Source organism: Fringilla coelebs (assembly GCF_963513975.1).
Source record: "Fringilla coelebs genome assembly, chromosome: 18".
Taxonomy (NCBI): domain Eukaryota; kingdom Metazoa; phylum Chordata; class Aves; order Passeriformes; family Fringillidae; genus Fringilla; species Fringilla coelebs.
Genome location: NC_140044.1, coordinates 13,012,531 through 13,263,120, shown reverse-complemented (window position 1 = coordinate 13,263,120; position 250,590 = coordinate 13,012,531). Strand labels below are relative to the sequence as shown.

The window sequence follows — 250,590 nt, the reverse complement described above, 5'->3', positions numbered from 1 at the left end:
AATATAATAAATAAGGGATTTTAAATATAATAAATAAAGCATGTTAATCTTTACCCCAGTTGTTGTCGTTCACTAACATTTTTCCTGAATGTAAATTTGGAAAATGACAGATGATGGGAAACAATGTTTTTCTCTTTTTAGTCAATTTTTTTGTGGTGTCATATTAAAAGCCTTCATGGAAATTTGATTTGCTTGGAAACATCCTGGTATATTTAACACTTTTGAGGAGAACTCATTTCTTGTCACAGCTGATTTCACTCTGTTCAGAGATTTATCTTTATCCACAACAGACTGAAGAGTGTCAGACATTAAAGCAAAAAGTCTGCCATGAACGCTGGAAGGGACAAGATGAAATTTTCTTAGATTTTCTGACAGCTTCAGGTTGACTCACAAATTAATCAGCACCTTTTTATAGAGCTGAAAACAGCTGCTTGGGAAAACGAGATAGTACAGTGAACAAAGACCTATAAAATACAGAAAACCATTTCACAGCACTCAGTAAATCTTCACCTACACTGGGCTGCTGAGCTTCTGCTTTGAAAAGGATCCTGGAATCATTAAGGCTGGGAAAGAACTCCAAGATCACCAAGTCCAACCTTTGAACAAACACCCCCATGACCACTAAACCATAGGAGAGGACAGGAAAAAAAGGGAATGCAAGAAAAAAAACCAGGAATTAGTGGCTGCCTTGAAAAGTGTTGAGATTTTTAGAGGGTGAGAGACTGAAAAATTTGGGAAATGAAACATGGAAGTTAACATGGGATGACTGAGGACCTTCTGAAGGAATTGCATGGTCACCTAGAACCATCCTATCCAGTCTGCAGAGCAATCCCACCTCAACCATCAGGTTTCAGCAAAGGAATAGCAGCAAAAAGGGAAATGGTGTGTTAAGGAGTGAAAGGAATGGATTCCCCTGAGACAAATGGGAATCACCAGTGCCCCAGGCAGAGCTCTGCTGACCCAGCCACAGGGCTTCCTCTGCCTTGGAAGTTTCCTAACAGCTTAGAATTGACTGCACAGAATACACATAGAAAAGACAGGTGCTTTTCCAGGGCTGTAAAGATGTGAAAACACATGAGGAAAAACAAATAGCTGTTACTCCTCCTTAAACCACAAAATTATTTAAATTTAAATTTATGCAAATTGTGCAATGGAAATTGTGTCACCACAGAACTCTGTTTGGATTCTGACCTGAATCTCACTGAATTTCAGTTGTTTTGCTCAGTGCTGGGGGATTGGGTGATGATCTCAGTGCCCCTTTTTGGTGTGGCTTGCCATATACCTCTGAGAGAATAGTGACAGGACCAGAACTTGCCGAGAGTTTTTGGTGTTTGGGTGGACATCCAAACTCCACAATGCCCTCCCCATATTCTCCCATGCCCCCCTGGACAGCTCTTTGCCATCCCCACCCAGCACATCAGCCTTTTTTTCCCCACACTGTTAAAATAAGAGGAAAGTTGAGTGACACCTTAATGTGGAAATGTGACTGAAGATTGGAAATACACTCAACACACGCTCAATTCCAGCTGGGTTGGAGAGGGGTCTGCCCTTCATGTGTTGAAGTGGATCCTAGGAAGCATGAGATAGGAAAAACCAGCATGTTCTGTTCCCCTGTTATGTTCTGATCTTAGTTCTTAAACCATTTTTATGCTTTTCAAATCCAATTGCAAAAGGCAAATTCTTGAGCACATCCAAAAGAACAAAAATGAAAGAAATTTCTTATTTTGCAGGTACATGGATGCCCCTGGATCCCTGGCAGTGTCCAAGGCCGGGATGGATGGGACTTGGAGCAACCTGGTCTAGTGGGAGGTGTCCCTGCCCATGACGGGGGGTGGCACTGGATCATCTCTAAGGTCCCTTCCAACCCAAATCATTCTGTGCTTCCATGATTTTATGATTCTACATCAGGGAATGTGTTTTCCTCAGCATTTGGATCTATTTGTGTTTTACTCAAGTTCCACTTGGTAGTTGTGCCACTGTTCGTGTTGGAGGAGGATCCAAGCAGTTTGTTTTACACATCCTGCCCACACACTGAGATGAAGGCTTTCTCTGGCATTGCTCAGGAAGCCCAGTTTTTCCAAATGTTTCTAATCTTTTCACGTTCAGTGACTTTGCCTGGAGAGGGGAAGGCTATTTCCCAGTAAGGGAGGTCTCTGTGTGCACATCCATCCCTTCCACTTGACGTTCAGTGCAGGTTCATTATACCTGGCTTTTCCCTTTGGGAGATACCTCATGTATCCCCATCTACTACTGATCATAACAGAAACCTTCAAAATACTCCCAGTTTTCCTCTTTTCTGCAGCACAGAGAGATGCAGGATAATAAATACCACTGTGTTTCCTGGAGAGGAATGTCATGGCCACTGCCAGCCCCGGTGCTTGCATGGACATCTCTCTGCAGAGTGTGTGTTTCATTAGCTCAGATCACTGGGGTTATAATTACCCCAGTTCTGCCAAACTCAGCTGTTCTGGAAGCCATGAGCAGTTCAATGCTATTCCCACTGGGTTTAGACATTGAATCAGGAATTCAGGTTAACTTGTACATATAACTACAGTAATCACTGCACAAAGGCATTTACACAAACTGCAAGAGATGTTGTGTTTGTTCTGAACATGATTCCTTATTTTTCAGTCAATGATTATTGACTCCACCCCCCAATATCTGTGTTTTGTTATTCAAGAGCCAGGATAAATGTCACTATTGGATTGTCCTGTTTGTGTACTTCTTTCTGGACATCTTTCATTCTAACTTCTCTTTTCTGATTTGCTTATAAAAGATTGCCTGTGGTTGTGGAAAGCAAGTACCAAGAGTGTTCCAGTCTCACACTTCATTCATTATTTCACGTCCTTCTTTTGCATTTTTCCTCATTTTTAAAAAATGCAAAGCACTCAGTTGGGGTGCTTGGGTCTAAATATAAACTCAGTGTGGTTAAAACTGATCCATGTGCTGTCTATGGAGACAGCCCTGTCTGTAGCTGAAAATCAAATTTTTTCAGACTTTCAAAGAAAATTAGGTCCAAATCTGTTTTCTTTTAAGGGTAACAGTTGAGGCTATTTTTAGTTTTCCTCTAATACCTCTACTTAAAGCTAACAGCTAATGTTCTCCTCCAGCCCACATAATTTCCTTTAGGCTCCCCTGGAGGCAAGAGCTGCAAGTGAAGCTCGGATTTTACACCCCTTGCAGTCAGAGATTTCATCCATGTGCTCAGATGCTGCCAGGCAGGGACATTCCTGCCTGTGCAAGACCATCACTTGGAGCATGGTGGGATGGCAGGACACCATACTCCTCCCTGCAGTGGCCAGGGGGCTGAAAGAACTCAGTTTCCCTTTTAATAAAATAGGTTTAAATCCTTATTCATCTGTATGAAATGGTGCCATCCTCACTTGTTTTTAAACAGAAAAAAAAAAAAGGACGTGAATTTTTCGGATTGGGATTTCTGTGGGATGCCAGTGGTTTACATCTAGGTTTCTGCTGGTTTTCACCCTTAAATTGAAAAAAAAGCCTTTAACATACTATTGACCAAAGTCAAACTGACAAGTGGCATTGGAGGCCTTCTCTCAGCTCATTCTCATTCCTTTGGTTCTTTCTTCCAGACTCTGGCTGGTCTTTGGTGTATTTTTTTGTCATTCCCAAGAACATGGGCGGGGTCCAAGAGGCGCTGTGTCTTCTCTAGTTCCCCTACACTGACCCCAAAATCAGTTCACTAAAATGAATTGTGTTTGTTGTGGAGACAGAAGTGCACCAGAGAGAATTCTGTAGTGTTTGATGCAATATGCTGTTTCTGTGCAATTTTACCTTTAACATTTTTTAACTTACTGAACTCAATTTCCCCTTCTTGCTCCTTTTATTTCAATTTTTTAGAACTACTTTCTGTTTTCTTTCATTTTCAGCCATCCACTGTGCCCTCTTATTTTTGACAGAATTCCCTTTTGGCAGTTTTCTCTTGCCTGCCATGTATTTAGTTCTTTTTCCTTTGGACACTTTTATTACTTCCCTACCTTTGTCCTCAGCATCTCTAGCTGGATTATCCTGAGGAATGAAGCAGTGAAACTGAATGAGATGCAACACTGCAGAGGTCACACTTAAACACTTTAACTTGAGTGCAAAAAACCAATTTCTGAAGGCAATGACTTCTGGACTTCAAATTATGGAAGAACCAGCTGTATTGTTCACAGCATGACCAAAAGTGAGAATATGATGCAGCTGTGTATAAAAAGGCAATTGAATTCTAGGGTGTGTCTAGAGAGGTATTTTGTAACTGAAATATGAAAGTGTTCAAATTTTTATGCACATACTGGTCTTCATTTAGAGAATCATATCCAATTTTGGTCACCCATGTGGAGCAAAAATGTGTGTAAGTCAGAATGAATGCCAGCAAATAATAATAATTGCTTGAGATAAAAGGCCATCCAGCAACACCTCCAGTGGTCCTGTGCCTTACACCAAATTTCCTTACATTCCACTGGCAAAAGTTCCCTTTTTTGTATTGATCCTTCCTGTGATCTCCAGATCTTTGGGGCTCCTTGATGTCTACAGAGCAGTTAGGAAGGTCAGACAATACAAAAAGGTTTGCCAAGTGCAGGAATATGCAATGACAGGCATAATTTGGCTTGCAGATATTTAAAATCCCTGATTTACAGATGCTGTATATTTTATTGTGTACACAAATATAAATGCAACTATTTTTAACTCTGTGTGTGTGTATGTGAGGGGGGACAGCTCAGTACAGACTCTTTCAAACCATCCTGTGAGTATTTTCCTCTGACAGTTATGCTGGTTTATCAAGCCCCCTCTAATTAGATATGTGCCAGGCTGTTTAGACCAAAACCACTTGAGCTTGCAGAGGCTGGAAATGAAGGAAACAAATTTCCCTCTGGAGGATCTTCAGCTGAGTTCTCTGTGCCATCATAGCCCAAATTCCAGGTGAAAAAGGTGGGAATCACAATTCATGGTAGCAAGGAGCCCAGACTGACTGGCTTTCAGACAGCTGTGGTAAGACTGAAGAGTCCCCTTAGAAGAAAAACTCGTCCATCACAGCCTCTAGAACTCAGGATAAATGACTGTGCTTGTTCTCCTCTCTCCTGCTGCCTATTTGGAGCCATCCTGCTCAGATGCTCTGTTCTTTGTTCAGGATGGACAGAACAACAAGCTGAGGTTTGAATTACAGGAGAAAAAGTTCAGAGGACATGAAAGGGAAACCTTTGCCACGTGCAGGGTAGGGCAGCACTGCAATCCTTGCCTGGAGATTGTTACTCAGTCTCCAAAGTCAGGGAGATTTAGGAATGAATTAGATGTCTGTCAGTCAGTCTGCTCTGACACTTCTGATATTTGAAACTAACACAGATTCAAAAAGAGCCCCCAAACCAGATACAACTGCATCCTCCCAGGAACTATCCAGTGTGATGGTGCATATAAAACCCCATTAAGGGCTGGATCCTCATCTCTCTTTCCATACAGATGTCAGATGCCACAACTGAGGATGGAGTGAATCTTAAAACCAGAAATAGATTAATAACAGAAATACTTAGAAGTAACTCTGATATGAGCTGGGTTCTACCCAGGGGGCAAAGGGCCAGGGAATCAAGTATTCTACAGCTTGTTTGCAAGGGTGGGGATGAAAGATGTGGCTCTTGTGAATGGTTTCAGGGATGTGGCCTGAACCAGAGCTATTGTGCTCATTACAGTTTGCAATGAATTTAGAAGTGACTACTGAACCCTTAATTTAGAGGAACGGTGAGAAAGTAGCCTGAAATCCCCAGAGCAGGACTGGATAAACAAAGGGATGCTAAATACCTAGGAGGGGGAAAAGCTGTAATGAAGCTGCAGCTTGCAAAAGCCAACAAAACCACTGGGATCACATGGTCTGGTTTCTTCCAGGACAGGCTGGAGACCCTGCCTAGATTTCAGTATTTCAGGCTTAACTGAACCAAGTGATAACACCTCTGGTAATTCATTGCTCTAAAAATGTCTTATTTCAATTTCTAGCAACTGAATCCTTCTAAACCTTCTTCACTGTGAAAAATGCATTTGCTTTCTTTTTCCCCTCCTGAGAGGTGCCTGGATGAGCAAGTAACTTCCTAATAATCTCCCAGCTCAGGTGAACAGGTTGAGCCTGTAGAATTGCTAAATATAAATGACTTCTCTTCCAGTTCTTTGGTTATCCACATGGCTCTACTGTCCAGCTTGCTCATTTTTCATTACAATCAGAGGTTAGTGACCTTGACTGTGCCAAATAATCTCCTTACTCCACTCAAGTCATCTTTAATCAAGTTCTCTACCTTCTACCCCAAAATTTTGCTAGGATTTGAGTCAAGCCAATGTCCATGTAATGGCTTAATTATCCACAGGGCTATTCTGCCACTGATAATTACCTGGCTATTCCCTGCCTTACTGAAAGCTTCTCACCCTGCTTCACCCATTTAACAATTAGCGCCTAATCTCAGATGTCTATTTAGCTGTCCTTCAAGATGCAGCCTGGAATTTAAGCTGTCTCTGAAGTGTATAATTTTGTTTCCTGTTTTTAACTAATTCTAACATTCTGTTTTAATACCATCAACCTCTTCTAATACTTTGTCTATTTGAAATTACATGTATTTCTGGTCCCAGGGTTGTTTGGAGCTAAGGAACAGGAATCTCGGATTGTTTGAAAATGTACTCATGCTTTCATAGTGAGATTTAGGGGATTTGTAAAAAACATTCCTCAAGTGTTCTCTTCTGTTCCTAATTTTCTGTACTTTTAAGTCTTTCTAGCTCATTTGGGGAAAATATAAAACATTTTGATTTCTAGCTCTGTGGAACTGTCTCTAGAAGGGTGAGCATGTAAGAAGGGAAACCAGGGAAGTGCCTTGGAATATTGTATGAAAGAGGAAGCTGTCAAGCTGTTGCTGCTTCATTTTTACTTTCCAGAGAAATCCTTATTTTAAATACTTATCCCTTTGCTATCTTGTAACAGCTTGCCTTGTCTTGTAAGACATTACTTTTTTGACAAGTCCTCCTCTCTTCCAGTTCGTGAATAGATACAGGCTTTACTGACATGGATATGTGAGATTTACTGTTGGTGTTCCCTTTGAAGCCTCTCTTGTTTTGGGGTTTGTTCTATTTGTACATTCAGAAATAAATTGGCTTTTATGTTGCAAACCAGAAATCTAGAATGTGAAGTTGGGTTTTTATTAATGGAATATTTGGACTGTGACTGGTGAAGGCTGATGGTGAATTTGCCTCTGAAATCCTTTGGACAACAACAATCCTTCTGGCCATAGGTTAATGTGATAACTAAAGAACAGTGGTCAGTTTATATATGTTGGTAAAAACAAAATTAATTTTCTTTCTGGCTGCTCCTTATCAGTTTTAAGCATCTCGCTTGACAGTCAGAGGACAGAGCTGGGAGAGGTGCTGAGGTCCCTGTTTGCTGAGGGTGGGGAGCAGAGGAGGAACAGGAGCTGTGCTGCAGGCAGAGGTTCCCACTACCTGCCCAGGAGATGGGGTGCAGCTGTGCTGCTCAGGGTGATCAGTCCAGGATGTTGTATTCTGGACTTGTTGGGGCAGTGGGTGTTTCTTCCCTGCTCCAGGTGATGGGGCTGGCTCTGACACAGCACAGCTGTACCCTGGGATCAGGGTGCTGGGGCAGACCTCCCCTGGGGCTCTCTCCTTCCCTTGGATCCATAGAGAAGGGAGGAATTCCTGCTTAGCTTATGGCAGACACACCTGCTGAAGGGAAACATGAAGGGGCAATGACTAAGGGATTAAATTCAAAAGAGAATGCTAAAAGTCGTTAATTTGTGTTTCATGTGTAATGGGGTTTCTAAATATCCTATTTTTATCCCTGCCTGTGTCCTTGACATCGTCAATGAGAGGGTTTGACTCAAATTATGTTTGGTTTGTAAACACAATTTCTTCTTGAGGGCACCACTTGCATATTGGTGACACATGTTGGCCTGTCCCAGCTGACAGTGCTGAGTGGCAGGGAGGGGGGAGACCTTCCTGGCTGCTGATGGGGAGAAAAGGAGGATTCTGGACACTCCTTCCACATCCTGGCAAGGTTGTGTTATCCTGACTGTGGCACAGACATTTAAGAACACTCAGAGCCATTGGATTCACATGGAGTAGCTGCAATCTTTATCTGCTGTACTCATGTGCCTCCACTAGAAATGAGGGAAAAGAAAGCAAGAATAAGGTTATTTGCTTTGCTCTTGTCTTTGTGTGTGGAAAATCCTAGGATCAGGGATTCAGATGTTGTGTCCCATATGGAAGGAAGACACTGGAGCAATTTGGGGTATCTGTGCAAGATCAGTGAGATATCTGGACTGTTTCTACAAAGCTCTGTGAGGCACAGCTTTCCCACTGGAGGAGGGAAATCCATGTGTAGCCCATAAGTGGGAAGTAAGGATGAAGAGAAATTTCTGCAAGTGGCATATTAATGGATGAACTGCCCACAGGAAAATAACAAACATTCTAAGAACAAAGGAACAATGGACAAACATCCAAGGGAAAAAAAAATGTGTGTTGTGCATTTGAGAAATGCTGTTCTGGGAAGCAGGAATGCAAAAGGTTTTGGGATTGATGTGGAAATGAGCTCACAGCAGCACTGCTGTCAAAAGTGCAAATAGAGCTCTCAAATGGGAAAATGGGAGCAGCTTCAGTAGGAGGGAGGATATTTGTTTGAGATTGGTGTGGCTGTGCCTGGAAGGCGCTCCAAGAGCACCACTCATTTATTGGAAAGTGTTTGGATAAACCAAAGAAATTGAAAAGTATGTCTAAAAAGAGACTCAAAGCTCAACTCCTGGAATTCCAAAGGGAAAATGGAGAGTGTCTCAGTTCCTGAATGTGCTTGGCAGGATTGGAATGAGAATGGGGTGAAAAATGAGTTTTCAAGCAAGACGACAAAGCTCTAATGGAATGAAGCTGCCAGAAGTAGAAGCCAGGTCCAGAACATTTTGAGGATTTTGACCATTCTGGTTCAGTAACAACTATATTTTAGAACTTCTGCCTTTGGCTTTTCTACTACAGAAAATGTTTTTTTTTTTTTCCTAAGAAATACAGCTTCTAAGCAAAATTGTTGGATATTACATTATTACATCACTGTTTGTGCTAAGGGCTGACTAAATACTAGAACTTCAGTTTTATTTATCATCTCACCAGTCTGAAGCTGTGCTCAAGTGTGGATGTTTACTTCAGCTCTGGAATTCTGGGGACTCATAAATTCATGAAAACAAAGATGTTGCTTTTACACTTATGGCATTCCAGTTTTCCAGTTTTCCTACCAACTTGACCTATCTTTCTACTTACTTATTTCCAAGTAGTTTCTTTATTTTTAAAAAATTTTTATTTTCTTTTTTGTTTGTTTTTGTTTGCCTTTTTTTTTGTTTGGTTTGTGTTTTTTTTCTGGGCTTGTTTTTGTTGTTTTTGGTTTTGTGGTTTTGGTTTTTGGGGGGTTTTTTGTTTGTTTGTTTGTTTTGTTTTGTTGTTTTTTGGTTTTTTTTTTTTTTTTTTTTTTTTTTTTTTTTTTGTATCTTACATTTTGATATCTCTAAAACCACTTTAGGTCATGGAAAATAGAAGTTACCTCCAGAGTGTCAGGTATTGAATCAGACCTATTGAAGCAGTCCATTTCAAAATCTTAAGAATATACTGAAAGAACGCGCCTTGAAATTCAACATATAAATGATTAAAAGCTCAGCGTGAATCTTAGATACATAGATATTATTTATATATATAAATAATATATATTATTATAGATAAATAATGATATATATTATTACTTATTTATATTATGTGGTAACATGTGTTACATCTGATGATTAAATGGATGGTTCCCCACTGGGAACTGGCCACTTTCTAAATTTTTCTTTTAAGGAAATACATTTCCACCCACAAAAACCATGGATGTCTCTGCCAGCTGAGCCTTCCCAGAGTGTCCCCCCAGAAGAATGTCCCTGCTGCCACCAGCAGCTGGCTCTGGGACCTGCAGCTGCTCCGAGCACAGCTCCCCCTCCCAGGGCTGCTTTCACCGCGGCAGGGAACGCCTCCGTTATGGGAACTTTTGAAAAGTTCACGGCAAAATTAATTTAAAATGTTGCTCTGCAGGGAGATACAAAGAGGCTGATGTCAGGACAAAACCCATGCTTCATATTTTGCTGTACAGTAAGAGTTATCACGTTGAAAGGATTCAAAATGCTTAATTCAATACTACTTGGAATGTAATGTCTTTCTTATTATCCCAGGTTGCTTTCTTAATGGCATGAGCATTTCAAAATGCAGAGAAAAGCAAATGGAAAAGGTGTAGTGAGTGGTCCCTGCAGAGAGTGCTGCCTTCTGTTTCCTAATCACTCAAAATTCAATGTAGTTGTTGCAAATTAAATAAAAGTTTAACTGCCCGAGTAAAGAAATGTGAAGAGAAATTGTCTCATTTGATTGAAAGAAAAAAAAATTATTATTCCACTTACATTGGTTTTTTTCCATTAAATTTGCTTTTTTAAAGGAATGTTATTAATATTTTAAAAATAAGCTATTATTTCTTCTATGCAAATATCCTCCATGAGTATCCACACTTAATTAACAAGGTGTTAATTATTTATTCAAGGATTTTAGTAGATGTGCAGTCTGCAAAATACTGGGGACTGATTAATGTGTGTCTGCTTCCGTGCCTGTGTGTAACAATTGAAGGGATTGCTAAAGGAAAAAAAAATCTATATTTAAGCCAGCAAAATCCTTCATTTTTCCGTGAATTGGGGGTTTTTTATTTACAAGAAAAAGGGAAGATAATTAGGGAAAACACTCTGTTATTTGTGTATTTTTGCATTTGGATTAGAATGCTGTGAAAGCTTTCTGAGCCTGCTTCGGGGGGAAAAAAATAATTATTCTGTGAAGTGGGAAATGCATCGGGAAGTGAACTCTGATATTTGTTAAGCAAACATGGGATGTTCTCAGGAAAAAAACCCAAACCAGAACAAATCACCAAAGACAAACCAAACCAAACAAAAAATGCTCCAAACCACCGCGAAAACCAAACGACAAAAAATCCCCCTCCAGCCCTAATGAGCTGTAAAAGACCTTTCTGAAAGAGAATGACTAAACTGTATAAAACGAGACACTTCAGCCTATGCAAATAAATTGCCTGGAATTTTAAAGGGGCGGGCAGGAGGACAGTCCAGTGATGCCTCTGCAGGACTTGCCCTGCCTTGGTCAGAGCCTTTCTCACATTAAGGAGATGCTCAGAAAGTCCAAAATCTCCAGGCACAGCACCAAAGGCACTTCAGAAGGCAGTGAGCTCTCCTTCCCCTCCGTGGTGTGCCGACAGGCAGCAAAAAGAGAGAGCTGTAAAGTATAGGTGGAGAAGTAAAGCAGGGAAAAGTAGACAACAATCTGGACGACAGAAAGAAATGAGTCCTTTTTGGAAAATAACAACTGCAATGAAATTACCAATAAAATTGTTCATTTTCCAGTGACTGCAGGGTCTATGAAATTGATAGAATTGAGTAGAAATGGATGTTGAAAAGAAAAATTCTGGTGCTGCAAACAGCAGTCAGAAATGATCTCTGAATTTCGTAACTTGTTAACTGTGTAAAGAAACCACTGCTTGCTGAACTCGCACAAAATTAAAGAATATTAGGAATATTAATGGAAGACTGGAGGATGGGACATGTGAAGTGTAGGATTTGTTTTGTGAGGTGCTACAGCAAAAGCTGACAGAAAAATACAGTCTGATGTTCAAAGACAAATATTTTCAATCCTAAAATAGATAAAATCCAATCCCTTATCTTTCTGATGTTATGAAAGCTTCGAGGAAACAGAGATTTATTTTAACATTATATCATAATTTTAGTTACTGCTCGTAGACAGGGGAATAAAATAACATTGCTAATCGACTGGAACAGTGTAAAAATACAGCTTAGGAAATGTACATCGTTAATTTTAAAATCATGTCGTAAAAGAGTGAAGAGAAATAATGTAACATCTAAAATAATTTCAGGGAAAAGAAACTTAGAAGTAGGCTAAACGAAAAAGCAAAATTTGCAACAACAAAAAAAATAAAATTGAAGAGACAGAAACACCAAACAGAATCGAAACAACAGAATCGAAACAACCTAAATCGCAGGCAGTGCCTGGAAAAGAAGGTTTTGGAGCAGAACAGAAAAGCGGAGCAAATAAACGCAGAAGACCAATATGGTAAAATAACAAAGTTAAGAGAGTTTTAAAACGTTGCTGCTTGCCGGAGCCGTGAGGGAGATCTGAGGCACCGCTCTGAGGTAAAGGCAGGCAGAGCTCCGGCACTGCTCTGAGATAAAGGCAGGCAGATCTGTACGGGACTCTGCTCTGAGGTAAAGGCAGGCAGAGCTCCGGCACTGCTCTGAGGTAAAGGCAGCAGATCTGTACGGCACTGCACTGCTCTGAGGTAAAGGCAGCAGATCTGTACGGACTTTACTCTGAGATAAAGGCAGGCAGATCTGTACGGCACTGCACTGCTCTGAGGTAAAGGCAGGCAGATCTCTGCGGCACCGCTCTGAGGTAACGGCAGCAGATCTCTGCGCGGCAGGCACAGCGGATCGGCTCGGGCCGGGCAGCGCAGCGCAAGGAAAATGCCCCGGGAAGGTTCGGGGCTCGGGTCCTACCGAAGCTGAAGCGTGTCCTGGTCACCAGGCCCAGGCCCGGGCGGGCGCTGCCTCGTCCCGCGGCTCCGCGGGCAGGGCGGGCCCTGGCAGCTCAGCGCGGCCGCCGGCCCGCGCCGCTCCCCGCGCCGCCCCGTACCGATGGTCAGCCTGTCTGCCCTGCTCCAATTCCTGCTTTTTATCAGTCCTCCCCTCGACCCCCCCCCTCCCCCCCATTTTGTTTTTTTCCCCTCCTTCTCTCTTTGCTGTCTTATGGTAAAAAAATCCAGTGGAAAGTTGACCCTCAGCCCCTCCTTTTTCCTCCCGTCTGAAACCCACCAGGACAGACCCGGTGCGGCCGCCTTCAGGCAGCGGCGATTGCAGCTGGGATTTTGCTGTCGCTGAGGTAGAAAAGGACGGAGAGCAGAGCGAGGAAAAGGCCTGCTGATGAACCCCCATCAGTTGTGCTCTGCACCGCTTGTTTCGGGCTCCTTGCTGCAGGGTTCCCTGCCTGGCTCCGTGGAGATCGCTGTGAGCGCTGGGCATCTGCAGGATCAGCGCCTCAGCCATCGCCGGGGCTGGGGAACTGGGAGGTTTCCATCAGCTCCACTCCAATGAGATAGTTCTGTGGAGTCACTCAAAGTCAAACTGCCACGGAGGAAAAGTTTTTTTCCTTAAGCTTGATAAAAGGCATGTACAAAGACCAGATGAGTTAACCTGAATGTGGGTGTGATTATTCAAGATGTATCAAATGTCCCTTTATTATTTCAAGGGTTACATTATACATCTCCATGGTATATTAATTCTTTTTGTTGGCCATTTTGCAGCCATGTGCATGTCATGTGTGCCACGAGGGTTGGGCTTTTGGGCTTTTTATGCCTACTTGGGTGAGTTCTGTGCGAGGGGATAGATAGAAAGAAGCAATGGCTGAGCTCTTTAGCTGCAGGCCGGGACACCAAAACCTTCTTACTGGAAGGAATTTCAAAGCAGCAATGGGTTTTTAAAAAGCTGAATGATCAAATTTGATTTAACAGCCTCAAGAGTGGTTGTATAATAAAAGTTGATTGAGGGGTTGAAGCTCTGATATGAAATAAAACTGCAGCCCCCTTACATTTCTCTGTCTTATGAGCAAGTCTGTATTTTTTAGTGCTGAGGATCTCATCAGGACTATTCTGGGGTAGAAAAAAAATGCCTCTTTAAGAGGTCTTTTTATTACTTTTTTTTTTCATTTCTCTCAGTCAGCCTGCCAAACTGTGGCAGTTTAGGTGGAAAAGGTGATAGAAAGGCGACACGAGCTGACAAGACTTGAAAAATTTACAAGGAAACACCGGGCCATGGGAATTACTGCCTTGGAGTAGGAACCACTCTTTACAACCCCCAAACTAGAAAATTCTGTAAATATCTAAAGCTGATAATTTCCTTTTTTTGCTACTTCTGATTGAAGGTACTAGGAGTTTATGATGTTACAGTGTTTTGAAGTGCAGAACATCTGCTAAAGGAGATACACAGTGCTTAGCCTGTGTTTTTTCCAAAAAGCATCCAGAGCGTTAGCTTGGATCTTGGGACACTTAGGGGTTACCCACCAGCAGAGTTCCTGCATGAAGGAAAGATGTTTCCACCCACCAGAAATATTGGGGACAAAATGAGACTTCTGTGAGTGCTTGAGAAGCAACATTTGAGGGATCAGGTGCAGAGGAAGTTGATGAGAAAAAACACCTGAGTAGTGCTCAGAGCAGCTTCTCAGAGGAGCTGTGTGAACAACCTGGTACAGCAAGGGGGACACAGACCTGCATGAACATATGGAATTTCTGAGGTTCTTGAGAGATGTTTTTCCCTCGTTCCTTCTTCACTTTTGTTGGGTGATGGGTTTGAGATGGGGCACACTGGTAGAACTGGCTGAATTTCAGAGGGTTGGGATGTTAGTTTCTGAAACTGGCATTTATCACATGAAAATCTTTAACAGCAACCAAATCCTTCATCTGAAAGCATTTCAGTTACAGAATTACGTGCTGATATCTGCAGGGGAATTGACAGTATTAGCAGCCTTCCTTTAGGCAGCCCCCTTGTAATAAAAGCTTAGTCTAAATTTCCCATTACAAACCCCCTACTTTTCAGACCCTACTGTTATCTAAATCAGGGACAAATTGTGGTTTTAGCTTACCTTCCAGCCTTGAGACCGTGAATTTAAATCTCATTATATTGCAGACATTTATGCATTTAAAAGAGAAAGAAATCCCAGGGATTTGTTCTATGCTGCTTTGTAAAAAACTCCACTGTCATGGTGGACTGTGGTTTGAGTTGTCAGATGTGTTGCAGAACACCTGGTTTGCATACACTGTACCAGTCTTGTAAAAATTTGGTGTGTGAGCACATTTGGGCCTCTTCTTGGCTTTGACTCAGTGTTTCATTTTCCTCCTGTTTGGCTCTTTTTCTTTTCCATTCTTTTGCATTACAACAAAATCAATGTATTTTGCCTTTTCTTATTCCCCTTATTCCATAGTTAGCACATCTCAGCTTTTTTTCCCTCCTCTTCTGGACATGAATGTTTTCCTCTATGATATTTGTTTCCCCCCATTTTTCCAGCCAAATTTCCTTTTCTCTCTGATGTGTTTTTACACTCTCCTTTATCCACCTCTCTCTGTTTTTCCTTAATCCCCCTCATTTTTCCTAATACCCATGCTTTTTGATCACTCTCAATTCCCCCCATTTTGTCAACCTCTCTATCTCCTCATTTCTTGTGCCTCCCTCACCATGCCCTCCATCACTCTTTGTTCTGTGACTTCTTTGTGCCACCTCCTCCCTGCCCCTTTCCCTGAGCATCTCCCTGAAGATACAATTGGTGGCATTGGGAATGGATTGAGACAAAAGGTCCCCACAAGGATCTGGGTACATATGGGCTCTGTTTGATTCACACCAGGGTGAGAGTGCACCCATCATCTGCAAAGCCCTTTGAATAGTCTGTGGATTGTTACAGATCATGTGTTTCAATGGCTTTGTACCATCATATAAAAGGATTTGATCTCTTTCATGGGTATATGAAATCTGACTTCTATCAGCAACATCTCTTTGATTTTTGGAGTCATGTTCCTGTGACAGAAAGCAGCTGAGCCGTCCTTGGTTTGCTGCATTTGCACAGTGCAATAATCTAATTTATTAATAATTTTTTAAGCTTTAATCTCGGTTGCAAATATTTTTATTGGAAAAACATTGCTATTCTGAAATCTATCCTCTCTTGGCTTAAAGGGTGTATTTTTTCTAATATATAAATAAGAAAGTTAAATTAAAATGCTGTTGTTTACAAGTCTGCCACAGGTTTCAGTAGGCAGAAGGTTCTCTGCTTCTGTGACGTGCCAATGTCAGCAGGTAATCTAAAAGTATTTACTGGAAGGACCATCTGAAGGGACAGTTAGAGATTTCACATGATTGTGCTACTCACTACTAAGAGGAAAATGAAAGTAAGTCATGGGGCAGCAGAACAGTACAAGGATAGGAAACCCTGGCAGAGCAAAGTAAAATTTCAACATTTTCATGCTTTGAGATTTGTTTTGGCTTGGTTTTTAAAATCCTGGCTGAAATCTTCTCCTGGAAGAACAAGCTCTCAAACCTCTGTACTTAGTAATAACTTTCTTTCATCCTCTAATATTAAGTGACAGCAGTAATGATGTGCAGTATCGGGTTACAAAGCATCTTGTCCTGGTCATCCAATGAGTCTGCTGTGATGTAAATAAACCCAGCATTAACTCACATGTGAAAGTCACTGCAGTTGAGATTAGCAAAGCCAAAGAACAAAAGTTCTGTTTGATTAGAACTAGATGAAATTCGTATCCAGATTTGTATAAACTCTGCATAATTGGCTTGGAATATTATCCAAAGAAGGGATGGATAATTGGGTTCTCTCCTGTTTCTTGAGACAATTGATTGTTTGTGCTTTAAAGCTGCTTCCCATTTTCTCAATCAGCCCCATTTGAGAAGAGCTATTCATCTGATAATTTACTTGTCAAAACTTGCTAGGCAAGGCAGGACAGAAGCAATGAGACCTGTGGGTAATTTAAGAGATGATTTTGAGCTGGTGGCTTTCAAGAATTCCAACTACTGTAATGGAGATCAAATACATCTCTGAAACAGTTCAGCCTAAGCCAGGCATCATGTGGTAGAAGAAAATAATCAGGCTAGGAATTATTATCTCATTTTATGTAAGGTTTCTAGAGAAAGATAAAACCTATATATGCACACATAGAGCACATAGTGCTCCAGACCCAGGTGCAATGCAAGTCCTCTTCTTAAAATACTTCTGTACAGAGCCATAGAACAGAATCACAGAATATCCTGAACTGGAAGGGACCCACAGCCCTGCCCAGATACCCCAACAGCCCCAGCCTGGGCACCCCTGGCAGCTCCTGGAGCTCTGACAGCCTTGGGGCCATGCAAATTCCCTGGGGAGCCTGGGCAGTGCCAGCACCTCTGGGGAAAAAACTTTCCCTGATCTCCAGCCTGACCCTCCCTGGCACAACTCCAGCCATTCCCTGGGTCCTGTCCCTGTCACAGAGAGCAGAGATCAGAACTGCCCCTCTGCTGTCCCTCATGAGGACATTGAAAACCCCAATGAGGTCTTCCCTCCAGGCTCTTCTTCTCCAGCTGAAGAGACTAAGTCCCCTCAACCTCTTGTCATATGGCTCCTGCAGACCTTTCCCCATCCTTGTGGCCTCCTTTAGATGCTCTCTAAGGGCTTAATGTCTTTTTTTATATTGAGGTGCACAAACTGCCCCCAGGACTGGAGGCGAGGTCTCTGCAGAGCAGAGCGGATCAGAGCAGAGCAGGACAATCCTCTCCTTTCCCTGGCTGGAGATGCTGGGCCTGATGCCCTCCAGGACAGGAATGTCTCTCCTGGCTGTCAGGGCACTGCTGACTCACATCCAACTTGCTGTCAACCAGGAGCTCTTCCTGCAGCTGCTTTCCAGCATCCCATTCCCAGTCTGCCCACACAGGCAGGGTTACCCCATGCCAGGTGCAGAACCCAGCACCTCCCCTTGTTGAGCTCCATGAGGCTGCTGATGGCCCAGTTCTCTCATTTATTGAGCTCTCTCTGGAGGACCTCCCTTTTATTTAAGGGAGTCAACAGCTCCTTCCAGTTTTGCATCATCTGTGAACTTGCTCAGTTTCCAGTCCTGCAGCCAGGTCATTTATGAGGGTGTTGAAGGGCACAGGGATGAGGATTGAGCTCTCTGGAACCTCACTAGTGACCTGTGCCAGTCTGATGTCACCCCAGTCACTGTCACTTTTGTGCCCAACCCATGAGCGAGTTGCTCACCCACCCCACAACGTGTTTGTCCAGTGTTGAGATGGATGTTTTGGCAAGAAGAATCCTGTGAGAGACAGTATGGAAAGCTTTGCTGAAGTCCAAAAGAATTGCATCTACTGGCTTTCCTAGATCAACCAGGTGTTGTTCCATACTTTGATAGAAGTAAATCAGGTTGGACAAGCAGGACTGTCCCCTCATGAAGCCATGCTGGCTGTGACCAATGGCTGCATTGTCCTCCAGCTGTTTTTCAATACTTCCAAGAATAACCTTTTCCCATGATTTTACTGGGCATTGAAGGGACACTGACAGGCCTGTAGTTTCCAGGGTCCACCTTCTTGCCCTTCTTGAAAATCAGGAGAACATCTGCCTACTTCCACTTGGCTGGGACCTCTCTGGTTTCCCAAAATCACTCAAAAATCATTGAGAGACACTTTACGATGACATTAAGAGCTCTTTGAAGATTTTTGGACAAATCCCATCAGACCCCATCAATTTTTAGAGATCAAGCTAGGGCAGCAGATTCTGCACAATTTCAACTGGGATTTGATCAATCTCACAATCATGGTCCTCCAGCAGAGGACCCTGAGACCCCCGTGGTCCATCATCCATTCTTTGCCTCCATCTTCAACAAGAATGACTGACCTAGGGGGTCCCAGTGCCCTGAGAATCAATTGAATCACTGCCATGTCAAATCAGACATTCCTTAGAAACTTGGGAAGGAAATTGTGAAATAGCCGCCAACCAGCAAAAGCATTTCTGTAGAAGGAACATCAGAATAGAAATTTGCAGATTTTACACCTAATATTTTAAAAAGAGAGCAAATTATCACTGTCAAGCAAATCCTTATCCATATGTGTGAAAATGGATAACAACAATCAAAAATAAAGGAATGAAGTGTCTGAAGTATCATGACAGGATGATGTTTGAACAGTACAATGAGTCATGAGAATTCCTTTGCAGAAGGGCTACCAGCACTCAGTGAGGTCTCCCATTCTCTTACATCTGAGCTCCTGATCCCTCCTGAAAGCAACCAACTTGGTTAAACAGGTTATATCTGGTAAGTTCTTGCTTTTGCATGGGAGTAGATGTAACAAATATCCCAGAAACATCAGGTTATGCAGATCTGTCTTTGCAAAGGTCAGTGGAAAGCAGTTTAAGACCTTTGTTATTTCAGTGGCACATCTCTTGCTGCTGGTTCTGCAGAGTTGCACTGCTATAAAAGTATTTCTTTCCTATTATAAGTAATGGAGAAGAGAGGCATGTCAGCTTTTCATTCAGAGAAAGCTCTGTGCTGGCAATGGGAGAAGTGGCAAGTGAAGTGAAAGTGAAACCAATCCAATTTATGCTTTTGAGTAAAATATTGTGAATTGAAGCATTGCATTTTGGTGTAATACTGCTACAGCTCAGGCGAGCTACATTATTATGTCTTTAATATTACATTATTATGTCTTACCTTTAGGCTTGAGAGGTCTGGTGTCCAATGGTTGCTCTGATAGTCTGTGAAATCAAAGGATGCTGTTTCACCAGAAGCAGTTACTAGGACTGAAATCCACATGGCTACAGGTTGGTACAGGATTTACTGCTGGGTTTATGCAACATGAAAAACCCCCAACCTCCCACTCCCTGTGAATAGGTTTAGCAGCTGGTCTGCAGGCTAAACAACTGAGTTAGCAGAATAAGAAATTGATAAAATATGAGTTTATCTGCAGTAAAGAAAGTAAGGCTGTTAGCATGGAAACCAATAAAATAGACACATAAGGGATGTTTGCAATTAGAGGATACGTGCCTTAGTGAGCAGCCTATGTGCCTAAATAATTTGTTGTAAACTCTTACCACTTAATTATTGATGTTAATTGCTTTGTACCAATAAAATATAATGAACTATTGCTTTATCCAGTGAATATAATGAGCTGTTTTAATGTAACTAATGACTGAAGATCACGCTTTGTTAAGGGTATAAAACTTAAGAACAATTTGTAATGAAGAGATGCCATTGTTGTCTCTGCACAAGTGTGTGTGTGTGTTGTGTGTTCATCTCACAGGGAGTGACAACTCCCTGTTGATATTCTCTGGTTGCCCTTTTCCCATCTTCTCTCATTCCTTTTCATTGCTTGGAAATTCATAATGTAAGCTGTCTTTCACTCTCATGGTGATCTAAAATATTTCAGCCAGATTTTACTTAATTTCTTTACCCGTCACCCTCATTTTTAGAACCTTGTGGTCAATATAAGATTTTATTTTGCAATTTAAATACTTTAAGCCCCTGAGAAGAGAAATAGAGTGTATTGATGATGGAAATACTGAAAATGTCAGAGCTTTTGGATTGGAACAATTATAGGTAAAGTACTTATTGGAAAACTTTATCCATCATGCCTTTCATTATGCAATTTAATAATGGCAACTGCCCATGGACAGTTAATCCGAACCTTCTCTTTCACTTTCATACTTAATCAGGAAGAGTTTTAGCCAAAGACTGAATGTTTTAAATTTGTGTGATAAGCTTGTCTGACTTGATCCTGCTTTCATATTTAAAAAAAAAGAGAAAGAAACAAAGAAAAGAAAATTAAAATCTTTAGAGGATGTGTTCTTCGTTTAAAGTTTCTTTACTTGCATGAGGCAAAAGCAGAGCACTAGGAACAATGAAGGGAAGAGAGGGGCAATGGTAACGTGAACTGAAAAGTGGCAGATGGACTTTTTATTGTCAGTAATGTTTTCAGGATTTTAAACTGCAAATGTTTTTAGGGAAGGATTTTCCATTACTCTGTGAAGTACCCGCTGTATTTTGGATCAATGCAAAACCTGGTGCATCACTATGGCTCAAAATGTCAAATATTTTCACTATGTATGTATATTCTACAGATAGAAAATGAGGTTTGCTAAGTACTTCAGTATTTTACATGAAATTCTTACATTCTTTGCATTTTAAGTTACAGGCTCTAATAGTTGTCATGACCAACTCAATAAAAGAAAAGCAACATTTTAATTAAACAGCTAATTTACATCCAGCATTCCTAGCTTTGGAATAACATGCATAACATTTTTCCTATCTTAGTGAGTTACTGTGCTGTGAGGGATGTATCTGAACACTAAAACAGGCTATACTGCTGGGATCTTGGAATGTCCTAAATCAAATTGAATTGCTCTGCTACAGCCATATTCTAACTAATCACAGAAAAGGATTTTAAGGACCCTGTAATATTCAGTAACGATGGCCATTTTTTCAGCATCAGACATTTCTCAGTAGTACTGCTGTATGTTTTCAGATAAAGCACTACATTTTTTTGTTGCAATGGAGTTTGAAATGGAGGGGGAAAAATCCACTACCAAACCAGCATCACAATACATTTCTTATTTTAAAAATTATTTTGGTTTTTACTTTCCTACGATTTAAAAGTTAAGATACAGGAAACAAAGATCAGCGGTCTAATTACCCTACGAAAAAATTTATCTGGGCTTGCCATCCTCCCTCACCAAATAGAGAAAAAGGTCTCAGAAACTTGCTAGAATTAATCTGAAAGTGCAGAATGTGTTCAGCGCTCGTGTGGGAGCCGCAAACCGCGTGTGCGTGAAACCCAGCAGCGGATTCAGAGACCGAGGCACCGAACTTATCAAACATTCAGAACCTCTGCCTTCTTATTTTCTACACTCAAAAAGCAGCAGGCATCTGATCCTTGTAAATGCTATCAGTGTGTTTACAGGTTTTGGAACTCTGAATAGGTCATAAAAACATCTTGTAAAAATCTGAATATGTATGATGATGTAGCATGTTCATAAATTTATTAAGAGTTGCTGGTACAATAAGAAGAACATTTTGGAAGTGGTTTAAAACAACCCAACTCAACATTCAATGAAATCTCTCCCTAAAAAAGAAAACTAAACTCTCCACAGTGAAGAAGCTACTTATTCTCCCCTCATAATATAAAGAATTTGAGGCTGGTATGTGACAAAACTCTGGAAGAAGTAAAAATCTGTTTCACATGAAAATGTTTATAAATCTTAGCTGTCCAATTTCTAAAGGCAAGCTTATAATTTAAAAAGTAGAAAGAAAACTGTGGCTTGCCCATAAAGGAGATTTGCAGAAATTAATATAATATTTTAATAAAAACTTGTCTCCTTTTTTAATATATTCAGTTTATATTTCACAAAAATGGTGAGTAGTTATAATCTTCAAGTTTTAACCAACCTGTGCTGCTATTTTAAAAGTAAAAAATATATATGTATTTATGCCTACATGTAAGCAGAATATTTAAACTATAGATTTTTCTGGCCCCTGTATTTTTGTTTTAGCTTGCTAAACAATCCATATCACATCTAGAGTTCTCGCTGGAGCTGTATCTTCTGAAAATCTTGTTGTAATTTAAAACAATAATGAAAAATATGAAATCATTAATAACTTCTAAATAAAAGCAAAACATCCACTTACATCACAAAGAATTTACTCACCCCAGGAGCGTAGCTGAGTAAACTCTACTTCCAGCCAGAGTGAAATGTCATAAAAGTGCTGTACATTGACTGGTAGTTCTGGCTTTTCTCATGGCAAGAAATTCCACTGCAACTTAGATGAGACTAATCCTACTAAATCCTTTGATTTATGTAGAGCTTCTTTGGTATCTCATATTTTAAGGCCTTTATCTAGATTTATTTTCCCTGAAAAGGAGCCACCAGAGCAGAGGAGGGAATGGAAGAACTCTGGGAGCACATGGGTGCCTGGCTCTGCGGTGTCAGCCCAGGGGAGAGAGGCACAGCAGGGTGTGCTCAGTACATTTTGTTTGGCTGCATTAGAGATGAACCTCCACTCTGCCTTCCTGGTTTTATAAATCAGACATGAAGTGAAGGGGGACGTGAGCAGTCTTGCTTACAAAGAATATCCAAAACACATTGGCAGGGGCTGTGCTTTGGAAGGGTTATCATTTCTTTCCTCCCTCTCCAATCTGATATCAGCTGGGAATTCTGCTGTCAGTTCATCCCATCCTTTAGCAAAACAACACAGGTTTGTAATCAAGTACGTAGGGTGCAGGAGACCCACCCACAGGTACTTCTGGAGAAGCAAGAAACTTCTGACAGTTCTACTTTGTGGGTCGTGTTGCTTGTTTTGTGACTTTGGCGTTGGCAGCTATCACATGATGAAGGCAAAGCCCCATCACAAAAGGAAATCTCTTGGTTTGGCACATTCATTCCTTCCATGAATTACAAAGTGATCAGGTGGCCTGGGTTGAAAGGGATGTTTACAATTCCACCCCCTGCCCTGGGCAGAGACACCTCCCACTGCTCCAAGCCACTTCCCAGGCTGCTCCAAGCCCTGTCCAACCTGGCCTTGGACACTCCCAGGGATCCAGGAGCAGCCACAGCTGCTCTGGACACCCTGTGCCAGGGCCTCAGCACCCTCACAGGGAACAATTCCCCCCCAATATCCCATCCATCCCTGCCCTCTGGCAGTGGGAAGCCATTGCCCCTTGTCCTGGCCCTTTGGCCCTTGTCCAAAATCCCTGTCCAGCTCTCTCACAGCAACTTCAGGCACTGGAAGTCTGCAATAAAATCACTTCAGAGCCCTCTCCAGGTTGGACAATGCCAATTCTCTCAGTGTTTCCTTATAGGGGATGTGCTCTAATGATGAAGTATTCCACTTGTATGAACCACACTCACAGAAAAGAAAGGTGTGGATAACAGCAGAAGAAAGAACTCTTCTCTACCTCTGTCTTGCCCTTGGTCATCACCCTCCACTGTGTGTGTCAAGGACTGGGAGGAGAGGCTGTTCTTCACAGCCACCAAACAGCCCTTGTATTGATGACACTTAAGGGGATGGCACCGGGACAAGGTGAGAGGAAGAACTCTGGAGCTCCAGCATCCAAACCAGTTCCTGCTTCCCTGGTGCCTGGGCACGGCACTTTGCTGAAGTGAGTCCTGCTCCTGCAAGACCTACTTGACCATCACCTCTGCCACCAGGGCCTTTTCTCAGCCCTGCCTTTCTCAAGTCTAAGGGCATTTACTTGAATGGAAATTTTTATTAAGCAATAACTAAACATGAATAAGCATTGTGCAGCCCTAAATATCTTCTCCTTTTTACTGCACGCAACGCTTGCGGATTTTTATTTTTGCTAGCGGCATGCCATCAGTGCTGGGCTGAAAGCATTGCACAAGGAGAGCTGTGCTTTTTCACAGCCTCAGCTGTACCACACACAGGCTGGGAGAGCATGTTGGTCACTGCTGAGGATGGGCACTGCAGCTACACATGTAAGCAATCTACTGCCTCCAGTTTTCCTGAGAAGGCAATAAGAACACAGAACCCCTTGAAACAGATAAAAGCATAAAGATTGGAACCATAGAAAAGATGGTTAAATAATGTCTCAGGCATTATTTCAGTGAGAAGAAATCTCAAGAGTCTTTTTCACAAGTTTTGGGGCAACACAGGCCATTGGATGAATGATGGTCTATAGCTGAAAGTGAGGCTTTCAGTAGATGAAATTATTGTTTATTAACTGTTATGAAATTCTTTGTAGTGACTTTTGTTGTATGCAGTCAAGATAGTCAAGAACAGTTAATCCTTCATAATTTAAAGGGTACTTCATATCAAGATGTAACCACAGAAAATCTGTATTTCATTTTTAAGGGGAAATGATATAATTTTATTTCCTTTTCAGTATTTTCACTTGATTTTTCTGTTGCTCAAATTACTTTAATTGGCATCAGGCTGAGCCTGGCCTTAAATATGATTAGTAAATAACCTTGCCAGAACAAGCTGGAGCCTTCCTCTCAAAACTTCTGATTCTTTCAGCTTTCTATGACAGTGATTACCGAGGAAATTTCCCTCAGGGAATTTGGTTGTATATTCACCAAACATGCCTCTTCAGGTGCATAGTAGTTGAAAATATAGGTGAGAAAGGTAATGAAATATTTTTGTCAGTGAAGCTGTCTTGAGCAAAACATCTTTTGCTTTTTCCTAAAAGTGTTATAATTCTGACTGAAGATGCAATATAAGATAATACAATATTATATAGGATGCAGTCTCTTCTCTCTCAACCTATAAATTTTTCTACCATCCCCTTTCAAGCAACACAATTTTTAATGCAATTTTTCTGGCAGCCTAGAAGTAATAAAATTCAGCACTGAGAGAATATATTTCATAATGAGAACCAAATCTTCAGGTGATTGTAGTCAACAGGTCCAAGTGGAATTTAGTTGGTCATTTTAAACCATCTCTAAATCTTGACTCAGGATTCTGTGCACCTGGCATAGAAACTCCCAGTGATACCAGTTTGAGAAGCCTGTACAAGTGGGCAGAAAGGAGCAACTTTGCAACAAAAAACTATCCATGAATCAAGGAGAAACGTGTCTTTTCTCAGGATGGCCTAGTTAACTCCACAGCCCCATCAAGATGTGCAAGAAGGCTTTACCTTTGCACTTCAAAACTAAATGACAAAATCCTAATGGACAGGATCTGGAATAATGGCAATAGCCAATATTGGCAATATTGGATGGTAATCTGGAATTGGCAATAGCCAAAATATAAAGCTCATCCTTCTTGATCAGTTCTTCTTGTAGTATTTATCTAATTTCCTTTCTAATTAGTCACATTAAGATAAAACAGAACATCTGTCAGAACAATTGTGCACCCAGTGGAGGCAGCATACTGTTGAGAAAACTTTGGTGGCTTGCCACCAAACATGTTCAGTGGTTTGTTTTGGGACCCAGCACAGCTCCAGGAGCCCCTGTCACAGAGTCCTGGCAGCCCAGGAGTTAATGTGTGTGTAAGGCACAGACCTGCCCTGCAGACACGTGGCTCTGCATATTGGGAAAAATCTGGAAAATGCTTGCAGCAGCATCAGGACAGAGGGCAGGTTAAAAACTGCTTTATTCTAAAATCTGTCATAAGACAAATGAACATGGATTGTTTTCATCAGCTTAAAGAAGGCACAGATTTTAGATGGACATGTGGAAAGTTAGAGGATAAATGAGGGACCCACAGTTTTGATCTTTTCCCTAAATGGATAATGTCAAGCAACTGGCAGACACTGCTGCAATTTGTCAATCAGAGCTGGTTGCAGTTGAATGGTATTGGAATATTTCACAGGAGAGTTTATTTTCTTCATAGTGGAAAAAGCCCATTCTTTATTTACATAACTAGTTTTTATACAGTTTTACAGACCTCGTGTGTGACTCCAATTAGTTAGTAATTTTCTTACCAACTATTTTATTAGTAAAAAGTATTTTACTTATCCATCAAATCTGTCTTCAATAGTTTACATATTTTCTTCACCAGTTCTCATAAGTTTAATGTTTATACAAGTGCTAGTTGTTTTTCACCCAGGAACAGTCTGTTATTTTAACAAACTACTCACAACAAGATTATTTTCACATGACAACTTGCAAAGTACTAACTTGACAAAACCAACCATCCATTTAACAGAACAGACCTGATTTTATGAAGCCTTGCTTTTATAATTTTTCTGCCTTGCAACAGAATGGGACCACAACACTGCAGCCAAAGTATCTGCATCTTGGACAGGGACATTGTGTGAAGCTTTGCAAAAGAGTTGAGTAATGGTGTAAGTGCTACAGGCAGGGCAGGGTGCCAGCACTGATCTGCACCTTGCATCACTCTGCTCCCAGTGCAGCAAAGATTTCCTGCTCACAGCTCCCCTCTCTTTACTTAACATCTTCTTCTTTGCTTTATCCAGGGAATTAAGAGTTTTCTTTTTAACTTTCCACTCCTGCTTGCATCAATTTTATCTCAATATTAAAATATCCCATTCCTCTAGTCCATGACATGACCTTCTGGTATTACAACAAGAGTGGCCAAGAAACCTTTCTCTTTTTTTTTTTTTTTTTTTTCACAAACCTCCTGTCACATAATTTTTAAAGCCCTGTGGTGTCAGGGTGTGAGGGGTCCCCACCCTCCCAGTGGGGTTCCTTGTCTGCTCCAGCCTGCCTGGAGATGTGATGGGCTGGACTGGGGGTTTCTGTGACTGCTCTGTCCTGTCTGTCCCCCACCCCTGTGCAGGGCTGGAACTGGTGGGACAGTGAAGACAGAAGCAGAAGAGCCACATTTTGGGGAAGCCCCACTCCAGTGTGGCCATGGGGCTGGGGATGGGGGGGTCCAGAAATGACCATGGTGGTGCTTGCAGAGCACAAGAACCTTGGCTGATCCTGCAACACCTGATGGTGCTGACATGCAGAAGGGATCACCCTTTACCTCTGCAGGACCCACCCAGATGTGTCTCCCAGAAAGAGCAGGCACAAAACTCCTCTCTGAAGTGTTTCCACACTTCTCTCTCCTATTTGCCATCCAACTCTTCTAAGAAGAGCTCTAGGAAGTGGGCTGTCTGAGCTAAACATGCTCCTCTTCCACTCCTGAGTAAAAGATGTTTTCCCAGAAGTGCCCTGTGAGTGGGATGTGCTACTCCAAACATCCATATGGTTGCTGGGGTTGTCAGTCTTATTTATACCCAGTGTCATCTATAAAGTCAAATGGCATTTAATGAAAGGTTTTACATAAGAGAAATGGATGCTCGGTTTCTTTTGTGCCTATGGAAAAAATGTTAATCATTGCCAAGATGATGCTTATATGGCTGGTGGCAGGTCCCCTCTTGGTGCTTTTTTGGGAACTGGGAAGAACAAAATCCTGAGCTTGGGATATGTCACTCAGCTGTGGAGCACATGGTTTCCCTTTCTGTGGATGGACAGAAATGCTACAATAATATGATAGATTTCATTGAAGGGAGCTTTCTCAGTTTTGCTGAGTGGACCGACTAAAGCTACTGCTCTCTTTTTGTTTAGGACATGGTGTCTGTATTCCTGTGCAGAAATCCTGGACAGAAAACAAAAATCTAGGAGCAGCACAGAGGGAGCAGGAGGTTTGAGCAGAGTTGGTGTGCGCAGGGCTCTGCCTGGTTTTGGGCGTCTGAGCCACGACACTGCTCCAGCTGAACTGCTGGTGCCTGGGACATGTTGTTCTGCCAGTGCTCCACCACAAACACATTCCTGAGCAGCACACAACATCTTCATTTTGCTGTCCATGGGTGGCACAGGCTCAGCATCTCTCTGAGGGCAGATGAGAGCACTGAGGGGATTGCAAGCTCTGGGAAATCCATGGAAATCACCCAATTTCTTCAACATCTCTTCCTTATCTTCCACCTGAACTCAACTTGTAGTGGAAGAATGGGTTGTGTGCAGCCCCACAGACCTGGAAAAAATACATTACTTAGCAGATATTCCACTGGACCTGGTATTTTCACTAGAAGTTTCATTTTTCCCCAAGTGCAGTTTCAAGGCCCAAACTTGGTGTTCTCAGCTGCAATGCTCCATCTGTCACATGCCTAGAGAACACTGTGGCATTTTCATACTGCACTGGGACTTACCTGTGCCAGAGACTCAGGTAATTTTAGTTCTTTCATCCTACTCATAGAATACACATATTTTACTATGCTTTTAGTTGTAGCAATTATGTTTAGCATTATACTGTACTCAAAGTGTCTGCTAAACACCAAAAAAAAAAGTGAAAAAATGCTAAAAAATATATGACTTCTTAGGAATGTAACTTGTGTCATGGAGTTTTTTTTCTGGTGCCCAGAGAAGCTGTGCTGCTCCATCCTTGGAAGTGTTCAAGGGATGGGGCTTGCTCCAACTTGGTCTGATAGAAGGATCCCACTTCTACTGTCCAAAGACAGAAAATGGTGCATTTAGAGCACCTTTTCCTCAAAGAAACTTTGGGAGCTTCCAAGACTACTTGCAGTGAGTGATGAAGCAATTAAACAAAAGCATGAAGTTTTGTTTTGTCAGCAAATGTTTTGGGAAGCCTAAGTGAATGCGTGTTCACTAATGAAGCAACAATGAACAAGACTAGGAGGGATTTTCTCTTAGGCAGACATTGAGCAATAAGCAGTTGTGCTATTTCATCTGGTTCTCTAGGACAACATCTAGTAAATAATCCTTTGGGGATGGGGGTGGTACATCTGTGCTTATGGGCTTTCTGTGGAAAGTATGAAACTTGTAATAACTCAAACTTTGAGTGCCTGACAATGGAGATAGTGAGTGAATTGAAGAAAAACTTCAAAGGCTGAGTCTCCAGATACAGAATAATGGGTTTGTAGGAACACATTTAGCAAGCATGTAATTACCATGCCATTTCTTGATTCTGCAGGTTTTCTAGGATTCAGAATAAGACTTGGCCAATTTTTTAATCCTTAAAATGAAAACAATATTCGTCTGTTTGGATCAGGTTTTGAAAGACTTGATTTATCAAGGCTGGTTAAAGATCTGAGTGCTTGAAAAGGGCAATGGAAGGAAAACACTATCACCACTTAAGGCTGACTATCCATAGCAGCATCTGGCCTTGATATCCTCTTAGATATAGGACAGATCAATTCTGGTGTTTGAAATCCTGCAGTGGGAAGGTCACATTCCCCTCCAGATGTTCCATAAGGTTTTTCTTTCGGTTGGCGGCATCTCCTTGAAAGAGTCAGTTTGAAATAATACAGTCTTGGGAGCTGAGGGAAGGTTTAAAGCAAAAGCCTGGTGAGTCCTCGAGAAATAATTCCCACGTTAAGAATGTTCTTTGTTTGGTCTTTTGCAGAGGTCAGTGATTTATTGTCATTCCCTTAATAAATGACACATTTTCTTCTTGTTTCTCCTCCCTTAAGGGCTCAGTTTTGTGCAATGCTGCAGTGCTTTGTGTAGGTTGTGTCTTGCTCCACATGAGTGTAGGTTTTCCCAAGGATGGGCAATGAAATCCTGGGTCACCATAAAGGGCACATGGGGCCCAGCATCACTTGTGTGCTCTCAAGTCCTCACCTGGGGACTCAAGGATGTGGTGGCACTCAGTGTTCTCTGCTCTTCCCTTACCCACATCCATCAGCTTCCTGATTCCTATTTCCCAAACCTGAGTCTCTATTAATTATCTGAGCATGGCTACCTGAAGTTAATCCAACCAAATTAATAGTACACAATAAAATTACCCTGACCTGGTGACCAGCAGGTCAAAACAAGAGTGAGTAGCCAGGTAAGGTCCCTTCTGCTCCTGCCAGCTTTGGCTGTTTAAAGGCATACTCATTGGAGAATATGGAAGGTGAAATATGAATCTGTGAGGGTGGTCAGGCCCTGGCACAGGGTGCCCAGAGCAGCTGGGGCTGCCCCTGGATCCCTGGCAGTGCCCAAGGCCAGGCTGGACAGGGCTGGGAGCAGCCTGGGACAGTGGGAGGTGTCCCTGACCATGGCAGGGGTGGCACTGGATGGGCTTTAAGGTCCTTTCAACCCAAACCTTACTATGATTCTATGATTTTGTGATTCTCTATGTCTTTCCTTTTGCTAGAAATATTGATGTTTGTGGCTTTTTCCTCTGTCTTTTGTAAGAAGTGAGTTTAAAGGCTACAGACCAATACCCAAATTTTTCAGTTTTCAGTGTCCAGCTGGATGAAGGAGCATCACTGACATACAGGCCTTGGTAGGATTTGCTAGGGCAGCCTTCATGCAGGGAGAGAAAGGCTTGCAAATTCCTGTTCAAGCTTAAGTGTATTGACCTGGCAAGAACAAATATTCTTCAGCCACAAAAACCTCACTTGAAATGGAAAAGAAAAACAAGAGAGAAGGAGGCCAGAAATGCCATCCAGCGAGGCTGTCAGCACAGGACTAAGGAAGATCCCTATGCAGTGCAGGCCTAAAAATGCTTCAGAGAGCTTTAAAAATTATCAACAAAAGTCGAGTAGCAGCTGAACTAAGTGTGTGTTTCTAAATCAGTGGGTTTGGTTTGCATTTCTCTCTTTCACTCCTCTCTCTAGATGGAGCTGCTTGTAAAATAGTCCAGGAAACTGATTAAAATATGTTTTCAGTTCATTCTGGTCACTGTTATTCTGATTATGGAATTAAATTTACAGTCATATTTTCCCAGCCTTCGTGCCTTTGAAGTTGCTGTGGTTCATAAGTTTGGTATCAAGGAAACCAACCTGTGCCAAAGACCCTTAGAGGAAATGAGAGGAATAAATCCTCCCTTGCTCAGCCCTGCTCAGGGTGAAGCCCACAGGGACCTGCCACCTCCTCCTGAGCCTCTGGTGTCCTCTGACAGCTCCTTTGTGCTGAGATCATGCCCCTGGGACACATCCAAGCAGGACAACTTCTCCAGGGGCTGCCCTGGCTTTGCCCCTGCTTGCTCTCTGTGTCCTCTGCTTCAAGGCAAGCACAACAAAGAAACTGGAAATCAGGAGGAGGAACTGCAAGTTGTCATGATGGATGTCAGGGGGGAAAACCTCTTGAAACAGCTTTGCTTGGACCTCCAGGGAATGAGCAGTACAAGGGGAAGTCCTACAGTGCTCACAGGAGAGAAATCCCAGAATGGTGCTTGGAAAGAGGTGAAAGTGTCCCCAGCAAACAGGTACCAGAGAACACTTGGGCTCTGGCATGGGATTCAGGCTGGTGTGTCTTTGTGTGGGCTTGAGGGTGGGAAGAGAAAGCTAAAAGCTGGGCTCTGGAATCTTTAAAAGATCCCAGAAATGGGATTTTGAGATCCTCTACACAGAAAACAACATTTGTTTTTATGACCTGGTGAAGTCAGTAACATTTCCTTCCCTAAAGAGTCCCCAGACCAGGAATGATTTCCCCAGGCAGTCTCATCTCTGACTGGCTCTGGGGCTGTTTAGTGCAACACCTTTTATCTGGTAAATATTCTAAACACTAACTATTTTTAAAGGGAAGTTGTCTTTGACTTCTTTCAGACTGCAGGAAATCAACTCTTTTCAGCTCCCAAAGCAAGAGCAGAGACAGCAAAAGTCTGAGAAAATCTGGAGCTGTTTGCTCATGTTGGATTGATTCAAAGAGGCTGCCCTTGGGACTGCAGTCGTGCATTTCTCCATCGCTGCAGGGACTCAGGAGCCTCTAGAATTTTCTTCTCCTTGTTTGCATAAATATGACTTTGATTACATGAAATAATGACTTGAGTTTAAGCCTAAATATTCAGAATTATAACTTTTCAAAATGACAATTTAAGAGGTTGCAGTATTTCCCTGAATGTAGAGCAACTGGCTATATATTTAACTGTTACTGCTGTTTAGAAATGACAAGAAATTCATTTATTGCATCTGTTCTTTAAGTATTTATTATGCAGATTTGTCTGTGAAGAAATAGTAAAATAATACACAAAAAAGAAAAAATAACAGAAATGCACCATACATTTATATTTCTGGTGGAACAAAATTTATTGTTTTCTGTAGAAAATTCTGGCTGAACTCAAGAACCCGAACTCCAGAAATAATAAGAATGGCAGGGGGGAAATAAATAAAATTCTAATAAGTCAAACTCACTGGAAGTATATTTAGTAAATTTTTTATTTGGTTTATTTATTAATGCCCTGCTATTCCTATTCTTTTTAACAAGAGCTTATAATACTAATAACTTATGAGAAGTTTAATAATTTATTGTAAATTTAATAGGTTATTAAGCTTCTAATAATTTATTAGAAGAGTTTTTAAATAAAAAGGAAATAAAAAACTTCTGAAGCAAGTTTAATGAACTTCAGGAAAAAAAGAATAGCGAGGTAAATAAAATTCTAATTAGTTTAATAACATTTGTCTTCTAATACCTTTATTAAAGACCTGTTTTTAATCACATTGTGGAAGAAATTCTTTCTCATCGAGATGGGAAAACCTCCTAAAGGAGTTGTGAGATGCAGATAGTAGCATCAAAGAATACTCCTGTACTATTTCTCTGAGCTTGTGTTCAGGTGAGAGCTTTCTGCTGTTTTGTGTGCTCCCTCAATAAGAGAGACGTTCAAAGGGCTTTAAATATGCATTTTGAAAATTGATCACTGATTGCAATTTCAGAAAATGTAACCTCTCAAAAGTCAGTTTTGTAGCAAACCCCAGGCTGAGCTGAGAGATAAACAGAGGCTCAATGGTGACACATGAGCTAAAAGAGAAAGAAATTGAAGTTCCTTGCTTCTCCTTGCAGATAGAAACACACACAGGACTGAAACAGAAATCAAGCAGTTCTTTGAACTTCAAAAATGCTGCTTAAATAAATTTCTGCTGAAGGCAAAATGTTTACAGACTGCAGCATGAAGAGAAACATCTGCTGGTGGATGGCAGCTGAGAACTAAACATGGACCACAGTAGGACAACATCTGGAAGTGACACAGTGCTGAGTCTCCCTGTGAAAAATGAGATTTTTTGGTATCTGTGCAAGGAATGTATCATTGGGAAACTGTTCAGTGCTGTGCCTGGTTTTGTTGCCCTTTTTCCATTGGCCCATTTGTGTGTGAATAAGCAAACCCTGAAACCTTTTGGTGTTTTCCAGCAGCTTTTCAACTGCTGGGGATGAGTGAGGTTCATATAATTTATGCAGCTTTCTGTCTTCAAAACTGAAAGGCTTTCTGGTGTGTTTGAGAAGCTGCCCTTGAGTGAGGCTGGGCAGAGGGGTTGAAATGAAATAATGGCAGCTGAAATGTGTGGGACCAGAGCTGTGCAGCAAAGGAACACTGCCCAAGCCTGACAAGTAACTGCTGCAAAGCTGCTGCTGGGGGCATGTTCCCCTCCCCAAAATCAGGTTGTGCAGCACAAAGTGCCTCCTTTACTTCTGTCTAACTTTACTTGGTGTGTCCATCCTCTTGAAAGATTAGGGCCTCTCAGCATCACCCATGGGACAAGTTCTTAGTCTGAATTTTCATTTTCCTTTGACTCCAGCAGTGCAGAAGGAAAGAGTCTTGACCAAATATCTATGCATTTATAAATACATGGATATTTCATCCCCTAGTGCAGTGAGAGGTGTGGGAGCAGAGATACCCTGCCTGGCCTTCTCACCCCAGCCTATGGTCCAAACTCTCATAGAATTCAAACTTTGTTCCAAAAAGAGCATTTAGCCACCAGCATTTGTTCCTCAGTCCCAGCCTCACAGTCTCCCTGCTGCCACCAGCTCAGTTTTTGTTTGTCAGGACAAAGTGCTTGAAGCTACCAAGAGAACATCTGGAGCTGGGCCAGGGCAGCTCAGGCTGCAGATCAGGGAAGGTTCTTCCCCAGAGGTGCTGGGCACTGCCCAGGCTCCCCAGGGAATGGGCACGGCCCTGAAACTGCCAGGAAATCTTGTGGTTGTCTTCTGAAACTACAGTGTGATGGGAATTTTTGGTTTGCTTGATTTTTTGGTTCTCCCCTCCATCTTATGTTGAACTATGGTGTAAATTTTGCTAGAATTAAGAATAGTCATTTACAAAAATATGCCTGTCAGGAGGAAATAGCTCTCTGCTCCACAGAGACACCCTTCTGGTGCTGACCAGCATGTGCTGAAATGCTCACAGTCAGCACTGGGAATTAAGTCATGAGTGTCCCAAGGGAGCCCCTTTCACCAATTTGGCTGAATTTCAGGTAATAATACAGTACATCTCAGAAACCCCAACTCACTGATAGACCCAGTTCATCGCTCTCATCCACACAAGCCCCACAGTTCAATATCCTGAATTAGACACAAAACAGTGATTCTATTTCAGCTGCCTGATCTGAACTTTATCTGATTTCCTGGAACTTCAGAGCCCTGAATGGATTTCCTGTGACCTGGAGATTTTTGTGGCAGTAGCTGTGCAGAAAGTGGAATTCAGAGTGAAGGTTATAACAAAGCCTGCAGACTCTGATTCCAAGTAGCCAAGCTGATGGTACCTCCTTCAGTACAAAGAGAACAAGAGAAGAAAAGAAGAAAGAAAAGAAAGAAAACTTCCTTTCCATGAAGAAAATTTCCTTTCCAAGGAATGGCTGCTTGGCAGAAATGCTTTTCATGGGCTGGGACTGGCATTTCTGGCACCCTCTGCCTTCAGAAACAGCCTGATCTCCATAGAGAAAAATAGGTCTTGGTCACATGTAGGCAGAGCTCCAATGGTAAATGAAAAGAGCTTCAAGGCAGGGGGGAGTGTCTTTATCCCAAAGTGCTGCAGACAAAGTTAATTGGTGCTGAGAGAAGGTACTGGGTATGGCCAGTGAAGAAAGCTGGACTTATTTTGAGACATCCTTACAGGAAAAGAAAAGGTATCTGGGATCACCTGGCTTTTGTGCCCTCTGTAAGGGCCACAGCAACGTGTGGGGGTAGGAAATTTGCCATTTGGAGCTCCAAATTGCTATAAATTTTAAAGTAAGGTGCTCTCAGGCAAAGATATGGCAACAGGAATGACAGTTCTTTATTAGGGAAGAAAATAAAAAGATAAAATAAACAATGCAGTGAACCAAAGCAACACTGCCAGAGTCAGAACACAGCCTGACACCCTGTGGGTGCTGGCAGCAGGGCCATTGGAATTGTGGCTGCAGCCCTCCTGCAGTGCCAGGGGTGGTTCTGCTGGAGCAGGGATCCTGGAGAAAGGGGCAGTCTGCCTCTGAAGATCCAGTGGCAGAGGCAGCTGCTGTTCCTCTGGGAATCCAGTGGGAAGCTGTGCTGGTGTTCCAGAATCTCCAGATTATATCTGGGTAGGAATGCTTGGCTCCTCCCTCTGGGCTCACATCTCCCAATGGGATGCTGTAGTTCTTATCAGCCATGCAGGGACATTCAATAACCTGTTATCAGCAGGGGTCCCCTCCAGAGGGAGGATTGGGTATGGAAGAGATAAGGAAACTGCCCACCTGACAAAAGACAGCTGCCATACAGATGGCAGAGAACACAATTTGCTTGGCAATCCAGGACACTCTGAGTGAATCAGCTGCACCCAACAGCATTTGAGGCTTACAAGCTGCAGAGCTCCTTCTTGAGGGAATATTTGACAAGAAACCCAGAGGAAACAATGGTAGTTGACTCTGAAGTGGTGGTTTTGTGCAGAAATTCAGGAACTTGAAAAATACTGGATTATTTTCTTCTATGTTTTCAGGCTTTAGTGTACTATTAGTGTATTATTAAATAGTGGTTTTTTGGGATTTTTGGTGAAGTTAAGATTGAAAGTATTTGAGATAATCGTTTGTGTTTAGATTTAAATGTTTATTTTTAGATGTATGTTATAGTTTTATAAGTAGTGAGTGTTGTAGTATTTTATGAATAAAGTATAAAATAGTTAACTATTTTTTGTTATAAAGTTTTTAAAAGTTAAACTATCTAATTAAAAAAGAATACTTAAATTATTTTAATTGTTAACTTAATAACTTGAAGTCTTAAGTTACTTATCTGTAACTTCTATTTTGGTTTCAGGTTTTTCTGCCCCACTGCTGGTGGAGAAGCTTTGGTTGGTTCATTGGTTTGTGGTTTTTGTTGGCTTGTTGGGGTTTTTTAAGAGAAAGAAAACAGAGTGTCTGCATTACCTGAACCCCACTTCTTCTTGTAAATCAAACAATTTAAAGAATATGTCTTGCTCTTGCAGACCTGGATACAAAACCGGCTGTTCATTGCCATCCACAGGTCTTTCTGTTGGTTGTCACTGTGTTGCCAAAAAAAAAAAAAAAAAAAAAAGGCAGTTTGTCCCTCAAACATTTGAGTGCCTAGATGTGTTAAAAGGTGATGAAGTCTGTTGCATGCCTAAAAGTGGCCCTGGTGGCTCCTTTCCAAAGACAGATGCTTTTTTGTGGTTTCTTTTTTTTTTTTAATTTTCTTTTTCCTCTTGGTAGTCCAACTTCAGCTTGTAATCAAATACCATCCTCCTTCAGTGAAACTAAAACTGCTGTTTACTGTAAAGATGTGTTCCTTAGGTTGTTCCTGTTGATACTGGGAAAGTTGTGTCTTGGTTTTTGCAGCCCCATTTATGACTGGAGGGATGTTACTGAGGGTTGGCTCATAAATGGACACACTGGTGGGCAGGGTGAGGCTCCTCTGCATCTGTGGGGGATGGAGTTAGGAATGCTGGGTCCATGGCATCTGTCACTTATCTTAAATAACCTCACAGAAACATCTTTTTATATTGTTTGAACAACTAAGCAGGGAAAAAGGAAATCTGTGGTGAGAATCAAACCAGCCAGTTAAAAATTACAGAGCAAACTTCATGTCTGAAAACAGAATGGGTTAGAAATATTTTGTGTGCTTCTCACTGTAAAGTGAGATGGGAGCTGTGGATGTGGTTTATTTACCTCCCAGTGAACCCTTTTCCAAAAACACCAATCTCATGGGTGCAGGGAGGAGGAAGCTGGAGATTGTCTTCATCATTCAGGAGGGGTTCTGGCAGGAGCAGAGCTGGCATCCAGCTGTACAGAAATCAGTCCCTGACTGCTGTGGTTCAGCTGTATTTGACCTGATAATTTCTCTTCTGTCTCCTCTCTGTCTTAGCTGGGCTAATACAAAGAGACAAGAAAATCTTTCCACATACCTGACCGTGGGCATTGAAACAACTCCAGTTCCAAGATCAAAGTCAGACAACTCGGGGTGAGAGAGAGGTAAAAGCTGCAGTTACTGCTATGGAGAGACAGGGTAATGGGAATAAAACCAGACATCTGCACTGCTAGTCTCACTGCAATTATCCATCTGCCATGGCTGATGCTTCAAGGCAAAACCAGCTCAGAATTCACAGTGTAACCATGGGCTGTTTGAACAGCATTTCAGCAGCAAGGAGATACCTTTGAAGCAGCCTCCTGAAGGCTCTGCCATTGTTGCAGCAATGGGAAGGCAAAGGAGCAGCTTAACAACAACCAATAACAGAGGTAAAACCTCTTGTCATTGATGTAAAACCTCCGTCCTGATCACCAGGAGTGTAAGGGGGCAGGGGGGAAGCTCTGCAGGGGATCTTGTGAGAGGGACAGAGAATCTGGAGCCCTGTGGGGTGTAATTATGGGGTGTGATGCTGGAAGATGTTGGCTTTTAAAATGGTGCCCTTTAATGACATTAATGACTCTTTTAAATGCCACAGAGGCAGAGTGACACTGCTGGGCAAATGCCAGGACCCACCCCTCACCCCCAATCTTGTGATGCTCACAGCAAGCAGATTTGGGGATGTAAAGTCTCTGAGGGAAATATTATGTTTGGAGACATGTGTCAGGTTTTCTCCAGTAGATCTGCATTGATGTAAATTAGTTTATATGGTGATATTCATTGGATTTAGGAAATTAAAGTCTGTGACTATGACGTAGCTCTTATTTTTCTTTTACTTCCTTCCTGGCTAGGAAGTTAGATTATTTTAATTTATTTCAATAGTTTATATTATTTTTATTTATTTACCAAAAAAAAAAAAAAAAAAGGGTCTTGGGAGAAGAAATACACTAAGTTTAGCTCTTCCTTGTAAATATAGAAAATGTGGAATAGGTATAATTGAACTCATGTTAATGATGTTTTATTTCAAGTACTGTGGGAAAAGCAAAGGAAGGAAAATAAAACTTCTTCTTTTGCTTCCTGAGGCAGGAATAGAAGAAGGGAGGGATGGTGATTGTACCCCCCCTCATCCAAACAGGCAGCCTGCATGGAATTTTGTCACTGTTAGGCAATTTTTTTAAAAGTGCTGTCCAGGTCAGGTCACATCAGAAGCATTTGTTAGCCAGGTTTAAAGATAAATGGGTTTTCTGTGTGATGCACATTTCATACAAGGATTTGGAGTCTCTTCTGAAAAGAGAATTTGTAAGAAAGCCAACACTAAAGCTGTTCTTGTGTTTGTTATTACCTTCCCCAAAAAAAAATCACTTTTGCACATTATTGCAGGCACTTCAAAAGCACTTTTTGGCTACTCCCTTACCAATATGATGACACTAGCTGAGGACCATTATTCCCAAATCCCCCAAATTAAAATGTCTTTGGTTTCTTGCAAATCTTCTGCTACTATTTCTGCCACCAGTTCTGATGTTTATGACTCTCTGGACTTGCAAAAATAATCTGTAATTGTTGTTACTTTCCACTCCCAATCTTAGGACACTTTTCCTTTGCGTGTTTGCCACCCCATCTCTTTGTCTTCTGATGTAATTTTATGTTTTGCTATTCTTTTCTAAGTTCTGTTTTAAAATCAGCATGGATGGAATTATCGAATCAAGCAGTAATCACTTAAAGAGATTTATTTTATGCTTTTTGTAATGAAGAACTTTGAAACAGAGAGGTGTTGAGGACTGGGCTTGTTGGATGCACTGAACACGAGGGCAAGGAAATATTGTGTCAATTAAGCATAAATCAGAAAATGCTTCTTCATAAAATCAAAAAGATTTACAGAAATATATGAATTTCAATGAACTTTCTCCAAACCCCTTCCAGGTTTTGATGAACTCTTGCTTGCTTTTTCTGATGCCTTCTTGCCTTGGCTTTGTGCTTTTTTTACAATAGTGATCTGAAATGCTTCACTAGCTGTTTGGTGGTGCTGCTTTTGGGTTTTTTTTTCCTTCAGCCTTCATAAAGAGGCTTTTAGGGACAGTATCTTTTTTCTAGGATCCATCCTTACCTCTGTGCAGAAGCAGTCCAACCCACTGCTGCTGTTGCAGCTCCTGTCCCTGCTCTATCAGCTGCTCTTGCTCTGTTCCAGCAATGCCCAGGGTGATAAATGATCATCCCTGGGAGCCTGGGCAGGCTTTTGGCAGAATCCTGTCTCTGCCTGTTGTGCATCTGAATGTTTTATTTCTTAGGTCCGAGGCGGTATTGTTATTGCTTGTTTCCTGGAAACAATTGTAATTAAATCTGAAAGCCCCTTATAAAAATTGCCCTTGTTTCTGTTAAAACTTTTTTTACAAGCTCTGCTAACTGCTTCAATCTGTCCCCAAGCTCTCAGAAGGGCCCTGCGTTTTCTTCTGCCTATTTCTGTGCTGTTTTTAATTTATGTAATTTTCCCATGTTATTTTTATTTGATTTAGAATCATGGACCCACTGAGGTTGGAAAAGACCTTTAAGATCGAGTCCAAACACAAACCTGACACTGCCAAGGCCACCCCTGAACCACGTCCCTCGGTGCCATTGTCATCTCTGGCAAGTGCTGAGGTTTTCTGAGAGGCTCTTCTGAGCCCTGCACAGACAGGACCTGCTGGTCATGCTGGTGATTTGTGCTCAGCTCTCTAAAACCACTTGGATGGATTTTAGCTCCATCTTGATTTCTCCTCTGTCCCTCTCCCTCCATCCCCATTTATACTTTCCCAGTTTGCATACTTAAAAGAAAATAAACATATGGCCAGACTTACAACTCTCCATTTCCATCTGTGGTTGATTCTCATTTCATGACTGCTCATTTTAAACCTATTTCATGTGCCACTGTTGGTTTGTATGGTTGCAGTTTCTCAACCCCCGTTTTCTCCACACTGCATCCCCCTCTCACTGTGTGACACTTGGCACTAATGCTTTAAGAATGCTCTGTACATATTTCATCTGCCCTTAGAGTGCCAAAGGCTTAACAGAGGAATCAGCTCCAGCACAAACCGGGAGTGGAGTGACCTCTGTGTGGAAATGCAGTGGTGGCAGCAGGCAGGATCTGCTGATTCCCAGCACTTCCCAGTTACAGGTTGGAACTCCCATGAATAGGAACTCAGTGAAAACAAATGTAACTAATTATTATGAAACTCAGAGTTGCCTGTATGTTCTGGTTTTCCTCTAGCAAACAAAGCAGTTTGAATGTTTAAAGTTGGTTAATTCAGTCCCTTCTTGAGCTCTTTGATGCAAGGGCTGGCTTCAATCTGGTTGCATCTGATAGAGAGGGCTGAGGACAAAGAAAACAATTAATTCTTACTCATTTAATCTTGGGATCCAGTGGGATTGGAGTTTTTGTTTTCAAGTGGCCTTGTGGCTGTGCAGAACAACAGAGTAACAATGCCACAGTCTGAACACAGGAATAAAAATCCATTAATGGATCTACAGAGGGGCTACCACGTGCTGCTGTGCAGCCCCTTCTGCTGGCCAATTCAGAATTCAAAGAAATAAAATCTCTGTATGGCACAGTCCCCTCCATGCAGGTACAAAACTGAGTGAATCCATCTGCTCCTGGGAGACCTTCAGCTCCAACACTCAGAATCCAGAGGGAGCAGGGGATGCCCAGATTGCTGGGGTTTGGCTGAGAGCAGGCAGAATCAAAGAAATCATCTGGAATAAGGATGCAAATGTGGAACATTGCTATAATTTTAGATATTTGTTCTTATTTCAACCACTTAAATTTTTTCCCCTCTTTGTTTTGGTTTGGTTTGTGTTGTTTTTTTGTTGTCCTTTTTTTTTTTTTTTTAATCAGGAAAAATTGTCTCACTTCTTTCTCTCTTTCCCTCGGGCAAGAAGAAATACAGAGAAATGCAGTGAATGTCAATGCCTCCCTCTGATCTCTCCAGTGCCTCCAGGGCCAGCAGTCAGAAATACCACAGGAAAAACATAATTAATTAACTTAGTGTTGCCTTTTGCCCAACCTGGAAATGAAACTCGAGATCATTTTAGTAAGGAGGTAATATAAAAGTGGATTTTTATTTGAAGGATTTCAGGGGCAGTTATAGAAAGATGTCCACAAAAGCCCACCCCCCCCAGGGGTGAGTACATTTTTATAGGTTTTAGGAAATTAGCATCATTGATAAAAAGCACCAGTTAGGAGCACAAGTGGTGAGGCAACTCCCCCCAGGTCAAGCCCCTTCTCTGGAGTCCCCCCTTGGCACTGGCTGGGCTCTGTCCATGGAATGGATCTCCAGGAGTTGTTCTCAGCCTTGGTTCCCAGGAAGAACCAAGGCAGCACTGGGGTCCTGTACCCCCAGGGCTTGGAGCTCTGGAATTTGCTTTGGTTTTCTGCCTGGGGAAAGGCCTTGGAAAATTACTGGGAAAAAACAGTCACAAATACAGCAGGTGACAGAGTGACAAATACATGTGTGAAGAATACAGAGAAAATATCAAAGAACTAAAGGCAAGACCCAAACAGCAGCACAGAGCTGTGTTTAGTGGCAGTCACTGACTGAAACTCCACTTGTCACAGAACAGAACAGAACAGAACAGCTCCTTTCAACCACCAGTGGAGGCCCAGCTTCTGTTAAAATAAAAAATAAAGATTTTACTCCATTCACATCGTCAGATTTGGCAACAGATATTTTTGGCAGTTACAGGGAAACGCCCCTAAAATTCACTCAGTGGATTTCCCCCCAAGTATTAAAGTCACCTGTGATTTTATGGGGATGATTTTATCTTCCTGTAGACACCTGCCATACTCCAAGCAAGCAAAGTCACCAAGCCATGCCTGAGAGGAATTTCTGAAGAGCTTCACAGATGCACAGAACATCATTCCTGCAATTCTCAGGAAAAGCAGAGTTTTCATTAGCATGGAATTTGAAGGAAGTTCAGCTGGTAAAACATGGTCACTTCTAAAACTGAGCTGTATTATCTCAGGTTTTGTCACATTCTAAATGAATTATAAGTGAGAAAACAAAGGGAAAAAAGAAATCTGAACCAAAACCTGGAAACACATTGTTTTTATTAGAGCTTTAGAAAGGTGCTCTTTGTGTTTCATGTTTGCTTTGACACTGAGTATGGATTGATGGATTGAGCTTGACTTTATGACAAATAGGTTTGGTCCATTTGCATATTGGGGGTTAATCCTGCAATTACAGCTTCAGGTAATGAAGTCATTTACCCCAGGTTTGCTCCCCCCAAGTCACTTTTGTTCCCATCTCTGGGCCCTGAGGCAGTGAGGTGTCCTTGATAGCCAGGCCTGGAGAGGAATTGTTGTGTCTGCCCAAAATGGGAAAGCAGCAGCTCCCACTGTGTGTGGGGTTTAGAGCTGTGCACTGAAGAACTGCAGGGCTACAAATACATGGAAAATAAACAAGATAAAATCCTGAGGCATCAACATGAAATGGATGAAATGGATGACCCAGAGATGCTGCAATATTGGAAACACTCCACTCTCACTAGGTAAAACACTATATATGTTGACTTTGCCAAATTGCCAAGGGAAGCCTGGAGCTGGTGCCACAGGGGGTCACCAATCCCTGCAGCTCTTCCCCCCAGCTCATGGCCAGGGTGGCTTTGCCATTTCCCAGCCATTTGTCACCCCTGCACACCCAGACTGTGCCCAGCTGGTGCCACTTAGAACTTGACCTAAATTAAAGCTGGCCCTAATGCTTGAACAAAGAGAAATGTTATGGTTTCAGGCTCTTTCTGTCCATTTACAATATACTATCTCCATTTCAAGCAAGAGGAAAGAGGAAACCAACCCTTCAGCAAATATTTCTCACTGATGGATGAAAAAGCTCCCAGCAACTGGATGTGCTCAGTTTTCTCCTCCTTGGCTTGGATCAGGCAGCTCTTGATTAAAATTTTAAATATTAATGTGATTTCTTTGGCATATCAGGATTTTTCTTCCTGGCTGAGGTTATGTGATTTCAGGCATCCTGGAAATTTCTAGTCCCTTCTGCCCCACCTTATTTTAGGGAATACTGTGCAAATTTTAATTTCCCTGATACTGGACAGGTATAATCTAAGAGGAGGCATACAGGTAAATAATGGCAGAGCAATTATAGACTAATTATATTTTAAAAGATAATTCACCTTTTGAGCATAGGCCACATATAAATGTAATCTACAAGTTTTTTCATTAACCAGCTCACTCAGCTAATTCAGACTATTTTACAAAAGAATTTCTATTCTCTCTATTTTTTATGATTCCAGCAGTGCTGGGAAACACAATACAGCTTAAAAACAACAATAATGGGGGAAGCACACCATGGACAAGGCCTGTAGAAATGCAATTGTTAAATGTCAGCTTGGGAGGTTTTCTAGGATTAGTGGAAATATCTGGCTTTATGAACTGGCATGAAGAAAAAGAAGAATTAGCTTGCTTAAACCCATAAGAATGCAGTTATCCACCTTTTCCCTCTTCCTTCATCACTGCTTCCTCCAGGTTTGTAAAGGACACTGTGGATTTCCCTTCATCCATGGAACTGGTTTGCTATGGTGATGCACAGTGACAGTTAATGCAATGCATATTCCCAGATAATTTGTACATTTGCAAGGAACTAATTTTGTCTCAAAACAAACAATTTCTTCCATGGATGTCAACAGCAAGAAGTAGATTAGTTCCAGTTTTCATTGTGAATGATGGGGAGCTCAGGATTGGGAACTGTGATGGGAAGGCTGTGGGTTATCCTGGTACCATCCCCAGCACCCTCACTCAGAAATTACAGGCAGCTTCATAAATTGTAGCTTTGAATGTTAAAGAGTGCTGAGCATGAGCTAAACAGAGCCCTTAGAATCATGAAATGACAGGATGTCCTGAGCTGGGAGGGACCCCCAGGATCCCCCAGGGCAGCCCCAGCCCTGCCCAGACCCCCCAACAGCCCCACCCTGGGCACCCCTGGCAGCGCTGTCCCAACGCTCCTGGAGCTCCGGCAGCCTCGGGGCCGGGACCATTCCCTGGGGAGCCTGGGCAGTGCCAGCACCTCTGGGGAAGAACCTTCCCTGATCTCCAGCCTGAGCCTCCCTGGCACAGCTCCAGCCGTTCCCTGTCCCTGTCCCAGAGCAGAGACCAGAGCTGCCCTTGGGAAGAGCTGCAGCCCTGGTGGGATCCGACCTCAGGCTCCTCCAGCTGAACAGACCCAGTGTCCTCAGCTGTTCCTTGTGGCCTTCCTCTCAAGGCCCTTCATCCTCCTCTTGTCCCTCCTTTGGACACTCTCTAGCAGCTTTAGATCTTGTTTATACTGTGGTGCCCAAAACTGGCCCCAGGACTCGAGGTGGGGCCACCCCAGTGCAGAGCAGAGTGGGACAGTCACCTCCCCCGGCCAGCCTGATGCTCCCCAGGACACTCAGAACCAAAGCAAGGATTGTGCTCCTCAAGGTCATGCCCAAGCTTTGATTTTCACCCTAAACAGCATTTAAATCCTTGTTACTGTGCCTCCATTCTTTCCTCACTGTGTGTCACTGGGTTTCGACATTTCCTCCTGCAGTGCCATTGTCAGGAGTTTTATTTTATTGCACTTCTTTCCCTCTCTGCTCATTTTATTAAAAATATTTTTTTTCTGTGGACAAACCCATGTTCTCTTCCTCCTTGCCTCCCCAAGACATTACCAACCCTCCCCAAACTCCAGTCCTGGCTATGCTTGCAGAGTCTGCCTGGGATCTGGGATGTAGCCAGGCTCATCCCTGGTGCCCCAGCTGGAGATGGGGAACCCTGGGATCCCCATCACTGCAGATCCCCAGTGATGGAAATTTGACCATGATGCCTCTCCACTATTTTACCAGCTCTGGGGCATCCTGGATGGACCCTGGAGCTGGTTCCTTGTCCAGGACTGCTGAAGGCTCCTCTCTGCACCCTGTAGCTTGCTAGTGAGGGCATGGCTTGCACAGGGGCCACCCTTGGCTTCTGGCTTGTCCCCCTCCTGGGGGAGCCCCATTCTTGCTGCTTTCTGATGCATCTTATTGCAAAATCCTCATTTTGGAGCTCCAGTCTATTATTGCTGCCTTCCTGTGGCATTACAAGCTGCCTTCTGGCTTGTGCTTGCATGGAGCAAGAGCCCACAGCAGCTGCTTTGGGATGGAAACCAGAAGAGCAAGGACAAAGCAGGTGTTTTGGGAGCAGTCCCTCTCTGTTCCATGGTTCAGCTGCTCTGAGCTCATTTTCTCTTAAGTCTGCTTGGTTCACCTCCAGGCCATGCTGCTGCTGCAAGGGGAGCAAGGATTCAAAGGGAGCCTCCCCTCGGGGGTGGTGGCACTGCTGCTCACAGGTGTCACCTGGTCACTTTTGTGGGAACCCAGGAAATTCCTCTGGCTGCCCTGGAGGACTCGAGCCCCTGCCCAGGGGGCTCAGAGACCTTGGCACAGAGCCCAAGAGCCCTGAGCCTTTGATTTAGCCCTTGGAAAAAACAATTACCAACCTTAGATGAAGAATTACAGGCCATAAAAGTTTAAGTAGAATAATAATTAGTTTGTCATGGGGTGAAAAATAGATTTTTGAGGTTTTTAGAATGGGGGTTCAGGGGGCAAGATGGAGGAATCTGGGTGTGTCCAGCCTTTCTCCTTCTTCTTCTTGGCCTCCATCTTCTGCTGTGAAGGTGACATTTTTGGATTGGTTTAGAGTAGAAGCTCACTGTCTAACATAGGTGATGGGTATTGGAAAGTTATTGTAAATATTGTACACAGAGTTTTTAGTATAAAAAGATAACACTGCCCCAGGGGCAGGCAGAGTGCCTCTGTCTGTCCTGCTGGATGGACCTCATCAGGGCAGGAGAAAGAAGTTTATAACAAACAATAAACAACCTTGAGACCGAGAAGGGAGAAGAAGAAAGGAAAAGGGAAAGGGAAAGGGAAAGGGAAAGGGAAAGGGAAAGGGAAAGGGAAAGGGAAAGGGAAAGGGAAAGGGAAAGGGAAAGGGAAAGGGAAAGGGAAAGGGAAAGGGAAAGGGAAAGGGAAAGGGAAAGGGAAAGGGAAAGGGAAAGGGAAAGGGAAAGGGAAAGGGAAAGGGAAAGGGAAAGGGAAAGGGAAAGGGAAAGGGAAAGGAAAGGAAAGGAAAGGAAAGGAAAGGAAAGGAAAGGAAAGGAAAGGAAAGGAAAGGAAAGGAAAGGAAAGGAAAGGAAAGGAAAGGAAAGGAAAGGAAAGGAAAGGAAAGGAAAGGAAAGGAAAGGGATCTGAGAATGGAATGGGTGCTTTGAATTTTCCATGTTATTAAAGGCATCTATGATAAAGGGTTTAAAGTATGGAAAAGGCTTTTAAAAGCCACAAGAGAAAAAAAAATCCAAACCCAACAAAAACCAAACAAGATGAAAACAAAGCTGACTGCCAAGAGAAGAATACTCAGCCCTAGACCATAAAGAACAATTGCAGTCCAGACAGAAAGCACCCTAAATACAGAGACAGTCTGACTTAGAAATCATAAATGGAAACAACTGTCAAAACAAAGTTCAGTAGGATAAAGAACAGTCTAAATCTTAAAAAAATAAAGACTTTTCATAGAGTGGCTCATAGCAGTAGAATGATTGATTAAGCTCAGCTCTACCCAGTGACATTTATCGTTCTAAAGTGATTTTTTACTGTGGTATTTTGGACTTGTTTGCTATGTAATTAGGAACACACACATTTTTCTGCTTACCTTTTAAAAGTGGATATGTTATAGCCCAATGTCTCTGCTTTCAGCAGTCATTGATGCTGATGCTCTGAACATGGCTCTGAGCTCCCTGGAGTTCAGCCCTGCTGCTGTGCCCCTCACAGCCTTGGAAATCCTCTGCCCCCCATGCCAGGAGCTCAAAACCAGGTCAGGATTGCTCTCCTCATGAAATCTTGGGTTCCTACAGCAGTGCAAGGGTAAAAAATACCAAATCTCTTTGGTGGGCTTCTTATTTCCATAATTTTGGGCAAATTTTAAAGGCCACAGAGGTTTTCTGTGAGAAAGCCAATGAGGATCTGTCTCCACTTAACTCAGTACAAATGTTATTGTCAATGCCTTCACTGAACACAAACAATTCCTTAGTGTGCAATGTAAATCCCAGAACTGTAGGTTCTCAACTTTGGCCTCTCATTGGTGTAGTCAAAAAGAAGCAGCAACTTTAGAGAAATGAAAGACCCTAATTCTCCTTTATAGGAAGTCCTGTGAAAGCAAGAGAATCTTCCAGTATGTAATTTTAAATTTATTTTTGCACTTTGGAGATTATGAACATGTCAAAACTAATTTTTAAAGCTGATTTGGCCATACCCAGCTCATCTGGGGCTATTTTATTTTGCTTCTATCATGGGGTGCATGAGAAGAATTTAGAAATTCAGTTAAGGAAAAGACTTGGAGGAGTTGCCTTTGGATGCTTGTGCCTGATGCAGGAGTGAGGACTTGAGAGACACCTGGGCAAGCTGCAGCAGATGAATCTGTTAACACAGAAATGTAACTCTGTCCACAATACAAGGGTTAAGGTAACTTTAAGAAAATCCAGATTTTTCAAGGTTACGTGACCAAATGCCAATCTAAAATTATTAATCAAAAAAGAGATCATGAGTACTGAAAAAGTGATACTTTGACTTTGTAGAATGAGCTAAACATCTTAGCACTGAGGAAGAATAATTCAAAAAGTATAAAAGCATTTAATAAAGTTTTCTTTTCTTCCTATTTAGTATCTGTTCCTGCTGATTTGTTTTTGTAAATCAAGAGTATTGATGGAGGGAAAAGCGCTCATCAGAAAAGGGACTTTATTGAATTGTTAACAGATTAACAATTAATAGCAATTGCTAATAGCAACAATTGTAAGGGCAGTCCAGAGACCTGATGGGAATCTGGTTTTACCCTTTCAGAGGAGGTGATGCTAAACCCTAATCCTGCAGTAAAGGTTTGCAATATGTTGTCCAAGCTGTTGATCGGTCCTACATCGACACCTGGAGCTACTCCTCCTGCAGCCTGGAGGGCTCAGGGCTGTCACCTCCCACCAGGCTTCACTCCTGGTCTCCAAAGCCCTGCTGTGTTTCCATCTCCTGCCTCCAAGTGGACTGACTGCAGTCCTGACAGAGGAAAACACCAAATCCTTGGGTTTTAACCCAGGGGTTTCCCCCTGTTTAGGAGAATTTTCAGGTTCTTGTGTCCATATTCTTTCTGGGATGCAGGGTATACTGCCTGGGGAAATATTCTTGCATAAACAAGACTGATGATTTTTTTTTCATATCACAGAGAACCAGAGAAATAGGATGTAAGAGCAGTTGTGTTCAAACCAGGCCTCTGTGCAGCACCCAGATTTTAACTGAGGAAACTCCAAATTGTGTGCAACTTCTGTCAAGGGCTCCCTGTCAAGAGGAAGGAGGCATGGAGGGTGTTTGAAGTGCAGCAGGGATAATCAGTTCCTTACACATGGATCAGGGTGATGCCAAGATGAGGTTTTTGCCCTTGTTTTTAGATGCCTTTTCTATACCTTTTATGTATCCTCAGTATTCTTGGCATGCATTCTTGTAATTCCTTAAGTCTGATAACTTAGCACAGTCCCGGTATCCTGTTAGGCCAGGAGACCAAAATCCTAAAGGCCTCGTGGGAGGAGATCATAAAACCCTACACAGTCTTGGGAAACCAAGGTCCCCTCTAGAATATATCCTGTGAACTGGAGATCTGGCCCATCCAGGGGGGAATTCCACAGATGGGGCAATATCATGCCATCCATCCAGGCCTCCCATTGGGGCATCCTTGTTAGATATGCTAATTTGTAAGGTCTATAAATTATACACACCATCTATTGTGGGTGTGCATTGCAGCTGTCCTGGTTTGAACAGACAGGTGTCTGCCAAGGAAGGCAGGAGCCTCCCTTGAAATGGAAAATGCAAACCCCCTCCCTACAAATTATTATAAATTTGAAATTAAGGGGCTCTTAAGCGAAGATATGGGAATAGGAATAACAGTTCTTTAATAGGAAAACCAAAACTACAAATGCAATAGTACAAAAAAGAAAACCAGCCCTGCCAGAGTCAGGCAGGCGCTGTCCCTGTGTGTCAGGGTGGGGGCACAGCCCCATCCCAGGGGGGCTCAGCCCTCCTGCAGTGCCAGCTGTGGCTCTGCTGCAGCAGGATCCTGCACAAGGGGGGAGTTTTCCTCTGCAGCTCCAGGGCTGCTGGAGATGGGCCTGCTCTCCCTCTGGGAATGCAGGGCAGGAGAAAGCTGCTCCTCTGGGAATGCAGGGGGCAAAGGCTGCTGTGCTGTTCCAGGGCAGATTGTATCCAGGTAGGAATGCTTGGCTCCTGCCCTGGGCGCAGCATCTCCCCATGGGATGATGGAATTGGATCAGCCCTGCAGGGACACTCAGTGGCCATGGACAGCAGAGATCTGCTGGAGGGAGGATGGGCTGTGGGAGAGATTGTCACAGACATGTTTTATGAAAAATCCTTTCCTTAGGATTTTTCCTCCTGAGAAGCTGAGAGGCCTCAGGAACAAAATGTGAGCAATGATTGTCTGCTGCTGTGGGATGCAACAGGTGGAGCTGGGATGAGTCTCATGTGGCTGTTTCTAATTAATGGCCAATCACAGTCTGGCTGTCTCAGACTGTCTTGGTCAGTCCAAGCCTTCTTTATTCATTGTTTTCTATTCTTAGCCAGCCTCCTGATGAAATCCTTCCTTCTATTCTTTTATTATAGTTGTTAATATAATATATATCATAAAATAATAAATCAGCCTTCTGAAACATGGAGTCAAGATTCTCATCTCTTCCTTCATCTTGGGACCCCTATGAGCACTGTCACAGGAGATAAAGAAAACTGCCCCATGAACAGCAGAGAACTGCCCCACCTCTGACAGATGGGGACAGAACACACAGCCCCAGCCACATCTTGCATTTCCAGCCTGAGGCAGCAGCACATCCCCCCTTGGCCAAGGTGCACCACGAGGATCCTCATTAAACACCGAGGTAAAATCCCCTTATCCCTTAACCATGTCTGGCTCTCAATTCTTTAAGCCCAGGAAAAGGCATCAAGGGGACCAGTGGCTTGTGAGCCATCCCAGCCCTGTGCCCACAGCATCCCAGCACAGTGGGAAGGCAGGAATTGCACTGGGAAGAGGGAGCAGCTGAAGGTGTAAGACAAACATGGAATAAACCTGGGCCTCCACACAGTGCTCAGGCCTTGGTGCTGGACACTGCAGGAAGAAAATGGGGGGGGCTGTGAAAGGGTGCAGGAGAGATTAGTAAGGGCTCTCTCAATAAGGAGACCGGGACCTGAAGAACTGCACTCCTGGTTTAGGGCAGCTGGAAGTATTCCAGTGAATGAACCCCAGAGTCCTGGTTGCTATTTAGCTGCTGTAAAAGTAGAAAGGGTTGAGCAACAGGCAAAAATGTGAAAATACCACATTATTTTCAACACTTTCAAAGTATTTCTGAATCTATAAAAACGTCAATTCTTCAGACTTTCAGGGAAGAGACAATTTCCTGCTGATCTGATCCCAAAACAATTAAAAGCTTCAGCTCAGCAGTTAAGTCCTTGAGGTAGAACCAGATGTGTTGTGTGCTGTTGGGTGAGGAGGGAGCTCAAGGCGTGACCCAGCCAGCCCTGCCAAGGAAGTGCTACTGCTTCTGACCCAGCAGTTGTAAAAACTCAATTAAATGCAGCTCCTGCGGTAGCAAATGGCCAGAGTGCCATGTGAGCTTCAAAAGCAAGAGCAGAAGTAGAAAAGAAAGAGGAAAAAAATTATCTAAAGGAGCACAATTCCAATGAAAGCAGAGAAATATATTTGTGATTGAAGGCTGCTGTTTGTGGTCTTTTAAATAAGAGCTGGACAAGGCTCCAAATTATAACCAGGTGGCATCGAAAATAACTTTAGTAGATTTCTGAGCCCAGAAATGTGTCCATGTGTCTACCCTTAGGGTGTGTAGATGTGGGAACAGCATGGGATGCATTAGAAGGTCTGGGGCAGGCAGGAATAGATAGAAATAATGAATATAGCTGAAAATAAAAAAAGGAACTGTGAGGAAAAGGCATAGCCTTTGCAGCTGTAACTCCCTGGCACATTCCCTTGGGGAAGGACAGAAAAGGAGGGTGAATGGGTAAAAAGAAAAATGGAAGACTTTGGGGAGTTTTAGCTAAATAATGCAGGAATGGATCTGCAACAGGAGAAACATCAGCTCAGTATGGAAATGGCCTTGAGGGATGGGGGGGGAGTGTATGACAGAAGGGCTCAAGATGTGCCCTGCTTGATCCCCAGGCAGAGACCAGGATGGAAAAAGGTGAGCTCAGGGTCTCCATCTCATCAGGTGTGGGTGACAACATGCTGGAAAAGCAGGTGAGGGACTGGATCCTGCAGGTGCAGAGACTTCCCAAGGTGTCAGGGCAATAAAGGGATGCTGCTGGGTGCTGGGGTGTCCACACCTCCAGCACGTGGGGCCACCAACACAGCCATGAATCTGCTAGGGGATGCACAGCAAAATTCAAAGGGATTTGATGTCCTGAACTACACATTGGCTTCAGAAGAGGAATCAGAGCATCTTGTGCACAGCCTAATGCTACTGCCAGAAGAGTAGGAGCAAGACCTTCTGTCTCCAGCCTTTCTGTGGTAAACTGAATTAATACAAAGCAGCATCTTCATCTTCTCTCACAGAGAAAGTTGAAATACCCTTGGCCACAGTGGAAAGCAGGGAGCCAACCCAGAGAGGCTCATTAGAGCAAGGACTGGCCACAGAGTGCCACATCCCTGTTTAGCACAGCCTGACAGCAGCTGCCAGGGCTCCTCAGCAAACATCTTTTTGTTTATTAACAATTCCAGTTTAGTTTTTCATGTGGGAATTTGTACCAAGAAGATTTTTATTAGTGATTTTTAGGATTCAATGCTGTTATGTACCAAACACCTGTTGCAGCTCACACCTGTGCTGGCAGCCCTGACTGCAGCTGGGACAAAGTGTAGCAAACTTAGCAGGTGCTTTACAAACCCTGCTACTAAGGGGTGTTGCTACAAGCTTCTCTCAGCAAAGGACAGCAGCAGGGCTTGGGCTCAGCAAGGGTTTCACAGCTGTGTTCTCCTTGCATCATCTGGATGCAGGAAAAGTTATCCAGAGTTTACCTGGAAAGCCTGTGTTGTGTATGTGGCTGGGGTGTTTCATGGTCACTCAAATACAAGATAAAAAATGAATTACCCAAGCATTAGTTATAGTTATGGAAAGAGGATTTGAAATAAATTGAGAAGAGACCTGCCTGGTACAGAACAAATTGAAATGCCTGGAAGTAGATTTGGGTGAAAAGGCTGACTTTGCAGGAGCTCTTCTGGGAACACACTCATTTCAGAGCAGCCAGGCTGTGTGAGCCAGGCTGGTGAGAGCTGAACAAGCTCTGAACCCCCAGACTGGAAGTGTCTGCAGAGAATTGTGCAGCCTGGTATGTGTAAGGGCATGGTGCCAGCAGGGAGGCTGGGAATGAGGGCAGGGTTTGGGGTGCTGTGAGCAGCTCTCCAGCCACACCCACGGGCAAGAGCAGCAGTAGAGATAAATTAATTTGGATGTACTTTGCATTCTCAGATAACCCAATGCCCTCAGAGAAGAATGAAATTCAAGACTATTGCCCTGAGCCATGCAGGGCTCAAATAAAAATGATGGGGGAGTATCTACTTGTAGGTTGTGGCATACCTTAGGGTTTTGATATTTGTTTCTCCTTCCCTTGGTTCTCAGTTTCTCCTCTTTTTTTTTTCCCAAAAAAAGTAAAAAACTTCAAGAACACACAGAGCCAAAGTCCCATGTTGGCTCTGAAGTCCTGCCTGTTTCTGGGCACAGTCCAAGTCATGGTCATTTGTCCCTGTTTCAGAATTCCCCCCTTGGGTAACTGATCCTTGGGGTTTTTTCAGTTGGCTGCAAAATTAAAAATTGGAAATATGAAATGGAAGAATTCACATTTCAAACTGCACACTAAGGTCCCCAAAAGAGCAAATAATTCTGTCAGTCTCAGGAGTCACCTGATAAAAACAAAGGTCATAATTTGAAAGAGGGTGGCTAAACTATTAGAGCCTATATAGGTCTTAATTTCAATGGCTTAAATTCAGTTTTCCTAGATGAATTCTCACAGTATGAACTAGAAAGCTATGTACATAATTTTCTTGTTTCCTCCTTCTTCTCAATTTCAAATATGTCTAATACGAGGCACATTTGCTAGATCAGAAATAATTTTTTTGTTGTTTCTGTCCTTCACCTCAGGCAAGAAATTCTAAACTAAAATCTCAACAAAAGCTGGCAAAAATATACCCAGCTCATATCCTATTTCTAACCTAGATGGAACTGTTAAAGATAAACCCCAGAAGCCATATGGGGCAGAGCCTCAATGCCTAAACAGCCCCAGCCCTGCTGAGCCCTTGAGTGTCCATGGATGATTCCTGTCCTGCCCAGGCACCCTGACACTGCCTAGGACAGCCTGGATCCATGCTAGAGTGGCATGAGGAAGGGAATTATTTCTGTTACAGGCATTTGAGTCTGCCCTGGCTCCATCCTGGATGAGCCTGTGGGAAGCAGGACCAGAGCTGCAGAGCTACAGTGCCAGGACACTCTGGCTGAACCTTAATGAGCAAAGAACTCTCCAGTCCACTTCTGGATGTTGATTTTTCAGACTTGTAATAGGACCACAGATCAGGCAGGGAGCATGTCCTGGGGTGACTGTATGATGCTTGTATCCCCATTTGTCTGTTTAGCCCAGGAATGAGTTTTGCACCTTTAAGGCTGGCTCTGAGAGCCAAGGGGGGGAAGAAGAAGTGCAGGGTTTGTTTTCAGAAGCTGCACTCACTCCTCCACATTCCTGCTCCTGGACTGTTTTGTGGGAAGGTCCCATTGCTGTGCTTGAGCAAGGAGTAGCTTCTTCCAAAGTCACCTCTGATTCACTGTCTCTTTCAGGAGCCCCTTCAAAACATGATCTGCCTGGATCATTCTCATCACCTTTCTTAAGCCACTCTAAATCACTTGTTACCTATCCTGCCATTCACCCTCTACCATCCAGTGCTGAGCCACTGATCAGGAAAAGCCAAAGTGCCTCTCTTCACCTGCTGGTTGGTACTTGGTGTTTACAGGGAAGGAGGAAGAAGAAAAGCTGCCTGGGAGGAATCTTTTTGGAATATCCTGCAGAACACCCTGAGATGTGATGAGGGCATGCTCCCTGTGGCATGGTGGCTGGAGGGAACCTTTCCTTTGAACATCCACCCCAGCACTGGCAGTCAGGCTGCCAGGAGAAGCTGTACCTCTATGCCAGTCACCTCTGAGGCAGCTTGAACTCCTTCACAGGCTGCTAACACTGGAAATTGGGAACAGAAATGTCACTTGCATTCACATCTCTTGCATGCCAAGGGGCTGAGGCACTGGAGGTACCAGGTTTTGCAAATGAGGAGTGGAGATGTGGAGAGCAACAGGGTTTCTGAAAGGGGGAAAGAAAAACCTTTGCAGCTGGGCTTCTTTTTCCCATCTTTGTTTCTAAGGACCCGGGAATTTTCTTTCTTTTCCTTCTGAGGAATTCAATAGATTCCTTAATTTGCCAGGATTTACATTAATTACAAAAAAATGTGTCTGGTCTTTCCTTCTTCTTTCTGTTTCTTCCTTTCTTTCCCTTACACGCCATCCATTTCTTGCTCTCTCTTTTTTTTTATTTTCTTTCCTGTAGAGACTTGGATTTCAACAATCTGCACTTTCCTGTGGCAGTACAGCTGTGCAGAGGTAATATCAGTACATCCACTTCTAGGCTCTTTGCATTCTCATGAGAGAGACAATGGTCCTAATGGCTGGGGGCATTTCCACTGGGTGATTAACCAGGGTTCATTAGTTTTCATCTGCAATTATTCTGATTCCATGAGGTTTTGCTGCTGACAAATCTGTCCTACAGATAAAGGTGTAAGAAATTCTTCCCTGTGAGGGTGGGCAGGCCCTGGTACAGGTGCCCAGAGCAGCTGGGGCTGCCCCTGGATCCCTGGCAGTGCCCAAGGCCAGGCTGGACAGGGCTGGGGGCACCTGGGACAGTGGAAGGTGTCCCTGCCATGGCAGGGGTGGGACAGGATGATGTTTAATCTCTCTCTCAACCCAAACCATTCCATGTGCTCCCAGGTGCTAAATCCCAGTGAATAAGGATGAACTCTACTGCAGATTTATTCAATTAACGTTGATGTTTCGATCCCCTCTTGTGTTTTTTCTTCCCACATTGCAAGAATCAAAATGTGTTTTGCTGCAGCCATACTCAAGCCATGCCAACTGCACTAAAATCAAAAAGTCAACTAAGAGGGATATTACATCAAAAAATATCTAGTAAACATAGAGGTAAGGCTGATACATCCTTTGTAGATAATATCTAATGTATATGATATGTTGATTTTGTTCTTTGCTAAGCTATAAATACCACTTTTTAAATTCTTTTGAAATATAAGATTTAAAGGTTGTGGTGTGGGCCTTTAAGAATGTACTTTTAAGAATGATTGGGCAGTGAAGAGCAAACCATTTCCATGTTATGTTTGGTGTAGCCTCAGGTGGTGCACAGGTCTTACCTTCTTTTATTCCACTGCACACCATTTTTATTACATACTTCTGTTCTCAATTCTCTGACTTCTGCATCAGGAACTGAAAATTAATTCTTTTTTCCGAATTACACGGAACAAATTTACAGGAGTTTCTTTTATGTCCCCCATTTTGCTCTGAATAACCTGACCAGACCTGCATCCAATGGAGCACTGAAAACCCACCTGATATATAGGATTTCTTCTAAAAAAGAAATGCAGACTGTACCTTAGTACTACTGCTACTGCAAAATCAGTGACCCAGGAGATGATACAGATAGTGAGGGGATGCTTTTTCCTTATCTGAAGAAATGCAAAAGGGCTTAATGGTCAGCTGGCACGTAACTTGTAAACCTACAAAATGGGCTGCTGTGCCCTAGACCAGGGACTCAGCCAGCCCAGGTGGTATCACCAAGCCTGAGGAACTTCACGCTGACACCTGGAGAGAGCTCAGCTCAGGGACCAGAATTTCTCACTCAGCTTCTCAATGTCTGTCCTTTTCTTGGTACATACAAATATTCCTGTTAGTCTTATCACTCCCTAGTCCTTTTCTGGATGCTTTTCAGTTGTTAACTAGTTTTATTTCATGTCTATGACTTTCAATCTATATCACTGAGGTAAGAAAACATCTGTTTGCAACCTGCTGCCTTTCACTTTGTTGTGTCTTCCCTTGATCTTCCATTAAGTAGAATAGATAGTGAACCACTGGGGCTGAAAAAGACATTCCAAGATCATCAATCCAACTGTTAACCCAGCACCACTGTTCACCCAGTGCCACACCCATGTTTTTTAAAGCCTCCACTGTTTCCCTGGGCAGCTGTTCCAGCGCCCTACCACCCTTCCCGTTGTCTTAGGTTACAATGGAAGATGTAACCAAAACAATGTAATCTATCACCATCTCCATGAGCTGTTAAAAACAGCTGGGGCAGTGTTCTTTATCTCCTCCATGACTCATTCCTGATAATTCCCTCCAGCAGATCTCTGCTGTCCATGGCCACTGAGTGTCCCTGCAGGGCTGATCCAATTCCATCATCCCATGGGGAGATGCTGCGCCCAGGGCAGGAGCCAAGCATTCCTACCTGGATACAATCTGCCCTGGAACAGCACAGCAGCCTTTGCCCCCTGCATTCCCAGAGGAGCAGCTTTCTCCTGCCCTGCATTCCCAGAGGGAGAGCAGGCCCATCTCCAGCAGCCCTGGAGCTGCAGAGGAAAACTCCCCCCTTGTGCAGGATCCTGCTGCAGCAGAGCCACAGCTGGCACTGCAGGAGGGCTGAGCCCCCATGGGATGGGGCTGTGCCCCCACCCTGACACACAGGGGACAGCGCCTGCCTGGCTCTGGCAGTTTAAGCCAGCATTTTCTGCTTTTATTTTAATTTTCCTATTAAATTGTTCTGACTTGACATTTCCTGCTGGTTTGTTTTCAAACTGGTTTGCCCATGATGAAACTTCCCCTAATATCCAACTCAAATCTTCCCTGGCCCAACTTGAGGCTGTCCCTGTACCCTGGCAAGAGCACCCAACCCCCTGCCTGTCCCTTCCTGTCAGGAGTTGTGCAGAGCCACAAGGTCCCTCCTGAGCCTCCTTTTTTCCAGGCTGAGCCCCTTTTCAGCTCCCTCAGCTGTTCCTGGGCTTCAGCCCCTCTCAGCCCTGCTCCCTTCAGACATGCTCCAGAAAACTTGATTTTCCTCCAGCAATAAGTACAATCTTATGTAAGCCTGTCTATTTCCACCTGTTCTTTTCTTTAATTTCTTACTGGAATGAAGAAACAAATTAGCATCTCTGTACCTTTGCAATTTATGTAACAAACATGTGGAAGATAGTGCAGAGAACTTCTGGAAACTTGGCTATTTTCATCTTTTTCATCACTTGTCAGTCTAAACATTAACTGTTCTTTGAACACAAGGAACATATTTTGTAGTCAGAAACACTGTTTTTGCAGATGGCTCTGTTTCATCTCAATAAATAATGCTTTGTTTGGGATTGCACTGATGTAAACAATGTGGTTGGAATTTCAGAGAACAGAATGCAAATAAAGGAAGAATGAAAATTGAAGCTATTTAGTTTTGTCTCAATTTGAAAATCATGTTTCATGTTTGGGACCTTTTTGTCAAATCAGAATTTTGCAACTGTTATAAAACCTTACAGAAACTATTTCATTCCCTTAAAGTCTTTCTGGTAGAAGAGATGTCACTGCCCGGAGAACCATTTCATTTTGCAATCTTTCAATTACAAAGACATTAAATCTTTTCTCAAACCCAAAAGAATGATTTGAGCCTACTTTTGATCATAGTGCAATAATTGCAATGCAATATTGAGTCCAGAAACTCAATAATTTTCTGGTTTTTTTACAGAGAAGACACCCAAACTTAATAGATCTTAATGGCATATGGGACCAAGGGATGGGTGGATGCTTTTTGCTGGATTATTTATAATCAATTATCCATTCTATTTGCAAACCGAAATATTGGGGGCTGGGGGGGGAGATATGTTGCTTCACATTTCTTTCTTTTTTTCTTGACAGACAATTGGAAACATCTTGAGTTTCCTGGGTGTAACCCTCTCAAGGTGTGATTATGAGCTTGTCTTCAGCCTGCAGTGTCAGTGGTTTCTTAGTCCTTTGCTTCTCAGAGCCATTGGCAAGGATTTGAGCAACAGCACCAAGTCATCAGTGAGACAGAACTTCATGAGGAATAATGTGATAATCCCCAGAATGGAGTTTTGCATGATGTGGAAACCCAGGGCACTGGGAATATTCCTCTGTCTACCCCCAGGGGAGCTCTGACTTTGACTCTTCATTCATGGAGAAACTTTCCCAGACTTCAGGATAGACTGGAACCCACAAAAGTGTGCAATAGATTATAGAGAGCAGTGTAGGTGTGTCACTGGGTGAGAAATTGAGGTTTTGGGGTTTTTGGTGTGTTGTGGATGGAAGCAAGATGGAGGGCACAGGGTGTCATCCTGGGTTCCTTCTTCATGCTTCTTCTTCCTCCTTCTGCATGGGTTTGGGTGGCATTTTGTAATTGGGCAGAAAAGTCAGCACTGCAGCTCTGTGGGATCAGTTATTGGGTTGAAAGGGAAATAATCCAGGTGTCAGTTCTTAATTGGATGGTTTAGTCTTACAAGACCTTGTACCAAGAGCTTGTTGGTCATTTTGTGACTTCTAATGAAAAGCTGCCCAACTCACAGCAGTGAGATGTTTTACTGATAAGAAACAATAAACACCTGAGTGTGAACATGAACTGCTGCCTCAAGTCCCTTCAATCCAGACCCAGAGAAACCCACAGCTGGGACCCCCACAGCATGAGTGCACAAAGTGCTTGCAGATGGGATAAATGACATCAAATATCTTCAGATGGGATAAATGACATCAAATATCTTCAGGCTTAAGGACAATCTGCCTTACCAGCTCCTCCTGCTCCCCAGACAGGTCACCCCTGTTCCTGGTTTCCTCTGACTATATTCAGAGTTTCCAGAAGAGTATTATTTTTCCATATCCAAGACCACTCTCCTGAAGCCTTCCTTTTGAAGGCTGAATTTTTGGCAAGGAAAACCAGCGCTGTTTGCCCAGGACAGATGTGTCTTCTTGTTCCATCTTCTGCCTTCATTCCTGTCCTTTAAAACAATGCCAGGGATATTACTGCAACCTGGGATCCTCTTAAGTGTTGCAGATTATCCTCAACACCATCTGTATAATTTTGAGGTATGTGAAAGCTAAAGGAGGAGAAGCAACATTGAAAGGAAAAACTGTGAAGCAAAAAGATAAAAATGAAAGAACAGAAGTCAAAAATAATCAGGAATGTGGGATATGGCTGAGGAAGATGGCACCTAGCTGCTTGTTGAAGAAGGGATATTTCTCCTAAACTGTGTCACCTTTTGGGATTGCTGGGTCTGCACAGGCAATCTTCTCCCAGCATTCCCAAGAGATCCCCACAACTGGCCCAAAATGGAAAGGTGCCTTTGGGTGCTCCCACCACCCCCTGCCCATTTTATGCATGTTTTGCCTGCTGATCTTGAAGATAAGCGCCTCAAATTTCCCTGGAGGTGTAGAGTGGGGCTCTGTGAAGTACAAGCTAGGACTCACTGGAATATTTGAGCAGAATGGTTCTGTAATTGTTAAGACATTTGGGTTTTCCTCCTATCAAGCAAAGTATTTGAAATGCAGAAGCCTTGTATTAAAACATATTTTTGGCTCAACCAAGCATCAGATGGCAGGAGAGATTGGAAAAGTACATTTTTTTCCCCAATTACTCTGTTGCTCCCTCAGAACATGTTGTTCCCAAAATCCTTGTCCAGGCCCTGAAGCTCTGGGCCATCTGGCTTCACTGATGATCCACTGCACTGGATCAGGCACATGACTCAGGAGTTTGATTCCAGCCAGGACTTTCCTCAAGGCTGCTGTGAATCCAACCCTCACCAACTTGGACAGCCTCCCAAAAAGAGTCAAGAGCAAAGTGTAATTCAGGAGTCCCAACCCAACACCTGATCACCTGACCTTTGCAAGACTCAGGTGTTCTTTAATGGATAAACCATTTTGGCAAGGTGGCAGACAGGAGGCTGTGCCAGCTCCACAGTGCTGCTGCTGGCATTTGTTGTACTGCTTTCAGTGCCATCTTGTCACCTTCCTCCCAGGACTGGCTCTCCCTGGAGCATTAATTTAAGCATCCAACTCTGGCCAGCAGGATGTCCAGGATATCCCACAGCATGCACCACAGTCATGGGGATTATCATGTGCACGTTCTCTACCATGATGGTGCTGCCTTTCTTCATCCCTCATCGAAGAGTCTTCAGCTAAACTGCATCACTCTGCACTTAGCATTGCCTGAACTTTAAACACACAATTTATGGATTTTAGTGAGTGTGGTCTAGTGAACAGTAGCTCAGCAAATGTGGTGGCTGGCCACCCATACCCTAAATTCCTCATGTGTTGTTTCCTGGTTTAAGTGTCTTTGTTATGCACAAAAGCACCTTCTCAATCTTTTATGTATTACAATGCATAAATGATAAAGCAGACAGAAAATGTTGAGGCAGAAATAGAGAATGCTGTATAATAGAATCCCAGAATGGATCAGGCTGAAAGGAATCACAGTGAGGCAGCTGGTCCCAGCTCCCTGCTCACAGAGGAGCTCATGGAACAGAGCACATGGAACAGGACTGCATCCAGATGGTTCTGGAATGTCTCCAGTGAGGGAGACTCCACAGCCCCTCTGGACAATCTGTTCAGAGCTCAGTCCTGCCCAGGAGAGAATTTCTTCCTCCTGTCCAGGTGGAACTTCCTGGGCATCAGTGCCTGCCCGTGGCTCGGGTGCCATCGCTGGGCCCCAGGGAGCAGAGCCTGGGCCCTGCTCTGCCCCTCCCTGCACACAGGCACAGCCAGGCCTGAGGGCCCCTCTCAGCTGGGGCTCCTCTCCAGGCTGAGCAGCCCCAGCTCCCTCAGCCTTTCCTGGGCACCCAGATGCTCCAGGCCCTTGCTCAGCTCTGCAGCCTCCGCTGGCCCCGCTGCAGGAGCTCCTGTCCCTGCTGTGCTGGGGAGCCAGAGCTGGACACAGCACTGCAGATGTGGCTCCAGGGCTGAGCAGAGGGGCTGGATCCCCTCCCTGACCTGCTGGCAATGCTGTTCCCGGTGATTTCCAGCATCCCAGTGGCCTTCTCAGGCCTCAGGGTATAATTCTGAGCGCTGCTGGCTCATGGTTAATGGTGAAGGACCAGGGAGATGGGTATTTGCTGGTTTGATCCTTGCTGTTATTCCAGGTACCCTGTTGGAACTGACCCATTGACAGCCTGCAGCAGGCAGTGTTGTGCTGACATGCCCCTGGTGCTGGCAGAAACGCAGCTCTGGAGATGGCCCAAGTGCCTGCCTTCCCAAGAGCGCTGAATGCAGAAGGGAACTGGAAGAGAGTAAAGTACCTCCAGTTTTCCTTGCACAGCTACTGATGCCTTGTGAAGGGTGCCCTAGAACAGACCTGGTCAGAGCTAAAGAATAAAGCAGGGATTTATCAAAAGGCCTCCATGGATCCACCTTGGGCTGCGCAACCCAAAATGGTCCCAAAATGCACGACTGCTCATGGGGTCTGTCCCTGGGATCAGCTCTGCTCCATTTGCACCTTGCAGTTCATTGTCCCATCCCAGCTTTAGCCCCTGCAGTCCCACCCTGCTTGTTTTTCTCTCTCCAGCCCACGGGGTTTGTGCTCCTGGCCTGAGATTTGGGTCATTTGTCCTTGGTGCCCAGCTGGAGCAGGAATTGTTTTGTCTCCCTGCTCTGTGCACAGAGCTCACCATCCTCTCATATGAAGGCCAGACCCACACACTAAAGCAGCACAGAATCTGAAGAATAGTAAAGCTAAAACCTGAGGCATCACTACATCATCTATTTTTTTTTTTTTGCTAAAGACTCCAAGCTGCACATAAATCTAATTAAAACCACATAACAGATGTGTTAAAGCTATAGCAAAAAGTTGTCTGGTGAGGCCAAAGATGACAACAAAACAAGTGAAAAATGTTCCTTGGTAAAAAAAAAAAAATACTTCATTACCAAATTATGAATGCCCCTCACTGGGAATTCTCAGTTCTCCTGTAAAACAACACTGAGCTGCAATTTTTCATAGTGAGGTTTAAAACTAGTTTTTGATGGCAACTGTGTGGAAAGGAGCTATATTTTTCAGGAAACCTGCTATTGGTTTGAGTTGTAGAAAGTATTTGCTTCCTGTCTGCAAGCTGAAATTCTCCAATGAAGTATATGACCAGGATGTTATTTCTACTTTCATTTCAGGTTCAAGTTTTTTGCAATAAATGGCTTCAATTATCGCTGTAAAAGAGGATTTTCATTTTCTGATATTAAGAGACTTTGTTCTAGATTTTCCAGGGAAAATCTTTCTGCTGTTACCTGTTCAGAAAGAATATAACTCTTGATCTGGGTTTTCTAAATCTCATTGTGTATTAAGAATTACAGCAATTATCAGAACTTGTTTAATGCCACTTTGGGTAGAGCAGGCAGGTAAACTGCCCCATGCCAGGATTTATTCCTGTGGAGCAGACCTGGATAAAACACATGGCAGCAAGCACAGGATGCATCCCCAAAGAGAAAATGGTTGGGATGACTCCACAGATTTGTTCCTACATCTCTCAGGGCAGGAACTGTCTTCCTCTATACTGTGAAAAGCCATGGACATGAGGGAATGAGCCTAAGGAATGACCTCATGCATTGCTCCATGTGTGGGCTGGCTCAGGCCTTTCCCAGAGGCTTGGTGGCATCGTGTCCAGCCAGGGCCAGCCCACCACGTGCTCGTTCATCTCTGGGGGTGGCTCTCAGGTTTCTGTGCTTGAGATGACCCTGAGGTATCAGAAAGTCTTTTTATCCCAGCCCCACAACTGAAGAAGAAGTCAAGATTTGTCGGTTCTGCTTTTCAAGGTTGTTTATTTTCTCTTATCTGTTCCATTCTTTCTCTGCCCTGCTGAGATCTGTCCAGCAGGTCGGGTTGTGGCACAGTCCCTGCCCTTGGGGTGGTGTTGGCTTTTTATACTAAGAACTATATGTACTTTATTTACAATAATTTTCCAATACCCATCACCTGTGTTAGACAGTCTGTCTCTAAACCAATCCAGAAGTGTCACCATCCCAGCAGAAGATGGAGGACAAGAAGAAGAAGAAGGACAGGACACGCCCAGATTCCTCCATCTTGCCTCTGGAACCCCCATTCTAAACCCCAAAATTCTACTTTTTCACCCTGTGACAAATTCACTGTCATTCTACTCAAACCCTTGTGGCTTGTAACTCCTCACACAGAGTTGGGAATTGTTTCCATGGGCTAAAATCAAAGGCACAGGTGTCTGTGACTCCGTGCCAAGGTCTCTGAGCCCCTGCCAGGGTCTGGAATCACCCAGGGCAGCCAGAGGAATGTCCTGGGTCCCAACAGCTGGGCAGAGCTCCAGAATGTGCTTAAAACAGAAAGGAAAGGCAAGAGTCAGGGACAGAAGAAATCTCCAAGTCACCAGTGAGCAGATGAGCTAAACATGACTTTATGGGCTGGATTTATCTCTCCTGGATTACTGTTCCTTGTTGTTTACCATGGTTTGGCTTTGCCACTGCTGCAGCAATAATAAAGTCATAAATTTGGTCTAGACACAGGACAGTCTGTTTCTCATAGAAAAAGGCAGGGATAACAATAGGCAGTGAATTGGATTTTCTCCCCTCCTGGCAACAAAGTGAAGTAACTTTGGGATGGCAGACTGTTTACTGCAAGGGACTTGAGTCAGTTATTGGAGAAATCTTTCAACTAATGAAGGATTTTCAGCTCCTCCTGTGCAGAAGGGACAGCAGGAGCTTCTGTCCCCCTCAGACAACTCTTTCCAAATGGCTCCCTGGCTGGGTGGTCCCTCACCTTCCACCCAGCGCCATGAGTTACAGCACAAATCTGTGCTTGCCCTGTCCGTGTGACCTGTGGCACCAAGCTCAGAAAATCACTTGAGTGGGGTCCTCAAGAGGTGCCAAGGAGAAGGAGATGCAAATGGCAGGGAAGTGCTGAACATCAGGATCCCTGGGCGCTGCAGCCTGTGGTTTGGGAGCATGTGTAACCCAGAGCAGAACAATGGGCACAAACCCAGTGTCAGCCAGGGCAAAGCTGGGGTTTGCTCTGACAGCCAATGGAATTGAAGTGAGATGGTCCAAGATGCTTTAGTGCACGGGGTTCCCAACTCTGGGTAAATTTTTCAGGGCAAAGAGGCACATAAGAAGGGATTTTACTCCCTTCCCAGTGCTGCAGCAAAGATGTGGTGCTCACAGGCCAGGGAGGAAATGCTAAATGCTCAAACAGTCATGCTGGAACTCCTGAAAGTCAGGCTGTCTCTAAAGGGGCTTCTCTGCAGAAAGAGTTTCATTACACAATGAGCAATCTCCCTCCACTGAGCCAAAATCTGCCCATTCACCAGGGCATGACTCAAAGCAGCCTCCTGGGCTAATTCACTTGAGTGTTTCAAATAAACATCATCTTCCTGCAGGACTTGGGTCCAGCCTTGGCTGTGACTGTTCCATCCTCATTTAGGAGGCCAGCAAAAATGAAAGGTGCTCTCAAGGGTGCTGCTAGAGGCCTTCAAACTGTGCAAACCTCCCAGCTCTCAGAGCATATTTTAGTAATTAAATACCTTGAACCTTTCCAAGATGTAGATGGGGATGGATAAATCTTTGTGGCACTTGTATTCTTACACTAACACCCGACTGAGAATTAAAATCTATTGTGTGGAGTAGAAAATGCAGCCAAATGAGAATGTAGTGTTTGAGGGCAACAAAGCAGCTGGATGTGAGGCAATGCTTCATAAATCTCCAGGCACATTTCAGGTGCTTTGCCCATGCCTACAGATGATTTAGAGATCAAGGTGTCTGGAGAAGAAATATGGTTTTCACTTCTGCAACTTGGGCTCCTGACTTTTGTTTTCTTTCTCACTTGTCACAATATAAACAAAAGTATTCAATCACAAGGCAGATGTTTACTTGTTAGAAATGTCATGGCTCTCTTACCATGAAAGAAATACTTATGGGAAAGCAAACTATTATGGGAAATACTTACACTGAAATTACTCTCTGGGAGTCCAGAGTTTTCCAGACAGCTGCACTGGGATGATGATGGTGCTACTGGCAGATCAGAAGGGGTGCCTGCTTCCCTTTTCCACCTAATGCCTTTCTTTTCTGGACCTTTATGTTCAAACCCAGAGCTGGCAACCAATCTGTATTTAGATTTGTATTTGCAGTTCAAAGACAAGCCCCATTAGATGGGTGGGCAGAAACCCTGGGCTATTTGCAGCCTTTGCCCTTCCTTTTGCTGTGTATCCCACAGACCCTTAGAAGGGTCTCCTCCTCTGCTCCAGTGGCCACCAGGATAAGGCTAATTGCTACCTTTTTTCTCTTTTTCTTTTCTCTCTCTCTTTTTTTTTTTCTGTTTTGTTGGTGTTTTGTGGGTTTTTTTGTTGTTTGTTTGGGTTTTTTTGTTATTGCTGTTGTTTTTTTTGTTTTGGTTGGGGTTTTTTTGCTTTAGAGTGGTGTCAGTTGTGTTTGTCTTAACCTCTTTTTTTTTTTTGTTAGTTTGTTTGTTTGTGAGCAATCTGTGGTTTGTGACCAGTAATCCATTTCTGTTTGGCTTATTGCTGTAACACAGAATATTTTCTCTGCAGCTGTGCCTCACCTGCAGACACTGAAGAGAGAAGCAGCAGCCAGAACAACACTCCCTTGCCATGTCCCTTGCTGGAACAGACACCAGCTCCTGCAGATAAGCAGGGCTGATTCAGGACTGTACACACACTAGACAGCACAGAGGAGGGAAAGGGAGCATGAATTCTTGCTCTGTAGGGATTCAGATTTCCTTCAAACATGGAGCTGGGAGACAGTCTTGTCTTTTCCATTCTGTAAAAGCTCCAGTCAAAGAACTGAGTGCCCAGAACCGGCTGAATCTTCTGCCTGTTTTACAAAGCTATTTGTCTTATTTTCAGCATCTTCACCTGCCACTCAGATCCATCTGAATTCTGGATAATTGAAAAAAATTCTTACATCTTGTTTAAAAACTGCCCCTTTGTCAGAGTTTCTTCCTAAGGAATGCTGAGCACTGGTGTACCCCGTGCAGGGGCTCCAGTGATATTCAAATGAGAAATTAATGGCAATTGGGCACTTTAGATCTCCTCAGAGCCTGGGGCAAGGTGTCAGCAGCTCCAAGTGTTTCCTTCTGGCTCCACATTCCAAAAGGCCAGTGCTGTAAAGAGCATTGTGGGGGAGGATTCCAGCCCAGGAACTGGGATGGAACAACACACAACACTTGTGCAGCCCCACAAAACATATCTGGCAGATCCCCTCCTGCCTTTCCAGGGGCACCAGCAGCCTCAGAGGGGCAGCATTCCGTGCTCCCCGGCCAGCTGAGGTGTGTGTGAAGCCAGAGGTCTGTGTGAGATGGTGTAATGCTGGGACTCTTAAAAGTCTTTTTTTCTTGACCATGGCTGTGAGTGCCAAAGCACTGGAATCTATCAAAAGTGTAACTAATGAAACCATCCCCTCATTAACCAAATCAGCTCCTTTGTAATTTCCTGAAAGCTCTCTGTGGGTCTGCTGTCACAACTGAGTCAAGGCAAAAACTTTCAAATTTGCCAAATACACAAACTTTCTGGACTGAACAATTTCCTCTCCCTGTGAAGGAAAGGCATTTCCAGCTTGCTTCCATGATATTACCACTTGAAAATAAGATTAAAGAACCAAATATTATTTCTTTTTGCTTTTTAAATAATTCACAGAATCAAAGAAGATCTTTACCGACAGAATGATGAAAAAAAATGTTAATTTTCAGGCCAGCAGCTTCAAGATATTGGAGGCAACTTCAGCATCCCTGTGAGCAAGGCCATGATATGCCCAGAATAACATATTTCATTTTTATTCTCACTGGGTACGAAAACCACTGAGTCTCCATTTTTCAACCACAACAGTACAGAAATCCCATTCCCAAATGTGGCTGATTGCACAGTCTCCCTTAACCCAGCTGACTGCTCCAGTGTTTGCAATTCTTTCCTACCTTGCACAATAAGGTGCTAATTAGAAAAAGACTGAGCAGAACTCGTACCAAGCCCCCTGTTTTTTCTCCTGGAGCTGACAGCCCTGTCCTGGGTTGCAAGATATGATTTAGGGCTGTGTGTTCAGTCCCCATCTGTCAGAGCTGGGCAGCTCTCTGCTGTCCATGGGGCAGTTTTCTTTATCTCTCCCACAGCCCATCCTCCCTCCAGCAGATCTCTGCTGTCCATGGCCACTGAGTGTCCCTGCAGGGCTGATCCAATTCCATCATCCCATGGGGAGATGCTGCGCCCAGGGCAGGAGCCAAGCATTCCTACCTGGATACAATCTGCCCTGGAACAGCACAGCAGCCTTTGCCCCCTGCATTCCCAGAGGAGCAGCTTTCTCCTGCCCTGCATTCCCAGAGGGAGAGCAGGCCCATCTCCAGCAGCCCTGGAGCTGCAGAGGAAAACTCCCCCCTTGTGCAGGATCCTGCTGCAGCAGAGCCACAGCTGGCACTGCAGGAGGGCTGAGCCCCCCTGGGATGGGGCTGTGCCCCCACCCTGACACACAGGGGACAGCGCCTGCCTGACTCTGGCAGGGTTTGTTTGCACTACTGCATTTGTATTTTATTTTTATTTTCCTCCCTAATAAAGAACTGTTATTCCTACTCCCATATCTTTGCCTGAGAGCCCCTCAATTTCAAAATTACAATAATTCAGAGGGAGGGGGTTTACATTTTCCATTTCAGGGGAGGCTCCTGCCTTCCTTAGCAGACACCTGTCTGTTCAAACCAAGAAGAGCCTCCTCCTGTGTGTGCAGCTGCTGCTGATGCATCCAGCATCTGTCCCTGCTAAAGTGTGGGTGCTGCTAGGGTGGCAAGCCTTGCACATTGAACAAAGTTTCCATGGTCTGTGGGAGATGGTGAATGGCTTCAAATGGGGTTTTAAAACCCACTCAATATTTTTTTTCCTTTATTGAAGATTTATTTTGGCTGGCCTTAAGTCACTCATAAATTTAGGTAATAGGAAGACAAGGAGCTGCTTCAGTGAAATATCTGCATTCACAGATCTGTGACAGCTTAGAAATGGATCTAATTGTTTTTATTTTCACCAAGGACTTTGTCGGAATTCCAGAATCAAGATGTAATTTGGGTCTCTTAATACTTAAACCCTGCTGTTGATTCATATTGCCCCTTATCACCAGTAGGTATGTGTCAACTTCTAGTTAAGGGGCTCCCACGTGAAAATAACTTAAATCATACATCCATGTGTATCCATTTTCCTCCTACTCCCAATGTGTGACAGGAGGTCACATTCCATCAGATTGGGAAAAGGTTTTTATGCTCCTGTACCATTCCTAGACAGGTCTGTTAGTGTTCAGGAACACATAATCACAGAATGATTCTATTCATGTGCTTTTACTGAAGAGCTCTGGGTATCAGGAGTACAGATTCAATCTGACTCCCACATGGGTTCAGGATGAACACATTTTTATACCCTTATCATTATATAACTACATATTAATTATTAATCTTATATTGTTCTATTCTATACATTGATTTCATCCAAGCATGGATTTTGTAATTTCCATCAAACCCCCCAAACATAGTTTCCTGTGATTCTTGTTATGATTAAACAATAATTATATCCAATTGCCAAACAATTGTTGTATTTAATAATCATATCATTTATCATAGTCATTAAATGGTTATACAGGTGCAGTTTCACATGATCCAGTAAAGCCCAACATTATCCCAGGGCCTACCCTAACATTTTCCCAGGGTCTACCAGACCCAACCTGTCTTTCCAACCACCCTGAATATCCCTTGATTTTAGAAACATTTTATCACTGCACTGTCACGTAGGTCTTCGTGCTTCCTGGCCATTCATTCAGGACTTACTGCCTGCTTAAATGGATGCAATTAAAATGTTGTGTACACAGGGTGGGCCTGGACCAAAGCTAGTGACAATTTTTCCTGAGTGAGGTGTGAGTCAAGAACTGCAGCAGTGTTTTGAACACTTTTGATCTCAATTAGCTTTCAATGGAAGGAAAGCCTCCAGTGAAAAAAGTGACACCTCTACAAATGAAAGCCTTGCATCTGTTTTCTGGAAGAGGAGAAAAGGCTGATGGAGACAGGAAATATCAGAGCAGTTTTGGTTTTGTACAAAGGCAGAGTTCTCTGTTCCTCGTGTGCAGGAGGGACTGAACATCAGCCTTGTTCTTGGCTCCAGGACAAACCCAGTCTCACTTGCTCTTTCTCAACCACATGTAGAGCTTGTCCAAGCTCTGTGTTCATTTTTCTGGCTTTTTTAATATCCAGAGATGTTTTCTCTCTTTCTCTTTTTTTTTTTCTTCAATCTGTATTGGAAAGGGTACCTATCAAAATCTCTGTCTGCATATTATTTTATTCCCAAATGGATTTTTCTGTGATTTTTATCAAGCAGAGCAATAAACAGCAACAACCTGTGCATTAGGGCTCCAGGGAGCTCCTGGACAGACTGTGCACCGTGGCTACCAAAGCAAGCTGGCAGAAATCCATCTATAAAAGTTACATGACAAAGGCTACAGTTCCCATCATGAGCATTTCTCACACAGTGGACAAAGCATTCACTTCAAAGGACGCTCTATGGCTGTCCAGGCAGAAAGTTTAGCAAACTAAGCTGTGACAGAGGGGAAGTTGGGCTCTCTACACTTACAGTTTTTGGTGAATTTTGAGTACCTGGTTTGTTCAGTAACTGTTGAAAGTATCTCCAAACACCATGTTCAAATTATAGCGAAGAGCTGGAGACGATCAGGAGAACAAAGTCCTGCCTTCCCCTCTTCTGAAACAGCAGGTGGTGTGTTTAAACTTCCTTTTGCAAGGAATGCACAAGCAGTATCAACCACAAACCTCTGGACTCACTGTATCTGGCCAATTTGAACTGAGAGCTGACTGATCTTCCAATATTCTGGAAAAAATAATGCTCTGAGCAGTACCACGAGCCACTGTGCCCCCGCTCAGCCCCTTTGCAAAAGAGGTGCAGGAGAAAGGGGAAAACCCCTGGGTTGCTGGGGCCAGGCTGCCGCGTCAGCGGGCATCTCCCGGGAATGGCCGAGGGAATCCCGGTGTCCGTGCTCGGGCAGGGCAGGGCAGGGCAGGGCAGGGCAGGGCAGGGCAGGGCAGGGCAGGGCAGGGCACTGCTACGGGCATTCCCCGGAATGGCGGAGGGAATCCCGGTGTCCGTGCTCGGGCAGGGCAGGGCAGGGCAGAGCAGAGCACTGCCGCGGGCATTCCCCGGAATGGCGGAGGGAATCCCGGTGTCCGTGCTCGGGCAGGGCAGGGCAGGGCAGAGCACTGCCGCGGGCATTCCCCGGAATGGCGGAGGGAATCCCGGTGTCCGTGCTCGGGCAGGGCAGGGCAGGGCAGAGCACTGCCGCGGGCAGTGCCCGGGAATGGCTGAGGGAATCCCGAGTCCCAGTGTCCGTGCTCGGGCAGGACAGGGCGGGGCGCTGCCGCGGGCATGCCCTGGGAATAGCGCAGGGAATGCCGAATGCCGAATGCCGGTGTCCCGGTGTCCCGCCCGGGCAGGGCCGGCCCCGCTCCCGCCGCCACCGGCCCGGGCTGCTGAGCGCGGGCGCCCTCTGGCGGCGGCGGCGGGCGCGGCCTTCCCTCGGGTCCCCTCACGGCCCACGCGGACCCCCGCGGCCGGGATGACTGCTGTGCCCATGGCTCTTCCCACTCGCGACCCACAGGGATCGCAGAATTCCAGAACGGTTTAAGTGGGAAGGAACCTTAAAGCCCATCTGGTTCCATTCCCCGCCAGGGACACCTTCCGCTATCCCAGGCTGCTCCAAGCTCATCCAATCTGGCCTTGGGACACTTCCAGGGATGCGGCAGCCACAGCTTCTGTGGGTAATCCGTGCAGGGCCTCACCACTTGTTCCTTCCCAATATCCCGTCTTACCCTGCCCTCTGGCAGTGGGAAACCACTGCTCCTTGTCCTGGCACTCCAGGTCCTGGTCCCAAGTCCCTCCCCAGCTCTCCTGGAGCCCCTTTAGGTACTGGAAGGGGCCCTAAAGTCTCCCTGGACTCTTCCCTTCCTCAGGCTGAACATGATTCCATAACCTCAGTTTAGGTGTGTAGTTTGAAGCTTAGGCTGCTTCAGACAGATGTGATGTTTTCAGGTTTTAGCACCGTGGCACAGTCTGGCTTCAGCATCACAGCGAGCCCAAGAGCAGGGCTTGGAATTGAGCCAGGCAAACCCATGAGAAATTGGTTTGGAGGGATGAGCAATGCTCAAAACCACACTCACAACCTCCACAAGGATGTTTCCCAAGAGTGGGATTTCCACTGTGCCATCCTTCCGAATTCAAGGTTGCATTTGAAGTTTATTCCTCCCAGACTGTGACTGCTCGTCCTTGTAACTTGGGTAACTGCACAGTACTTGTATTGCACTCAGATTCTGAGCTATAAGGATCTGAGCTTTAGTTACAGAAGTTAAAATTCTACTTGACCTGCTGGCTCATAGGCCTCTTCCTTATTGTCACAACTGTTGCTCTTCAATAAAATAAGAAAAAATTGTAGAGTAAATCTGTCATTCTGTGTGTTTCTACAAGCTCTTTAACCCAGACTGTGCTTTTCTTACCAAAACTTATGCAGGATTTTTTTTTTTTCCCAAAATATCAGATCAAAGATACAAGTTCCACCAGGTCTTGGCAAAATGTAATTGGTAACAAGTAATTAACAACTAATGCACCAGCACTCTTCCACTTCAGGAACTTAATTAATTCACAAGGAAAGCAAGGAAAAAGAAAGAACAGGGCAGTCCTGCATCCTAAACAGTCTGTTGGCATGGGAAGGGGAAAAATCAATGTAAGGTGATCTTCCAGGTGTGCTTTGATGTTGTGGGGCTATAACCAGGAGCTTCAGAGACAGTGTTTTGTTGTCTGTGTGGAGAAACCCCAGCCCAGCACTCCTGGCAGCTGCTTTTCTCCTGAGGTTTTTCAGGTATCATGTACAGCATTATGTTACGTGTTACTCACTAGGCAGCCCAGCTGAAGGGAATCTCAAGATTTTTGATTGAGTATCTCAGGGTATTTGTCATCAATAAAACACATGGTCCAAGTATTACTGATAAAGGAAACAGAGAACCTTATTCTAGAATGTATTAACAGACATGTTATGGATGAGGCATTAGGGAATTCCTGGTACTGCCCAGGAATGGGATGGAAGTGCTATGCTCAGAACTGGGCACTGAGCTTTAGGAATATGGGCCTTAAGTGAGGTGCAGGAGGCAGCAATGGAACTGAGAACAAAAAGGTTGGAGGGGCTGGATTTGCATCTTTTGAAAAAGAAGGCTGTGGGGGCAGGACAAGAGGGGGAACAGTGATATTCTAAAGGCCTGTGGGCTATCACACAGGGAACACTGCACTGGTGTGTCCTCAGGGACACTGCAACAGCCACTGGGATAACTCACAGCAAGAAGGGTGAAGAAATTTTGTTGTCAGGCACTTGAAGAGGCTATGGAGGGAATCTCTGTCCATGTTGGTTTTTTAGAAGAGCATAGACACATATAACTGGGGAGGATACAAAAATACAATTATCCTGTCTCAGGACAGGAGGCTGCCCTGGGCAGTAAGGAAGGTGTTGGGGAAGTGCAGGCACAGCCATCAGCGCTCCATGTGCTCCAGCTTCATACCAAGGAAAAGCATCCCAGAACAGACAGTCTCATATGACAGGAATATCAAAGCAAAAGTCTGCAGCAAAAGAAGGAAGAAGAATTTGGTGGGAGACCACGTTCAGTGTTACAGCAACACCAAACGTGTTTGATCAACATATTTTCTCCAGTGACCAGGGACAGGACCCAGGGCATGGCTGGAGCTGTGCCAGGGAGGCTCAGGCTGGAGATCAGGGAAGGTTCTTCCCCAGAGGTGCTGGCACTGCCCAGGCTCCCCAGGGAATGGTCCCGGCCCCGAGGCTGCCGGAGCTCCAGGAGCGTTGGGACAGCGCTGCCAGGGGTGCCCAGGGTGGGGCTGTTGGGGGGTCTGGGCAGGGCTGGGACTGCCCTGGGGGATCCTGGGGGTCCCTCCCAGCTCAGGATATTCTGTGACTCTCTGATTAAAGAAGAGCTGCCTGCAGTACCTGAAAATCTGCAGCATCCCTGTGACACAAGAGCAAGTGACAAAGACACAAATGTGGGGCAAATACCCAGGGAAATGAGGTGATACAGAAGCAAGAAAGAAAAGTAATCTTTTGAAGCTGGGTTTCAGGGGTTTAACAGAAAAGTTTTGTAGACATCTTGGGAAAAGCTAAAATTGGTCCGTTCCTGATGCCTGCTTTGTCTCCAAAGTGATGGCTTTGCTAACAGAGCATGCTGGGGGCCCTCACTGCCCACTGAGGCAAGGGGGAAAGGCAGAGGAAAGGAAGACCAAGGATAGACAAAATGTTTCTTGTAGGTGATGACAAAATTAAATTATAGAGTGCATAAGTTTACATCCCCTAATGGGAAGTTATGGGCCTTCAAGAACCCACATGGTCTGTAAATATTAAAATGTAAAACAAACCCTGTAACACTGTTTGGGCTGATGGCTCTGCCTGCTCTGACACTATATCTTGCATGAAACAGATGACCTTTAAATGTCAGAGCTGGTTGGGAGGCAGAGTTTTAACACCTCGTGGTAAATAGCTGTTTTCATTGGTGCCACACTCTTTTCTTAGGTAGTATTAGGGAAATGGAATGAGGAAGGTGTTCCTGCCCAGGGCAGGGGGTTCAAACTAGATGATTTTTAACGTCACTGCCTACACAAAACATTCTGTGATTTTATGACAATGGGTTTGGAGGATCTGAGATCTGAGGAGAAGCTGAGAGAGCCTGGTCATTCAACCTATAAAGACAAGGCCCTGGGGGATCATATCAGTGTGCTCAGAGGTGAGTACAAGACAGAGCCAGACTCTTCTGGGCGACAGAAGGGGCAGAAGACAGAGGCTGAAATACAGGAAATTCTGCTTAAACCTAGAAAAGTGACATTTTATTGTGAAGATGGAACAGGTTGCTCAAAGAAGTTGTGGTGGCCCCATCCTCAGAGATACTCAAAACCCAGCAGAAGGTCCTGAGGAGCCTGTTCCTGCTGCCCCTGTATGAACAAGGAGCTTGGACCAGATACTCTGAGAGTCCTTTCCCACACCCACAAGTCTCCAGTTCTGGGGATCACACAGGCTGACCGACCAACCTATACCCACACAAGCTCACCAAGGTCAGCTCTCTTTTCCAGCTGGTACATGACACCTGCCTGGGGGCTTCAAGCTATTTATATATTTATTTAAATAGTTTAAACTGTTTTAAACTATTTAGGAGGAATTTCTTCACAGAAAGGGTGATTAGGCATAGGAATGGGCTGCTCAGGGAGGTGGTGGAGTCACCTGGAAGTGCATAAGGAAAGACTGGATGTGTCACTCAGCACCATGATCTAGTTAACACTGTGGTGTTGGCTCATAGCTTGGGCTCGATGATCTCACAGGTCTTTTCCAGCCTAATTGATCCTGTGATCCTGTGATTCTGTATCCAAGAGTGAGGAACTGATTGTGTCCCAGGAGCCATGATCTCCAAAGGTGTTTTCACATTATTAAAAAGCAGAAGAATGCACATTCTTACATTCAAAAAAGCCCTTGATGTTCTGACAACACGGTATTTACAACAGCATGTCCTATTAGAGACATCCAGGGCTCACTTTTAGGATATGGTGGAAATTTCTGTTCAGAGCCAGGTCAGGAAAAGCTCAGCAAGCAAAGGAGACTTGCATGGGAATGCCAACATCCCAACACCAAGAGAGAACAGTGGCATAGCTGGAGGCCTGTCATTAGTGGTGTCCCCCAGGGCTCACTCCTTTTGTTGAACTTGCTCATCAATGACTTGGATGAGGCGGGCAATGCCTCCCCATGAGGGTCACTGTGCATCCCCTCAGAGGGATCTCAGCAGGCTGGGGATGGGCAGAGAGGAACCTTCTGAAATCCAGCAGGTCCTGAACCTGGGGAGGAGCAGCCCCAGGCACCTGCACAGGCTGGGGCCAACCTGCTGGGGAGCAGCTTTGTGGAGAAGGACCTGGGGGTCCTGGTGGGCAAGAAACTCTCCATGAGCCAGCAGTGGGTCCTTGTGGCCAAGGGGGCCACTGGGATGCTGGAAATCACCGGGAATAGCATTGCCAGCAGGTCAGGGAGGGGACCCAGCCCCTCTGCTCAGCCCAGGAGCCACATCTGCAGTGCTGTGTCCAGCTCTGGCTCCCCAGCACAGCAGGGACAGGAGCTCCTGCAGCGGGGCCAGCGGAGGCTGCAGAGCTGAGCAAGGGCCTGGAGCATCTGGGTGCCCAGGAAAGGCTGAGGGAGCTGGGGCTGCTCAGCCTGGAGAGGAGCCCCAGCTGAGAGGGGCCCTCAGGGCTGGCTGTGCCTGTGTGCAGGGAGGGGCAGAGCAGGGCCCAGGCTCTGCTCCCTGGGGCCCAGCGATGGCACCCGAGCCACGGGCAGGCACTGATGCCCAGGAAGTTCCACCTGTGCAGTGACCGTGAACAGGCTGCCCAGGGAGGGTGTGGAGTGTCCCTCCTGGAGACATTGTCTGGACGCAGTCCCGAGCGATGTGCTCTGAAATGGCCCTGCCGGAGCTGGGGGTTTAGATCAGCTGCTGCCCCGTGGTCCCCTCCAGCCCGCTCCGTGCTGGGACTCGGGGCTGTGCGAGCACGGCAGGAGTTGACCTGAATTCCATTCCGTTCCATTCAATTCCGTTCCGTTCCGTTCCGTTCCATTCCGTTCCGTTCCGTTTCCTTCCCCGCCCCTCAGCGCTGCCCTCAGCGCTCCCGCCGCCGCCCGGCGCCTGCGCAGCGCGGGAACGCCGCAAGTCGCGCGAGGCGGCGCGGCGGGCGCGCGCAGGCGCGGGGCGGGGCGGGCGCGCGGCGCTGATGCAAGAGCCGAGCACGGACTGACCCCGCGGCACCGAGCGACCCCGGCCCCTCCGACCCGCGGCCCCCGCCGCAGACATGTCCGGCGACGAGGTGAGACCCGCCGCCCGCCCCCGCCGCCCGCGGGAGGGCCTCGCCCGGGGGCTGCGCTGCGCCGCGGCCGCCGCCATGTGGGCGCCGGGCCTGAGGCCTGCGGCGAGCGCGGCCTCCGCCCTGCGTGGGGCCGGGGCCGGGGCGAGCGGGGGTCCCGCCGGGCCGGGGCTGAGGCAGCGCGGGGGGCGCAGGCCGGGCCGGGCGCGGGGCCCTCCTTGCCTGGAGCCCCGGCGGGCCTGAGGGTGTGTGTCGGAGCCGCGAGTCCCGGCAAGGCCTTGAGCTCGCCTGGAGCTCCCGGTGTGCTGCCGGCGGCCGCCCCTGGCGCGGACCAGCCGGAGAGGGAGGCAGATGGCACCGGCACCGCTTCTCCATCGTGTTCTGCGCTTTTTAGCGAAACGGAGCCTTTAGGCAGTTCTTAATCGCTTTCAGAAGCTTTAATAGCTCGGGTTTTAACCTTGAGAGCCGAATAGCGACATCTGAACAAATAATAACTAAACGTTTTCCGGATCTGGCGGTGTTTGTCTAGGCACAGTACCGGGGAAGTTTATACATCCGTGTTTGAGAAATTTTTCGGTTGTTGTAAATGCCCTGTGTTGGCAGTTTTACTGGCCTCATTTCCATTGCTCTCATGGGGAAAAGGAAAGTTTTCCGTGTGTGAGGTGCTCATCAGCCTGGTGTAGCCCGTAGGAAGCTGCTCCGGATCCAGGAGATGGCTGCTTCTGGCTTTGTATCTTCTCTCTGGTGTTGTTTAAAATACCCGTGTGGCTTGTTTCCTTCAGAGCAAAGTGATCACTCAGGCCTTGCAGAGAGGCTTGTCCTGCGTCATAAAAGAGAACTGCTGTAATTACGACTTATTTTAGTGGTAGCTGTGACTGACTTACTCAGCTGCTTTAACATCTAGAATGAATACGTTGCGTTTTTGTGCCTAGATGTGTCATGGGAGCTGCAGTTCTCATGTCTGGGCTGTTCTATGCACTCAGGAATGTTTGCATCAGGTGCTGTCTTACTCAGGTGATCACAGGGCCATGGAGCAGTTCATGGAGTGTCCAGCTTTGAATTAATTTGTACCAATAAAACTGGTTTTCTTGCATAGTGGATTAATTTGACATTGAGGTGATTCCTGGGATCCATAGGGAAGTTGCATCTCTGGGCTGCTTTATGTGACAGAGAATAAGGATGATGGCAGATAACACAGGCTGGTGTGCAGTGAGTGCAGGTGCTTTCCAGAACTTCTGGGCCTCTGGTTGCTGGGAGCCAAATACTTTGATATTGGTGTTAAGCTGGTGAAACTTTTTAAAGGCTGTGAAGTCGAGGAGGGTGAAACCCTATGAAGACAAATTAACCCTGGAAACTGGGATAGATGGTAAGAATTTCATTGTGTTGAGCTGTAGCCTAAAGTTTTCTGAGTTGTGTATGAATGAAACTCATTGCTGGGAACATCCCTGAGTGCTGCCCAGAGCTGGGGCACAGCAGGGGCAACACAGGCCCAGTTGTGGGGAAAAGTGATCTGTGTGTTCAGTTTGTTTAAAATCCTACAAAGTACATAATCCCACTGAAGATCTAGAAGTTCTTTGAACCCTGCAGGTTTGTGAAGCTTCAGGCAGTAATATTAGAGAGTGCTGTGTTTTGACAAATTGAAGTGCTGCTTGGTCTTAGTAATTTTGTCCCTCACCCTGGACATAAGGCAGTGTAGTGTAAGGACCTGAACTGACTTGATCAGGGCAGGGGTGATGTCTGCCTCTTAGACATGCCTGTGTTTATTCAGCTTAAGGAAATGGGATTTATTTGTGACTTCTGTTGGATTCCCTACTGTTTGCCACTGTCTCAGCAGTTTAGAGGTTCATTGGCTTCAGTCTTGAGTTGCATTTGATCAAATGAAACTTTGATTCTCTTCCCCCCTCTGTTTTTTCACTTGCTAATTTTCTATAAGTTGGGATTTGGACTGTGTAGGTACTTCGAGTAAGGAGCAGGTACGTGGAGATGGATGTGAGAATGAACCTTGTGGTCTACAGAGGAGAAAACCCCATATGGGAATTTATGGGAATTTGGCTCTGAGAGCAGGAACATGACAGGAATTTTAAATTTTTATCACACAGGAAAAGCATCCAGGTTTGTTGTGTTTGTGCTAGGGGCTGTGGTTCCTTCAGTAGAAAACCTGTAACTTTGTAGTTTGGCAGCACTAAATGGTGTCATAAAGTTCAGACTAAGCCAATGTGCTGAGCAGAGAAAAGGAATAAAGTTTGGAAACACCTGCCTCAGAAAGCCACAACATGAGCAGCTGGGTTATCAGGCTGGTTCATTTATGTCATGACTTGTTAAAGCAAATGTGACCTAAGGCTCCTGCTGAGTGCTCCTTGAAGCCTTTGGTGAGCAAAACATTTCAGGCTTAGGCCTCCTCCTCCTCCTCAGGTTGTGCAGTGTGCCATGTTCTGAGTAGGTGCTGGGTGTGCAGAAGCCTGGCTTGCCCTGCCTGGCTGGGGTGGCCCTGCTCAAGGCCACGTGGCTTTGATGCTGAAAACCAATCTCCTGCATCCAGGAGTTGTCTTGGTGTGTCCAGCTCAGTGTGGTCAGGCTGCAGACACTCAGTCTCTGTAGACACAAGACATGCTTTATGGTGGTTCAGATGTTTTTTCCCTCACAAAAGGAGTGATTTGGGGTGGATGGGCTGGTTTCTTCTTAGAAGCTGTTACATCTGATTGAGGCATGATCTTAGGTTTGTTTCACATGAGACAATAAAAACCTCTTCAGGGTCTTGCAGAGCATCTTCATGGAAATGTCAGCCCCTTGTGCTGGATGCCAGGGCTGTGCCCTGGGCCCAGGCAGGCAGCTCTCCTGCTGTCCCAGCAGGCTGGGGAGCCCAGGAGGAAGCAGACATGGAACCAGTTGGACATGCTGTGATTTCTGTGCATTGCAGCAGCATGATTCACACCACTATCTATGGAAGCAGCAGAGAAAAGCCCTCTGGCTTTCTTTTGAAGATCATTCCAGCACAGTGTGTGCAACTAAAGACCCACTTGAGCAGTTTGAAAGCTTCAGGGGGCCCCCATATTTGTGCAGGCTTTGGGGATGTTGTGTTTCAGACACCCAAAGCAGTTTGAAGCCTTTGGTAGGGCCTGTATGAAACATGTATGTTTCAGAAAATGGGAAGAATATCACAAAAAATAGCCTGTGTAGGAAAATGAGAAGTGCAAGGAAAGGTTGTGTTGTGGGGAGAGGGAAACCACCAGACTTCAGGGGGTAGCTGGGAAACAAGCTGGAGAACTGCTCCTTGGTGAAGTGCTGGTTCTTTCCTGAGTGAGGCTGTTCATGATGGTGAAGTACAGCTCTGTAAGAACATTCTCTTCCATTACTGGATAAGGAACATTGGAGAAAGTGTCTAAAATGGTTGTATTTAATATAAACTATGGTGTGACAGTCCAGGCAGATGTGTGTAACAAAGTGACCAGCAGCTGGGCTGTCAGCTTGTGTCTGAAGTGAAACAAAAAGCTTTAATGTGTTGGAATAAATCCCTCAGGTCCGGAGATGATAAATAGGTTAAAAGTGAGTCTGGGGTTGTTGCCTTCCTCACAGCCAGACGAGGTGAATTAAGCTGCTTTGCTGGCTAAAGAGCTCATTAACAGCTTTTAATCACTTGGTGTCTGAGGTTCAGTTTCTCAGTCTGGGGAGGGAGAAGGATGAGACCTTTGCCTTTTCACAGTGTTTGGGGCTCCTGCAGGTCTTGCTCTGTCACCAGCCCCTTCTAGGTTTCCTCCTCATCCAGAGTGTTCTTGTCCAGAGAGTGCTGGCAAATCTTGCCTTGAATAAATCTGGGAACCAATGTGTCTCACAAGTGGAAGTGATATGTGATCAGACCATGTGCTTTGGTGGGGTTAAGTTGTCCTTTGTGTGGAGTGGTGCTGTATTACTGCAAAATTGGAGTCCATAATGGTCATAAAATAGAGATGGTAGCCAGTCTGTCAGAGCGCCACAGCTTTAACATATTTACAGCTGCACTGATAAATAGGTGACAGGAAACTTGGACTACAGGAAAAGTAGCAGATGCTGTGAACTCTGTCAGTTTTCCCTTGTAATTGGCACAGTTGAGGTTGAGGCTGCTGAGCAGTTTAGGAAAAGTTACAAATAATAAATAAGGGATGATTATTGAGCCGCTAAGGAGCTCTTGACTTTTACAGATGATTTTCGATCCTACTATGAGCAAGAAGAAGAAGAAAAAGAAGAAGCCCTTCATGCTGGATGAGGAAGGAGGAGGAGACATACAAACAGAAGAGACTCAGCAGTCAGAAACAAAGGAAGTTGAACCAGAGCCAACAGAAGACAAAGATGTTGAAGCAGATGAAGAAGACAGCAGGAAGAAAGGTAAAGTGAATCCGTGTAGATAAATTCTCAAAGGTGCTGTTTTGAGTCTACGAGCCCAGTTTCAAGATTTGGCATCCCAGAGCATACTGCCAGAGCCTTTGTGTGTTCAGAGATCTGTGAGTGATCTCTGCTGCCTGTCTGGAGGGCAGCTTGCCCTCTTGCTTGGAATCACGTTCACAGACACCACCAAGCTCCCAGGAGCTTATGTAATTTGCAGTTTTCTAACTGAAACAGTCCTTTGTGTAAGGCACTGAAAAGACACTCTCTAAAATAGTGTGAAGTTTAAAATTCCATGTGCAATTGTTGCAATAATTCCACAATTTGAACAATTAAACAATAGTGTGCATAACAGAAACATAGTTAAAAGAGTTCCTAGTTTTTGGACAATTCTGAATGGGATAACCAGAGTATTCTTTGGAATCTTTCAGGAAGTAAGTGTGTGATTGTGTATTACACCTTGCTTTTTAAATTGAGGCCATTGTAATTTCAGGATTACCTAATTCAGAGTGCCATTAACTTAAATCCAGTTTGTTGCTAAATTAGCTCCTGCTGCAGACCAAAGAAAGTGTATCTTCCTCCTGCACTTCTCTCTCTCTCTCTTTTTTTTGTCCAGGCATCTCTAATGACAAAAGTGACTAATTTGTCTTGTACAGCAGAAAGAAAGAGGAAACATTTAAAGAATCAAAAGACACAGTTAGAAGGTGCAGAAACTAAAACAGTGTTTGGGGGCAGAGGGGAATGATCTCTTCAAACCTGAAGGATATCCACAGGGTTACAGATTGTTGCCCATGTCTTATTGAAGATTTGGATGTCAATTAGAAACCTTAATGTCTGAACTGTTTCTACAGTTGCACTTCTTTAGGCAATCCTTTGGTTTTGTTTTTTTAGATACAACAGATGACTTGGATGATTTAAACTTCTTCAATCAAAAGAAAAAGAAGAAAAAAACAAAAAAGATATTTGATATAGATGAAGCAGAAGAAGGTGTAAAGGTTTGTTTACATAACTTGATTATGGCTGAAAACTCTCTTGCTTCCATTTTCTTGAGATTGGCAGTGCAGGAGTTGTCTCAAGTCTGTCCTTGTGTCTTGGTGCAGTTCATAACTAAACTTTACATGTCTTCCATTTTTTTTTTTTATGAACATGTTGCTCCTGCCTGGGCTTTTTGTCCAGAAGTGGGAAAACCTGCCTGCTCTGCACCAAGAGCAAGTAATTCACCAGTCTGTAGGAAGGGCTGATTAACCTCAAGGTTAATTGTCTTTTGGGGTTAGAGAGATAACTGGATGTCAGAAGCCACACACAGAGCAGTCCTCTAAAGGGCAGCACTTCAAATAAAGTGCACATATCTGCCAAGAAATCTGTTTTCACTCTGGTGTTTTCTTTAGAAAGGGTTGGCTACTGTGCTGTGTTCCAGAAGGTGTACAAGATATTTTTACTCTTCTCAAGTTTTATTCCAAGTAGTGTTTTTGTATCACATGTCAGTGTAACTGGCAAGCCCAGAGAGCAAAAGGACAGAGAAATGTTATGTTATGCATAAAGCTCCTTTTCAGATTCTGCCTTTTGGGGAAGAAAGTGTTCCTCTGATCTGCCTCAAGGGACAAAATTCTTGCTCTGTGTTCTTTCAGTGTGCAGAATTGTGATAACAAGTTAGAGTAGCATAGCTTTGCTTTTTCTTACTGCTGCCATGAGGGGTGTTCTGTTCCCTCCTGTCCTCAGATGGCTGCTGCCTTTAAGTGCAGTCTGATCTTGTTCCTGGCTAGCCAGAAGTTAAGCCAGAAGGTGCAAATCTGGCCCTGCTTATGGCAGCAGTGCAGGGTGTAGAGCTCTCTTCAACATGCTGGAATTCCATTCTTACCTGTTGGGTGTCAGGGCTGTGGTGGGTGTCACCAGTATTCACCTCTACAGTGGTGTTATTTCTGGTGCCATGGAGGGCTGTGGTTAACATGGATAAACTACAGTCTTACTTCTTTGCAGGAATTGAAAATTGAAGGAGATGTGCCAGAGACAGTAGAACCTGAAGATGACCTTGATATCATGCTGGGCAATAAAAAGAAGAAAAAGAAGAATGTGAAGTTTCCAGATGAAGATGAGATAATGGAGAAGGATGAAGGTACAAGTATAACCTAGCTCAGTGAGATGCTGAAATGTAGTCCACCTTGTATATGAATAAGTTCTGTTCAAATGCCTTTTTAGTTCCAAAATTTATCAGAAATGTTCTATAAAAGCACTGTATAAATTTCCCATGAGTGCTGGTATCCCTTGCTGACAAGCAGAGAAGACTTGAGTCCACATCTTAGTGGAATTTTCTCCTGTGTACCTTTTAGAAATCATGTAAGCATGAGGTTAAAGAATGCTTCTTAATGAATCCCCAAAAACTTTCTTTACAGCATTTGAGGATGAAGATAGCAAAAAAGATGATGGAATTTCTTTTAGCCTTCAGTCAGGACCTGCGTGGGCAGGCTCAGAAAGGGACTACACATATGATGAGGTAATGTTCCAGAGACTTTTGAAACATTTCCATGTTCATCTGCATCAGTAGAGCCTTATGCTCATGTTTCCTATTTCTAACTTTTGTGAAGGACTTGTAGTCAGTAGCTCATGAGCAGAAGCTAACAAGGCATGTTTTCTATCACAGTAATTTCCACATGGGGCAATATTGGTTCAAGCACCTCTGCCGTGGGCAGAGCAAACCCTTGAGGAGGCAGTGTTGGGATTTTGCATTTATCAGAACACTTTAAATGTGTTCTGAAGAGCTGGGGAAATGCTCTCAGGCAAAGGTAGTCTGCTATTCACTGTGAGTGCTGTTAGAGGTGAGGTGCTTTGAGGACTGGCCGGTGCTGACGTGGCTGTGAATCCCTTCCTTTGCAGTTGCTCAACAGAGTTTTTAACATCATGCGGGAGAAGAACCCGGACATGGTGGCTGGAGAGAAGCGGAAATTTGTCATGAAGCCCCCGCAGGTTGTGAGAGTAGGGACCAAGAAAACGTCTTTTGTCAACTTCACAGATATCTGCAAATTGTAAGTTTCCCCTTTGGATTTCCCAGGAATAGCAGATGGATGCACTGCTCTGTGCTCCTGTAGAGTTTTCTGGCAAGTGACTGTGGCAAACCAGGAGTGGAAGCTATTTCAGTCAGAGAGCTCATTACATTTCTCTGGGAGAAGATATTTCTGAACATGATTTATTGAGATAATTTCTAATTTTATACTTAAATTACAAAAATGGTACGTGGACTGAAACTTGGTGAGTTCATTGGGTTCTAGCAAGTTGGGTCATCAGTGATATTTATGTGCAAGCCTCGAGGAGAAGGGTGGGAAAAGTTCTTTCAAATTTGAGCTGACTACAAATACTGTTGGTAAATGATATGGACTCCACTGTTTTCTGCAGTGATATCTGTCTTAATTATATCTTGTGAAGGCAGCTCTGTTCTTTGTGAGCACTTCTGTGAATGCAAATCTTGATGGATATCAAAAGTGTGCCAGAAAACAGGCCTGGTGAAACCCTGCTGAGGATCTGGGTTGTGTAATAAGGGGAGTTTTTAATGGTAGCTACTAATGTTTTTTTCAGAGGATGGGACTGTAAGAATGAAAAATCTTTAATGGAAAATTTCTTTTCACTAGTTGCTTTAATTTTGGGTTGGGGACAGTGGGAGGTTTTTTGTGTGGACTGTTCAGGTTCCTTGTGTCCTCAGTAATTGTGTGTATGTGCTCTTTGGTGCAGACCCCTGGCATTTCTCCCTTTGAAACTTTCTGACTTAAGTTGGATTTACCCTGCCAGTCCTGTATGAATACCAAATTTCTCTGAAGGGGGAAGGTTAAACATTTCCTTACTTTTATTTTTAGATTACATCGTCAGCCAAAACATCTCCTGGCATTTTTGTTGGCAGAATTGGGTACAAGGTAAGGCTGCTGGGCTCTGTGTGTGCTTGGGGTTAATAATTGGTCAAATATAACATTTTTGGGGTCACATCTGTGTAGATGTGCTGGAACACGAGGCTTTCGTTCCCTGCACTTCAGTGCTGTGCTGGGTGATTGAGGAGAGAACATTTTAGTGAGGAGGTACAGAGGGAAACTCCAAGTCCAAGGGAATGGTGTTGTTCACTCCCCTGAGACAGACAGGTGAGGGCTGTGCCTGGGCAAAACTTCCTCTAGGAAGTAGCTGTTAAGTACCTCGGGATTTTGCATTTTTTTGTCCCTACAACAAAATTCTGGCTGTGCTCTTCTTGAAGAGTATATCCTTGTCTTGCTTCCTGATTTGTTTTAATGCTTCACACCTGCAAATCCAATAATTAATTTTCTCTTTTTAATTAGTGGTTCAATAGACGGTAACAACCAACTGGTAATCAAAGGAAGATTTCAGCAAAAACAGATAGAAAATGTCTTGAGAAGATATATCAGTAAGTAGAACTCCCTTTTCCCCTGCAGATTTCTCTCAGGCCCCTTTGATGCCCATGGGCCCATGTGTGGCCCAGCTGTGTGCCCACCATGGTGGAGGCTGAGGAGCCACAACTTTCCTTTATCATAGAATAACGCACATACAGGTGCTGTGCTCTGCCCTGCACTGAAGCATGCCAAGGAAAACAGAGCATTTGAGAACTGCTTGTTTTCATCTGAGCCTCATATCTTGGCTTTGATGAGGACTGTGGGAAACAACAGTAATTGTTGATTTTGCAGTCTGTTGTACCCGTGAATTGACAGATGCAGTATTAAGATAAGTTCTGGTCAAATGCCATTTTTGTTCCAAAATTTATGAGAAAAATGTTCTCTAAAAGCACTGTATAAATTTCCCATGAGTGCTGGTGTCCCTTGCTGACAAACAGAGAAGGCTTGAGTCCACATCTTAGTGGAACCTTCTCCTGTGTACCTTTTAGAAATCATGTAAGCATGAGGTTAAGGAATGTTTCTTCATGAATCCCCAAAACCTTTTTGTGCCACAGCTGGTCAGAGGACCCAGGTTATGTATCAGAAAGCTCCTGCTTTAGTGCTGTGTCAGTACCAGAGCTGCTGACCCCTCAGCAGAGGAACTCGGGGAACACCAGTGGCAAATCTGTACTGGTTATTAACATTCAAACAGTGTCAGTGCCTAATGTACCACACAGAACCTCCTCTTGGTTAACCAGGGGGGATTTTTAGTGTTCCCAGTCAGCCTCTGTGAGCTGGTGGGTGTGTTTGAGCAGCGTTTGCAGACAGCTGTGCAGCAGCAGCAGGGACCCAGATCACAGGAATAGTATCCAAGAAGGTGAGAGGCCAGTCTGTGAGAAGGATTTGAGCACAGATGTTGAACAGAAATCAGTGGCTGCACAAGAATGTAGCAGTTCAGATTCAGTCTGGATGGAGAGCAAACTGCAAAGCCTCTCCAGCTCCTGAAAGAATTGCTGGATTTCCTTCCTGAGTTGTTCCTGCTGTGGTGAAGGTCGGTGCCTGGCTGCCAGAGTAGCAGAGGAGCCAGGTCACAGGGGGATCAGGACAAGCCTGTGAAAAAGGTGAAAGGTGAAAACCTGTCCTGTTTTTTGCAGCAGTGCCAGCAGGCCCAGAGCTGGAGTCTGCAGAGGGTTGCATTCCCTCAGTGTCCATGGGAGCAGCCAGGCTTAGGCTGGCCCTGCCTGGCTCTGCCCCTCTGCATTCTGCTCTCTGCATTTGGAGCACAGCTGGCAGGTCACAGCTGCTCTGCTGCCAGGGCTTTGTCCACCTTGGGAAAGCTCAAGTGGCTGCAGTTTGAGTTATTGTGGTGTTTGCAGGGGTCCAAGGACAAGGGAAGAGATGAGACTCTTGGCACCATGTTTCAGAAGGCTGATTTATTATTTTATGATATATATTATATTAAAACTATACTAAAAGAATGGAAGAAAGGAGTTCATCAGAATGCTAACAAGGCATTGAAAAGAAATGGAACGATAATAAAATCCTGTGACTGACCAAAGAGTCTGAGACAGCTGGACTGTGATTGGCCATTAATTAGAAACCACAAGAGACCAATCACAGATCCACCTGTTGGATTCCACAGCAGCAAACAATCATTGTTTACATTTTAAATCTGTCTTGGTTTGGGAAGGCAGGTGCCTGATAAAGAAGGCAGGAGCCTCCCCTGAAATGGAGAATGCAAACCCTCCCCACCCCTCCAAATTGCTATGAATTTTAAATTAAGGGGCTCTCAGGGAAAAATATGGGAGCAGGAAATAGCAGTTCTTTAATAGGGGAAAAAAAAAGATAAAATAAAACAATGCAGCGCACTATAACAACACTGAGAGTCAGAACACAACTCTGTGGGTCAGGGTGTTGGTAGCAGTCCAGTTGGAAAAGGAGCTGCAGTCCTCTTGGAGTGTCAGGGGTGGTTCTGTTGGAGCAGGGGGGTCCTGTAGGAAAGGGGTGTATTCTTCCTCTGCAGATCCGTGAAAATAGAAGCAGCTGCTGTTCCTCTGGGAATCCAGCAGGAAGCTGTGCTGGTGTGTCAGAATCTCCAGATTATATCTGGGTAGGAATGCTTGGCTCCTCCCTCTGGGTGGAGCATCTCCCAATGGGATGCTGATCAGCCCTGCAGTGACATTCAATAGCCTGTTATCAGCAGATGTCCCCTGCCGAGGGAGGAGTGATTGTGATCACTCAGAGAGAGATAAGGAGCATTGCCCACCTGACACCAGACCCCTGCCATGCAGATGGCAATAGAATACACCTTGCCTTGCAGTCTGGAACAGTTTCTGAGGCCTTTTGGCTTCTCAGGAGAAAGAAATCCTAGCAAAAGGGTTTTTCATAAAACATGTCAGTGCCTGTTAGGGTTCCTAGCTAAAGGACTGTGGTGAGCAGTGCCATGCCCTTTGTCCCTGCAGAGGAATATGTCACCTGCCACACGTGCCGCTCCCCCGACACCATCCTGCAGAAGGACACGCGGTTATACTTCCTGCAGTGCGAGACCTGCCACTCCCGCTGCTCCGTGGCCAGCATCAAAACCGGCTTCCAGGCTGTCACAGGCAAGAGAGCACAGCTCCGTGCCAAAGCTAACTAGCTTTGCTAACCAACTCTGCAGTTGGCAAAGTGTTCTGGGGAGATGGGACTGGACAGGTTTGCCATCGGAGTGGATTTACCATTGTATTAAAGCGAGGTTGTAAAAACCACAAGAAATTTGGCTTTTGATTGATTGGTCTGTGAAATCCTTGCAAGATGCAGATCCTCAAGCTGTTCACATACATTTGCTCATTGAATATATTTTACCAACTGTAAGGAGCGTGGTGGGAAAGGAGGTGCTTTTTAATCCGTTCAGACTTCTGTAAAAGACGAGATAAATTAAAGATACTATAACAGTGAGTGTCTTGGATTTGGATTTTTCCTTCAGTTTTCTCTTCAAACACTGGTGGGAATGGTTGGTGTGTTGTTCTGCAGATCATGTCACTGAGCTATGTCCAAGACCCAGAATGAAATTTTAAGATAAAGGTTATTTTGCTTTTACATAACAGGCTTATTCTAGTTATGCTGTCATGAAACAGAGAAAAACCAGTCACAGAGTCCCAGGGCTGACAGGCCAACGTGAGCCCTGCTCCTGCTTGTACAGCCATGGGTGCCTTGTGCACAGGCTTAATTAGGCAAAAATAGCTCTGAGACAGTTCAGGCACCAGATTGGTGCTGAATCTTAACACAGAATCAATAAACTGTACTGTAAGTTTTCATAGTGTCATAGTACTAAATTTTGCAATTTCTAATAGAGAAACATTTATATTTCTGAAGTCCTGCACTCTTCATCACTTTAAAAAGAATCGAAATGCAGCAAAAAACAAAAAAGTAATAGGTCTAAATGTCATTGTATGGTGGCTGCAACACAGTCTTCTATAAATCCTGAATTTGCAGGAGACACTGCCAAGTAATTTGGGTTCCAAATTAACACTTTTTGCTTCAGGATCTTCCCGTGCCCTTCCTCTGCTGGCAGTGTCAGTGACCTGAGGGGACACCTGGTGCTGTCCTTGCTGGGTTTTGTGTAGAAGTTCTTCCAGCTGGGGATGCAGATGGGGAGTGAAGGTCCCCTCTGGGTTGCAGAAGTGGGGACAGTTGTCACTTGGTTGCCAAAATGTCCCAGGGGGAGGGAAAGTTGCAGCAGCTCAGGGCCCCGGGCACTCACCCCTGCGGGTCAGGGGAGCAGCCTCCTCCCCAGGGGAGCTGGTCCTTCTGAAGGCAATACAGCAAACACCACAACTTGAAGGGTTTCTACTAAGTTTTAACCTTTGTATGTTAACACAGAGCACAGTATTGCTGGGGAGTCACTCACTTGCTATTTGAAAACTTTGACAGCGCTGTAAGGTGAAAAATCAAGGTTTTATGGTTGGTTTCTTAAAAGCATTTTGAATTTCAAGTGAGCTATAACAATGTTGGATGTATCTTAAAGTGAATAAAGCCAGGATCAGTGCCTCTTGTAACATTATTGTTGTATTCTTGTTTCTTCCTCTAGCAAAGAGTCTCCTGTTGGGAGTTAAACCTTGGAGAAGTGAGAGTTGCCTTTTTGTTTTGGTGATTTGCTGGTGGGGCACCCTGAAATAGCTGAAAAGCAATGATACTTTGTTTTTAAATGCTTGTTTTCCCTGGGTCAAATACCTTTAACATACTTTTAAAAATACAGTGTGGCCTTGAGCTGCTGCTGTATTTCAGTGCTTTAAATGAAAAGTTTGATTTAGTGAAATAGGATCAAAAAGATCCAAGTTAACAAAAGACTAAATTATTGTTCCAACCTCTCAGCTGTGAGCTCTGGCTTGCAGGAGAGTTTCCTAGGTGTATTTTGTAGATGTGCTTTGAGCCTGCATGAAACCCTGAAGGCTTTTAATGACTGAGATTTGAGTGCAGCATCTTGAGCTGTAGGCTCAGATCCTGCTGTGGAATAAGAATAACCTCACTAATGCAGGAAAAGCCTGTCTAGGAGCAGATATCAGTTGGGGCTTATTTTTTTTAGGAAAAACTTCACAGTACATTCAGATAATGTTGTATGAACACAAATGCCTCATGCTGCTTGTGAGGCTGATGAGAGTTTGAAGTGCAGTTGTGTTCAGAGGCAAAAAAGTTTTTACTTGAGCTGGCTGTGAGAAAGCAGCTTAGAGATGGAGTTCTTAACAGAGGAGCTGTGGTTCCCTGTGTCTTTATGCAGGTACCTTTTTGGAGGCAGAGCTGTTTTTTTTCTCTCAGCTGAAAATTGGCTGTGTGGAGATGTGGGAGCCAGATTTTAGGTACTGAAAATCCCTGAGTGAACAACAGCTGGGCTGCTCCTCTCCATGGATTTTGCCATGCCCTGTTCTCCACCTGATCCAAGTAATCAGAGCAATGCAGGGCTGATCCTTCCCAGCAGTGAAGGTGAAACATCTTCCAGCTCAGCCCATTCATGAGAAAATCATCTGAGACTTGTCCCTGGAGGTGCTGGGAGAACAGAATTGCTATTGTGGTCAGTCAGCCTGAGCTTCCCTGATGCCTTGGAAGAACAATCTCTGCATCCCCCTTTCTGCCAGGGTGTGCTTTTATCTCCACTGTCAGGTGGTTGCAGCTCAAGGGGTTGGGACCTTGCTCAGGTCCCTGAAGTAACCAGGGAAATGGGAACATCTCATCCCCTAACTGAGCACAAATCCAGGGGGATCAGCTGCCCTGGGGCCCCTCTGCTGTTCTGCTGAAATCACTGGTGGCTGCTATGAAAATCAGTGAAAATAAACTCCATTGCTGGGAGCTTCTGGCCAGAGCAAGAATTTAACCATTTTTGTCAGCACAGCTGGTGTAAAGGAGGAGCATTTCTGAGATGGCTCCTTGGAGAGGTCCTGGTTGGTCCCAGATTGTGACACTGTGCAGTGTGTCCTCAGGTATGGCCACCACAGCCCGAGATCTGGGGCTTGGGGCAGCTCTGGGGCAGCCTTCAGGCAGACTGGGGCACCTGGGGTTGTCAGCAGGGGAGGAAAAAGATTTTCAAAGCTGCTGCTACCAGGACAGGGTTTGTCATGAACTGCAGGGGGTGTTGAGCTTTAATCAGGTGAAAGGACCTGTGGTGGTGGCTGGGGGGGAGGCATAGGAAACAGGAAAGTTGCTGAAAATCAAGAAAATGGGAAGTTGAGTGTGATGCTGACAGCAGAGAATCATTGGAATTTAACTGTTCATATTCTAACTAACATTTCTCCAGCTCTGTTCTGGCCCTGTGCTCAGTTTTCCCCTAGAGGATTATTCCAGATTACTGGAATAGTATCCAAGAAGGTGAGAGGCCAGGCTGTGAGAAGGATTTGAGCACAGATGTTGAACAGAAACCAGTGGCTGCACAAGAATGTAGCAGTTCAGATTCAGTCTGGATGGAGAGCAAACTGCAAAGCCTCTCCAGCTCCTGAAAGAATTGCTGGATTTCCTTCCTGAGTTGTTCCTGCTGTGGTGAAGGTCAGTGCCTGGCTGCCAGAGTAGCAGAGGAGCCAGGTCACAGGGGGATCAGGACAAACCTGTGAAAAAGCTGAAAGGTGAAAACCTGTCCTGTTTTTTGCAGCAGTGCCAGCAGGCCCAGAGCTGGAGTCTGCAGAGGGTTGCATTCCCTCAGTGTCCATGGGAGCAGCCAGGCTTAGGCTGGCCCTGCCTGGCTCTGCCCCTCTGCATTCTGCTCTCTGCATTTGGAGCACAGCTGGCAGGTCACAGCTGCTCTGCTGCCAGGGCTTTGTCCACCTTGGGAAAGCTCAAGTGGCTGCAGTTTGGGTTATTGTGGGTGAACAGTCAAATCCCATGGCAGAGAAAGGAGCACAATTCCATGTGTCCTTTCCCTCAAATGCAGGAGCTGAGGGAGCAGACAGGTTGCTCTGATCAGTTGCTTAAATGATCTTGTAACTGGAGGAGGAAAAAGGCTTTTAGGAAGATGTTACATAGCAGTTATCTTCCTTCTAAAGTGAAACAGCTTTTTCTCCTAAAGAGAAACAAGTTCAGGGGCTGGTGCTGATCCTTAACACACATTATCTCACCTGGACAGGCCTCTGCTTTGAGGGGTCCTCACCTGGCTTCAGTCCCTGGGCTCACAAGTTTGGTGTTTGCAGCTCTTTCATTATTTTACCTTTTTTTCATCATTATTTTAGTTCTTTCATTATTTTATCTATTTCAGTGATGAAGGCAGGGCAGTGCCATCATTCAGACAGTCTTTAGTTTTTAGAAAAAGCCTGGAGAGCTTTTCCTGTAGGTGTTTCACCATATGTGAATATAGATAAGCTCCACATAAACATTCACAGAGGTATAACCCTTACACTCTTACATATCCTTGATACAGAATGGCTGTCAGTCTGTCCCAGGCCCAAGGCAGCAGTTCTTTATACAGAAGGAGAAATTCCAGCTGGCCCTGGAAATGTGTTGCTGCCCAGCAAACCCAAGGAATTGGGTTTTCCTCACCAGAGGAAAAATATTCCCTCACTTCCCTCTTGTCTTGTCTGTATGGACAGGCTCATTCCTTGCTGTTCATCCTTTTGCCTTTTGGCATATTGCAAACACCTGCATAATTCTGGAATAAAGCAGTCCCCACTTTACCTCTGTGTTGGGAAGCATTTTTCTGCTCAGTACCCACCAGAAATGTGTGGTACCTCTGTCCCTCCCTCCCTCTTCAGCCCACTGCATCCCCCACAGTGGTGTCTGGGCTCACAGAAGTTCTGCTTTTTCTAACAGAAGCAGCATCCTTAATTCTACATTCTATAGTAAAGCAAATCACTTTTAAAATCCATTGTTTCTTCCCCCAGGCCTCTTCTGGGTAATTATCCCATGTTTGGTGTATTTCTTTCTTCAGTGTGAGAGCACTGCCCTGGGGGGGGGAGCAGGACTGTGGAAGCAGTTTGTGCCCTGATTGTCACCAGTGGCAGGTGCTTTATTACAGGGAGGGAATCTAGATGTGATTCATTTTGAAAATAAGGCACAGAAGGCAAATAAAAAATAAATTTTCAGTTACATTTTTCATTTTGTGGACTGAAATGTCTCAATGCTGCTCATGACCCTCAGAACCTGCTGCAGGCTTTGTGCTGTGTTTTTGTTCAGCTCCAAAATTGCTGTTTTCCCACAAAAGCTGTGAAAAGTAAGTTCTGAGACATGTGAGCTCATCTGAAATGTTTCTTTGATGCCTTGTCCCCACCCTCCCTGACACCCTTGGACAAGAGAGGGAGGAGTGGTTGTTTTCTTTATTCTTCTGAAGGAGCTGTCTGGGGTTCTCCTGATGTGGTGAGGGGTGGCTGTTGAGGTTTCCCTGGTGGTGGGAAAGCCCTTGCTTGGGGCTGCCTGTGGAGTCTCGAATATTGCACACATGGCAGTTTGGTTTTAATCCAGACCTTCTCCACTTTCCCAAAATTCATTTAAACAGTTTGCTGAAGCACATTGTTTCCCTCTACTCTTTGTTCTGGATGAGGGAGTTGGCCTTACTTAAATCCTGCCCCTGGCCAACAACAGCCCTGGACTTGAAGAAGGTGGAGTGTGCTGGGGCTGGAGCCCCTCTGTCCCTCTGGAGGTGCTGTGGGCACAGAGGCCACTCCTGAGCTGGCCCAAAGCCACACAGGGGCATCTCTGGCCTCTGGGGACAGCAGGGAGGGGCTGGCTGTCCCAGCTGAGCTGCCAGACCTGCTCTCCTCACCTGGCTCAGGCTCACCCAGCTCTGAGCAAACCCATGGAGTGCTGGGGGCTCTGCACCCATGTGCCTGGGCCAGCCTGGCAGAGGCAACAATTCCCCTGCCAGGGAGGAAACCTGGGCAAGGAAAGGTGCTGAGCTTGGGGTTTTCTTGCTGGACCAGTGCAGGGTGTCCATCCTGCCACATGTCCTCTGTGCAGGGCATTCCCAGTGTGGCTGAGTCCTTTTGGCACCACTGTCCCCATCCTGGGCCTGGGGGTGTTTTCCTGCCAGAGCATGGACAGGCTCCACCAGGAGCCTGTGGGGCTCTTGGCCACATCTCCATATGCAAAACTTTATTGAGAATGATGCTTTGTGAGGGCTGCCCTAGAACAGAGGCTGAGCACAGCTAAAGAATAAAGCAGGGATTTATCCAAAGGATTTCCTCCATGGATCCACCTTGGGCAGCACCAGAGCCCAGCCAGGGCTGCACCCAAGATGAACCAAAATGGCCCCAAAATGCCCGGCCGGGCACGGGGTCTCTCCCTGGGATCAGCTCTGCTCCATTTGCACCTTGCAGTTCATTGTCCCATCCCAGCTTCAGCCCCTGCAGTCCCACCCTGCTTGTTTTTCTCTCTCCAGCCCACGGGGTTTGTGTTCCTCGGCTGAGATTTGGGTCATTTGTCCTTGGTGCCCAGCTGGAGCAGGAATTGTTTTGTCTCCCTGCTCTGTGCAGAGAGCTCACCATCCCCTTACATGAAACCCAGACCCACACACTAAAGTAGAACAGAATCTGAAAAATATAAAAGCTGAAACCTGAGGCACCAAGAAGAGAGAATTGAAGCTCCTGCAGTTCACAAGAAGACAATACAGGAAGGACACAACCACTGTGACAGACACAGCAAGTGGCCCTCACAAATTCCCCAAAGGACAGTCCTGTCACAGCTGCAGTTGCTGAAATGTTCCTCAAGTGCTGCACAGCCTGGAACTGTGATGCTCATCGAAGTCAATGGGAGTTCATAAAGTCAGTGGGGGTTTTGTTGCATCTCCTGACTCAGCCTGAAGGGATGATTGCAGGCATTTTGGCCCCAGTGATTGTCCCTGTCCAGAAGCAATGGAAGGAGCATTTGGGACTGGAGGAATTCTGCTCTAATGCCTGTGCAGGCCAGCGAGGGGAAACCAGAGCACCAAAGCTTCCTGCACACCTGCTGATGCCATGCCATGCCCTGCCATGCCATGCCATGCCATGCCATTTAACCCACAGTGTGTCAGCAGCCCCAGACATCCCCGTTCCCTTTGCAGAGGTGCAGGCAAGGCAGCAGGGACTGAGACTTTGAGGGTGTTTCTAAGCAAGACCATGCTGCTTCTGCCACTGATGGGATGGGAGCAAACAGCAGCACAAGTGAGAAGCCAGGTGAGGTCCAGGACCCTTGGGAATGGGACCTTTCCTCTGTGGGTGGTGGGGAAGGTTTTTCACAAAAGTTTTATTATTTTTTTTCAAGCTCACACCATGGCAGCTGTGTATTTCAGTTGAGTCTTCACTTTATGTTGGTCACTTCAGAATATGCAGCTGTGGAATTGTTGCCTGTGGGGTTGTTCTGGAGAGAATGGACTGGCCCAGCCCTTGTCTTCCCACATCTCAGCAGGGCAGGGACAATTTCCAGGGAGCGACGCCGTGGGGACACTGGACCATGGAAAAGGAGGTTGAGTGCAAACAGGGTGGGAGCCTTTACATTCCTTCAAGAGCTAATGGGATCTGACACATCTTTTTATGTCATGGATGTTTAAAGGGCCTTGGGGAGGACCACACCTCTGTCAGGCAGGAAGGGCCAGGAGCTGGCTGTGCCTGTGAGCCAAAAGATGAGATGGGGAAGAAAACTGGCTTGGCTGAACTTCTGCTTGGAACTAAGGAGAAAAGAAGAATTTTTGACTTTTCAAAGAACAGGCATTTTAGAGCAACAACAAGGGTGTTGTGGGGTTATGCAGGGAGAAAAGAAGAAGGGGCAAAGCTCAACTTGAACTTATCTGGCTACTGCCATAGAAGACAATAAAAAATGTGGTTGTAAATCCATCAGCAACAAGATGGCTAAGGAGAATCTCCCTCCTTTATGGGATGTGGCTGGGGGCTGGTCTCTTTTCTCAGCTATCAAGGGACAGGATAAGAGGTTGTGCCAGGGGAGGTTTAGGTTGGGTATTATGGAAAATGTCATTTAGTTGTGGTCAGGCATTGGAACAGCTGCCCAGGGCAGTGGTGGAGTCCCCATCCCTGGGGGGGTTTAGGAGAGGTGGTATGGCACTTGGGGACATGGGTCAGTGATGGCCTTGGCAGAGCTGGGGAAGCAGCACTGGATGGCCTCAGAGGGCTTTTCCAGCCCAAATGGGTCTGAGGGAAAGCTGTGCTGAGAGCAGGGCTGACCCCTCTGGGCCCCACTCCTCTCCTGGCAGACCAGAGGAGCCAGCAGGGAGCTCTGCAGGTGCTTTATGGCCCAAAGGGTGGATGGAGGGCTGGGGGTGTCCCTTTCTCCCCCCTGCCCCCTCCCCTGGGCTCTCTGCAGGCTCATGGACAGACCTTGCTGAGCACCAAACCCCAGAACTCATTGCCTTGGGGCCCCACTACAGCCAAGAGCAGAGTGAACTGCCCTGCAGGGGCCTGCTCAGAGCTCCCCAAGTCCCTCACTCTCCTCCAAGGAATGAACAAAACCCAAGCAGCTCTTTGCTGGGAGGCCTGGTCTGTGCTCCAAGGCCCTGCAGCTCTCCCAGCTGGGTCCATGGCTCAGCACACTGGAGGCTGGGCTGATTCCCATCTTCTTGACAGCCAGTTTGACTGGGTTTGGTTTGGGGGTTTTTCCCCCCCTACTGTTGTTCCTCCTTCCAGCCACAAAGACACCCAGCCATCAGCCTGATGCTGCTGCTGTGTCCCCTTGGAGGGAACTGGTGGCAGCACAGATGGACAGGTGGGTGCTTAAACATCTCAGACTCACCAGATCCTCAGGCAGTTCTGCTCTCCATGGCCGGACGGTGGCTCAGCCACAAAGAACCCATCCAGGCTGAATGGGCCTTGGGGAAACCTGGTCCAGTGGAAGGTCCCCAGAGATGATCTTTAAGGTCCTTTCCACCCCAACCATTTGGGGTCACTGGTCCCTCCTGACATGCTCACCCAGAGCAACACTTGCTTAAGGAGCAGTTTTTAGCACTGCTGGCTTGTGCAACCTGGCAAGGCAGCCAGATTTTCCAGTCTGTTATGAGCTGGACCAGTGAAAAAGTCCAGAGATTTAAGGCCTGGATTTGGCGCCTGCTCTCCTGCATCAAGGAAGCCTCCAGCGAAAACCCCAGAACTCCTGTGAACACAGATGTTTTGCTCAGCCCAGTGGGATATACCTTGGGCAAGGGAAGGTAAAACCTGCAGGCAGAGCTGAGGCTTGGAAAGGGAAAAAAGACTTGCCTGGAATAGAAGAAACAAGTGTGTGTGTATGGCAGAGAGAAGAGAGGGGAAGCAAATTAGATTTCTTTCTTTTATTATACAGGATTGTATGTACAAGGTCACCTCTCCCAAACAGCAGCAGCACAGTCAGTTCACAGCCAAACCTGCAGCTCATCTCTCCAGGCCTGGAGAACAGCTCAGGACAACTCAGTGCAGACCTTGCACAGGAACTGGGCAAGGGCAGGGCAAGCACAGGGCTCCCTCCAACCCCTCCTCAAGCAGCCCAAACTAAGAAATGCAAAGAAAACTTTGTGCTTCAAGAGCCATGCGTGCTCCAGGATGGCACCAGGGGCAGGGAAGTGTCACCCACCTGGAGCTGTTTTCCCTTCACCCTTCCAAGAGATGCTGTGGATGAGGTTGGAGCACTCAGGACCACCCAGGTGTTGTGACTGGCCAGGGGGAAGGTGTGGACTCTGCTCTGGGTTCCAAGCACTGCTGGGTGTGTGTGTTCTGGAGGGGAAGGGGCAGGCAGGACACACCAGGTGTGAGTAAAGTGCTGTGTGAGTTTCAGTCCCTGGGAAAGCAGGAGGAGCCCAGGAAGGACAAACGAGGAGAGAACGGCTGAGGCCTCTGGGCTGGGGGGTTCCCACGAGGAGCCCTCTGCTCCCAGCAGGGGCAGGGCACAGCAGGTGGAGCTGGGAGCAGGGGAAGGGCTGCACAGCCACTGGCACCATGCCCAGGGCATTCCCTGTGCCCAGGGCATTCCCTGTGCCCAGCCTTGGGCATGCTGTCACCCTGGCTGTGGAGCTCAGGCAGGAGCAGAGGTCACACCACGCTCCTGACGTGCCCTGACTGGGGCAGGAGGAGGTGTGGGCAGCCAGGGAAGGTCCCTGGCTCCAGGCTGTAGGAGTTGGGTGCTCCACATCCCTTCCAGGAGCAGCTGGTCCAAGGAAAGGGTCTCATCCACGCCCCTCACTCTGCAGAGGCTCACTCAGCCCTGACACGGTGGAGAATGAGGACGCCAAACCACTCAGGGTGATGTTTGCTTGCTCTCTCCTGCTTGGGATCACTTGCTTTCCTGCAGCTTCCTCTCCCCTTCCCTCCTCAAGCAGCTTCCCAGAGCACAGCAGCTGCTCCAGCACCGACTCCTTTGCACCTGGAGGTGACTGTGGACACACAGCAGAGCTCATGGGGCACAGAGAGGTGGCAGGAGGTGGCTGAGCTGGAGGACAGCTCCCCCAACAGCCTCTGACCAACAGCATCTTCAGCACAAGAACACAAACTGTCCAGACTGAGACACTACTTTTTCCTCAGCTAGGAAATGCTCTGGCTCCCACCTCACACAGGAAAAATGTCTTTATTGGGCTGGGCTGAGCTCTCTCTGCTCTCCTGCAAGCAGCTCTAGAACACCTCTGGCTGCCCTGGGGACACACCTGCTCTCCTGCTCTCTCTGGTGGCTCTGGGTTGTGCAGAGCTCCTCTGCTGGCTGCAGAGGTGCAGAGCTCCGAATCCATTGCAGGGGTGGTGGGGATCTGCTGGGAGGATGAGTTTTCTTTGCCTTTGCTTTACAGATGGATGGAAGATGTCGGGCCATGGTTCTCCTTTGAATGCCAGGTAGAGATGACAGCAGCACTTCCATTCAGCTTGCCTTGCTCAACGTGCCAGGACAGGGTTTAGCCTCGTGCTTTCCTCACACTGTTGCTCACAACTGCAAGGAGAGAAGGGGGAGCTACAGCACTGTCCTTGAACCCCAGAGATTTGTCACTCAGGAAAGGGGGTAAAGGGCTGGCTAGTGACCCAGCTGAGCAGCCAAGCTCTATGCTAGGAAATCACAGATGATCAGTGGGAAAGAGCCTCTCCTGAAGCAGCAAGCCCCCAGGCCCAAGAGGCACAGAAGGAGAGCTTTGGCTCCATCAGCAGCACGGGGGCTGTACCTGGTTACTGTAGCCTGGCATCCTCCACATCTGTGTAATGGCTGTTCTCCTGCAGGGAAAAGGGAACCACAAAGAGTGAATCACCCTCCTGCCCTGCCTGGGACACTGGGACACCTCCCGTGTGGTCACCAGTGGTCCCCTGCTGTGGGAGAGCAGTGCCAGGGTGCTCAGTGCGATGGACGAGCTACAAAACACACCTGGTATGGACACCTGGCAAAACCACCCATTTCCTCTGGCTCCTGATTCTGAAATGGCTCTGCCAAACAGACCTGGGGTCTGCAATCCCCTCCAGGGCTTGGAAGTAACAGAATCACAGAATCATTTAGATTAGAAAAGACTTCCAGGATCATTAAGTCCAACCATTACCCCAGCATGTCCATGTTCACTTCCCAGCTGTTCCAATGCCTGACCACAATTTCAGTGAAGAAATTTCCTGATCTCCAATCTAAACCTTCCCTGACACAGTTTGAGGCCATTTCCTCTCACCCTGTTTCTTGTTCCCTGGAACTGCCCAGTGCTGCCAAGGTACCTCAGTCCATGAAGGCAAATCAGTGTCTTGATTCTGCTGCTGAGCACAGGAACTGATCCCAGTTTGCAGCAGAACTCATTATCCAGAATGGTAACACTCATCCAGCACTCCAAAGGCCACAATAATGGCCTTTATAATAATAATGGTGCTGAATTGCTCCCCAAGCAGGGCTTTGGAAAGCACAGCACGTGTTTGGACTGCCTTGATGGTCTTGGAAGTCTTTTCCAGCCTTTATGGTTCTCAGTGGAATTTGCTCCTGGAGCTGCTGTGCAGAGCAGCATCACTGGGGAGTGGGGTGCTCACAGTGGTGTTTAACCTCCTGCACAGGGTGGGGATTTCAGGGATGGAAATGGATCCAGGAGCTCTCTGCAGGGGACAGGAGGGGCTCCAAAAGGAAAGGAAAGGGAACAGGCTCTGCCTGAGAGCCAGGGGAGGTGGCCTTGCTCAGGGCAAGGCAGAGCCAGCTGGGGGAGGATCAGGGTGACACCCAGCTGGTGGCACCATGGCAGGCATCCCCTGCACACCGATGGTGCAGAGACCCCCTGGGGGACCCCCCTGGCATCTGGGAGGAGGAGCAAGGCTGGAGCAAGAAACAAAGAGTTTGGGACAGCACTGAGAGTAAGTTCTGACCCAGCTGAGCAGGGGAGGCTTTGTTCTGGTTCCTGATGGCCCGGGAACACCTGGTCAGGGATGTGAAGGTGGAGAGAAGCCTTGGCTGCAGAGCCATGGGACTGTGAACCTGAGTACCCCAGAGAAGTGATCAACACCAAGAGCAGGATCAGACCCCTGAACTTAAGAGAGCAGATTGGGGGCTGTTCAGGGATCTGCTTGCTAAAATCCCATGTGAGATGTCTCTGGAGGCCAAGGAGGCCAGGACATCCAGACTCCTCTGGTGTGAGACTTCAGTGGGCACCAGCACCAACCCCAAAAACTGTTTAGATTCAGACTGGGCAGATAAATGACCAAAACTGCATGAAACCAGAAGAAAATCTGACTGCAAATCAACTGCAGTGTGCTGTAAACACCTGAACACATCAGGAATGTCCTTTGGCTTTCCCTCCAGAGCAGCTGTCTGTGAGCAGGGATCTCCCCTTGAGCAGGGACATCCCTCAGCTGACACCAGGCATTGGTGGGCTGGCAGGTGGCATTTTTTGCACATATGTGACATTTAAGTCAGTAAATAGTACTGACCACCAATCCAGCTGCACTTACTCTGAGTTTCCCATACCCAAATTTATGGCTCAGAACTCAATAAACTCCCTCATCTGTGTCTGAGTCACCTCTGGCTCTTCTCCTGCCACCCCCCTGCCCCTCAGAGCCAAAGGGATTTTAGGGACCCCACGTGGGTGCCCTGTCCACGGTGACAGCCACACTGGGGTGTGGGATAAAGGAGTCACTCCCAGGAACTGGGGGGGCCTCAGAACTGCTCAGTGCTGTGAGCTCTGCTGGGCTCCCTGCACTCACTGCCCTGACCATCCAGAGCACTTGGGAGCCTGTCTGAGACTGGCAGTGGAATGTTTCTGGTCTTGATGCCACATCAGGACCAGGGAGTTTCAGAAAATAGAGATGTGAGCTGAAACAGTCATCTTTTTCTTCTCCTCTTAATGAGGACCAGCTCTTCCCAAACCACTGCCAGCAGATGTCTCTCCAGTGTTTTCTTACCCCTGCAAAGGCAGAGAAGTGCACATTTTTTGTTGACAGGCTGTGTGCTTCTTTATCATCATTAACATCAGCAAGTTTCCCCCTAATGTCTACCATCTGTTTGCCCTGATGTAATTCAAACCTGGCCTTCCTTTTCCTGACACAGCTTGTGCCTTTCTTCTTCCCAGTGCCTGGAGTGACCTCACCCCTCCAGCAGGGCTGAGGGACTCCAGCCACGAGGCCCCAGACCTGGAACAGCTCAAGGACCCTGTTCAGAGCCCTCACCCAGCATGGCTCCAGCAGGACACAGCAGGAGAGCCCAACCCAGCTGGGAGAGTTTGGAGCTGGAGCAGTTTAAGGCCTTGGGAAAGGCTGTGGATGTGCAGCGTGGGCACCCCGGGGGTGGGGGGTGAGGAAGAGGAGAGGGATGCTCAGCTTCATCCTCACTTCTGCTGCCACCAGTGCTGGGGTGGGGAGGGACTGGAGCTGTTCCAGGGGCCACTCAGGGCAGGTCATGTCCTTCTACCCTGCTGCCCTCAGCCTGGATCTGGAGCTGATCCTGCCCTCAGCAGGGCTTTGGTTTGATAAATGACAGTGCTGCCAGTGTTACCACAGTGCCTGTTCTGTGCCCAAACACTGGGCTCCCATCCAAATGCATAGATTTGTCTCTGGGTTCACCAGGAACACCCCTCTTTGGGGCAGGACTAGGAGCAGTGGGGCTGCTGGGTGCCCACACATGGCTAGGGTCAGACTTTGGCTTGTGCCATGGGACAAGTGCCTCTGGAGAGGGACTTTGGACAAGGGCGTGGAGGGACAGGACAAGGGGAATGGCTTCATATTGCCAGAGAACAGGGATAGATGGGATATTGGGAAGGAATTCCTCCCTGTGAGGGTGCTGAGGCCCTGGCACAGGGTGCCCAGAGCAGCTGTGGCTGCCCCTGGGTCCCTGGGAGTGTCCAAGGCCAGGCTGGACAGTGCTGGGAGCAGCCTGGGACAGTGGAAGGTGTCCCTGCCATGGCAGGGGGTGGAATGAGAAGTTCTCTAAGGTTCCTTCCAATACACACCCTCCTGTTACTCTGTGAATGTTTGGTCAGCTGCAAGGGCACTGCAAATGCAGCTCATCGAACACAGCCTGTCCTCGTCGTGTGTTTAAATCCATCTAAGAATCACTTGGGAGCAGAGTGGATTGGTTTAAACCACTCCTAGCTGTGAAATCAAGGATGATGTCTGAATTTCAAGAGCCAACCCCTGTTTCTTCAGCACCTCCATGTGTTTGCATGGGCAGTGCTTCTGCAGGCTTGGAAGAACAAGCTGTGAACAACAATCAGATTTAAATCCAGCCAATTTCTTTGAAGGATGGAAAAACTACTTTTCCTGGGGATTTGGCGAGTTCCAGTAAAACTGTGGCCCACTCCTTTGCTGCAGGGCTGCATTACCCAAGCTCTCTTACCAGTTCATCTTCACACTCCTCCCGTGCCAGCCCCTCCTCCTCGCCCTCGTCCCCGTTGAGCGGCTCCTCCGCGGTGGCCTCAGCCTCGGAGGCCGTGTCCTCCTGGGACACCTCGCTCTTGCTGCTCTCCACCTTCTTCCGGGCCTCTGCGGGGACAAGGGCCACGTCAGGGCTGGCAAACGGGGAAACAGCCTGACCCTGAGTCAGGGCTGGCAAACGGGGACACAGCCTGAACCACAGAGCCAGGGCTGGCAAACAGGGACACAGCCTGAACCACGGAACCAGGGATGGCAAACAGGGACACAGCCTGAACCACGGAACCAGGGATGGCAACAGGGACACAGCCTGACCCTGAGTCAGGGCTGGCAAACGGGGACACAGCCTGACCCTGAGTCAGGGCTGGCAAACGGGGACACAGCCTGAACCACAGAGCCAGGGATGGCAAATGGGGACACAGCCTGATCCACAGAGCCAGGGATGGCAAATGGGGACACAGCCTGAACCACACAGCCAGGGATGGCAAATGGGGACACAGCCTGATCCACAGAGCCAGGGATGGCAAATGGGGACACAGCCTGAACCACAGAGCCAGGGCTGGCAAACGGGGACACAGCCTGAACCACGGAGCCAGGGCTGGCAAACGGGGACACAGACTGAACCACAGAGCCAGGGCTGGCAAACAGGGACACAGACTGAACCACAGAGCCAGGGATGGCAAATGGGGACACAGCCTGATCCACGGAGCCAGGGATGGCAAACGGGGACACAGCCTGAACCACAGAGCCAGGGATGGCAAATGGGGACACAGCCTGAACCATGGAGCCAGGGCTGGCAAACAGGGACACAGCCTGAACCACGGAGCCAGGGATGGCAACAGGGACACAGCCTGACCCTGAGTCAGGGATGGCAACAGGGACACAGCCTGAACTACAGAGCCAAGGATGGCAAACGGGGACACAGCCTGAACCACAGAGCCAGGGCTGGCAAACGGGGACACAGCCTGAACCACAGAGCCAGGGATGGCAAACGGGGACACAGCCTGAACCACAGAGCCAGGGCTGGCAAACGGGGACACAGCCTGATCCACGGAGCCAGGGCTGGCAAACAGGGACACAGACTGACCCTGAGTCAGGGCTGGCAACTGGGGACACAGACTGACCCCAGGTCAGGGCTGGTAACCAGGGCCACAGACTGAACCACAGAGCTAGGGATGGCAGCCAGGGCCACAGACTGACCCCTGGGTTATGGATGGAAACTGGGGCCACAGCCTGACCCCCCAGGCCAGAGAGACCCACATCCACTGGGATGGGGAGAAATAATAAGGGTGGGAATGCTTCCTGCCATGGGGAGTTGTGCTGGTTTTGAGCAGGCAGCCTGGGACACCGTGGAGAGGGCAGAAAAGGTTCTACGTCCCCCAGAAGGATGGTGGGAGCCAGGGATAGGGATGGGGATAGTATAGGATAGGAATTGGGATAGGGTGGGGATAGGGATGGGGATAAGAATAGGATAGGGAATGGGATATGGATGGGACAGCGATAGGAAAAGGATAGGATATGGGTAGGACATGGGATAGGATGGGATAGGAGAGGATAGAAGAGGATAAAATAGAAATAGGATAGGAAATGAATAGGAAAGCAATGGGAAAGGAATAGAATAGAATAGAATAGAATAGAATAGAATAGAATAGAATAGAATAGAATAGAACAGAATAATGATAGTATATGACAGAGTAAAACAGAATAGCAGAACAAAAAATGCAAACTAAAAGAAAAGACAAAAGAAAAAAAAATCTCATAATTTTAAATCTCAACTCCACAATTTCAGGAATTTTGGTGTGTAATTTTGGCCTGTGATTCTACCCTGGAACCTGGGGGTTGACACTTCCCTGTCAGAGCCTGGAGGAATGTGTGATGCCCAAGGGCAGCCCCGAGGCATCCCCTCCTACTGACCTGCAGACAGCTTCTGCTCCTCAGCAATCTGCTCCAGCCGGCCCAGGAGAGCATCAATGTTGGATTTGATCTGTGTCAGCTCCGTTTTGATTGTCTGCAGCTCGCTGCTCTTCACTTGGGGGGAGGAAGGAAGGAAAGGAAGGCACTGAGCACCCTGCAGAGCAACCCCACAACACACCTGGCCAAAGGCAGCTCCTTGAGCAAGCTCCCCGCGCTGTCCCCGGCCGTTCTGAGGTGTTTTTGGGAGCTCTCCATGAGGTGTTTTTGGGAGCTCCCCATGCTGTTCCCGGCCGTTCTGAGGTGTTTTTGAGGGCTCCCTGCACTGTTCCCACCCGTTGTGAAGTGTTTTTTGGAGCTCCCTGCGCTGTTCCCGGCCGTTCTGAGGTGTTTTTGGGAGCTTCCCCTGCTGTCCCCACCCGTTCTGAGGTGTTTTTGGGAGCTCCCCGTGCTCTCCCCACCCGTTCTGAGGTGTTTTTGGGAGTTCCCCGCTCTGTTCCCGGCAGTTCTGAGGTGCTTTTGGGAGCTCCCCATGAGGTGTTTTTGGGAGCTCTCCCTGAGGTGTTTTTGGGAGCTCCCCGTGCTCTCCCCACCCGTTCTGAGGTGTTTTTGGGAGCTCTCCATGAGGTGTTTTTGGGAGCTCCCCCTGAGGTGTTTTTGGGGGTTTCCCCCCGCTGTCCCCACCCGTTCTGAGGTGTTTTTGGGAGCTCTCCATGAGGTGTTTTTGGGAGCTCCCCCTGAGGTGTTTTTGGGAGCTCCCCGTGCTCTCCCCACCCGTTCTGAGGTGTTTTTGGGGGTTTCCCCCCGCTGTCCCCGGCCGTTCTGAGGTGTTTTTGGGAGCTCTCCATGAGGTGTTTTTGGGAGCTCCCCGCGCTGTTCCCGGCCGTTTTGAGGTGTTTTTGAGGGCTCCCTGCACTGTTCCCACCCGTTCTGAGGTGTTTTTGGGAGCTCCCCATGAGGTGTTTTTGGGAGCTCCCCGCGCTGTTCCCGGCCGTTCTGAGGTGTTTTTGGGAGCTCCCCGCGCTGTTCCCGGCCGTTCTGAGGTGTTTTTGGGAGCTCCCCGTGCTCTCCCCACCCGTTCTGAGGTGTTTTTGGGAGCTCCCCCTGCTGTCCCCAGCTATTCTGAGGTGTTTTTGGGAGCTCCCCGCGCTGTTCCCGGCCGTTCTGAGGTGTTTTTGGGGGCTCCCCCGCGCTGTTCCCACCCATTCTGAGGTGGTTTTGGGGGCTCCCCGCGCTGTCCCCAGCCCCGGCCCGTACTCACACTTGATCTTGGCCGAGCTGTTGGCGATGGCCGACCTGGCGAACAGCTTGACGGGCAGCGAGGCCTTGACGCGCCGCACCAGCGGGATGGAGACGCGCGGCCGCTTCACCGGCACCACCCGCGGCACCGGCGACACCCGGCCCCGGTACTCGAAAATCCTGAGGGGAAAGGAGGGGAGGGGAGGCAGCTGGGGCAGCCTTGCCGAGCCCTGCCCCAGCCCGAGCCCCGCAGCCATGCCGGGGATTGGGGCCATGGGGTGGCACCCTACGGGCTGGGCTGGACACCCTGCCCCTAAAATCCCTCCTGCACCCAAACCCCTCCTTGCCCCCAAACCCCTCCTGCCCCTAAATTGCCCCTGCACCCAAACCCCTCCTGCCCCCAAATCTCCTCCTTGCCCCCAAATTCCTCCTGCCCCTAAACCCCTTCTTCCCCCAAACCCCTCCTGCCCCTAAACCCCTTCTGCCCCCAAATCCCTCCTGCCCCCTGAGAGGAATAGTGGATTTGTCTTTCCAAACAAGCTGTGGGTCTGCTGGTAGATAAAACCAGCACTGGGAGAGAAAAGAAACAATGGGAAGGATTCCACAGATTGATGATTGGAAAAGTTATTTGCCTTTACAAATAAACTTTAGGTTTGGTGATAAATGAAATTGGATATTGAAAGATGAAGGAAACAATGGGGAAGAAAAACCCCTAAATTCCATAAGAATTAAAAATTAAAAGGGAGGGTTGTACATCAGAGGGAAATCTTTGGTATCAGGCATTCTGGGAAGTCTGTACCTCCCAAGTACCTCAGCTATGGGGAAAGAGAGAAGGGAAATGTGGCTGGGAAATTGGGATAAAAAGGAGGCTGAGTCCTCCAAATATTAGAGAGACCTCGGGGAATGCCCCATGGCCTCTCCCTTTATTGGAATAAAGTTACAGGACTGCGCTGTCTCCTTTTTGGACATAAACCTCTGACGTTTGTGGATTAATTTTCCTAACACCCCAAATTCCTCCTGCCCCCAAATCCCTCCCGCCCCACAGAGCCCCTCGGGCTGGGTCTCACCTGTCGTAGAAGTCGTCTCTGTAATAGTCATAGTCGAAGTCGTAGCCACTGCAGAGACAGTCAGGGCACCAGGGGTTAATTAGTGCTGGTAATTCATTATTGCTGCTCCCTCACTGCCTGCTGGGCCATCGAGGATGGATCCCGTTCATGAGGGACCCTCCTGGCTGCAGGGAGGAAGACTGGGGGGGCTGAAGGCAGAGGAGGGTGGTGTTGGCAGAGGGTGTTAACCTGCTCATCTCAAGGAGGGGCAAGAAGATGAGCAAGAAAAGTCGGGACAAAGGGGATATTTATGGGGATATTTATTGATTTAAACCTCTCTCCCCCCAGGCAGACAATGACCACGTCCTATTTTCTTAATCTTGAGCTGCATTTTAACCCAAAGTAGGAGCATTCCCCACTCCCTGGACACCCTTTCCACACTTTCCCCCTTGCTGCAGCTGGTTTTTCAGGAGGCAGCACAAACCAGGTGGTTTGACCCCACACACTGCAGCAGCTGCCCCAGCTGAACACAGCACCCTTCCCTGGTGTGCTGAGCTCCATTAACACGCAATTAACGCTCAATTAACGGCTAAGGCAGACGTGGTGCTGGTGGTCTCCTCTCTGCTCTGAACAGACAGAATTAGTGCAGCCCCAAAAAAGCCTGTCCTGCCTCCTGGAAGTGGCTGATGGATAGGGGAGAGGGAAGGGCTGAGCTGGAGGGACAGGGCAGCATGACCACCCAAGAGTGCAGCTGAGAGCTCATCTGGGCTCCTGCATCTCTGACAGAAGTAGCAAAAAAACGTGGGGCTGACTGGGGTGGTTGGTGGGTTCCTGGTCCTGGTTTGGACCAGGAATTCCAGGAGGTCTGTCCTGCCTATTGTGGCACTGAGCTTCCCAGCCATGCTCAGTGTCAGTAACTGGCTGGCTTCGGAAAGATGATTTTTCCACCCTCCTTGGGTTCCCCAGGTGCCTGGGGCAGCATCTGGAGACCCAGCCTGTGCCTAGGGGGGACCTGAGCATGGTTGGAGACACCAGAGCTGCTTTGGGGCCAAGGAGTTGGTGCCAGGTTAAGGACAAGGGGGTGGCTCGTGCACCTCCTGCCCCAGTCATGCCCTGCCCTGGGGACTTCAGTGAGGAGATATTCCATAAATGCCTCATCCCTGAGCAGCTGCTGCCTGTGGCATTCCATGGGATGGGCACTGCAGGGAATCACTGCTGAGCAAGGAGCCTGGTGGGGAGATGTGACTGTGGAGGTGTGATCACCACAACTCTCCCAGATTCCACTGCATGATGGAAAAGAACCTTTTTTGACAGATTAATTCCAGATTGTTTTCAGGCCCTTCCCTTCTGACCAACATTCCTGCTGGGCTCAGAGGAGACAGGAACATCCCACAGCCTCTGTCCCAGCCTCTGCTTCATCTGTGTTTATTTATTCCCTCTCTGGATTGAAAGGGAAAGGCAATTCCTCCCAGGGCAGCTGTTGCTGGAATGAACCCAGCTGTTGGTGGGGCTGAGGGGATGGAGATCACAGAATGAGGCACTTCCATGGAGCTTTTCATGATGGGGAACTGGATTTTTGTTCTAACCTAAGGTGAAACCTGGAGATACAAAAACCCTCCAAGAAAATAGCTCCCCTCAGCCTGCCAATTCACTTTGATCACTGAGGATGTTTGACTCCAGGTCTGTTTGAATCCAATAAATACAAAATACCATCAAAATAGGAAGCCATTTGAAAGGAAAATTGAAGTAGGATGCTTCTATGCTGTTATACTCTCCCTTTTCGATTTTTACCTCCTCCTTAGATGCAACTCAAATGAAATTGCTGCAATTTTGTAATATTTTCAATCCTGACAGGCTCTGGTGAAGTGCTTCTGGCTCTCTCCAGCAGAGCCAGTGTGGTCCCCAGTCCCAGGCAACAGGAGCCAGTGGGATCTCCCTGTGGCTCCAGGGCTCCCAGTGGGATGAAGCAGAGCCTTCATCCACAGCATAAAGTCCCTCTGATACCCTGGGTTTTAAGTTTTACTCTTCTGTTTTGGTGTGCAGCTTTTAGCTTTGTATTAAGTGTTACTGGGATCTTTTCACAGGGTGGTGAAGACAAAACAATCCTATAGGAATGGGATGGGGATAAACTGATACCTTGGGGTTTAAGTTTTTCTGTTCTGTTTTGGTGTGCAGCTTTGAGCTTTACATTAATGTTACTGGGATCTTTTCACAAACAATCCTATCCTGGCTGGAGACTCAAGGACAATCTCTTCAAACTTCAGGCCCAAAGCATCAACATGAGAAGAGGAGGGTGGGGAGGCAAGCAAGGAGGATGAAACTTCATCATTTGAAGCTGTTAATTGGACGGTGAACTCCTATATGAAAACAGGCTAAAACTTATCAAAATGGGAGATCTCATGGCCAAGCTCTCTTTTGCTTCCATCTTGGAGCCATCCAGGTACTGCCAGGGTGTGGCCTTTGAAGGCACCTCAGTAAATCTCACTTTGTCCCTCTTAGCTCCTCTTAGCCTCTGTTCAAGCTCCCTGAGGCATCACCTCCACGAGGAGCTGCTCCTGCTGGGAAGCCCTCTGTGGCTTGGAGACCACAAGGCAGCTTTGGAGCATTTGTTCATAAAGAACACAAATCCTGAGGGTGTTGGGCAAAATTCTGAGATGCCCAAATTCCTTTTTCCTGACCCCAATTCACACTCCTGGTCTGAGCCAGCTTCTCCTCCAAGCCTCTGCTCTCCAGCAGAGCTGTGGGGTCAGCACATGGGCAGCTCCATGGGGCTGTGGGGATGGAGAGGAGCTGCAGCTCCAGCCCCAGCACACAGCACTGTTCTGAGCACAGCCTCGCACCTGGGAACAAGGGATGGAGCCCTGAGTGGGGTGGGCACCTCCCTTTCCAGCACTGACCCTGCCCTGAGGTCTCTGGGCACCTCTGACCCACTCCTGGGCTTGGCTCCAGCACCAGTGGGATGAAACTCAGCCTCAAATATCTGTAGATCCCACCTGGAGAAGGCTGGAGAAGAGCTGGAGAAGGATTGAGATGCCCAAGAGCCCAGGTGAAGCCTCTTCCCAGAGCAGCCAATCTGCTGGATGAAGTGGCCAGTGAACCCTGCAGATGTTACTGCACTGTGTTATTCCCTATTTCCATAGGGATGTGGAGCAAACCTGGGCATGCCTGTGTTCTCCTGGTGGGAATCCCTCCTGGGACATCTGCAGGGCACTCCCAGAGGCACTGAGGGGGTCACACCAGGCCTGCACTGCAGAACTTCTCTGGGTGCAAAGCCCAAGGGTGAGGGCTTCTCCTGCCCTGGCCCTGAATCTTTATGGGATTGGAGACACTTCCACCCTTTCAAAAGGAATTAGGAGCATAGTTATGCCAGGGAGCTGGTCCTGACCTCCCAAGATACGAACCCAGCCTCTGCAGGGCTGCTTGGATTCCTGCTGACTGTGGGACAGCCCTCAAGGAAGGCAGGGGTCTGGAAAGAGGGATTTGGGCAGCCTGTGGCTGTGTGACCCTGCTCTAACACAGCAGTCACTCACAGCTTAACAGATGATGCCAGACAGGGCTGGATGGTTTTAGCAGCACCCCTGGAATCAGGCTTTGAGCACAGGGCAGGTCTTCCAGGATGAATCCAGGAAATAAAGCTGGTGAAAAGCTGGGAGTGCTCTTAGGGGTGATTGATCCTGAAAATTCCACTGCACGTAGGATAAACCATCCTGAGACTGAGAGATCATTTCTCAGTGACCTGGCAGCTCTGTCTCTGTGTACAGGAATAGTTTTTGCTGTTTTTCAATCAGCTGGTGACATTGCACCCTTTCAGAATAAAGCAGGGACAACCTGAGAGAAAGGCTGGAGAGCAGGAAGGCTTCAAGGAACACCCTGCTTCCAGCTCCTGAGGCACTGCCTCTGCTTTGTTGGCATTTAGAAACCCAACATTCCTTCTGCCTCAGGGTCAAAATGCAACTGTTCATCACCGAGGAGTGATTGCATGTGCTGCCTCTCCACCACATTTGTGGGGCCACTTCTGAGCCTGGACCTGAACAGCAAACGTGCATTTGAGCATCTGTGCTTTAATTCCTGCCTTGTACTGCTGATCATGAGTGCCATGGTGAGCTCAGCTCCCACCCTTCTGTCATGGCATTACTGCAGTGGGCAAAGGAAAGCTGCTGCAAAGCTGCTTGGAAAATGTGGCACTGATCAAACAGATCTTGTGGAGCTGTGTGAGACTCCTTCCTCCTGCACATAGCCAAGGCAGGGGGAAAGAAAGGAACATGGGATGAAGCCTGGCATTCCCAACGTGCTGGGGCTGCTCTAGGCTGGGACATCACTGCTCAGCTCCCCCTCTGCCCCGGGGCTGCTCTCAGCCCTGTCCAAGTGCATTTGGCACAGGGATGTCCCTGCTCCAGCACCAGGGAGGGGTGTTTGGGGATGGGCTGACACCAGCTTTGGGTGTAGCAGGGGATGGATGCCTGTGTTCATGGGCTGTGACAGTCAGCCAGCAGTGCTTCATCCCTGCCACCACTTCAGAGACCCCTCCTGGGGCCACTGAGCTGCAGACACCCAGCAGCTCTGGCTTGGGTTGTCCTCTCTGTCCTTGTGGCCATGGAGCAGCTTTAGCCCCAGCTCTGCAGGGCAGGGCAGGGATTTGTGCCTCCAAAAGCCCAGAGTGGCACTGGCAGAGCCTCGTTCCCTTCCCTTCCCAGCCAGCTGACAGCATCTGGGTGGGATCTCCGGCACCGACCTGAACGTGGCCACAAATGCCCCAGGAAATCCTGTCCAGAGATTTGCTGTGCAGGCAAAAAAGCCCCAAAAGTGTTATCAGAAGGCAGATTTGGAGAGTTTGGAGAGGCAGTGAGTGACTCCCTGGGGACACAGTGACAGCAGCTCACTGCCCAGCCATCCCCATGGCAGCAGGGCCACTCTGTGGGGGTGCCTGGCAGGAGCATCCAGGGACCTGCCCTGTGCAAGGGGATGCTCTGGGATGTGCCAGAGGGAGGGAGGGAGGCCCAGAGATCCAAGAGTGGAGGAGAGCAGTGATGGCAGCAAGGCTTTGTAGGAAGTGAAGGTGCCTCATGTGGAGACACCTGAGAAAACTGATGGTGGCACGAGCCTGGGTAGATGGGAGGTGGAGGTGGATGGGAGCCTACAACCCCAAGGATTTCTGTTTAACACCTGCACACCCACCTAGGCTGCTGGATAGGTAAAAATGTCACAATTGTTGCTTTCTGTATGTTCAAAATGGAAATTTCCCTTGCCTTCCCCTCAACCCTCCCATGCAGACTTGGAGTGAGGCAAAGCAAAAGCCAGCCTTTGGAAAAATCCTCTGCTGTGTTTAACACAGCACTTCTATAAATTACAGTGCTGTGGTTTTTGAAGTACAACGTTTAGAAAAATTGATGGTGGTTTGGAAAGCTGTAACCACAGCTCGCTGCAAACCTGGGATCCCTGTTTTCCAGGAGATATTCTAAGTTCTGCCAGTCCAGATGGCAAAGTTTTAATCTGACAGCCAGTTTGGGATGAAATATTGCTGAGAACAGGAGCAGTGCCGTTCTCTGGCCCATATTTTAGCATATCCATATTTGTGGGAGGGAGCAAACATCTCTCTCAGCAGTCTGAAGTCTGAAATATTGGTCCTTGCAGAGGAAGGGATTAGTGCTCCAGGCAGGGCTGAGCAGTAAATGAAAAGCTCGTTAGTGCAAGATGTATGGAAGGAGTTGATGTGTGATATGGCCCCAGCCCCACGTGAGCAGTCCACGTGCAGCTGAACAGCAGGATTTGTGCCAGCTCTGCTCTCACCTCCTTCCCCTCAGGTGGAATCCCCTGGGAGCCTGGAGAGCCACGTCCTGTGAAAGCTCAAATTGTCCCAGGGTGGGGGAGAAATGTGCCTGAAAGCTGCACGGGGGGAGCTTGGCTGAGAGCCTCCTGGAAGGAACCTGGGGATGCCCTGTGGGTGGTGGGAGGTGCTGGGGCTCTGGCTGTGCCAGAGCTGCATTTTCTAACCAGGATTTGTCATTCCACACCACACCAGTGCAGGACCACATGGCTGACTCTCAATCACAAGGTTCTCTTCACCTCTCACACTTTTTTCTTCTTTTTCTGGAAAAATCTCCAGTTCTCTCATGATTTCCCCTTTTGCTACACCCACCTATAGCCCCAATTCTGATTTTAGTTTTTTCTTCCCAACCTCACACCTTCTAACTCCTCACTCAGCCCTTCGGTCTCCTCACCATGAGACTGGCATCAAAATCATGACAATTTATAAATAAAGCACATTGGGGACCTTGTTATTTGGTTTGGGTTCCTCAACCTGCAGGGCACTCCTGATACCTTTTCAAGTTTTCCCTTCTGCAACCAAAAGCAAGAACTCAATGAATTTCTCCTGCATTCCCCTGACTCCACAGTCTGGGGCTTAAATGAAAATCTTCACCTCTTGTGGAAATGATGACAAATTCTCTCGAGCTGAGGGCTCACTGCCATCTGTAACATGCTCCATGTTCACAGACCTCTCCATGTCCCACCTGCCCCTCCTGTTCCCTCGATCCCTGGGCTGTGCTCCTCAGAACAGGCTCCCTCAGGACTTCCCCCAGCCACCTCCTTGGTTCACCTCCAGCTGGCATCCCAAGGGCTTCCCACTTCCTACCCTTCTCTTCTCCCTTTGACAATCATTCTCCTCTTTCCCTAAATGATCCCAGTTTTCCCCCATACCAGCACCACTGTGCCCACTCCTGCTCCCTGGCTGCAGGGGTTGCTCCTCTTGCTACCCCTCCTCTGCCCACCCTTCTCCAACCCTCTCCAGGTCCAACACCTGCCCAGGTGATCTCCCACAACACCAACCCCATGGGGCACTGCCAAGGGAAGGAGCTCTGGGTGTGCAGCAGTGCCCAGGCTGCTGGGGGCAGGCAGCAGGGAGCTCAGGGCAGGGGTTGGGGGGTGCTGGAAGGCAAACACCAGCCCAGAGATCTCACCCAGTGTGGTGAACACCTACCTGTACAAGGCAGAGGCTGCTCTCTTCAGCCCTTTGGGTCTGTTGGGTTTGGGCTCCCCGGCCATGTTGATGTCTGCAAGGAAGGGACACGCAGCTGTGACACGGCACGTCCCTGCTGACAGTCACCTGCACCCCAGGGAGCTGGGGTGGATGCACACAGCCCTGCCAGGGCTCCCCAGGAAGGTGAATAAACCCCTGCACTGGGCAAAGCTCCTCCTTTTCCTTTCCAGAGCTACTCACCATTCCCTGAGCAGTCAGCACCCTGCACATGGTCCTGTCCACACACACAAACCCAGGACAGCTTTCTTGGGAGAATTTGGTGTGATAAGGCAAAATCCAGAACCTGCTGTAGGGTGGTGACTGCTGAGCACCCACCTCTGGATCCTCTGGGAATAACCAGGAATGCTGGGCACTGCCAGCTGGGCACTCTGCATGGTGCCCCTGCCCTTGCTGCTCTCAGGGCAGCATCTTCTGCCAGGGGAGGGGAGAACAAGTTCCTCTGATGCCCTGAGGGAACGTCACTCCTTGGCCATGGTGCCAAACATGCTTCTGATGTGAGGATAAAGTGACACAGCCAATTTCATAGAGCTGCTGAGAGCCTGGCAATCCAACATCGGGTGTGGAGCCAGAACTCAGAGAGGTGAGCAGTGGCAAATGCCCCCACTGCCCTCCCAACCACCCCTAAACCCTGCTGGTTCTTCAGGTCCTGTGTGCATGAAGAGGTGTCACACCTCTGGGCATGTCAGATCTGAGCTGAGCAAGACAGAGCAGAGCACTGCCAAGCCCACCATGAAACCATGGCCCTCAGACATGGCAGGAATAAAGATAAAGGATAATTTATGTTAAAAAACCCCTCATATTTCAAAAATCCAAGTAGTGGAAGGTGAGGGATGAAAGAGCAGCTTCTGAGTCCATGGGGTTGGTAAGAAGCCTCTTCATCAGCTGGTGTGAGGCCAGTGATCTCCAGGAGCTTGGAGGAGCCACCCCTGTGTTTCTGGAAAAGGCTGGCTGGGTGCAGGAGACTCTTCATCACAGCTGGGTCACCTACTGAACATGTTGGTCCTCAGGGGTGTGCCCTGACCTGCCCTGAGGGACCAGATCCCCCCCAGAGAACCAGGGGCTGAGACTGTCCCACCCATGGGCACATTCTGCAGCTCCATGAGATCAGTGCCCCACGGGAGCTTTGGGATGGACCAGAGAGGTGGTGGGAGAAAAAGGTCCCAGAATGGGTTGGGTTGCAAGAAATCTTCCCTGAAAGCCCATCCCATTCCACTCCTGCCATGGCAGGGATGCCTTTCACTGTCCCAGGCTGCTCCCAGCCCTGCCCAGCCCGGCCTTGGGCACTGCCAGGGATCCAAGGGCAGCCCCAGCTGCTCTGGGCACCCTGTGCCAGGACCTGCCCACCCTCACAGGGAGGAATTCCTTCCATGATGCCTTATTTTCTGCTACCTGCACCTTGGAAAACATCCAACCAGTTTGAGCACATCAGGCCATTCAAAACTTTTGGTATTTTCATGGTTTATGAAGGGACTTCATAAGGAAATGTGGACAGCTGGTTCCACACCCCATCAAAATCCAGAGCCTACAAAGTGATCCAAAGGAACTTCCTGCTGACAGGTATAACCTGGGAAATCATCTGCAGGAGCACAGGGAGGCTGCAGCAGTGCTGTGCTGGAGGAGCACAGGCTGCACACACAGGACATGGCTCTGCAGGAGCATGGACACACTCCCACTGCCCAGGGCCTTGCTGTGCAACTCCCTGGCTGCCTTTCAGGGTCTGTCCAGACCTTACTCCTGCTGAAGCTGGAGCTTGGCCTCTCTCTGAGTGTGAACAACAAATGTGGTGTGGCTGGCTCAGCCATGGCCCCGAGCACTGCTCTGGGGGCACATTCCCATCAGAGCCTGTGTCTGCCTTGCTGCCCTCCTCCCTCCACCCTGCCCTGCCCAGCTGAGGAGAGCCTGATGGAGAGAGGGCTGCACATGGGCACAGGGCAGGTGCAGGGCCAGCTGCTGCCAGCAGGAACACTTCACACACTGCCTGATGAGCCACCAAGGCTGCTGGCGCTGCCAGGGAACAAAGGGACCCAGCCCTGCCCAGCTGCAGCTCCCTGGCTCTGAACCCTTTCTGCTGCCAGGCTGCAGCTCACAGCTGCCAGTCACTGCTCCCATGGACTGCAGAGCCCCTGACAGCACCAGGCTGGGAACACTCTCCAAGGGAGAGGCACTGGAAGCCCAGGAGAGGAGAAGGAAAACAATCAGCTCCATGTCCTGGGTTGTAAGATGTGGCTGGGGCTGTGTGTTCTGTCCCCACCTGTCAGAGCTGGGCAGCTCTCTGCTGTCCATGGGGCAGTTTTCTTTATCTCTCCCACAGCCCATCCTCCCTCCAGCAGATCTCTGCTGTCCATGGCCACTGAGTGTCCCTGCAGGGCTGATCCAATTCCATATCCCATGGGGAGATGCTGCGCCCAGGGCAGGAGCCAAGCATTCCTACCTGGATACAATCTGCCCTGGAACAGCACAGCAGCCTTTGCCCCCTGCATTCCCAGAGGAGCAGCTTTCTCCTGCCCTGCATTCCCAGAGGGAGAGCAGGCCCATCTCCAGCAGCCCTGGAGCTGCAGAGGAAAACTCCCCCCTTGTGCAGAATCCTGCTGCAGCAGAGCCACAGCTGGCACTGCAGGAGGGCTGAGCCCCCGTGGGATGGGGCTGTGCCCCCACCCTGACACACAGGGGACAGCGCCTGCCTGACTCTGGCAGGGGTTTGTTTGGTACTATTGCATTTGTATTTTTAATTTTCCTATTAAAGAACTGTTATTCCTACTCCCACATCTTTGCCTGAGAGCCCCTTAATTTCAAAATTATAATAATTTGTTGGGAGAGGGTTTGCATTCTCCATTTCAGGGGAGGCTCCTGCCTTCCTTAGCACACACCTGTCTGTTCAAACCAAGACACTTCATTTGCTGGTCTCCACTGCTATAAAGAGCCCTGTGGAGCCCTTGCTGCAGGGGACAACAACAGGGAATTAATACTCTCAGCTGTGGTGGTGATGGGCAGTCAGATCCCACTGGATTCTCTTGGGAGTGAAGAAGGAGAGACAAGAGCTCAACAGGAACATCAGCCTGGAAAGATTTTGCATCTCATTCCCATTCTGGCTCCCTCCTCTGCATCACTGACTCCATCTGCCCACCCCAAGGCAGCCCTGATCCCTCCTGCTCATACCCAGGCACCTGTTCCCACACTCAGGGGGAGCCTGTGCTTTTCCAGTCCACATGGCAGGGGCAGGGGATGGTGTGGATCCAGCTTCCAGTGCCTCCCTCGGGCAGCTGTCTCCTGCAGTGTCTGCAGAAGGCACCCCAGAGGCTGCCAGGACCTGCAGGGACAGTCTCCTCAACAGGGTGTCTGCAATGTCCCCTGGCAGCCCCAGCCTGTCCTCCCTCTCCACATTCCTACACAGCCATCCTTCCTGTATTTAGAGAAAAGCCTCCAACCTTGATTGTGTCCCCACAGCTCTTCTCTGCTGGGTTCTCCTGCAAGGGGAACATCCCAGAGCTCACTCCTGCAAGGGGAACAACCCAGAGCTCACTCCTGCAAGGGGAACATCCCAGAGCTCACTCCTGACAGGAACAGCCTGAGGAGCTCTCCTGTGCTCAGCCTGGCCCACGAGGGGCAGGCAGATCAAAGGCAGCTGAGTTTGCATCTTGTCCAGGACATGAACAGGACACCCAGCTATCACACAGTCCTTTTGCCTCCTTCTGGAATTCCAGCCCTTTGGGACCAGCAGAGATCAGAGGTTTCCTGAGAGGAGATTTTCCTCACAGCAAACCTTTCATCTCTCTCTTCAGCTAAGTGAGTAGGTGCTCCCTGTCTCCAGGCCACATCTCCTCTGTCTGGAGCATCACAAGGAGCTCCTGGGCTCCCCCAGGCCCTCTCCATCCTATCTCAGGCTGCACATGTGGGCAACATCTGGGCTGGAAGCATTCCTGGCACGCTGAGCTCTGCCAGGTCTGCAGCTCCACTCTCTGGAGCTCGAGAGAAGTAAGCAGAAGCAGCATGGCCTCAGCACAACCTCCCGTGTCAGGCTGTGCCAGCAGCAGGGTGGGAATGGGCTGCAAATTGCTCTCCTTGGTGCCCATTGCTGCAGCAGACTTGGAAATCACCATTTTTCATTAAAAATCCTCTCCCCAGTTCCAATTCTCAGCTTGGAGCTGGTGACACCTCAGAGCAATCTGAAAAAGCAAAGATGCAGCTGGGGGGGATTTGCTTGTTAGTTCTCATGCCACAGCAGTGCAGACTGGGGGAAGTTGTCTTGTTTAACATCTGCTGGCTGAAGTCAGGCTGAGCTGGTCTGGAGATCAGCTCTCCTGACAGGCTGAGGGTAAGGCCTGCTCCTGGAAGGGAATCACTGAATTACAGAATAGGTTGGGTTGGAAGGGACCTGAAAAATCATCTTGTTCCCACCTCCTGCCACGGCAGGGACACCTTCCCGTGTCCCAGGCTGCTCCCAGCCCTGTCCAGCCTGGCCTTGGGCACTGCCAGGGATCCAGGGGCAGCCACAGCTGCTCTGGGCACCCTGTGCCAGGGCCTGCCCACCCTCACAGGGAACAATTCCCATCTAACCCTGCCCTCTGGCAGTGGAAGCCATTCCCCTTGTCCTCTCCATGTCTTTCATACCAGACAATGTCTTTCCCCACCCTTGTTCTTCCCCAGCAGTTCCAGGACAAGGCCCTGGGATGATCCAGAACTGTGCCTTTGCTGTTGGCTCCTACAGTGACAGCCCAGAGCTGAGGTTTTGGGCCACAATGTCACATGTGCCTTTGATCCCATCCCACAGGGGAGCTGGCAGCCTTCAGCCCCTGCCTGGGGGTGCTGCTGGAATGCTGTTCTCCAGCTCTGTGCCTCACCATGGATCCTGCTGACCCTGTCTTGTCACTCTGGCCCTGCTGGGTCATCACTGGCTCAGCCCTGACCCTCCCTGCAGATCCAGCATCCCAGTCTGACTGGGCACTGGCCATCCCTGCACCCTCCCCCATGGGACTGGTGCTGTTTGGGTTTTGCCTTTAGTTCTTCGATTTGTTCTCTCTATTCTTCACACATGTATTTGTCACTCTGTCACCTGCTGTATTTGTGACTGTTTTTTCCCAGTAATTTTCCAAGACCTTTCCCCAGGCAGAAAACCAAAGCAAATTCCAGAGCTCCAAGCCCTGGGGGTACAGGACCCCAGTGCTGCCTTGGTTCTTCCTGGGAACCAAGGCTGAGAACAACTCCTGGAGATCCATTCCGTGGACAGAGCCCAGCCAGTGCCAAGGGGGGACTCCAGAGAAGGGGCTTGACCTGGGGGGGAGTTGCCTCACCACTTGTGCTCCTAACTGGTGCTTTTTATCAATTATGCTAATTTCCTAAAACCTATAAAAATTTACTCACCCCATGGGGGGTGGGCTTTTGTGGACATCTTTCCATAACTGCCCCTGAAATCCTTCAAATAAAAATTCACTTTTATATTCACAGTATCACAGAATGGCCAGGTTGGGAGAGACCTTCAAGATCATCGAGTCCAACCCAGCCCAACTCCTCAACTCAACCCTGGCCCCCAGTGCCACATCCAGGCTTTGTTAAACACACCCAGGGATGGGGACTCCACCACCTCCCCGGGCAGAACATTCCAGAACTTTATCACTCTTTCTGTAAAGAACTTTTTCCTAATATCCACCCTATATTTCCCTTGGTGCAGCTTGAGACTGTGTGCTCTGGTTCTGTCCCTATACTGTACTAAAGAATACAGAAAGGATACTTACTGAATGCTGCAAAGATAATAATGAAAACTGGTGACTCTCTCCAGAGCCCTGACACAGCTTGGCCCTGAGTGGCCAAAGAGTGAAAACAACTCCCAGCAGAACCCAATGGAACAATCACCTGTGGGTGAACAATCTCCAAACACATTCCACAGGTGAGCACAACACAGGAGAAGCAAATGAGATCAGAATTGTTTTCCTTTTCCCTGAGGCTCCTCAGCTTCCCAGGAGAAAAACCCTGGGCGAAGGGGTTTTTTTTCAGAAAATGTGAATGCTACACCCACCCAGGGGCTACTGAAGATCAAGGCCACAGCCCAGGCAGGGCAGGGCAGGGCCCGGGGCACTCACCCAGGCTCTGGCCGGCCAGCACGCGGCCGTTCTCGCCCAGCACGGCGGCGCGCGCGTGCCGCTCGTTGGAGTACTGCACGAAGGCGTAGCCCTTGTGCACGGAGCAGCCGACCACGCGGCCGTACTTGGAGAAGATGGTCTCCACATCCGACTTCTTCACCACCGCCGTGTTCAGGTTGCCGATGAAAACCCGCGAGTTGATGGACTTGGGGTCATTCTTGTTGGTGATGTTGCTGGTCTGCACCTTCAGGGACATCTTGGATGCCTGCAAGGAGAGGTGGGGAGGCAGGAGGGTGTTGTTATGAGTAAAAAAAAAAGGGTTACACATTTTTTTAACAGGTTGCAGAGTTACAAGTTGAGCTGGATACTGGCAGAGGAGAATTCTTTGTTAGCTGCATGTTGGAATCACCTTAGGAGTTGGTAGTTAACTCCCTATTGTTGAGAATTCCCTTTTTTGTCAGTACCACCCTTGTCTGCTGGCAGGTGGATGGCCCTTCTGGGACAGTGCAAGGAGGGGACATCGGAGGACATGCAAATAACCTCAGAGCCAGCATGCCACGGGAAAGCTACCCCAGCAAACTTACCAAAAAAGACCCCAGAAACAATGAGCCAACACAGAATTAAGAGATCAAAGTGATGTCTGGATGTGAAGAACAAAATCCAGAGCCTGCAGAGACACTGAGACGCCTTTTTGCCCCTCACCCTACCCAAGGAGGACCTCGGATGGAGCCAGGACCCTGAAGTTCAAACCAAAAGAGTGAACAAGGGGTATCCCTGGTGCTCTTGTGAGGATGGAACCCCCAGCTCTGCCCATGGACAAGTGGACAAAGCTGCATTTTCCTCCTCCTCTGTGCCACTCCTGGAAGCAGCGGCAGCATGAGCGCAACCCATCGGCTCTCCCCCACCTGAGCTGATCACTTTTAATAAAGGCATTAAAAAGTAGAAAGATCTCCTGCCCTATTCATTTCAGTGTGAGAAAGAATTCACAGATAAAAGGGTGGGGAGGGGGCAAAGCTCTCAGTGGAGGAAGCAGCTCCTCAATTTCAGCTGGTCACAGTGGGGCAGATCCCACCTCCGGGAGCCACTGGGTGTTGGGAGACCCAACTGGCACAGTCAATCCTAAATTCAATCTATTTTCAATTCAATCTATTTTCAATTCAATCTAAATTCTTGATTCTGGAAATCAATTGATCAGGCTGGCCCCTGGTTGGTTCTGTGCAGGGCCAGGAGCTGAACTTCAATGATGCTTGCGGGTCCCTTCCAACTCAGGGTGTTCTGTGATTCTAAGGTTGCTTTTAGGGGAGAAACCAAGATTTAAATCCATTTCACATCTAAGTGAAAGCTTTAATGCTGTCATACCAAAGCTTTTACCTGTCTATGCTAAACCACAAGTCAAAGACCTCTTTGTGAAGCAGTCTGCATCTCCAGGCTTTCCCCTGCCAGCACTGCCCAGCCCAGCCCTCACCATGCACAAGGATGGGTTTGTCCCTGTAAGGCCACACTCACACATGGACGGGGACTTGGGATTTCTGGATATAAATGAAGAGATGGAAGCAGCGATCAGCCCAGCGCTCCTGCTGGCACCTGCACTGCGCTGCCTGCACGCCGGGCTTTGGGCTGGACTTTGTGCAAACAGGAGGTGTCACTGTTAGCCTGGAAATCGCCATCACACAGCTGGGAGCCACTCCAACTCCTTCCCGTGGCTGCCAGGCAGGATAGGATCCTCCTTAGGCAGCACTGGGACAGGTTTGCCCTCTGAGCAGGAGGGACAGGGCTGAAGTCGTGTGAAACCCAAGGCAGTGTGACCTGTCTGCTGCAGCTCCAGCACAACCCCCAGCTGTGCAGAGAGACCAGCTCGGATCCCACCTCCCAGAGCCACAGGGATGTTTGGGATCGTGCTGTGCTGCACACACAGGCTGTGGGACCGACCCAGGGGCTGTGCAGGGTGTTCTGTGATGCACATGGGGGTGTTGCTCTTCCCCAGCCCCTTCCAGCAGCAAGCACAGGCGTCCCCACTCCCAAGGGCAACACTACCACAACTTCTGGAGGTCCCCAAGCCTGGCACAGGGGTTCTGCTGCTACCACAGGGCCTGGTGTCCCCTGCCTGGTGGTGCCCAGCTCCTGCCCTGGTTCTGCCTGGCTTGGGGGTTTTGGCTCTCTGGGCCCCAAGTCTGAGCACTTGCTCTGAGGTGGGGACAGCTGGTGACAGAATAGAGCAGGGACAACCAGAGAGAAAAGCTGGAGAGCAGGAAGGCTTAAGGAACACCCTGCTTCCAGCTCCTGAGGCACTGCCTCTGCTTTGCTGGCCTTTAGCAACCCAACATTCCTACTGCCTCAGGTTCAAAATGCAACTGTTCATCACTGAGGGGCGATTGTTTGCATGTGCTGCGTCTCCACCACATTTGTGGGGCCACTTCTGAGCCTGGACCTGAAAACAGCAAATGTGCATTTGAGCATCTGTGCTTTAATTCCTGCCTGGTAGTGCTGATCACGAGTGCCTGCCTGCCCTGGTGCAGCCCCTGTGGGCTCTGTGCCCTGCTCTGCTCCCCAGCCCAGCCTGCCCCAGGCACTGACAGGGCAGTGGGGGATGTCCCAGCTTTGCTGAGCCCTCACCATGGAGTTCCCTTTCCTAACTCCTGCCCTGTGCCAAAAAGCCACAATATTTGGGGGTTGCATCCAAGATTTTGCAAAACCACAGTGCTGCTTCTTCCTTGTGCTCTCCTGCACAGAGATTCCCCACAGGACACAAAATCTCTGGTTGCTGGAGAACATCATCACACCCAGCTCACCCTTCACCAGGGGAGCTCCATTTTGGCTCCTCAGGTATGTTTGGATGTTTGTGGGAAATGGATTTGTAAAAAATTCTTAAAACTTGACAGAAGTAGCTAAAGCTGATAGGCCAAGAAATGCTTATAGTGTATTGTAATTAAGAAATTGATTGTAATGACATAAATTATAACATCTGTATTATTTCACTCTTCTCACGAGATTAAAAAGAAAATCAAAATTTTTCAAAATGCCTCTCAGTTGCTCCATCTCTAGGTCAGAAAAGGGCATAATCCAACAAATGTTCTCCCTTCTGAGCTCCCAGCCCCTCAGGGTCTGCTCCTGCCCGGGGTGCCCACACAGACCAGCAGCAGTGTCAGCAGGAGCAGGTGAGCTCCAAATCCCAGCATCTGAAATTGCAGGCAGGGCCATGGCAGGAGACTGCCCATGCCCACAGGCAGAGGGGTTTGCAGCCTGAGCAATCCCCCAGCAATGCCAGGGCACAGCTCCACCTCCCCAGGGGAGCACAAAGGGCTGGACACCCCATCCCTGTCCCCATCTAAAGCCAGGCCACACAGAGCACTGCAGACACTGCAAGTCTGAGCCTCTCTGTGAGGATGTGGCTCCACAATAAATCTCCCCTGCCACTCCATTAACCTGCCACTGAGGCTGGAAATAATCTGCCTGCTAAATCCAATCTTGAAAAAAAAAAAAAAAAGAAAAGTTAAACTTGGTCTGAGTCTGGCTCGTTGTGTTTTCCCTTTCACACCTACAGATTAAAAGAGCCAGATGCTTTTGTTTTATTGCTGTAAAACCAATTCCTGGCAGGCAGAATTTTCCTAAAAACACTGGGAAAAATAGCCAAAGGACAGGACTTTGAAAGGAATCTAAGTGAATTCAGTTCTCAACCTTTGGCAGTGGTGCTCCAACTTCCACCCCTGTATCAGCCCTTGTCTAATTCTCTCTATTTGAAATTATTTTTGCAGAGTGCCACCTGGAAGAGGGTCCCAAAGGAAACTGGTGCAGATGGGGAGAAATGGAGACCTTCCCCAGCTTTGGTCACTCTGGGTACCAGCTTAAGGCTCAAGGACTCATTTCACAGAAATCCTGAGTATCTGCACCAAGCCCAGCTGGAGGCTGCTCCAGGGTGGCACCAGTGCCCACTGGAATCTCCATGCTGAATGTGCTCAGTGCCCAGGGAATCTCCATCCTGAATGTGCCCAGTGCCCATTGGAATCTCCATCCTGAGTGTGCCCAGTGCCCACTGGAATCTCCATGCTGAGTGTGCCCAGTGCCACTGAAATCTCCATGCTGAGTGTGCCCAGTGCCCAGGGAATCTCCATCCTGAGTGTGCCCAGTGCCCACTGAAATCTCCATCCTGAGTGTGCCCAGTGCCCACTGGAATCTCCATCCTGAGTGTGCCCAGTGCCCACTGGAATCTCCATGCTGAATGGGCCCAGTGCCCACTGGAATCTCCATCCTGAGTGTGCCCAGTGCCCACTGGAATCTCCATCCTGAGTGTGCCCAGTGCCCACTGAAATCTCCATGCTGAGTGTGCCCAGTGCCCAGGGGATCTCCATCCTGAGTGTGCCCAGTGCCCAGGGGATCTCCCTGCTGAACAAGCTGGCAGTGGCTGAGGCTGTGCAGGACCTGCAGAGAGCCTGCACACTGTGGGGTACCTGCAGCCAGGTGGCCCACCCCAAACCATGCCACAGGGACACCCTTGGTCCCTCTAAGCTGCTTCCCCTCAAGAGGGGAGGGGATGATGCCTTCTCACTTTTCCATCCTCATCTGCTGGAGTTTGGTGAAGTCTCCAACCCATTTTCTACCCACACATGGCCCTCCTTTCCTGCAGACCTCTGAGAAATTCCCCTGGTCACTGTGCAGAGCCTGAGCCCCCCTCCCCGTGCTTGGAACCCCCCATCCAGCCTGCACTGCCCACCTGGATGCCAGGATGCTGCAGGACTGTGTCCAAAGCCCTCCTGAAGGGAGGGCAGACACCAACCAGTCACTTTGGCACAGCAGAAAAGTAGGTTGGTCAGGTTTGGCCACCCCATTTCCAGGTGAGGAACGTTCCCTCCCTCAGAATCAGACACAGCACTCACATCAAACACACCCCAGCACTGCAGAGCTTCACTGCTGCCACCCCCCAGCCCCAAATCAGGCACAGCCCAAAACCTCCCCAGGCACTGATCAGCCCAGTCAGGTGTTATTGACATGAGCTGAAGCTCAGCCCAGCTGTTTGCAGCTGCAAACCCCAATCCCATCAGGGGCTGAGCTGCTGGAGGGATCCCTGTGGAGGAGGGATGTGGGTTAAGCTGCCTCTGTGCCTGGGCTGGAACAGGCTGGGATTCAGGTGGGATGTGGGGAGGGTGGGGGGTATAAAATTTTGTTTTCCCCCAGATTTCATGGGCTCTCAGCAGGTGCCACATGAGCCAGCCCTGAGCTGCCAATGGACCCTTCCCCATGGGGGTTTGCTATTAAAAAACAGATCTGGATGAAGCTGAGGTGTGGGCAGGAAGGTACCAGATGGATCTTCACCTGGAGAAGGACATCTCCTAAGGCATCTCCCAAAATGAAGATTTTGGCTGCCATGGAGTTGGGGGGAGGGGGGGAGGGGTGTTGGAAAAGGGGAATTTGTGCCTCTCCTGGGTCTCTGCTGCCCATCCCCACCTCACACCCTCCCTGTCTGGCTCCTGTGACCTTCCCCATGCTCCCTGCAGCTGTGCTGTGCTTGTTCCCTGCGCTGTGTCCTCCCCTGCCCACCTGGGGGCTGGATCCCAACACTCTCATAAAGCTGGGCATGGGATGAGCAATTCCCACTCAGGTCATTCACTTTGGAATTCACTTAGGTTTTATAGAGCCTGGCCTAAGGCTAGGACACCCCACATTGCAGGGGGCAGTGACAGAGCAGGAGCTCATCCCTTGTGTCAGGACCCAGGACATTCCTCTGGCTGTCCTGGGTGATTCCAGACCCTGGCAGGGGCTCAGAGACCTTGGCACGGAGTCACAGACACCTGTGCCTTTGATTTTAGCCCATGGAAACAATTCCCAACTCTGTGGGAGGAGTTACAAGCCACAAGGGTTTGAGTAGAATGACAGTGAATTTGTCACAGGGTGAAAAAGTAGAATTTTGGGGTTTTAGAATGGGGGTTCAAGAGGCAAGATGGAGGAATCTGGGCATGTCCTGTCCTTCTCCTTCTTGTCCTCCATCTTCTGCTGGGATGGTGACACTTCTGGATTGGTTTAGAGACAGACTGTCTAACATAGGTGATGGGTATTGGGAAGTTATTGTAAATAATGTAAATGTAGTTTTTAGTATAAAAGCCAACACTGCCCCAAGGGCAGGGACTGTGCCACAACCCGACCTGCTGGACAGAGCTCAGCAGGTCAGAGAAAGAATGGAATGGATGAGAGCAAATAAACAACCTGGAGAACCAGAGCCAAGGAATCCTGACTTCTTCTTCAGTCTTGGGGCTGGGACAAAGAGACTTTCTGGCACCTCGGGGTCATCAGGACACCAGAGACCTCGTCACCCTTGGAATCCCCGGTGGCCCCGAGGTGACCCTGGGACATGGGGGGGCAGTGCCCACCAGCTTCTTGCTCTGCTGTGTCCACTGAGGGCAGAATTAAAAATGAAATAAAGGCTCAGCTGGGAGCCAGAGCCACAGTGAGCTGTGAGCCAAAAAGTGAACAGCTCCTCTCTCCACTGTTGCAGTGCATGTTGTATTATGGAACGGGAAAGAAACTGCAAAAGTGACAGGGAAGTCAGAACATCACAGATTGTGGGGTTCCTTTAGCAATCACAGCTCTGTGCTGGGCTGATGGGAGATGGGACAGGGCCACCAGATGGCCAAGGCGAGGTCAGGCAGGGTGATGGCCGTGCTGCTGGCAGGGCTGGGCAGGGGCACCTGGTGTCTCTGCAGATGGAGCTCTCCAGGGCCATCTGCCCACGCTCTGCTGGCCCTGCCCGGGCAGGCAGCAGGGGTTTGGCAGCAGGGACAAGGCAAGGCCAAGGCTGGGGAATGCTCAGAGGGTTTGGGCCCCATCACTGGTGTCTCACAAACCCCTGGGCCCTGCAGCCTGTGCAGGGTGCTTGCTGCTGCCACACACCAGCCAGGCATCCCCTGCAGAAATCAGTCTCCCCTTCTCCTCTGGGGTTTCTTAAACACAGCACTCACTTGGCACCACTTACTGGCCTCCTTCCTCAAACAACTGGAAAAGGGCATTTTAACCACAGCTGTTAGTATTTCATACTCTATCCCTGTGTTCCAGCAGGGAATGTGTGTCCAGGTGAGATCCAGCAGAGCCATCAGCTGGAAAACAGCACAGCTCCACAGCTGGGAGGGAGAGTGGCCTCTCCAGCCAGCCTGGAACATCCAGCAGGGCTGAGCCAGGGCAGATGTGTCTGTTTCTGTGGGTCACAAACACCCACACAGCACACACACATATTCCTGCTAATTCCAGGACATTCCAGTAACCACTGCTGGCATCAGCAGGGCCATTTCACCTTTCAGCCCCCATCCCACAACTGCCACAAGATGAACTAGAATTGGAAAAAAGACAAAAGGCAACAAGGAATAATACTTGGACATGAATAAATGAAGGTGCAAAGGAGTTCTTCACCTCCAGCACCCCAGAGAATAACAAGGACAGAGTATTAGGATGATCCCTGTTTTCTGCAAGGGAAACTGAGCTCCAAACAGAGAGGTCTGGGGTGGAGGGGTGTGTGCCGCCAGCCTCACCAAAGCCTCCAGAGATATTGCAGGGGCACTCCCAGTCTCAAATGCCCCCAAAGACACAAGGAGACTTAAGGATGAGTAAGATTTCTCCTTCCTTACATCCTTCCTTCCTTCTACAGAATCACTTGAGGTGGAAGGGACCTTAAATCCCATCCAGTGGCACCCCTGCCATGGCAGGGACACCTCCCACCATCCCAGGCTGCTCCCAGCCCCGTCCAGCCTGGCCTTGGACACCTCCAGGGATCCAGGGGCAGCCCCAGCTGCTCTGGGCACCCTGTGCCAGGGCCTGCCCACCCTCACAGGGAGCAATTCCTTCCAAATATTCCATCTAAACCTGCTCCCTTCCCTTTCCTTGCTTGCTGCCTTCCCTCCCTCCTGCCTGTGCCATCCCCTTGGACAGCACTGAGGCCACAGCATGGTGACCCCAGGAGCAGCTGGGGACATCCTTCTGCAGCCAGGCTGGGCTCTCCAGCACCCTGTGAGCACCAGCCCTGCCACCTGAGCCTGGCATCTGCCCAGGATTCTCCAGGGGTTCATCCCCTGGGCACAAGGGCACCTGTGTGCCACTGCCAGCTGAGAAGAAACCACAGCAGGGATTAACTGAGCTTTGCACCCCGGACATTCAGGGATCCCCTGGGTGGTGAGGTGATTTAGGGGTGGTGAGGATCACTCCAGGCTCCCAGTGAGCTCCCACAGCCCAGGGCAGGCTGTGCCCACCTGCACATGCCCCTGTTCCATGCAGGGAGGGGGAGGGATGCCAGCAAACCTCTGCCTCTGCTTCTCCTCCCTTCCTGTGACAGCAATGTCACACACTGTCCCTCTGCTGCCAACGTGCAGGAATCCCTTAAAAATCCTGCTGTGCACCCAGGAACAGCACTGGAGTGCTGATAGCTGTCCCCCCCTCCCTGCTCTCAGTGCCTAGATTGGAGGGTAACTGAGAGCCAGGTGGTGCACACCCCAGGGGAGAGAGGAACTGTCAGGGCAGGAGAAGGGAGAGCAGAAAGCAAACCCAGCCCCCCTGTGTCCTGCAGGAGCTCTTTGTGTCATGTCACTGTGACAGCAGCAGCCTGGCTCTTCTGTCCCTCTCATCATGTTTGCTCACAGGAGGGGAGATGGGGATTTCTACCCTTGGATTTTCCTTTCCTGGGTTTTTCTATCCTGCCCACATCTCCACCCAGGAACACCATCACACCTTTTTCCAGCTCGGAGGTTTGACAAATGCAGGCATCCTGCAGGGACCTCCAGCACAGGGCACAGGGACAAAGCTGCTCCCTGCCAGCTTTGGGGCAAATTTGGCATTTGGGGTATTGGAAAAAGCACCAGCAAGCTGGATGGATGCTCCAGCCTGTGGAGCCCCAGTGGGAGGGGGGTGCACCTTGTCCAGGTGTTTTTAACCATCTCAGGTACTCCTGTGCAGGGCAAACCCCAGCCCTGCCCTCGCTGCTTTCATCCCAAACCCTTCATGCCCAAACATCTTTCTTGCCACTTGCAAGGGAGCAGCACAGAAAACTTTTTGGAACTTGATGGGGACAAAACTCTGAGTAGGGTCTGTTGTGACAGGACACAGGGGATGCTTTTGAACTGGAAGAGGGTCAGATTTGGTTAGATAAGGAATTGTTCCCTGGCAGGGTGGGCAGGCCCTGGCACAGGGTGCCCAGAGCAGCTGTGGCTGCCCCTGGATCCCTGGCAGTGTCCCAGGCCAGGCTGGGCAGGGCTGGGAGCACCTGGGACAGTGGAAGGTGTCCCTGCCATGGCAGGGGTGGGAACAAGATGATTTTTCAGATCCCTTCCAACCCAAACCATTCTGTTTCTATGAACTTGAAGGCTGAATCAGCAGCATTACATGGGAAGACAAAACTCCACCACAGGAGTGATTTCTGCACTTTCCTGCAAGCAGGCAGAAGGAGGAGTTTTAGGGAAGGCCTGGGCAGCACTGCCCAGCACAGACAGACAGACTGTCCTGGCTGTCCCACAGGGAGGAGCTCACTTTGGGCAGCCATCAAGGTTCTCCTTGGCTCTGAGGGGGGATTTAGGAGAATCACAGGGTCACAGAATGCTTGGGTTGGAAGGGATCTGAAAAATCCTCCTGTCCCACCCCTGCCATGGCAGGGACACCTTCCCCTGTCCCAGGCTGCTCCCAGCCCTGTCCAGCCTGGCCTTGGGCACTGCCAGGGATCCAGGGGCAGCCCCAGCTGCTCTGGGCACGCTGCTCCTGTTGGTTTGTTTTCCTTTGAGCTGAAAAAAGGCAGTTTTGAGACAGGGGATTGCCCTCCCCAGCTCCATGGGCCCCCCCCCAGTGTCAGTCCCTCCTCCTGGGGAGCCCTGAGCCAGTCCCAAACACGAGAGCCCAGCTCTGAAGCGTTGGTTTAATAACCAACCCCAACCCTGCACTCTTTTCAATAACTCCTGAGCCCCCACAAGCCCTGCACACAGAGCTGGAGGGCTCAGCCCTCCCCACAGAGAGCAGCAGGATCCTGCTCACTGCTGGGGGCTCCAACAAACACAATCAACTGGGAGGAAAGAAACCAGGGCTTGGGTTTGCTGGGGAAAACAGCTTCAAGCCTCCCAAACACGAGTGTTAAAGGACTGGGAAGTTATTAAAAAAGGGGGGTAGACAAAGATGGCACAATTATTAGACAGGTTCTGCAGCCCCAGGGCTGTATTTTAGGGGAGTGCTTGCTGTGCTGAGAGCTGGGAGGGGGGGAAAGGTGGATGTGGGAACTCAGCACATCGCTCCTGATGCCCAGAGCTACTGAGAGAACCCTTGGGGGGCTCAGGAGTCTTGGAATGTTGCCAAAAGTACCTGGTGGCTCAATTTTGACCCTTCGAGAGATGTACCACCTGTATGTGGGGATATGAGAATCACTGGGGTTTAAAGGGTATAGAAATAGCACAATTACAGGGCAAAACACAGATTTTAAGATTTTGGTACAGGGGGGTTGGAAAAACAAGATGGAGGGAGCTGGGGCCTGCCACATGGTTCTTCCTCCTTCTTCTTGTCTTCCATTTTCTGTGTGACACAGATATTTTTGATAGGTTCTTAGTGAAGGTTCACTTGGTAATAAAAATGATAAGTACTGGGGACAAAAGGTAAATATAGTTTACGTAGTCTTTGTTATAAAAGGATGCGACCGCCCTGTGGGCAGGCAGAGTGCCTTTGGCTGCCTTGCTGGGCAGACCCCAGGTGGGCAGAGAGAAAACTTTGTAGATAAGAAATAATAAACAACCTTGAAGAGCGAACCTGAGAGTCCAGCCTGGTCCTTTGGAGCCTGGGGAGCGAGCCCATCTCACCTTTGTCTGGGCAGAGACAGACAAACAGCCAGCCTGGACAGGTGCAGATGAGCTCAGCAGGAGCCAGGCTGAGGCTGTGGGGTCCCTCTGCACACCCTGTTCCCTCTGTGAGTGCAGCCAAGCACATCCCAGCAGGGAGGATCCTTTCCCTGCAGGCAGAGCAGGGTCCCTGGAGTGCCGCTCGGGGCCGTCCCCTCTCCTGGCCAACAAGGGGCTCCTTCTGCAGGGCCTGGGAATTTCTCCCAGCACTTCCCAGGGCTCCACCTTGCCCATCATGGAATCATTAAGGTTGGAAAAGACCTCTCTGAGATCATCAGGTCCAAGCACCCACCCAGCAGCCCCTAAACCCCCTCCCCAAGTGCCACAGCCCCAGGTTTTCTGATCCCTCCCAGGGATGGTGACCCCAGCCCTGCCCTGGGCAGCCTTTCCAGGAGGAAAAGTTTCCTGCCATCCAATCCAAACCTCCTGTGGCACTCATTGAGGCCATCAGCATCCCTCCCTGTTTCCAGCCTGACCCCAGGGCCTGGGGGGTGAGAGGGGTCAGGGCTTAACTTAGAACTGGAACAAATAATACCAAAGCTTTTTGTGTAATTAACAAGCTATAAAACCACTAAAAAATGAAACATGCCTCTATAAAAAGCAGATATTAAAAACAAAAATCCCCCCCAAAAAAACTCTCTTTCTCTTCCAACTAACAAAACAAATAACACAAGCAAACCCAACTCCTATTTCAACCAAACCAAACAACCCTACAAAAAACCCCCAAATGTCCTACCCAAAGTGCTCTCTGTCCCCCATCAATTACCAGACAAAACAAAAATTCCACAAAACCAAACCCTTTCCAAAAAACAGGACAACTCCCCTCAAACATATTAAAAAAACCAACATAAAAACATCATAGACAATTAAAAAAATTAATCCCAAATAAAAAACCCCTTAATTTCAAAACTAAAATACTCTTATAAACTTTAAAAAACCCTCTTTTCCCTGTAACACATAAAACTATTAAAAAAATCAAATTAATATTAAACAAAAACCTCTATACTAAAATAAACAAATATTAAAATAATTAGAATCCCATTAAAAATGTTAAAATAAAAGCCAGCCCTGGCTGATGCAGGGCTGTGCCCAAACACTGAGGACAGAAGTGGCTCCCCCCAGTTCTCCTTCAGCTCTCCACCCTGCTCTGCAAAGAGCCTCCTTTTTTCATTCTTAATTAAAACAAGTCATTTCAAACTGCAGAAATCCTGCCAATCCTTTGAAAAGCTGGCTCTGGTTTAAATTTCTGAAATCCTCCCTAACAGTGCCATACATAATCAATAGCTGTTTAAATAAGTATTTAATCAGCTGTTAAAGGTACAATAGTCACAAAGTCTATCAGGTCAGCCCTCAGTTTATGGCTGTGGCTTGTTCCATCTGCCCTATATATTATTGATGTCTGTAGAAGCTTAAAAATCTATTCATGAGAGCATTAAATCCTTCCTAATAAGTGTGATCAAGGATGACCTGGAGCTGGACAGTGGGAGGTGTCCAAGCAGGCTCTGCTCCTCACTCTGCCTTGAGTCCACACAGCTGGGGCTCCCCCAAATGCTGCACTGAGACACAGAATTCACAGAATTTACAGAACTCAAAGAATTCACAGTATCACAGAATGACCAGGTTGGGAGAGACCTTCAATATCCTCGAGTCCAACCCAGCCCAACCCCTCAACCCAACCCTGGCCCCCAGTGCCACATCCAGGCTTTGTTAAACACACCCAGGGATGGGGACTCCACCACCTCCCTGGGCAGAACATTCCAGAACTTTATCACCCTTTCCAGGAAAAGCTTTTCCCAATATCCAGCCCTATCCAAGGGTGAACTTCAACTGTTTCCTCCAACATTTACAACTGCTCACCACTACAAAGTTATTCAAGACCCTAATTCTTGTTCACTTATACTTGCTTATCCAAGAGTCTAGATGCTGCCAAACAGAAGATAAATAAATAATTTTAATAATTCTAGTTAAAATCTTTAATAAAAGTGGGTGCTAATTGATGGAAAAGTGTGGGCAATGAAGCTCAGTCACACAAATGCAAATAGTAATCACTATGCACGATCAGTCATTATTTACTCATCTGAAATCAATGGGTTTTTTCAGAGTAGTTTCCCTTGTATTCCCCTTGGTGAAGCTGGAGACTGTGTCACAGAATTCCCAGAATGGCCAGGTTGGGAGAGACCTCCAAGATCAACGAGTCCAACCCAGCCCCAACCCCTCAACTCAACCCTGGCCCCCCAGTGCCACATCCAGGCTTTGTTAAACACACCCAGGGATGGGGACTCCACCACCTCCCTGGGCAGAACATTCCAGAACTTTATCACCCTTTCTGTAAAGAACTTTTTCCCAATATCCACCCTGTTTTTCCCTTGGTGCAGCTTGAGACTGTGTGCCACTGTGGTATTTTCTGGAAAAATTCCCTTGCCCAGGATTTTCTCCTGGGAAGCTGAGAAGCCTCAGCCTCTCCATGTTTTACTGCTTTGAAATGTGGTTGGAGATTGTTTTATCCAACATGTGAATTGTTTTAACTTAATGACCAATCACAGCCAGCTGTGTCAGACTCGGAGGACTCAGTCAGGAGCTTTTATGATCATTCTTGTTAAGCCTTCTGATTATCTTTTCTGTGTTCTTTAGTAGAGTTTTAGGATAGCATAATAATATAATATAATATAATATAATATAATATAATATAATATAATATAATATAATATAATATAATATAATATAATATAATATAATATAATATAATATAATATAATATAATATAATATAATATAATATAATATAATATAATATAATATAATATAATATAATATAATATAATATAATATCTGAGAACATGGGAGTCAGATTCTCATTTCTCACCTCGTTCTGGGGATCCTCAAAAACTCAACAAATGTGTGCTCTGGCTGTGTCAGTGCTGCTGCAGACAGAGCCCAGCCCAGCTGAGCACAGGCACCTTTCAGGAGCTGTGCAGAGTGATGAGGGCAGCCCTGAGTCTCCTTTTCTGCAGGCTGAGCACCCCCAGCTCCCTCAGGGGTTCCTCTCAGGGTTTGTGTTCCCAGCCCCTCTCCATCCCCTCAATGTCCTGCCCAAACTGAGGGGCCAGAGCTGCACACAGCATTCCAGGTGTGCCCTCACCTCACAGGGCTGGGGTCACCCTAGAGCTCCTCTGCACCCCCTTTGGAGAAAGTTTTACCCCAAAGAATCATGGAATAGTTTGGGTTGGAGGGGACCTTCCACTGTCCCAAGCTCTGTCCAACCCTGCCTTGAATATTCCCAGGGATGGGGCAGCCACCATCTCCATCTGCTTCTGCTTGACAAGGCTGAAATTTTGTCTTTGAAAGCATTTTCTCCATGAAAATATATTTTAAATTAAGGCACTTTTCTCCTAGAAGCCCTCCCTCCCCAAATAGGAGCATCCTTTGATTGCAGAATATGCAACAAGTGGAGTTTTCAGGAGTCTCTGCTTCCAATCATCTCAGAAATCTCTTGTGAACAGACCAACATTCTTTTTGACAGCAGCAAAATAAATTTTAAAGGTCAATTGAATCAGATAAGCCCAGTCTGGCAGCCCTTTCAGATGCAGAATTCCAGGGACAACATTTAGGTTCTGTTCAAGAACAGAAACAAAATTCTTTGGAGGAAAAAATTCTCTAAAAGAAAAAAAAAAAAGGAGAGAGAAAGAAATGAAAAGGAAACAGCAATTAAATAGAATGTCATCCATAATCCCAGCAGTGCAAAACCTGATGATTACCTACCAGGCACTGGACAATGCTACATGCACTAATTAATTAAAGGCCTTTTTTACAGGCAGCTGAAGCCAGCTCATTAGTGTGTTACTGAGATGCTCATTAATGGCTGGCCATGGCTAATTTCTTGAGAATTATTCTTTAATTCTTTATCATTCCCAGCCTAACAGAAAACCACAATGTTTCCATCCCCCCCTCCCACTCACACGGGTTCTGATCATTTCCTTCATGAACACCCCCCAGCAGCCCAATTGTTGCTTTAACAGCAAATGATTGATTTATTAATGGGGAAATCCAAGTTTTTGGGAAGTTTCTCAGCAGGTAATGAACTGGCATTGCTGCTGCTGCTTTCAGCATCCCCTGCCCCCATCCATGAGGCCAGGGCTCTCCTCCTCACACTCACACAAACCCCTCTGGCCATGGCCAGGAGCTCTGCCAGGCTCCAGGGCTGGGCCACCTCTCCCCTTCCCTGGCCAGGTTGCTGAGGGAAGGACACGAGGATCTCTCACCACAGGGACATCCTGAACTAGGAGGAAAATCTCATTTTTGTGCTGCCAGTTAATTTAATTTAACCCCCTCCAGGGCCACCCAGCTGCCCAAGAGGAGTTGCTGGAGGTGGAGCTTCACTGATGGAATCCCCTCTTGGAGCTCCACTGGTGCCTTAAACCATTATGGCTGAAAAAGACCTGCAAGATGATCCAAGTCCAGCCACTGACCTCATCTCCTAAGCAGGGGAGCACCCCAGAGCTGCCCTTCCCAGCCAGACTGGCCCTGCTCATCCCCAGGGCACCTCTGCCAAGCCAGGAGGGTGATGGCTGCTCCTTCTGAGTGACTGAGCAGAATTCAGGGAATTCCTGTCCCTGGGCATTTCAGCACAGCCCAAACCATCAGGAGACCTGGCAAAATCCTGAGCTGAGGACAGCAGGACAGTCCCCAGCCAGATCAAAGGGGTCCCAGAGCAAACTGAGCCTTCAAAATGCCTGGCCATGTTCTCCTGCAGAGAAAACCATTTAAAAAAGCTTTTCCTCCCACCTGAAGGACCTCCTGTCATGGGCAACACCAAAGTGACACAGCTGCTCCCAGAGATTGGGCTCGTGGTGTCCCCCATGCAGGGAGCTGCTCCTGCTGATGGTGATGGTGATGATGATGATGATGATGAGGAGGAGGAGTGTGGAGAGCTGGCTGGGGGAGCAGCTGGTGCTGCACCAGGGCTGGGGCTGCAGGACCCTGCTGCCTCTGCTCTGGGATGGAGGGGGCTCCCCACAGATCACCCTGGTAAAGCCCAAGTGCCCAGGGCTTGTTCCTGAGTGATGGATGATGAACCCCCAGGGAATCTGGGGTTGACCCTCCTGGATAAACCCTGAGCAGCCAACCCAAACTCATTTCCTCTGCTGAGGGCTCATCTGCCAGTGCTCAATGAGCTGCTGGGAGCTGTGCCCCTGTTCCTGCACACAAACACAGCACAGGGGCTGAGGAGCCTCAGGGAGCCTCACTGGGAACCTTCACCAGCTGAGGGTTTTGCCACGCTCCTTTCTTCTCTCTGAGTTAATTACCAGCTGATTGCCTTGCACAATTATTTCAGACACTTCCAGTATGCAGAATGACATGAACAATTAAGACACAAATCTCTGTGGAGTGGTTGGGATGTGGCTCCCACTTCATTTCTGGTTGGATTTGCTGAGGTTTGCTTGTTTAAATGCCACCTCTGAGGCTCCCCAGAGATTGGGGAGGCTCCTTCTCTCCAGGGAGAGCACCTCAGGTGGGACAGGGAGACCTGGGCTGCAGGTCTGGGGTGGGACTGTGGGAATCAGAGGGGTTTGGGAAAGCTGCAAAAGGCCTCAGAGACAGCAGAACTGTGATCAGAGCTGAGCAGCAGCCATGAGATTGGTCAGCAGAAAAATTATGTAAGAAGTAGAAAAGTAAGGACAAATAGAACAATGGTCTGTGTATTAACACTGGTCTAGAATAACTCCCTAAACTGCAGAAAAGTTTATCTAGTGATGTAAGAGCTGAAATGAGGGATGTGGGACTCCAGGGGCTCTCCAAAAATGCAGTTTATTGTATCCAAGAGTCACAGCAGCCCAGGGTGGTGGGTGACAGAGCTGTGCCCACAGCTGTCAGCTCCAGCTGCAGGCAGGCCTGGAGACCCTTTGGTTTTGTTACAATGCATTATAGACTTTCCTTTGCTGAGCATCTCAATACACTAGAACCAATCTATACATTAACTATTACCTCTAGCCCATCATAACTGCTCTCATTACCATATTCATGTTGCTATTCTCCAATCACTAAAAGTCAGTACATTACAGTTTAAGCCAGAAGTTGTTATTCAGTTTTCTTGCAGTGGAAAATTCTGAGACCTTTTTTCTACTTGCAACATTTGCTGCTTTGTTTGCCTGTGCTCTCTTTCTGCTTGGTAAAAACATCTTCTTGTTTGGGGTGGGTTTATCCTTTGCTCTAAGTTATAAAATCCCCTTCTAACTAACACACCCTTTGCCTCCTTGGTTATCCAGTGAGACTGGCTCAGCAATTCTTTTCTTCTATATCAAAACTTGCTTCCAACTCTATTCCTTCATCAGACTCTACATTGAAAAATCTGCTAAGCACACATATCTGTGAGAGTTCCTTGTCAAACTTTCATCCTTCCCAACATAGTGAGGTGTTAGGAAGTTCTAAGCTGAATAATGGAGCTCTGTGCATTGTGTTTTAAGGCTTACAAGCAGGTGCTGTATTTGAAATAAGCAGACATTGTTTAACCAAAGGCACGTGTGCTTATAGTGATGGGATAGAACCACTGTCAGTGTGCTTCTGCTTTGTGTGATTGCTCAAAACACTTATAAAGTGAGTTGTACCATTGAGTTCTTGGTCTGCTGCCTGAGATTTGAGCTGCTGGCATCTTCCCATTGTCATAACCATGTAATGAGACTGATGCTGGAAAATAAAACAGCTTAAGGGACGTTCCTCAGCAGTCCTGTCCTGTTTGTGATTTGTACAGAGCCCCCAGCTGGTGATAAAAGCCATTCCTCCTCCTCCTCCTCGTGAAAAATAACAAATCCTGCTCCCCATCCACTGCCTTGGCCTCTCCAGCTGTCCATGGATGCAGGACTAAAGCCAGGCCTGGCTTTGCTGTGCTCCCCTGGGGGACTGCTGCTCTGGGGATTTGCCTCCCATGGCAAAGCTGAGCTCAGAGCCCATCACCTGCTGCTCTCCTGCTCCATCAGTGCCAGGGGGATGGGTCAGGCTGGGAGGGCTCCTGGCACTCTCTGCTGATGCTGCTTTCAGCCCTTCACTCCCTGCCAGCCCTTCCTGGGGACGGCATTCAGCTCCCACAGAAGGGGCTGAACACTCAGACCCCTTTTAATAAAACAGCAAGATTAGTAGCCCATCACTGTTTGTTGATTATGGTCATTCTTTTCTGTAAATGAAGTTTAAAAGTCATCAACAGATTTGTCAGCTGTGACTTAGGAGCCCTCCCTGCTGCAGGGGAGTGAAGCAATGACAAATCCCCTCCAGCAGCACCTCATCTGTTATGTGTGAGGAGCTGCCACGTTCCAATTACCAGGAACCCCTGGAATCCATAAACAAAGAGCTCCAGGAATGTCCTCCCAGCTGCTGCCACCATTGCTCAGAGCAGGGCTCAGGGACCAGCCCATGGGGCTTTCCCAGTGCCAGCCAAGCCCTGGGCCCAGCTTTGGAGGGGATGGAGCTTGTCCCAGGCAGGAGAGGTGGCTGAAGGGCTGCAGGAGCTGAGGGCTGGGGCACTGGGACATGCCCCAGGCAGGGAACTGCTCCTGATGATGATGATGATGATGATGATGATTGATGATGATGAAGAGGAGGAGGAGTGTGGAGAGCTGGCTGGGGGAGCAGCTGGTGCTGCACACAGGGCTGGGGCTGCAGGACCCTGCTGGCTCTGCTCTGGGATGGAGGGGGCTCCCCACAGATCACCCTGGTAAAGCCAAAATTCCATGGCAGGCTCTGTGGGGAGCCTGACACCCCTCACCCACACAGGATGCTTGTCACTCTGATTTTTTAAGATTTTCTAAGCCTTTTGAAGTTTACATTCTTGTAACGAACTTTCTCACCCACCTTCTGTAAATCACTTACTGATTTGCATTCTTTTATGAAGGAGGAGAAATTTGATGGACTGTTGTCCAGTGTCATTGGGGAGGTGGCACTGTCACCCTCCAATCCCCTGTCACTTTTGGCAGTCTATAAATGTTGAAGTCAGAAAAAACACTTCCCCTTTTTTACCTTGAGAACAGCAGTGTGTGCATGTTGTGTTATTTCGTGTCCTAGTGACAGATGCTCAAACCTCCCTCCCACCAGGCAGGCTCTCCTCCTGCTCCCACTCACATCAGGCCCCACAGAGTCCTGGCAGGAAGGCAGAACTCTCCAGGTCTCTGCAGATCCCTTCTCTAACCCAGCCCAAGTTGGGGGGTTCCACAGGGAGCCTCCCAGCCTGTCCCAGTGCCCCTGGGGCAGGGCACACATCACATAATCTCCAACTGCCTGCCTGGTGCCAGGGAACACTGCAGAGCTTCTCATGAACACAACAGCTTAGCAAATCAATCACATCTCATTAAATGGCAATTTGGGCCTCATCACACCCAACCTCCTCTGGGACACCATGGACCTCTCCTGTCTGCCTTCCATGTGCTGGACCTGCTGGAGGGAGCACTCACAAACCTTGCTTTTCCAGGCACAAAACCTGCCCCACAGCTTCTCTCCAGAATCTTCTCTGGCAGAGCCCTCTGAGATGTCCTGGGGCAGGTACAGCAGGGCAGGGATGTGGCACTGCAGGTGTGGGGCTGCACCTCAGCAGAGATGGTAAAGAACAGCCCTGGACTGCCCTGTGTGTGTGCCTGACATCCTCCAAAAGCTCATCACCCTTCCTTCACCCTCACATGAAGCAGGCAGGAATTCATCCTGTGAAAAATGCCTATTTTACGATTGGCTTTTCACAAATATCCAAATGAATATTATATGTGTTATGTTAGAAAGTTATGCTGTGTTTATTTTCTTAAGTAGTGTGTTAAATATAGTTTTAGATTATAACATAAGGGTAAAATAGGAACTATGTATGTGGGATATTTTTTTAAGAAAGGACTGAGGTACTCACACCAGATAGCAGCCACAGGACACCTGAATCTTTCAGAGAAAAAGAATTTATTGTCCCATTATCAGGAGAAATGAACTTCTTCCTGCCTGCTCAGCCCTGAAGACACTGTCAGGATTCAGAGGCAGAAGCTGACACTGCCCAGACAGAATCCTGTGTGTGAATGGAATTGATGCACCATGGATGAGGTGTGTGAATATACAACAGGCTGTTGCTTTTAAGGGTTAATCCTCTGTTAACGTAGGGCCTTTTTCGGGCTTATTTTGACCAGAAAGAGGAACCTGGACTGTCCCTAACTCTTTGTTTTTATTGTCTCATATTGTCCTAATCCAAATTGTCCAAATTATTATTACTCTTTTTATATTGCTATTTTCATAACTATTTTATTATCATTAAACTTTAAAAAATTTTAAAAAACAAGTGATTGGCTTTTTTCCCAATCCTGTTACCCTATTTTCTCCTATTTAACCCAGGCAAAACTGAGCTTTTATCAGCCAACCTGGCTGCCTGGGGCTGTACCTTCTGCCCTGGTGCCCAGAGCCCAGCCTGACTCCCAGCTCTGTTTGCTCTCCTGGCTGTGCAGGGATCTTTGGCTGTCACCAAGAGCTGTGAGCAGAAACAGATCTGTCTGGACACGGCTGCTCCACAATTATTCATTTGAACAGTAGCAGTGGCTGGGAAAGCAGCAGCAGAAGAATGATTTCATTTTCATAACCTTGAGTGCCCCCTGCCCTGCTTGGATGAGTTTGCCTCTGCTATTTCCATCCCCCAGGGATGCAGACCCCACGCTGCTCCTGCTCCAGAGTGTTTTCCTCCTGTGCTGAAGGCTCAGCTCAGCTCTCAGACACCCAGGGCTTGTTCCTGAGTGATGGATGATGAACCCCCAGGGAATCTGGGGTTGACCCTCCTGGATAAACCCTGAGCAGCCAACCCAAACTCATTTCCTCTGCTGAGGGCTCATCTGCCAGTGCTCAATGAGCTGCTGGGAGCTGTGCCCCTGTTCCTGCACACAAGCCCTGATGAGCTGAAGCTGATGAAGTTGAATGGGGAATTCAAACTGCTCCATGGAATTTCGTGGTTCACTGTGTGAAAAACGCCAATCGCTTGTTTTTAGGATTTTAAAAGTTTAACAGTAATAAAATGGTTATAAAAATAGTAATACAATTGGAGTAATAATAATTTGGACAGTTTGAATTAGGACAATGTGAGACAATAAAAACAAAGAGTTATGGACAGTCCAGGTACCTTTTCTGGGCAAAATAAGCCCAAAAAAGGACCCACGTGAACAGAGGATTAACCCTTAAAAGCAACAGCCTGTTGCATATTCATACAGCTCATCCATGATGCATCAATTCCATTCACACACAGGATTCTGTCTGGGCAGTGTCAGCTTCTGCCTCTGAATCCTGACAGTGTCTTCAGGGCTGAGGAGGCAGGAAGAAGTTCATTTCTTCTGATAATGGGGCAATAAATTCTCTTTCTCTGAAATATTCAGGTGTCCTGTGGCTGCTATCTCTCTGTGAGTCCTTTCTTTAAAGAAGTATCCTACATAGCATAGTTTCTATTTTAACATTCTTTTATAACCTAAAACTATATTTAACACACTACTTAAGAAAATTAATACTAACATAACACATATAATATTCATTTGAATATTTGTGAAAAGCCAATCATAAAATACCCATTTTTCACAACTGCAGTGGGATTTCAGCCTTTCCTTCACCCCCCACTTAGTCAGGGTGCTGCTGTGCATGGAGTCACCCCCTGGTGCACCCACAAATCCTGTGGCACTCCTGCTCATGCTCTGGTTCTGGGAAAGGCAGGAGGTTTTATAATTTATAATTTATAATTTATGAACTTCTATTTTATACAACAGTCTGAGCCATGCCAACACCTCTGGGACTCTGCTGATGCTGCTGTTCCACACGTGCTTAAGACCCCATTACTGCATACTGCCAGCAATAGAAAGAGAAAAATGAAGAGAATTCCATTTTGAAGGGTTTTCCTAAGGCACCCCATCCACATGGCTTTTGTTTTGTTAAACCAGTGACAGCAGCTTGGTTTTTGGCAGGTGGGCTCTGCAATGGCAGCACCTGGCACCCATTTCAGGCTGCACTGGGAGCCCACTGGTGACCTGCACCTTCTCCTGGCACCAGGGGATTTTGTGAAACTCACTTTGATTTTGTCAAGCACAACTCCCACGGTGCCTCTGCAGTGGAGAACAGCAAATGGAGCCCAAACACTGCAGAGTCTCTGGATTATTTGGGTTGGAAAATCCTCTAAGATGATGGAGTCCCGCTGTTATCCCAGCACTGCCAAACTCACCCCTGCCCCATGGCCCTCAGACACGGCAGGAAAAAAGAGAAAAGAGTGTTTATTTTAAAAATGCTCTTTTTGGTTATTGTTAAAAACCAAACTGCTTAAGAGGGTGAGGGAAGATCTCCTAACAGCTGTGTTTGTCTCCCTGCCCAGAGGACCCCTCAATCCTGAGCAGAGAGGAGGAAATATCCCTGCAGTCAGCTCCTCCAGAGTTATTTAATTCTGTGTCTCTGTGGCTCACACAAAGCCTGGCTGCCAGTTCAGGAGGACATTTCCAGCTGGGAGGGCTCTGCATGAAGAACATTCATACAAGGAGATGAAAACCTCCCCCTTTGGAGAACCCATGGCAACACCTTACATGGGAAAAATTCTCTTAATTAACTCTGGTCTTTAACCTCCCCTGCCATAGTCCCCTGAGCTGCTTTCTGGGCTCAAGGTGAAGCCATGGAGGTGTGAATCACCTGAAAAGCAGCCTAGAAATGCCAATGCTGGCAGTGATTTCTGCTACAGATAAGATCTGCAGGGTCATTAGTGCCAGTCACACCCCACATCCAATACACATCTTGTTTTACAGCGAGATCCCAGCTGGGTTTCTAAAGAGGTATTGATAAACGGAGACTTCTTTAAGATGTTTGACCTGGGACCTGTGTTCACTCTGAGATCTGAACATTTACTCTGAGACCTGGCTGAGGGCTGCAGGTGCTGTAAGGGAGCCATGACAACACCCAGCAGCTGGAGGATGAGCCCAAAGTCAGATTATAAAGCAGGTACAAACACTGAACGCTGGGGGGAATCAGCCTGAGAGGCTCCTTGCTCTGACAGATCCTCTGTAGCCCTTAAAGCAAGGCAGATAATCTTCCTAAAAAACCTGCTACCTCTCCTTTAATATGGAATTCAGTCCCAGGGTCTGATTTATACAGGTGGTCAGATTAAGGGATAATTTGGTTTAATAAATTTATTCAGCAATGTATCATACACATGGCAGTTTCACATCCAGATGAGTTCTCCCTTTGTGAGCACCAGGACATCCTGGCAGAAGCAGGGGCTCCAGTTGCCTTGCTAAAGCTTGAGGTAGTTCTAGCTCTAAAATACCTAAGAATGAGCCTTTGGCTGTTAAACTACAGGTTCCCCCTTTAAAGGATGCTCAGGACCTACTTCAGTTATCTTTGAAAAGGGTGCCCAGAGCAGCTGGGGCTGCCCCTGGATGTGCCCAAGGCCATCCTGGATGGGGCTTGGAGCAGCCTGGGATGGTGGAAGGTGTCCCTGCCATGGCAGGAGTAGAACAGGATGATCTTTAGGTCCCTTCCAACTCAAGTTATTCCATGATTTTATGAATCTAATGCTGTGAAACCAAAGGACTGAGTGGAATTCTGCAGAAGCTCCATGGACGAGCCGTGGATGACACAATTCATGCCCCCATCACATTTCATTTCTACTCTTCAGAAACAGCCCTTGTCTGGAAATGGCACCATTCCCTCTATTTAAACCACCTCTGGGAAGTGCAATGGAGCTCAGTGAGGAGGAGGTGGGCAAACACAAGCATTAAATAGGTACAGGTGGAAAAACCTCAGGTTGTGCCCTGAGCTGCCCACGAGGAGTTTGTGCCATGCCAAGGGCAGCTCAGCAGCAGTGTCCTGTCCTGTCCTGTCCTGTCCTGGGCTGGTGCCAGACAGCCAGAGGGGGCCATGGTCCATCCAGAACATGGTGGAGAGGGGTAAAACTTCCAGAAGGTGGCAGAGGAAAGGGTTTAGAAAGAGCCCCCTTTGTTCTTAATCAGCTTTCAGCTTATGAAATCATCCTCCCCCTTTGGGCAGTGCCCTTCCCTGCCCCCCTCCCGCAGTCAGGAAGGTGCCAGGCAGAGCAGGAGGGCATTACACTGGAATTTGGGGAGATTTCCACACCTTTACAAAGCTCCCTGCTGCCTGGATGCCTCCTGACTAGAGAGATTAAAGGGATTAGAAGCTTATCAACGATGAGGCAGGGAAGTGAGGGGGCTTTAGGAAATACCAAGGTCTTAATTTACAAGGAATGTTTAAAAATGAATGGAGTGAGGATTTTCTCCCACAGGAAGATTTCATTGTGAGGGAAGGTTATTTGACCAGTAAAATGGTTGGCCCATCCCACGTGGAAATCCCAATGTATATTTTATACAGCACAGACAAAAAGCATCTCTTCTTTACAAGTGAGGTGAGCAGAGTGAAGGGCAGGAGGGCAGAGGACAGGGGTTCATGGCCACAATGAACCAAGCACTGCTGGAGCAGAGCTGGGAAGCACATTTCCACATGAGTAGTTCATTGACTATAAACTGTATTTTGGGGTAGGCTGTGCACTACTCCTAAAACATCCTGGTGGAGCACTTGCAGGAGGAGTGAAGTGCAGATATTTTATTTTCACAGACACTTGGGCAGTGTTTTGGTTCAGCACTGGCAGCACCTGCTGGGCTCCCTCCCTGTTTTCAGCTCCCCCCCTGCCCTGGGAGGGCTGTGCTGTTCCCACACTGACTGCCAGCTTGGGCAGCCCTGGTTAAACCAAAACTTAACTGAACCTGCAAGAAGGGAGGGCTGGAAAGAGCTCTTGGAGACTTTCCAAAGAGGGGTTTATAGAAGATGTTCTTCCCTCTCCATTCTGCCCAGGCAGAGAGGATGGCAGGGCAGGGTGGGTGTGCTGGGTCCTGGCATTGGCTAACAGCTCCCAGACACTTGGATAAAAAGGCCAGCTCCACACTCCCCAGGCCTGTTTCTGCAGGTTCCTCCTTGGCCATGAATGCAATTCTTGCAGAAGTAATTCCCAGAGCAGGTTCCTTTCTGTGCTGGCCCTTCCAAGAGTGGTTTGCTCATGCTCAGTCCCGGCTGATGTGTGTATCCCGGGTAATCCTGGAACACCAGGAGCCCAGGCAGTGTGTGCCTGCAGTGAAAGCCTCATTCTCACAGAGTCACAGAATGTCCTGGGCTGGGAGGGACCCCCAGGATCCCCCAGGGCAGCCCCAGCCCTGCCCAGACCCCCCAACAGCCCCACCCTGGGCACCCCTGGCAGCTCCTGGAGCTCCGGCAGCCTCGGGGCCGGGACCATTCCCTGGGGAGCCTGGGCAGTGCCAGCACCTCTGGGGAAGAACCTTCCCTGATCTCCAGCCTGACCCTCCTGGCACAGCTCCAGCCATGCCCTGTCCTTGCCCCAGAGACTGGAGCTGCCTCTCAGACTGCTGCTCCAGGCTGCACACACACAGTGCCCTCAGCCACTCCTCCTGTGCCCTCCAGACCTTTGCCCACCTTTGTGGCTTTGTAGAGACTCTCTCCAAATGCCCACCATGACTGTGCACAGCTGCACCACATCCAGAGAGCCTCTGAGAGCCCAGCAGGGAAAGGACCCACAGTGAGCCCCAGCCCTGTGTGCAACCCTGCTGGCACAGTCTGGAGAGGTCCCTGCCCCTGGGGACACCTGCTCTGCCTGCACTTCCCTTACCACAGCACTCCAGACTGGGCTGGGTTGGGTTGGAAGGACCTTAAAGTTCATCCCATCCCACCCCTGCCATGGCAGGGACACCTCCCACTGTCCCAGGGTGCTCCAAGCCCCAATATCCAGCCTGGCCATGGATATTCCAGGGACCCAGGGGCAGCCCCAGCTGCTCTGCGCACCCTGTGCCAGGGCTGCCCACCCTCACAGGTGGTCACTTATGCCAGGGGCTGCTCTGCTCCTCTGCCCAGGGTCCCAAGGGTCTCAGGAGGAGGAGGGATGGTGTGTGATGGCCACACAAAAAGCCATTTGGGATGATTTTTGATGTATCTTATCTCTCACAGAGCAGAGCTGGAGTCACACATTATTCTGGAGTCACACTTTATTTCTGCTCGTAAAATCCACCCCAAGTCCAGACACTTGAGTGCAGAGCAGGGAGTAAACATGACATCTGAAGGGAAGGAGAAAGTGAGAAGGGTTTGGGTCTCTGTAATTAACCTTGTGACACTCGTGAACAGCTGACAGTCTGCAAGTGTAAATTCTGACACACATTTTTATGTAGCTCAGCCTCCCCTGCAATGCATAAACCATAACAAAACCAGGGCCATGCCAGAGGGTATGAACTGGAGTATTAAACCTGTTAACCTCCTTATCCTTCAAAACCCCTGTGCAAAGTTAAATTGAGGCAGATCAGGGCTCTTAATGGAATTCAGTAATTTCTGGTGCCTCAATTAAATCCAAAAATCCTGCCCAGAAAGGTGAGAAGGGGGGAAGCAAAGATGCCCCACTGGGGTTTCCAGGTCCCAACAGTCTGACAGTGACCACAAGGTCTGTGGGGCCACTTTGTCCCTCGGATCACTTGCTGTGCCTTGCAGACAGGGGCTGTATTTCCTGATCTGCTCCACGGTTCACTCCTGCAGAAAAATCAATGATCACTGTAATCACACCCCAGAGTGCTCCTGGTATGGTTCTCCTTCATTCCCTCATTTTGGAGGTGGACCTTGCTGCTTTCTATAATTTGTTCCTGATTTATTTCTGGGGCTGTCACCAATTTATCAGCCACAGTGTGGCCAGCAGGACCAGGGCACTGATCACCTCTGCTGAAACCCTGGGGTCAGTTTTGGGCCCCTCAGGACAAAGACATTGAGGGGCTGGAGCACATCCAGGAAAGGAAAGGAGCTGGGGAAGGGTCTGGAGCACCAGGAGGGGCTGAGGGAGCTGGGAAGGGGCTCAGCCTGGAGCAAAGGAGGCTCAGGGGGGACCCTGTGGCTCTGCACAGCTCCTGACAGGAGGGGACAGCCAAGGGGGGACTCCAGGGACAGGAGGAGAGGGAACAGCCTCAGGCTGGGGCAGGGAAAATTTCAGTTTGAGATTAGGGAAAATTTCATCTCTGAAAGGGTGGTCAAGCACTGGACAGGCTGCCCAGGGCTGTGGTGGAGTCCCTGTCCCTGGAGGGGCTCAAAAGCCCTGTGGATGTGGCACTTGGGGACGTGGAGACCTTGGCAGGGCTGGGGCATGGTGGGACTCCCTGCTCTCAGAGGGCTTTTCCAAGCAAATGGCTGGCACAGACAAACTCTGCCTTCCCAAGCAGCCTCTGGCTGCCTCCCAGGAGCTGCTGGTGGCCCTGGGGCCCATGGGGGTGGCTTTGGTGGCTTTTGTGCCTCTCTGCCCTCCAGGTGCCCAGGGTGTGCCACGGATCCCCCTGGAGCCAGCAGGGCTCAGCCTCCCCCAGCCTGAGCACACAGAATTGGTGATTCCTGTCCAGGAACCAGGACACTGGGGCTGGACAGAGCTCCTCCCAAACCTGGAGGCTCTGGGGGATTGCAGAGAGGGCTGCAGGGGGATTTCTTGTGCAGCACAGCAGTGAAGGCACAGGCACCGTGATCCTCCAGACAACTGCTCTGTGTGCTGCAGTTCCACTTACAGCCAAGAAAAATGAGCCATCAGCACAGGAATTATGTGTGGCAGGGAAGGACAAACTGCTCTAATCAAATCAACAGTGGTTCAGATAACTCCTGCAAGAACTCTGGCACCCAGCTCCATTTGGAGGGAGATATTGGGCTGGGAGGATGCTCCTGGCAGGACAGACACTGCACAGCCTCCCCCCCTCCAGATGGATAAATCAGCACTCAGGAAGCAATGCCCTGCTCCTCCAGAATACACACTCCCTGGTGCTAATATTTCCTGGCTCCCTGCTCCACAGCCAAGGAGGTTTGATTTAAGCCAAAACATAAATAAAGAACTTCCCAACTGCAGGGTGAGGTGAGGCAGAAGAGGATGGTGGGGAGGAAATATGGCAGCAATGAAAGCTAAAGCTAATCATGGCAAGTTGCTGGGACTGACTGGCTCCCAGAAATGCCTGAACTGGCTCCTGAAGGCAAGGCTTCCATCTGGGTCTCTGCTGTTTTCCTCAAGAGAAGTGTGAACCTCGGGGTCAACACCTTGAAGCTCCTTTCAAGTTTGCTGATCTGAGCAGCAGTGAACTTCCTTCTGCCCCTGTGCTGGCACAGAGCAAAGCCCAGACCCTGAGAGGTTTTTTAATTCCAGGTTCTGGGGTTCTCACCATCAGAGGGATGTGGGGTTGCTGGAGAGAGTCCAGAGGAGCTCATGGACATGCTCTGAGGGCTGGAGCCCCTCTGCTGGGGGAGCTCACCTGGAGGGGAGAAGGCTCCAGAGACACCTCAGAGCCCCAAGGACCAAACAAACACCCTCACTTGGGGCCAAACAGGGCCACCCTGAATTCCTGAGCAGGCACCCCTCCCTTAGACCTCCTCTGGCTGCAGGTCCTCCAGGGGAAGAGGAAGCCCTGCTGTGCCCACAGCTCTGGCAGACATTCCCCTGCCCGGGCAGGCAGCAGTGGCTCTGCTCACAGCTCTCCCTGCTCGGTGATGTATGACACCTGGGAGCTCTCATCTATCCACTGGGCAGCCTCATTTATACAGGGCTGCAGAAATAGATGGTGTATGAAGTGCAATTTGGTGTTGTAGCAGAGCTCTGTCCCCCTTGGGGTGTCAGGGCATTTGATTAAAGCCCTTTTATGGGAAATCAATATTTTCCTCATTATAACTTTCATTCTCAGGCCTAAAAACTACTGAGATGGACTTGTAAGATGCTGCACTACATGCATGCACACACGGGTCTATTCATTAGGGGACTAATCCCACAGCATTTATTTTTCTTTCATAAGCTCTGACAGAGGTAAATAAGCAGTGAGGGGATCTCTCTCTCTGATGGGGTAGACACCACCTGCAACACTGTTTAGTGCTGGATTAAAGGATCCTGCTTCCAAAAACTGGCTCAGATCTCCCCAAGATCCCAGCCAGAATCTTGGAAAAAACTCTTCCAAGGCCAAAACAGCCTAAAGCCTTGAGTTCCACCCAGGGGCTGTGGCTGAGCCTCCTCTGCCCTTGTGAGACCCCGCTGTGTGCAGCTCCAGGGGACGAGGACATGGAGCTGCTGGACAGACTCCAGGGGAGGCCACAGAGACCCTCCAGGGCTGGAGCCCCTCTGCTCTGAGCCAGGCTGGGAGAGCTGGGGATGCTCACCTGGAGAGGAGAAGGATCCAGGGAGAGCTCAGAGCCCTGGAGGTGAGCAGAAACTTTTTACACAGGCAGGGAGTGACAGGGCACAGGGGAACAGCTTTGAGCAGAAGGAACAGATTTAGGTGAAGTGTTTGATGTCCCTGTGACCCTGTGAGGGTGGGCAGGCCCTGACACAGGGTGCCCAGAGCAGCTGGGGCTGTCCCTGGATCCCTGGCAGTGCCCAAGGCCAGGCTGGAAGGGGCTGGGAGCACCTGGGACAGTGGGAGGTGTCCCTGCCATGGCAGGGGGGACTGGGATGGGCTTTAAGGTCCCTTCCAACCCAAACCCTTCCAACCCCTCCTCTGGGATTCCATGGTATGATTGCTCAGTGGAATGAAATGAAGAAAGGACTGACTTGGGATCCATGGGACACAGACTTGGCTCAGTGCTGCCTCTGCCCCCCCTTGGGAGCTCTGGGCTCTGTTTTTCCCTCCATAGCCCAGGCTGGGGTCACTGTCACAGAGGGGTGACACCTGCACACAGACATCCCTTAGGGGCTGCAGAAGGAGCAGGATCAGGGCTGGGATTTTGGCACAGAGCCTGAGGCTCTCCCCATGGTAGTTCCAGGAGGAGCACACCCAGCCTGCCTGGGCTGCTGCTCATTCCCACCCTGCAGCACCTACAGGAACCAGACAAGCAGCAGCAACAATAACAAAATAATGCTTAAAAATCCCTTCCCATAGCAGCCCTGATTTATTTCTCCAAGGGCTTGCTTTGACTGCTGCAACATGATCCCAAAGTGGTGACACCCTGGGACAGCCCAGCTGCTCCACTTGGGAATGCACAGCCACCAGCCCCTGCAACTGCAGCAGCCTGCACCCAACCTCACTGTGGAATTATTTGGTTTGGAAAGCCCTCCAAGATTGACACCTCAGGTTTTAGCTTTTTCTTTTTCTTTTTTTTTTTTTTTTTGATTCTGTGCTGCTTTAGCGTGTGGGTCTGGGTTTCATGTAAGGGGATGGTGAGCTCTGTGCACAGAGCAGGGAGACAAAACAATTCCTGCTCCAGCTGAGCACCAAGGACAAATGAGCCAAATCTCAGGCCAGGAGCACAAACCCCGTGGGTTGGAGAGAGAAAAACAAGCAGGGTGGGACTGCAGGGGCTAAAGCTGGGATGGGACAATGAACTGCAAGGTGCAAATGGACCAAAACATAAAAATGTGAGATCTTGTGGCCAAGCCCTCTTTTTCTTCCATCTTGGAGCCACCTGGGCTCTGATACTGCCAGGGTGTGGCCTTTGAAGGCCCTTCCATAAATACCCTTTTTATTCCCCTTAACTGTGTCTAGCCTGAGTTCCAGCTGCTCAAGGCACCAAGACCATCGAGTCCAAATGCTTCCCCAGCCCTGCCAAGCCCACTGTGTCCCCAGAGCCATACCCAATGGAAATGATGATAAAATGATGATCAACACAATTTCCTTTCTGCCCACCACTGAGGAGGCAGATGAACATGTCCAGCAATGCTTCCTCTTTGCAGCTTGAATTAAAAGTTTTCACGCTCCCGTTTATAGTTGGTCATTGATTATGGTGATTTTGGGAGGCAGAAAAAGGGATGTGAGGCCAAGATGCAAATGAGGCATAAAGAGAGGATAGGTGTCAGTGTCCCCAGCCCAGAGCTGTGCTTCTCACACCACTCCTCTCCTGGGCACCTCCACTATGGACTCACTTGGTCCTGGAAAGATCAGAATAAACTTCATCACCTTCTGCTGAAAGCAGTTCAGCCACTCCACCTACCCAGTGTGACAAAAGGCCAAACTTCTTAACAAGATGAAAGGAACAAAGTGACTGCGATGGCAGAACGAAGGGACAAAGTCACAGCATCAGCTGGGGAGAGAAATGTTTCTGTTTGTTAGTTTTTTCATTCAAAATACAAAATTTCATTAACATCTGAAAGTACTGAATATCTTCTGCTTGCTCCCTGGAGGTTAGGAAGTGGGAAGGAAAAGTTTGCAAACATTTTCCAACTCTCCTACTGTTTATTCTTGGAAGAATGTCAGATGTTCAAAATCTATCAGAGGGTTTGTGCCCAGGCACACATGGATAATGATGCTGCTTTGCAGAGGGATGAGTGTGTATGAGAAATGCCTCCATTTAGAGGAAATATAACTGGGTTGGGGTTTTATCCAGGATGAATGGGATCAGACAAAGAGGAGTTCTGAAAGGGACCCAGCTGGTTTTGTGGGGACAATTTTCCTCTAGGGAAAGCTGGCAGAGGGGGATCTGCTGCTGGGAACAGCCAACACCAGCCTGAGTCTGATCCAGCGCTCATCTGTGCCCTGTCACCTTCCCCAGCTCCACTGCTCAGCCAGCCACACTCTCACACAAACCCAGAAGGAATTAATGAGTAAAGACATCCAGACAAGAAATACAGCACAGACATCAGTGTTCCAGGAGACAGCAAACAATCCCCAGGTCAGCCTGCTCTTTGTGTCCCTGCCCAGCAGGAAACACCTTCCCAAGGCTGGGGTGCCAAGGGGCAGCTCTGCCTTTACAGCCCAGGATCAGTGGTGGGCTTGTCCTCCCCTCAGGGCTGCTCAGGGCACATCCATCCATCCATCCCTCCATCCATCCATCCATCCATCCATCCATCCATCCATCCATCCATCCATCCATCATCCATCCATCCATCCATCCATCATCCATCCATCATCCATCCATCCATCCATCCATCCATCATCCATCCATCCATCATCCATCCATCCATCCATCCATCCATCCATCCATCCATCATCCATCCATCCATCCATCCATCCATCCATCCATCCATCATCCATCCATCCATCCATCCATCCATCCATCCATCCATCCATCCATCCATCCATCAGCCCCTTGCCAGGCAGGATGAACCCCTGGGGCCTCCTGACCCCACAGATGACAGTGGGGATCTGCACTCCCCCTGCCCCAGTCATTTTAGGATTTGCCACGGAGGGATTTTCATCATTTTGAGAAGCTCAGACAGCAGAAGGGAGCCCTGCTGCTTCCCAGCACTGGCAGGATTTACAGGCAGGGGTAGGGGAAGGAAACTTTAGAAGATTTACACACTTTCTTTTCTTTCAAAAGTGTCATTTTCTATTTCCTGACCTGGTTTCCAGGCTCACATCTGCACGTGAGCTCACAGGAACCCGGCTTGAGGCAAGCAGTGCCTTCAATGCCTTTATTTGATTTTAAAGGTGTCAGGAATAAAGCCAGATGTCTCTCCTGAGCTCCCCAGTGGAATTTGTCCATCAGGGACAGGCACATCACCTGAGAGCTCCTCCAAGCCAGGGCAGTGGCAGTGGAGAGCCAGAGCTGGCACATGGGGGCAGCCTTTGTTATTGATTCCTTTTCTACTCTTAGCCAGCCTCCTGATGAAATCCTTCCTTCTATTCTTTTAGTCTAGTTTAATATAATATATATCATAAAATAATGAATCAGCCTTCTGAACATGGAGTCAACATTCTCCTCTCTTCTCTCATCCCAGCACCCCTGTGATCACTGTCATACCTTCCAGCCCAGCACATGAGAAAATCCAGGTCTCAGCCTCTCCCACCACGCTCCACACTCATGTGCACCCACCCACAGCCAGGAAGAGCTCAGCCAGGGCTGAAAATGGGCACAATTCTGTGAGGAAGCCCATGAACCCAGACCAACAGCTGCCCTGCACCAGCTCCAGCTGCTCAGGGAGCTCCAGGTTCTGCCCTGCTTTTACAGAAGACAATTAACTATAATTAATAATTAACTTCAGTGCAGCAGGATTGATCCCTAAGGAAACACCAGCATGACTTTACTGGGTTTGATTCACACATTGCCAGGTGACAATGCTCAGTAAGAAATTTCTATGGAAATGCTTGGATTTACAAACTTCCAAACAATTTACAGACCCTTTAATATTCAGGATGAGTGAAAGCCACAGGTCTGTGTTTTAAGCACCTTCTCCAGCACACCTTGTGCTCTCAGGGTTAGCAGATTATCATGATTTGGGGTGAAACATGTCCTGGGAGTTTGACTGGAGGAATTAGAGTTCTCCAAAACCCAGGGTACTGCACAACTCAGGCTATCCACAGCCATGACAAGTCTGACATTACTTGTTCCAGTAGGGAACCTCCCACTTAAAGGGCCCTTAAAAAAAAGGTAAGTCTGCCAAGTTTGAGTAGGAAATGTGATTTTTTCCCCCCCAAATTCTATCCCACTGAGGACCTCCTGAGTGAAAACATCATCTCTCTCTCTCTGAAGATGGTGAGGAGTCAGAGTGCTACAAGAGAAAATGCTTCCTTCAACTTCCAGGTGCTTTATGACACCTCTGGTGGGCTGTGAATTTAAACCAATGTAATTTAATATCTGTGCATTCAAATTTGATTTAAAATGGTCACTCACAAGTTTGAGTTTTAAAAATATCTTCTAGATTTTCTTAATCAGGGGTTTGACGCTTTATATGATTTTTCATTTGTATAAAAGAAGGTTTTAAAGATATGAAATTCCCCGAGAGATGGAATTCCCCAAATCCACAAAAATCTGTGATTCAAAGATGCCAAAACAATTGCTCCTAATTCTGGAAACTTCTGAAATTCCTGAGAGGCACTTGGTAACTGTAATAAAAAGGTAATAAACACCTTGCACTCCCACAATGTGCTGTGTACTGGGGAGAAGACACATTCCCAACAACACCACATCATGTTTGTAGGAAAGATCATTACATTGCTTTTGATTAAGTGTCAGGAATAAACTGTGGATGAATGATGGAGTTTTTTAATGAGTTCAAAGTCCATGAAATAATTTTCTTCCCTGGGTCAATTAGAATTTCAAAGCAAAATTCCTGTGGGACCAATTTATTTGGAGTGCAAAGAGGCTTTTGTTCTGCATTTCCAGACACTCCATAGGCTGCCTGTGTTTGGATATCTCGGATTTTGCTTACTCAGATAAGGGGCTGAATGTCACAGCTGAGAGCTCTGGGAGCAGCTTTTCCTTTCTGCCTGATAACACAGATTTTGGTGCTGTTACTGACTACAGAAAAAAATGTCCTGCACAGTCTCAGGTTGGGAATGGGGCTGTGTGTTCTGTCCCCACCTGTCAGAGCTGGGCAGCTCTCTGCTGTTCATGGGGCAGTTTTCTTTATCTCTCCCACAGCCCATCCTCCCTCCAGCAGATCTCTGCTGTCCATGGCCACTGAGTGTCCCTGCAGGGCTGATCCAATTCCATCATCCCATGGGGAGATGCTGCGCCCAGGGCAGGAGCCAAGCATTCCTACCTGGATACAATCTGCCCTGGAACAGCACAGCAGCCTTTGCCCCCTGCATTCCCAGAGGAGCAGCTTTCTCCTGCCCTGCATTCCCAGAGGGAGAGCAGGCCCATCTCCAGCAGCCCTGGAGCTGCAGAGGAAAACTCCCCCCTTGTGCAGGATCCTGCTGCAGCAGAACCACAGCTGGCACTGCAGGAGGGCTGAGCCCCCCTGGGATGGGGCTGTGCCCCCAGCCTGACACACAGGGGACAGCGCCTGCCTGACTCTGGCAGGGGTTTGTTTTCTTTTTTGTACTATTGCATTTCAATTTTTTGCTTTTTCCTATTAAAGAACTGTTATTCCTACTCCCACATCTTTGCCTGAGAGCCTCTTAATTTCAAAATTACAATAATTCAGAGGGAGGGGGTTTTCATTCTCCATTTCAGGGGAGGCTCCTGCCTTCCTTAGCAGACACCTGTCTTTTCAAACCGAAACAAAATTGTAGGGATTTCTGTTGGTACAATCAAGTCTCTTTTTTCCTTGAGAAAAGGATAAAGTCCTTACAAACTGTGGATGTCTGGGATTCCCAGACAGTTGCAGTAGCACCCAGCACGTTTCCTGCCTTACTGTTTTATGCTGAGGGCAATATTCCCAAAGAAAAGACAATTGAGGGAGGAGCAGGACATGTCACCTTCTACTGTGTAGCACCTTTATTTGTGAAACACACAAAAAATTAAGGACCCTTCAGTTCTCCTGCCAACTCTTCCATGATTAACACAAAGGAGGGATTGTATTTCCCCTCTCTAACACCTGTCTATCCCCCCTGAAAGGGCTTCCTGCATCCCCAAGTTTCTCTCATTTGAGGCTTCTGACTGTGGCAGTGGTTTGTTTTTGTTTGTACTATTGCATTTGTATTTTTAATTTTCCTATTAAAGAACTCTTATTCCTACTCCCATATCTTTGCATGAGAGCCCCTTAATTTCAAAAATACAATAATCCAGAGGAGGGGGATTTGCATTTTCCATTTCAGGGGAGCGTCCTGCCTCCCTTAGCAGACACCTGTCTGTTCAAACCAAGACAACACTTCCCCACAACTCATCAAACTATGCAGGGGCTTTTGCAGGCAGAGATGTTCAGTGTAACCTGGACAAAGGATTCCCCTTTAAATGGGATCCTGCTTGGAGCACCCACACAGGTCACCAAAAGCCTTCTGCAGTGGGATGTGGGACAGCACTGACCAAAGCACAGAGAGCATGGCCACGATTTCAGACCCTGTGTAAGCCAAATAACCCCAGTAAGGATGTCTGGAGAAGGTGGCTGTGGACAGGATCCAAGCTGCTGTGACACAGCTGCCAGCTCCCCAAAATTCCAGCTAGAAGTCATCTTCCAAACCTCTCAGAGAAAGCTGACAAGTGCTGCTGGCACCACCAAGCACAAGAACGTCCCAACTGCTGGCCCAGGCCAAAGCAAAGACCCCTCCCTGTCTCTGTGCACAGGGGACAGTGCAGGGCAATACTGAATAGATCCAATAATTTCATAGAGGAGGTGAAGAAACATAGTGGAGAAACATTCCCATCCCTGGAAGTGCTTAAGGACAGGCTGAGAGGGCTTGGAGCAACCTGGAAGAGTGAAAGGTGTCCCTGTCCATGGCAGGAGGGTGGAATGAGATGGGCTTTGATGTCCTTCCAGCCCAGGCCATCCTGGGATTCCATGGAACATGACAGGGAAGCTGGCAGAGGTGGTGCCTGACATCAGCCCTGACCTCCCCTTCCTGCTGCTCCTCCCTGGACTGTCCCCAGAGAGGCAGGAAGAGCCTGGCACTGCTGGCACCAAGCCTTTGGAGGCACTTGGGCTCCAGGCTGCAGCTTCTAGAGCACAGCTGTGGTCTTTGATTTAACCACCATCTACAAGTCCAGGTGCTGCTCTGGCACACAGCACATCTGACCCACAGCATCAGCTCTGCTGAATTCATTTCTTGCCCAGCAGGATGCACTAAAAATTGGGAAATCCATTCTTCAGAACTTCCCAGCACGTCAGCTCCTGCAGCTTCCACAGTAAAACACAGCCCTGGACTCAAGAGGAAAATAAGGCATGGGCTGAAGTGATGCTTGGTTCAAACCTCTCCTTGGCAGAGTGAATTCCCAGATTGCTGATTTTCTTGATTTTCCACTCAAGGCAGCTTTATCTTTGCACCCACAAGGACAGGTTTGCCCTCAGGGTGAAGGGTTAAGGCCATGAACTAGAGGGGGTCTCAAGGAATTCTCTGCAGAGCTGAAGAAAGGAATCACAGGAAAAACCATGGGATATCCTGAGCTGGGAGGGACCCCCAGGATCACTCAGGGCAGCTCCTGGCCCTGCACAGACACCCCAAGAACCCCACCCTGGAGCTCTGGCAGCCTCCCCATTCCCTGGGGAGCCTGGGCAGTGCCAGCACCTCTGGGGAAGAACCTTCCCTGATCTCCAGCCTGAGCCTCCCTGGCACAGCTCCAGCCGTGCCCTGGGTCCTGTCCCTGGCCACCAGGGTCCACCCATGTGAAATCCTCTGCTCCTCAACAAGAAGGGGCACTTGCAGAAGTGCTCAGTACCCAGGCACTCAGTTCATTATTTGTTTAAACCTGAGCCCAAGAGCAGCCTAATTAGACACAACAGGACACCCCTCCAGCTTAAGTGTTTTGCTGGACCAGCTCCCTGGTATAAAATATAAAGCCAGGGGCTCTGTGCAGAATACAGAGGGATTTTGATTAAATTCTTCTGATGGGGAAGGCAGGAGGGAGAAATGGATCCTTTATTGAATGCCCTCTTCAGTTTACACTTTATATTCTGAAAAGCTGAGAGCTGTGGTCTCAAGGGAGGGAGGAGGAGATCAGCACGGCCTGCAGAGAGCATCCTGCCCTGCCCACCAGGCTGTGCATGGAACCCAAAGAGGAACCAACCTTATCTTAGCTTTTCAGTTAAAAAAAGAGGAAAATGGAATGACAGTGCTTCCTCAAAGGAGGGACAGGACTGTGTGAGGCTTTCCCACTGATCCTGGATGCCCCCAAAGGATCAGCACACACCTGCAGAGAGAGCTGAGCTGCTGCCTCCCAGGAGCAGGGGCAGAACCACCTGCAGATCCAAGCAAAGCTCACCTGGAGCCATGCAAAGGACAAAGGGAAGACTCTGCCAGTGGAGCAATGGGGTTCTGTGAGAACTCAGCACACCTCTCCTGATATCCAGAGCTACCAAGAGAACCCTTGGGGGGCTCGGGAGCCTTGGAAAGTTGCCAAAGTACCTGGTGGCTCAACTTTGACTCTTCGAGAGATGTACTACCTGTATGTGGGGATATGAGAATCACTGGGGTTTAAAGGGTTTAGAAATAGCACAATTACAGGGCAAAGCACAGATTTTAAGATTTTAGTACAGGAAGGTTGGAAAAACAAGATGGAGGGAGTTGGGGCCTGCCACATGGTTCTTCCTCCTTCTTCATGTCTTCCATTTTCTGTGTGACACAGATATTTTTGATAGGTTCTTAGTAAAGGTACACTTGGTAATAAAAATGATAAGTATTGGGGACAAAAGGTAAATAAGATTTACGGAGTCTTTGTTATAAAAAGATGTGACCACCCTGTGGGCAGTCAGAGTGCCTTTGGCTGCCTTGCTGGTCAGACCCCGGCTGGGCAGAGAGAAAACTTTGTAGATAAGAAATAATAAACAACCTTGAAGAGCGAACCTGAGAGCCCATCCTCGTCCTTTGGAGCCCAGGGAGCGAACCCATCTCACCCTTGTCTGGGCAGAGACAGACAAACAGCCAGCCCCGACAGGGTTCCCCCCCAGTTTGGAGCTGCTGAATTTGCCCAGCAGTCAGGGTGGCAAAGGGGGGTTATCCCAATCTACCAACAAACCCCAGCTCTCTTCCTCCCTGAACTGAGCCCCTGAAATCCTCCTCAGCCAGGCCTGCTGCACAGCTACGTGCCTGTAATGACCAGAATGACAATTCACTTCTCCCTCAGCCTGCAGAGCTTCAGAGATTCCAGCTTGGTGCTGACCTGCTAATGACCCATCCCCAGCACTGCTGCCAGCCCTGCCAGGACCGCCCCAAAAACACAGGCTCTGCTGAGAGCTTCTACTAACCTGTGCCAAAAAATCCCCTTATTTCCCCAAAAATCATTGAAAGGCTCGGGTTGGGAGGGACCTTGAAGACCATTTTGTTTTAACCTCCCTGTCATGGGAGGTTCCACCAGACCAGGTTGCTCAAAGCCTTGTCCAACCCGGTTTTGAAAATCAAACCGTGGACGATCAAAAACATCCCAAAGCAGCAGCACTGGAAACTCCCAACTTCCACAAGATGGCAACTTCCTCCTGCACGTTTCCAGCAGGATTTCCAGAGGGTTTTTTACCAGCAGCTGGTTTGGAGGGGGTTTGGCTGCTGCCAGTCTGAACACACTGGCTGGGGTGGTCAGCACTGCCCAAGCTCTGCACATCAGTGACACCAAGGCTGCCCAGAGCTGGATGCTCTGAATTCACCCCTGCCCCACCTCTCTGCTCATCCCAAACCACTTCCTTCAGAATTTCACCTCGTGGTGGTTTAACCCCAGCTCAGCCCCACAGAGCAGCCCCCCTGCTTCCCCTGGGTGGGATGATGGAACTGGAAGGGTAAAAATGAGGAAAGCAGGTTGGGATAAAGGCAGTTTAGCAGGGAGAGCAAAAGCTGTGCATGCAAGCAAAGCAAAACAAGGAATCCAACCCCCACTTGCCAAGGGCAGGCAGGTTTCAGAATCATTATAGGTTCATGGAATGGTTTGGGTTGAAAAGATTATAATTTTGAAATGAAGAGGCTCTCAGGCAAAGATGTGGGAGTAGGAATAACAGTTCTTTACTAGGGAAAAAACTAGAAGTAAAACACAAATGCAGCAACACAAACCAAGCCTGCCAGAGTCAGAGCAGAGCTGACCCCCTGTGGGTCAGGGTGGTGGCAGCAGCCCCATCCCATGGGGACTGAATCTTGTTCCACCCCTGCCACAGGCAGGGACATCTCCACCAGACCAGGATTCTCCCAGCCCTGTCCAGCACGGCCTTGGACACTTCCAGAGCATCTCAGGGCTCCCTCACCCCAGCAGTGACCTGGGCAGACAAACACCATCACTGCAAACAGCACCTCCTTCCCTCTTCCCCCAGCTTTCTGTGCTCACATGAAGACCACTATCACTAATTTTCCTTGTTGTTCAAGATTTAACCACAAATGAATGAAACAAGTTGTCCTTACAGATGGATATTGTGTAAATTTTTCTTGTACTTTTTTGCTTCTAGTGAAAATGTTTCTGAGCCAAAGCCTACTCATATATATATAAGTACAAATTTAAATTTAGCTAGAGATCTTTCTTTGAACTTGTGTTTTTTCATCCACTAAAATTCAAAAGGATACAACAATAAACATGGAAAAGAACTTTAGCAAGGTTAAAAATGAAGCATGGAATTGTACTACAATGTCAAAATTAACACTTTTCATCATTATTTGTGCATCTTTGTCCATCCTTTCTTCTGACTTTAAGTTCAGCATATTTATGAAGTATTTGTCTTTATAATAAATCCAGATTTAGCTCATTTACACCAGATTTATCAGCCTTTATCTCCTGTGTTTGTCCATCACAGACAGACCTCCTTATCTCTACCAATCTGAGCTAGCTCCCCTTCAGTCACTTCATCCATCCCATGTCATGGCCTGGGACATCCCTGGGGACACCTGGGCTCAGCTGTCCCCTTCCAGCTCCTGGTGCCAGGGGCAGGACAGACCTCACCTCAGTGCCAGCCCTGCCCAGGTGTGCCTGCAGCATCCCTGCCCTGCTCCCAGCACAAACCCAAAGCAGCTCCTGGGGGGAAGATCAGCCCTGTGCCATCCCAAAGAGCCCCAGTGGGATCTGCACCAGGCAGGTATTTATTTAACCCCTGCCAGTCCCTGAGCAGGGAGGGCACAGCCTGGGCAGGAAGGGTTTGAGCTCAGCAGGGGAACAGCAAACCCACAGCAGGGCTTCATTCTGGCCAGATTTGTACCTTGGGACACACCTGGCCTTTAAATGAGTTCTAAATTCTGGGGCTGGGTGGAGAAGGGCAGAAAGTGTGTTTCCTTCACAAAATAAAAAGGCCACTTTTGTACAGAGCAGGAACTCTGTCCCCCCCCCCCAAATCCACTCCTGAGCCTCCCTGCCTATGCACACCCACGGACAGGGAGCTCTGAGAGCAGCTGTGTGGTCTCAGCAATCCTCCACCTCCAAACAAGTCAGAAATATTCCTCAGGAGCAAAGACAGCAAGCAGAGAGGCTGATTAGATGAAGAAACTAATAAAGAAAACCTTTCCCAGATCACAAAGGCTGTGACTCCAAGGCACAGGTAAACTTCAGGATTATTCCACTTACAGCTTCAGAAGAAAATTCAATTAAATGACAGCCTAGCCTGAGTGCCCCCTTTGCAGGGGTGTAATGGGCACACCAAGGAGGGCCCCTCTGCTGTGACCTGGGGAGGGAAGAAGGGCAGCAAGGAAAAATGTCCAGGGATGGGAGACAGGAGATGCAGGACCCAGAGCAGATATTGGAACAAACCAGCGTGGGAGGCAATTTAAAGAAAGGAATGATGAGATAGGCAAGGAGAGCTTAGAAAAACAAACCCCAGGAATGGATTCCTTTCCAAGGAGAGGGGGAGACAGAGGCAGCAGCAAGTGGTGCCCAGCAGGGTGAGCTACAAATGCGCCTGGATGGGAGCAGCACTGGGGAGCAGAGGACACTGGGGCCACCTCGTGTGCTGCTGGCCTGGCCTGGAAGAAATGAGCCACAGACCCAAGGGAGTGACTGGGAAAAATGCCAGTCACTTGTTTTTAAAATTTTAAACATTTAATAGTAAGAAAATGGTTATAGAAATACTAATATAATTAGAGTAATAAAAATTTGAACAATTGGGAATAGGACAATCCAAGACAATAAAAACAAAATGTAATGGACAGTCCAGGTACCTTTTCTGGGCAGCATAAGCCCAAAAAAGGACCCATGTGAACAGAGGATTAACCCTTAAAAGCAACAGCCTGTTGCATATTCATACACCTCATCCATGATGCATCAATTCCATTCACACACAGGATTCTGGCTGGGCAGTGTCAGCTTCTTCCTCTGAATCCTGACAGCGTCTTCAGGGCTGAGGAGGCAGGAAGAAGTTCATTTCTCCTGATAATGGGGCAATAAATTCTCCTTCTCTGAAAGATTCTGGTGTCCTGTGGCTGCTATCTGGTCTGAGTACCTCATTCCTTTCTTTAGAAAAAGCATCCCACATACATAGTTCCTATTTTAACCTTATGTAATAACCTAAAACTATATTTAACACACTACTTAAGAAAATTAGCACAGGATAACTTTCTAACATAACACATATAATATTCATTTTAGTATTTGTGAAAAGCCAATCATAAAATGCCCATTTTTCACAGTGACCCAGCTGCAAAGACCCCCTGACTCCCTGCCTTGGAGGCTCCCACTGCCCAGACTGGGGGCTCTGTGCCATCCTCTGCTAATCCAGCTCCTAGGACAGCTCATTTTGGGATCCTTGCTTTGCCTCCATCCCACAGGGCAGGCTCAGGAACCTCTCAGACCTCCTGTCCTTGGCTCTCCCTTCCATCTGCTCTCCTGCCTTGCTGGTTTCCCTCAGTGTCAGGACCCAGGACATTCCTCTGGCTGCCCTGGGTGATTCCAGACCCTGGCAGGGGCTCAGAGACCTTGGCACGGAGTCACAGACACCTGTGCCTTTGATTTTAGCCCATGGAAACAATTCCCAACTCTGTGTGAGGAGTTACAAGCCACCAGAGTTTGAGTAGAATGACAGTGAATTTGTCACAGGGTGAAAAAGTAGAATTTTGGGTTTTAGAATGGGGGTTCCAGAGGCAAGATGGAGGAATCTGGGCATGTCCTGTCCTTCTTCTTCTTCTTGTCCTCCATCTTCTGCTGGGATGGTGACACTTCTGGATTGGTTTAGAGTAGAGACAGACTGTCTAACACAGGTGATGGGTACTGGAAAATTATTGTAAATAAAGCACAGGTAGTTCTTAGTATAAAAAGCCAACACCACCCCAAGGGCAGGGACTGTGCCACAACCCGACCTGCTGGACAGAGCTCAGCAGGTCAGAGAAAGAATGTGAGGGATAAGAGAAAATAAACAACCTTGAAAAGCAGAGCTGAGGAACCCTGACTTCTTTGGAGTAGGGCTGCGAAAAAAAGACTCTTTAATACCTTGGGGGTCATCTCAAGCACAGAAACACCTGAGACCTGAGGAGCTGATGGAAAAGCAGCATGGGCTGGGGGAGCTGCTGCATTTTGGCTGCAGTGTCCTTCTGCACAGCCCAGAACTGCCCATGTGGGACCCACAGGTTGAGGTTCACCAGGAAACTCCCACCTGGAAACCTGGGTGTCCCTGGGGACTGGGCCTGGACACCTCCCTGGAAATACTGAAGTTTGAATTGCTGGCATGAAAAACATGCTGGCATCTGGAGGGAGGCTCCTTGTTACTCAAAGACATGAAATATCTATAAAATTAAAAAATAAAAGAACTAAACCAACAGGCTACTCGAGCATCCAAGACAAAATCTGTGCTGCTCATTAAGTGCTGCCTGCTAAGTGGCCAGGCAGTCTTTATTAACCAACAACTGCAGCAGCAAACTCCAGTGACAGGAGCTAAAATAAATCTCAGAGAGCTGCCAGCCAAGGCAGTGGAAACACCAGGGTTTGCAGCAATCTGGGATGCCTGGGGAGAGCAGGGGGAAGGACAGGCAGAAATTGGCTGGGCAAGCTGTAACTACACTGAGCAGATCACCTCAGGTTAGCAAAGCTGGAGTCAATACCCAAGCCTTCAGATTTAGACTTTCAATCAAGTGCTTAATTAACAGAGCCCAGAAAAGCAGGGTTCTGCAATTTAATGAGACACTCAATGCAGAGCTAAGTGCTTCAGATATCCAAGCTTTCAAAAAACACGAGAGAGAGATAAAAGCAAGTGAAGACTATGCAAATATAACCCCTCTTTGGGTCGACTGCAAGGGTTGCTGCAAAGAAATGAGGAGGCACCATTGCTGGAATGGCTCTGAGACAGTGACAGAATCTTGATTAAGGGGCTTGATCCTCCTTGGCTTCAGCTCCTCAGAGTTCAGGAGGATATCCCAGATTTCCATCTGAGACAGGGAGAGCTGCCTCTTTGTCTTGGGTTGGAAATGCAAGAAGTGGCTGGGGCTGTGTGTTCTGTGCCCACCTGTCAGAGCTGGGCAGCTCTCTGCTGTCCATGGGGCAGTTTTCTTTATCTCTCCCACAGCCCATCCTCCCTCCAGCAGATCTCTGCTGTCCATGGCCACTGAGTGTCCCTGCAGGGCTGATCCAATTCCATCATCCCATGGGGAGATGCTGCGCCCAGGGCAGGAGCCAAGCATTCCTACCCGGATACAATCTGCCCTGGAACAGCACAGCAGCCTTTGCCCCCTGCATTCCCAGAGGAGCAGCTTTCTCCTGCCCTGCATTCCCAGAGGGAGAGCAGGCCCATCTCCAGCAGCCCTGGAGCTGCAGAGGAAAACTCCCCCCTTGTGCAGGATCCTGCTGCAGCAGAGCCACAGCTGGCACTGCAGGAGGGCTGAGCCCCCCTGGGATGGGGCTGTGCCCCCACCCTGACACACAGGGGACAGCGCCTGCCTGACTCTGGCAGGGTTTGTTTTGTATTGCTGCATTTGTATTTTAAATTTTCCTATTAAAGATCTGTTATTCCTATACCCATATCTTTGCCTGAGAGCCCATTGATTTCAAAATTGTAACAATTCAGAGGGAGGGGGTTTGCATTCTCCATTTCAGGGGAGGCTCCTGCCTTTCTCAGCACACACCTGCCTGTTCAAACCAAGACACTCCTGCAGTTCCCTGCCCTGGGTTATTTATACCTCTATGGACCAACCTGGAAGAGCCTGAAGTGGCCAACAGCTGTGCTGGGAATTCCAGTAAAGTTTCACACAACTGAGTCCCTTTAGGTGTCTCTTTTTCTCCTCTGCTTGTTCTAACAGGAGGATCACAAAGCAAAATGCCAAGCAGAGCTGGAGGTGCCCTCAGTGAAGGGAGTCATGTCAGGAAGGCAGCAGGACAACCTGGAGAAATGAAGTTTAGATCCATGTGGACCCTGTGTGCTCTTGCCTTTGTCCTGACCCTGAGCTGGCCTGGCCAGAAGGGGTTAATGGGACACATCTGGACTGTCTGGGGAGGTACCAGATCAGGCACCTTGCTGAGAATGGCTCTGTGCAGTGCCACACTCCTGCTCTGAAGGCTCTGGTGAACTATGGAAGGAATCCCAGAGTGGTTTGGGCTGGAGGAAAAAGCTCAGCCAGAGCCACCCCTGCCATGGCAGGGACACCTGCCCCTGTCCCAGGCTGCTCCCAGCCCTGTCCAGCCTGGCCTTGGGCACTGCCAGGGATCCAGGGGCAGCCACAGCCCTGTGCCAGGGTCTGCCCACCCTCCCAGGGAACAATTCCCAGTTCCCAATCTCCCATCCATCCCTGCCCTCTGGCAGTGGGAGCCATTCCCTGTGTCCTGTCCCTCCATCCTTGTCCCCAGTCCCTCTCCAGCTCTCCTGGAGCCCCTTCAGGCCCTGCAAGGGGCTCTGAGCTCTCCCTGGAGCCTTCTCCTCTCCAGGTGAGCACCCCCAGCTCTGCCAGGCTGGCTCAGAGCAGAGATCCTAAATCCAGGCTCTGGGGCTCCCTGCTTGACAAGCAGCACAGGAGCTGTGTGCAGGGTGAGATCCAGGGCATGGGTCAGACTCTAAACTCAGGGCTTGGGGCTTGGCTTTGGCACTTCCAATTTGAAAACTGAGATGCTCAATTCAAGATCAAAATTCTACAGGTTAAAAAAAAAAATAATTATAAGTACAGCAATTGGCCCCAAAGGTGATTCAAGGCTGGAGAAAATGCTTGACAAAAGGAAAATTAAAGGCTTTGTTCTGTTTAGCTTATCAAAAGGGATATGGGAAGGTGATGTGATTACTGTGTGTAAGAACCTTCATCTGCAGACAATACCAGATACCACAGGGCTCTTTAATCAAAAGGCTAAGGGCAGAGCAGGAATAAATGGCTGTAAGCTGAAGCCCAACCAATTCAAATGAGGCAAAGGGCACAAATTATAGCAGGGAAATTATTAACCACTGGCACGAGTGACAAGGGGGGCAGGGGAGTCTGACTGTTGACATCTTAACTGCATTTCTGTCTGAAAGAGACACTTTAATCACCCTCAGGTTCCAGGCTCAGTGCTGGGCTGGACTGGGAGCGAGCACAAACGATGGTGGAACAACAGGGATGGGCTGAGCCCAGCACCTCCCAGAGCCTCCAGCCTTCTCCTCATGGAAATCCATCCCCAGGGATCCCTCCCACTGGCCAGAGCAGGGTAACACTGCCCTGGTGGGAGATGCCAGCCTGCTGTGGGTGCTCCTGGGCAGCACAGATTTGGGAATCCATGCACAGCCCACCCCCTCTGCCACTGGGCTCTACCTCACATTTTGCAAAAGCAGCTGTTCAGACCCTGCCTGTCTGTGTAAAACAGCAGCACCAGGTAAAATGTTTTATTTGCTCCCTTAAATCACAGCTCTGCTTTTTTTACACTGCTCTAAACACCAGCTCCAGCCCCCAGCTCCATTATTTCCTGCATTTCACACCAGGAGAATATATCCTGGCAATTCCCCCTGGCTCTGGCTTTAAGCACAGTGAACAATTACACTCAACTGCACTGGTGAGGCAGCCTCAATGAGGCTCATCCACACACTTCACTGCCAGCAGCTGCTGCACAAAGCCCGGCATGGAGCCAGGAGCTGCAACCCTCCCCTGCAGTCTGGGTCCTGCCTGGGTGGGAGCCCTGCCCTGGGGCTTCTCCTCTCACCAGCAGCTCCTGGAGGTGCCCAGCTGGAGCTCTGAGCAGGCACCACCTTCCACTGAGGTCAGGGCACAGCCACCACTGGCGCTGGGCACTCTCTGTGTGGCACAGAACCATGGAATCAGTGTGGAAAGGAACATGAGACCATCCCCCAGCATCACCATCATGCCATAATTCATGTCCCCAAGTGCCACAGCCACTCAACCCCTCTGCAATCCTTCCAGGAATTCACAGAATTCACTGAGTGACCAGTTTGGAAGAGACCTTAAAGACCATTGAGTCCAAGTGTCTTGGTTTGAACAGCCAGGTGTCTGCTAAGGAAGGCAGGAGCCTCCCCTGAAATGGAAAATGCAAACCCCCTCCCTCTGAATTGTTATAATTTTGAAATTAAGGGGCTCTCAGGCAAAGATATGGGAGCAAGAATTTCTTACTAGGGAAGAAAATAAAAAGATAAAATAAACAATGCAGTACACTAGAACAACACTGCCAGAGTCAGAGCACAGCCTGACACCCTGTGGGTGTTGGCAGCAGGGCCATTGGAATTGTGGCTCAGCCCTCCTGCAGTGCCAGGGGTGGTTCTGCTGGAGCAGGGATCCTGGAGAAAGGTGCAGTCTGCCTCTGAGGATCCAGGGGCAGAGGCAGCTGCTGTTCCTCTGGGAATCCCGTGGAGAGGCTGTGTTGGTGTGTCAGAATCTCCAGATTATATCTGGGTAGGAATGCTTGGCTCCTCCCTCTGGGCTCACATCTGCCAATGGGATGCTGTAGCTCTTATCAGCCATGCAGGGACATTCAATAGCCTGTTATCAGCAGGGGTGTCCCTGAGGGAGGATTGGGTATGGAAGAGATAAGGAAACTGCCCACTGCACAGAGGACAGCTGCCATACAGATGGCAATAGAACACAATTTGCTTGGCAATCCTGGACACCAACCCAGCCCCAGGCCCTCAACTGAACCCTGGCCCCCAGTGCCACATCCAGGCTTTGTTAAACACACCCAGGGATGGGGACTGCACCACCTCCCTGGGCAGCCATTCCAGAACTTTATCACCCTTTCTGTAAAGAACTTTTTCCTAATTTCCATCCTATAGGTTCCCTATTTCCAAGGGAAATATATGTCCCTTGCTGCAGAACGGGGAGTCCATCACTGCTCTGGGCAGCCTCCCAGTGCTTGGCAAGCCTTTCCAAGAAGGAATTTTCCTTGCTATGCAATCCAAGCAGCAGCCCTGGCTGGGACACTGCACACGGGTGCCACCCTGCACCCAGTGATGTCCTGGCAGCACCAGGGACTGGCACAGAGAGTGGCTCTGCACTCCCAGGGAGCCCCAGCTGAAATCATTTGGTATTTTGAGGTTCTTCCCTCTGCAGACCAGTCCAGGGGCGACATCCAGGTCATTTCTCAGAGGCTGATGAAGGAAGAGCAGGATGTATTTTCCCAGGATGTATTTTCCCTGATCCCCAAGGACACCCAGCACCCCCTAAGGGACTGCACATGACTCTGGGTGGAGCTGGGAGCCCAGCCCTGAGCTGGTGGGGCACAGGCTGCTCTCCCAGCCCAGGACTCTTTGCTGGTGGCACATGTGTCCCCATCCCTGGGAATGCCTTAACAGAGTCACTGCTCTGGCAATATTTACCTGCAGCTGCCAAGTGCTTCTCAACTGAGCAAATATTTGTGTGCTGCACCCTGAGAGCCCCCCTGGCTGGGAACAGCATCCTTGGGCCATGGATCAATGGGATCTGCATGGCTGAGGCTGCTCCTCCAAAGGCCAGCAGCTCCTGTGCCCCAGGTGTGACAAGGGGACGTGCCCAGGGACACCTGAGGGTGCCTGGGGGACACTGAGGTGATGCCTTGTGAGGGCTGCCCTAGAGCAGGGACTGGGCACAGCTAAAGAATAAAGCAGGGATTTATCAAAAGGCCTCCATGGATCCACCTTGGGCAGCACCAGAGCCCAGCCCGGGCTGCACCCAAGATGAACCAAAATGGCCCCAAAATGCCCGGCCGGGCACGGGGTCTCTCCCTGGGATCAGCTCTGCTCCATTTGCACCTTGCAGTTCATTGTCCCATCCCAGCTTTAGCCCCTGCAGTCCCACCCTGCTTGTTTTTCTCTCTCCAGCCCATGGGGTTTGTGCTCCTGGCCTGAGATTTGGATCATTTGTCCTTGGTGCCCAGCTGGAGCAGGAATTGTTTTGTCTCCCTGCTCTGTGCAGAGAGCTCACCATCCCATCATATGAAACCCAGACCCACACACTAAAGGAGCAGAAAATCAGAAAAATATAAATGCCAAAACCTGAGGCATCATTTCCCCTGCTCCCTTCTGCCACAGGGCTGGTCCTGAATCCTGCTGGGATAACCCCAAATAAAATATTGTATTATATTCCAGTCCTGAGCAGAGATGACACAGCTAACATCCATAACCCCCTGCTGGAAAAGCCCAGCTCAAAGTGAGAGGCTTAAGACGTCTTTCTATGGATGTGATCCATGAAACCTCCTGGGCAAGGCTTTGTTTGGCTCCTTGAAGCAGGAGTCAGCAGGTTTTGGGGAGATCCAGCCCTTCCAGGGGGCACTGCTGGCAGCAATGGGCTGCAGGGTCAGGGGGGCAGAACTCCTGAGCTGCTCTGTCCCCAGCACCCAGCCAGAGGCAGGAACAGCCTGAGGGAGCAGGAAAATGGGGAGTCCAAAGAGGGAAATGGGTTCATAATTTTTCCTGTGTCTGGGAATGTTCCTGCCCACTCCTGCTGATCCCTGCCTGGGGTTGGAGCTGCCAGAGTTGGGCATCACAGGGCCACATCAGGCTCCTGCCCTGTCACAGAGACATGGAAACTTGTATTTGGGGTCATGGGAAAACTCCAACTCAGTCACCCCAGGGATCAAGCAATTAGTGCTAATTAGGAGGTGAAAATTGGGAGTGGTTGAGCAGAAAGGCTTTTGGGACAGGGACTGGCACTGAGGATGGAGGGGACAGGGTGAACCCTCCCTGTGAGGGACCAAGGCAAACGTTTTCAGCTTCTCCAGGAGAACATTTGGCCAGCTGTGACCGGCCCAGGTGCTGAGCCCTGGTTGTGTTTCATCCCTGGATGTGGCATTCAAGGACCCAGGTGTATTCAGGGATCCAAGTTTATTTTATTCCTTCTGTGCCAATTTGTCACCCTTATCTCCAGCAGCCCACTCTGGTCTGGCAGGGCTTGGAAGCAAATGTTACCCTTGAGAAAGTGACCCAGCCAGATGAGATTCAGGAGGCTTCCCTGGAATGGAATTCCAGGTTCCTGGGAGAGGGACTCCCTGCAGCAGGGAGTGGGGCTCTGCTGAGGAACCCTCTCTCTCCTTTCAGAAAAAAACCCCTGACAGTGCTGCAGAGCAGCTGGAAAGGGAGGGAAAGGGGTTTGCCATGAAATCACAAAGTTTAAAGAAAAACATATCAACCGTGGCCCCCTTTTCTTAGATGAAAACTCCAAGTTACAATTTACTGTTTCTCAGTAAAGGTTACAGCTTTCATACTTCCTATTAGAAGAAGCATGACAACTGCAAAATGAAAAACATTCTCTGACCATTGCCCCCTCCCTGGCAGTGTCCCAGGCCAGCTTGGATGGGGCTTGGAGCACCCTGGGACAGTGGAAGGTGTCCCTGCCCAAGGCAGGGGGTGGCACGGGATGGGATTTGAGGTTCCTTCCAACTGAAATATTCCATGGCTCCATGATCTTTGAGGTTTCTCTCAGCCCAAACCACTCTGTGACTCTATGATTCTATGTCAATTTGCACTGAAAAAGTAATTTTTAACCTAAAAAACTTCAATTAAAACTCATCCTTTTAATTTTTCTTCTGTAGAATGAAATCACCAATGTTATTGCTGTGGAGAGCTATGAAATCTATAAAAGGTGGCCTTCCCATCAAATTCTGTGATCATGGCATTATTGATGTCTCCCCACTCCACAGGACTTCCCTGCAAAGAGCCTGAAAAATTCTGATTATTGAGAGCATTGGTCAGCAAACTGCCAAGTGCTGGACTATTTGCTGTGATAAATAAATAAAACTGCTGCTTTGCCCTTTAGAGCATTGATTACATCTGGGTAAAACAAACAGAAAAGGAAAAAAAAAATAATCACAGGAGAGATTTACAGTTGCTCCTCAATTCCATCTCAGCCTGGGGGAGGAGCTGCTGTTAATTGTGCTGCTGCCAAGGTGCTGCAGTGGGTGAAGATTGAACCCAGGAGATTCCTCTGGCTGCCCTGGGTGATTCCAGACCCTGGCAGGGGCTCAGAGACCTTGCACGGAGTCACAGACACCTGTGCCTTTGATTTTAGCCCATGGAAACAATTCCCAACTCTGTGTGAGGAGTTACAAGCCACAAGGGTTTGAGTAGAATGACAGTGAAATTGTCACAGGGTGAAAAAGTAGAATTTTGGGGATTTAGAATGGGGGTTCAAGAGGCAAGATGGAGGAATCTGGGCATGTCCTGTACTTCTTCTTCTTGTCCTCCATCTTCTGCTGGGATGGTGACACTTCTGGATTGGTTTAGAGACAGACTGTCTAACAGAGGTGATGGGTATTGGGAAATTATTGTAAATAAAGTACAGGTAGTTCTTAGTATAAAAAGCCAACACCACCCCAAGGGCAGGGACTGTGCCACAACCCGACCTGCTGGACAGAGCTCAGCAGGTCAGAGAAAGAATGTGAGGGATAAGAGAAAATAAACAACCTTGAAAAGCAGAGCTGAGGAACCCTGACTTCTTCGGTCATGGGGCTGGGGAAAAGAGACTTTTTAATACCTTGGGAGTCATTTCAGCAACACAAAACCTGAGAGGGGAAGACTGAACCCAGCTGTGGGTCCAACCCAAAGTGGAGGGGATGGCACAGCCCTGGATGAGGGGGGCTGCAGGGACAGGGGACAGAGCTCCTCCAGCCAGAGGCAGGAACAGCCTGGAGGAGCAGGACAATGGGGAGCCCACAGAGGGAAATGGGCCCACAACCTGCAAAAGCTTTTCCAGAGAGGAGAAGCACTGCAAGAGCAGCATCCTGGTGCAGAGCAGAGCAACCTCTCCTTCCATCACACTCTGCAGAGTGCCGGTGGCCTCCCCCACGCTGGCCATGGTGCAGGAACACAGGGAGGGCTGGAACTTGGACCTTGCAATGCTCAGGGTGCCCAGAGCAGCTGGGGCTGTCCCTGGATCCCTGGCAGTGTCCCAGGCCAGGCTGGACAGGGCTTGGACAGCCTGGGAGAGTGGAAGGTGTCCCTGCCCCTGGCAGGGGTGGCAGTGAATGGGATTTAAGGTCCCTTCCAACCCAAACCATTCCAGATTCTATCACTTTGCCCTGCTCCAACTTCACTTCCTTCTGCAGCTCCAAGCCCTTCAAAGCACAGCAGCCTCAGAGCCCAGGGGGGCTGCAGAGCTTGGGGTGGGGTGGGTCTGTCCTGCTGGTGCTGCAAGACCGACACCAGGGGAGCATGAGAGCGTCCAAGGCAGCATCAGCTCACGGCCACCAGGACAGCAGATGGAGCCAAGCTGGGGACAGGGGGGCACACACCTGATCTCCTGCCACATTTCCCAGGGATGCTTTAGGGGGGGAAGCACTGCAGGCAGGACCTGCCGACCCCCAGGGCACACAGGAGGCTCTCAGTGGGGGGACAGCAGCCACGAGATCCAGATCTCTGTCCATGCACACCCTGCCCTTGGCTGTCCCTGCCTGCTTCCACACATGCCCCCAGCTCAGAGCCATCCCTCCCTTGTCCTGCCCTGCCACCCCTCCCTTCAGCACCCCCATTCTGTCACCAGGATATCTTCTGAAAAATCCTCTTTGCCCAGGATTTTCTCCTGGGAAGCTGAGAGGCCTCGGAAAAGAATGAAAAAAATAATGATCTGATTGCCTGGGAATGTGGTCTGGAGATCATTTACATCTGCATCATTTAGATTTGCATCTTTGATTGGTTCCATGTGAATTGTTTTTAATTCATGACCAATCACAGCCAGCTGTGTCAGACTCTGAGGAGTCAGTCATGAGCTTTAATTATCATTCTTGCTTAGCCTTCTGATGTATCCTTTCTCTATAGTGATATGATATGATATAATGTAAAATAATATGATATAATGTGATATAATATAATGTGATATAATATAATGTAAAACAATATGATATAATGTGATATAATATAATGTAATATAATGTAATAATATGGACTTTTGAGAACATGGAGTCAAATCCTCATCTCTCACCTCGTCCTGGGGACCTCAAGCACCACACCCTTCTCCCTGTCTCTGATGGAAAATGCTGGCACCAGACAGCCCCAATTTCCTTCTCCACAGAAGATCCTGTGCCAAATCCTGATTCATGAAGTAAGAGCAGAGCCCTTCTCAGTCCAAATGGTGATGTGGAATCTCCAGAGGCTTCTGCCACCTGCAGTACAGGCTCCACTTCTAATTAACTCCTGGTGCTACCAAACCTGCCCGCAGCAGCTCCCAGGGCTGTTTCTCCAAGGGCTTTGTGGGAATGTCACTGGCATCCCATTCCCTCCCAGCCCTGTCCAGCCTGGCCTTGGGCACTGCCAGGGATCCAGGGGCAGCCACAGCTGCTCTGGGCACCCTGTGCCAGGGCCTGCCCACCCTCACAGGGAGCAATTCCCTCCCAATATCTAAATCTACCCTCACTAAGCCAAATCCCATTAGAAGAATCCCAAATTTTATTTTCTGTTTGCAGCCAGAAACTTCCTGTGGCCCAGGGGGCTCGCCCCACCTTCCAGAAGGGAATGTGAAATAGGATCCAGCCCCTTTGGCCAGCAGACCCTCTGCTTTTTCTCTGTCAGCCCCCAAACCCTCTGTTCCTCTCTGTCCATCCCTGAGCCAGCACCTCTCTCCCTGCCAAGAGCAATCCCTGGGACAGAGCTCCTTGGTACTCTGAATTTTACGGAATATAGATCTGCTTTCTGCCCAGCTCTGAGCTTTGCTGACTCAGAGGAAAGGGATCTGTAATGATCCCCTAGATAGCTGTATTTTTCTTACCTAAGTGCTCACAAATTGCATCCTATCACCAATTAAGCAGACAGTCTCTCATTTTTTTCACAACAAACGTAATTTGTAATTCCAAAATGTCCCTAAAAAGCCCTTCCTTCCTTTTTATATTCCACAGTATTTGCAACCCAGCTTGGTAATTTTGGAATCAATAATTAGAAAAAGGGTCAATTAGGGTATTAATTGGGAATCACCAAGTTACTTCATGGAATGTATTCCATATTTATTTCTTTATTCCAGAGCTGCCTGCTCCCACCACACAGATGCTGCTCCATCCTCCCAGCCCTTCCTCCTGGCTGGAAACCCCAGGCAAGTGAAGGATCTGCTACAAGGGAATGCTGAATCCTGGAGGGATGAGCAGGATGCACCTTGAACTGAGCTCTGTTTGCTTTTTGGGACCAGGTGGGGAAACCAGCCTGGTCCCTGTGGAGAATTACACGGAGAAAAGGGGAAATGGATTTTCTGAAACACTATTGTCCACCATGACACAAGAGTTCCATTCTGTAAATGACACATTTTGTTTCCTGCTGACTGTTCTAGGTTATCCCTAGAACTGGAAAATAGAAGTGGCCCAACAGGAAGCTGGTTTTTGGTACTAAAATACCAGTACCAGTAGTACTTCAGTATTACTAAAACTAAAGTACCAGTAATTTTAGTACTAAAATACCAGTATAAATCTAGTATACTAGTGTACTAAAATAGTATACTACAATACTTTAAAAATAATATTCTATATTATTGCTATTATATCAATATTATTAATATTATATGATATCATATTATGGTGTATTAGTATTATAATGTAATATTAATAATAATTAATTAATAGGAATTAATGTGTCAAAAGAGATTGTATTTATATTATATGACATGTATTATACTATAGATATATCAAGATACTATATCTAAGATACTGAGATATCTATATACTATATAATATAGTATATATTTTAAGATATAGTAGTGTATCTTATATATTTAGTATATTTAATACATTAAGATATAGAATATATAGTATATAATTAAGATATTAGAGTATATATTAATAGATATTGTATTATTCTATTCTATGTTAGAGTATATATTAATAGATATTGTATTATTCTATTCTATGTATTAAACTATAGATATATTAAGATACTATAATATCTAAGATACTAAGATATCTATATACTATATAATGTAGTATATATTCAGATATAGCAGTATATAATATATTAAGTAGTATATCTTATATACTAAGATATAGTAGTATATCTTACATATAAAGTAGTATATCTTATAAAGTAAGATATAGTATATATGTGGTATATAATGAAGATATATTATATTATATTATATTATATTATATTATATTATATTATATTATATTATATTATATTATATTATATTATATTATATTATATTATATTATATTATATTATATTATATTATATTATATTATATTATATTATATTATATTATATTATATTATATTATATTATATTATTGTATAGCAGGATTATATTATACTATATAATAATATAATACCAGTACTAAAATACTGGGTTTTGGTAGTGAAACATCAGTGGTGTAGTTAGCAGCCCAAATGACATTTCAGACATCCAGGCATCCCTTTCCCTGCCCTGGGAGACTGTCTGGAGATGGGATCCCTGAGGCAGGCAGGATCCCCAAACTCAGGGCAGGCTCAGGACCCCACAGTGACCACGGGGCTGTGGCCTTGTCTCCCACCAGGGGAGGGAGAGGATGGGTGTGGAAGATGATGGAGGAGCGGGGAGTGAGCCCCTCTGCTGGATGGGGGTCTGTGGGAGCCATTCCCTGTGTCCTGTCCCTCCATCCCTTGTCCCCAGTCCCTCTCCAGCTCTCCTGGAGCCACTTCAGGCTCTGCAAGGGGCTCTAGAATCTCTCTGGAGATTTCTCCTCTGCAGGTGAGCACCCCCTGAGTGTCCCCAGTCCTGCAGCCCCAGCTCCCCCAGCCCTCCCTTGCAGCCTGACATTTTTGGAAGCAGGCTGCTGTTCTCTCTTTGCCTTTCCCAGCAATATCCAAGCCACAGGAGGCACTCTGGATGTGCCAGCCCAGGCACACAGGAGATGCACTCTGCCTTCCCCAGCTCCCCCTGGCAGGGATCTTCCCCTATCAGGAGGATACTTCTGGTATCAGAGTGCTAATGCAGCCTGGCTTTGGATGGATTGGCAGCTCACCACCTGCAGGATTAAGACTTCCATCAGCTGGCTCGTCACACAAAGAGCAGAGTCTCTATCAAATCCTAATACCTGGTGATTCTGCAAGTTTGGGATTAATAGCAAGGATAAGGAGGAAATGCAAGTCAGCTGAATGCAGGGGGATGTTATCCCAGTTTGGGAACAGCTCTGCACCAGCACAGAGCCCTGGCACTGAGAGGATGCAGGGGATGAAGGCACAGAAGCACAAAGATCCCAAGGGACTGCAGGACCAGGGCAGGCACTGGAAATAGGGGAGGCAGAGTGAGGGCAGGGGAAGCTCACACGTGAGGAGGTGTCACTGAGCCCTCCAGAAATGCTCTGAGGTGCAGCAGTGCCCTGCTCCTGCAGCATCAGGCAAGGGCAGCTCATCAGCACCTCAAGGGAGGGGATTCTGCTCCTCTGCTCTGCTCAGGTGAGGTCCCACCTGCAGAGCTGCCCCAGCCCTGGGGCCCCAGGGCAAGAAGGCAGTGACTGAAACTTGAAAGAAACAATGATTGAATGAAAAAAAATTATTTTGATTGAACAAAATTGATTTTTGATTGAACAAAAATGATTGAGACTTGACAGAAGAAGTGGCAAGAGGCCATGGAGATGCTCCAAGAGCTGGAGCCCCTCTGCTCTGGGACAGGCTGGGAGAGCTGGGGCTGCTCACCTGGAGAGGAGAAGGCTCCAGGCAGAGCTCAGAGCCCTTGCAGGGCCTGAAGGGGCTCCAGGAGGGCTGGAGAGGGACTGGGGACAAGGGATGGAGGGACAGGACCCAGGGAATGGTCCCACTGCCAGAGGGCAGGGATGGATGGGATATTGGGAAGGAATTGTTCCCTGGCACAGGGTGCCCAGAGCAGCTGGGGCTGCCCCAGATCCCTGGCAGTGCCCAAGGCCAGGCTGGACAGGGCTGGGAGCAGCCTGGGACAGTGGCAGGTGTCCCTGTCATGGCAGGGGTGGGACAGGATGAGCTTTAAGGTCCCTTCTGAACCCCTGGAGTTGCTGCAGTGCCATTCCCAGCAGAGACTTTCAGGAGGGACTTTGGGATCAGCCCTGAGGGCACTCCCTGCTCCCCCCAGGCTCTGGAGGGGGCTCCCAGGAAGGGCTGGGAGCAGGCAGGAGCTCCACCTCCCTTCAGGAATGGTCTCCAGGGCAGACACCCTGACACAGGACACTGCTCCTGGCATGTGAGGGGCTGTGCAGGACCCTTCAGTGTGCAGGAGGAGCTGAGAGCAGCTGGGTGCCTGTCAGAGCTGGGACATCCCTTCCAGATGGGAAGGGCAGCAGTGAGCAGTGGCAGAGCCCTCCTGGGCTGGGCTTGCTCTGAGATTCCAGGGGTGCTGGGAAGAGATGGGGAAGGATTTTCCTGCCCCATGTGGCTCTGGGATGGAGCTCCTGCTCCAGGGATCACCAAGGACACAGCTGAAGAAAAGTGCTCAGGAGGAAGAGACGGCATTCTTGGGGTCAGCTCTCTTAGAGAAACTGCCCTGAGAGTGACAGCACAGCTCCTAACTGAGCACCAGGAGCCCTGCAGCTGGCTCTGAGCAGGATGATGGACCCATCCTCCAGGCTCAAGGAACCACAGAACCATTGGAAAAGCCCCTTAAGATCCCTGAGCCCAACCATTCACCCTGCACTGAGCCAAGTCCCCAAGGACACTTCTTGAACACCTCCAGACACGGAGCCTCCACCACTGCCCTGTTCCAATGCCTGACCACCCTGCAGGGAAGAAGCTTTCCCAAAATCCAATCCAAACCTCCTCTGATCCAACTGAGGCCAGTTCTGCAGAGCACAACCCCCTGGCTGTCCCCTCCTGTCACAGGGAGCTGTGCAGAGCCACAAGGTCCCCCTGAGCCTCCTTTGCTCCAGGCTGAGCTCCCTCAGGAATTCCCCAGCCCTTCCCCAGCTCCATACCAGTAGTACTTTAGTACTAATAGTACTAAAGTAGTAATAGTTTGGTACTAAAATACCAGTATACCTATAGTAGAGTAGTGTACTAAAATACTATTCTAGTATACTACACTACTAGTATAATAGTATATATATATATATTATACTAGCATCATAGTATATATACTCATATAATACATATAATAGTAGAAATATATTATACTATTAGTATTATAGCAATATATATTATTAATTTATTAATATCATATCACAGTATATCCATAATCTAGCATAATGTTAATTAATAATGAATTAGCATTAAATATATTATATTATATTATATTATATTATATTATATTATATTATATTATATTATATTATATTATATTATATTATATTATATTATATTATATTATATTATATTATATTATGTCTTATTATGTCTTATTATATTATATTTTATTATATCTTATTATATCTTATTATATCTTATTATAATCATATTATATCATATCATATTACATTGTATTGTACCACATTGTATTGTACTGTATTATATATGTTATGCTATGTTATATATTATACTATTAGTGTAGTACTATTATATATTACACTTATATTATAGAATAGTATCATTCCAATACTAAAATACTGGATTTTGGCAGTAAAACACCAGTGGTGTAGGCAGCAGCACTTTAAACTCCTGCATTTATCCTCTGCTCTGAGCATGAGAAAGAAAAAGTTCACTGGAAGACTTGGCTGGGTACACATCAAAAACTTCCCATCCATTTCATACTTTTTGCTCAAATTACAAAAGAACATCACCTGATTTTACAGTTCTGCAGATTTCACGTGCCACAAAGCAGCATCTGTGTGTGTTCCCAATTTCTGCCTGGCCTTGGCTTGGAGCACCCCTCACCTGCCTGTTTTTATTTACAAGTACAAAGGCAAAGCTCCAGTGCAGCTTTAACCCCCTGCAAAGAGAAATATTGGTGTTTATTTATAGCTCCTTGTTTGCAGAGAGCCCATGGAGCAGGGAAGAGGTGTCATTCCCAGGGGAAGGCAGATGGATTGAATCCATCAGCACACAGAGGGGCCTGGGGTGTTTCACAAAAGAACCACAACTCACAGCAGAGGAGAAATTATCCAAACAGATCCAAACACATCCTGGTCTGTCAGTTACCGTCTCCATGCAATCTTCACACAGAGCAGGATCCCCTCTCTGCAGTCCATCAGTAAAGTACAGCTTTCCTCCCCACATCTGGAGTTTGCTCAGGTTGGAGTCTCACTCTGAATCTCAAACTGATTTGGAGTTTGCTCAGGTTGGAGTCTAATTCTGAATCTCAGACTGAGTCACTGACCATAGCTGTGCTGAGAGGGCCCTGACAAAGGAGGAATGATGAGGACTCCATGGATATCTAAGGCTAATTAATGACTTCATTATACTGTATTATTCTATACATCTAAAACTGAACCTGCCAAGCACTCAACCCTGCTCACACTGCCCAGAATCTCCTGACTGTCCCCAACAACCCCCACACACACACACAGACACCTGGCCCTGATGGACCAAGGAAACAAAACACCATCACTGTGGGTAAACAATCTCCAGGTTGCATTCTACTTTTGCACAAACACAGGCACAGCAAATGATAAAAAGTGTATTTTTCTCTCTGGTATTCAGAGAATGTGAAACCCAGAAATATTCTTGGGAAGAATTGTGTGTTCTTTTTCTCTGTGAAGAGAAATGTGGGGCTACAACTGATTGACCCCCAAATGGTCTCCAGCTTCTTCAAAGGTTTCCTTTGACAGCTGGGAAACAAATCCTCCCAAAGTGCTGCACACTGCTCTGCCATGGATTGCCTGAAGGGTTTGGGTTGGAAGGGATCTGAAAAATCATCTTGTTCCCACCCCTGCCATGGCAGGGACACCTCCCACTGTCCCAGGCTGCTCCCAGCGCTGTCCAGCCTGGCCTTGGGCACTGCCAGGGATCCAGGGGCAGCCACAGCTGCTCTGGGCACCCTGTGCCAGGACTGCCCACCCTCAGAGGGAACAATCCCTTCCCAATATCCCATCCATCCCTGCCCTCCTTAAGCTTAAAGCCTTTCCCTCCTCTCCTATCACCCCACACCTTGGTAAAAAGCAGGGTAAGGTAAGGATGGGTAGAATGGGGGACTGTTCCTACTTTAAAAAGGATATTTCTGTACCTGGAGACAGAGCCAGTCTCCTTTGTTTGTGAATTGATAAAAATTGTCAAAGATGGACAAGGAGAGCTTCTTAATTTGGAAGAAGGGTCAGCACCTCACAGACACCCAGAGATTTCCCTGACAGCATCAGGGAACTGACCTACCTTCAGGAGTTACAGGGTGATCCTACCTGCAGTGCCTAACTCAGCTGAGGAGGGAAGAATGGGAAATGGGGAGAATGAGGGAGAGGAAAGAATAAGAGAGAGAACAGAATAAAATCAATGGAATGAACAAGTTCCCATGTTCCCCACCCCACCTCTGCTGAGTGCAGCCGCCAGCTCCTCCAGGCCATGGGCAACTACAATCCTACAGTTCTCACATTTTATTCCCTAATCAATTCTAGCCATGCCAACAGCTCACTGTGGAACTACAGGTATTTATAACCAACCAGCAATTAAACCAGTGATGCTCCCTTGGTTCCTCTGAGATCTTCCAAGCTCCACATGACCCAGCAGTGCCTGTTGTACTTCCTCATTTTCCATATGGTGGCAACATGCTTGGTACACTCAAGGATTACCAGCTTGATGCTGGGAGTCAGCAGGTGGAATGAATGACAGAATTCTGGAATGTCGTGGGCTGGGAGGGACCCCCAGGATCCCCCAGGGCAGCCCCAGCCCTGCCCAGACCCCCCCACAGCCCCACCCTGGGCACCCCTGGCAGCGCTGTCCCAACGCTCCTGGAGCTCCGGCAGCCTCGGGGCCGGGACCATTCCCTGGGGAGCCTGGGCAGTGCCAGCACCTCTGGGGAAGAACCCTCCCTGATCTCCAAAGGACAAGATATATCCAACCACATCTATTTCCAGAGGCAGCCTCAGCCCCACCCTTCAGACACCCTGCTCCTCCATCAGACAGAACCAGCTCAGCTACACGAGATCCCACGAAAATGGAAATCCCATCTATGAGCACAGCTCTGACCCAAGTATTTTTTAGCAGGAACAGGGAACTATGAGATACCCACTCTGCTGAGCCTCAGCCTGCTGTGTTTTGTGCCTGTTCTGCAGGGGAGCAGGTAATAGCTCATGATCTTGCCTTGCTGTGTGTTTTTAACAAACACATGGTTCCCATCCCTCTGACCCCTTTCCCACTTCTGGGCTCAGCTTGCAAATCACATGGCCCCAGAGGACAAAATAACCTGAATATCTGCAGTAATGTGCTTTCCAAAGCCATTGTGGTAATGGCAGGGACTGCTCTGTAAGTAAATGGACCATTTATGGTGGCAAATAAAAGCCCTCAATTCCTCACAGCCACGGAGCAAAGCAGGGGTTCCCTCTTTGTCTGAGCTCTGGGAGCTGGGCTGTGGCAGCCACAGGGCAGCTAAAAGACAGAAGAAAAGTCATTTATTCCCTCTTTCCTTCCACAATTTCCCCAGTGTTTAAATGCAGACCAGGAAAAAGCTTCAGAGCAGCAGGAGAGCTGGGCTGGGAGCAGCCAGAGATCCCCAGGGCAGCCTCAGCTGCTCATCCTCATCCCCAGGATAACAGCAGGAATGCAGAGCTGCTGGGCACACACCTCCCTCTCTGCTCAGAGCTGGAACCAAGCAAAGCCCAGCCCAGCCCAGCCCTGTCCCTGGAACACCTCCCTGCCTGCAGGAAGCTCAGCACAGAAGCTGCACCAGGGGATGGCCACCAACCCCTTCCACTTGGATGAGACTCCCTGGGAAAGGAGATTTCTCCTTATCACAGCTTTAAGGGGATGGGAATCACCCAGAGGGAATTTTGAGATGTGGAGTGGAAGCCAAGCCCAGGCAAGGGAGGGGATCCAGCAAGCAGCAATTCCAGCCTTGCTGGGCCAGGAATTACAAAGCAGCAAGGTCAAGAATGGGGGGAAAACTCATCCAAGCAATTCTGAGTGGGAGGGAAGGGTGGGAGATGATGCTGGCAAGCACAGGGGGAAATCAAACTGGAGAAATCAATAATGGGAGAGGGCAGAGGGGGTGCAAGGGACACAGGAAAAGATAAATGAAAGACTTGCCCAGGTGTTGTGATGGCTAGTGAGCAATAAATTAAATCAAAAAGGGCAACAGGGACGAGCAAGGCACTGTGAAAAATTAATTAAAAGGAAGGGAGGCATAACCAAGGTATAATACATGGGTGCTCCTAGAAGGATTAGAGGAGCCAGGCAATGAAGAAGCTTTGGGAAGTGAAATAGGAGTCAGGATCTGTAACCACATGGGAGGCTCAGGTAAACAACACAGACACAATCCAGACTCTGAGAAGCAGGAAAGCATCAGGGATATAAAGAAGTCTCCTGCAGAAGGAAGTGCTGACACAGCAAACTTCACTCCTTGGCTTTTGTAGCCAAAATTCAGCAGGGGTTGAGTTCTCCCACCTGCCTGCTGCTGTCCCCTGTCCCTCTGCCCCATGGAGGGACAGGGTGGGGCACTGGGGGGGCACTGCCCTGGGGGTGTCTGCACAGACACAGGGAAGGGGTGAGCAGGCCAGGCTGGAGCTGGCTGCCCCCAGGGCTCCCACAAATGCGCCCCCAGGCTCCCTACAGCCATCCCTGCAGGCATCTGTGGCATTCACATTCTCTGGAAAATCCCTTTGCCCAGGATTTTCCTCCTGGGAAGCTGAGAAGCCTCAGAGAAAAGGAAAACAATTCTGATCTCATTTGCTTCTCCTGTGTTGTGCTCATGTGTGGAATGTGTTTGGAGATTGTTCACCCACAGGTGATTGTTCCATTGGGTTCTGCTGGGAGTTGTTTTCACTCTTTGGCCACTCAGGGCCAAGCTGTGTCAGGGCTCTGGAGAGAGTCACCAGTTTTCATTATTATCTCTGTAGCATTGAGTAAGTATCCTTTCTGTATTCTTTAGTAGAGTATAGTGTTCTTTAATATAATACAGTATCATAAAGTAATAAATTATCCTTCTGAGAACATGGAGTCAGATGCATTATTCCTGCCTTTGTCAGGGCATCCCTGCAAATACAACAGGCAGCCCCCAGCTCCTGAGCAGCCCTGGCTGCTGCAGCCCAGTTCAGCCCATCCTGGGCTGGATGCATCCCAGTGCCTTCTGCAGGCTGGGTGTGGGTGAGGCTGCAGGACAGGCACAGACTCTCAGACTCACAGTCACATTCCTGCTGGGACACAGGGGGACACCTGGACAGGCCTGGACACTGGAGCTGCTCCACTCTGAACACAGCAGTGCCATGAGCTGGGGGAGCCAGAGCTGGAGAAGGGCTGGCTGGGGAGAGAACAGCTCAGGCACCCCACTGGAGATGGGGGGAGCAGAACTTGCCTCAAGTCCCATTTGTGTCCCCTGCCCATCACCCAAAGCCCTGCAGTCATTCCCTGCATCACCTGGCACAGTGGAAGCTGTTCCCTGCCCATGAGAGGAGCTTTAAGCTCCCTTCCAACCTAAACCATTCTGGGATTCTGTGAAATGATTACAGGAATATTTCCAGGCCCTTCAAGCCACAGGGGAAAAGAGAGAATTGGCCAAGTCTGGCTCACACCTGCCTTGAAAGCAGCTTTCTTTGAAATGAACAGGCTGCCTCAGTGCTAAGGAGATTATAAGCAGAGACACCTCTGCCAGAGGAGAGAAGAAGGAATAATAAAGGCATTCAAAGCTATGACAAGAAAATGGGGAAAAAAAAAAAAAAGAATGCAGCAGACTTTTTGGATCTAGCAGGAGGGGTACAAGGAAGATCAGGGCACAGACAGTAACAGGCAAAGCTGGACAAGGAACAAATTCAGAACATCTCTGTGGGGCTGAGCCACCCAGCCCAGAAGAAGCACAAGGACTTTCCCGAGTCCCAGCAGACACTGGGCAGGCAGGGAAGGCTTGTAGGGAAAGTAGGGCAAGAAATGATGGATAATTAACAACACCAGGGAAAGCTCATGGCCCACAAACCTCTCCCTGCCCTGCTGAAGCTCTCCTTGGCTTGGGATCAGAGCTGTGGGAAGCCAAGGGATGGTTCAGTGCACCCCACCCCTGCAGGCTCAGGGAAACTGAGATTTGAAGAGAGGGGAAAAGGGGGATTTCTCCTGGCTCTCCACAACTCTGGGTTCTGCTCCCAGGGAACAAGGGACAGGACAAGAGGAAATGGCCTCAAGTTGTGCCAGGGGGGATTCAGATTGGATATTGGGGAAATGTCTTCATCCAAAGGATGGTCAGGTGGGGCATTCACATTCTCTGAACAGAGACATAATTCTCTCTCCCAGGATTTTTTCCTGGGGAAGGCAGTGAGAAGCTCAGAGAGAGAAGAGAAAACAATTCTTATCTACTTGCTGCTCCTGTTGTTTGGCACATGTGGAATGTGTTATGGAGATTGTTTACCCAGAGTGATTTGTTAACTGGACACCAGTGAAGGTTGTTTTGATTCCTTGGCCAGCTGGGTCAAAGTTGTGTCCTGGCTGTCTCCACACAGTCACAGGTATTTCTGTAGCACCTTCTTAGTATAGTTTTAATATAGTATTAGTGTAATATAACACAGCTTAATAAAGCATTTGTTCAGCATTCTGAATCACGGAGTCAGAACACATTATTCCCTACGTTGGGGTCGTCCTGATTCAATAGCCAGGCACAGGAAAAAGCTGCTCAGAGAAGTGGTGAAGTCACCATCCATGGAAGTATCCAGAAAACATGCAGATGTGGCACTTGGGACACAGTTAGTGATGATCTTGGCAGTGCTGGGTTGTGGCATTCGCATTCTCTGAAAAATCCCTTCACCCAGGATTTTCCTCCTGGGAAGCTGAGGAGCCTCAGAGAAAAGGAAAACAATTCTGATCTCATTTGCTTCTCCTGTGTTGTGCTCACGTGTGGAATGTGTTTGGAGATTGTTCACCCACAGGTGATTGTTCCATTGGGTTCTGCTGGGAGTTGTTTTCACTCTTTGGCCACTCAGGGCCAAGCTGTGTCAGGGCTCTGGAGAGAGTCACCAGTTTTCAGTATTATCTTTGTAGCATTCAGTAAGTATCCTTTCTGTATTCTTTAGTATAGTTTATTATTATAAAGTAATAAATTGGCTTTCTGAGAACATGGAGTCAGATTCATCATTCCTGCCTTCACTGGGACAATCCCTGCAAATACAATACTGGGATAAGGGCTGGACTTGATGATCTTGGGGGTCTTTTCCAACTGTAATGGCTCCAGGACTCTCTGAGGAGATGCTCCATGGGAGGTGAACAGGGTGCAGATGTCCTGGTTCCCCAGAGCACAGAAAACTCAGGGAAAGATGTGGGGGGGATGAAACAAGGTTTGATTGCAAGGCTCTTCCCCAGTACCACAGCAAAAACAGGCAAGAGACCAAGGCTGCCACAGTCCCTTTGTGTCCCTTCTCTTGGGAAGGGGGTAGGAACAGCCCACAATCCAGTGTTTGTCCCAAACAATCAGGGAATGTCCTGAGCTGGGAGGGACCCCCAGGACCACCCAGCCCTGCCCAGACACCCCAACAGCCCCACCCTGGGCACCCCTGGCAGGTTTGGGGATGTGTCACTGCAGGACATGAAACAACACAAGGACACCGCTGCTCTCAAGGTGAACAAAAGGGACGTTTATTTTTCTCCAACATTTATAGACTGCCAAAAGTGACAGTGGGTTGGAGGGTGACAGTGCCACCTCCCCAATGACACTGGACAACAGACCATCAAATTTCTCCTCTTTCATAAAAGAAAGCAAAACAAGAAGTTATTTACAGAAAGTGTGTGAGAAAGTCCGCTACAAGACTGTAAACATCAGAAGGCTCAGAAAATCTTAAAAAATCAGGGTGACAGGGATGTGCCCATTCCCTGGGGAATCTCTACAGAGCTCACCCACCAGAGGAAAGCTGGGGACTCACACCAGCCCTCCAAGCTTGCCCAGCACATCCCAAGGTCAGCCTCACTGACCCTTCCAGTGGAAGGGGGTCATTCCAGTGGAACCTCCAGCTGTAGTAATTACCCATCTTCTGAACAGAAAGAGAGACATGGCTCTCCCAGGAAAATCCTGGGAAGCTGTGGGAAACTTAAGAGAAAATAATTCCAACAGTTATTCTCTCTGTTGTTCTTTCTGTAACCATTCTTTCAGTTATTCTTTCTGTAACCATTGTTTATAGCTATGGTTCTCCTAAATGTGCTATTCATAGCTCACCAATAATGGGAGAGAAGATTCCTAAAGGTCAATCAGGTCTTAGGTCCACCTTTGTTTCCATAAGCACTGTGGATTTCTAATAACAAAGTGCTTTTCATGACTTCTGGTGATGGAGTCTCTCTATCACCTTCGGCTGTCCCTGATACTACTGCAGTGATATTCACCCTCAGGAAGAAACCAAAATTAAGGATTTTAGCAGAAAAACCCCTAACAGCCTCTGTCAGAGCTCATCCCAACACAGGGGATGTGGCACCATCTCCCTGCTCTGCACAGCCCAGCCTCTCCAGGCAGCACAGGCTCCCTGTGTCCCACCACATCTCTGGTCACAGCACTGCCTGGGAAAGGTCAGTGCCTCAGGGAAGCAGCACATTTGAGGATGAAATGGCAAAATAAGCAACTTTTGGGCTTGTTTCCTGAAATCTCCAGTTCAGGCCTAGCTGGAAGCAAATCTCAGGCCTGGATTCCTATAGATGAAGGACTGTGGCCACCTCACTGTTTATCTTTTCTGCATTTCTTGCTAACTCTCATTTGTCTCCTTAAAAAAAAACCCCAAACCCATGCTCACATGTCACATTTGATGCATCTGCCAAGGCCAGAGCCATCATATCCCATCCAGCACACGTCAGTGCAGCCTTGTAAGGGGAAGCTGAGAAAAGATGTGCAGGGAGAGCTATTTTTGTACTTTCATTTTAAGGCACCCCCTTGACTCCCTCCTTTCTGACTCACATTCCAGCTCCAGAACTGAGGAATGCAGCCACAAAGCTGCACCAGTCAGGAGAGGACTTTCTGCCAATATTTTCACCCAAAGTTTGAGCACAGCCACAGCAGGAGGAGGGACTTGTGCCATCATCTGTCTGCTGTTTGCACAAGCAGTTACTTGGGAAAAGATTTTACATTTTCCACTCACACACTACCTAAATCTGAATTAACCTCCAAGGTTTGAGAGGTTCTGAGAAACAGATGACTTCCAAAAGGAAATCCAGGAATGAAAAAGGAAAACCAAAAATCCCCCAGTCAGATAATTTAAATTGATGTTGTATTTCAGTAAGATCAAGATTTGCAGAAAACTGAGTGTTCATTAAGAATCACTTGCTCAGCCCTTGAAAAAAAATCAAACATTTGGGCTGATCACAGAAAACCAGCTCAGCTCTAGAGATGAATCACTGCCTTAAGAAAGGTGCTTTTTAACCCATGGCTTTCTTGGGCCATGGGAGTTTTGCCTGAATGTCCAGGCTAACAATTCCACATGTGCTCCAGTTTTTGTGCCTTCTCCAGGTTTCACATGCCAAAGCAGGAGTGATGCAATGCCCTGGGTCCTGTTTGTGTGGGAACTCATCTTCCAGGGATCCAACATGATTCTGCTGATTTTCTGTTCAGCTTTACAGCTCTTAAATAACACCCAGTACTCCGCTCTTCCCAGGTTCCAGCCACACAACCTTCCACCCTCAGAGGTCCTGTCCTGCATCAGCTGGCACCTCTCCAATGCCCTGGCAGAGCTGAGAGCTTCAGGCAGTTCATCTGCTTATTTAAAAGCCCAGGGACAGAGCCATGAGGGTGTTTATCAAGGGTTAATTAGCAGCTCCTCTTCCCTCACTCACCCAGTGTCCATCTCTGAAGGTTCCAGCATCAAGAATGGAGTGTCAGGGCTTGGCTGTCCTGGAAATCCTGATCCTTGCTGGGCCTACCTGGGTCCCCACTCCCAGCCCAGCCCAGCTCCCACGGGCACTGGGGGCTCAGGGAGGGGATGGCTCCATCCCTGAGAACTTCAGAGCTGGACACCCCCAGGGCTGAGCCTGCACACCCCCCTCCTGCTTATTAATCATTAATAATCCTAATGATTCATTAGGTAATTCATCCTAAATGACCCCTGATCATCCTCAGCCAAAACAACCCCTCATGCTGGCAGTGTCCCAGGCCAGGCTGGAGCAGCCTGGGATGGTGGGAGGTGTCCCTGCCCATGGCACTGGATGGGATTGAAGATCCTTTCCAAACCAAGGCTTTCTGGGATTCTGTGCTTTGCTTTCACTTCACACTGGTGCTGAGAGCATCCCAAACTGCTCTGCCTCCCTGCAGCCTGGCCAGGGACTGGGGTGTGTGAGTGAGGAGAGCTCTGCTCCCAGCCTGCCTTTGCCAGGTGGCTCCAGTCCCATGGGACAGGTGTGACAGTGCTCACAGGGCTCCCAGGATGAGGGAAGGGAAGAGAAAGTTGACTCCATGTTCAGAAGGCTTGGTTTATTATTTTATGATGTATATTATATTAACAACTATACTAAAAGAATAAAGAAAGGATTCCATCAGAAGGCTGGCTGAGAATAGAAAAGGAATGAATGACAAAGGTTTGTCTCTGACCGAGACAGTCTGGACAGCTGGACTGGGATTGGCCATTAATTAGAAACAACCACATGAGACCCATCCCAGATCCACCTGTTGCATCCCACAGCAGCAGACAATCATTGCTCACATTTTGTTCCTGAGGCCTCTCAGCTTCTCAGGAGGAAAAATCCTAAGGAAAGGATTTTTCATAAAACATGTCAGTGACAGACAGGAGTGAGCCAAAACCTCCTCCAGCCCCTGGGCCACCTTCCAGCCCCCCAGAAATCCCCCATGCTCCAGCCAGCCACTCCCAAGAACTGCAGGTGCCACGAGACATTCCCAGCACAGACAAGGGCAATCCTTCCTGGGGGCCTGCTCAGAACATGAGTTTTACCTTCAAAATGTTGTTTGTGTCTTTGAATGAGTTTTACAGCAGATAAAGACTGGGGAGAGCATTTTGGGCAGAATTTCTGCTTGTGCCCTCCTCAGCCTGGTTTCTAATGGCTCACAACTCCTGTGGAGGCTCTGGAGCGAGTTCCCAGCTGAGGGATCCAACCCCTCATTCCCTGACAGAGGCACCCCAGGCACAGAGGGCAGCTCAGTGCTGGAGTTTGGCTTTTTTAGACCCTGTGAGGGTCCCATCCCACAGGCTCCTCTGCCCTGGGCACTGCAGCCCTTCCCAGCTCCTGCCCCTGCCAGCTTCCAGGATCTGCAGCCTCCTCCTGACCTGGTGCTCTCTAAATTAAGAAGCTGTTAGATCCCTTCCTTCCTTGGCCCACGGGGTGCTAAGAAGGTCACCACAGATGGGAGCTTAAAGGGCTGCCAGTGCCCCCCTAATCCTGGCCAGGCAGAAGTGCCCTGGCAGGGACCTGAGCAGGTGATTAGAGCCTGGAATATCTGTGCTCAGAGCCCTGATGGCCCCTCCACCCACACAGAACATTTCAGCCATCCCTTTTTTGCTGAGGCACTTAAGGATGCTCCTCTGTGTGCTCTCACTCCCAGCCCTGTCAGGATGGACTCAGTACCAGCTATTTCCAACACTTTCCCTGCATTCCTGCAATAATGGGCATTTTCATCAGCCTTCCTTGTTCTCCAGTCACTCTCTGTGTTCTTCTCTAACTGCCTCAATGACAGATATTTCCCCACTGAAATATCTCCCAAGGAACAGGAGCTCTGCAGCTCCTTCTGGAATCTGCCTTTATTCTGTGTGCCACCAGTTAAGTGCAGGGAGAAGTGAAAAATGAAAGAGAAAATCATCAGGCAGCAGAGTTCAGGGGCTCAGGAGTCCTGAGGGAGGGAGGAACTTGCTGGATAAAGGACAATTCCCTCCACTTACAGTAAATACCTTGTACAAAAAGAAGGGTCCACACTTCAAAACTCTACTGAATATGCCAACAGCCAAAACAAAACTTGGAAAAACTTCTGGCAGTGTTCTTTGTAAAAATGTCTTCAATAGTAAAAATCCATGGATTTCTTCAATGCTGCTGAATCCCACAATTTCACCTGCTGAGTTAAATCCTGGTCCATGGGATTAGGGTACAGTAGCTGTCTTTGCCATGCAGAACAGGGGTTTTAGTCAGGTCCTTTGTTCAACCTACCTGTGTGCCAGAATATTTTGTGTCAAAATACCCTCACTACCACCACGGGCAGGCACACTAAGCTGGAACAGAAAATGGTCACAGAAAAATCTGATCAAACTCAAGTTCCCTTTCTCCCTCACCTGCTTCATTTTGATTTGAAGAAGTTCAGGTGAGTCTTTTCCCTGCTGTTATTTGGAGTTTCCTGGATTAATTTCCAAATAAGATCCTTATTTACTGGTGTGGTATCTCCAGGGCTCCATCCCACAGCAGCACAGCTCCTGCCTCTGTGATAAGAAGTTTTATCTGATCAAGTTTGTTTTTTTCTCTCTTCCATGCAATATCCAAAGGAACACTCCAAGTGTGATACCAATGAAAAGCCAAATTGTGCAAACTGAGGAGCCATCCCTGGCAGTGCCCACAGCCAGCCTGGAGCAGCCTGGGACAGTGGAAGTGTCCCATAGCAGGGAGGGGCACTGGATGGTTTTTAAGGTCCCTTTCCAACTCACTCTGCTCATCTGTAATTTCTGCTTTTATTCATCTGCCCAGGAGCTGGAAGAGAAATCCACTGCTGAAAACCACACTGCTGCATCTTCCTGCCATGGGCTGAGCACAGAACGAGGACACCCTGAAATCTTCACCCTCTGCTGAAGCAAACTGCAGCTTTCACTCCCCTCAAGTCCAAGGAAACTCCCAGCAGAGCAGGCAGAGCCCTCCCTGACCTGTGCAAGTTTCCAACAGGCACAGCCATTCCCAGGCAGCATTTCCCAACCCTTAGGTCATGCTACCACTGCACCTGATCCCTAAATCCTTTCCCAGCCCTCCACAAAGCCTCTGCTTCACAGAGGTGATTTCAGCTCAGCATCTGAGGGATGTTAAACTTCCTAAATTGTGGCCTGAGGACACCCCTGGACCCTGTGGGGATGGGAACTCCTCTGTCCTGCCCTAAGCACTGACAAACAGCCCCAACAAGGAAACCCCAGGGGAATGTTTCCTCCCAGCCCAAGTGGCAGAGGCAGCAGCAGAGCTCTGAGGCAGCCCTGGCCCCCAGCCCCACACAGCAGCTCTGCACCTTGCCTGCCCCAAGCACAGCACTGCCACTTCAAAGCTTTTAGCTTGGATGTTTTCCAAATTCTCTGCTGCCTGCTGTGGAACTCTGACACTTCCTATCAGGTGTTAGCAGGGTCTCTTCACAGGGTAGAGAGACAAAGCAATCCCTCCCCAGCTGGAGAATCAAGGACAGCCTTTAATTAACCCAAAGAGCACAAACAATGCAAAGAGAAGGGGGCAAGGCAGGGGGCTGAGACTTCATGACCTGGAGCTGCAATTAAACCCAATATGCAGATGAACCACAAATGATAAAAGTGTAAAAACTCCTGACCAGGGTCCACCCTAAATTCAGCCTGGGTGCAGCCCTGGCCAGGCTCCTGTGCTGCCCAAGGTGTGTCCTTTGAAGGCCTTGCAATAAATACCCATTTTGTCTGTCTAGTCTCTGCTCCAGATCAGCCTCTCAAGGCATCTCCACCTGCCTCTCCCTGCATGCCCTTGCTCTGGGATGAGCCCAGCAGAGCCAGGAGCAGGGTTCACCTCCAGGTTATCCCAAGCCACGCTCGTTTTCACCTCACCACGACAAACTGCAAACAGAACTTCAACAGCCACACAGGCAGTGAATGTGACATGCAGACATGCCCAAACCCATGTCCAGAACAACCCACAGGGTGTGATCACAGCCTCAACCACAGAATTAAGCTGGGAAAGATCTTTTGAGATCCTGGAGTCCAAGCTCTGACCCAACACCATGGCACTGAGTGCCACACCCACACCTTCCCTGAACACCTCCAGGATGGTGACTGCACCATCAAGTGACCCAAATCCACTGCCCCAGCAGCACTGGGGACAGGGTCTCAGCACACCCATCCACCTCTCACTCCCTGAACACTCACACCAGGCCAGGGGCAGGGAAATCAGCCTCTCCCAGCAGGCTCCAAGGGAGGAATCCTCAGAGTGCCCCAGAACCAGGGCTCTGTGCAGCTCCTCTCCTGCCAGGTGGGTGCTGCCCCAAATCCCAGCACTGTGCCCTTCCCAGGGCTGGCAGTGCCAGGGCTCTGTCCCCCCCAGCACACCCAGGAGCACACCCAGGGTCACTCACCAGGGCTGGCTGGGCACCTGGGCTCTGTCACTGTCCCCGTGCCCGCAGCGGGAGCAGGCGCGGCTCCTCTCTGTGGCTCTTCACCCTGCAGGAAGCAGCACATGGAGGAGGGTAAGCAGATAATCCACGACTTTCTGGGAGGCTCTGCAGGGCTGGGAGCAAAGCTGCTGCTGCTGCTGTCTGCAAGGATCAGAGCTGGGACTTTCTGAGCTAAGACTCTGAGCTGCTTAGCAGGGAGCTGGAAGCAGAGCAGACAGAGGTGGTTGTGTTCCCAGGGCTGAGCACTGGGGGGGTTGTTTCAGGCTGGCTCAGGCACTAAAAATCCCACAAAAACTGCTCCACCAGGTTAATGCTAACAGAGGACAAGGATAGAAGCAGGCAGGAATTTTTGGTCACCGTGGCTCAGGGAAAAACCAGATTTTCTTCAAAGTGAAATGTTACTACAGCACACGAAATAACACGAGGCGGAGACGCAGCTCTTCCAAGGTGAAAAGAGAATTATTTAATTTTTGACTCTAACATTTATAGATTTCCAAAAGTGGCAGTAGATTGGAGGGTAACAGTGCCAGCTCTCCAATGACACTGGATAAACCAACTGCCCATCAAATTTTTCCCCTTCCATAAAAGAATGCATAAAGTGTGTGAGAAAGTTCATTACAAGAATGTAAACATCAGAAGGCTTAGAAAAACTTAAAAAATCAAGACAACAGTGAAATATCTCACAGTAAAACCTTTTCAAAGTTTTGTTCATTTATTTATTTAATATTTGAAAAATGTGCTTTTGAAACTGAAGATTTTACTTTGGGTTAGGCCATCTTGAAACTATTCCTTCATGGAATTGAAACATTAAGTCAGTTCCTCTGTGTCCCCTGAGATCTTCCTGGAACTTTAAATTAAGGTACTTTTCTTTACCTGCCATGGCTGAGATACCTGGCTGACCTGCCCAGCATGAGGGATGTGCCAGCTGGGGACATAACCAGGATTCAGAAGTGGAAACTGCAAAACTTTTACAGGCACTTTTTGGCTGGGTCACCCCCAGCACCCACTGGCAGAAGCTCCTGGGGCAGTGGGGTTGGTCCAGACAGGGTTTCCAGGGATGCTCCTCACAGGGAAGGGTGCAAAGCATGGATGCTCAGCTCTTTGTGCCCCCAAGGATGCTAAATTAGACCTGGGTGAGGCCTCAGAAGTTGACTGATAACCTGGAGTGGAAGCAGAAAAGAGGTGCCAGAAAAACCTCACCAAGAGCAAAATCAAGGGAGCTGAAAAAAGACCACCTCCCACTGTCCCAGGCTGCTCCAGCCCTTCCAGCCTGGCCTGGGACACTGCCAGGGATCCAGGGACAGCCACAGCTGCTCTGGGCACCCTGTGCCAGGACTGCCCACACTCACAGGGAACAATTCCTTCCCAATCTCTAATCTATAATATATTCCTTCCTAATCTCCAATCTTTTGTCTATAACCCTTCAAAAGCCAGGACTCGTCCCACACACTGGGCTAAATGAGGATGGAGCAGCACAGGGAGTGTGCCCAGCCCTGCTGTGGGGCTGGAATGTGCTGTCCATGTGTCTGTGCTGTCCGTGTGTCTGTGCTGTCCGTGTGTCTGTGCTGTCCATGGTCCCAGCAGGCCCAGACCCAGCCAGTGCCACCCCAGCAGCACACCTGCACCCCTCCTTGTGTTGGTGTTTGAGGGTCCCCAGGACAAGGTGAGAGATGAGAATCTTGACTCCATGTTTCAGAAGGCTGATTTATTATTCTATTCTATTCTATTCTATTCTATTCTATTCTATTCTATTCTATTCTATTCTATTCTATTCTATTCTATTCTATGAAAATGATATACTAAACTACCCTAAAGAAAGAGAAAGGAGACATCAGCAGGCTAAACAAGAATGAATGATAAAATCTTGTGACTGGCCAGAGAGTCAGACACAGCTAGCTGGACGACGACTGGTAATCAAGTAAAAACAATTCACATGAGACCAATCAAAGATGCACCTGTTGGTGAACCATCTCCAGACCACATTCCACAGCCAGCAGAAAATTACTGTTTACATTTTGTTTCTGAGGCCTCTCAGCTTCTCAGGAGAAAAATCCTAGGGAAAGGATTTCCATAAAATATGTCAGTGACACTTCCTTATCAATGCAGGCCAACCCCAACCTAGGTGTCCTGGATTGCCAAGCAAATTGTGTTCTCTTTGCCATCTGTATGGCAGCTGTCCTCTGTTCACTGGGCAGTTTGCCTTATCTCTTCCACACCCAATCCTCCCTCAGGGACACCCCTGCTGATAACAGGCTATTGAATGTCCCTGCATGGCTGATAAGAACTACAGCATCCCACTGGGAGATGTGAGCCCAGAGGGAGGAGCCAAGCATTCCTACCCAGATATAATCTGGAGATTCTGGAACACCAGCACAGCCTCTCCACTGCATTCCCAGAGGAACAGCAGCTGCCTCTGCCCCTGGATCCTCAGAGGCAGACTGCACCTTTCTCCAGGATCCCTGCTCCAGCAGAACCACCCCTGGCACTACAGGAGGGCTGCAGCCACAATTCCAATGGCCCTGCTGCCAGCACCCACAGGGTGTCAGGCTGTGTTCTGACTCTGGCAGTGCTGTTCTAGTGTATTGCATTGGTTATTTTATCCCTTATTTTCTTCCCTAATAGAGAACTGTTATTCCTGCTCCCGTATTTTTTGCCTGAGAGCCCCCTAATTTAAAATTTATAGCAATTCAGAGGGAGGGGATTTACATTTTCCGTTTCAGGGGAGGCTCCTGCCTTCCTTAGCAGACACCTGGTTTCCAAACCAAAACAGTAGGGGATAATGCACTCTGACTCCAGAATGATTCCAGAAGGCTGAACAATTGCTTTATTAAGCTATATTATATATTACACTAATACTATATTAAAGAGATGAGATACTAAAGAAAAACCTGTGACTGTCTGAGACAGCCAAGACACAGCTTTGACCCAACTGGCCAATCCACCCAAACAACCATCACCAGAGTCCAATTAACAAATCACTTTGGGTAAACAATTTCCATAACACATTCCACATGTGCCAAACAGGAGCAGCAAGTAGAGATAAGAATTGTTTTCTCTTCTTCTCTGATGTTCTCACTGGCTTTCCCGAGGAGAAATCCTTGGGGAAGTTGTGCCTGCTGCTCTCTGTGAAGAGAGCTGCAGCCACACCTCCTCACCTGGGGATGAGCCCCTGACCAAAATACATTTCCCAAAAGAGCCCTTCCTGCTCAGCCAAAAGGCCCTGCAGGATGGACATACGGGCCAGGGCCTCTCCCTTCTCAGGGCTGACACTGAGACCAGCTGGGGGCTCCAGGAAAAGGGAAGAGCCACAGTGAAGCCCAGTGCTGGAGAGGGATCCTCAGAGCAGCAGCTGTCCCACATCTGACTGGGATCCTGAGAGCAGCACTTCCACTCACCTGGAACCCTTCCAGGACATCACACACAACCCTAGTGCTCTGGAAACACCAGCACTGATTTCCTTCTAGCAAACAAGATCTCCTCTGATTTCACAGGCACCTCCTACTTGGTTAAAGAGCTTGCTCTCCAGGGATTTGCTCCTCAACTGGGGCAGGAAACGAAAGGACAAAAAAATGCCACTTAATTGGGGATAAAGATCCATCTTTGCAGTGCCTCTCATAATGCTGTGTCATTTAAAAACAAGTGTGGAGCAGGTGGGAGATGGCACCAGCTCTGGATGTGCATAAAAAGGGCTGACAGAGCAGCATGTCTCAGAGACACTCAGGTGGTGCAACTTCAAAACTCCTGCCCCTTTTGAGTTCTCTCTTGCTCTCTCTCCTCAAAGTTCTCTGCAAAACTGACTTTTGAAATGGGTGAAAAGAAATGGCATCTCAAGGAAGCCAAGGGGTTTGAAAGGAAGAGAATGGCCCCTGGAATGGTCCCTGAAATTGTGGGGCAGGGCTGGTGCTGGTGTTGAGGGTGGAGAGGGGAGAATCATCAGCACAGCCAAGGTCCAGGAGACCAGAGCTGTCCTGATATCCAACCTACCCCTCCCCTGACACAGCTCCAGCCCTTCCCTGGGGACCTGTCCCTGACCAAGGGCCATCAGGGTGCTAATGTGTGGGAGCTGAGGCAGGTGGGAGGGGGTTTCTGCTTTCCCCCAGGTCTCACAGCCCCTCTCTCCATGCCCCATCCCTGGAGGAGCGATGTGATAAATCACTTTCATCCTGAGGGCCTGCAGGGAGAGGAGTCCAAGAGCAAGGAGAGCTCATGGATGTGTTGTGCTCCTTGTTCCAAGGAAAGGGAATCCTGGAGTTCCCTTTTTGAGCTGCTGGGGAGTCTCCACACGATTCAAGGCAGCTCAGTTGGCTCAAGACTGCCCAGACCTGCTCCCACAGCTGAGGCTTTTCCTTCTGAAGCAGCCCCAAATCAGAATCCTCATTTGTGCCCTCACACTGAGAACTGCTCCAGCTGTCCATGGGAGCTGAGAGCTGGGATCTGATTGTGCCCCAGCCTCTCCTGGGCATAAACCCAGGGGATGAAAGTGACCCTGAGCACTGGGAGAGACTGGCAGGAATCCTGGAGAAACCAAACCATTTGAGTTCATGCCAAAGGAGTCAATGCTCAGCAAGTCAGCTCCAGGCTCAGCTGGAAGTGTGAGTGTTCCTCCTGGAAAAGAGAGCCTGAAGCACCAGAGCAGAGGTCTCTGCCCTCTGTGCTTCTCCAGATGTTACCTGCAACACCCTGGATTTATTTTAAAAAGTACCTTTTCTGCACCTCCTCTCATAGGAGACAAAATAGGGAGGAACCCCGTTTAATTGGTGCACTTTAATAAACTGCTTGCTTTGTCGAAGCCCTGCTCCTGCATTCTGATGCAAATTCACAGCTTTTCCTTGTAAACAATACCTCAGTTTGGCTTCAGTCTTAACTGATCTTTAAATGTCCTATTTTCCTGGATCCATACCCACAGAATCCCAGTGTGGTTTGGGTTGGAAGGAACCTTGAAGATCATCTCGTTCCAATTCCCTGCCATGGGCAGGCTGCTCAGATCCTTCAATTATCCCTTTTCTGCCCATCCCACCCTGGGCTGGGTTTCTTTAGCCACTGAGCACATCAGCCACTTTCCCTGACCCAGCTTTTGGGCCAGGATGCTGCTCAGGGCTGTGCTGGGAGCTGGCTCTGCTCCCACCTCTCTCCTGGGAGCAGGATGTGCCTTGCAGGAGGCAAACAGGACAATCTCCTGTATCAGAGACAGGAAACCCTAAACCAGGTCCTAGGCCAGGATGGGAGCAGGGATAGGTTTTCCTGTTTCACTTCAAGGGGCAGACACGGTTCCCCATGGTCCCTAATTTTATATTTTGACATCTCCATCTTCTGCCTGTGAATTCTCTCCTGCTGTCAGAAGGTCACCAGGCCAGCTGGAAAGCCATTTTTCACACCCTGGCTAATCCAGAGGCACCTGGCTGCCTCCTTCCACTGGCAAAATGCTGACAACAAAACTAATTAGTGGGCAGCAGGACCGTGGCTGGGTGACAGCACTGGCCTTTACTGCACCAGCCAAAAATTCAAGGGATTCAGGAGCAGCTCCTGGCTCTTCCCCAGGCTGCTTTTGTGACCCTGGGCTCCAGCTCTGTGCTCTGCCCACTGAGGTTGGTAGCACTTCCCAGATGTGGCCATGCAGGTAAATTAATTTATGGTGAGGAAATAATTCATCAGGATGAGCACAAAGGTCTGTTTAGAATAAAATTGTAACTTGGTTAAGCTCTTCTCCACATCTGTGCATTAAGTGAATATTCCCAATATTCTCACAATGTCTGCCTGAGCAGATTGAGTGGACCAGGGTGACCAGAGCAGCTGTGGCTGCCCCATCCTTGGAAATGTCCAAGGCCAGGCTGGACAGGGCTTGGAGTACCCTGGGTTAGTGGAAGGTGTCCCTGCCCATGGCAGGGGTGGGATGGGAAGAGCTTTGAGGTCTCTTCCAGCTCAAACCACTCCCTGACTGTGAGAAATGATACTCAGTTCCAAAATGTAAAAGGTTTATTAAAACCTCATCAAAAATACAGCAGAAGACTGAATAGAGAAAATGTTACAGCACCGGGAGCAGAGGATTTTCCCCACCATGTGCTCACCCACACCATGCAGGTTTCACCTTTTAACCCTTTAGCTCCTCCCGAAGTTCTGTCCATTGACTCCTTCTTTGCTGTCCTGTGGTGGAGTTCACTGCCTTAAACCTTGATTGGAGGTCAGGTACTGCCAGAGTGACAAACTGACCCTCCCAAATGTCCCAAACCCAGGCCACCCCTGATAACAACACAAGGGGGTAAAACATAACTATAAATCTATAAAACTCTTCCTAACACATATACAGGATATTTGCCTTTTAATTGTGACAGTCACCCATGGCATTACTCATCTGTCACACTGACTCTGAAATGTCCAGGGCATCCAGAGGATGCTCTGCAGCAAGAAGCAGGTCAGGAGGGGTTAACTCCTCCTCACTTAGCTGGTGGTGTCATAACACTGATGAAATCCACCTCTGGACAATGGGCCATGGACCATCACCATTCTACAATCAGATCAGGGCTGGCAGAGCACAGGCATCCCCTGGAGCCCAGCTGCATCACAGAATCACAGAATCACTGGGCTGGGAGAGACCTTCAATATCCTCGAGCCCAACCCAGCCCCAACCCCTCAACTCAACCCTGGCCCCCAGTGCCACATCCAGGCTTTGTTAAACACACCCAGGGATGGGGACTCCACCACCTCCCCGGGCAGAACATTCCAGAACTTTATCACCCTTTCCATGAAAAGCTTTTTCCCAATCTCCAGCCTGTATTTCCCTTGGTGCAGCCTGAGGCTGTGTGCTCTGGTTGTGTCAGTGCTGCTGCAGACAGAGCCCAGCCCAGCTGAGCACAGGCACCTTTCGGGAGCTGTGAGAGTGATGAGGGCAGCCCTGAGTCTCCTTTTCTGCAGGCTGAGCACCCCCAGCTCCCTCAGGGGTTCCTCTCAGGGTTTGTGCTCCCAGCCCCTCTCCAGCCTCCTTGCCCCCTCTGGATGCTCTCAAGCTGCTTTCCCTGCATCCCTCCCCAGCACTGCCCCTGCCGTAGGGCACCATGCCAGCCTCCCCCAGTTCAGAAAGGGAACAAAAAGCATCCCAACATCCCCAGGCAGGTGGTTTTTCCTGCCTATAAAACATGAAGGGGGCTTGTAGCCTCACATTTCTCTTCACAGAGAAAAGCAAGGCACAGTTCTTCCCAAGAATATTTCTGGGATTCACATTCTCTGAACCTCAGAGGAAGAAAACACAATTTTAATCATTTGCTTTGTCTGTGTTTTGCAAAAGTATAATGCAACATGGAGATTGTTTACCCACAGTGATGGTGTTTTGTTTCCTTGGTCCACCAGGGCCAGGTGTGTGTGTGTGTGTGTGTTGGGACTGTTGGGGACAGTCACAAGATTCTGGGCAGTGTGTGCAGGGTTGAGTGCTTGGCAGATTCAGTTTTAGATGTATAGAATAATACAGTATAATAAAGTCATTAATTAGCCTTCTGACATCCATGGAGTCAGAGGCATCATTCTCTCCCCTCGTCAGGACCATCTCAGCATTGCAATAGGGGCTCAGTGAGCAGGGCAGTGTCTGCAGAATCCCAGCACACCAGGACACCCCAGAGACAGCAGAGAGGAAAGAGAAGCCCTGAGCAGCCTGTCAGGAACATCAGCAGTGGGGATAATTGGTTTGTACACATTCCTCCCCCACCCAATTACCAGCTCAGTTTGGTGGTTGATTGCACACCACTCTGGTCCAGCAGAGCTGCTGCTGTTTCCATTCCTGCACACATCACCCAGTCCCTAAATCATTTCTAATAGCTCCTCTCCTCAGTGCCCTCCCAGCTCCTTCCAGCCCCATCAGCACGAGGCAGGTTGCAGATATGGAGGAGCTGACATTTCTCTTTTGAGCAATTTGCAGTGGATTTCTTGCCTGTTTGATGTAGTCATTTTGTTCTCTGCACTGATGTGACATTAATTATTGTTAAATATTCTTATCTGTTACACACAGTTCTGTTTAGATAAAGGTCAGTGCGTGAACCCCTGACAGTGCTCGTTGCTGCCATGCTCCAAAGCCAATTTGTCATCCTCTCCCTTCAATACCTTCATCTTGGGCTCAGTTCATTTTTCCATTAATTCAGGCACAGTAGAGAGCCATTAAAAAATGCAAAATCTCTCAGCTGTTCAGCTCAAAACTTGGACAGGGAATTATGAGGCTGAGGAGCACCAGTTGCACAGGGAGGGCAGGGAATAATGCCCAGGAAAATCCAGCAGCAGCCTCTTTGAAGGAACTGTGTGGCTGCCCCCCAAAAACCTCTGCACACTTCTGCTTTAATGAAGATCAGCTAAGCCTTGTGCAGCACGTGGTGCCCTCTCCCAGCCTGGTGGGATGGGATAACAGCACAATCCACAGGCCCTGGCACAGGGTGCCCAGAGCAGCTGGGGCTGCCCCTGGATCCCTGGGAGTGTCCCAGGCCAGGCTGGACAGGGCTGGAGCAGCCTGGGACAGTGGGAGGTGTCCCTGCCATGGACTGGGTGGCACTGGCTGGGCTTTAAGCCCTGTAATATATGTGTAAAGCAAGATGGAGGTTTTAGGGTGAAGGCTGGTTCTTCTTCACCTCCAGCACAGCCATAACCCAGAGGCAGCCTGGTCACACTCCAGAGCCCTGCAGAGCACACACAGGCCATGGAGAGGAGCTAAGCCCTCAAACCAACCAATTCAGTGACAAGGGCCAGGGTGAAGATGCTCAGGAGGCTCCAAAGCCAGGAACAGACAGTCCAAGGGCTCAGCTGCCTGAAAAGGTGGGTTCTGCAAAGGTGGATTTGGCATGACTGAAGTAGCACATCATGAATCATCTGCTCAGCGCAGCACTTGGCAAATGGAAGAACATTTGAACCTTTATTCAAAGTGGCATTTAATTTTACATTGTGCTAAATCCTTCTGTATTTCTAAATAAGAGAGAATAAACTCCCAAACTTGTCCCCCACTCAGTGAAACACAAAGAAATAGTGCAATGTGCTGAATGCAATCATTAAAGCTGAAAAGGACCTGTAAGACAAATGAGTCCCACAATGCCAAACCCATGTCCCTAAGCCCCATGCCCACATGTTTTTTTGAACACTTTCAGGAATGCTGACTCCACCACTGCCCTGAGCAGTGTCTTCCAGGGCTTCACCACTCTTTCTGAGAATAATTTTCCCTGATCTCCAACCTAAAGCTTCCCTTGCACAACCTGAGGCCTTTCCTCTCCCCCTGACCCTTTTCAGCAGAGCCCAGCCTGGCTGCACCCTCCTCTCAGGGAACTGGAGAGAGCCAGAAGGTCCCCCCTGAGCCTCCTTCTCTCCAGCAATTGTGCACCAGCAATTCTTTTCTGTAATGGAATGGGTGGGTGTATCATCACAATTAGGCACAGCCCTTAATTAGATTTGTCTAATTAGAAATTCACTGAGTTATTGCACAGGGTAGAAAAAGTCCTGCCTGGGTGGGGTTACATGAGACAGCCACGGATTCCCCTGGAACAAATGACATCTCCAGTTCTGGGAGCTCCACAAGGTGTGCATAATGCTCAACATCAGGCTGATTCTGCAGGGCTGAAAGGCAGAAATGATCTCATTCATCAGAACCACAAACAAACCCCTGGACAGAGGGATATTGCCACCCCAGGCCCCTGCTGCAGCAGAGCCAGTGGGAAGCAGCAGCGCTGCCCCCTCCCCTCTGCTAAATTAGGAGCAAGGAAGAGTGAGAGCTGGGCTGGGAAAGGTATGAGGCAACACAGGTCCTCTCCAGCCCTGGGGACACAGTGTCCTGAGGCTAAAAATACAGAGACAAACCAAAAAGTCAAGGCTAGCAAGATGCATTAGCAGAGGCTGTTTATTTCTGGAGGCAGGAGCACCCAGGGAGAGCCCAGCACTTGCTGCTGCCTGACGGACAGGCTGCTGCAGCTGGAGGGCTCAGGTTTCCTGCACACCCAGGGAACTGGCCCCTGGCCCCTCTCACACCTTGCCTGCCGTTATTTTTAGCTGCTGCACAAAGCAGGGTGATGTGCAGGAGCAGAGGGATGGGATAAAGAATGGGAACACCACCCTGGTGGAGGCTTGTGTGGTGTTCACAGGTGTTAGGAAAATTAATCCACAAACGTCAGAGGTTTATGTCCAAAAAGGAGACAGAGGAGTCCTGGAACTGTATTCCAATAAAGGGAGAGGCCATGGGGCATTCCCCTGGGGCCTCTCCAATTTTTGGAGGACTCAGCCTCCTTTTTATCCCAATTTCCCAGCCACATTTCCCTTCTCTCTTTCCCCATGGCTGAGGTACTTGGGAGGTTCAGCCTTCTCAGAATGCCTGATACCAAAGATTTCCCTCTCATGTATAACCCTCCCTATTAATTTTTAATTCTTATGGAATTTAGGGGTTTTTCTTCCTCATTGTTTCTTTCATCTTTCAATGTCTAATTTCATATATCATCAAACCTAAAGTTATTTGTAAAAGTAAATATCTTTTTCCATTCATCAATCAGTGAAATCTTTCCCATTGTTTCTTTTCTCTCTCAGTGCTGGTTTTATCTATCAGCAGACCCACAGCTGGTTTGGAAAGACAAATCCACTATTCCTCTCACAGGGGTCCCAGGACAAGGTGAGAGATGAGAATCTTGACTCCATGTTTCAGAAGGCTGATTTATTATTTTATGATATATATTATATTAAAAGAAAATGATATACTAAACTATACTAAAGAATAGAAGAAAGGATTTCATCAGAAGGCTTGAAAGGAATAGAAAGGGATGATAACAAAATCTTGTGACTGCTCACAGCCTCAACACAGGTGGCTGTCATTGGTCATCAAGTGAAAACAATTTCACATGCTGGGTAAAGAATTCTCCAGATCACATTCCAAAGCAGCAAAACATGGAGAAGGTGAAGCTTCTCAGCTTCTCAGGAGAAAAGATCCTAACAAAAGGATTTTTCTTAAAATATGTCTGTGACATAGACTCCTGCCTTGCCACCAGCACAAGGATCCAGGTTCATCAAGGTTTGTGAACAAACTCATCCAGAGTGGGATCCAAGGTGGAAATCTCTGTGCCAGCCTTCAGCAGGGGATGTCCCCTACCCTGACAGGACTGGGCTGCCCCTGCTGCCCACAGTGCCCCCAGCACAGCTGGACACACCTGCCACAGGTGGGGCTGGCCCCTCCTCAGCCCAAAGCTCCATGGAAAGCTTCCACCACCAAAAGCAGTGGGATGCAGCTTCACTGGGCTGGCAGTGTCCCCTAAGGACAGGGATGTCCCCTGAGCCTGCCCCAGGGAGAACCATCACAGAACCCCAGCGTGGTTTGGGTTGGGAGGGACATTTAAGACAATCTCTGCCATGGCAGGGACACCTTCCCCTGTCCCAGGCTGCTCCAAGCCCCTTCCAAGCTGGCCTGGGACACTTCAGGGATGGGGCAGGGCTGTCCCTGCGCTGCAGTCCCCACCTTGCAGGTGACATGGTGGGGAGGGACACTTTGTGGGGCAGAGGGGAATTCTTTGGGCAGAGAGATCAAAAGCAGGACAGAGCAGAGGCTGGTGCAGGTGTCCCTGGCCATGGACAGGCCCAGCTGCTGCTCAGCTCTCTGGGAATTGGGTCACTGCTGGAGGTGCTTCTGCCCTGGGACATGGTGACAGCTTGGCCTTGTCCTCTGCCCAGAGAGGGTGGTGTGGGCACACAGAGAATCATAAACCCCAGCATGGCTTGGGCTGGAAAGGCCCTTAAAGCCCATCCAGTGCCACCCAGTCCATGGCAGGGACACCTCCCACTGTCCCAGGCTGCTCCCAGCCCTGTCCAGCCTGGCCTTGGGCACTGCCAGGGATCCAGGGGCAGCCCCAGCTGCTCTGGGCACCCTGTGCCAGGACTGGAGCTGTCAGAGCTCAGCTCCCCTCACCTGGCATAAAAAACCCCAGTGACACCACGGGGGAGCCAGGAGAACACCAAGGGAACACCACAAGGAGCCTCTGGCACTGGCTGTGTGCCAGGCTGAGCCTCCCACTCAGGGCTCTTCAATTCAATTTGCCTTCCTTCATTAACCACAATGGATTCACAACCCAACCAGAACTGAAAACAATCAATTATCTCTCTATTTAACCTCACTGCCACGTTCTCATTCCCTCTGTCCCATGTCTGGCTCCCCTCTGATATCCAAATTCTTGCAGGGCTGACAGAAATTTGGCACGCTCTTCACACTTCAGGACAAACTTCCAAGGTAAAGAAAGGAAAACATCCCAGCTTCCTCTGCAAGAGTGATTTCAGCACTAACTACTGCAGAAATATGAACAGAAAACTCCAGACTGGTGAGTGCAGCTGATCCCTCTGCACCTTGCACTCCAGTGCATGGACTGAGCTCTGCACCCTGCTGTAAGGAACCACATCCCTCTGATGGGAATGCTGCTGGGATTAGCAGGCACTTGAGTTTCTAGGCTGATGGCAGAGGTACCTCATGGGAAAAAAACACCCAAGAAGTTTTACCCACCAGCAGAGGCTGCTGGCACCAGGAGCTGGTGCACAACTGAGAGCCACAGAACAAAAGCTCTCCAGTGTGGGATTGGCATTGTCACATTTTCTGGAAAAATCCCCTTGCTAAGGACTTCTCTCCTGGGAAGCTGAGAAGCCTCAGAGAAAAAGGAAAACAATATTATCTGATCTGCTACTCCTGTGTTTTGCTGCTTTGGAATGTGGTTGGAGATTGTTTATCCAACAGGTGAATTGTTTTGACTTAATGACCAATCACAGCCCAGCTGTGTTGGGGCTCTGGTGAGTCGTGAGTTTTTTATTAGAATCTTGTTAAGCCTTCTGTAAATATCTTTCTTGATTCTTTAGTATAGTTTATAACATAACATAACATAACATAACATAACATAACATAACATAACATAACATAACATAACATAACATAACATAACATAACATAACATAACATAACATAGCCTTCTAAGAACATGGAGTCAGATTCATAATTTCCTTCCTGCCATGGGGGACCCTGAAAATACCACATGAGATAATTAATTTTCTGTGCTCCTTTGGCCTCTGAGAGCACATCAGATGAGGCAGAGCTGGTCTGAAACTGCAGGGAAGGAGCTACTGCTGCTCTGCCCTGGCTGAGCTTTGACACAAAACCCAGTCAATGCCAGCCCAGCAGCCAGCAGGACCCTTGGGCATGGTGCACACACCGTGGTGCCTCGGAGCTCTCACCAGCTCCTCACCCTCATCATCACAGGCACCTCTTGAGAGCCTCCTCCCAACGGAGCCAGGGATCCCAGGGCAGCTACAGGAGATTCCCCGTGGCCAGGGGACCTCCAGGAGTGTCCCCACCATCCACACAGCTCCAGCTGGAGAGGGGAATGTTCATTCTGCTCCCAGCTGGGTGGTTTGTTGTACACCAGCATTTCTTTTCTGTAATGGAATGGGTGGGTGTATCATCACAATTAGGCACAGTCCTTACATCCAGCCCTTAGTTAGATTTGTCTAATTAGAAATTCACTGAGTTATTGCACAGGGTGGAGAAAGTCCTGCCTGGGTGGGGTTACATGAGACAGCCACAGATTCCCCTGGAGCTTCCAGAGCTGACTGATAACCTGGAACAAACGACATCTCCAGTTCTGGGAGCTCCACAAGGTGTGCATAATGCTCAACATCAGGCTGATTCTGCAGGGCTGAAAGGCAGAAATCAGGCAAAACCACATGGAAAACACCGTGACAGTTCCTACCAGCATTTCCTTCTCCTGCAGAGAGATTCAAGCAGCACAATCAGGAGGCTGATGCTGCAGCCCTTGGTGTTGCACTGGAGCCCCACACACCCAGATGGGACCAGGAGATGGGATGTCCCCAAGCCACCAGCGTGGCTTGGACACAGGGATGAGATATTCATGTAGAGAACACAGAGGAAGTCGCTGGGGGAATTCCTAATGGATCAGAAGGCTTTTGCAGCAGGTCAGGCAGGCAGATGGGAGAGCTGACCATGAACTCAGATCCACCCCTCTGCTGCACCAGCTGGGGAGCACCAGGATCATGCAAGTTGCTTGCCCTTTTTGGGTTGTTTATCCTAGAAAATTCACCAGCTGAGAGGTGATCCAGGCTGCTTCCCACAGGGGCAAGGGTCAGGTCAGACAGAGAATCACCTGGGCTAAAAGAGAAACTGCTACACAGAGAAATCAGAGAATGGTTTGGAGCGGAAGGGAATTTAAAAGGTATTTATAAACCATGGAATTCCAGCTCCCCTGCCTGGGCAGGGATTGCACCTACCCCAGCAGCTTGCTTTGAGCCCCATCCAACCTGGCCTGACCAGGTTACAACCAGATGCTTTAACTCCAGCTAGGGGGAACACCGAACCCAAAGTCATTTAAATTCACCCTGGGGCAGAAAAGCATCTTGTGGCACGGTCAGGAGCTGATCTGGACTCACCCTGTGGCCCTGCAGCTGTGAAAAGCTCCTGGGCAGTTCCTGTTGGCACAGCTCTGCACCAGGCACCTGAGATGGGCTGAGAGCTCTCTGCACCCCACAGGAAAACAGCAACAGCACTAAACATTCAGGGAAGCAGCAAGAAAATGCTCTCCTGAGAGACCTGAGCCTGATTTTTTTTTTTCCATTAGACTATTTTTACAGATGGGGAAATGAAGCAAGAAGGCAGAAACGGCCCCCAGCCACAGAGTTATTTACTGGTAAGTGAGCAGCCAGCTCTGCTATCAGATGTACAGAGGGCTGCACTGCTACCCTGAGCAGCATCTCCACCTCGAGGAATCCCTCCCAGCTCAGGGATGACCAAAGGCATGCTCCACACCTTCCCCTGGCTGGCTCACCAAAGAGCCTCTGAGAAGGGAACACCTGTACCACCCCCAGTGGCTCTGTGACACCTCCACTGGCTCCCATCCAACTGGGAAAAGTCATGGCAGGATTTGAAAAAAGCTGGGAGAGAAAGAAAACAGCAGGTCTAAAAGTGGAGCTACCAATACTCCAAAAATCCTGGCTTCTCCTGGAGGGTTTTTTCCCATGAAACTGCATTTCCCATAATCTGGCAGGTGGGAAAAGGGGAAGCAGTTACACAAATGAGCAACTCGTGAGGATAAGAGCATTTGATTGAGGGGCACTTCAAAGGAGGTTCTTTACAAACATTTGAAGGACTCTAATACATGTTTTTAGTCAGGTTTGGAGCTAATTTAAACAAAATATTTAACTGCACAACCAGGTAGGAGTCAGATTATAAAGTAAAATCTGGTTTTCTTCCTCTTCCACAGGTTTCTCTTAGGTTCATGGTCCCTGCTACTCAAATTTCCCCCAGTCCTGCTTGTGGGAATAACACTTTGCCTGCTCCCATTCCAGCTGTCAGGCTCCCAGTGACTGCAATCACAGCCCTGAGGGACTCTCAGGGACCCTCCAGCTTCTCAGACCAATCCCAAACAAACTGCAAAGCTGGAATTTCAAACACTGCTTGAAGCTGAACATCTCTGAGAGCTCTTCACCAAAACCACTCGGTGAACAAGCTTGGGAGAAACCTCCTGGTCTGGAGCAGGGGCTGGTGCAGAGGAACCTGTGTCCCACAAGAACATCTGAGATCCCAGAGAGCTGCTCCCAGAGCATCATCCCAGCATGGTTTGGATTGGAAGGGACCTCAGAACTCATCCTGTGCCACCCCCTGCCATGGCAGGGACACCTTCCACTGTCCCAGGCTGCTCCCAGCCCTGTCCAGCCTGGCCTTGGGCACTGCCAGGGATTCAGGGGCAGCCCCAGCTGCTCTGGGCACCCTGTGCCAGGGCCTGCCCACCCTCAGAGTGAGGAATTTTTCTCTAACACCCAATCTAAACCTCCTCTCTCAGTCAGAAGCCATTCCCTGTGTCCTGTCCCTCCATCCCTTGTCCAAAATCCCTCTCCAGCTCTCTTGGAGCCCCTTTATGCACAGGATGATTCTGAGCATGATGGTCCTGTAATACTCCATGAACAGGGCTAGAGTAGATGGACTTAGGGCAGAAGTTCATTTTTACTTCACTTAAAAGCAGAAATCCTCCAGTTTTAATCCAAAGCTACTCACCAAACCAGAACAGCAGGTGTGCTAGCTGTACCATCTCCTGTGGCCATCCCTGCAGCTCCCCACCAGCTTCTGCAACTCAAACCTTGCCCAACAACCCCAGGAGCTGCTCAGCCAGCCCCTCAGCTCTGTGGCAGATGATGCACATGGCTGGGATTCAGGGATGGCATGGCAACCCTCGCTCACACAGTGGCTCCAAACCCAGCTCTGCACCTGCACCCCAACACCCCAGTTCTGACCTCCCCCAAGGAGCAGCTCTGCTAGAGCCCCACTTCTCACAGGGGGACCTGCCAGGTCAGCCAGGGTCAGCAAAGCCACGAGGCAGCTGGAGCCGTCCCCTGCTGGCTCAGCAGCTCTGCAGGGCCCTCCTGGCTCACTTTACTGCTGGACACACATGGCTGCTGCTGGCCCAGACAGATGGAGGCAGGTGGGTGCACAGGGGGGACGGCCTGAGCACATCCCCAAAGGTTTTGGAGAGGGTCCCCCCTATGCAGCACCCCAACATGGGCTTCTCCCCTGCTCCGAGTTCCCACTACCAGTGGGAAAGCTCTAACTCAGCTCCTGAGCTCCTTCCTTTGCCAAAGCAGCTTGGACCAGCTCCAGCACCTTCTGCTTGCTGTGCTCACAGCCCAGTTCCCCCCAAACCCCCCTTTTGGGCACTCCTGCTCTGCAGACTCCTCCTCAGCACAGAGCAGGAGATCTCTGCTCAGGGTGCTCCTTCCCACAGGGCTGTGTGGGAAGCACAGATGAGAGCTTGGATCCTGGAGACAGGATCTGGGAGTGGGAAGGGAGAGCCCAGACCCTCCCTTCCCCCCTGCTGCCACCTCTGCAGTGACACTCCTGCTGTGACACTGCTGCTGTGCCCTGGCAGCTGCTGTGGATGAACAGGAACCTGCAGGGCTCTGCAGATATGGAACCCTGATCCAAGGGGGTCCTGACACAAATCCCACCCCTCCCAAGGAGACTGGAAGTCCATCACTGCTTGGTCTCCTGGCAGTGAAAGGGATGCTAAGGGATGCTGTGTCTGTGTGGTGGGAGGGAAGAGCCACAGGGAGATGGGAGCAGGTGCTGTAGGAGCAGCAGGGGGTAGGACAGTCAGGACAGACAGACAGGAGAGATCTCTGGAGCCAGGTTGGGAACTTGGGGTTTATTGCACAGGGGCTGGGTGCAGGGACCTGCTGGGAGCTGCCAGGCACAGCTCAGAGCAGCCCCAAAGAGGGAGAGAGAGGTAAAGAGTGGGAAAGAGAGAGAAGCAAGAGAGTGGGAAAGAGGATGAGAGACCAAGGAAGAGTGAAGAGCACGAGGTTCCCATTACAATACCATAAATCTTCTGTGCTGAATATTCTAATTCTCACCAACCAATCTAGTACAAGATACAAATCCTACAGCATTTACATACAGCCTATAGGAATCATTACATCACCATACTGTGCTACATTTCAAACCCTAAAAACTCCTCTCTGGGCCCCTTCTGCCAAGCCAGTAGGGTCTGCTCTGACCCTTGAAGCTGTCTGCAAGCAGAGGGGGTTGTCTGATCAAAAGGGGATTACCTTCAGCTGGCCACACCATTGTTTTCCAGTTGTTCAGTAACTAAGGGATCTCAAAGCTGTTTTCATTTCAATCTCCCTTACAGTTTCCATATTCTCAAAATCTTTTGCCAGATAATCATATTTATAAGGCTTTCCTGTTTCATCTTAGCCAACAGGTGTAACAAGGTGCTAATTACAGGAGAAAGTTAATTGCCTTCAAGGTAATTACAGGGCAGAGGTGCCCTACAGTGCTGCAGCCATGTCTGGCTCTGGTCATGAACACTGCCAGCTGAACTCCCCTCTGGAATGACCCTGACAGTGAAGGTGAAACACCTGTGCCCCTCAGGTACAGGCACAGCTGTTCCTGGGCAGGGCTGGCCCAGGAGGGAACACCTGCCCACACCTCCTCCAGAGGACTGTGCCACCCTCCCAGAGCAGCAGCAATGCCTTCACCTCCCCAGACACCAGCAGGGGTTGTGGGACCTCCACAAAGGGCTCAGCACATCCTGGCCAGTCCCCAGGCACCATCCTCATGAGCAGCTCAGTGCCAGGTGCCCGAGGGGGAGACACAAGAACTGCCCTGTTCTGGGCTGTAAAATATGTGTGTGTGTCTGTCCCCACCTGTCAGAGCTGGGCAGCTCTCTGCTGTCCATGGGGCAGTTTTCTTTATCTCTCCCACAGCCCATCCTCCCTCCAGCAGATCTCTGCTGTCCATGGCCACTGAGTGTCCCTGCAGGGCTGATCCAATTCCATCATCCCATGGGGAGATGCTGCGCCCAGGGCAGGAGCCAAGCATTCCTACCTGGATACAATCTGCCCTGGAACAGCACAGCAGCCTTTGCCCCCTGCATTCCCAGAGGAGCAGCTTTCTCCTGCCCTGCATTCCCAGAGGGAGAGCAGGCCCATCTCCAGCAGCCCTGGAGCTGCAGAGGAAAACTCCCCCCTTGTGCAGGATCCTGCTGCAGCAGAGCTACAGCTGGCACTGCAGGAGGGCTGAGCCCCCCTGGGATGGGGCTGTGCCCCCACCCTGACACACAGGGGACAGCGCCTGCCTGACTCTGGCACAGTTGGTTTGTATTACTGCATTTGTATTTTAAATTTTCCTAGTAAAGAACTGTGATTCCTATTCCCACATCTTTGCCTGAGAGCCCCTTAATTTCAAAATTATAATAATTTGTAGGGAGGTTTGCATTTTCCCTTCCAGAGGAGGCTCCTGCCTCCCTTAGCAGACACCTGTCTGTTCAAACCAAGACATTCCCTGATTTCAAAGAGCATCCTCCCTGGGTTGATTTAGCCCAGTTTATCCTAAATTGATTTCCCATTCCCACTTGCTTAAGGGAAGAGCAAAACAACTTGGAAGAGTATTTCTGATTCTTGCAGCAGAGCAGATCTGTGCTGGTTAGAAAATGTAAAGGTCTTGTTGAGGAAGGAATATCAACCAGTAGTCACCCTTGCATGTGGACCTGGAAGATTTTTCTCTCTCTTCCTACAAAACAAACTTTTAGTTTTTAGAAACTACAGCACCAGTTCAAAACTGGACAAAAATCAAAATGCATCAGCCCTTCTCCCATGCTGGGCTGCTCCCTAAATTAATAGCAGGGACAATGAATGGGTGGCACTGGTGCCTGGAAAAGCAGCCAGAGAATCCTGGAGTGCAGAGCTCACAGGAGCAGGAAAGAGCAGAGAGAGGCTTCACATCTCCTCTGCCTGCTGCACCACATCTGCTCTCCTCCCAGAGAGCTTCTAAGAGACCCCCCCAGCTTCCCAGCTGTGGTATTTTTGGGGTCCCCTGTAATGGGGAGGAAAGATGAATCTGACTCCATCTTCTCAGAAGGCTAATTTATTATTCTATGATTTTATATTAAAGAATACTGTACTAAAACTGTACTAAAGAATAGAGAAAGGATACAGACAGGTTTTACAAGATACCAATGAAAAACTTCTGACTCCAGAGCTCTGACACAGCTGCCTGTGACTGGTCATTAATTAAAACGATAAACAATCTCCAAACCACATTCCAAAGCAACAAAACACAGGAGAAGCAAATCAGATAATTATTGTTTTCCTTTTTCTCTGAGGCTTCTCAGCTTCCCAGGAGAAGAATCCTGGGCAAGGGGATTTTTCCTGAAAATGTGACAGTGACACCCAACACCTGGGAATTTCCCTTATTTCGTCCCATTTGTAGGAATGATCGTTTCTACCTCAGCTCTCTCATAGGAAAAATGCTGCTCAATTTGCCCTGAGCCCTAAAGATCATCCCATCCTCCACTTCCTTCTCACTCAGACTGTGGCTGTAATGTCTCCTTAAGACCTGCAGCAGAGCAGAGGATTCCTGGGGATTTTTCCCCAGTGCAGCTCAAACTCCCTGTGATCCTGGCCTGTCTCATCAGAGATGCAGGGAGGGTGCAGCAGTGCCTGGTGCATCTGTGCCCTCCTCACTCCAGTTCAGCAGGATCCAATGGGCATTTCTCCACCAGGCCAGGGCTCAGGCTGTGCAGATGGGCAATTCCCTCCCACCAGGAGCCTGCAGATCCCCTGGGACACCAGGAAAAGGCTCCAGTAGGGCTCAGGCTGGACACTCCTAGGGACCAAGGAGGGACTGGTACCCACAGAGTCAGAGATCCTGGGGTGGGCAGTGCCACCTCCCTGGCTGCAGGTGGAGGTGCCCACTGGGAAGCAAGGATATAGCCAGGTCAGGGGGGCAGAGGAGCCTGGCAGGGGGAAAGGAGGGAGCTGAGTGTGCAGGGGCAGCAGGAGGAGAGCACTGGCTCACTGCAGCCTCTAAAGCAACCCCTCGCAAAGGACACAGGGCTGTGCTGAGAGGTTTGGTCCCACTGGTCCAGACTGGTCCAAGAGGGCAGCTCTGTGGGCAGAGGGGAAGTGAGAGAGACTTTCCCTTTCTCCTTCTTCACCATCCTCCTTAAGGGCAGGGGAGAAGCAGGCACTGATTTTTTCTCTGTGACAGGGACAGGACCCAGGGCACGGCTGGAGCTGTGCTAGGGAGGCTCAGGCTGGAGATCAGGGAAGGTTCTTCCCCAGAGGGTGCTGGCACTGCCCAGGCTCCCCAGGGAATGGTCCCGGCCCCGAGGCTGCCGGAGCTCCAGGAGCGTTGGGACAGCGCTGCCAGGGGTGCCCAGGGTGGGGCTGTTGGGGGGTCTGGGCAGGGCTGGGGCTGCCCTGGGGGATCCTGGGGGTCCCTCCCAGCTCAGGATACTCCATAATGCTGTGATTAACAGAGCACAGGCTGAGAGCCCAGCTCCCAAATCCACAGGCTCCTTCTTCCTCTCCCAGCTCAGTGCTGGTGCCAAGCAGAGCATCCCTGTGAGATCCTGGAGCTGCTGCCCTTACCCACCCCAAATTCCATAAGCTCAGGTGCCTCCCCCCCAGCCAGCCAGGATCCAGCTCCTAAACCTAAAGTTTTAAACAGTTTTAAAAGTAGCTCAGCATGTCAGATCCCCTAAATTAACCACACTCTGCCTCATCAGGGGGTCAGAGCAAGGCAAGAGTGGGACACAGGCACACACAGGCAGGAGCCTCACCCCTCCCTCCCCAGGATGCTGGCATGGGGCATCACCTGGGCATCTCTCACAAAACACACTGACCTCTCTTTTACCACATGCTGAAGGAATCCATTTCAAACCCTGCCTCTAGCAGCACAATATCTTGTTTCAATCCAGCCCTGCACACAAAGCAGGCAAGAAACAAAGCCTGTGGCTCCAGCAGTGAAGGACAAGCTCCTAGCAGCTGAATGCATGTGGGGGCAGCACTGGAGGGAACCTGTGTGCACATGGCTCAGGTGAGATTCAGCTGCAGCTCCTGGGATGCTGCAGCTGTGGTGCCTCCAAGCATGAAAATGCCTGAGGAGTCTGGGGATTCTACCCACAAGGACTGCTCCTTGCAAATGCGAATCCCTCTGCAGAATCAGAACCTCGAAGCAATGATGGATTCTTTTCATGGAATAGCTCAAGGCAGTGTTTGGGCAGCCTTGTGCTCATCCCACTGCCAGGCTGGGGAGGGTCCAGTCCCAGGTAATGTCTGCTGAGAGTGCCAGGATCCCAAACAGCAAGCAGCCTCCCAAAATTTTTATTTCAGGTATCACCAACACTTTGCCTTTGATGAAAGAGCAGGTTGGATGGAGTCACTCCTCAGCCACAGGCAGCTCTAGGTACAAAGCCATCACTCATTTTGGGCCCAAAGTCCTTGCCCAGCATCCAGCTGCTTTTACACAACCCAGAGCTGGGCTGTGCCCTGGAGAGCAGCAAAGCCCAGTCCTCAAAACACACCAAATTAATTGGGGTCTTGAATTAGTGAGGTCAGAGCCAATTAACTCAATTTGACCCAGCTGCTTTAAGCAACATTTTTCTCATGCATTGGAGCTTGTTATCACACAGATTCATCTTGGGGCCAGGTGAAAAATGAGCTGTCAGAGCAGGTGTGACCCTTGGGGATGCATTTTCATCCTTTCTGGGGGTGACAGAAGGAGAGAGCAGCCTGGTGCTGCAGCCCAGCACTGGGAGCTGCTCTGGCCAGGAACAGCTTCTGTGTGTCCACTGCTGGTTGAGGAAAAAAATGTCCAGACACCCCTTTCCATATGGAACCTGGCCAGGACACAAAGTTCACTAACGTTGTGTTATCAGTAACTCATTAAAATTAATGTTTAATAACTTTGTGCCCCAGCAGGGGCAGCCACAGAGCCACCACTGCCCAGGGACCACAGGAACTCCGTCTGCAGTTGACCAAAATTCCTGTTCTGGACACTTTTAATCTGCAGAGAGAAAGGCCAGGCTGGATGGGGCTTGGAGCAAGCTGGGATAGTGGAAGGTGTCCCTGCCATGGCACTGCAGGAGCTTTAAGTCCCTTCCAACTCAGTCTGGGATTCTGTGAAAGAAATAATCCTGCTCTGTACCTTTTCACTTTAAGAATGAAAAATGCAGATCAGAGAAAGCCCAAGCCACAGCACCCACATGAGCAGCAAACTCAGCACCTGGGGTTTTACAAAAATGAAGGAAACCTCAACACAACTTTCCCTTTTCCTGAAAGAAAATGTTCAGTTTGAGGGGCTCTTTTCTAATGAGAAGTGTGAAAGAAAAAAAAAAGCCAGTTTGATTTTTTTTTTGAATCAGTATTTCAAAGCAACAAAATAAGCAGCACAAGAACCCCATTTTATGTGTCACTTTATTGACATCCCCAGCTATGTGAATTGCACTGCAAACCCCCTCAGTGAAGTGGAAACCACCAAATTCTCCAAATTTGTTTTTATTCTGTGAGCACTACTTTGAGTCTGTCAGATGCTCTTGTCAAGATGTCACACACTGAAGCATTGAGAGTTCCCTACAGACAAATCCCCAGCTCCAGCAGCTCTCCAATGGCAGCAGTGGGGGCTGCTCATCACACCTGGCACAGCAGCAGCTCAGGGCACTGCCCTGTGGGCCAGGCCTTCAGAGGAATCCAGGAGAGGAGAATTAAAAGGTTCCCCTCTACATCAGAGGCTACTCAGCCCCAAATTCCTCACTGCAGGTCCAGCCAGCGTGGGCTGATCCTGACTGGGACACCCCAAGCAGGATCAGAGAGAGGAGGTGCCACAGCCAAAGGGTCCCTGAGTGATTCAGGTTGGGAAATCCCTCCAATCTCATCAGCTTCAGCCACTGCTCAGCTCTGCCAAGGCCACACTAACCCACGTCCCCAGGTGCCACATCCATGTGGATTTCAAATCCCCCCAAGAATGGTGATCCCACCACTGCCCTGGGCAGCTGCTCCAGTGCTTGACAATCCTCTCAGGGAAGGCATTTTCCCTCACATCCACCCTAAATCTTCCCTGGTACAGCCTAAGGGTGTCTCCTCTTGTCCTGTCACTCATCCCCTGGGAGCAGAGCCCAACCCCAGCCTGGCTGCACCCTTAGGGAGCTGTGGAGAGCCACAGAGCCCCAGGAGGTGGCACATCCCCTCCTCTGGCACCTGGCAGCAGTGAGAACCCCAAATCCCAGGGCTTGGGGCTGGAGATCCTCTCTTAGGAAACTTCCCTCAAGTTTCCACCATGGAATCTGTGGTGTAGTGAGGTCCCCAGGACGAGGTGAGAGATGAGAATTTGACTCCATGTTCTCAGAAGGCTGATTTATTATGATATGATAGATATGATGTGATATTATACATTAAAACTATACTAAAGAAAGAGAAAGGATACCTCAGAAGGCTTTACCAGAATGATCATGAAAGCTTGTGACTGACTCCTCAGAGTCCAACACAGCTGATGGTGATTTTGATCATTAATGAAAAACAATTCACATGTTTGGATAAACAACCTCCAAATCACATTCCAGAGCAGCAAAACATGGAGAAGCTGAGGCTTCTCATCTTCCCAGGAGAAGAAATCCCAGCAAAGGAATTTTTCAGAAAATATCACAGTGACAGGAAACTTGTGTCCAGCTCCTCACACCACCAACAGCCAGCCCATGAAAAATCACTGCGGTCACCCCTCTGTGTGCCCAGAGCAGTGAGGAGACAGCTCTGGCAGTGCCAGGGCCAGGCTGGACAGGGCTTGGACACTAAATAGAAGAGATAAGAGAGATCAATATAAATGCACTCACTGAATAAGCACTCACTCCTGAGAAGTGTTATGGAATCAGCCATGAACCCTTCCTGCCTACCTCTGATTGAAATAATGGATTTATAAAATTCATCTTTCCCTAACATCCCCTTATTATCATAACCAAGCCTAATGAATGCAATTAAAGCTTGAAGTCTGTAAATTTCTTTCCTTTCTGAACAGGTTCCATTTATTGGTTTCTTTTTTTGAAGCCCTGGAACAGAGGAGCAGCTGAAGTCACAACTCACACAAACAGAATTAGGAACAAAACCCCAGCCCCAGTAGCTGCTCCTCCAGGATTCCCAAACACACAGCCTCAGAGATTAGGGAAATGGAGGGGGCTGTGTACAAAGCAACGAAAATAAAAGTTAAATGTTGTGCTGGGCAAAGAAGAAAGCAAATTCACCAAGGAGTAGCTCTTTCTGCCTCTATTAGTTGCAGCAGGCTGTGGTGCTTCCCACAAGGCACTAATGCAGCCTAATTGGGAGGGGAGGGATGGAGCTCAGCAGCTGCTTAGCAAACTTTATCATTATTTTCCATGAGGTCCCAATTTTCCCCACTGCCTTGGATTTGCTTTGCCTCTGTGTATTTTGCTGTCTTGTGCTTCATTTTCTTTCCTCTCCTCCTCCTCTTCCTCATCTCTCTGTGCCTTATCACAACTCCCAGGGCCGGCTACTGAGAATGAGCCTTCACAAGCCCCTCAGAGCCTGCAGGACAGCACATTCCTGCATCCCAGTTTTTTAAACACATCCAGGGACAGTGTTCTGTGTTGTAAGGGATGTGTGTGTTCTGTCCCCACCTGTCAGAGCTGGGCAGCTCTCTGCTGTTCATGGGGCAGTTTTCTTTATCTCTCCCACAGCCCATCCTCCCTCCAGCAGATCTCTGCTGTCCATGGCCACTGAGTGTCCCTGCAGGGCTGATCCAATTCCATCATCCCATGGGGAGATGCTGCGCCCAGGGCAGGAGCCAAGCATTCCTACCTGGATACAATCTGAGCCTGGGAACACCAGGTGGCTGGTCCAGGGCAGGGTGAGGTGGGATATTAGCAGGGAATTCTTCCCTGGCAGGCCCTGGCACAGGGTGCCCAGAGCAGCTGTGGCTGCCCCTGGATCCCTGGGAGTGTCCCAGGCCAGGCTGGACAGGGCTGGGAGCACCTGGGACAGTGGGAGGTGTCCCTGCCATGGCAGGGGTGGCACTGGATGGGCTTTACGGTCCCTTCCAAGCCAAACCATTCCAGAATTCTGTGATCATCAGCACCAAGGCCCTGCCTTTAGCAGCCGCAGCCAAGGCAATGGAGGCTCTGTGGCAATCAGGATGAATCCAAAGCAGCTGACAGGCTGGAAACACCACGTCAGGATCCTGCGGTGGAACAGCCCCAAGAATTTTTCACCACAGGCAAAGATTCTAAGGATACATTCTCAGCAAGGATCAGAGAATCTGGGAATGTCCTGAGCTGGGAGGGACCCCCAGGATCCCCCAGGGCAGCCCCAGCCCTGCCCAGACCCCCCAACAGCCCCACCCTGGGCACCCCTGGCAGCGCTGTCCCAACGCTCCTGGAGCTCCGGCAGCCTCGGGGCCGGGACCATTCCCTGGGGAGCCTGGGCAGTGCCAGCACCTCTGGGGAAGAACCTTCCCCTGATATTCACTCTAAAACCCTCTGACACAGCTAAAGGATGTAGGGACCTAAGCCCCACCTCCCACCCCAAGAAGCTGCTACTGATGTGTCACTGTCATATTTTCTGGAAAAATCTCTTTGCCCAGGATTTCTTCTCCTGGGAAGCTGAAAAGCCTCAGAGAAAAAGGAAAACAATATTACTTAATTTGCTTCTCCTGTGTTTTGCTGCTTTGGAATGTGGTTTGGAGATTGTTTATCCAACATGTGAATTGTTTTGACTTAATGACCAACCACAGTCCAGCTGTTGGGGCTCTGGAAAGAGTCACAGGTTTTTCATTATTATCTTTTTAGCCTTCTGTCTGTATCCTTTCTCTATTCTTTAGTATAGTTTAGTATAGCATTCCTTAATATAATATAACATCATAAAATAATAAATTAGCTTTCTAAGAACATGGAGTCAGATTCCTTCCTTCCTCCTTTGTCCAGGGGACCCTGAAAATACCACAATTGGTGACCTCCCAAAGAAGCTCTGAGAGGTCCCAGGCTCCAGCCAGGTCCCTCCCTGGGTGGGTTCCAGCCCCTCCAGGCCTGAGGACACAGCTCAGGAATTCCACACTTCATCTTCTGTCATTTGCTCCCCCGGAGGAAGCAAGGCTCCAAATTGAATTATCACAAAGAAATCAATTCCAGATCAAACCTCTGTGAAATTATAATTGCTTTAATGATCTGCAGGCTGGAATAGACAGGGCCCAGGGAAAGCATCATCCACTTTCCCTCTTCAGTTCATAAGGCTCCTGTAGGAATCAGCCTTTGTTCACAGGGAGCATTAGTGTTTTCTAATTATGTATTAATTTAATCTACTATTAATTTTCAATTATTGTTATTACACAGGAACTTCCCATTTCCCAAATGTGATTCCTATGTAAGATGCTGAATTCCAAGCAGCTCTGGGGTGAGCTGACAGGCAGCTGCTTAGCCTTTAAAAAGGGGGGGAAAAAACCCTTCAACAACCAATTTTGATGAAGACATTCCAACCAAACAAAATTATATTAAAAAAAAAAAAGACACACACAAACCTTTCTGACTCATCTGAAAATGAGCAGCATTTTACCAGCAGCCTGTTTAGCCTAAAGGCTTAAATCACTTAGGTATGGCGTGTCTGTGGAGATTTTCATTAGAATTGACATTTTGACAACTGCAAAAAAAAAACCTCTACAACAACCCTGCTCACAACATGACGGGCAGTTTAAAAATAATTATCAACCAGAGGACAAAGGTAGCCAGGGGAATGAAGTTTCACTCAAGTCTCTTCTTCCTAAAGATGGCATTTAGAAAATAATCAACCCTCCTTCCTTAATTAATTGAAGATGCAAAAATAGCTCTGGATCTTCAGCATTACACATGAGCAGGAGCAGAAGGGACAGGACTGTGAGCAGAGCTGCCCTGCATGGGCAGCAGAAGTGTCTGAGTGTGGGGGTGATTTCATTCTTGGATTTCACATTCCAGGGACTGCTGGTCAGAAAGCTGCTGGCACTGGGGGTGGGCCCTCTTCACTATGGAAAACATCCAAAAGATGCCCAGAGGAAGAGGAAGCTCCTGGAAAACACAGATTATGTCAAAGCCAACCAGTTTGGTTTCACAGAATGACCAGGTTGGGAGAGACCTTCAAGATCATCGAGTCCAACCCAGCCCCAACCCCTCAACTCAACCCTGGCCCCCAGTGCCACATCCAGGCTTTGTTAAACACACCCAGGGATGGGGACTCCACCACCTCCCTGGGCAGAACATTCCAGAACTTTATCACCCTTTCTGTGAAAACCTTTTTCTTAATATCCAACCTGTATTTCCCTTGGTGCAGCCTGAGTTTGTGCTGCCTTTCCCAGGAATTCTAGGGATGAGGGAATGAAGAACAGGCCTGGGGTCTGTCTGCCCTGGCTGGGCAGCAGATGCTCAGATTTTCCATGAGCAGCCAGAATCCCATCCAAGAACTTGTAAACTAGGGAGAGACTCTGCAAAGGTTTCCACAGCTTTGGAGCAGAGGGACTCACAAACACTGGCAGTGCATGGAATTAGATAATCCTGGAAATAAATAATAATTTCTGATTATGAATAAATAATTAATCATAAATAAATAGGAGGTGCCTTTGGCTCTGCTGCTCTCTCACCAGTGGGATGAGCCTGTGAGAGCAGAGACCAGGGGCAGAGTGACAGAGAGCTCCTGGAGCAGCAGCACTGAGCCTGCCTGCACACTGCCCTGGGAGGAGCTGCCCCACAGCCTGGGCACATCCCCCTGTGCCACCACAGAGCTGGGGTCAGCCTCCCACAGCCCACTGAGGTGACAAACCCCCAGGCTGAGGGCACAGGGAGCACCCCAAGGTCTGTGAGCCATTCCCTGAAATGCACAGCCTAAATCCCTGCAGGGAAACCTTTGGACAAGCCTGCAGAATACAAAGAATAGGAGAAACCTGATTTTATTTATTTTTTTAAGGAATAATAAAGTCTACAGTTATTTCATGAGGTCAGTAAGGTTTCTTTTGACCATGTGGTCCAGGTGTGCCATCTGCCAGGACTCCTGCCCTGTCACAGCCCCATTTATCACAGAGCTCCACTCTTCTATTATTGGGTATCAAAAGAGCTGCAGTGAAACCAGAATTACTCCCAGCTCAGACCAGAATATCAGCAAGCCAAGCTCAGCTCATCAGCTGCAAAAGTGTTCTGGGAAGGAAAAGGTGCACAGTGAAGAAAATCTTGCTAGTACCAGGAAATGCCTCATTCACAGGAACACCCCTGGCATCTCCCAAGAGATGTCACCATAAGGATCAAGAACTTGGCAAGCTGAAGATAAACTGGACTGACAGAGAAATAGAGGTGATAACTCAGGGCATCTTCAAAAATGAGAACCTTGGAGCCCCTTCCAGGGCCTAAAGGGGCTCCAAGAGAGCTGAGGAGGGACTCTGGACAAGGGGTGGAGGAACAGGACCCAGGGAATGGCTCCCACTGCCAGAAGGCAGGGATGGATGGGAGATTGGGAGGGAATTCTTCCCTGGCAGGGTGGGCAGGTCCTGGCACAGGGTGCCCAGAGCAGCTGGGGCTGCCCCTGGATCCCTGGCAGTGCCCAAGGCCAGGCTGGACAGGGCTGGGAGCAGCCTGGGACAGTGGAAGGTGTCCCTGCCATGGCAGGGGTGGCACTGGATGAGCTTTAGGGCCCAAATCATCCTGAGATTCCCTCACAGACACCACACAGTGGAATTAAACTGGAAGCAAGGATATGAGAACACCCATAAAGTGTGAAAAGGCTTCACATGGAAGCACAGACACGCTGCTCCTACAGAGAACAGGTCTGAGGATGTATCCCCCACAACACCACAAGGCTCCTCAGACTATGATTTTTTAATGTATTATGATTTTTTTTAATATCTACCAAAAGTACTCACCCTGTGCTGCCTTTCCAAGTTCATTGTTGCAATGGTGGATGAGCACACAGGAATTAAAAACACTCACAACAGGGGAGCCTTAAGGAACCTCAAAGATTTCATTAGCTTTTGAGGCCTAAATCAGAATATAATTGAAAAAATAATAAAAAACTCCCATACCTTCATCAGCTGCAAGGGTGCAGCACAGCATTTTAAAGAGACCATCAGGAACCTGAAATTGCAGCACAAGTATCTGCAAACATGCACTACAAGGTCACCAGCTGCCACCATCTTCCAAGGTTTGGCTGTGTTTATTATTGGGCTCCTGACACTTGGGGCTCCTGAGGTTAAGCAACATGAAAATCCTGAGGTTTTTGAGGTTTTTTTTCCCCCTATGCTTGCTGCTGGCCATCCTGCTGAAATAGCTGCAAGAATAAATCTTGAAAATAACATCCCTGGAGAAGGCCAGGAAGCAAAAGGTAGAGAGGAAAGAAAAGTGCAACATTCAAAAAATAGTACAGAATTTGAAACCATGGGACCACTCATTCCAGGATATTTATCTTGGGACAGAAAAAGGTAAAAAAAAAAAAACCCACCAAGAATGGAAGACTTCTAAATGGACAGCAAAAATTTACTGAAAGGTATTTTACTCAGTGAATACCACAAATAGGAATGGGGTTTGGTTCAACATTTTAGCTGCTTGTGCCAGATTATTACCTGGAAATAGCTGCAATTCCAGCCAAGGGAAATATGTAGGAGTGATAGGACAGTCCAGATGTGCAGGGCTCCTGCTTGAGTCTCACAGAATGAGCCAGGTTGGAAAAGAACTTTGAGATCAAGTCCAACCTACAACCATCACCTCCTCATCAAGTGAGCCATGGACTGAGTGCCATGTGAAGTTTTTTAAACACATCCAGGGACAGTGTCCTGAGTTGTAAGGTCTGTGTGTTCTGTCCCCACCTGACAGAGCTGGGCAGATCTCTGCTGTCCATGGGGCAGTTTTCTTTATCTCTCCCACAGCCCATCCTCCCTCCAGCAGATCTCTGCTGTCCATGGCCACTGAGTGTCCCTGCAGGGCTGATCCAATTCCATCATCCCATGGGGAGATGCTGCGCCCAGGGCAGGAGCCAAGCATTCCTACCTGGATACAATCTGCCCTGGAACAGCACAGCAGCCTTTGCCCCCTGCATTCCCAGAGGAGCAGCTTTCTCCTGCCCTGCATTCCCAGAGGGAGAGCAGGCCCATCTCCAGCAGCCCTGGAGCTGCAGAGGAAAACTCCCCCCTTGTGCAGGATCCTGCTGCAGCAGAGCCACAGCTGGCACTGCAGGAGGGCTGAGCCCCCCTGGGATGGGGCTGTGCCCCCACCCTGACACACAGGGGACAGCGCCTGCCTGGCTCTGGCAGGGTTGGTTTGTACTATTGCATTGTTTATTTTTAATTTTCCTATTAAAGAACTGTTATTCCTACTCCCACATCTTTGCCTGAGAGCCCCTTAATTTCAAAATTATAGCAATTCAGAGGAAGGGGGTTTGCATTTTCCATTTCAGGGGAGGCTCCTGCCTTCCTTAGCAGACACCTGTCTGTTCAAACCAGTAACTCACACCTGACCCCTGAGCTCTCCCCAGTTCCCACCACACAGTCACCATGAAACCAGCACATTTCTCCCTCCAAAGGATCACAAAAAACGACATCTCCCACACCCTGAGCCCCTTTCCAAAGGGGAGAAGGTGCCACACAGGGCCACCAGCACTGACTGACAGCTCCAGGGCTGCAGGAGCTCCCCACTGTCCCTGCAACCCAGAAAAATGTAAAGTTTGGTCAAATTGCTTGGGCTGGCATGTTTTCTGCCTTCCTTTAAACCAAGTAACTCATGCTAATCTGCAGCTAAATCCCACCATCCCAGAGGCACTGCTGACATCAGTCAGGAATAATTCCCATTCCAAGGGACAAACCAGATCCTATTGACAAAATCCAGTGTCACATTTTTATTTAAAGGAGTCTCAGGCTCTGCTGAACAAGCAGGAGACACCTTGTTTTGAGCATTATTTCAAGGATGGCCAGATCTGAGCTGCCCCCAGAGGAGCAGGCTGGTTCTGGCAGGGTCATGTATAAAACATGACCCAGCACTGCAGTTTCTGCAGCACACAGCTTTGAAGAGTTATTGTTTATGGATGGGGGATTTTAATAAACTGGAGCCAGCAGGGCACACAGGATTCCCAGCTCCTGTGGCATTCCCAGGTGATTTATGATCAAAATAATCCATGGAGGCAAATCAAAGCACAGCCTTGGGTGGCAGCAGAGGGACAGGCAGCACTCCCCAGGTGATCACCAGAGATTCCAACTCCTTTTTAACACTCCAAGTTAATGCAGACAGCCTCAGGGGAGTGCTGGAGACCCTGAAGTGCCTCCTGGACCCTGACCAGGCTGGTGTGCTGCTGAATCAGGAGCAGGGATGGACAAGGCTCCACGGGGAGAGGCTCCCTACAGAACAGCTCTCTAGGCAGGCAGGTGTGGAACCCAGCCCAAAGGGGACAGTTCCACCTCAATTCCCCCCAGCCTCACCCTGCCTTGGACAAGGAGCAGCCAGACAGAAAATTACTGCAGAAGGTTAATAAACTCCTCTTAGAAAAGGACTGCAGGCACACAGGGTGGTGGCAGGGTCAGGGACAGAGCTTGGCAGACTTCTGACAATCCCAGGCCCTCTGTGGCCCTCGCTGCTCCTCCTGAGTTGTCACACTTGGTTGTCACAAAAATCCTTCCAGCAGCTCAGGCAGAGGACTGATTTCATTCCAGTTGTGAGGAGGAAAAGAACAAGCAGGCTGCTGTTCTGGAAGCAAAGCCATCCCAAAATTCCAAGAATGTAGAGCTGCTGCCTCCCACAAACATCACTTCCCCGGCACCACAGGAGCAGCTGTGCCCAGTCCCTGCACAGGGAGAGGCTCTCTGGCTCTTGGCATCCTCAGGGCAGGATCCCCAGCACCACCACAGCACTGGGACCAGTATGGAACTGGCAGCATGTGCTCCTCTGGAGAGATGTTCCCAAAGTGTCTGTGCCTTCCAAACACTGAGCTTTGCTGTATTTGGCAACTGAGACCTTCAAGGCCTTTGCCAGGAGAAAGGCAGCCCCAACAGCCAAAGAGCCAGTCCTACACAAGGCCACTTCTCCATGATGGAGATCCTGGAGAATGCAAAATCCTCTTTATCTCTGACCTTTCAGGAGGAAAGCCTCCTCAAAGCACCGAACTCAGCTTTTAGCCCATCTTCTCCCACCTGAGGTTACATCAAGTTAACAAACTGATGAGCTGCTGGGAGGCTCAGCCAGGCTCACTCTCCTTGAGGCACAAACTTCCCCCAAACCCTTCTCAGAAGGACTTTCTGCCATGACAATGTTTGAGATTCATTGTTCTGGCCAAAGCTGTCATTTCACTTCTGCTGTGAACGCACAGGATAGCACAGGATCCTTCCTCTCTCCCTTTATTCATCTCTAAAAATAAGGAGTTTACACCCTGCTTTTAAAATCAAGTCAGGAGAAAACTGCAAAATACTGGAGGTACCTCTGTTTGCTTCACCACCAGAACAGCTGAGAGACCCCCAAAGCTGAGGGGACTCCACTTGTGAGCTCACCAGAACCCAGAGCACAGCAAATTCACCCCCTGCTCTGCTCTCTGCCTCCAAACCCCCACAGTCCCCACTCCATCCCCTGCCCAAAACAAGCCCAGATCTCCTGCTGGGACTCCTGACTCACCAACACATTTTCCTTTTAAAGCTCAAAACAAATGTGCTGTGGCAATAGGGATTTCATTAGCTCCCTCTCAGTTTCAGTTGATCAGCAGGAGTTTAAGAGATTGGTTGCACTCTGGAGCTCCCCTAACAAGGCACTCTTCATCTTATTTGGGAAGAAGGGAAGGAGCAGCCATGGGAAACGTCTCATCCCTGCATCTGTGGCTGAACACAGCAGCAGAACATTTAGCAAGGTGCTCTCTGCAGCAGGGAGCTGCACTGGGATGTGCTCACACTCCTTTACACACCCAGAATCAGAGTGCAGCTGGGATCCCTGTAGAGCAGGACAAGCAATTTTCAATTATTCCAATTTCCCCTCCAGTGTTCCAACACTGCTCATTTCCATGAAGCTTTGAGTGACTCTGTGAACTCCAGAGTCCATTTCCTCCCACTGGAAGCCTACTCCAACCCAAGAGCAGTGCTCCCAAATCCATGGGTCAGTCACAATCAGATTTGTCTTGGGACAGAAAAGGGTAACAAAAACCCCACCAGGAATGGAAGACTTCTCTATGGACAGAAAAAATTTACTGAAAGATATTTTACTGAGTGAATACCACAAATAGGAATGAGGTTTGGTTCCACCACTCACTGCTCCAGTCACCTAGAGCTGCTCATTGTCCCAAGCTCCTCAGTGCCCATCCAGCTGCTTCAGGACACATCTTCCCATCCCAGATGGAGTCTCCTGGAAAGCTGTCAGCACTTGTAGACAATCCCTCCTTTGCTGAATCCTTCCTTTGTTGCAGATGCTGCTCATTCTCAGAGCAGGAGGTGGCAGCTGGAGCCCCTCTTTCAGTTCAAATGTTTCCTGCTAAGACTTCTGGAGCAGGCAGAACAATTGGAATACTGGAAATATCTTCCACCCTGCACTGGGTTGCATAAGGACATCCACACATCCATCTTCATCTGCTCTGATCCCTCTTGGCCACTGCTGCAGTCATGGTGGCTTCCAAGGTCATCTCAGCTCAGGAAGAGTAATGTGGGCAGCAGAGCCAGTTCCCTCTTCAGATTTAAATGAAAACCTCAGGTCCTCTGTTGATCTGTTTCTAATGGATGTTCAGGGACCTGCTTTCAAGTTTTCCCTCCAAAGGAGCCCCTTCTGTGAAAGTTCCTACACTGCCCACAGAACCCCAGGACTGAAGACAGAAGAAACTCCCAGCATGTCCAAACCAGCCAGACTGGCTCAGCTCTCCTGTCCCAAGGGCTGGGATGAGACTGAGGAGATCAGAGGACCCTGCTGAGTGGCAGAGCAGCAGAACAGCATCCTTCATCCCTGATGGCTTCACCCCAGTGGAGCATCTCCCACAAGACCACACACACCTGGATCCGAGGCTGTGTCCGTGAGCAAGGGGAGACTCTCAGCTGCTCTACAAGGTGTTAGATCAGGTCCCTAACCTGCTCCTGGGCATGACAGGTTGCCTGTTTCCAACTCATTTTCTCCTCTACCACTGCCAGAGTCAGAAGAGGTCAAGGAATCCCAGAGCAGGAGTGGCTGGGAGGAGAAGAGGGGAAGGAGAGGCATTTGCATGTGAAGAAATACAGCAAGAGCAACACAGGCTGCAGAGATTAGGGAACAGCCTTTCAGTGGGAGCAGAGCAAAAGGCAGCTGCTGGAAGCAGGGCAGGGAAGCATTTAGCATTTCCAGCTGCAAGGCTAATCTGCTATGACACCAAACCAAGCCTGGATACACAGCCCCGATTAATCTTTCATCAATAAAGCTCATTGTCACAAACCTGGAGCACACCAGGATAGCAGCAAATTTCACCTGCACACACAGCCCCTGGGGGGGCTTCCCTAAGGACATTTCTCATGGAGGCAGCATGTGAATTTTGTGATCCTCCCTCGCTGGCTGCAGCGAGGAAACGCTGTCAAGTTGAGTCTTCGTAAAGAAGCAACTCCACATCTGACCTACATAGAGTGCACAGATGTGAGTAGCCTCGCATAGCACGCCACAGATTATTTTTTTTTTAATGCAGAAAAAAATTAAACACCACCTGCTTTGCCTGGGAATGTGCAGGAACAAAAGGCAGCTGTGCAGAGGAGTGCTGCAGCAGGATTCAGATGGGAACTCGGGAGCAGCACGTCCATCTTTTTTTTGTTTAAATACATTTCCCAGGATTGTCCATCCCTGAAAGTGTTCAAGGCCAGGTTGGACAAGGATTGGAGCAAGCTGGGATAGTGGAAGGTGTCCCTGCCCATGGCAGGGGGTGGAAAGGGATGATCTAATGAACTAATGATGATTAAGGTCCCTCCAACCCAAACCACTGCAGGATTCTATGATTTCCAAGATTGGGACACAGCTTTTCCTCCCAGGACTGGCAGCCCTGTAACCTTGGGCAGGAGTGTGAAGGATTGACATCCATCCCCCAGGGATCCTCACAGGATCATTAATGGCACCAGCACAGGCACAGAGCCCTGGGGCTGCTGAATCAGGGCACAACCACAGCACTGCACTCATCTCTTCACCTGAGATGAGCTGCACACTCCTGCAGCACCCAGGTGACCCAGGCAAAGTCCAAGTCCCTTAGGACAGGCTGGGGTCAGGCTCTTCTCTCAGGGAACAAGCAAGAGGAGGAAAGAGGAGCCTAAAGCTGTGCCAGGGGAAGTTTAGATTGCATATTAGGGAAAATCTCTTCACTGAAAGAGTGGTCAGGCACTGGGTCAGTTTGCCTAGGGACGTGGCACAGTCACTGGAAGTTCAAAAACCATGTGGATGTGACACCTGGGGACATGGGTAAGTGGCAAACACTGCTGGGTTAACAGTTCCACTCTTAGAGGTCTTTTCCAACCTCAGTCATTCTGTCATTTCAGGTGTCTGTTACCTCCCAGAGTTTAACCCTGAGACAAAAAAGGTAAGAAAATCAGTTGATGCAGCAACAGGAAACAGGTGCTGAGGGCAGATTGGCTAAGGAGGGTGCTCAGAGCAGGGCCAGCTCCTCAACCCAACACCAAGCCCGGCAAAAATGGCAGCTATGAGTGAAATCCCACATGCCAGGCATTCCCCAGAGTCCAGTCCCTCTGAGAAAATCAGCTGTGACAGGGCAAAGCCCCGGGCACGGGGTGGCAATGGCCAGGAGCAGCAGCCTGGGCTCGGGCACCTGCCCCTGGCTGGGGCTGGGCCAGGGACCTGCAGGGTCTGGGGGTGGCCAGAGCAGCACAGAAACGTCACAGAGAGGAGCTGGGAGCTGGCCCTGGCTGTGCTCCCAGCTCTGCTGCTGCTGCCCAAGGTCAGGCCATGTCACATGCCCTCCTACCTGTTTTATATTTAGAGCATCAAGGCCAGAGCTTCATTTACCACCCTGCTGCAAGGGCAAATGGCAGCACTGGCTACCAATCTTACAGACTTCTCAGATTTGGTTAAATATTTTTGGGGGAGGTGGGAGTAAAAAGCAACTCTAGAGGGTGGGAAGCCCATCAATACGTCCTGGGTGTCACTGGGTAACTTTGACCTGGTTGTCTCTAGGTAATTCTCACTAGATAACTTTGAGCAAGCAAAATTCAAGGGATGAACAAGAATTCAAGGAAGTGACAGCACCAAGCCTGCCAAAGCTCGAGGGATACTTGGACAATGCTCTCAGGCACAGGGTGGGATAGTTGGAGTGTCCAGGAGTTGAATTCAATCCTTGTTGGTCCCTTCCAGCTCAGACTATTTCATGTTTCTAATAAAATGAATTAATTGGTTTGCATCAATTTTATCAGCTGGTCTATTTGCTGGAGATTACTCTTGCTCAGGACTGTGAGAGTAAGAAGTTGACAACCTTCAGGGTAAGAAAAAGAAAATAAATTCAAACTTATTGCCTGATTTAACCTGGAAATTTATAAAGCAGTCAGTGGCAGCACAAGTCCTGGCTCCCTACACCTCAGCAGCATCAGCCTGTTTGGTACTAACAGGGAAAACAATTCCAGCATGGGCTGAGGGCATCTACTTCTGAAATCACTTTATTTTAACAAAAATTCAGTGGATCTAAAGGCTGCTTGCCATCACTGCACAAAGCTTTCTCTCTCACATCACTGTCACATTACTGCAGGTTGTGGAGATGCTCTGGAATGCTCCCCTCCTGTTACAACCCAGGAAAGAATTTAAAATTCACTGTATTTATAAGATTGCTGGGCTGCTTTGCCCAACTGCATTTTGCCCCAGGATATGGCACCTACCCAGCCTGAGCAGCCTGTTAAAGTGGCCCATCCTCTTTTTGGGGACTTGGAGAGAAAGGCTTGGTGTAAACATGCAATATTTACTCCCCAACACGCTGTGGTTTGGCAGCCCAGCTGTGCAGACTTGGGGCAAGCCATAAATTACTCACATCACTGAGTGGGTAAAAGCCTCCGACTCACTGAGCCAGAATCCCCTGCACCAATGGCTCACAACAAAGTACAAAATGTAGATGTTTATGCTACATATAAGGCTAAAATCTATTAACTCTGAGGTCACACTGTTTTTCCCCCCTCTTACAAACGAGGGGTTGAAAAGGCAGAGAGCACCAGCACGCAGAAGGGGATGGGGATATGGAATCTGCAAATTACACTGCAGAAGGAGATTGCAATGAGATGACCCTTAAGGTCCCTTCCAACCCAAAGCAGTCTGTGACTCTGTGATATGATAAATGATGATAAAAGCAATGAATGCAGACACCAGCCTGGATCACAAACCCACACACAGCTCAGGCTGCTGCACCTCCTTCACTGAGCCAAACTCCTCAGCCCAAGCCCTGCAGGACCTCCTCCCACCAGCATTTTGGGACGTGGCCCAAGAATTAGGGGGATTGTGCATGTAAATAACCTGCTCCCTTCCAGCTCTGCTTGGGAGAGAGGCTGGTGTGACCTGGTACCAATTAAATGTTAACAACACCACAGAAAACTGTGTCTGCATAAAGGCACACCAGAAACCTGCTCCAAATGATTGATTAAACCTTCCTGCCTGTTCAGCTGTAGCTCTGGGCTTTTCCATGCTGAATTAACCACCTCTGCTGTCTGCTGCCTGTTTGACACAGAATAAATGTTCTGCTGTTAGCCAGTACTTTTTTTTCCCAGATCTCAGCACTCAAATGGCAAAGGAAGAGATCCAAATGTTGCTTTTCCAAACTTCCCTGCCAGCAGCTGCCAGTGTCAGGCATCACCTCACCTCTGCACCCCATTGTCTGAACAGCATCACCCCATGGAGCCCCCCAGCCCTTCCCTAGGGAGCAGCAAGAAGAAAGATCCCACTGCTGCAACAAGAGGAGAAAAAGTCATTTTTAAACAGGATCCTGCTCCCCAAACAGAGAACACTGGTAGATTCTGCCTCGAAATTAAGTTGCACTTTGGCTTTTATCTTCCCTGGAATCCCTGCTGCTTTGCAGACTGGACTGGAAGATGAATCCAGGAGAACTGGGCAAAAACACGGGAGCAGCTGATTTATACTTCAGCTGAAAGAGCTTTAATTCTCCCAGCCCATACACACAGCCCGTTCATTTGGGGGGAAAAGGTAATTTAAAATATCTTTCCTAATGTCTGCTGGCAGAACAAAGATGAAGGACTGTAAGAGATGATCAATGTTTAAGGCCATCTCCAAAGCAATTTGGGGAGCTGCTGAAGATAAACAAGCAATTGGGGCCCAGGAGCCAGGCTAAAAGCTGACAGAGAAATTGCTTTTTCCAAGGCAAACAGAAGGCAAGGAATGGCTCAGTTCAAAGAGCCTGTGCTCTCCCGCTTGTAATACGAGCAGGGCAAGAGACCAAATTTAATTTCTTCCCCACAACAAGTTTAATTAAATCATCTAAGCCCTCCCTGCCTCTCTCCTGCCACGAGGTGTGGCTGTGCTCACAGGAGGTATCAGCAAGCTCGGCATTATTCCCCTGGCCTCCCTGGAAATGCTGTTTATGCTGCAGTCAAATGGCTGGGGAGCCCAGCTGCAGGGAAGCACTGCAAAACATCTCCTCATTAACAGGAAAACACCCAAACCCCACCTGGGATGTGCAGAATTACCTGCACAGCTTTCCTGCCAGGGTTGTTTTCTCCTCACCCCCACCTGTGCCCTGAGAATGCCACCAGAGGGGCAGGATAGGCACTGGCTGCAGGGCATGAGCTGCACCAAGGATTTTTCATCTTAAACTGAAATTTCAGAGCCAGCTCCTTGGCTTTGGACACAGGGAATGGCTCCCACTGCCAGAGGGCAGGGATGGATGGGATATTGGGAGGGAATTCTACCCTGTGAGGGTGGGCAGGCCCTGGCACAGGGTGCCCAGAGCAGCTGTGGCTGCTCCTGGATTCCTGGGAGTGTCCAAGGCCAGGCTGGACAGGGCTGGGAGCAGCCTGGGACAGTGGCAGGGGTCCCTGCCTTCCCTCCCTGGATGGACTTTATTTAAGGTCCCTTCCAACCCAAACCATCCTGGGATTCTCTCAGAGTCATCACAGAGACCGGTGAGGTTTTATTGGCCTGTTGAAATGTGTGAAGGTAAGAGCTGCACTCTGGAGAAGAAGTTAAAAAATTATAAATAAAAACAATAAGTTTAAATTACTAGAAGAGCTCAAGAGGATTTCTGCAGTGCTTACAGCTTTTACCAACTCCAGAAGGAGCTTTGGGAGCTGTAAGAGCTCCAAGCATTGCAGATTGCTGCAGCACCAACAAAAATCCCTGTTTTACAGCAGACACAGCCCCAGGGACAGGAACCAGGAGCTGCTGAGCCACCAAACCCTCCAGTGCTGCCCCTCAGCAGGGGCACAGCTCAGGCCAGGCAGCACCATCAGCTCTGCAAGGTCTGTCCCACAGCAACCACTGAGATTTTTTTCTAGATTTGAAAAAGAAGAAGAATTATGTTTGAGCACCTGCAGTTTTCTGCACAGGGGCCACATGCTGGGCCAGAAGAGTCACCCTGAAGCCCGGGCAAGTGGAGGATGTCACTGGGGTCAGGTGAAAGGCAGCCATGAGCACTGAGGGCACTGACACAGCACAGCTGCCCTGGGCAGAGCTGGCACAGCCCGGGCTCCCCACACCCTTCCAAAGGAACTTCTCTCACTGATGCTCCCAAGACAGTTTTCCAAAAGAAAGTTTGCTAAAGACAAGAGGGCAGCACAAGATTTAGACCAATAAAGACATCAAGAGCTTTGGTGGGGGAGACCTGCAACCACCTCCTCTGTCCACCTGTGACCTTTGCCAGCCTGTGCTGAACTCAGGAATTCACACATTAAAATGAACACCAATGGTGACACCGGTGTCCATTGCCACCTTTTCCTCAACACCTTCTCTTGCAGAAATTGTCTCCTGTTGAAGTGCCAGCAGGCAGAGCCCCAGAGGAAGGGTGTTGTCCCTCTGGGGGGAGGTGGGACACAGCAGGAGCCACTGGGAATGGAGCTGCACTGCCTCAGTTATTCCTCCTGCTCACACTTTGAACCTGGCCATTCTTATTCTGCCTGCAGTAGCAAGCTGAAAATGAGTTCACATTCATTCCCAGCGAGGCTGTATTTGTTGAAATGTAAGCTGCTTGCAAAAGCATCATCAGATAAAGCCCTGGCACTTCTCAGCTCCTTTTGTTTGGTACCATCTCCACACGGAGGTGATGCTGCAGATACCACCAGGGAGTCACTGAATTCACACAGACACAGCCCAGAGGTGCCCATCTATTTACCTTACTCGTGGTAGAAATAAACCCTAGCAACCTGGCATTGTGTTCTCTCTTTTAAACCAGATCTTTAGGAGCAAATTTTAAAAACAACAACAAAAAAACAACCCAAAAAACCAGACAGTTGTGCAATATCACTGGCAAAGTCTGTGGAGTAAAGGAAATACTCTGCTGCAGGTGCAGGGATGCTCCTGGAACAGAGCTCAGCATCCTGCTGGGCACATCCTGCCGGGCAGCTCAGGCACCAGAGGGGAAGGAAAAGCCCAGAAGCCCTGAAATCAAGTGGGGACCTTCCCTGAAAAGGCCAAGTCTTGCCTCAGATGGCCAGCACCCCTTGCTCTACACATTTGCAATACATACTCAAGGCTTGCTTTAAAAAAATAATCAAATATTGGGATTCTGAGGTGCCAGGGTGAGAACTGCAGGAGCCAGCTGCTGCAGGAGCTGCAGCTCAGAGGTGCCCCTGGAGAGGCTCCATCCAGTCCCACATCCCTTTGTGCTGGGCAGCCCCAGAGCCCTCAGTGAGCAGGACAAGCAGCATTGTTTGGGTGTTACACAAGAGCCAAAAGGATGACTCAGGCTGCCCTTATAGCCCTTCCCCGGGATCCAGAGCCAGGGCTGAGGAATTTGCTGCTCCCAGGACAGGGGGGCTGCAGGGACACCTCCTGCCCAGGTGAGACAGCCCTAGCACTGCTCCTGCAGCCAGAGCTGCTTTTAGGCAGATTTTCAGACAAAACCTACTCCCATTTCATTTAAGGACAAGCAGTCATTACAACACTCGCAGGATTTCACCTTTCTCTAACAAGGAGCATCTCGCTGGGAGCTCACAGCACTCCAGATTGCAGGCAGCAGACTCTTCCACATCCATGCTCCAGCATCATCTGTTACATCCTGCACCATATTCCCCCAGCTCGGGCTCCACAGGAGCAGCTCCTCTTGTTTGCTCACAGCCTGGCAACACCAGGATGCTCCTTCTGATTGTTTCAGGCTGCAAACGCCCCAAGAAATGCTTTGGATTTACTACATGCGTGCAGACTGGCCTCTGGGAAAGGAAACAGCCTTTGCTCAGGGTTTGAAGCCTTAGTTTTGATATTTCCAGCATCTCAAATACTAAACTAGACACAGACAGATGTTCATTCTGCAGAATACCCATCCAAGTCAATCCCTGCCTGGTATCACCTCAATTCTACCTTTTCTAATGCACCTACAGTTAATTTCCTGTTGGAGATGGAGCTGGCAGACACTTGACCCTCTCATTATATACACACTTTCAGGTGAGACCCCCCCCAGGCACTATTACTCACTGGAATTAAACAGGTACACCAGGACTGGTGGCAAAAATAAAAATAGCCCCAGCTCTGGGCACGCCGGGGAAGGCAGCAGCCTTCTGTGCACAACAGCAAAATCAACTTAATCACAAATGACAACTTCTGAAAGCCTTTACTTTGGATTCATCCTTGGCATTTTTCTAGGCCAGCTTGAAAACAAAAGCTTTGTCTTCTTAAAATGCAATTGCCTGAGGCACCTCTAAAAAAAGTGACATAACTCAGGTTTGAAAAATGCCTCCTGGGTTTCAGATCCTCCTAAGAGCCTCTTTACTATTCAGCTTGATTCAGATTACCCAGATCAGCATGAACTCTGCAGATTTAGCCCCAGCTACCAGCACAGGTATAAAATGCACACATTTAGGATTATTTTTTTAAACTACATGATTAAAGCTCTACAGTTATGAAAAAAGAACTTGTTATTGATCTGAATGGTTGCTCCCTTCCTTTTCTCCAGCAGGTTTATAAACACTCTCTGATGACAGTTTATTCTGGATTTCACTCTGTTCAGTTTATTCCAGATTTTTTTTACCCAGCCTGTTTTTCTTGCTGGGTATTTTCAACCTTTCCATCACAAACCTCAAGCTGTGAAAAGAATGAGCAACTTGTTTTGGAATCACAATTTGAGCCTAAAATTTGATTCTTGTTTCTTCTCCCCTGCACAAACCTTTTTGATTTCAGTAATTTTACGAGCAGTGACTCTGCTTCTGCAAATCCAGGAGCACAGCCCTCTGCCAGTAACTTAATGGGAGGGGGCAAGGAAGGAAAAGCTGCAATTTTCTGAGACAGACACAGCTACTTCCAATGCCTACAATTAACACCTTGGATAAATCCACAATACCTTTAGCATATCACAGATTTTTATACCCATAGGCTGTTTTCTTTGAGCAAATACAAATTTACTGCTAGGTTTGAAAACTCCTTATGCAGCCACCAGTGAAGAACTTAAATCAAAAGGAGTTTTGTTGCTTTTATTGAATGATTTGGGACACAGAGAGCTGTAAGTTGTCTTGGTGATGGGAACACGTTAGAGTCTTTTTCTGAACGATCAAGTCCCATCACTTACTCCACATAAACTGCTCTCTGTCAAGAGCTTTAATCCTCTCTTTTCAATCCCTAAATAAAACATGCTCCCCAAACTCACTGTCTATTATCAGCCATTTCTAAAGAAAGTGGTTCGTAAGAGACACACCTCTTTCTGCTTTGCCATTCTCCTGAAATCCATCTCCAACATCAGCCTGACAGGAGTAAAACAGCAGCAATCTTCCCCGGCTCAGAGAGCTGGAGGAGTGTCTGAACACCCTCCCCTCTCGAAGGAAGCTTTCACACGCGGCCAAAACCACAGAAAGGCTTCCAGGAACGGCAGCAACAAACCTTGTGACAAGCTGTCAGCCGGAGCAGGAAGCCCAGGAAGGTGCTCCAGGGTCACACATCTCAGGTTCTGCTCGTGACACTGCTCCTCAGCTCCCATCCCTGCATCCCGGAGCTCACTTGGAAGCCAGGCTCCCTCCCTGTCCTTCAGAACCACGCAAAGAGCCCAAATCCCAATAAACAGCAGAATAAAGGACAGGGCAAAGGGAAAGCGCCACTTCCCAGTTCACTGCTGAAGGGAGACCCGGAGCGGAGGCACCTGTGGAGGAGCTCAGCCCTCCTCCCGCAGCAGGGACAATCCGGAGGGGCTGGGACACAGCCCACCCGTGCTGGGCTGATGACACAGCCGAGCAAAACGGGCTCAGCCAGGGCGCTGAGGTCCAGGGTGAGTGCCAGGGGCCGGTGCTGGCCCTGCCAGCTCGGGGAGGGCGGCAGCAGGGTCCGACCTGCGCTGCCACCGCCGTCCCTCCCTGCCCGGCCAGCGGCCACCACACGGATTTAGCGGCGGGGGAAAGGCAGCAGTTTCCTCAAGAGGAAATAAAAGGGTCTTTTCCTCTGGCCTTAAAAGTCAGCCCAAGCCAGCCGTGATGCCACCGACTTCAGTCTCCTCAAGAGCCTGAGCAGCCGCTGCGCTGTGGGAAGGCCCCCGAGGCACACAGCACGGGCTGGTTCCCGGCCCTTGCCCGTGCCAAAACCACGGGAGGAATGCACTCAGAAGTGGTGGAGTCACCGTCCCCGCGGGGATTTAAGAGGTGTAGAAGTGGCGCTTGGGGACATGGTTTAGTGGTGGGCTTGGCAGAGCTGGGTTAATGGCCGGACTCGATCTTAGCGGGCTTTTCCAACCTAAGTCATTCTGGAATTCTGTGCTGAAGCACTGCAGCAAGCACAACTGCGATGGGCCGTTCCTGCAGGTGGGCTCTTGCTCTACAGGAGCAAGTCGGAAAATAAAGGCGCACATCCACCCGCCGTCCATCCCGGCAGTCTGGCTCTGCCGCCCGGGCTACCCAAAGGGTATCAGCCGCCGGACGCCCTGCCAAAGGCACGGCCAGATCTGACTGTTTCCCACTCACCAAAACTGCTCTGAAGCAAGAGCTGGAGTTTCATACATCACCTCAAATCAACAGAATCATTAAGGTTGAAAAAGACTTCAAAAACCAGGTTCCAACCTCTGACCGAGTCCGCCCCGTGCCAACTAAAACCGTACGGCCGAGTGTCACATCTGCTCATTTTTAACATTCCCAAGGATGGTGACTCCACCACTTCCCTGGGGAGCCTGTTCCCAAATACAACTCCCGACAGACACCAGCAGCCCCGACATAATCGCGACAGAGAAGCTCCGGCGGTGCCGGTACCGCACGCTGGAGCCCGCAGGGCTCCGCACGGACCCGCGGGGAGCGGCACGGTTCAGCGCCGCTCAGGCTCGATATTCCGCCTCTTTTCTCGTACGAAGCCGCTCCCGGCCGCCCGAGGCCCCGCTGGCAGAGCAGCCGAGCATCTCGGGTCTACAGCAGGCACGAAAATACCCCACGACCGTGCGGTCACACCGGGGACATCCCTGCCAAGCGCCCGGGACCCGCGCAAGGCTCAGCCCCGGAGCCATCGCCACCCCGGCGGGGTCGGACCCACCCGGCAGCCGCTGCCAGGAGCGGCACTTCCCCAACCCGTTAAACGGGGAAAACGTGCATCAGGGGCGGAAAAAAACCTAACCACACGCAAGAAAACCGATGGGGAAAATGAAAATTGAAAAGAAAAAAAAATAATAAAGCAGTACTAAGTCACTGTGCCACTGGCAAGGGGGACCCGCGCTGCCAGCACGGACCGCACGCTCCGGCTGGCGGGAGCGGCTCCCCGCAGCAGCCGGGGGAAGGGGTGGCAGCACTCACCGGGCAGTCGGTGCCGGGCAGGTCGGTGCCGTGCGGACGGAGGGCCCGGCCCGTCCCGCCTCGCCCGCGGGAGCCGCCGGCTCAGTGCCGCGCACCGCCCCGCGCCGCGGCTCCTTCCCGCCGGCCGTACCACGGCTCCAAGCCGGGGGGGACCCACGCGCCGCGGAGAGCCCACCCCTCTTCCCACCGCACTCTCTCGCTGCTGCCGCGGCGCGGCCTGTACCGATCCGCCCTCACGGGGCTGTGCCGGGCAGGGCCGCGCCGCCGGAGCTCGGCTCGGGGCAGCGTCTCTCGCCCCGCACCGCCCGCTCCCTCCCGCTCCGCTGCCCGCACGGTGGAAGAGTCCAGAGCGGGGCGGGCGCGGGCGGGGCCGCGCGCGCGGGGCTGCTCCGGGCGCCGGTCCCCGTGAGGGAGCGGCGGGTCCCCGTGAAGGAGCCGCGGAGCGGCTCTACCGGGGTTCGGCTGCGCTCGGGGCTCTCGGTGTCCGCGGTCCCGGCCCCGCAGCGCGGCTCGGGAGCTGCGGAGCAGCCGCTCCCGGCGCTCGCAGCGGCGCCGCTCGCTCTTTCCCTACACCCGGTTCACCGGAGCCGCAGCCGAAGTTCGCACCCGCTGCGTCCCCGCCGAGCGCGCAGCGGAGCCGCGGATCCGGCGCGAAGCTCCGGCCCGGCCGCTCTTTCACAGGGGCTCTCGGTAACAGCGCGATGCTCAGCTCGGCTGCTCCGTTCTGTGTCCGCCTGCTCCTGGCACTCACCGGGAAGAAAGCGGTTCTCTTGGGAAAATGATGTTTCCTGACCGAAATTAACGTCCGGCATTTCGCCGCTGTCTAAAGGCGTGGGAAGCCCGGGCTGAGAGCCCCGGCGTTAGAGGGACGGGCACCCGCGGGGCTGTGCAGGGACAGCATCGCTTGGAGGCGGCACACGGGTTCCACAGCTCACGGCAGCGGGGTTCGGGTGACATCAATGCAAATAATTTCATGCAGCTGCTCTCAACAGCGTGTTAGGGAAGGGCAGGAGCGAACCAGCAGGAGCGAGCCATCACAGAGGTACAAATCAGAATCGCCGTCAAGTCCAACCATTATCCCAGCACTGCCAAGCTCACCAGTAACCTGTGTCCCTAAGTGCCACATCCTCACAGTTTTTAAATCTACCTGGGCAGCTGTGCTGGGGATGGACAACCCTTTCAGTAAAGAAATTTATTCTTCTTACATGCCTGGGATAGTGCAATAGCACGAATGATTAAGTGACAATCAAGGCAAATGCCCTGCAAGTTTTCCCCAATGATCCCAACAGAATTACAGTGATATTTAAGTGATGAGTTACACAAAACTACCCGACACAGTGCTGGTTGCTGATGGGACTGGTGGGAGTGTTGAGGTGCTCAGAAGAGACCTGTGAAGGTAAAGACCCCTCAGTAAGGTGAGATCTGTCAACATCAAGACATCTCTGGCTGTGAGCTGGAGGCAAGAACTTAGTCCTACCAACCCAAATGAGAGCTATTAACTGGCTTTTTCAGCTTAATTTTTCTTGGGCAACTCATGGCTGGCCCAGGGCAGGGATTAGATTGGATATAAGGAAGAAATTCTCCCCTGTGAGGAAGGTGAGGCTGTGGCACAGGGTGCCCAGAGCAGCTGTGGCTGCCCCTGGATCCCTGGGAGTGCCCAAGGCCAGGTTAGACAGGGCTGGGAGCACCCTGGGATGGTGGAAGGTGTCCCTGCCCATGGCAGGGGGTGAGATGAGATGGCCTTTAAGTTCTCTTCCAACCCAACACATTCCATTATTCCATGAGATCCCTTCCAAGCTTCAGTTTTTCATCTGCGCCATGTGCCTTCCCTTGGCAGGGCTGAAAGCCACACCAGCTTCCTGATGCAATGCACTGTTTTCCCATGAAATCCACATCCCGCTGTCTGACATCAGATGTTGCTGTCCCTCTCTCCTCGGAGAACAATGTCCTCTTTGGGTTTGGCTTTCCATGATAAATCCACCCTCAGAGTGAGATGACAGAGGGCATCACAGCAGGGCTGTGATCAGGGCATCAAAGTGCCTGTTCTGGCCATGGCATCTCCTGGTTTCCTTCCAAATTCTAATTCCCTTGGAGCTACACAACAACATTTCAGAATCATTTAGTGATATTTTCCCAGGGCTGGAACATTCAGAGCTTTCACCAAAATTCTCCACCCACCAAAGCCCCAGGAATGTCTATAAACTTGTGCAACAGCAGGTGCTTCTCTTATTAGTCCAGAATTAAGTTTTCATCAAGCCCTGATTTCTTTATGGTCCTATTTATTATTGCTTAACAATCACTTGAAAATCTATGGGTGGGAAGCAATACAAAAGCATTTTTCATTATTCATTATTCATTAAGCCCAAGTGATGCAGGGCTTTTGGAAGGGAATAGAAAGTACACAGGCTTTTCTGCATTTAAAACAATTATTTCTTATTAATAACCCTGCAGAAAGGTGCCCTGTGGAGATGTGCAGTTTGGGTGTTTTGAAGTTCAGTCTCTTGATCACAAAAAGAGTTTTGCTTCCCTTGTGACATTCCTCAGCAGAGATCCTGGGAAATGTTTTGTCATTTTTATTTTTAAAAAATATTTAGGTGATTATTTTTCAGGGGTGTCCCCCACCTGGGATGGATAATAATGTTGTAGTGATTGTGGAGATCAAGACCTGATCTCTGTGAGTGTCTGTCATGAGAATAAAAAAGCTGCAGCTACAGAGCAAACTTGCAGCAGGTTTGGGAAGAGGATTGGGGAGCTACAAGATCTCAGAAGAGCTTGGGTTGGAAGGGACATCAAGGGTCTCATTCTGAGGGTGCATTTCTCAGGTCATTGCTGTGGCTATTAGAGCACAGCCCAGCAAAGACCCCTGAGGGGTTTTGCCCCTTGTAACTGGCACCCAGGTAGAGCCCAACCCATCCATAATCTCCCTGGAGCCCAGGGCTTGTCCAGCCTTTCCAAAGCCACCTGCACTGGGAGGTGCTGACTTGGTATGCCAGGAGGAGACCACACCAAAGCCCTTCCCAGCACCAAGGCACTGGGCTGCTGTGGGCTTCCATGTGAGGAACCACAGAAGATGCTCCTTGCCATCCTTTTATCCCAGGGAGAAGTGGATGGGGACCTCCAGCCTGCAGAGCTGAGGATCTGCTGATCCAAGTCCCTTGGACTGCCCTGACCAGTCATACACTGGTCAGGGCTGAAGAACCACTCAGAAAAATTTTGCTGAGGTCCCACTGGTGAGGAGGAGCTCCAGGGCATGGCCCAGCTCCTCTGGCTGTGCCTTCCCTGAGGATCTGTCCCTCCAATCCTGAATAGGTGTCCTTGAGGCTGCAGACTGGGAAATTCAGAAGGCCCTTGTCGCTGTCATATTTTCTAGAAAAATCTCTTTGCCCAGGATTTTGCTCCTGGGAAGCTGAGAAGCCTCAGAGAAAAATGAAAACAATCATTATCTGATTTGCTTCTCCTGTGTTTTGCTGCTTTGGAATGTGTTTGGAGATTGTTTATCCAACAGGTGATTGTTTCACTGGTTTCATGTGAATTGTTTTGACTCATTGGTCAATCACTGCCAAGCTGTATTGAGACTCTGGAGAGAGTCACGAGTTTTCATTATTATCTTTTTAGCCTTCTGTCTGTATCCTTTCTATATTCTTTAGTATAGTTTAGTATAGTATTCTTTTATGTAATATAGTATCTTAAAATAATAAATTAGCCTTCTGAGAACATGGAGTCAAACTCATCATTCCTTCCTACCTTCATCTGGGAACCCTGAAAATACAACAGGTCCTGGAAGAAGTCAGCACAGGGTTGTGCACAGGCAGAGTGCCACCACCAGAGAAAGAGGCACTGGGAGTCCACCAGAGCATCCATGTGGTGGGGAGCTGTTCCCAGAGTCCCACTGCCAGCAGAGTCTGCCTATGGCTCAGATTCCCTCCGTTTGTCCCCTCCCTGCCACCTCCTGCCTCTGCCTCCCTGCTTGGAAAAATGGAGCAAGCCAGAGTAGAGGTGATGTCTGTGGGGACTTGGGGCCACGTGGGGCCTGGGGGTGCTAGCCCAGCTGGAAGGGGACAATGTGAGGTCACTTGGTTTGTCCAGCTGGGGCAGAGAAACCTAAGGTCAGACCCCATCAGGGGCTGCAGCTCCTCCTGAGGGCACCTCTGTGACAGGGAACAGCTGGAGCTGTGCCAGGGAGGCTCAGGCTGGAGATCAGGGAAGGTTCTTCCCCAGAGGTGCTGGCACTGCCCAGGCTCCCCAGGGAATGGTCCCGGCCCCGAGGCTGCCGGAGCTCCAGGAGCGTTGGGACAGCGCTGCCAGGGGTGCCCAGGGTGGGGCTGTTGGGGGGTCTGGGCAGGGCTGGGGCTGCCCTGGGGGATCCTGGGGGTCCCTCCCAGCTCAGGACATTCTATCCTGTGATTCCCTGGGAGCAGGGCTGAGGGCAGAGCCCCTTCTTGGGGAGCTCCCTGGGGCCATGGTGCAGCTCTCAGAGCTCCTCTGAGGGGCTGCTGCCTGCAGAACCATCCCAAAGAAAGTGAGTCTGTGGTGTTGTGAGGTCTCCAGGACAAGGTGAGAGATGAGAATTTGACTCCATGTTCTCAGAAGACTGATTTATTATAATATGATATGATATGCTAAAATTAGACTAAAGAAAGAGAAAGGATACATCAGAAGGCTAAACAAGAATGATCGTGAAAGCTGGTGACTGACTCCTCAGTCTGACACAGCTGATGGTGATTGGTCATTAATTAAAAATAATTCACATGGAATCAATCAAAGGTGCACCTGTTGGTAAACAATCTCTAGACACATCCCCAAACAATCAGATAATTATTGTTTTCATTCTTTTCTAAAGCCTCTCAGCTTCCCCCCAAAAAAAAAATCCAAAGAGATTTATCAGAAAATATCATAGTAACATGAGTCCACCTGTGGGACCCTTCCCTGGCTCCTAATTGGATAGTGGGACTCTGAGAAGATGACAGGTCCTGTTTGTTCTTTTTATTGGCATGTTTGTCCTAGACACTGTGTGTGGCTGGATCCTTCAGACATTTAACTCTCTCGCCCTTCTCATCACCCTGTTTTCAATCTTCCACATTTGATTTTTGTGCTGGGAGATAGAGAAATACCAGTGGGTTTCTTTCCTCATTTTTTTCCTCTGTTTTTAATGAATTTTTCATTTAGTTTCACTCATATAGAAAGAATAACAATGAAGCAACAGTGTCAACATAGAAAGAATTTGCTCCAAAGTCACACCGTGGCCAATCTACAGTAGCAATAATAGATTTTGTGAATCCCACTGAAGGGAATCATAAGTGGAAGGGGTAGGGAGTGCAAATGAAAAGCTCTGAACTAATTTGTGCTTTCCACACCACAAAGCCCCATTCTAAGGAGCTGTTTAAAGAACAAGCAAAAAAATAAAATAAAAAAGAGCACTCTGCCAAAGCAGATTTCTAATAGGAGAGGAGCAAGAAATACCCAGGTGCTTTGTGATGTTTAGAAAATAAGTTGCCTTAAATAACAGCTTTCCCATCTCCATCTCCATCTCCTGGGAGATGACCAGGATGCTGCCAGGGGCTGGGATCACCTCTGGGCTGAGCAGGCATTGGAGCTGGGCTGGATTTGCTGTCGTGCCAGACTCTGCTCTGCAGTGGCTGCCCCAGTAATGGCTCTGCTTCCCAGTGTGAGCCAGGTTCTCCTTTTATATTTGTTGTTCTTTCCAGGAGGTGTTAACACCAATTTATGAGCTCAGTGGGATGACAGAGCCGAGTGAGCAGCACTGACCTTGGAACTCACCTCTCTCAGATTTCTTTTTCCACCCCATCTCAAAGTCAGTCTAAAAGCAATAAAAGGATGTTGGAAGGGGGGAGCTGGGGCTCATCCACTTGATGTTAAAGGAGGGAAAACTCAGTGAACATGATCTCAAAAAGCAGGTGCCTTGCAGGTGGCTGTATCCATACCGCTGTTGTCTCAGAAAGGGCTGCGCATTTCCCCTCAGGCTCCTGCCCACAGGAACTCCTGCCAAGGAATCACAGAATCATGGATCAGAAAATCCTGAACTGGAAGGAGCCCCCAGGATCATCCAGTCCAACTCCTGAGCCTGCCCAGGACCCAACAATCAATCCCATCCTGTGCATGAGTGTTGTCCAAATGCTCCTGGAGCTCTGGCAGCCTTGGGGCTGTACCCCCTGCCTTGTGTATATCCTTTTATTCCAGGATCTGCACACTATACGCAGCTGAAAACGTGCTGAAAACAAAACCTATGCTTATTTTTTTACATTTTTCTTACAGTTACATTGAGGAAATCAAAGATTTTCTGCTAAGCACTCCCTCCACCTTACAGGATATGCAGCAGCTCACAGGCCTTGAATGGGAGGCAGCACAAAGAGGATTCTCTCAGAAAAGATAGAAAAACAATGTGTTGGGGAAGGGAGAGCAAATAAAGAATGTTACTTCCAAAGATTATTAAAAAGAAACCAATTTGCCTGAAGTGGGGTGGTTAAACAGCACTGGCACAGGGTTCCCAGAGAAGCTGTGGCTGCCCCTGCATCCCTGGAAGTTTCCAAGGCCAGGATGGAGAGGGCTTGGAGCACCCTGGGACAATGAAGGTGGGGTTGGAATGAGCTGATATTTTGGTCTCTTACAACACAACATATTCCATAGTTTTTTGAGTTTCTTCCTCAAAACAACACTTTGTCTGCCAAGGTACTTTTTGGCCCAGAAATGCTGCCCAGCTCCAGCAGTGACATTATGAGCTACCAAGGGAAGGTGACTGCTTTGAGTGAGTGTCCCCAGGGAGAGGAGCAGGGACACTGATCACACAGGGCCACACCTGCCCAGGTAGCTCCTGGTCCCTTGGTTGTTGTTCCTGGGCACAAGCACCAATAAATCTGCCTTTGTCTGTGCATCAGCAGTGTTTCCCAGATCGACTTTGCTCTGCTTGGTTCAAGTGCCTGACAAATGAAGGAAGCACGAGAATGATAAAGACTAAATCTTATCTTAATAGCCTTTCATTATTAACTGTCTCCAGATTTATGTGTCACTGGAGGAGGGAGGGAGCCAGGCACCACTGGGCTGAGCCCAGGCAGGTTCCTGCCTTTCCCCAGCTGTGGGATTTCCATCAGTGAGGTCTGGCTCTGTGGTTGGTTTTTTTAACACCTATACTGCCTATAAGGAAACTGTCTGTGTGCTGCTCCCACCATCTGATGGCTCTTGGTGGCCTCCAGGTCCTTCTCCTCTTGGATCCCTTGGGATGGCAGTCCCATGGAGAGTCAGAGGCAGGGATCAGCTCCTTCTCCCTGGCTGCTCCAGGAAAAAGGGAGAAGTAGGGGCTGTCCCAGCTGGAAAAGAGCACTGAGGAGCAGGATCATCCAATTCCCCACCAGGATGCTTCCCACTGCCTTTGCCATGCTCCAGGAGAGGAATGTGGCTGTACTCCAACAATGCTTTTATTTCCTGCCTTCCTGTGCCACCAGACAGACATCTGCCTGGTGAAACCTGGTGTGCCAAAGGATTTCTCACCTGGGAAACCTGACAAAGCCCTGCTCACTGGCAGCTCCTGTTGGTGTGCATTGACAAATGGATCCAGCACCATGGGACCTGCTGGGGAGTGGGGGAAGGACCAACCTTCACCTGAACAGGGAGGAGAAATGTGGGGAGGGGTCTGGCAGCAGAGACAGGGTGCTACACCTGAGCCCAGTGCCCCTGCCTGACTGCCAGAGCCTGTGCTGATGGCAGGAAAACAGCAGCAAAAAGAGAAAAATTCAGAGTGGCTTGGGAAACTCAGATTTGCAAACCCAGCCAGTGCCTCCCAAACCATGTGGTATTTCTGCCCGCTGGAAGCGTGGGATCATTTCTTAGGCAGATCTTAATTTGTGTGTCCTTTAGCACTTTTCCCTAAAAAGTTCCAAAAGGAGAGTTCCTGCTGCAGCTGCCATCCAGGAGTTCCCATTCTTAGCTAGAGCACATCCACTTCCCTGAGACCTGCTGTCATTAGGTGCCCAGGCAGAAATCCCACAGAAATGCTTTAATTAAAACGGACATTAAGAGCTCACTCATTCAAGCCAAGGAACATTAGGAGGAATTTAAATGAAGAGATTTTTAAATCTGTGACATTTGTTCTAATGAGAAAACACTTTCTAATCCTAAGTGTCTCCTAATTCAAAACAGATTGGAAAGACTGCAAGTGAAAACAATTTTTTTTTTCCTCCCAAAACCACGTCCTGTAATTAGTAGACCTAACTGGCAAAGACCATTTGTCTTTTCCCTACAGCCTCCACATCAGCTTGGAAGCAGGAGGTGACAAGTAGCCTAGGAATGCACCCACAGGTGTCTATATTTTATGTTAGGACAGGTAACAGAACTCATGGAAATTTCCACCACATCAATCCCAGCATCTGGGGGGGGAACTAATAGAGAGGATGCAGGATGCTCCTGATCCATCTAATGAAAGGGATATTGCTGCAGCCAGGGCTGAATGCTGAGGAGGGGCAGGGAAGCAATCTGTTTGCAACAGAGGAAAAACATCCAGTGATTTGCCAGAGTGGGACTATTTTTGTCTGGAAACACAGAGATAATGAAATGTGAAATAACAGCAGACAGAAAAGTGTGAAGCCTCAAATGAGAGAAACTTGGGGATGCAGGAAGCCCTTTCAGGGGGGGATAGACAGGTGTTAGAGAGGTGAAATACAATCCCTCCTCCTTTGTGTTAATCTTGGAAGAGTTGGCAGGAGAACTGAAGGGTCCTTAATTTTTTGTGTGTTTCACAAATAAAAGTGCTACACAGTAGAAGGTGACATGTCCTGCTCCTCCCTCAATTGTCTTTTCTTTGGGAATATTGCCCTCAGCATAAAACAGTAAGGCAGGAAACGTGCTGGGTGCTACTGCAACTGTCTGGGAATCCCAGACATCCACGGTTTGTAAGGACTTCATCCTTTTCTCAAGGAAAAAAGAGACTTGGTTGTACCAACAGAAATCCCTACAATTTTGTTTCAGTTTGAAAAGACAGGTGTCTGCTAAGGAAGGCAGGAGCCTCCCTTGAAATGGAAAATGAAAACCCCCTCCCTCTGAATTATTGTAATTTTGAAATTAAGAGGCTCTCAGGCAAAGATGTGGGAGTAGGAATAACAGCTCTTTAATAGGAAAAAGCAAAAAATTGAAATGCAATAGTACAAAAAAGAAAACAAACCCCTGCCAGAGTCAGGCAGTCCCTGTCCCCTGTGTGTCAGGGTGGGGGCACAGCCCCATCCCAGGGGGGCTCAGCCCTCCTGCAGTGCCAGCTGTGGTTCTGCTGCAGCAGGATCCTGCACAAGGGGGGAGTTTTCCTCTGCAGCTCCAGGGCTGCTGGAGATGGGCCTGCTCTCCCTCTGGGAATGCAGGGCAGGAGAAAGCTGCTCCTCTGGGAATGCAGGGGGCAAAGGCTGCTGTGCTGTTCCAGGGCAGATTGTATCCAGGTAGGAATGCTTGGCTCCTGCCCTGGGATGATGGAATTGGATCAGCCCTGCAGGGACACTCAGTGGCCATGGACAGCAGAGATCTGCTGGAGGGAGGATGGGCTGTGGGGGAGATAAAGAAAACTGCCCATGGACAGCAGAGAGCTGCCCAGCTCTGACAGGTGGACACAGAATACACAGCCCCATTCCCAACCTCAGACACACAGAAATCCCTACAGTATCAGCAGTCCATCAGCTCTCCCTGTGTGCTGGGACAGTGACCTGGTGCTGACAGTTCATCCTGTCCCAGGGCTGAGCAAGATCCTCTCTGCTCGGGGCCCTCCCAGGCAGGGCAGGGCTGCTCCACAAACAGAGATTCCTGCCTGAGCCAGCACCAGGATTCAGGAATGAGGTGTTCTGGTGCAAACTGTACAGGCATCAGCCTGGATCCAGCCTCCCACCTCCTTCAGATTTTGCAGAAGTTGGCTCCAGAGCTAAAATTCACCATCAGCCTTACTCCTCCAATGGGACAAACAAAAGGATCTGGATACAAAGAACCAAAGTCTTGGTTGGGATGTTTGTGACATGTACCCACCTTTAGTTCCATGCACAACATTATCTTCCCTAGCAAAGAATGCGCTTGCAGATGACATGATCCTGTTTAAAATCCAGATCTGCCTCATTGCTGTGCTGGAGGGGATGGTGGTACCAGCGGTTCCAGATGGATCAGGTTTGCCTTGTTTCCTGCTGGCTCTCTGTAAATCCATGAGCACAAATGACAGCACAATTCCCAGAAAAGACACCTATGTTTAAGCTTGGATCAGTAACCCTGTGAAAGTGTCTTTGTGTTCACCCTACTTTGGAAACATGAAACACTTTACCTAAGAGTCCAATTAAACCAACTTGGGCTTTAAAGCTTGGGTACTCAGAGCCATCTTCTTGAAAGAATAATCCTGAGCTGGCATAAATGGCTACAAATCAATGAAGATCAAGAGACTGACACCCAAGTATGCTCACTGACAGCCCTACTTAGATCTCAGTAAATCATCTCAAATACTGTGCAAAAACTCAGAGCTGTTCTGAAACCCTGCAAACACAGACACAGAAAATACATCCCTTATTTTGGGAGAATTAATTTGCTGGAAAAATGTAGTTCCTCAGGTTCTCAGTGCAGAATTTGTAAACATAAAGCATTTAAAGCAATTTGCCAGTTTTGAAATCAGGTCTCTTAATCCTGACTGTCCCCTCTGAGATTCTGTATCTTCAGGTGATTTTGTAGTTCTGATCTCTCCTCCTCCTCTTCCTGCTTTGACTTATCACCATGGATGACCCACCATGAATAAAAGATTAGGATGTGCCAGATTCAAAGGAAACCTTTGCTTCTGGGGTCAGTGCTCCAGCTCCTGAGCTGCAGGAGCCCAGAGGGGTCAGCACTGGTCTGGACCATGTGGATGCCCTTCCAGTCACCTCCTGGGCCAGGCTGAGAAGATAATGCTTCATCTGTGAGACCTAACAGGGCCAGTGCTGTGAAGGCTGTCAGTTCTGGGTCTGTTTTCAAAGAGATAACAGGGCCTGTTACCAGCAAGTCCACGGGAAGAGGGATGAAGGCCACAGATGATGGGTAAAGGCCCTAATGATGGCCAAAGGAAAAGAAATTAGGATCTAAACTTTGAATTTCTGCTCAGGATTTCATGGCCCACTCTGCTCCAACCCGGCACCTGAATGCATGGAAGGGATCACCCTGTGCCAAGTGGTGCTGGGAAGATCCTTTCCTTGGATCTGGTACTTGCAGTGGGGATTTGCTCAGTTGTTGCCACACTGAGAACTTGGACAGGCTTCAACTTGGTTCATGTCTTGGTTTGAACAGACAGGTGTCTGCTAAGGAAAGCAGGAGCCTCCCCTGAAATGGAAAATGCAAACCCCTTCCCTCCAAATTATTATAATTTTGAAATTAATTAATCAGGCAAAGATATGGGAATAGGAATAACAGTTCTTTATTAGGAAAAAAAGAAGAAAATATAAAAATACAAATGCAGTAGTGCAAACCAACCCTGCCAGAGTCAGGCAGGCGCTGTCCCCTGTGTGTCAGGGTGGGGGCACAGCCCCATCCCATGGGGGCTCAGCCCTCCTGCAGTGCCAGCTGTGGCTCTGCTGCAGCAGGATCCTGCACAAGGGGGGAGTTTTCCTCTGCAGCTCCAGGGCTGCTGGAGATGGGCCTGCTCTCCCTCTGGGAATGCAGGGCAGGAGAAAGCTGCTCCTCTGGGAATGCAGGGGGCAAAGGCTGCTGTGCTGTTCCAGGGCAGATTGTATCCAGGTAGGAATGCTTGGCTCCTGCCCTGGGCGCAGCATCTCCCCATGGGATGATGGAATTGGATCAGCCCTGCAGGGACACTCAGTGGCCATGGACAGCAGAGATCTGCTGGAGGGAGGATGGGCTGTGGGAGAGATAAAGAAAACTGCCCCATGGACAGCAGAGAGCTGCCCAGCTCTGACAGGTGGGGACAGACACACAGACCTTACAACCCAGGACAGTTCGGCTTCCAGGCAGTGGAGGGGAAGGTGCTGATCTCCTTCAGGTGATGCCAAACAAGGAGATGGAATGAAGCTGTGTCAAGGAAAGTTCAGCTGGGACATCAAGGAAAGGTTCTTCCCCCAGAGGGTGGTTGGTTCCTAGAACAGGTTCCTAAGGGAAATAAATGGTCCTGGCGGAGCCTGCCAGAGCTCATGGAGCACCTGGATGATGCTCTTAATCCTCTCTTTAGTTCTGGGTATTCCTGTAAGGAGAAGGGAGTTGCTGATCTTTGTGGGTCCCTTCCAGCTTGAGGCAAACTGAGATTTTATGAAACACCAGAAAAACACCTGCCCAAGAAATCTGCCTTGAGGAGAATGGAATGAGAGGCGTTTAGGTCCCTTTGGCCGCCCCTCCTGATGGTTCATCTCCCTTTTAAACACGCGCCTTGATTCCTCCAGACACTGTTCATCCCTCTGCTGTGCTGAACTGGCCTCCAACACCCACCTTGGCCCTCTTGGAGCATTTCCCCACACAAGCAGATGCCCCAAGAGCACGGGCACTACCCAAACCATTACAACATCCCCTTCAGAGCACTCCTCCCATCTTCAGGTCGTTCCTGGACTCTTCTCCAGGCACATTCTCCCCTCCAAACACCTTTTAATCCCCCAGCATTGGAGCTGGGCCTGGTGCTGCTTGGAGAGCTGTGCACAAGCAAATCCAGCCTGACTGCTCCCCTGCTGAAACTCCCAGGGATCACACTGTGAGGAGATAAGAACTGATTTTGAATAAACTGATTTCTTATCAGCTGGAGGTCCGATTTTGTGGTCTGATACTTCTTCTGGCAGCAGCTGTACAGGAATACCAGGACAGCTTAGGGGCTGTGGTGGCTCTCAAAACAAACAGGGATGGCAGAACTGGGTCTGCTGAAGGAAGGCATAAATGAAATTCACCTTCCAGCATTCACTGCAAGTGAAGCTGATCTGCATTTCTTATACCAAGCAAAGGCTACAGCTCAGATGCTAATTTTATCTTGCTGGCTTTGTAGTGTCCTTGATCTTCAAGAGAATTCAAAATAACATGGAGCAAATGTATAACTAAGTCATTTTAAAGAAGGAACTGCAAAGTGCATAACTCTGCTCAAGGGGAAACAGCTTCTCTGCTAAACACGGAGTATGAAATCAGATCATGCTGGCAGACTGAACAAATGGGCTCTTTACTCCTCATCCTCACAGCAGGGCTCTTAGGGTGCTCGTTTCCATCTGCCCTGCAAATCCATCCCAGTGGGGATGTGCAGCAAAGCCAAGCCCACCCTCACCTCCTCATGGCTTGTGACAGATTGTGACAGATTGTGACCCTGCCCTGACACAGCTCCATTCCATCTCCTCACTTGGCATCACCTGGAATTGGAGATCAGCACCTTCCCCTCCACTGCTGCCCTGGAAGTTAAACCAGGTTTAAGCCTGTTCAAGTTCTCAGTGTGGCAGCAACTGAACAAAATCCCTTTGCTGAGCAGACACAGGGGATTGATGACACCAGGAGCACTTTGTGCAAACCTTGGGCACAGTTACTGCAAGGGACCCTTTTCTCTGTCTGGAACAGCCAGCCCTGGTGCTGGGGCTGCTCCTGCCTGCACAGGCAGGCAGGCACCTCTGAGAGAGTCCAGCAGTGCCAGGAGGAATGGGGACACAGACACTGCGTGCTGGCATGGCTGGGAGGGGAAGCAGCAGAGGAGGGCTGGAGTGCTTGAAGCCCTGCCAAGCTGCCAGTGCAGCCCCCAGGGTCAGAGCCTGGGCTCCCCTCCCTCTGCAGAGCTCCAGCTGAGGCAGGGCTGAGCAGGAGCTCCAGGGCTCCATGCTCTGCTCCCAGGAGCAAACTGTGCTGAACTCACTGTCCAGGTGCACCTGCTGGAAAGGTCCTCGAGGCTTTAGGGGAACAGCATGAGCTGCTGTACCAGAGTGGGGTTTAGATGGTGGTTGCTGCTGCCTATTTCCCAATTAGCATCTCCTGGAAATGCTTGGGTGAGCATTCAGGCAAGTCACCACACACCACACTCACCAGGCTAGCTCAGCCAGGAGAGGCAGAAGGGCCTTTGTATGGTCAGTTCCAGTGAGGTTTATTTCAACAGACTCAGGGGAACCAGAGACAAAAGACCAATCCCTGTGGTGGGCACCAGGTTAAGGATGGGGTCAGTGGCCAGGGGTCTGAGGGCATGGGGTGGCACAAAGGGCAGGGCAAAGGGCACTGCCCTGCAGGGAAGATGGGGCCAGCCACCAGGGGTTATCTGGGATATTTTTCCTGATGTCTGGGAGGAATGATGAGGAGGACTCCATCTTATCAGAAGGCTAATTAATTACTTTATTATACTATATTACATTACATCTAAACTGAATCTGCCAAGCACTCAACTGCCCTCCCTGCCCAGCATCTCGTGACTGTCAGTGACAGTCCCAACACACACCTGGATCCAACTGGTCAGTGAATCAAAACACTCACACCAGAATCCAATTATCAATTCCCTTCAGCTAAACAACCTTCCACCAGGCATTCCACTTGTGAACAACACAGGAGCAGCAAATGAGATA

At 48.6% G+C, this 250,590-nt stretch overlaps 2 protein-coding genes across 2 annotated transcripts; one reads left to right on the top strand and one right to left on the bottom strand.

Moving 5' to 3' along the window:
* The first annotated feature begins 75,989 nt into the window (after window positions 1–75,989).
* On the top strand, window positions 75,990–88,867 carry EIF2S2 (eukaryotic translation initiation factor 2 subunit beta). Its single transcript, XM_084217742.1, has 9 exons — window positions 75,990–76,126; window positions 80,299–80,482; window positions 81,371–81,474; window positions 82,457–82,592; window positions 82,870–82,970; window positions 83,351–83,499; window positions 84,322–84,378; window positions 84,790–84,875; window positions 87,303–88,867. The coding sequence occupies exons 1-9, from the start codon at window positions 76,112–76,114 to the stop codon at window positions 87,476–87,478; spliced, it is 1,008 nt and encodes a 335-aa protein (XP_084073868.1). The 5' UTR covers window positions 75,990–76,111; the 3' UTR covers window positions 87,479–88,867.
* A 7,686-nt stretch (window positions 88,868–96,553) lies between these two features.
* On the bottom strand, window positions 96,554–236,394 carry RALY (RALY heterogeneous nuclear ribonucleoprotein). The gene is made up of 10 exons (XM_084217972.1): window positions 236,084–236,394; window positions 190,924–191,008; window positions 119,345–119,609; window positions 113,211–113,283; window positions 106,256–106,303; window positions 105,211–105,368; window positions 103,953–104,066; window positions 102,004–102,149; window positions 98,384–98,432; window positions 96,554–98,157 (listed from the first exon to the last, which is right to left on the bottom strand). Exons 3-9 carry the CDS (start codon window positions 119,598–119,600, stop codon window positions 98,388–98,390), a joined length of 840 nt encoding a protein of 279 aa, XP_084074098.1. The 5' UTR covers window positions 119,601–119,609; window positions 190,924–191,008; window positions 236,084–236,394; the 3' UTR covers window positions 96,554–98,157; window positions 98,384–98,387.
* Between the last annotated feature and the right edge of the window lie 14,196 nt (window positions 236,395–250,590).

Coding starts and splice junctions, on each gene's coding strand:
- RALY (XM_084217972.1), bottom strand. CDS start 119,600: ATGTCCCTGAAGGTGCAGACCAGCAACATCACCAACAAGAATGACCCC. Junction 113,284..119,344: donor GCTGGCCGGCCAGAGCCTGG/GTGAGTGCCCCG, acceptor CCTTCCTTGCAG/ACATCAACATGGCCGGGGAG. Junction 104,067..105,210: donor CAGCTCGGCCAAGATCAAGT/GTGAGTACGGGC, acceptor CCTCCCCCCAAG/TGAAGAGCAGCGAGCTGCAG.
- EIF2S2 (XM_084217742.1), top strand. Junction 81,475..82,456: donor AAGCAGAAGAAGGTGTAAAG/GTTTGTTTACAT, acceptor ACTTCTTTGCAG/GAATTGAAAATTGAAGGAGA. Junction 83,500..84,321: donor TTCACAGATATCTGCAAATT/GTAAGTTTCCCC, acceptor TTTTATTTTTAG/ATTACATCGTCAGCCAAAAC.